General features: G+C 41.7%; 6 protein-coding genes across 20 annotated transcripts; 3 read left to right on the top strand and 3 right to left on the bottom strand.

The window, feature by feature from the left end:
• Positions 1–113634: 113634 nt before the first annotated feature.
• On the top strand, positions 113635–139187 carry LOC135504472 (beta-citrylglutamate synthase B-like). The gene is made up of 5 exons (XM_064923104.1): positions 113635–114624; positions 123223–123453; positions 130445–130531; positions 133871–134074; positions 136234–139187. The coding sequence occupies exons 1-5, from the start codon at positions 114462–114464 to the stop codon at positions 136743–136745; spliced, it is 1197 nt and encodes a 398-aa protein (XP_064779176.1). The 5' UTR covers positions 113635–114461; the 3' UTR covers positions 136746–139187.
• Positions 139188–140250: 1063 nt separating this feature from the next.
• Positions 140251–152113, bottom strand: zmynd12 (zinc finger, MYND-type containing 12). Its single transcript, XM_064923105.1, has 8 exons — positions 151917–152113; positions 148664–148805; positions 148069–148240; positions 147273–147442; positions 145392–145514; positions 145146–145227; positions 143332–143477; positions 140251–141413 (listed from the first exon to the last, which is right to left on the bottom strand). Exons 1-8 carry the CDS (start codon positions 152066–152068, stop codon positions 141285–141287), a joined length of 1116 nt encoding a protein of 371 aa, XP_064779177.1. The 5' UTR covers positions 152069–152113; the 3' UTR covers positions 140251–141284.
• Positions 152114–154696: 2583 nt separating this feature from the next.
• LOC135504471 (epithelial membrane protein 3-like) lies at positions 154697–159319 on the bottom strand. The gene is made up of 5 exons (XM_064923102.1): positions 159056–159319; positions 157235–157325; positions 156987–157089; positions 156751–156891; positions 154697–155391 (listed from the first exon to the last, which is right to left on the bottom strand). The coding sequence occupies exons 2-5, from the start codon at positions 157310–157312 to the stop codon at positions 155216–155218; spliced, it is 498 nt and encodes a 165-aa protein (XP_064779174.1). The 5' UTR covers positions 157313–157325; positions 159056–159319; the 3' UTR covers positions 154697–155215.
• A 639-nt stretch (positions 159320–159958) lies between these two features.
• On the top strand, positions 159959–201738 carry ccdc30 (coiled-coil domain containing 30). Of its 8 annotated transcripts, none has more exons than XM_064923098.1 (28): positions 159959–160012; positions 160741–160949; positions 162139–162321; positions 162857–162977; positions 163186–163376; positions 163538–163627; positions 164329–164412; positions 164885–165038; positions 170861–170932; positions 175089–175201; positions 175431–175522; positions 175932–176124; positions 176308–176409; positions 176791–176916; positions 178516–178653; positions 179061–179239; positions 180280–180535; positions 180774–180896; positions 181237–181407; positions 187283–187492; positions 188210–188367; positions 192443–192608; positions 193060–193181; positions 193522–193663; positions 193972–194108; positions 197554–197677; positions 197758–197825; positions 198550–201738. In XM_064923098.1, the coding sequence occupies exons 2-28, from the start codon at positions 160929–160931 to the stop codon at positions 198767–198769; spliced, it is 3756 nt and encodes a 1251-aa protein (XP_064779170.1). In that variant the 5' UTR covers positions 159959–160012; positions 160741–160928; the 3' UTR covers positions 198770–201738. The 8 variants fall into 8 exon arrangements, with proteins under 8 accessions (XP_064779170.1, XP_064779167.1, XP_064779168.1 ...); XM_064923095.1 differs by having other exon boundaries at positions 160002–160086; XM_064923096.1 differs by having other exon boundaries at positions 160003–160074.
• An 876-nt stretch (positions 201739–202614) lies between these two features.
• On the bottom strand, positions 202615–213273 carry znf362b (zinc finger protein 362b). 8 transcript variants are annotated; one of them, XM_064923088.1, is made up of 10 exons: positions 213187–213273; positions 212333–212410; positions 211599–211662; positions 211132–211384; positions 210596–210742; positions 210050–210386; positions 209530–209754; positions 208975–209053; positions 208464–208622; positions 202615–208125 (listed from the first exon to the last, which is right to left on the bottom strand). In XM_064923088.1, the coding sequence occupies exons 3-10, from the start codon at positions 211659–211661 to the stop codon at positions 208009–208011; spliced, it is 1380 nt and encodes a 459-aa protein (XP_064779160.1). In that variant the 5' UTR covers position 211662; positions 212333–212410; positions 213187–213273; the 3' UTR covers positions 202615–208008. The 8 variants fall into 8 exon arrangements, 7 of the variants coding, with proteins under 7 accessions (XP_064779160.1, XP_064779159.1, XP_064779158.1 ...); XM_064923087.1 differs by having other exon boundaries at positions 212333–213273; XM_064923086.1 differs by lacking the exon at positions 212333–212410.
• A 5771-nt stretch (positions 213274–219044) lies between these two features.
• On the top strand, positions 219045–229901 carry si:ch211-112c15.8 (tumor necrosis factor receptor superfamily member 1A). The gene is given in 10 exon segments (XM_064923085.1): positions 219045–219434; positions 219436–219465; positions 220111–220204; positions 221057–221173; positions 221488–221602; positions 222851–222990; positions 223530–223691; positions 223983–224008; positions 224464–224572; positions 227017–229901. Coding segments are annotated over 10 exon segments (1197 nt in total). The 5' UTR covers positions 219045–219395; the 3' UTR covers positions 227382–229901.
• Positions 229902–230553: the final 652 nt, after the last annotated feature.

Genomic DNA, 230553 nt, shown 5'->3' with positions numbered 1-230553 from the left:
GCACCGATGAAGCACCGATGAAGCACCGATGAAGCACCGATGAAGCACCGATGAAGCACCGATGAAGCACCGATGCTTCGAGGCTTGCCTAAAATGTTCAAAGCAGTCTGATCAGATACAAAAGTACAAATGCGTGTATCAAATTCCAATTACCACCTGATCAATGACATCTGAAGCTTTGTTTGACCACATGCTTTTTCTTAATGTGTGTTGCAAAATGTGAGATCCCACTGATTTTCAATGTGGAAATCTGGGTAATATTTGGTTGAGACATTAATCAATGAGGTTTCAACCTATATTCACTCACTCAAAAACACAGCCAGAAGTTTGTTGAAATACTAGTGTGTTATCACTGCACTTAAAAGCACAACAAAGTTAAAATGGGAATACGTTGAGACATTTTGTATTTATACAACATTTATGTTATCACTGTGCTAATAGCACAACCAAATTACCTTGATTGCAGTTGAGATTAGGCTACATTAAAAGTACATAGTACAGTGCCAGAAAGTATTCACACCCCTTGACTTTTTCCACATTTTGTCGTGTGACATCCTGAATGTATTACATTGAGATTTTGTGTCACTGATATACACACAATACCCCATATTGTTACTGATCTACACACAATACCCCATATTGTCACTGATCTACACATAATACCCCATATTGTCACTGATCTACACACAATACCCCATAATGTCACTGATCTACACACAATACCCCATATTGTCACTGATCTACACACAATACCCCATATTGTCACTGATCTACACACAATACCCCATAATGTCACTGATCTACACACAATACCCCATATTGTCACTGATCTACACACAATACCCCATATTGTCAAAGTGCAATTATGTTTTTCTACGTTACATTTTTTTAAATTAAAAATGAAAAGCTGAAATGTCTTCAGTCAAAAAGTATTCCACCCTTTTGTTATTGCAAGCCTAAATAAGTTCAGGAGTATAAATGTGCTTAACAAGTCACATAATAAGTTGCATGGACTCTGTGTGCAATAATAGGGTTTAACATGATTTTTGAATGACTCATCGCTGTACCCCACACATACAATTATCTGTAAGATCCCCCAGTCGAGCAGTGAATTTCAAACGCAGATTCATCCACAAAGATCAGGAAGGTTTTCCAAAGCCTTGCAAAGAAGGGCACCTATTGGCATATCCCTTTGAGCATGGTGAAAATATTAATTACAGTTTTGATGGTGTATCAATACACCCAGTCACTACAAAGCTACAGGTGTCCTTCCTAACTCCGTTGCTGGAGGGGAAGGAAACTGCTCAGGGATGTCACCATGAGGCTAATGGTGACTTTTAATCAGTTGCAGAGTTTAATGGCTGTGATAGGAGAAAACTGCGGCTGGATCAATGTCATTGTAGTTAACCCACAATACTAACCTAAATCACAAAGTGAAAATAAGGAAACCTGTACAGAATAAAAAATATTCCAAAACATGCATCCTGTTTGCAATAAAGTAAAGTATAACTGCAAAAAATATGGCAAAGAAATTAACTTGAAGTCATAAATACAAAGCGTAATGTTTGGGACAAATCCAATACAACACATCATTGAGTACCACTCTTCATATTTTCAAGCATCATGTTATGGGTATGCTTCTCATCGACAAGAACTAGAGAGTTTTTGGGGGATAAAACGGAATGGAGCTAAGCACATGCAAAATCCTAGAGGAAACCCTGGTTCAGTCTGCTTTCCAACAGACACTGGGAGAAAAAATTCACCTTTCAGCAGGACAATAACCTGAAACACAAGGCCAAATATACAGGGGAGTTGCCTCCCAAGATGACATTGTATGTTCCTGAGTGGCAGAGTTACAGTTTTGACTTAAATCGGGTTGAAAATCTATGGCAAGACTTGAAAATGACTGAATAGTAATGATTAACAACCAACTTCACAGAGCTTGAAGAATTTTAAAAAGCAAATATTGTACAATCCACGCGTGCAAAGCTCTTAGAGACTTACCCAGAAAGACTCACAGTTTTAATAGGTGCCAAAGGTGATTCTAACATATATTGACTTGGTGGTGTGAATACTTGTGTAAATTAGATATTTCTGTATTTCAAATTAATTTGCAAAAATGTCTAAAAACATGTTTTCACTTTGTCATTATGGGCTTTTGTGTGTAGATGGGTGAAAAAAGTATGTAATCCATTTTGAATTCAGGCTGTAACACAGCAAAATATGGAATACGTCAAGGGGTATGAATACTTTCTGAAGGCACTGTACATAGTTTTACAGCTGCACCATTGAAAGCATCTTGACTGGCTGCATCACAGCTTGGTATGGCAACTGCACCGCCCTCGAACGCAAGGCACTACAGAGGAAGGTCCAGAAAATGGTCAAAGATCCCAACCACCCAAGTCATAAACTATTCACTCTGCTACCACACGTCAAGCAGTACAAGAGCGCCAAGTCTGGGACCAAAAGGCACCTGAACAGCACAACCCCCAAGCCATAAGACTGCTGAACAGTTCATAAAATGGCTTCCCACATATACACACACACAAAACATACATGCTTATTGACGCCATACACACACATACACACACTATCCACGCAGGCTGCTGCTACAACACTGTTATCTATCCTGATTGCCGAGTCACTTTTACCCCAACTGACATGTACATATTGCATCAACCCTGCACATTGACTCAGTACCGTTACTCCTTGAATATACTGTAGCGTCATTACTGTTATTTATTGTGTTACCATTTTCAAATGTATTTGCACATTTTCTTACTTTTTAACTCTGCATTGTTGGGAAATGGCTCATAAGTAAGCATGTCACAGTAAAGTCCCACACCTCTTGTATTCACCATATGTGACAAATAACATTTGACTTGATTTGAAAGTGATCGTTGCTGTTCGAGACTCGGCACAGATTATTATAGCAGTTCTGAATATCTCCACAGACCTGCGGCCTTTGCATGCTATCTTGAACATGCACCACTTTAGAAGACATTAGAAGACATTTATAGTTAGGCTGCTATAGGCTAAGCTCAAAATGTGGCCATGGATGTGTTACTCAACTTAAAGTTGAATAAATGCTGTTAGGCCTAGTCTGTAGGATAGCTTTAACTTTAGGATATTAACTGTATTACAAAAGTAATATTGCATTTTGTTTGGTTCTCAATGCAACCAAATATAAAAGTGTGAAGGAAATGTATATTTTGTGCCACTGACTTAGTCTGGCTTCAATTCTAGTTTGTCTACAAATTATTAATTCATTGTTGGATTCACGTCGCCATCTTAACCAAGAATCAAAGGTAAAGAGTAGGACTAAATCAAATCAAATTTTATTTACCCAGTCAACCCAACAGAGTTAGCATCATTGTATCTTAATTCCCATCAATGCTTCTTTGGAACCCCTCTTAGTGCAGCCTAGAGTGTATATGATACCACACAGGCGGATGGACATTACAGCTGTACTAAAGATGATGTCTCCCCGTTGGCCGTCTTGCGAATGTGACTTATGGGAACGTTTGGGACTAATGACGACATACCTGACATGTGGGGACATTTCGGCTTTGAGGAAGGGATCGGAGGGAAGGTTTATCCAAGTGGAGTAAGGTGTCCTTGTTGCACTAGGCTAGGGAGACCTCTTATTCCTTAGAATGGGAAGATTGTCTGTGTGTCAACACATGCTGGTTTGTTCGGCCCAGTATTTGTATTTATTGCAGAGCTCAAGGTACAATGGCTGACAGCAAGCAAGGACAGCAGAGACATCAATACCCACTCGGTGGGACTTGTTTGTTGTTAACACCGGTTGCTCTCCTCACTGGGGCAACATTATAGTACATGACCTCTGAGGGAAAAAAAGAGAGAGACCATGGTATGTGGCTAATCAGTCAAATTGAAACTAGCCGGGGGCCACCCGGGTGGTGCAGTGGCCTAGGGCACTGTATCGCAGCGCTAGTTGTGCCACCAGAGACTCTGGGTTCACGCTCTGACGTGACCGGGAGGTCCGTGGGGTGACGCATAATTGGCCTAGCGTCGTCCGGGTTAGGGAGGGTTTGGCCAGTAGGGATATTCTTATCTCATCGTGCATGCGGGCCGGGCGCAGTGCACGCTAACCAAGGTCGCCAGGTGCACGGTGTTTCCTCCGACACATTGGTGTGGCTGACTTCCGGGTTGGATGTGCACTGTGTTAAGAAGCAGTGCGGCTTGGTTGGGTTGTGTTTCGGAAGCTTTCGACCTTCGTCTCTCCCGAGCCCGTACGGGAGTTGTAGCGATGAGACAAGATAGTAATTACTAACAATTGAGTACCACAAAAATGGGGAGGAAAGGGGGTAAAATTTTAAAATAACAATAATAATAATAATTGAAACTAGCCTACTACTCCGGACAGCCAGCTCTAGGTAGAGTCTTGGTGGTTCCAAACTTCTTCCATTTAAGAATGCCGGAGACCACTGTGTTCTTGGGGACCTTCAATGCTTCAGACATTCTTTGGTACCCTTCCCCAGATCTGACACAATCCTGTCTCAGATCTCTACGGACAATTCCTTTGACCTCATGGCTTTTTTGTTTTTGTTGCTCTGGCATGCACTGTCAGCAGTGGGACCTTATAATAGATAGGTGTGTGCCTTTCCAAATGATGTCCAATCATTTGAATTTACTACAGGAGTATTCCAATCAAGTTGTAGAAACATCTCAAGGATGATCAATGGAAACAGGATGCACCTGAGCTCGATTTCTAGTATCATAGCAAAGGGTTTGAATACGCATATAAATACGGTATATCAGTTTTACATTTTTATAAATTTGCTTCACTTTGTCATTTTTGTTATTGTATGTGTAGAGTGTTATTTAATCCATTTTAGAATTAAGGTTGTAATGTAACAAAATGTGGAAAAAGTCAAGGGGTCTGAATACTTTCTGAATGCACTGTACATTTGTGTGTGATGTATGTGTGTGTGGTTATTGGCAATCACTCAATTAATGAGGTAGCCTTGCCTGAGACTATTAAACCCAAATGACACCCTCAGAGTGGATTTCATGGTTGCCGGTTATATTTACAGTGAGGGAAAAAAGTATTTGATCCCCTGCTGATTTTGTACGTTTGCCCACTGAAAAGAAATTATCTGTCTATAATTCTAATGGTAGGTTTATTTGAAGAGAGACAGAATAACAACAACAAAATCCAGAAAAACGCATGTCAAAAATGTTATAAATTGATTTGCATTTTAATGAGGGAAATAAGTATTTGACCCCCTCTCAATCAGAAAGATTTCTGGCTCCCAGGTGTCTTTTATACAGGTAATGAGCTGAGATTAGGAACACACTCTTAAAGGGAGTGCTCCTAATCTCAGCTTGTTACCTGTATAAAAGATACCTGTCCACAGAAGCAATCAATCAATCAGATTCCAAATTCTCCACCATGGCCAAGAACAAAGAGCTCCCCAAGGATGTCAGGGACAAGATTGTAGACCTACTCAAGGCTGGAATGGTTTACAAGACCATCGACCAGCAGCTTGGTGAGAAGGTGACAACAGTTGGTGCGATTATTCGCAAATGGAAGAAACACAAAAGAACTGTCAATCTCCCTCGGCCTGGGGCTCCATGCAAGATCTCACCTCGTGGAGTTGCAATGATCATGACAACGGTGAGGAATCAGCCCAGAACTACACGGGAGGATCTTGTCAATGATCTCAAGGTAGCTGGGAACATAGTCACCAAGAAAACAATTGGTAACACACTATGCCATGAAGGACTGAAATCCTGCAGCGCCCACAAGGTCCCCCTGCTCAAGAAAGGACATATACATGCCCATCTGAAGTTTGCCAATGAAAATCTGAATGATTCAGAGGACAACTGGGTTAAAGTATTGTGGTCAAATGAGACCAAAATCGAGCTCTTTGGCATCAACTCGACTTGTTGTGTTTGGAGGAGGAGAAATGCTGCCTATGACCCCAAGAACACCATCCCCACCGTCAAACATGGAGGTGGAAACATTATGCTTTGGGGGTGTTTTTCTGCTAAGGGGACAGAACAACTTCACCGCATCAAAGGGACGATGGACGGGGCCATGTACCGTCAAATCTTGGGTGAGAACCTCCTTCCCTCAGCCAGGGCATTGAAAATGGGTCGTGGATGGGTATTCCAGCATGACAATGACCCAAAACACACGGCCAAGGCAACAAAGGAGTGGCTCAAGAAGAAGCCCATTAACGTCCTGGAGTGGCCTAGCCAGTCTCCAGACCTTAATCCCATAGAACATCTGTGAAGGGAGCTGAAGGTTCGAGTTGCCAAACATCAGCCTTGAAACCTTAATGACTTGGAGAAGATCTGCAAAGAGGAGTGGGACAAAATCCCTCCTGAGATGTGTGCAAACCTGGTGGCCAACTACAAGAAACGTCTGACCTCTGTGATTGCCAACAAAGGTTTTGCCATCAAGTACTAAGTCATGTTTTGCAGAAGGGTCAAATACTTATTTCCCTCATTAAAATGCAAATCAATTTATAACATTTTTGACATGCGTTTTTCTGGATTATTTTGTTGTTATTCTGTCTCTCACTGTTCAAATAAACCTACCATTAAAATTATAGACAGATAATATCTTTGTCAGTGGGCAAACATACAAAATCAGCAGGGGATCAAATACTTTTTTCCCTCACTGTGTGAGTGTGTGTGTGTGTGTGTGTGTGTGTGTGTGTGTGTGTGTGTGTGTGTGTGTGTGTGTGTGTGTGTGTGTGTGTGTGTGTGTGTGTGTGTGTGTGTGTGTGTGTGTGTGTGTGTGTGTGTGTGTGTGTGTGTGCGTGCGTGCATGTGTGTGTTTGTGTGCATGTGTGTTTGTGTCTTCTCTGGCCCGAGAGGCTGTTTTCTCTGCTCAGTATTCAGAGGCCGTAGCACGTAACGATTGAAAGGCCCTCAGTTTGTGCTTGGGCTGATGCTGCCTGGTTGGCAAGTTTTATGCATCCGATAATACTAACAAGACTAACAGTGTCATAAGGATAGAATATTCTATATACACCATTACATGCCAATTTGCTCAGGCAACTAATGAGGTTTTCAATAGAGTCACAAGAGTTATATCTGTTAAATTAGATCTTGCAAGGTTTTGACAGTGTCCTGAAGAGTTTGTGGTGCATTTCAAATTATATTGCTATGTTGTATTGGAGAATCAATACAATTCATACAATTGAATCATACAATCATACATTTCTTCACATTCAGTTGAAGCACCAAACCACTGTTATTATGATGATGTACAGTAGAGGTGATAATGACATGTGACATACAGTAGCTACTAGTTACATGTAGTAGTGTAATATCCCAATAGCGTCTGCCTTCTCACTCCACCGACGATGTGAGTCATACGAGTTGAGACAGGATGTGGAATGGTACCAGAGAGGATGGAGTGTTACCGCCACCAACAGCAATGTTGGTGAAATTGCATATAGAATAAATAGACGCTACTTACTAGCTAGCCTCTAGCTAACCGCTACCTAGCTAGCGCTACAAGGTAGACGCTATTTTGCCACTAGGCTACTAGCTAGTGACAGCTAAAGGACAAGCAACAGTGGTTGTAATGATTTTTGACATTATTAACATTGTAACGTTGGTTGAACGCGGAACGAGGAAGAGCTTGGTTTTGTTGTTTTGAACAAGTTTGTTGTTTGCTGTTTTGAAAGTGTATCGGAAGGTTCTTAGTAGCTAGCTAACTTTTTAGTTTGGATCTCGCGATGCAGTTGGCATCAGTTGCTGGGACTGCTAGCCTCTGTCCAGTTATACTGCCAACCAAGGACGGGTCTGATGAGCTATTTGGGCTTGCAGCTAGCCTAGCTGCTAGCTAGCTGCATATCAAGCTAGCAGGGTTAACTTGAGGGCTTGAACGCAGCCCGCTATGTGGTTAGCCATTGTGGCTGAAACTGCAGATTGTCTCAGGTTTGTGGCCGTCTAGATACCTGCTGTTTGTTGTTTTCAATCTTCAATCTCTGTCTGGAACTGCGAGGAGTAACAGCGTAACTAACCTACGTTGCTAGCTACCTTGACAAAGACCAAAGCCGGCAGGAGTACCATCCCTATCACAAGTGAAGGATCTTTAAAACTAACAAAAAGAGACAAAGTAGTTGTTACAACAACAAGAAAATAGCTTCAAGTGTTTTGTCTAAATACTGGTGAATTCAACTAATAAACTAATGGACGACCTGACCAGAGAGGTCCAGGACCTGAAGAACAGTTTGCAGTTCTCCCAGGGTCAGCTCGATGAGTTGAAACAGGAGAACAGCAAGATGACGGCAATCTGTAAGTCAATGAGAGAAGACATCAGTTCTGTGTGTGAATCCATGACAACAATGACAGATAAATATTGAGGGACAATCAAGGTAATATGGTTGTGGACGGAATTGCAGATTCTCCACGAGACCTGGACGGAGTCTGTGGACTAAGTGAGGGGAATGATCTCTGAGAAATTGAAGATGGACCACAGGAAGATTGAAGTGAAGCGCACCCACTGGACTGGAAAACCCATCACCGGCCCAGGTGACAGGCCCAGGCCATTAGTGGTCAAGTTCCTGAGGTTCAAGGACAAGGTAGCTGTTCTGTAAAGAGCCAAGAACTTGAGAGGAAAGTTTTCTTCATCAATAAGGACTATCCTGAAGCTGTGAGCCAGAAGAGGAAAGAACTGATCCCAGCCATGAAAGTTGCCTGAGTGCGTGGGGACATTGCTTACATCCGATACGACAGGCTCATTGTCCACCCTCCCTCCCAGAAGCCTGGAGGGGATGAGAGAGCTAAGCCTATGCGTGCGTAGCTTCAACCCTGCAGCATGCACATACACCAATTGATTAATGAACTGCTGAATGTATTTTTTTGTATCTTGCTTTGTTTGCTCTTTTCTGTATTATGTCTATCTCTGATAAGATAGCTATATATGTAGCCTTAGAAATAAGGTTAATGAAATCAGTAACTTGCTAACATCAAATAACATTCATATATTAGCCATTTCTGAGACTCACTTAGATAATTAATTTGATGATACAGCAGGTCTACTTTCTTGGGGACCTAAATATTGACTGGTTTTTATCAAGCTGTCGACTCAAGAGGAAGCTTCTTCTTTAACGAGTGCCTGTAATCTAGTTCAGATTATTAATCTACCTACCAGGGTCTTTTCAAACACTACATGAACAAGATCATCCACATGTATCAATCATCATTTACTAATACTGTAGTAGAACTTTATTCTAAAGCTGTATCCGTACCCATTGGATGCAGTGATCCCAATGTAGTGGCTATATCCAGGAAAGCAAAAATTCCAACAGCTGGGCCTGAAATAGTGTATTAGAGATCATACAAAATATTTTAGTATGACTCTCATGTGGATGATGTTAAAAATATTTGTTGGTCGGATGTGATTGAAGAGGAGTATCCAGACACTGCACTTGATGCATTTATGATTAATGATTTATTATTGATTAACATGCACTTGTTAAGAAACTGACTCTTAGAACTGTTAAGGCTCCATGGATTGATGAGGAATTGAAACACTTTATGGTTGAAAGAGATGGGGCAAAAGGAGTGGCTAATAAGTCTGGCAGCACATCTGACTGGTTGTCTTTCTACAAACTGAGAAATTGTGTGACTAAACTCAACAAAAAGAAGAAGAAACTGTATTTTGAAGCCAAGATCAATGATGTAAAGAATGATGGTAAAAAACTTTGGAGTGCATTAAATTAAATTATGGGCAGAAAGACTACTTCAACTCCATCTTTCATCGAATCAGATGGCTTTTTCAACACAAAACCATTTGATGTTGCCAATTATTTTAATGATTACTTAATTGGCAAAGTGGGCAAACTTAGGCATAAAATGCCAACAACGAACTTTGAGCCATTATATTCATGCATAAAAAAACGAATGATTAAAGAAAAGCACTGCAAGTTTGAATTTTGTGAAGTTAATGTGGGAGAGGTGGGAAAATGATTGTTATCGATCAATAATGACAAACCTCCTGGCATTGACAACTTAGATGGAAAGCTACTAAGGATGGTAGCTGACTCTATAGCCACTCATATCTGTCATATCTTTCATCTGAGCCTAGAAGAAAGTCTTTGTCCTCAAGCCTGTAGAGAAGCCAAAGTAATTCCGCTACCCAAGAGTGGTAAAGCAGCCTTCAATGGTTCTAACAGCAGACCTATAAGCTTGCTGCCAGCTCTTAGCAAACTGTTGGAAAAAAATTGTGTTTGACCAATTACATTGCTATTTCTCTGTAAGCAAACAGACTTCCGGCATGCTTATAGAGAAGGGCACGCAACAGCACTGACACAAATTACTAATGATCGGTTAAAAGAAAGTGAAAATAAGAAGATTATGGGAGCTGTACTGTTAGATTTCAGTGCAGCATTTGATGTTAGCTATCTATCTAATAGAACTCAAAGGATTTCCTTTTATGGAAGTTTCTCTAATGTCAAACATGTCAAATGTGGTGTACTGCAGGGCAGCTCTCTAGGCCCTACTTGTTTCTATTATTACCAATGACCTGCCACTGGCATTAAACAAAGCATGCGTGTCCATTTATGCTGATGATTCAACCATATACGCATCAGCAACCATAGCTAAGGCCGTCACTGAAACCCTAACAAAGTTTTGGAATAGGTGGCCAGTAATAAACTGGTCCTGAACATCTCTAAAACTAAGAGCATTGTATCTGGTACAAATCATTCCCTTTCTAGACCTCAGCTGAATCTGGTAATGAATGGTGTGGCTGTTGAACAACTTGAGGAGACTAAATTACTTGCTGTTACCTTAGATTATAAACTGCTTTGGTTAAAACATATAGATTCAGTGGTTGTAACGATGGGGAGAGGTCTGTCCGTAATAAAGAGATGCTCTGATTTTTTGACACCACACTCCTAAAGCTGAGCTGTTAATGTTCTGTATTATGTTCTGTATTATGTCATGTTTCATGGTTTGTGTGGACCCCAGGAAGAGTAGCTGCGGCTTTTGCAACAGCTCATGGGGATCCTAATAAAATACCAATACCAAATACCAAATATCCACACTAACATAACGCCCTGGACCAGAGTTATTGCACCGACTGGTATGTGCATAGCACACTGACGCCCTGGAACACATCAAGAGTTCAGGTTGCACATGCACATACCAACTGACGTGCAAAAATACAATTTGAGACTCAAGCGCAAGCGCTTTGCGTTTCGCAGACCATGAGGCATCAGCGTGTATAATCTGCAGCTGGCTGCTTCTCTAATATCCAGGGCTTGTATTCATTAAGCATCTCAGGATATGATCAGGTCCCTCCCCCTCTATTCATAATGATTTAAAAGGTAAAACTGATCCTAGACCAGCACTCTTACTATGAGATGCTTTCTAAATAAGAGCCCAGGTCCTTAAAATCATTTCCTGCAGTCAAATGACCTAGTGGCCTCATGGGTAAAGAAAAGCAGCTGAAATTCCAAACAGTTTTGTTATATTTCAGTCTTCTGAGATGTATATATAGTGCAATATTGGGATCCAAACTCAAAATGTAATACATTACAACTCTGTATCTGACATGGTACATGTGTCTTCTTTTTTTAAGCCCATAACCATGATTGGGGCGTGTACTTTTGTTTCAAAGTAGATTTGTTTAAGACTACCACGAAACACTCTGTGTGACCCTGATTTAGCCCACTGCAGTAAAAGGTTAACTAGATTTTGCAATAGGACTGGAAAGCTATACTGTATATTATACTGTGGCTAACTCGTAAATCAAGCCCAGATATCCTTCATCAGCACATGTCAGGGAATGCCATAGTAACAGCTAGAAGAGTCCAATCATAATCAATCGTTACTGGTGTCCCAGTCCCAATAGTCCTAACTGGCTTCCTATGACCAGAGATAGGGAAGGAGTTGAGGAAAAGAAGCCCCCTAAATACTGGAAATCAGCTATCATATCACTCTTGACTGTATTCTATTGCTTTCTCTCAAAAATATGCAGATGGCTGCAAACTAAGCCTTATTTCATTACCTCGACTATCACATATCCAAGATAGCGTAGCAGTGCTTTGTATTTTTCATATTTTTTGTATATATATATATTTCAATTTTATTTTAAATCTCTTTTCGATTTTTAATTCGATTATACCTTCCGGTAACCTGCCTCACCCAATGTGATACGGAATATTATTTTTAATTTTAGAACACATTCAAGAACCTCCAGAAGCTAACCAGCATTGTTAGCCATTGCTAGCGGATTTTAACTTCTGCACACATACCAGCGACTAGTGACTTCCGGCGCCGACAGAGATGGCCGTCTCGCTTCGCGTTCCTAGGAAACTATGCAGTTTTTTGTTTTTTTTTACGTGTTATTTCTTACATTGGTACCCCAGGTCATCTTAGGTTTCATTACATACAGTCGAGAAGAACTACTGAATATAAGAGCAGCGTCAACTCACCATCAGTACGACCAAGAATATGACTTTCGCGAAGCGGATCCTGTGTTCTGCCTTTCACCCAGGACAACGGAATGGATCCCAGCCGGCGACCCAAAACAACGACTTCGTAAAAGAGGGAAACGAAGCGGTCTTCTGGTCAGACTCCGGAGACGGGCACATCACGCACCACTCCCTAGCATACTTCTCGCCAATGTCCAGTCTCTTGACAACAAGGTTGATGAAATCCGAGCAAGGGTAGCATTCCAGAGGGACATCAGAGACTGTAACGTTCTTTGCTTCACGGAAACATGGCTCACTCGAGAGATGCTATCGGAGTCGGTGCAGCCAGCTGGTTTCTCCACGCATCGCGCCGACAGAAACAAACATCTTTCTGGTAAGAAGAGGGGAGGGGGCGTATGCTTTATGGTTAATGAGACGTGGTGTGGTCACAACAACATACAGGAACTCAAGTCCTTCTGTTCACCTGATTTAGAATTCGTCACAATCAAATGTCGACCGCATTATCTACCAAGGGAATTATCTTCGATTATAATCACAGCCGTATATACTCCCCCCCAAGCAGACACATCGATGGCTCTGAACGGTCTTTATTTGACTCTTTGCAAACTGGAATCCACATATCCTATATCCTGATACTGCATTCATTGTAGCTGGGGATTTTAACAAGGCTAATTTGAAAACAAGACTCCCTAAATTGTATCAGCATATCGATTGCGCAACCAGGCTGGTAAAACCTTGGATCATTGCTATTCTAACTTCCGTGACACATATAAGGCCCTCCCCCGCCCTCCTTTCGGAAAAGCTGACCACGACTCCATTTTGTTGCTCCCTGCCTACAGACAGAAGCTAAAACAAGAAGCTCCCGCGCTGAGGTCTGTTCAACGCTGGTCCGACCAATCTGATTCCACGCTCCAAGACTGCTTCCATCACGTGGACTGGGATATGTTTCGTATTGCGTCAAACAACAACATTGATGAATACGCTGATTCGGTGAGCAGATTCATTAGAACGTGCGTTGAAGATGTCGTTCCCATAGTAACGATTAAAACATTCCCAAACCAGAAACCGTGGATTGATGGCAGCATTCGCGTGAAACTGAAAGCGCGAACCACTGCTTTTAATCAGGGAAAGGTGACCGGAATCATGACCAAATACAAACAGTGTAGCTATTCCCTCCGCAAGGCAATCAAACAAGCAAAGCGTCAGTATAGAGACCAAGTAGAATCGCAATTCAATGGCTCAGACACAAGAGGTATGTGGCAGGGTCTACATTCAATCACGGATTACAAAAAGAAAACCAGCCCAGTCACGGACCAGGATGTCTTGTTCCCAGGCAGACTAAATCACTTTTTTTGCCCGCTTTGAGGACAATACAGTGCCACTGACACGGCCTGCAACCAAAACATGCGGACTCTCCTTCACTGCAGCCGAGGTGAGTAAAACATTTAAACATGTTAACCCTCGCAAGGCTGCAGGCCCAGACAGCATCCCCAGCCGTGCCCTCAGAGCATGCGCAGACCAGCTGGCTGGTGTGTTTACGGACATATTCAATCAATCCTTATCCCAGTCTGCTGTTCCCACATGCTTCAAGAGGGCCACCATTGTTCCTGTTCCCAAGAAAGCTAAGGTAACTGAGCTAAACGACTACCGCCCCGTAGCACTCACTTCCGTCATCATGAAGTGCTTTGAGAGACTAGTCAAGGACCATATCATCTCCACCCTCCCTGACACCCTAGACCCACTCCAATTTGCTTACCACCCAAATAGGCCTACAGACGATGCAATCTCAACCACACTGCACACTGCCCTAACCCATCTGGACAAGAGGACTACCTATGTGAGAATGCTGTTCATCGACTACAGCTCAGCATTTAACACCAGAGTACCCTCCAAACTCGTCATCAAGCTCGAGACCCTGGGTCTCGACCCCGCCCTGTGCAACTGGGTACTGGACTTCCTGACGGGCCGCCCCCAGGTGGTGAGGGTAGGTAACAACATCTCCACCCCACTGATCCTCAACACTGGGGACCCACAAGGGTGCGTTCTGAGCCCTCTCCTGTACTCCCTGTTCACCCACGACTGCGTGGCCACGCACTCCTCCAACTCAATCATCAAGTTTGTGGACGACACAATAGTGGAAGGCTTGATTACCAACAAAGACGAGACGGCCTACAAGGAGGAGGTGAGGGCCCTCGGAGTGTGGTGTCAGGAAAATAACCTCACACTCAATGTCAACAAAACTAAGGAGATGATTGTGGACTTCAGGAAACAGCAGAGTGAACACCCCCCTATCCACATCGATGGAACAGTAGTGGAGAGGGTAGTAAGTTTTAGGTTCCTCGGCGTACACATCACAGAACTGAATCACAACTGAATTGGTCCACCCACACAGACAGCATCATGAAGAAGGCGCAGCAGCTCCTCTTCAAACTCAGGAGGCTGAAGAAATTTGGCTTGTCACCAAAAGCACTCACAAACTTCTATAGATGCACAATCGAGAGCATACTGTTGGGCTGTATCACCTCCTGGTACGGCAACTGTTCCGCCCACAACCGTAAGGCTCTCCAGAGGGTAGTGAGGTCTGCACAACGTATCACCGGGGGCAAACTACCTGCCCTCCAGGACACCTACACCACCCGATGTCACAGGAAGGCCATAAAGATCATCAAGGACAACAACCACCCGAGCCACTGCCTGTTCACCCCGCTATCATCCAGTAGGCGAGGTCAGTGCAGGTGCATCAAAGCTGGGACCGAGAGACTGAAAAACAGCTTCTATCTCAAGGCCATCTGACTGTTAAACAGCCACCACTAACATTGAGTGGCTGCTGCCAACACACTGACTCAACTCCAGCCACTTTAATAATGGGAATAGATGTCAAATATATCACTAGCCACTTTAAAACCTCTTGAAACTCTGGGGGCGCAATTTCATTTTTGGATGAAAAACGTTCCCGTTTTAAACAAGATATTTTGTCACGAAAAGATGCTCGACTATGCATATAATTGATAGCTTTGGAAAGAAAACACTCTGAATTTTCCAGAACTGCAAAGATATTGTCTGTGGGTGCCCTAGAACGGGAGCTACAGGCAAAACCAAGATGAAACGGCAACCAGGAAATCAGCAGGATTTTTGAGGCTCCGTTTTCCATTGTCTCCTTATATGATATGGCTGTGAATGCGAGAGGAATGAGCCTGCCCTTTCTGTCGTTTCCCCAAGGTGTCTGCAGCATTGTGACGTATTTGTAGGCATATCATTGGAAGATTGACCATAAGAGACTACATTTTCCAGGTGTCCGCCCGGTGTCCTCCGTCGAAATTGGTGCGTCATTTTCAGCTGCTGGTATTTTTCCATGCGATTCTGAGGGGAAAGCAGGCTTCCACGAACTGCATATCAATGAAGAGATATGTGAAAAAACACCTTGAGGATTGATTCTAAACAACGTTTGCCATGTTTCGGTAGATATTATGGAGTTAATTCGGAAAAAGTTTGACGTTTTGGTGACTGAATTTTCGGTTTGTTTATGTAGCCAAATGTGATGTACAAAACGGAGCGATTTCTCCTACACAAAGATTCTTTCAGGAAAAACTGAACATTTGCTATGTAACTGAGAGTCTCCTCATTGAAAACATCCAAAGCTCTTCAAAGGTAAATTATTTTATTTATTTGGTTATCTGGTTTTTGTGAAAATGTTGCGTGCTAAATGCTACTCAAAATGCTAAGCTAGCTTGCAATACTCTTACACAAATGATTGATTTGCTATGGTTCAAAAGCATATTTTGAAAATCTGAGATGACAGTGTTGTTAAGAAAAGGCTAAGCTTGAGAGCAGGCGCATTATTTTCATTTTATTTGCGATTTTCAGAAATCGTTAATGTTGCGTTATGCTAATGAGCCTGAGGCTTTATTCACGATCCCGGATCCGGGATGGGGAGTATCAAGAGGTTTTAAACAATGCTACTTAATATAATGTTTACATACCCTACATTATTCATCTCATATGTATACATATATACTGTACTCTATATCATCTACTGCATCTTTATGTAATACATGTATCACTAGCCACTTTAAATTATGCCACTTTGTTTACATACTCATCTCATATGTATATACTGTACTTGATACCATCTACTGCATCTTGCCTATGCCGCTCTGTACCATCATTCATTCATATATCTTTATGTACATATTCTTTATCCCTTTACACTTGTGTGTATAAGGTAGTAGTTTTGGAATTGTTAGTTAGATTACTCGTTGGTTATTACTGCATTGTTGGAACTAGAAGCACAAGCATTTCGCTACACCTGCATTAACATCTGCTAACCATGTGTATGTGACCAAATACATTTGATTTGATTTTGATTTTTAGTCTGGATAATACTCGCCAGTCTACCAGTATCGGACTGTCTCTCCACAACAACCCATAACCACCATTGATAAAAGACAGTACTGTGCAGCCGTCTTCATCGACCTGGCCAAAGCTTTTGACTCTGTCAATCATCATATTCTTATCGGCAGACTCCGTAGCCTCGGTTTTTCTAATGACTGCCTTGCCTGGTTCACCAACTACTTTGCAGACAGAGTTCAGTGTGTCAAATCGGAGGGCATGTTGTCCAGTCTTCTGGCAGTCTCTATGGGGGTGCCACAGGGTTCAATTCTCGGGCCGACTCTTTTCTCTGTATATATCAATGATGTTGCTCTTGCTGCGGGCGATTCCCTGATCCACCTCTACGCAGACAACACCATTCTGTATACTTCTGGCCCTTCTTTGGACACTGTGCTATCTAACCTCCAAACGAGCTTCAATGCCATACAACACTCCTTCCGTGGCCTCCAACTGCTCTTAAACTCTAGTAAAACCAAATGCATGCTTTTCAACCGTTCGCTGCCTGCACCCACACGCCCGACTAGCATCACCACCCTGGATGGTTCTGACCTAGAATACATGAACATCTATAAGTACCTAGGTGTCTGGCTAGACTGTAAACTCATATCAAACATCTCCAATCTAAAATCAAATCTAGAGTCGGCTTTCTATTTCGCAACAAAGTCTCCTTCACTCACGCCGCCAAACTTACCCTAGTACAACTGACTATCCTACCGATCCTCTACTTCGGCGATGCCTTCAAGTTCTCTGCTGCCTGTGGCGGGAACGAATTGCAAAAATTGCTGAAGTTGGAGACTTTTATCTCCATCACCAACTTTAAACATCTGCTATCTGAGCAGCTAACGGATCGCTGCAGCTGTACATAGTCCATCGGTAAATAACCCACCCAATTGACCTACCTCATCTCCATACTGTTTTTATTTATTTACTTTTCTGCTCTTTTGCACACCAGTATCTCTACCTGCACATGACCATCTGATCATTTATCACTCCAGTGTTAATCTGCTAAATTGTAATTATTTGTCTACCTCCTCATACCTTTTGCACACAATGTATATAGACTCTTTTTTCTACTGTGTTATTGACTTGTTTATTGTTTACTCCATGTGTAACTCTGTGTTGTTGTCTGTTCACACTGCTATGCTTTATCTTGGCCAGGTCGCAGTTGTAAATGAGAACTTGTTCTCAACTAGCCTACCTGGTTAAATAAAGGTGAAAAAAATAAAATAAAAATAAAAAACATTAGCACAAAGTGCATGCAGTCAGCCTGAAAGCTGATCATGGATAACAATTGGATGTGGAACATAAGGATACAATACCCAAATATTTAGTAACATGCCATAAACAACACCTGCCCCATGTGGATAAGTGTCATGTATCATTGTAAAGCATAATTAAGAGGTATGGAATGGATTTTTAAAAATGTATTACAGATTTAGCGAAAACGGTGTATGGAAATCAAATAGTCAACTCTTCAGAGAATTATTGTATTACATTTGACAAGTCAATGTCAACTTGTACTTAACAGGCTGTTAATGTAGCTATCTAGCTTTTCTGAGATCCGAGAATCATGTTAAATACAAAAAAAGGAATTCTTTATCTATGAGCAATAAGTGTATTTCATTACAATGTGCTCTTTGCTGAACCCAAAAAAAGGTCAGCTCTAGTTGAGGGGGAGCTGTCAGGGAGGTGTGCTGTCTTCCAAGGCCTCTCAGATGGGTGAGCGATAGTGAAGAAAGGGCTGCATTGATGGAGTGGTGGTACAAAAAAAAGTGGAAGAGGGAAGGCTATTTAAAAAAAACACAAGGCTGGCAGAGATGGATGTGAGGATGCAGGCAGAGTGAGGCACCAGTGTTTAGGACACCTGCAGCTGTTATCAACATAGGCTACAGTTACTGGGCTAAATTAGTTTGCTGGTTGTGTATTCAAATGTGATTTTCTGACTCAGTGAGTACACTTCGCCCCCGAAGTCGATTGTAATGGGAAATGTGGACGGATGAAAAAATGTAATGGGCATCAGCACGGAGAGAAAGGTAAGTAACAGCTTGTCACAGTTATCCAACATGTACAATGTCTGTGTGTGTGTGGGGGGGAGGGGTGGTGGGGCTCGAGCTGCCCCGGTCAATTTTGAAAAATTGACCTGTTGAAAAGGTGGCATCCTGTGATGGTGCCACATTGAAAGTCACTGAGCTCTTCAGTAAGGCCATTCTACTGCCAATGTTTGTCTATGGAGATTGCATGGCGGTGTGTTCGATTTTATACACCCGTCAGCAGCGGGTGTGGCTGAAAGAGCCGAATCCTCTGATTTGAAGGGTTGTCCACATGCTTTTTTTATGTATAGTGTATTTTCTGTGATCCTGCTCACAGTTAATGATAGTAAAATAGTAATACGTGAGTCGTGGATGCCAGGAGAGGCAAAGATTAAATATGGTGACTGAGATGTAGTAATGAGAGAGTCAATAATGATAGTCCGTCTTTGAGTCAATAAATATGTGTCGTGTGTTGAGAAACATGAAGGTTTAATAGATTACACAATAGGAGGTGGAAACACTAGGAGGTCAGCTATGCCCCACCAGTCTTAAAGCCCCCATGCAGTGTATTAATTATACATTTTTTTAATGTCACTGTATGTCAAATAAATCACTGTGTGTGTATTTCATGAAAATAATTCCATATATATATATATTTATTTATTTATTTATTTTCCTTGAGCCTCCTTTTGCTATTGCAATGCTCAGTTGGATCTTCTGGGTGTATCGATACAAATAAAAATATATTTACATACACAGCCCTGATTGGCGGATAGGATTGTCTACTCTAGAGCATACCCCCCTTATACCAATCGTATCGGTTCGGACCCTTACCCGCTTGAGCAGAATGTTATATTTTACTGGATGGTGACTTCTGTGTGCAATAATGAGCTTCATTTGCTGGTGTCAAACCTTGATGAAAGCATGATGCACATTTTGGAAGCCCGAGACACCCTTTCAAATGCTATGATATACAATATCATTGCATCAATCAAAATCGTTTAATTAAAGATACATGAGAAATGTGTATCTTATATGAACATCTGTTTTTTAAAAATGTTTTTACAAAACATCTGTCATTTACACAACTTTCTAAAGAAGATCGAGAACAACAGACCAAATTGAGGTCTTTATTTTGTGAGGATCAGAATAGAAATACATTTGACTGTGAACAAGTTTTAGCTGTTTTAGTGACTGATGGTAGTTTTCAAAAAATTGTATGAACATCTCTGTGATCAGCCACTTTCTTATCCGCATAGTAAATTAAATACATACTTTATCTGCACCAAAACATATAACAGAAATAATTGAGTCTTACACATGGTAAGGAAAGACATACACAGGGGTTAATCCTATATACTCGTGGGAATTGTTCTAAACAGATAAGGATGAATTGAAATGTTTTCTTGCAGAAGATATGTGAAAATGCATAACCATGGTAACAATGGAAAGGAAACAGTTTGGAGATTATGGGGAAATTATTCAACCAAAAGTGAGGACACAACAATTCAGCTGACACAATACTGAATCCAAATATTGCACCATTGATGTTATGTACATTTTACATTCACTGTACTTTTTGCCACATTTGTTGATAACAAAATCTGAAAATACTCTGGATACATTCAGTAACACAATACAAATATTCTTGGAAAATGTGGGATAGGCGCAAGATAAGACAAACAAATTACAAGGCTTTGAGTGAGAGGGCTAATTGGTATCTCCAAATGAACAGACACCTTTCCAAAGTGTGCACAGTTCCGAAGTCATTTCAATTCATTTCTATGATTCAAAGAAGAGTCTTCAGCTCCTCTCCCCTGTAACTATTCCCCAGGTCGTTGCTGTAAATGAAAATGTGTTCTCAGTTAACTTACCTGGTAAAATGAGTGTAAAGTATTTTTTTTAATATAAGGTGTTTTTTTTAGTTCTCCTAGCTGTGCCATTGAGGAACTAGAGCACAACCCTGCATCCCCACCATCACACAATTACTGTTGTTGTTTAAACAATCCAAAAACGGTCCATTATAAATCACAATCTGGGTCAGGTGCACATCATTTGAAAGCCTGTTCAATTGCCAACATGACTGGATATGTTATAAAATATGATCTTACAGTGTTAGGATTTGACAATGCATTTCAGGGAAATACAGTGGATTAGGAAAGTATTCAGACCCCTTCACTTTTTCTACATTTTGTACAGCCTTATTCTAAAATGTATTAAATACATTTTTTTCCCTCATCAATCTACACACAATACCCCATAGTGACAAAGTAAAAAACAGGTTTACACAAGTATTTAGACCCTTTGCTATGAGACTCAAAATTGAGCTCAGGTGCATCCTGTTTCCATTGATCATCTTTGAGATGTTTCTACAACTTGATTGGAGTCCACCTGTGGTAAATTCAATTGGTTGAACATGATTTGAAAAGGCACACACCTGTCTATAAAATATCCCACAATTTACATTGTATGTCAGAACAAAAACAAAGCTATGAGATCGAAGGAATTGTCCGTAGAGCTTCGAGACAGGATTGTGTCGAAACACACTGTATTCTTGAAGGTCCTCCATCATTCTTAAATGGAAGAGGTTTGGAACCACCAAGACTCTTCGTAGAGCTGGCCGCCCGGCCAAACTGAGAAGTCGGAGGAGAAAGGCCTTGGTCAGGAAGTTGACCAAAAACCAGATGATCACTCTGACAAAGCTCCAGAGTTCCTCTGTGGAGATGGGAGAACCTTCCAGAAGGACAACCATCTCTGCAGACTCCACCAATCGGGCCTTTATGTTAGAGTGGCCAAAATGGAAGCCACTCCTCAGTAAAAGGCACATCGAGGAACACGGGACAGCCCGCTTGGAGTTTGCCAAAAGGCACCTAAAAGACTCTCAGACCATGAGAAGCAAGATTCTCTGGTCTGATGAAACCCATATTGAACTCTTGGCCTGAATGCCAAGCGTCACATCTGGAGGAAACCAGGCACCGCTCATCACCTGGCCAATACTCATCCCTAAGGTGAGGCATGGTGGTGGCAGCATCATGCTGTACGGATGTTTTTCAGCGGCAGGGACTGGGAGACTAGTCGGGATCGAGGAAAAGATGAATGGAGATCCTTGATAAAAAAACTGTTTTAGAGTGCTCAGGACCTCCGACTGACCTTCCAACAGGACAACGACCCTAAGCACACCACCAAGACAACACATGAGTGGCTTTGGGACAAGTCTCTGAATGTCCTTGAGTGGAACCAGCCATAGCCCGGACTTGAACGCGATCAAACGTCTCTGGAGAGACCTGAAAATAGCTGTGCTGCGACTCTCCCCATAGAACCTACCAGAGCTTGAGAGGATCTGTAGAGAAGAATGCAGTCTACGGCCTCGCAGCAGCTAATTGGGGATCCTTGTAAATACTAGTAAATACTACTAAATGCACAGTGTGAAACGGGAAGAGACAAGTGGTTTAATGTCTGTATAGCCAAGTGAAATGTCTGTGGCTCACGTGGCTAAGGTCCTTAATGATCTTATTGGCCACTGTTTTGGTTACTAAATGATTCCATATGTCTTATTTTATAGTGTTGATGTCTTCACTATTATTCTACAATCTGGAAAATAGTAAAAATAAAGAAAAAACGTAATTGTACCAGTCAAAAGTTTGGACACACCTACTCAAGGGTTTTTCTTAATGTCTTCTTAGTGAAGACATCACAACTAACACATAGGGAATCATGTAGTAACCAAAAATAGATTTTAGATTCTTCAAAGTAGCCACCCTTTGCCTTGGTGAGAGCTTTTCACACTCGTAGCATTCTCTCAACCTGCTTCACCTGGAATGCTTTTCCAACAGTCTTGAAGGAGTTCCCACATATGCTGAGCACTTGTTGGCTGCTTTTCCTTCCCTCTGTGGTCCAATTCATCCCAAACCATTTCAATTGGGTTGAGGTTGGATGATCGTTGAGGCCAGGTCATCTGATGCAGCACTCCATCACTCTCCTTCTTGGCCAAATAGCCCTTAAACAGCCTAGAGGGGTGTTGGGTCATTGTCCTGTTGAAAAACAAATGATAGTCCCACTAAGTGCAAACCAGATGGGATGGCGGATCGCTGCAGAATGCTGTGGTAGCCATGCTGGTTAAGTATTTATTCTAAATAAATGGCTGACAGTGTTATCAGCAAAGCACCGACACACCATCACACCTCCTCCTCTATGCTTCACAGTGGGAAATACACATGTGTTGATCATCCATTCACCTACTCTGCGTCTCACGAAGACACGGCGGTTGGAACCAAAAATCTCTCATCAGACCGAAAGACAGATTTCTACCTGTATAATGTCCATTGCTCGTGTTTCTTGACCCAAGCAAGTCTCTTCTTCTTCTTGGTGTCTTTTCGTAGTGGTTTCTTTGCAGCAATTTGACCATGAAGGCCTGATTTACGCAGTCTTCTCTGAACAGTTGACTTTCAGATGTGTCTGTTACTTGAACTCTGTGAAGCATTTATCTGGGATCCAATCTGAGGTGCAGTTAATTGCTAATTTCTGAGGCTGGTAACTTTAATGAACTTATCCTCTGTAGCAGAGGTAACTCTGGGTCTTCCTTTCCTGTAGCGGTCCTCATGAGAGCCATTTTCATTAAAGAGCTTAATGGTTTTTGCAACTGCACTTGAAGAAACTTCTTGAAATTCTCCGCATTGACTGACCTTCATGTCTTAAATTAATGATGGACTGTCATTTCTTTGTTTATTTGAGCTGTTATTGCCATAAATTGGACTTGGTCTTTTACCAAATCTGCTGTATACCACCCCAACCTTGTCACAACACAACTGATTGGCTCAAATGCATTAAGAAGGAAAAAATTCCACAAATTAACTTTTAACAAGGCACACCTGTTAATTGAAATGCATTCCAGGTGACTACCTCATGAAGCTGGTTGAGAGAATGCCAAGAGTGTGCAAAGCTGTCATCAAAGCAAAGGGTTGGACTTTGAAGAATATAAAATATAAAATCAATTTTGATTTGTTTAAAAAAAATCAATAGATGATTCCATACTGTATGTGTTCTTTCATAGTTTTAATGTCTTCACTAGTATTCAACAATGTAGAAAATAATACAAATATAGAAAAACCCTGGAATGAGTAGGTGTCCAAACTTTTGACTGGAACATTGTTTGTCATTTATAAGTCCAAAAATGTATGTAGAAACTACAGATTGCCTCTTGAAGCCTATCAAAAGTGTAAAAGTTTGAGCATGTGTCCATTAGGCCTTTACCACTCTTGGACAGAGGAATGACTTTGGCTTCCAGGCCTGAGGACAAACACTTTCCTCTAGGCTCAGATAAAATATATGACAGATAGGAGTGCCTGTAGAGTTAGCTATTATCCTCAGTAGCTTTCCAAGTTGTCAATGCCAGGAGGTTTATCATTATTGATTTACATTTTTGCATCTCTCTCCCATCAACTTTCCAAAATTCAAACTTGCTTTTCCTCCATTATTTCTTTTTTATGCATTAATACATTGTCTCACTGTTCGTTGTTGGCATTTCCTGGGCCAGTGGTGTGTTTTCCAGTCCTGTGGGTGCGGCTCCACCTCAATATTCCTGTGGTCCATCTTCAGTTTCTCCGAGATCATTTCCCTCACTTTGTCCTCAGACTCCATCCAGGTCTCATGTGGAGATTCTGCAATTACATCCACAACAATGTTGTTCCGCCTTGATTATCCTTCAACATAATCAGATTTCGCCATCATTGTCATCATGGATTCACATACAAAACTGATGTCCTCTCTCAATGACATACAGATTACTGTCGTCTTGCCGTTCTCCTGTTTAAACTTATCTAGCTGGCCCCACAAGCCCGGGACAATCCATGGTCCCAGCCACAAGGGCTAACCTTTACGGCTTGAATGCAGGCTGTGTTCAAGCCCTCAAGGAAACCCAGCTAGCTTGATAGGCAGCTAGGCTAGCTGCTATACCAAGCAGCTCATTAGACCCTTGGTTGGCAGGATCCCTGGACAGATAGCAGCGGTTCCAGCAACTGATGCCAAGCGCGTCACGGGATCCAACTCAAAAGGTAGCTCGCCAGTAAGCAAACTTTTTCAATAGAAGACTTTCTCAGGGACTTTCAAAACTTTCCAAAACAACAAATCGAGCTCTCCCTCCTTCCCATTAACAGACACTTAAGTTGGAGCTGAATCTCGTAGTCTTCGTGTGCTTGAAAAGTTAGTAAATTGCATGATATGTTCTTCCTTCAGGTGAGCTGAAGAGTGAAGAATTGAGGGAATGAATGTGAGCCCTGGTATTATAGCCAGGAAGGTGGGGCTTCCGAGGGCAAGCAAGGCATCTATTGGCCCACTGGACGTGATTTGAGTTGTCAGGTGAATATGATTAGTTGTTGACTCACCATAGTATGTTATACCGAGTGATCGACTTAAAGGGATCCTAGCTAGCTGTTTAGCTTCCTAGGACACCCACAAACTTGTTTTTAGACATATTAACCAGCTTGCTAGCACAGTATCCTGTTAAACTGTTACATTGATAGCAAGCAAACTACAAGTCTACAGTAGCACTTAAGTTGTGCTGTGCAGAATGCAAACAGCGCCGTGCTGAACACTGGCAAACTTTGGGGAAGATTTTCTATGAACAGCTGATCAGGGATACCTCCGTTATAATAAGCTCAATTTGGAGAGCTGATACACAAGTTATACATTGTTTTGTAGCTTATAGCCTCCTCTTTCCAGAAATGTATAGAGCTAAAAATGTATGTTGGGGTTAATGCGACTGATAATGAGTCACATATAACACATTTTAACCACTTTCCAAGCACTAGATGAAAATGTAGAGCATATGACATCGTCTACTTCTCTGCTATTCAAATCTTATCAGAACATAATTATCTTCTACCAATCAAACGTTGCAGCTGTTTTAGTAACCACATCAACTAGATTTCACACTTTCCCAACAATTTAGTCAAAAACAGAGTGTAAGAAATCTTAGTCTAATTCTCTGCTTTTCAAATCTCAAATCAGAACACTTCTTCCACAACCACAAAAATACTTTTAAAGAGCTAAGGCAAGTCCCACAATTGACTTAATGTAAAATGACCTAGTTAAGTAGTGCACTTGATAGCTATATCACAGGCATAAAGTGACAACATCAATATCCATTAACTACCACTGAGATACACTACATAACCTGGTTCTCATTCCAAAATCATGGGCAATTGTATGTAGTTGGTCCCCCTTTGCTGTTATAACAGTCTCCACTCTTCTGGGAAGACTTTCCACTAGATGTTGTCACATTGCTGTGGGGACTTGCTTCCATTCAGCCACAAGAGCATTAGTGAGGTTGGGCACTGATGTTGGGCGAATAGGCATGTTACAGTAGACATACAGTTAACCTACTTCTGGCAGTAAACCTTATGGATTTTTTGTATTTACTCCATTTGTAGTTATTCATCCGGAAAAAAAGGGCCATAAAATGCACAGAGAAGTGCCTAGAAAAGTCTATATTTTCACCTAATGTCTCATCTTCGCCACTCCGACAGCAATGAGGATAGTTAACAACAACATAAAACACCACTGTGAGAGATAAAATAATATTTGTCACAGAAAGATTGATTCTTCCATTAGGGAGTTGTTGGTTGGTGTGCCAGATAGCCTGACCTTCTGCAAAACGGCTCCACAGCATGCCATCCAGGGAGAGGAAATTTCATTTAAAACTGTTCAATCGTATTATAACTTGGCAGAAGCCTGTCCTCAGACTATAATTATGAAATTCTGAAATCCCGTTCATCAAAATCAATGCTAAATTTTTACCAACCAAAATAAATAGTTGGAAAGGAAGCCTGTGTTTGGTTTATCAACTGTCTACCAGACAGAACTTAGTGTATCAATGTGGAGACAAAATTCTAGTTTCCTGGACATCACAAAATAAGTTCCACAAGTCTCCATTTTAGAACCTGTTTTGTTCACCATTTACAATATATTTAGGCAAAGTCAAAGTCAACCTCTGCTGATGCCACTGTTGTATACTCATGCTCATATATTTATCTTAATTTATTTGATAGAAAACATACCAATTAAGGTCTCTTCACAAACCCTTCATTTGAATGTACAGTATATTCATGATTTCCTGAATTACAGGAATTAACCTATTATTCAATAACAACTGGTGTTGTCTAACCAGTCACATTGCAGCTTAACAGTCGAGGACAGAATCATTGCCCTCGGCTAAATCAGTCTGTCCTCGCTAGGTGAGGGCTGGCTGCTTCCAGCTCGTGCCAAGAGGACTAGATAGATTGTCGCACACGGTGTCCTTTGGAGACCTCGTTCTTAGTGTGAACCTGTCATGCTTACCAAGTAGATAGTCTTACATTCAGCAGCAGGACAAATAAAGAGACCCCTGGGGGAAAATCCACACACCCTCACAACAACCTGCTTCTTCCAATCTAAGCCTGCAGTTTCCACACAGACTGGAGCAGCGGTGCGGTCACTGACATTTTATGAGCTCAGAGGTTTGACAGAGCAAGTTAAGAGCACTGACAGTATTGCTTGAGCAACTTGTGGAAGTGTCATTTTTGTTGGTCAATGGATGATAATGTCACGTAGAATGACATGATATACTGACACTGCATGAACTGTATATTCGAGATCTTAAAAGGAAAATGATATAAACAATTAGACTGAGTAAGCTGCCAAACAATGCTTTATCACAACCAAAACAAACAGCAAATGCATACAGCAAGCTTGATGTAATCATTGCGTGCTAAGAATATGGGATCAAATACAAAACTTTTGACTATTTTAATAATCATAAGTTATTTTTTCCCAATACTTTTGGTCCCCTAAAATGGTACAAAATTGTACAAAAAAATGCTGTAATTTCTAAATGGTTCACCCGATGAAAATACCCTCAAATTAAAGCTGACAGTCTGCACTTTAATATCATAGTCTTTGTATCATTTCAAATCTAAAGTGCTGGAGACCAGAGCCAAAACAACAACAACAAAATGCACTGTCCCAATACTTTTAGAGCTCACTGTATGGGGATAATTTAGTTGGTAATGGCAGCCTGCTGTACCCTGGTCGGCCTTCAACTTGAGATACTCAATGAGAGGGCGCAGCACTGAGCTAGCCTGCAATGTCACTTCCTGGAGAAGCTCAAACTGCACATGTTATGTCTCCATGAGAAGCCATCTTAACCGATTTCCTTGGCTTCAAATGCGCTATTGAGTCTTCACATAGGAATGAATGGCGTCACATGATCGATGGCTTTGTCCATTCATATACAGTCATTGGGGTAGCCAGACCAGGACACAAACCTGGGTCCCTGTAACTGTCTGTTACACCAAACCTCTGGGTCGGTAGGTGTTAAACTAAGGTCGCTATGATATGATGGTCAACAGTTAATTTCAAAATGGTGATGGAATATGTGGGGAAATTATAGGGAAAACGACTAAATCAATACATGGCAATGAAGTAGATTGATAAAAATTGACTTCCTCCCACTGTTGTGTACACCAAGCCAAGAGCTATTGATGTGGAGCTAGATATAAGCTAACTAGCTAACAACCTAGCGAGCTATCACATTTCCCAATTCACAGATATTAGCCTACCCCTGAGTCCATTACCTGAATACACACTGTTACAGGGAGAGCTGAAAACAGCAATCAAACCCACCCACTAGCTATGCCATCCAAATCATGTTACGCTAATAACGTTTCAAAGTGAAACAGGCTTATGAGATTACAACCTTCCCCGGAACCTTGGATCTGTCTCCGTGCTAAAAACAAACACGAAAAGGACTTTTTGTCCTTTTCAAAAAAAAAGTCAGAGTCAAACATCTTATGAGTCACTCTGCATTGAAAAAATGTCAAGCTCGTATTCCATTCTGCAGGTTATTGGTGGATAATATTGATTAACGCAGATAGGAAAAATGTGGTGCCGTTAGCTGTGAGGCCACTTGCGGAATGAGGAACAAATCTGAATAATGGCCAGTTATCCTAAAGAGGCAGCTGGTTGTTTAATATTGATAATGCGAAGGACATTCATTTAAAGAGTTCACAGGAAGTGGGTGGCGTTTTCCGGTCCTCATTACAGATAGTGGCAGTCCTTGTTTAGCTGACACTAAATGCCTCTGGGGGAAAGGATAGAATTGCCTGCCGAGAAAGTGAGAGTAATTTATTATAATTTAATATTTATCTATTGGAGGAGGCTGAGTTATCAGAAGACGCTAAATTGAAAGACAGCCAAGCGAGTCAGCAGAAAAAAACAAGCTCTGATGACCCTCGAAGAGAAAGTGAAAAAGAGTGACGGAGAGATTGAACACATTTTCCATTTTGTAAAAATGTATGTAAGGACAGTCTGAATTCACTGAGTCAGAGAATATAATGCTTATGCCATTATTGAAAAAGCCAAGACCCATTAAGTCTAAAATGCTGATGGGCAAAATGGCTTTGATATGCATGGTAGCGTCTGAGTTAAAGGGCTTTTTCTTTAAATGCGTTTAATGATTATAGCAACTGATGTTCTTTAGCAGGGTTATTAAATATTTTAACATCCCAAATTACAACTACGGTGACTTGAAAGATGTGTGGGCGAATGCATTGGTGACTTCAGGGGAGGGCATGGTCATTCTACACTCTGATACAGTCCAAATGGCCACTGCAACCAAACAGGCAGGGGGCTTTTACTGTTGAAGGGATAATTCAACATTTTGGCAATGAGGCCAAAATGATGAACTTGTGGATACCATTTGTATGTCTCTGTGTCTAGTATGAAGGAAGTTAGAGGTAGTTTCGCGAGCCACTGCTAACTAGTGTTAGAGCAATGACTGAAAATCTATGGGTATATGCTAGCATGAACAAAGTCAGAAAAATGGTATCAACGAGTTCATCTGACACTGGGGAAGTAGACAAAGAGCCTCACTGCCAAAATCCCAAAGTATCCTTTCATGCAACTTATGAAGGATATAGGGATACGTTAATGTGTTTCAAATTAAAGGTGAAAGGCACACAAACTTCATAATTTTTGTGAGTGGTTGGTAAAGTAAGATGCCTTAAATTGAGTGTGAGAGGTTAACCAAGACAGACTGGGGTAATAATGGTGGGGGGTGGGGGGGTGTAGGAAGAGTGGTTGTTGTCAATAGGCCTTGACATGGAGTACTGTACACACACGTTCATAAAAATCTTACCTCAAATTACCTGTGTGTATGTGCACGTGCACAATTATCGGCGTGGATGTGCACATGCACCAGTGTGTGTTTGCGTGTGTGCACGTCCGTGCATGCCTATGCATGCGTTCACATTTTTCATTCTAAATCTACATCCAACTTCTTCCACGTAAGAACTAACTGTATTCCAGAAACCAGGGACAAGAAGCAGGGTTAGGTCTGGACATGATGGTGCTGGATAATTATGCACAGAAGGCAAGGAAATGGCCATCATTAAGCTGAGCTGCCATCAGAGAGAAGGCTCACAGCTGGACCCGGCTAGGAAAAGAGGGTGAATAACCCCTTAGCACATTCCTCCTCTCCACCAACCCTCCTAGTAAAGCATAATTCACAGCTGTACATGTATTATACTGTATAACGCAGAGCCATGGATAGAGATTATATATGGCTCTGGTTTAATGTCACATGGTGGTGCCGGAAGTGTATATGATAATGACAATGATAATGATGATAACGATAATGAATATTCATACACGTGTGACAAAGAAAAAAGCCCGGGTCATTGGCTAGCAACTTACACACAGTACAACAACACAAGGGACAAGCAATATAAAATGGCAACATTTGTGTTCATTTATTACACAATCACTTAGAAATATTGCAACTTCAGATCTTGCTTTCATAGTGTGTCAGAACTTCAGAATTTTGTTTATCATTCTGAAAAGGCTCAAATATATGATTACTTTTTATTCAACAGATAGTTATGGCAGAACAAATCAAAATGACTTGAACCCTATCAAGATTTTAAAGCAGTCCTCTTCAATAACATTACACTTCTCCACAGTAGTGGCACTGCTATCGAGGACCATACACATGAGTAGGCCATCCTCTTTGTAGCCGCCGCTACGCTAAAATCCTGAGTGCCTTAATCAGACTGATGGCTTCCCCTCATAAGTGGCTGCTTCACCTAATAAGTGTGCGCTTGACAGCTTTGCTTTGGCTGTATTCATCAATCTAGCAAGAAGGCTATGGGCCCAGAAAGATATGACCTGCTATGGCCCAGAAATCTATGAAAGCTATGGCCTATGTCTGAGAGAAAAAAAAACTTTAACCCATTATGATCTAGTACACAATAAAAGTGTAATAAAACATATAGAAATATGATAACTTCCTTCATACTGGACACAGAGACATTCAAATTGTATCCGTGTGAATCAACAACCATTTTCATACTTTATAATCCATTTTAGGAATACCCCAAATATGTCATCTTCTTTATTACTTTACCCAACATATCATATTAGTGATGGTCAAAATTTGTGACATTTGTGAATGTCTTAATCAACATTTTGGTCATTTAAACAGTGTATCTCCACCCTATCGACAAGGGGATGTGCACTTTTTAAAAGGGCGTTTTTTTGTCTCAGTAAAATAAAATGTTGGGACTTTCCACACAAAATTACTTCTTTACTTATTTTAGGTTTAAGGTAGTGTGTAGTTTGCAATCTGTCTCGTACAGATATGAAAGTTAGATATTTAGAACTGCCTGTTCGTTCGGTAGGAACCCAATGATGTATGTGGCATGTCTGTATTGTAAGCGAGTCAACTTAAACAGCTGCTTTTCTAAGGACCGCCCCTTTGACGTGGCGTGGCAAAGAGCTGACAAAATGGATTGTACTGTCTAGTTTTTTGTGTTCTGACTTAAAAATGGTGGGAAATGAATAAATTAAATAATGTAAACATATGATCAGTAAATCTAGTGCCAGCAATTGGACACTGTAGTCTTAAGAGTCTAAATCCTATGACGTTTTGTTTTTTACTTCTGGCACTATTCACCAGTATTGTAACAATTGTCTTTCTCTTCTGATGAGGAATAGGATGGATCGGACCAATGCGCAGCGTGGTAAGTGTTCATGTTAGATTTATTAAACCGAACACAAAAATAACAAAGGAGAAAACACGACAAAAACGAAACAGTTCTGTAAAGGTGCAACAAAACAGAAACAGAAAAAAACAGAAAATAACTACCCACAAATCATAGTGGGAAAACAGGCTGCCTAAGTATGGTTTTCAATCAGAGACAACGATTGACAGCTGCCTCTGATTGGGAACCATACCAGGCCCAACACATAGAAATATAAACACACAGAACAAAACATAGAATGCCCACCCCAACTCACGCCCTGACCAAACTAAAACAGAGACATAAAAAAGGTTAGGACGTGACAAATATAGTATAGTGTCTGACACCAATTCCAAGTAACTTTGACACACCTTCAATGGACATATGACTGTCCAAACATGGTCATGTACAGAGTCAAATGTTTCAAATGTTAGAATAGGGAGGATGAAAAAGGAGGAATAAGGCAGGACCAGTTACAACAAAATGATGCCATAATAACACTGCTCATCCAATTGAACTATTCGAGCCAATATTCATTCTTGCCAACACATTTTGCTCAGCATCTCTTGATCTAGATTTTGGTAATATCTGTTTCTGGTGTAATGCTTCCGGCCTAAGTCTAAAGATAGTCCATGCACTAATTGTTTAACCCGGGGTCTCGGAAATCAATTTGAACTCTTGACAGAACAGAACGCCTCTAAGTCAATCAGCTCCTCCGCCCAGGTATAAGCCATTTATAAGCCATTTCAAAAAGAATTAGTGGGTGTATGGAATGGAATACAATCTGATCTGCTCTTGGTTGATGAGGGTTGTGAAGGGAGCCAAAGCAATGTTATCTTTTAGCGTTTCAGCTGCTTCCTCCCCTGTGTGCATTTTCTCACAGCGGGGGCTACGTAGGCCTCACGTACGACCGGCACCCTAATCCCATTTACTTGGATATTTAACCAGAAGGATATCTAACCCTCGTCTCATCCAACCATCAGTAATCAATGATGGAGATCAAAGATGTGTCTAATGTCACTCTACGTTTGGCATAATGTCTCCCCACAAAAAAACAGGGAGGGAGAAAAGAGGAGCTAAACGTGAAAAAGTATAAGACCTTGTTCAAAAAAGACAGGATAAGGTGTTTGTGAGGGTGTTTACTTATCTATTTTGATATTAAGAAATGGGCTTTGCTGCCTATGTAGCCTTGTAGCTGTGAATGTCATTGTGCATTTGAGGCTAAGCAACACAGTAGAATTAGCTGTCTGCCTCACCAGTCAACCTGGTATGACCTGGTGCGATCTGAAAAGAACTTGCCCCAAATCGAGTGAGATGGACCACATCAATGATAAACATAAACATGCCCAAATTAACACAGCACATATTTATTACGTATCAAGATAAAATACTGTAGTCAGGCAGCATATGAGATGTGAATAGGCAACATTTCATTCCGAAGTCAGAGTGTTTTTTCTCTCGCTTCAGCTCAGATAATGTCCGCCATTGTTTTCAAGAATTTGTGCGTAGTTTTTTACGTGGTTGCGTCATATTTCTGTGCATACTTTCCGTTGAAGCCTGCATCGATGCACGCTTCAACATATGTACAAACGGAGTACGCGTTCAAGAAGTGTCCTCCGTGCTCCGTTGAGCATTTGATTTGGAATCATACTCCGACCCTCCAATTTGCTCAGAACAAAGTAATATGCATTTTGAGAAACACCCAATGACTGAACAATCTTTAAGATCTAGCAGGTTTCTAGTGATAACTGACTGTACTGGCTGTAACCCCCTGACATAAAACCTTAATAAAAACACCATAGCATTAAAGTGTCTTAATACCAACCATACGTGTGTGTTTGTGTGTATGTGCCCTAGTGTGTGTGTGTGTGCATGCAAAGATATAAACTATAAACAGGGGAGGGTTCCCTAAGAGGAATGCACCTCAGTGTGAAGTGGTAGCTTTTCTCGTCGATGATTCGATGAATCAAGGAAAAGAGCCACACAGATTCAATTAACTTCGTCAATCTGTAGTAGAAATACTTTGAGTGTGTCAAGTGTGCATTCAGGGCTTTGAGAGGAATGAAACAGTAATTGAGTATATTCCCCAAGATTTAGTCAACTCAAAATGCTCAGAGTGTGCAGAAATGGTGCTAACACAGGTGTTTGAAGGCACACAGTGTTCCCCATGTTGGATTATACCACAATAAAGGCAGTTGTGAATGGATTTAGAGAATGCTTTTGAAGCCTGGAAATAAAAGGAACACATTCCATAAATATGTACTGTACTGATCCTTCAAATAGACCATTCTTTATTTATAGTGAACACTAATATGGAAATATCTGGCTTAAGAACATCAAATGTGGCTCAGAGAACATTATTATTATACTTTTATTGTTCCGTGTTAAGAATGCAAAAAACCCGAAAATATTTAACCCACTATACATGGGATAATTAAAAGTAATATAATGCATAATAATCTAACAACAAAAGCCAACAACTACTAGATGTTGATTCTCTTATCTCAGGCCTTTTACAGTACCCAATTAGCCTCTTCACAATGGCAGAGGATGGATAAACCCCTGACAACTCTTCAAATCAAGAAGTGGCCTCGATTCTCATTCAGCTGAAATGCTAATGATTCTGAAGATAATTCAAGGTCTAATTATAATTTTTTCCATTAAAATTCCCAGGCTTAGTAATTAAAGGACTGTTAACTTCTCGTCGGTCCTATTGATTATTTTTAACCTCATTCAGGAGAGAAGCCCTGCAGCCAGTCAAAGAATGGATTATAAGAGGGGTCGGGTTATTTGCAGTTTCCCGCCATACCATCTTGCTCTGTTGACAGAGATGGCACGTGTCGAGAGCAAGTGCCCTCACCTCGTTCAATCGCCCAGTTACAAACAGAGTCAAATTAAAATTGTATCAACATTTGATGAACAGAAAGTCTGAAGCAATCCCCTGCATTATTATCCCCCCGCCGTGAAGCAAGCTGCCTATGAAATGAGCAGCTGCCGGCGAAACAGGGTCTATTGTGTATTTTTTTGAAAGTGGTTAGTCTCTTCTAGAACATCAGATAAGTGGAAAAAGTCATTTTGCCTCTGCACCATTAATGACACTGAAAACCAAGTGATCAGTTCAGAAGGCGGAAATAACAAAACATGGAAATTCCAAATCATATAACTTCCCTCCTCCAGCCAGAATCTGCAACTGCCAAAACTCACGGTGGTTCACACACTCCCCTGGAGGAAGAGGACTTGACGCCCGCTGTGCAGATACTTAGGGAACACAGCGAGGGGGCAGAGAGGGAGACAGCAGAACCCTGAAGAAATGCATCCTTCCTAGGCTTACCTCCATGAAGTTATCATAGATGGGTTGAATTGGTGAAAATAATAGGCTGGTAGCCTTGTTTTCAATTATCTAATCTCTTACAGATCTGTGATAATCTCAATGAAATAAGTAAGGGAGGATGCAGGTATTCCATATTTGTACAGGACCCATGGTTCCATCCCAGTAATATTTGATTTCTTATGAAGTCCTTTCTACATCCCAAAGATCTTAAATAATTGGATTGGTGGAAGCATGGGCTAGTGGCTAGTGGGAGTTTCCACCATATTTTGTTTTATACCAGTCCTTTTCTTTTAAGTCAGTGAAGGGAAGTGCACACTTTGGGATGGATAAGAGATCATTGGGACAATTGGAACACACAGTATATTTGCTGTGCTATACCTCACTCCTATACACATAATTACACATAATTTTTCACAAACCATTTTTCAAATTAACATGTCATCCAATGTATCTAAAATTAAGAAAATCAATGAATATATATCAAATAGGTAGCGAGAGTCACGTTCTGACCTTAGTTCCTTTGTTTTGTCTTTGTTTTAGTATGGTAAGGGCGTGAGTTGGGGTGGGCAGTCTGTTTGTTTTTCTTTTGGTTTTTGAGTTTGGCCTGGTATGGTTCTCAATCAGAGGCAGGTGTCTTTAGTTGTCTCTGATTGAGGTAGCCTTTTTCCACCTTTTTCCACCTGTTTCGTTTGTTCGTTCTTCCTAGTTGTTATTTTGTTTAGTGTTTTGATTATATTAAAAATCATGAACACTTACCACACTGCACCTTAGTCCTCATCTTATTCCACCGACGAGGGCCGTTACAGACAGGGAACAGGCAGGCTGCTGGTTTGACAGGGAAAAAATGTCTTGCCTCCGACTGGCAACTGTAAAAGGTGATATCTAGAACCTAAAAGGGTTCTTCGACTGCTCACATAAAATAACTCTTTGAAGAACCCTTTTTGGTTCCAGGTAGAACGCTTTGGGGTTCCATGTAGAACCCTTTCCACAGAGGGTTGTACCACACACACATACACACACCTTATTTTTCCATTGGGACTAGAAGCTAAGGCTAGATTTTTTTAAACAGAAATTTGCATCCTGCAGTATAAACTCAAAAAAGTTCTGGGACACTGTAAAGTCCATGGAGAATAAGAGCACCTCATCCCAGCTACCCACTGCTCTGAGGCTGGGAAACACTGCTACAACAGACAAATCCACTATAATTGAGAATTTCAATAAGCATTTCTCTACGGCTGGCCATGCTTTCCACCTGGCTACCCCTACCCTGGTCAACTGCCCAGCAACCTGCCCAAGCCCCCACTATTTCTCCTTCACCCATATCCAGATAGCTGGTGTTCTGAAAGAGCTGCAAAATAAGGACCCCTACAAATCATCCGGGCTAGACAATCTGGACCCTCTCTTTCTTAAATTATCTGCCGAAATTGTTGCAACCCCTATTACAAGCCTGTTCAACCTCTCTTTTGTATCGTCTGAGATTCCCAAAGATTGAAAAGCTGCCGCGGTCATCCCACTTTTCAAAGGGGAGACACTCTAGACCAAAACTGCTACAGACCTATATCTATCCTACCCTGCATCTCTAAGGTCTTCGAAGTTAACAAACAGATTACTGACCATTTTGAATCAATTCGTAACTTCTCCGATATGCAATCTGGTTCCCAAGCTGGTCATGGGTGCACCTCAGCCACGCTCAAGGTCCTTAACGATATCATAACCGCCATCGATAAGAGACATTACTCTGCAGCTGTATTAATCGACCTGGCCAAGGCTTTCGACTCTGTCAATCACCACATTCTTATTGGCAGACTCAACAGCCTTGGTTTCTCAAATGATTGCCTCGCCTGGTTCACCAACTACTTCTCTGATAGAGCTCAGTGTGTCAAATCGGAGGGCCTGTTGTCCGGACCTCTGGCAGTCTCTATGCGGGTGCCACAGGGTTCAATTCTCGGGCTGACTCTGCTGGTGATTCTCCACCTCTACGCAGACGACACCATTCTGTATACTTCTGGCCCTTCTTTGTACACTGTGTTAACTAACCTCCAGACGAGCTTCAATGCCGTACAACTCTCCTTCCGTGGCCTCCAACTGCTCTTAAACGCAAATAAAACTAAATGCATGCTATTCAACCGATCATTGCCCGCACCTGCCCGCCCATCCAGCATCACTACTCTGGACGGCTCTGACTTAGAATACGTGGATAACTACAAATACCTAGGTGTCTGGCGAGTCTGTAAACTCTCCTTCCAGACTCACATTAAGCATCTCCAATCAATAATTAAATCTAGAATCAGCTTCCTATTTTGCAACAAAGATTCCTTCACTCATGCTGCCAAACATACCCTCGATGTCATCTATAAAATAGCCTCCAACACTCTACTCAGCAAACTGGATGCAGTCTATCACAGTGCCATCCGTTTTGTCACCAAAGCCCCATATACTACCCACCACTGCGACCTGTACGCTCTTGTTGGCTGGCTCTCGCTTCATACTCATCGCCAAACCCACTGGCTACAGGTTGTCTTCAAGTCTCTGCTAGGTAAAGTCCCACCCTATCTCAGCTCGCTGGTCACCATAGCAGCACCCACTCGTAGCACACGCTCCAGCAGGTCTATCTCACTGGTCACCCCAAAAGCCAATTCCTCCTTTGGTCACCTTTCCTTCCAGTTCTCTGCTGCCACTGACTGGAACAAACTGCAAAAATCACTGAAGCTGGAGATTCCCATCTTCCTCACTAGCTTTAAGAACCAGCTGTCAGAGCAGCTCACAGATCACTGCACCTGTTCATAGCCCATCTGTATACAGCCCATCTATCTACCTCATTCCCATACTGTATTTATTTATTTTGCTCCTTTTGCACCACAGTATCTCTACTTGCACATCCATCTTTTGCACATCTACCATTCCAGTGTTTAATTGCCATATTGTAATTACTTCACTTCTATTACTTCTAATTACTTCACTTCTATCATTACTATTTGACCTTATATGCACTCACTGTATATAGACTTTGTAACAGTTTTCTTGAGGAGAAGGAGAGGCGGACCAAAATGCAGCGTGGTTTCTATTTCTATCTGTTTTTTAATAAAGAAAAAACTATACATGAATAGACTAACAAAAACAATAAACGTGAGAAAACCTAAACAGCCCTATCTGGTGCAAACACAGAGACAGGAACAATCACCACCACCACCACCACCACCACCATCATCATCATCATCATCATCATCATCATCATCATCATCATCATCACCCCCCCCCCAAACACACAGTGAAACCCAGGCTACCTAAGTATGATTCTCAATCAGAGACAACTAATGACACCTGCCTCTGATTGAGAACCATACTAGACCGAAACATAGAAATACCCAAATCATAGAAAAACAAACATAGACTGCCCACCCCAACTCACGCCCTGACCATACTAAATAATGACAAAACAAAGGAAATAAAGGTCAGAACGTGACAGACTTTGTTTTCTTTTTTCCTACTGTATTATTGACTGTATGTTTTGTTCTTCCATGTGTAACTCTGTGTTGTTGTATGTGTCGAACTGCTATGCTTTATCTTGGCCAGGTCGCAGTTGCAAATGAGAACTTGTTCTCAACTAGCTTACCTGGTTAAATAAAGTGAAAAAAATTTTTTTTAAACAAAAACGTTTTATTTTCTTCACAGAGCCACAGCTTAGGGCCACATGATTCATCTCCAGTAAACAATGTTGACTTCAAACTGGCAAAGCATACATCTGAGTAGGAGTCACAGACACCCCCCTTCTCACATCTATGACACCTGTCCCAAAATTGAGAGCAGAATCTTTGATCTGAAGAGAGAACTGGCTCAGCCAGGTAATATGGGGAGAAATCAAAGCCAAATCAAGAGGAGAGAGAAAGGAAACAGAAATGTAGATGAGGTAGGAGTAGAGTAGAGTAAGTAGGAGTCCTGCGGCTATCACCATGCTGTGTGTACATATGTACTGTATCTGCACACAGTGCTATCTGGACCGTCTTCTGATGCTCTGTTTCCATAGTAACACACACACACACACACACGGACTCACACACACACACACACAACGCCCCAAGGTGTACGTCCCCCTCGACTGATGTTTTTCCCTTGGACCTTATCAATACATAAACATGTGAGATTATGAAGCCATTTTATCGAACTGATGTGTGATCAGGCAATGCTGTGAATGCCTACATCAGCGGCTACACACCAGGGTTGTGGTTAAATTCCCTCTCCCTGTAAATTCCAATTAATTCAATACAAATTCCAGGTCGGTCTTTGAATTTAGAGATGGTTAAATTCTTCTCAATTCCAATGTTAGGTAAATTCCAAGAATAAAATTCCCAATTTAATATTATCCCCAACAATTCCCCAAATTCCAATTCGAATGAAATTCCCTCAGGCTTTCAGGCTGATCATGTCACTGTTCAGATAGCCTAGCTATACTCCGAAATATATATATATATAAGATTAAACAAATACTGCAGTGCATTTTTTTTACTAAGTGAGTTCATTTAATTCATTGAGTAATGAACAAATATTGAATTCCAATTAAATTCCAAATACATGTACATTTACACTCACAATTCAATTCAAACAGTCAACATGGTCCAATTCAATAATTTAGAGATTGATGAAATTTGAATTGAATTCAATGTGCATTTTCCAATTCATGATTGAATTCAAGAGTGGGGCGGCTGGTAGCCTAGTGGTTAGAGTGATGGGCCAGTAACCGAAAGGTTGCTAAATCGAATCCCCAAGCTGACAAGGTAAAAACCGTCTGCCCCTGAACAAGGCAGTTAACCCATTGTTCCTAGGCCGTCATTGTAAATAAGAATTTGTTCTTAACTGATTGCCTAGTTTAATTTTGCTGGATTGGAATTTCAAATTAAATTGGAATTGATCCCAACCCTGCCACACACTATCCCTTCCTGCATCAGGAGATCACTTAGCTGCTGTGACTGTCTCCAGGAGAACAAAGCATTGCCTCTGATCCCAAGCATTGATTGGACTGTGACCAAGCATTGATTGGACTGTGATCAAGACCAAGAAGACAGGTGAACTAGCATGAGGGCCTATGAACTGGGATTGGTACACTCTTAAAAATAAAGGTGCAAATTGGAACCAAATAGGGTTCTTGAGAGCGATGCCATGGGGGTACCATTTTAGGGTCTCTAAAAGAAACGTATGGTTCTTTGAAGAGCTATTCAAAAATCCTAAACCAGAACTGATTCGGCCCTCCAGGACCTGAAATGAATAGCCCTGCTGTAGGGTTTTAAGCAGTATTTGCATATTTCCCAGGGTGCCTTTCGAGTGAATTTCAGAGTCACCAGTACAACCCATTTACTTGTGACAGAGAGATGATTGTTGCATTCATTTTCAGTCCTGTGGACGTCAGTGATTGAAGACAATACAATACATGTACAGTGGCCTGAAATTTGTAGTTTACAGGTGACATCAGGCCTGCAACTCACATTATGCTGGTTTGCAAAGTGATGTATAATTCCTATTGGAATCCAGCCAGAGTGGATATCCCCAGTATTTAGTATTCCATAGGCTCACCATTACAACCTGCATTCAAAATGATTTTTTTATTATATGTAAATATTCCAATAATATTTTTAGTAGCATAAGATTAATTCATCAATCAATGTGGATGTAAAAACAGAACTCGGATAGTAGGAAAATCGGAAATGTCCGTCTTGCTTGTAGTTACACACATGCTGCGTTCAACCAGTTTGCAAAATCGGAAATGTCAGTTTACGAGTTCCGACTAGCACATGAGCGCGACATTAGCTCTAATGTTCTATATCGGTCAAGAGTTCTCCAAAGAACCTTAAGAGTTGAGGAAACATTTCGGGAACCTCCTCCATTGACTACACACAGTAGTTTGTAGCAAACGTATAATGTAACTGCAGATAATGTTATTTCTTACTGTTTGAGGCAGATCCAAGGATAGAGATAGTGAAGTGTGTTTTGACAAAATCAAGATAAGGGATGAGGGGATGTTGCGACTACAGAATGGGCACTAACTTATTTCAAATAGGACAGCATAGAATCAACTGCAATTGTACTGTATTTGCTAAGAAAAGTGCTTTACAGTACTCCATGTCTACAACTCTGTTGGGAGCTGTGGGAAGATTTCACTCAAAGAGGCAGCGTTTACACAGGCAGCCCAAATCTGATCTTTTGTCCAATTATTGGCAAAAGATCTGATCTGATTGGTCAAAAGACCAATTAGTGTCAAACGGTCAGAATTGGGCTACCTGTGTAAACGCAGCCGTTGCGTCACAATTCCTCTTATTTAACCAATGGAAGACCACACAATCCAGGTAAACTGAAAAACACTGATTCCATCACACACACAAACCTTTGGTGTGTGTGACGGGCCTGTCAAATGATGGTTGCCTAGCAACGCTTATCTCCAATGCCCTCAGTAAGGTCAGCCTATTCTATCCTGAGTGTTCCATACTGATCGTCATTAGGGGTCTTACAACCCTCACCCTGTGTGTGTGTGTGTGTGTGTGTGTGTGTGTGTGTGTGTGTGTGTGTGTGTGTGTGTGTGTGTGTGTGTGTGTGTGTGTGTGTGTGTGTGTGTGTGTGTGTTTACACATTATGTGTGCAATACTGCATGATACCTTTTTTTATCAACTAGCACAGGTGAATCACAGATACTGTACTGCAATGTACAGTCCTTCAACATTTTACTGCAGTCAAGGACATTCTGAAAGGCTTTTCATTGGCATAGTTGTTGTGTGGGTTTGTGGCTCCACAGATATTTAGCCTGCATAGAAGGTCATTAACAACCCATATATCCAATTTCCCCAGTGAATGAAGAATCTGGTAATTAGCTTATTCATTATAATCCCTTTTCATCTAAAACAGCTTAACTCACAACTCACAGCCAAATCAAACAGGACTGATTCAGAGATCAAACCTAATCAAACCAAATGCTCCTAAGGGGACCAGACCTGTTTTCAGGTTGGAGAAACCTACTGATCTAGAATCAGGAACTGTTTGTCCCCTGGTTAAATGGCTTTACTCCTGTGATCGCTGGAAATTGACCTCAGTCCAGTGTTTCACCTTGAAGGGCACACATTTATCTTGGCCGCCCCCTGGGGGAACAGAAAGGGGATCAGACGAGGGTGTTCAGTTATTACTCCTCCGCCACCGCTCCTCTGGGATCAGTGTGGGCGCTAGTGGTCACAGGGTCACTTAGGCACTATCGCTCTCCCACTGTGGATCCATGATGACACTATTAAACGCTAGTGTTGAGGCCATGTTGGCTGGATCCACATCTCACAGCCAGCTGCAGCCTGCGTCAAAAAGGGGTGGGGGAATGGGAGTGGATGTGCAAGGGTTGCACAATCACTTTCCCCCACACCTCTCCCCCATCTACCTGCCCCCCGCCCCTGCACCCTTTCCAATCAATAGCCCAATCATTTTCAGTTTTCCTAGCAAAGAGCTAGTTGGAGATGCGTTGTCAGTTATTCCTCGTGGCGATGGCCCTTTGGATAGGGGGAGTGTTCGGCTGTTCTAGGTCCCCTGTATTTCCCCTGTACAGGCTGGGAGTGCTTATTGATCCAGCGCGGCCAGAGATCTTTACTGGTGTTGATGAGCCGCACATTAGCCTCTTATACACACACACATGGACTTGCACACACGCACACAAACATACACACGGACGCAGGCACGCACACATGCCCAAACACACACACACGCATACATGCATGCACACGCGGACACACACACACATTGCCCCCACACTGCCCCTATGGATACATACTGTATGTATCCACACATAATGCACAAGACTATGACCGCACAAAAAACTACTCCAATGGCTCCATTCAAGGCATTGAAAAACATAATTCATGCATGTAATGAAACAGATGGCTACAGTAGGACTAATCCCCCCCCCGTTGATTAATCAGTGTGCTAAAGACAAATGGGTCAATCAATGCTGCAGCAGAGAGACAACAGAGGAAACATGGGGAGATTGTTTGGGGATCATGCACTCATTTGGATCTGTGATGCAGATCATAGGAAAAGATAGTATTTTATAAATGTTAGAAAAGAGTAGTGGCTTGCGTTAAAGCAATAAACCAATGAAAATAAGCAAAATGGATGCTAAACTCTTATCCTTTTACATATTTACAATGTGATGAGGATTTAATCAGACCTTTAGTTTTTTAAATTAAATCTCTATACTAAAATTAGCAGTAGGCTTACATAATGACGTAGATTATTATTCTTTTATATAAATATAATACCCATCCGTATATTTTTTATTTTGCGTGCGTCTCTAAAGTGGAATAGAACATGACAGTATGTCAACAGTCAATTTCCCACCAGAACACAACCATTTCCAGAACATTATTGTGTCTCAATTGGTCGTGGCAGGGGAACTGAGATTTTCCAAAAGCTGCTCTTTTCTCAGCAGGCAGGATCCAGCCCCACCGTATCCAATTAATGAAGTTTTTTTTCAATGTATTCCTTACAAGATACGCCGTCATCTTCAATCTTCCCAACAGACAAGTCTGACAGCTCCAAGAAATAATATGATGTACAGTATTTCAGGGGACAATTCAATTTCTGTGTGACCCAAAACATTTATGGAAACCGCAGAAAAAGAGTAGGAATACTATACACTCAATGCATAGGCTCTCCTGGGGGGGGGGCGATTTATTATTGACTAGTGACCTCAGCTGAATAACTAAAGACAAGGTATGACCTTCGTACTAAAAGTTAAGGGACTCATGGATGTGCTTACTGGGAGCTAAATCTACAATGAGTTAGACACTTGATAGACAGAAGTAGATTTGAGAGAAGCTCTCTATCATAAACTCGGCAAAAAAAGAAAGGGCCCTTTTCAGGAAACGGTCCTTCAAAGATAATTCGTAAAAATACAAATAATTGTAAAGGGTTTAAACACTGTTTCCCATGCTTGTTCAATGAACCATAAACGATTAATGAACATGCACCTGTGGAACGGTTGTTTTAAGACACTAACAGCTTACAGACGGTAGGCAATTAAGGTCACAGTTATGAAAACTTAGGACACTGAAGAGGCCTTTCTACTGACTCTGAAAAACACCAAAAGAAAGATGCCCAGGGTCCCTGCTCATCTGTGTGAACATGCCTTAGGCATGCTGCAAGGAGGCATGAGGACTGCAGATGTGGCCAGGGCAATAAAGTGCAATGTCCGTACTGTGAGATTCCTAAGACAGCGCTACAGGGAGACAGGACAGACAGCTGATCGTCCTCATAGTAGTGGCAGACCACGTGTAACAACACCTGCACAGGATCGGTACATCCGAAAATCTCACCTGCGGGACAGGTACAGGATGGCAACAACAACTGCCCGAGTTACACCAGGAACGCACAATCCCTCCATCAGTGCTCAGATTGTCCGCAATAGGCTGAGAGAGGCTGGACTGAGGGCTTGTAGGCCTGTTGTAAGGCAGGTCCTCACCAGACATCACTGGCAACAATGTCGCCTATGGGCACAAACCCACTGTCGCTGGACCAGATAGAACTGGCAAAAAGTGCTCTTCACTGACGAGTCGCAGTTTTGTCTCACCAGGGGTGATGGTCGGATTTGCGTTTATTGTCTAAGAAATTAGCGTTACACCGAGGCCTGTACTCTGTAGCGGGATCGCTTTGGAGGTGGAGGGTCCGTCATGGTCTGGTGTGGTGTGTCACAGCATCATCGGACACAGCTTGTCATTGCAGACAATCTCAACGCTGTGCATTTACAGGGAAGACATCCTCCTCCCTCATGTGGTCCCCTTCCTGCAGGATCATCCTGACATGACCCTCCAGCATGAAAATGCCACCAGCCATACTGCTCATTCTGTGCGTGATATCCTGAAAGACCAGATTGTCAGTGCTCTGCCATTGCCAGCGAAGAGCCCGGATCTCAATCCAATTGATCACGTCTGGGACCTGTTGGACCTGAGGGTGAGGGCTAGGTCCATTCCCCCCAGAAATGTCCGGGAACTTGCAGGTGCCTTGTTGGAAGAGTGGGGTAACATCTCACAGTAAGAACTGGCAAATCTGGAACAGTCCATGCAGTACTTAATGCAGCTGGTGGCCACACCAGATACTGACTGTTACTTTTGACCCCCCTTTGTTCAGGGACACATTATTCCATTTATGTTAGTCACATGTCTGTGGAACTTGTTCAGTTTATGTCTCAGTTGTTGAATCTTGTTATGTTCATACAAATTTGACATATGTTAAGTTTGCTGAAAATTAACACAGTTGACAGTGAGAGGATGTTTCTTTTTTTGCTGAGTTTATGTGCTGAAGGAGTCAAGGAGATGAGATGATTACATACACAATACATACAAAAGTATGTGGACACCCCTTCACCCCTGAGTGTATTCGGCTCTTTCGGCCACACTTGTTGCTGACAGGTGTATAAAATCGAGCACACAACCGTGCAATCTCAATAGACAAACTCTGGCAGAAGAACAGCCTTACTGAAGAGCTCAATGACTTTCAAAGTGACACCGTTATAGGATGCCACCTTTCCAACAAGTCCGCATCAAATTTCTGCCCTTCTATAGCTGCCCCGGTCAACCGTAAGTGCTGCTATTGTAAAGTGGAAACATCTAGGAGCAACAACAGCTCAGGCTGGAAGTGAAAGGCCACACAAGCTCAAAGAACGGGCCGAGTACGCGCCGAGTACTGAAGTGCATAACGTGTAATAAATCGTCTGTCCTCAGTTGCAACACTCACAACCGAGTTCCAAACTGCCTCTGAAAGCAACATCAGCACAATAAATGTTAGTCAGGAGCTAAATGAAATGGGTTTCCATAGCCGAGCTGCCTAAGATCACTGTGCGCAATGCCAAGCGTCGGCTGGAGTGGTGTAAAGCTCGCCGCCATTGGACTCTGGAGCAGTGGAAACGCATTCTCTGGATTGATGAATCACGCTTCACCATCTGGCAGTCCGACAGACAAATCTGTGTATGGTGGATACCAGGAGAACGCTACATTTCCGAATGCAAGTGCCAACTGTAAGGTTTGCTGTAAGAGGAATAATGGTCTGGGGCTGTTTTTCATGGGCCCTTAGTTCCAGTGAAGGGAAATCGTAACATTACAGCATAAAATGACATTGAAAACGATTCTGTGCTTCCAACTTTGTAGCAACAGTTTGGAGAAGGCCCTTTCTTGTTTCAGCTTGACAATGCCCCTGTGCACAAAGCGAGGTCCATACAGAAATAGTTTGTTGAGATTAGTGTGGAATAACTTGACTGGCCTGCACAGAGCCCTGACCTCAACCCCATCAAACACCTTTGTGATAAATTGAAATGCTGACTGCGAGCCATGCCTAATCGCCTAACATCCGTGCCCAAACTCACTAATGCTCTTGTGGCTGAATGGAAGTCCCTGCAGAAATGTTCCAATATCTAGTGGAAAGCCTTCCCAGAAGAGCTGTTATGGCAGCAAAGGGGGGAACAATTCCATATTAATGCCCATGATTTTAGAATGAGATGTTCGGCGAGCAGGTGTCCACATACTTTTGTTCATGTTATGTATGAGCCCAGCAACTGACAGAGACGCATGTACAGTGAAAATTTTAGGACATCCTCAGACACTGGCATAATCACGTTCACCATCACCTAACAGGAGCTAGCGTTTTCAAACAGAAAACTATACTCCAAAACCAATAACTCAAGGTAAACCAACTTATATGTTTTGGAAACATTCCAAAATATTTGGTCTGGAGAGCCTGACCCAGCCAACATCCAATTCCCTGAAAAAAAATAACACAACTCTCTTCTCGGCGCCAAACTGGCAAATTTTTCCCCATTCAACCCCTATTAGTACATTGCCAGATTTGAGATGGGCTTTGATAGGCCATAGGGGGAGGGGTGGCAGCAGGGGCAGATGGGACCAGGTTGATGTATTATGCATGGATGACAAGAGACCTCAGGAGGGCCAGCTGAGGAGAGAGAAAGGGAGACAGATTGATCCAAGGACACCCTGGGGCACCCCGCCACCACACCAGCCCTCACTCAGGCCTCAGGGGACCTGGACGGGCCTCGCTGGCTCTGTGACCCTGGGCATGGCTCCAAACGACCTAATATATATGGGGGAGTTGGTCTATCTATTGTGATTAAATATTCATTGGAGTACTCAGGATGGACATTTGCAGGTCATTTTGCAGGAGTAAGTCCTCAAAACATTACCCTCTAACTACTCTGACATCAATGCAAACAGTTATCATCAAAACAGTGTGTGCTTTTAAAACTCACCTCACTGTGATTGATACATTTGAAGAAATAAGTTCAACAACAGGTTGAAACTGAGTGGAAAACATGGTTGTTGTGGATGTTGTCTCAAAGCCTAACACAACGTTTCTTCAAAGGGTTCTCCTATGGGGACAGCTGAAGAACCCTTTTTGACTCTAGATAGCACCTTTTTTAGTCGCAACATGCAGCCCATATATGTTTTGATTTCTAAGACATTCTGAGGTTTGTGTCATTCACAACTAATGTTGCCAAATAACTCTAAATCTAGCATACAGGACCAGTTTCAAATGATCACTTTTACGCTCAACATAGCCACTTCATATGCACACTCCATCTGGAATGGAAAAAATATCCTTTTGACTATAAAATCATATAATATAAAATATTGGCACATGACTTATGAGAATATCTTGTATGCTAGATGAAGGCAACAGCCTATGGCAAGTAGCATTGCCAGATAACATAGGCCAACTCATATTCTCTTCTTCTGAAATATATGTTCTTAATATCATAATTTCTTTAGACCTGCCTAAAGTAAATAATAATTTATTGTGATGATATATCTTACATTTCTTTATTCTACTTTTTTAAATGTAGATGTCCCATCAGCGGCTTGTATGCATGGAGACCTGGAGATGCAAAACGTGTTTCTGTTCATTTATGGTCAATTACCGTGAGACCAGCAGTCTTTGCATGACAATAACCGTCTGACAAAATTGAATGACTGCTAAAGCCCTATAGCTACATACAGTGGGGAGAACAAGTATTTGATACACTGCCGATTTTGCAGGTTTTCCTACTTACAAAGCATGTAGAAGCCTTGTCATTTTTATCATAGGTACACTTCAACTGTGAGAGACGGAATCCAAAACAAAAATCCAGAAAATCACATTGTATGATTTTTAAGTAATTAATTTGCATTTTATTGCATGACATAATTATTTGATACATCAGAAAAGCAGAACTTAATATTTGGTACAGAAACCTTTGTTTGCAATTAGAGATCATAAGTTTCCTGTAGTTCTTGACCAGGTTTGCACACACTGCAGCAGGGATTTTGGCCCACTCCTCCATACAGACCTTCTCCAGATCCTTCAGGTTTCGGGGCTGTCGCTGGGCAATACGGATTTTCTATTGGGTTGGGTTTTCTATTGGGTTCAGGTCTGGAGACTGGCAAGGCCACTCCAGGACCTTGAGATGCTCTTTACGGAGCCACTCCTTAGTTGCCCTGGCTGTGTGTTTCGGGTCGTTGTCATGCTGGAAGACCCAGCCATGACCCATCTTCAATGCTCTTACTGAGGGAAGGAGGTTGTTGGCCAAGATACATGGCCCCATCCATCCTCCCCTCAATACGGTGCAGTCATCCTGTCCCCTATGCAGAAAAGCATCCCCAAAGAATTATGTTTCCACCTCCATGCTTCACGGTTGGGATGGTGTTCTTGGGATTGTACTCATCCTTCTTCTTCCTCCAAACACGGCGAGTGGAGTCTAGACCAAAAAGCTCTATTTTTGTCTCATCAGACCACATAACCTTCTCCCATTCCTCCTCTGGACCATCCAGATGGTCATTGGCAAACTTCAGACGGGCCTGGACATGCGCTGGCTTGAGGATTTTAATCCATGGCGGCGTAGTGTGTTACAAATGGTTTTCTTTGAGACTGTGGTCCCAGCTCTCTTCAGGTCATTGACCAGGTCCTGCCGTGTAGTTCTGGGCTGATCCCTCACCTTCCTCATGATCATTGATGCCCCACGAGGTGAGATCTTGCATGGAGCCCCAGACCGAGGGTGATTGACCGTCATCTTGAACTTCTTCCATTTTCTAATAATTGCGCCAACAATTGTTGCCTTCTCACCAAGCTGCTTGTCTATTGTCCTGTAGCCCATCCCAGCCTTGTGCAGGTCTACAATTTTATCCCTGATGTCCTTACACAGCTGTCTGGTCTTGGCCATTGTGGAGAGTTGGAGTCTGTTTGATTGAGTGTGTGGACAGGTGTCTTTTATACAGGTAACGAGTTCAAACAGGTGCAGTTAATACAGGTAATGAGTGGAGAACAGGAGGGATTCTTAAATAAAAACTAACAGGTCTGTGAGAGCCGGAATTCTTACTGGTTGGTAGGTGATCAAATACTTATGTCATGCAATAAAATGCAAATGAAATACTTAAAAATCAGACAATGTGATTTTCTGGATTTTTGTTTTAGATTCCGTCTCTCACAGTTGAAGTGTACCTATGATAAAAATTACAGACCTCAACATGCTTTGTAAGTAGGAAAACCTGCAAAATCGGCAGTGTATCAAATACTTGTTCTCCCCACTGTATATAATACTTAGCATATTCCCTAATTCTGTCAGTGGCGTTCTAACACAGCTCTGCTTTACTTACAGCAGTTTAGGTATTTGATGGACATGGGAATGAAGGAGTGCTTATACCTGTTCAGCTTATACATAGAGACCCTATAGCATCTGCCTGAGGGGAGGAGGGACTCTACAGCATCTGTCTCAGGGGAACAGGGACCCTATAGCATCTGTCTGAGGGGAGGAGAGACCCTATAGCATCTGCCTGAGGGGAGGAGGGACTCTACAGCATCTGTCTCAGGGGAACAGGGACCCTTTAGTGTCTACCTGAGGGGAGGAGAGACCCTATAGTGTCTGCCTGAGGGGAGGAGGGACCCTACAGTGTCTGCCTGAGGGGAGGAGGGACCCTACAGCATCTGCCTGAGGGGAGGAGGGACTCTACAGCATCTGTCTCAGGGGAACAGGGACCCTATAGTGTCTGCCTGAGGGGAGGAGAGACCCTATAGTGTCTGCCTGAGGGGAGGAGGGACCCTACAGCGTCTGTCTGAGAGGAGGAGGGACCCTATAGAGTCTGCCTGAGGGGAGGAGGGACCCTATAGAGTCTGCCTGAGGGGATGAGGGGCCATGTAGAGTCTGCCTGAGGGGAGGAGGGACCCTATAGTGTCTGTCTGAGGGGAGGAGGGACCCTATAGTGTCTGCCTGAGGGGAGGAGGGATCCTATTGTGTCTGCCTGAGGGGAGGAGGGGCCATGTAGAGTCTGCCTGAGGGGAGGAGTTGATACTCAGAGTGAAGTACATTTGGAGGGCTCTGCAGGAAGGGATGCTGCCTCACAGTGATACAAACTGCCATGACTTTCAAACTGCCATGACCATCAGGCGGGCAATTTGAGATTTCAGTGGGATTGATAAATTGCCAAACAAGACTGTGATGCCATATCTCCGGATACTCAATAACCGCAAGGACAGTCTACGTAGGAAATAGAAGCGTTGGTGGACTCTAGAGTAGACACTCTCTCTGTGTGTGTGTGTGTGTGTGTGTGTGTGTGTGTGTGTGTGTGTGTGTGTGTGTGTGTGTGTGTGTGTGTGTGTGTGTGTGTGTGTGTGTGTGTGTGTGTGTGTGTGTGTGTGTGTGTGTGTGTGTGTGTAGTCCTCTGTGGTGGTGTGTCTAATGTTGCTCTGATAATTAAAGCAGAATGGAGGTCAGAGCGATGGACAGTCTCCTTCATCAGTGTCTCTCTGCTGTGAGTATCAAAGTCACCCTCACTCCTGCTCTCCCCCTCTCCTCTCTCTCACCTATCCCCCCTTCCCCGTCCCTCCCTCTCTCCATCTCTCCCCACCTCCCCTGTCGTTCCCCCTCTCGCTGAGTGACAGCTCAGCCAATGCAGTCACAGTCAGTCATGGAAAAGGAATAGGGTAAGGGACGTAGGGGAGGTGGCGAAGACTCAACTTCCCATGTCTTTCCAGCTTGATGGGAGGATGCTCGCCAGATGGACCTTTGGAAGAACAGGATCAGTTCAGGGGGAAGCAGGCTCTAGTTTGCCTGACTACCCAGATTTCTTGCTCCAGCCAAACGTTAAGCCACGCCCACGGACGTTAGTTTCTTCTTCGCAGTGAGTCTGGATCTGAGCACCTCCCTGACCCTTCACCGAATGTGAACACATTCAGGGCCGTCTGACTGATGGGTTGGGCAAAAGCCGGAACACACGTGGGTAAAGTGGTGGTTTGAAAATTCGTCATTGGCTTTGATACTTTGATTGGTTAGAGACGATCCAATCACTGATGACTTTGTTTTGTACAATGCCTTTCGTGCCCCTCGTTAATACAAACGTTTCTATGCTGGCAGTCTCAGACTTACGTATGTAACGAACGACTGAGCAGCCAAATCATTTAGTGTGAGACCTCAGGCTTGGCTCTAGTCACAGATGTGATGTTTTTGCATGCTAGTGTCATTACAAGTTGGTGCAGGTATGTTAGCAAGAACAGAAGAACAGTATACAAAACCAAATGATACGACTACATACTAGTGAATTAAGATACATTAGAAGTATCAAAGTGAAATGAAATTGTTTACTATAAGCTGAATGGACGTGCAGTATCTAGAGGAAGGTAATAATACTTAATGATACCGGCAAATGATACCCACAGTGGGTATCATAAGTATTCACTCCCCTTGGATTTTTGAAAACATTTTGTTGCATTACCATTTTGTCGCATTACCATGTTGTCATTGACTACATACACTAGTATGTAGTCGTATCATTTGGTTTTGTATACACAAAATAATCTGTAATTTGGAAGAGGAAGACAAAATCGATACATGTTATTATTAATGAGAAATAATATAGCTTGATTGGATAAGTATTCAACCCCTGAGTCAATACATGTTAGAAACACCTTCGGCAGCGATTACAGCTGTGAGTCTTCTTGGGTAAGTCTCTAAGCACTTGAACACCTAGATTGTGCAACATTTGCCCATTATTCTTTGCAAAATTCTTCAATCTCTGTCAATGTTTTGGGGATTAAGGCACACAGCAATTTTCAACAAGGCTTGCCATAGATTTTCAAGGAGATATATGTCAAAACTGTCACTTGGCCACTGAGGAACATTCATTGTCTTCTTGGTAAGTAACTCCAATGTAGATTTGGCCTTGTGTTGGAGGTTATTGTCCTGCTTAAAGGTGAATTCCTCTCACAGTGTCTGGTGTAAAGTAGACTGAAGCAGGTTTTCCTCTAGGATTTTATTGTCCTGCTTAAAGGTGAATTTTGCCTGTGTTTAGCTCCATCCCATTTTTTTTTCCCTGAAAAACTCCAGAGTCTTTGACAATGTCAAGAATGCCCAAACCATGATGCAGCCACCACCATGCTTGAAAATAAGGAGGCAGTTAAACAATGATGTGTTGTGTTGGATTTTACCCAAACATAAGGCTTTGCATTTAGGCCAAAAAGTTCATTATTTTGCCATGTTTTTTTTCAGTATTACTGTAGTGACTTGCTGCATAAAGGATGCATGTTTTGGAATATTTTGATTCCATATATTTTGATTCTACTTTTCACTCTGTCATTTAGATCATTGTTTTGGAGTAACTACAATGTTGTTGATCCATCCTCAGTTTTCTCCCTTCACAGCCATTGGACTCTGTAGCTGTTTTAAAATCACCAATGGCTTCATGGTGACATCCCTGAGAAATGTCATTTCCGTCCTGCAGCTCAGTTCAGAAGGATAACTGTATCTTCGTTGTGCCTGGGTGGTTTAATACATCAGCCACAGATTAATTATTAACTTGACCATGCCTGAAGAGATGATCAATGTCTGATTTGCTATTGTTACCCATCTACCAATCACTGAACTTCTTTGAGGCTTTCAAAAGCTCTTTGGTCTTTGTAGTTGAATCTGTGCTTGAAATACAATACTTGACTGAGGGACCTTACAGATGTTGTAGGTATGGGGAACAGGTAGTCAAAAATCATGTCACCCCTCGTTTCACACAGAGTGAGTCCAAGTGAATTATTATGTGATTTGTTAAGCCACATTTACACCTGAACTAATGTAGGCTTGTCTAACCAAAATTTGTCAATACTTTTGCAACAACTACAGTACATTTCAGTTATTTCATTTTTATTAATATGTTAACATTTGTAGAATTTTCTTTTCACCTTGACATTATTGTAACGTCCGTCGTCGGAATGAGACCAAAGCGCAGCGTGGAAAGTGTACATCTTTCTTTATTTTTAGATGAACACATTTACATTTAAGTCATTTAGCAGACGCTCTTATCCAGAGCGACTTACAAATTGGAAACACCAACAAAACAACAAACGAATACACAAATGTAACATTCTGCAGGCTACCTAGTAACTGTGCAAAAACAAGATTCCACAAACTCAGGTGGAAAACAGGCTGCCGAAGTATGATTCCCAATCAGAGACAACGATAGACAGCTGCCTCTGATTGGGAACCATACCCGGCCAACAAAGAAATAGAAAACTAGAATGCCCACCCAAATCAAACCCTGACCTAACAAAATAGAGAAATAAACAGGCTCTCTAAGATCAGGGAATGACAATTATGAAGTATTTTGTGTAGATCAATGACAAATAAATCACAATTAAATTAATTGAAATTCCACTTTGTCATTAAACAAAATGTGAAAAAATTCACGGGGGGTGAATACTGATGATACCCACTATATACCGAGGCATCTACTGTATTGAAACCAAACACTACTCTAGCTACAGTATCAACAGTACAGCAACTACTTAGTTTTACAGGGATAATGCACATTACTCAACATTTCTGGAACATTTCTGGAAGTATTTTGCCAAAGGCGCAATTCCATCTGCTCCTGGGCAGGTAATTTTAAACATTTATGGAATTGTATCCACACAAAAATCACGCTAGAAGTTTAGTTGTAAAAGCAATCCCTGACCGATTCAGTTGAACCTCAGCCATGACCAAATACCAGGAGACGGTGGGATGAAAAGAAGGAGAAAAAAGAGGAAGTGAAGGGCCCTTATGTCTGACACGGAATGAAAGAAGCCGGAGCCAGGGTGGAGTCCCTGGGAGAGAAATGACCACCTGTCTCAGTCGTGCGAGACAGATGAGAGAAAGGGACAGAGATAGAGAGAAAGAGCTTCCAGCATCAGCCAGCAGCCACTCAATAGTCACCCCACGTCTCCGCTGGCGTGTAAGTGGATTTTCTCCTGGCTTTGAACATTAAATGCGCTTTTTAGCCTCAGAGAGCGAGAGAGAGTCAGAGAGAGAGAGAAAGAGGAAGAGACGGAAGAAGAAAGAGAGAGAGATGGGGGAGCAAGGAAGAGGTGAAAGCAGATGCTCTCACTTAGAGTTTTGGTGATCTATTGCAAACAGCATGCTTTCATACCGTTGGGGTTGGCTTGTCTTGACATGCTCATACTCCCAGGGGGGTGAGGAGAAGAAGGAAAGAGAATCATGGGCTGGGGCAAGTGTGGTGTGGTACACTATGGCACAGTGTGGTCTGCTATATGCTGCAATGCTATGCTATCCAGGAGCTCATACTATCAAATAAGGTTCTCAATGGCAAACAACAACTAAAACAGCATGTATATAGACCTGAACTGAGTTATCCAGAACCACACATACAGTACACACACGTAGTTACCTACGACATTACCCCTATATAGCATGGTGAAATGCTGATAATATCAGTCACTCCACCTATCCCTCAGTCTTCGTCAAATCACTCTCGCAGGTAGAGACGGTTTCATTAATAGTGAGAGTTCAACTGCACATTTAGCTCCATCAGCCTCCTGACATCGCCGCTTCACTTCAGCTCATCTAACCCCTGTTTTTCATCTCAACCTCCTCCTCCTGTTCCTCCATCTCCTCATCTCACCCCTGTCTGTAATTTGCTCCTCCTCCTTCTCATCTCACCAGTCACTCATCAGTAAGATCTCCTCCTCCTACGCCTCCTCTTCCTCACCCCTCTTTTATCTAATCCTCCTCTCACTCCTCCTCTCATCTGAATGACAGTGTCCTCAAGGTCACAGAAAATTATGTGCATGAATGACAGAGAGAGAGAGAGAGAGAGGAGAGAGAGGAGAGAGAAAGAGAGAAAGAGAGAGAGATACAGTGCAGGACAGGAGAGGGGCGATAACGGCGCTCTCCTCTCATGTCTCCATCGTCTTTATCTGACACGCCCGTTAAGGCGGGGTAAATGTGTTTGGGCAAATTCATTAGATTTTAACAAAGCCGCCGTGCCGGCAATCGACAAACCTCTATGGCCGGCCCCCAAATACTCTCACAGTCATATTTCTCCCTTCCTCCCCTGGAGTGATTGATGCCCTGCAAAATCACTTGGCCATGACACCTCAGCCAATCTCGGATAATAATGATTCACGTTGTCAGAGAAGACCAGGGAGGAGAGAGAAAGAAATTAGCATATGTGTTAATGCTTCGAGCCAACCAGTCTTATAATGACCTTTGAACCCCCAAATGATCTTGTACATAACAAGAGAGATCCATCTTAGCCTCGCGAGCTGTGAGCTATGATGACGGCCAATACACATTGACGACACACTGACGGATGAAATGTAACCTTGTCCTCGCGCCCGTATAGTTTACCATCCCATCAATATTTACAATTCCCCTGAAGCGCATATTAAGGCCACTCTGCAATGGCAATCTATGTTCTCTTAACAATTTGCACAGGTGCAGGACGAAATGTGATTGAAAACAGTGATTGCTTAGATTTCCGTTAAGAGGTTTTGTTGGTAAAAGTGTAAACGTTAAGGCCCTCTTGAAGTATGAGGGTGCATATGTCACTGCAAAAAGATGACAAGGCAGGTTGTTTGTTTACAAAGAAGGAGTGTGTCTGAATTCCTCCTAAATCTTAGTGAATCTATGGTGAACCCTAAAGTCTCTACCCACTGGACACAAACTTTAGCTAACTTTCCTCTCCTTGCCACTCCTTGTCATTGCCAAAGAGACTGTCATTTCAGCAATCTATAATTATGAACGTTCTATCATTAATGAGCTCAAGGAGATCAGAGGATTTGATCCTGATTCGATGACCCTCGCAGCTTTCATCGTATCACAATGTTTATGCAAATTAAACTGATAGGATAACGTTCTAACTTAATTCATGAATTTGATTAGAAACATAACATTGGGCATTCTGACATAATAGATTTCATTGTAAACATAGACATTGGGCACAGGGAGAACAGAGGACTATTTTGAACACCAGCCAATGTGATAACATCACACCAGAGAAACTCTCGCCATTCAAACTTCTCCGCCAGTTCATTGTGAATGCTGTAGCCTATTTTATATCCAGCAAGCAAGAGCAAGGTACTTGGAACAAGTTGGAACAAAAATATGAACGCAACAATTTGTACGATTTCACTGAGTTACAGATCATATAAGGAAATCAGTCTACTGAAATGAAGTCATTAAGCCCTAATCTATGGATGTCACATGACTGAGCATACAGATATGCATCTGTTGGTCACAAACACCTTAAAAATAATGTAGGGGTATTGATCAGAAAAAACTGCCAGAATCTGATGTGACCACCACCACCAAGCATGTCTGGTGAATATGTAGGCCATGAAGGAACTGTGACATTTGCTTTCAGGAATTGTGTACAGATCCTTGCGACATGGGGCCGAGCATTTTCATCTTGAAACATGGGGTGATGGAGGCGAATGAATGGCACGACAATGGGACACAGGATCTCGTCACGGTATCTCTGTGCATTCAAATTGACATCGATAAAATGCAACTATGTTCGGTATCCGTAACTTATGCCTGCCCATACCATAACCCCACCGCCACCATGGGGCACTGTGTTCATAATGTTAACATTAGAAAGCCACTCGCCAACACAACACCATACACTCTGCGATTGTGAGGCCGGTTGGACGTACTGCCAAGCTCTCTAAAACAATTTTGTGTGGTGGCTTATGGTAGAGAAATTAACATTTCATTCTCCGGCAACAGCTCTGGTGGACATTCCTGCAATCAGCATGCCAATTACACTCTCCATCAATTCTTGAGACATCAGTGGTTTTGTGTTATGGATTCCACCAAGTCAATTTGTCAAATTTCTAACCCTTCTAGAGCTGCCCCGGTCAACTGTAAGGGCTGTTATTGTGAAGTGGAAACATCTAGGAGCAACAACTTCTCAGAGGCAAAGTGGTGGTTTGCCACACAAGCTCACAGAACGGGACCGCCGAGTGCTGAAATGCGTAGCGCGTAAAAAGCATCTGTCCTCGGTTCCAACACTCACTACAGAGTTCCAAACTGCCTCTGGAAGCAACGTCAGCACAATAAATGTTTATCGGGAGCTTCATGAAACGGGTTTCCCTGGCCGAGCAGCCGCACACAAGCCTAAGATCACCATACGCAATGCCAAGCGTCGTCTGAAGTGGTGCAAAGCTCACCTCCATTGGACTCTGGTGCTTCACCATCTGGCAGTCAAACGGACAAACTGGGTCTGGCAGATGTTTTTCATGTGCTAGGCCCCTTAGTTTCAGTGACGGGAAATCTTGATGCTACAGGTTACAATGACATTCTAGACTATTTTTTGCTTCCGACTTTGTGGATGGAAGAGAGGATTGAAGAGAGTGATGCAGCGGAGATGTTCCATTCTTGCGAAATAATGGAACAGTGAAGACAAAGATGTGTAAATTTGAAGTAAATTCATAGGCTGGGATATTAATCTACCATTCATATGCTAGCCTATATATTAGGCCTAACCTATCACAGTAAATTTAAGCAACGTTTTGTGCCAATCAATTGAGGTTGAACATCGCCAAAGGCGTCAGTTTAATTAAATGTGCTATTAAAAAGTGTAGTGCCTAGGCCTATTTAATGAAACCCTGGATGTAGGCAACACATCAGATCGCAAAGCAGTGAATCCCCATTCCCCACTGAGCTCATTTTTGGAAATGGCAAGGTCAATTTGTCATCCATAAATCCATATCAAGTGCAAGTGTGCTGTCCAGCAGCTCACATCAGCAGGATGGGGGACCTTTTCATTAGGAAGGACATCTAACATGGATCGCTAAAATAATGATTATGATCATTCCCTCAATATAAATATTAGACCTATTGGGACCACTACACATTTGTCAGCCAAGCACAAGTGATCATTGTAGTCTTTTATTGTCTAGGAATAGAACCACCAGCATTCCGAATAAAACCACCAGCATTCCGTCATAGCTTCAATTCAATAACATTTAAAAAATATATATATAATTACAGGAGCCAGTTTTGGAAAATGAATCCCGTGCAAATCTTCCTCTGGAATAAGGCACATGCTGGGATAATAATTACATAACCAACGTTTCTAGTAGCCTAATACAATATCTGTCTCTCTCTCCCCCTTCAAAATGTCCTTGTCAATGAATATGATAAGCAATATCATTTTAGCATTAGGCTATGCTATAATGTAGCCTAGGCCTACTTTCTGATGGACTACAGCCAATATTTGAAGGTGAGCCTAGGTTTTGAATTAGGATAAGGGTAAGGGTTAGGGGTTAGGGTTAGGAGTTAGGTGTAGGCTTAGGGGTTTGGGTTAGGGTTACAGGTTAAAGTTAGGCTTAGGGTTAGGGAAAAAAGGATTTTGAATGGAAATCAATTGTAGGTCCCCACGAAGATAGAAAAACAACACGTGTGTGTGTGTACATGAGTTCCTATTTTACCTGGGAATCCATGATCAGTCGTCTCATCAGGGCCATGGAGGTTTTCAGGGTCTCCATCTCGCTGGGCAGAAAGGCACGGTCCTCCTCCGCCATCGCCTTGGGCCCGTTCACCATGAAAAGGGCAATCTGGTCATTCAGAATGTTCAGAGATTCCACCGCTGCAGGAGGACACACATAAACCTTGTCATGAACAGTCTGACTTGATCAAAAACTGGATGAACTGTTAGCATGTTGTAGGCAAACATAGTACATAGTTGCTGGGAATCCATTTATTGCTATGACTAAAGCATCGTGTTTTTTGTCTGTAGAGTGGCAATGAAGTACCAAAGCTTGTTATGTTACACATCCAAATGATGTAACACGTTTACTCCCAGCTTTTTCAGGAACTTGGATGAACAATGTCTTCTATTCAAAACATCGAACAGGGGGTTGTTTCTTGGAGAGTAGGTCTAGCCTACGTGAGAGAGGCATTGCGTGCATATTAGTCGACAGACAAAGAGGAATTGTGTCTATGAAAATAATATGTATTGATTGCAGCCCAAAATGATTTGACTTAAGTCAAAGTTATTGAAGGAAACTAAACACAGCCACTGGCCAACATGAGGATAATTCACCATGTGTCATAATCATATGTTCACAATATACAGTATATTAGGGAGGGATATGCACATTTTGGGTATAATGAAAATGCCTGTCATTGTGTTGATTCCAGTTTTTGGTTAAACTTATCCGTGCTCCATAGGGAGGAGCAATTCATATAAAGGTACCTGTTTTTCAGGTGTGCTTCAGTTATGTTCGAGCTCAGTTAGGTGAGCTGTGGGGAGACTGTCACCAGACTATACCCCAAATGTATTTTGTTTGACCTTTATTTAACTAGGCAAGTCAGTTAAGAACAAATTCTTATTTTCAATGACGGCCTAGAAACAGTGGGTTAACTGCCTTGTTGTTCAGGGGCAGAACGACAGATTTGTACCTTGTCAGCTCAGGGATTTGATCTTGCAACCATTTCAGTTACTAGTCCAGGGCTCTAACCACTTGGCTACCTGCCGCACTGAGAGTCCATTGGTTTGGCAGGGTAGACCTGTGATTGAGGCTTCGTATTTGAGAATCTGTCTATTTTGTAAATATTTTTTTGTAGATCTATGTAAATATCCATTGGATTTGGTCTTTCACCTTTTCACTGTGATTAAACTGGCCAGTATTTTGCACCTGCTAGTTATTATGTAAGTACAATGGAGAAAACGAGTTACATTATTGTAACATAAATACTGATCTAAAACACTGATGGTCAGATGATTCAAAGTGTTTGTAAATGAAACCCCAGTTACATAACTACACCCCTAGAGATTGCCCAAATATTGTTCTTCCTCGTTCAGGGCGGAGGGAGGTGGACTCTCTGTTTATGTACAACACAGTGAAAGAACACTGTTTCCAAACTGTCACTCTCATCGACTTCTCCATTTCTGGCCCAGAATGTTATGTGTGTCCGTCTGAGACCCATCCTGTTTTTGTTTCCCTGCTCTTGCTCTGTGGGACCCTGGCAGACTCTCCCTTAGCTTTCCTCTGGATAATATTTTACATCAGCAGTCAGAAAGACTGGAGTCTGAGTAACCAAGTGTTTGTGTAGTTTCTATGAGAGTGTGTGTGGGGGGGGGGGGGAAGAGAGAGAGAGCGTGTGTGTGTCCGCTCAACAACAGGGCTTCCTCAGCCCACTTCCATTTACCATTAATCCTTCCTTAGTCTGCGAAAGGTCGCCACAACTTTTCCGGAGGCCGCCCACATGGTGGAATTCTTTGATAACAGCTATTTGCTTGTTCTTGTGCCTTCGCATTTAAGCTGCTACACAGGCCGACACGCACAACTTTCATGATCTTTTTATTTGTTGGATATTCTCAGGTGCCGCTCCAGAATCTTCATATGTGTTCAATAGGGTTGAGATCTGGTGACTGAGACACACACACATACAGACACACACCCTATGAAGCCCTATGCTAGTTTGAGACACCTCTTTTTCTAGCCATGGTAGCCAAAATAATGGGCACCAGGGCATTTTTATGCATGGCCTTAATCATGATGAGATGTTAATTGCTTAATTAAGTCAGGAAACGCACCTGTGTGGAAGCGCCTGCTTTCAATATACGCAGTATCCCTCCTTAACTCAAGTGTTTCCTTTAGATTGACAGTTACCTATTGGTCAATAGGACCAGCTCTCTATTTTCAATAACGAGTCATGGACTCTCATAATTCATAGTTGAGCAGTGATCATAGGGCTGTCACCGAGATCACCTGACGTGACTTGATGATGTGACATAGTCAGTACTGATGTGACTTCCTTGAGACACATGCGCCATGTCTCTGTGACCATCGGGTTTAAAAACATAAACTGCGAAGTCTGTGAAAACCATGGTGACTGTGTGGCTGAAAATCCGGAGAGGGCATTTTTTCAGGATGCAAATTGAAAGCCTCTTGCACATCGAGCCCACGCATAACAGGAGCATAGATTAATGTGTTACGTAATCAGGATTATTTCACAGCGCCTGACATTTTCCAGCATACAGGCAGTCTGGAAATTTGACAAGTCTGCACCAGAGGCACCACCGATAAGAAGTGAGGGGGCTGGAGAAATCATCTTGACAGACAACTGAGACAACTGAAGGCCAGAGAATGTTACAGGCATGACCATGGGGTCTTTGAAGGTGAGTAGTACAGTAGCTGTGTGGATCTATATTAGCCTGGTTCCAGATCTGTTTTGTGCTGTATAGCCAACACTTATGGTTGTTTGTATGGCAATGACGATAGAAGTTTGCAAGACAGCACCAATAGCCTAGATCTGGGACCAGGCTATATCTAAATCGGTTCCTGCTGAAATGATAAGGATGAGAACAAGTTGTAGACACTATAGCTCTAAATGGCTCAAACTCAGGTTGTGTACAGTGAGCTTTCCTCACTGCTTGAGTGCCCTCCACTGGGCAATCCTTGAACCTGCTAACCCAGAGAATAGCACAGGACCTTAAAGATAGGACCAAATTTGCCCATTTGTCTACTCTTATACTTTACTTTCTATATGGTCGAGGGGGGGGGGGGGGGCACTGAAGCATCGTAGGAGTGAGCAGCATTTCATGCAAGTCCCTGAAAATGTATGGTTGGTGTAGGTCAAATGTATTGGGACTCCAAGCTTGAAATGATAGTTCCCAGGGAGAATGATGATGGGGTAGCCTAGATGTGTATTCCAAAACGGATGCACATCACAACCCTGTGAGACAGCCGCAAAACCACTGAGCAGAGTGGACAAGAGCAAGGTAGAGAGAGAGAGCGGTATGGAGGAAGAGAGTAAATGACTTATGTTACAGCAGTGGTCTGTGAGGTATTATTAAAGTGAGAAGCAAATGAAATGCAATATTTTTCCTTCCCTTTTTCTCTTTTTTTCGCTCGTAAGCAAATCTCGCACTGCCTTGCTCGTTCTCACAGGGCCTATGGAGAAGAGATGACGAATTAGTAAAAAAAATGGAGGAAGTAGCACAGCATCAGCCCTTTATCTGTTCTGCTCAGAGCAAAATTATCAGGGGAAATACATTCTTAGAAAAAAGGGTTCCAACAGGGTTTTTCGGCTGTCCTCATAGGATAACCTTTTTTTGTTCCCCATATATAACCCTTTTTGGTTCCACGTAGAACCCTCTGTGGACAGGGTCCTAAATGGAACCCTAAAGGGTCCTTCCTGGAACCAAACGGGTTCTTCCTAAAAACCAAAAATAATTATTCAAAGAGTTCTCCCATTGGGACAGACGAAGAACCCTTTTAGCTTCCAATGTTAGAAAGCATTTTTTTCTGAGAGTATAGGAAGCAACACACATGAGAAATGGCTGAGAAAATATATGCACGGATTCTAATGGGAGAGATGGTATATAGGGCTAGTAGATGCTCTCAATATGAAAAGTGTCTCAATGTAAAAAGAGCCTCAAGATGAAAAGTTTTCTGCACGAGGGGATGCTTAAACATTTAGTATGCAGTTGTTTATTATGATCATATTTTCGACAGTATACATTGTTTAATCATTACACAAATAGTGCTTATTCTCACAGCAACAAAAAAATCATTATTCCATCCACAGTGATACTTTCTTCCATTTCCCCCAGATAGGGACAGGACCAAATTAGCATAATGATTCTATTCCAACTCCACCAGCAGCTGCCAGTGATAACACTTCAAAGAAACACCAGTGCCACATTTCCACACACCATTTGAGAATACCAATGACTTTCTCAGGTTGAATCGGAACTGTGCATGTGAAAAATGTCATGACTTTAACAGCAAACCTGAGGATGAAAACAAAGAAAGGTGTTAAAGGCTTGAGATACATTCAAGGCCTACTTTTCGTGAGCTTTTGGGACAAGTTGAAAATTGACATGGCATCAGCCCATTCAGTTCAGTAGCCATAGCGAATAGTTTACCTATCTCCGTCCCTCGGGAATATAAGCAAGGTAGAACGTAAATGATAAATATAAATATTTGCATGTATCATTTTGCTTTCATCCCTACCCCCAGATTAAGTACCGTTCTCAAGGGCACAATGGTATGATATGGCCTCTAACTAGGATACTGATGACAGCAACTCTCCGATGGCCGGCTTACTCCCCACCACATTTGCTCACCTGACCTTAGATTTGAACTTCCAGTTCCTGGCTTGCCTCACTAGGTTACCTGCCACAGCCCTGTTCTGTTGGTAGTCGTTCCTTTCTCCTCAGGCCATTCCGTTGAAAATCTGTCATCTGGTTCATTGAATGCACCATTAACCACAATATGAAAATTAGGCATAACAGACATCTGGCAAATTGAGCTCATTTGGTGTGAATGTCTGTATAGTCGACAAGCAGGAAACACAAACAAATGAAATATCTGCAGTCTGTCAGGATATTCAACACCACAGTGATTTACAAAAATAGGCTGATTTCAATAAATGGGAATGCATCAAAGGTTTTTTTGTTACGAGATCGCCTAAATAATTTCAGTTTCATTTCTCATACAATTAAGTCAATTAACAATGATGAAGACAAATGATTGATTTTGCATGACCCAAACGGTAATTGTTGAAGTGTTATTATCAGGGCCGGCCAAGAAAAACATAGAGAAGGACCAATGTTGAAGAGATGAAGAAGGCAGAGAATAGTGATGACAGACAAGACCAAATCATGTTAGCATGCCAAGTCCTTCCATTTTAGCATTGTTGGAGTAGAGGTGACCAGAATATGAAGTTGTTCAAGACTATTATGAAACCGTTAGAACATCTCTGTGGCAACACCTGATTACTTAGACAGCTCCGTAATTTTCTATGAAGCAAATAACTGCATAATTAACGCCCGTTCTAATGGCACTAAATAAGAGTGTAGGGTAGGTATTTGTATTTGATTAGTTCATGATGCTGTACTGTCACCAGGTCCATGTAGATTGAAGAGACAGTGCACCTGTCATTGCAAATATTTCCTTTTTTAAATTTAAATAGAAAATGAATCATGCTTCAAAGATTTGGACAGGAAGTCCAAACACTACCAAAGGGCTCGCTTAAGTCTGTGTTTTGACAGGTGTTTTGTTAGACATGAATCTTTGAGTTTTTTGAAGGATTATTACATTTCAGTTTATTGATATGATGGAAGTAGATGGCCGCTGCTCAGCGGCTGATACTGTGTTGCTCCCGGCATAATGACAGCCAAAATGATACAAAATTATAAATTTCCATTGAAAAGTATCCATCTATCTAACTAGAATTTGAAAATCCATCTTTGGATTGGAAAACCATTGCACTCTCCAAGCCTTATAGATCTCTTAATCCAGTTTTAGAAAAGGGCGAGGACACTTGCAGAATAGATAAAGCACCAATTTACACTTGACACATTTGACTGCATTTTGATTATCAGGCCAGTGTCATCCCAGTCCATTACCACATTCATGAACTGGTTTCAACCTCAGACCATATAGGAGGATGCAAGGCCTTGAAAAGGATTTGGGCCCAATCCTGAACCAGCCCCTTGTCCTTATCAACTCGCTCAGAGGTCCTCAGAGGTCCTTGTCACACAGAGCAGTGACTAAACCCATCAACTTCAGGACACACTCATGACTTGAATGTGTTTTATTAACAACTCCCCACTGTTGTTTTACAAGATGTGACCTTTAATAATAACTGGACATTTAATAGGGTAGGTATCATTTGCTACATGAGTCCCAAAATCAGACACAAACAAATGCACGTGGCACGCCTCTGCATAATTATTGTAACGAAATTAGCAAATTCCAAATATGTTGCAGTGTTGTGTTGGGATACCACTTCACTCTGAAGCCTGCAACCTAAGCCTGGCTGGGCCAAAGTGGCTGTCAGAGGGTCTAATTGGCACCTACACCCTCAATAATTTTCATATCCTCAGCTTTGAAACATTCACTTGTGCATATGGCAGAGGCGCGCATGAACACGCAATTTGAGGGACGAGGGAAAGGGACTGGTTTGGCATTCAGCCAATGACCACTTGACTGGACTTCCTGTCACATTTTACCAAGACAGGAAGCCATGAGGACAGCCAGTCCAGGAAATGGAGAAAAGACAGGTCAGGAGTTTGGAAGGAAACGAGGGATACACTGACCAACATTGGTGTCTAACCAGATTTAGTGAGGCACCGCCTTTGTACAGTATCCTTCTGTGATACCATACCATGCTGACAGCACAGACAGAAGTATTTACAGAATGGGCCTAATAGCCAGATGGCATGAAGCACCTATCATTGGTGTAACAGGGCTCCAGACTGCGACCATTTACTCACATTTTGTGACCCTTTGACTTGGCTGTGCGAGTAAAAAGTGTAAATAGTCGCATCAATGCGAGCTGCACATTCTACATGCTGCCTCACTCCCAACGTCCTATTTTTTTCATACTACTAAAGCCATGATTTGGTCAAACAGTAATGTGCACTATTCTCATGATTCCTGTAATAAAAGTATCAGGCCTGCCCCTATACCTGTTTTGCTGGGACCTGCTACTGTGATGAGCTAGCCACTCACTCCCTCTCTCCCTGCACTCCAGGATAACAACAAAAAAATCTGATTGTAGGCTGTAACATTTCAACAACAACAAAAACACAGCTTTGGAAGCAACTACTGTTGTCACTTTTGAGGAGATTCTAAGCCTAATTTAGGTATAATTGTTATTTCTTAATATTGAGCTCTATAGCAACTGTTTTACAACCAAAATATTTGATCTGGCTTTGTGATACAGTGTGAGCAAAATTTTTATCAGTATAGCGAGTGCAGACCTCATTGGTTAGTAGCCTAGGCAACACCTGCAAATCCTTTATAGGACATTGTACATACTGTTAGATTAATACATGGCCACCAGAAGTGGCTGGGCCTATTATGTTTAGAGTTAGCAATCTAGCTAATGTGTTTTGCGGTTCCTCTTACTCATGTAGTGAATTAGTCTCAAAAAAAAAAATCAGCCTATGATATTAGTTCTGTCACAACCTGGTCCGTTTGTCTTGTGCTTGTTTCCACCCCCCACCAGGTGTCTCCCATTTTCCCCCCATTATCCCCTGTGTACTTATACCTGCATTTTCTGTTGGTCTGTTGCCAGTTTGTCTTGTCAAGTCTTACCAGCGTGTTTGACCCTTTTCCAGTTTCTGTTTTGGAGTCCTCCCAGATTTTACCATTCTGCCTGCCCTGACCCTGAGCCTGCCTGCCTTTCTGTCCCTGATTTACGCTGCCTTGGATTACTGATCTCTGTCTGCCCTTGACTTGCTGTTTGCCTGCCCCCTGTTTTGTAATAAACATCTGAGATTCGAACTGTCTGATTCTGGGTCTTATCATGAGTCTCCTGGAGAACCAGCTTTTTGTTAAAGTTGATTAATGCAGATTTCATTGTTCCACGATCTCCTTCATAGGATACATCCTCGCTGCAGGAAATATGCAGGTGATCCTGGCAAGGTGAGAGAGGTGGTGGATTGGCCTCAACCCACATCCAGAGTACAGCTGCAACGCTTCCTGGGGTTTGCTAATTTCTACCTCTGTTTCAGCCGGAGTTACAGCATCCTGGCTTCCCCCCTTTCAGCACTCACCTCTTACAAGGTCTCATTCACATGGTCTCCAGCTGCCTGACCGGCATTCTCGGGACCTTAAGCATCGGTTCACTATAGCTCCCATCTTAATCCATTCGGATCTGTCCCGTCAGTTTGTGGTGGAGTTCGACGCCTCGAACATCAGAGTGGAGTCTGTCTTGTCCCAGCATTTTGCCTAGGACCAAAAGCTGCATCCCTGCTCTTTCCTTTCCCATCGTCTTAACACCACAGAGGAATTATGACATGGGAAATCGAGAACTACTCACAGTGAAGATAGCATTGTAGGAATGGAGTCACTGGTTAGAGTGGGCGGAACATCCATTCATAGTGTGGACTGATCACAAGAACCTGGAATATCCCCGCACCGCCATGTGCCTCAACTCTAGGCAAGCTCTATAGGCCCTGCTATTCACTCAATTCAGCTTAACCATCTCCTACTGCCCGGAATGTGAAGCCTGATGCGCTCTCACGCCTCTATAGGCCCGGGGCTAACCGGTTGTTTGTCCCAGACTCTGCCTATTCCCCGTTCCTGGAATGGGCTCATTCCTCCAGACTTGCCTGCCATCCTGGCTCCCGTCGGACTCTGGCCTTTGCACGACAAAGTTTTTGGTGGCCCACCAGGGTCCCTGACGTCTCCATGTTCATTGTCACTTGCACTGTGTGTCCTCAGAATAACACTCCCCGGCAAGCTCTGGCTGGCCTCCTTCAACCACTCCCTGTTCCTCACCGCCCCTGATCCCATATATCCCTGGACTTCATTACTGGTCTCCCTCCATCAGGTGGCTACACCACTATCCTTACGGTGGTGAATAGGTTTTCCAAAGCCGCCCATTTCATTCCACTTCACAAGGTACCCTCAGCCAAGGAGATGGCCCAGTCCATGGTGCAGAACGTCTTCCGGATCCATGGACTTCCTTTGGACATGGTCTCCGATTGCATTCCTCAGTTCTCGTCCCAGCTCTGGAAGGCATTCTGCACCCTCATTGGGTCCATGGCAAGCCTGTCCTCGGGGTTCCACCCTCAGTCCACCAGCCAGATGAAGCAAGCCAATCAAGACCTGGAGACAACTCTTCACTGCCTTGTCTCCGCCAACCCCACCTCCTGGAGCCAGCAATTCATGTGGGTTAAATACGCCTGCAACACCCTCCTCTGCTCTGCCACCGGGCTCTCGCCCCCGCTCTTCCCGGAGTAAGAGGTCGGCATAACCTCGGCCCACATGTTTGTCAGCCGCTGTCGCCGTACCTGGATGGCATTTCTCAAGACTACCTCCAGGTAAAGGTGACAAGCGGACCGCCACTGGGCCCTGGCTCCCCGGTATTGTCTCGAGCAGAGGGTATGGCTCTCCACTTGAGATCTGCTCTCCACTTCAGATTTTTTATGGAATATCTACATAGGCGTACAGAGGCCCATTATCAGCAACCATCACTCCTGTTTTCCAATGGCACGTTGTGTTAGCTAATCCAAGTTTATCATTTTAAAAGGCTAATTGATCATTAGAAAACCTTTTTGCAATAATGTTAGCACAGCTGAAAACTGTTGTTCTGGTTAAAGAAGCAATAAAACTGTCCTTCTTTAGATTAGTTGAGTATCTGGAGCATCAGCATTGTGGGTTCGATTACGGGCTCAAAATAGCCAGAAACAAAGACCTTTCTTCTGAAACTCGTCAGTCTATTCATGTTATCAGAAATGAAGGCTATTCCATGCGAGAAATTGCCAAGAAACTGAAGTTCTCGTAGAACGCTGTGTACTACTCCCTTCACAGAACAGCGCAAACTGGCTCTAACCAGAATAGAAAGAGGAGTGGGAGACCCCGGTGCACAACTGAGCAAGAGGACAAGTACATTAGAGTGTCTAGTTTGAGAAACAGACACCTCACAAGTCCTCAACTGGAGGCTTCATTAAATAGTACCTGCAAAACACCAGTCTCAACGTCAACAGTGAAGAGGCGACTCCGGGATGCTGGCCTTCTAATAGCCATATTTTGCATCTGTCTGTATCTTTCAATGGAAAACAGTGACATTTTGTGCCTTCTCCCCTAGATTTCTTGCAGCCACGTACTGGACACCAGCTTGCTCTTGCTGCCATCTCTTCGAGTTTCCACTTTTCAGAACTAACCTTAGGCAACCTGTCTTTCATCTTTTGCGCCAGCTCTTTCTCCCTGCCATTAAACTAGCATCTGTGACATCAAGCTCCAAGTAAAGGCATATGTCACAGAGTTGCCCCAGTTCCCCTTAAAAGATAGAATCCTTAATTGAAACAATAACTAAGTGGTCACCACACCTCTGTTTTGGTATAAAAGTTGAGGAATTGTCCAGGAGAAATGTAACCACTCTCAAATGCATAGACAGACCTATGGATGCAAGGACTGACCATCAATGATATAATTGTTTTTGAAGCGAGTAGACAGGATCCTAAGAAATGAAAATGCAAACACCACCATTCATTTTTATTCTGTCTATTCTGCAGCGTATGATACAATTACTGTTTCTTACAATGTTAGGTGACACAATTACTGACTATATCCTCAACCCCCTTGTCATAAAGACAGGGCACATACTGTATGCTAACTGGTAGAGTGCCTAGCCTATGTCTACATGATATGGTGCAATGGTTACAACACAATAAGATGCACTCAAACTGCTAATTAGACTACATACCTCTGCACGTTCATAGTTTTCTCAAAAGCGCCTCTGTATTTTGGCATGGCACCAGATCCAGTCCATGGGAATACAGAAAGAACAGCTGTGTTTTCAGTGTTTTTTTTCTCTTCTTTTTTTTGGTCCCTGGCTGTTCAGTCCCTAGCTGCAAGAAACATTTCATGCTTTTAACAACTGTATAGCCTTGCGTGAAATACATGGCCTCAGGAACCTCCTGGGGTAGTCCTATTTGGTTGCATGTAGTCTGGTGTATTGTGTATTTGTAACCCCACCTTCACTGTCGATAGTAGCCATGTATCAGGATAAGGTAAGACCCCGATGCAGACCGTGTCGAATTAACAATGTTTATTGCAGCAACATGGGCAAAGGTACAGGACGGCAGGCAGGCTCAGGTCAGACAGGGGACGGTAATCCAGAGACGGGGCAAAGGTACAGGACGGCGTGGCAGAGTGGTCAGGCGGGCGGGCTCAGGGTCAGGACAGGCAAGGGTCAAAGCGAGACTGAGGAAAAGCAGGAGCTGATACAAAAATGCTTGTTGACTTGACAAACAAGATAAACTGGCAACAGACAAACAGAGAACATAGGTATAAATACCCAGGGGATAATGGGGAAGATGGGTGACACCTGGAGGTGGGTGGAGACAATCACAAGGACAGGTGAAACAGATCAGGGTGTGACACCATGAGCATTAAAATCTATTACAAATTATTAACAAGGTATCACATTATACTTGTGGGTCAGAATGGACGTTGGACGTTTTTCTACACAAAACAATAATAATTTGGCATATAACCCATACTATATCAACTGTCAATAATTCACGTTCAGAATTGTATGTATCAGGAACTCCCATTGTGTCACAAATAACTGTGAGGTCAATTTCCCCATCTCACTTGCAGGTTCTGGCCTCAATAAATTGGCCTTCAAAGTATCCTTACAATACAATTACTTTTAGCACAATGGAGTTAACAAAAACCTGTTTTACAGGTCACTAAACATGGTATCACTTGACATGTGTGTTAGGGTGTAAGTTTTTCTTTGTCAATAGACATAATAAATTGGCATATAACAATGAAAATATGGGCAGGGAACAAGCTAAAACTGCCACTGGTCCTTTAATAACTTGAAATAACGAATAAACCCAATTGACTTTATATACAGTACCAGTCAAAAGTTTGGACACACCTACTCATTCAAGGGTTTTTCTACATTGTAGAATAATAGACATCAAAAATAGGAAATAACACATATGGAATCATGTAGTAACCAAGTGTTAAACAAATAAAAAACATATTTTATATTCTTCAAAGTAGCCACCTATTGCCTTGATGACAGCTTTGAACACGCCTGGCATTCTCTTAACTAGCGCCACCTGGAATGCTTTTCCAACAGTCTTGAAGGAGTTCCCACAAATGCTGAGCACTTGTTGGCTGCTTTTCCTTCACTTGGTCCAACTCCTCCCAAACCATCTCAATTAGGTTGAGGTTGGATGATTGTGGAGGCCAGGTCATCTGATGCAGCAGTCCATCACTCTCCTTCTTGGTCAAATAGTAGCCCTTACACAGCCTGTAGGTGTGTTGGGTCATTGTCCTGTTAACAAACAAATGATAGTCCCACTAAGCGCAAAACAGATGGCATGGCGTATCGCTGCAGAATGCTGTGCCACAAGGGGAAAATGTTAGTCTGGAGCCCTGCTGTAACACTACTGAGGCAAATATTTTACTCCACATGGTGACATAATAGAACTTCAATGTTCAAATGGAGAATTATTATTTTTATTCTTGTGGATATGATGGAGAGAAATGGAGAAAGAAGTGAACAAGAAAGAGCAGAGTTTCATCTTCTGTTCACATTTGAATACTATATATTTCCTCTACAGCAGCAAGGCATGAACAACATACACCAGTCAGGAACATTGATTAAACACATTGCATCTTCCCTGCCTCAGGCGCATCCTCGGAATCAGATGACAAGAACACATTCCCAACACCACAGTCCTCAACAGCCAACATCCCAAGCATGTACGCTCTTCTTAGCCAATGGCACATTAGATGGGTTGGACATGTGTGTTACACGGAAACATCTTATACGGTGATCAACAGGCACAAGACCCACCGGACGCCCAGTACTGCACTTCAAAGATGCCTGCAAACAGGACTTGAAGGCTTGCGACATCAGCCCAGGGAACTTGGAGCAAACAGCCGATGACAGCCTCAGCTGGCAGCAAGCAGTGAGGATAGGCCTCAGGAAAACCCAGGAAAAACGACACATGACCTGGCAGACAGGGAAAAGCGGAACAGGCACCTCTGCATCTGCCACAAACTTAATTAGCAATTTGGTGTGGCAAAGATTGCCATTCAAGGATTAGCCTATTCAGTCACACAAAGCGTTGCACAACCAGCAGCTGACCTCCAAACGCACAACATTTTGTATTTCAAGGGCCTATATATTTCCTCTTCAATTGTTATTTTAATCATGTAAAACAATACTACAATAATGATCAATTGCAGAATACAGCACTTGGTCAAAACTACATGCAGTGTATCAGCTATACATAAAGGTTATCATGCAAATAATGCCAAGCGGAGCAACAGCCAATGTTGTGAGAAATATATTTACCATACAACACTGCCCTCTTCTGACAAAAAGGTTGAAGAACATAATTTGGCCACCATGACATCATTCAGATCCATATCAGCCACATTGTAAGGCCTACTGTAGTGTTGTAATTGCAAGTTGTGGATAGGAGTACAGGACAGAATATCTCTGACTTAATGACAGCATACAGAAAGGTTGTGACTGTGTTGACATCCCATCTTGAGTGAGTCATGTTTTATTTAACTGAGCAAGTCAGTTAAGAACAAATTCTTATTGACAATGACGGCCTACCCCGGAAAAACGAAGCTGGTCCAATTGGGACTCCCAATCATGGCCAGATGTGATACAGCCTGGATTTGAACATGCCCGGCATGTTAACACTAAATGGGCTCCCACCCAGTTTTATCGTTAGTGATGCCTTTTGCACTGAGATGCAGTGCCTTACACCACTGCGCCACTCGGGAGCCTAATGTTTAGAACATAACCATTTATCCAACCTGTTCTCAGCGCATTTTATATTATTCTGTATGTTAATCCGAGACATTCTATATAGTATGATACAGTATGTTACATTACATATGATATGTATTAATTTGTGAATGCCCATTAGCCATTTCGTGAGATATGTTACAAATTACAATTTGCATTATATATGTTATGAATTTGCAAAACGTACAATATGTTAAAAATTTGCAAAGCATACAATATGTTAAGAATTTGATAAACCTATAAGATATGACAAATTCTAGCTAGGTGGCTAACGTTAGCTAGGCTAGTGGTTAGGGGTTATTGTTAAGGTTAAGTTTAGGAATTAGGTTAAAGGGTTAAGGTTAGGGTTAGCTAAAGAGGTTAAGGTTATGTGAAGGGTTAGCTAACATGCTAAGTAGTCGCAAAGTAGATTAAAAGTAGTAAGTAGTTGAAAGGTTGCCTATTAGCTAAAATGCTAAAGTTGTTATACATGTGTAACGTTCGCATTATACATGTGCCCATCCACCATGACCAACCATATCATACTAACTTCAGTGTCCCAGATTTACATTTACTCTGTTAAGTCTAGTCTGAGACCAGGCTGATTTATCTGAATTACATCATAAGTGCCAAGAAATCAATCAAATCAATGAGGCGAAACCACTGTAGGCATCATGGCATAATTTGATAAGGAAGAGCGTGACAATCTCTAACCTTGTGCCGAGGTTTGAATCTTTCCAGATGGAAATGTGACACCAAATGGGCTCCCACCCAGTTTTATCGTTATCTGCCTGTAGCATTTTGTAACACATCATAGTCTTCAACACCTTGACTAACTGTATTAGAGAAATCCATGTGCATATCAATGAATAACCATGCTGTGGTTGGGTGTATTTGTTGGTTAATTGGTCGGATTGTTGTTTGAAGGTTCAGGCCAACCGTGGTGGTATGCTCCCCGGTGCAGTAGTCAAGGATGACTCGTGTAAGAGCAAATAGTTAGGTGGAATGATCGGCATCATAGGATCCAAGGCCTGATACAGGCACGTGTGCACACACCATGAAAACACACGTTTGTGCACACAGCACAGCACATTACTTTCCACCAACACAAATTGTCAAGCATATAGCACAACACATCAAAACCATTAACACACTCTCACGCAAAGAGTACATGACAGTCTTTCAAACTCCCAGCCCCCACTACATGTCTCTCATTTTGCCAGTCTTCCAATTACAGCAGTAACTTAGATGATTAGTGCTGTTGAGAAATCAGTACCATGGACAGCGACATCATACTTAGCTTACGTTGATTGGACTAAATAGTTTTTGGTATATTTTAGATGTCATTGTATTAGACTACGCATAGGTGATTAGATGATGTTGAAATGGTGCCGGAATAGTGAAGGCAACACCTGTTTTCTTTCCAACTTGAGTTAACTCTCTGTAGTTCTAAATCAATAGTTGTTTAGTAGTCAGAAAATGTCAGAAGCATTAACTTGCTTCAGCATGCTGTAGGTCATGTATTTGTTTGTTACATGCAATATGTTTTGTGGACTTCACTGGACAGATGTTGCTGTCCGGTTTGGTGATGAAACAAAATGTTTTCTACCATTGTGTCTTCTTATTGTCTCGGCCTTAGGCCTCTATATCACGGCGGCAAACATATGAACTAACAGGTTATAGAGCAAACAACGCAACTATATAGGTTGTAATATGCCTTTACTATCCTAGCTTGGCTTCCCCTGTGATGTTACACACGCCCGCTACTGATGAGCTTCGCAGGGCTGAGAGTTCTGTACCTCTCCCTGCTCTGTAGCCTTCAGACAACCCCAAGGGTAGGTCTCACATATGATTCATGCCTCTCACTGTCTGTGTGCTGTGCGTGTGTGTGGACAAGAAAGAGATGTGTGTGTGTGTGAATGAGGGAGAGAGAGGGAGCGAAAGAGAGAGTGGGTGTGCGCATGGATGTCAGTTTGTGTGTGCACATATTGTGTAAGGTTGAGGAACAGAGTCTCAATAGCAAGGCAGCAGAGAAATCGAACAGCTTCCCGTATCCGTCTCACAACCTCTCCGCCTGAAAAAGCATCCCGTCAAGCAGCTCTCTGTTTCTGCTAAAGTGTACAAGTTGTAAATTCTCTCTTTTCGCACTTCATTCATATCCTTCTCAACTGCTGCAGTGCAGAATACTGCCACCTTGGTCCATGTCCTCTGTGCAGCAATTCTTAAAGAATAATGGAATGGAGATGGTGTTTGAAGAGGTGCAACCTGTTGACCTGTTTTGGAAAGATGGCGTTTGTGAGCTCAAATTGGGTCTTGAAGTTAGGTGTTATCGAGATTGTTTTTCCATCAAGTGAAAACAAAATGTGTCTCTGCACAGTCAAACCACAAAAAAAATGCAGTGTTGAGGATAGAGGACACTCAGGACAGTAGCTGGATGAATTGTGAATTCCCGCGCTTCCTATTGTTTACTTTGTATTCTGGTGCTTCGGTTCCGGCGTGATTTGAAAATGGAATGGAGATGGTGTTTGAAGAGGTGCAACCTGTTGACCTGTTTTGGAAAGATGGCGTTTGTGAGCTCAAATTGGGTCTTGAAGTTAGGTGTTATCGAGATTGTTTTTCCATCAAGTGAAAACAAAATGTGTCTCTGCACAGTCAAACCACAAAAAAAATGCAGTGTTGAGGATAGAGGACACTCAGGACAGTAGCTGGATGAATTGTGAATTCCCGCGCTTCCTGTTGTTTACTTTGTATTCTGGTGCTTCGGTTCCGACGTGATTTGAAAAGAAAAGCCCAGACAGGCAAGATTTTAAAGACACATCTCTCTGCCAATCTGCAGATAAGATTGCAATATCTTTTTCCATCTTGGACATTTGACACATTCTTTGGATGCTGGATGGTCTAGGGGTTGAACGTGAGGTTTGATTCCCACATGGGCCACATACAGGGCTCCCGAGTGGCGCAGCGGTCTAAGGCACTGCATCTCAGTGCTAGAGGCTTCACTACAGACCCTGGTTTAATTCAAGGCTGTATCACAACCAGCCGTGATTGGAAGTCCCGTAGGGCAGTGCACAATTGGCCCAGCATTGTCCAGGTTAGGGTTTGGCCGGGGTCGGCCATCATTGTAAGTAAGAATTTGTTCTTAACTGTCTATAGTACATGTACACCACAGATAATGTTTCATTATGAATTTTAAATACTCACTTTGGATCACTTTGTATAAAAGTGTCAGCTAAATGACCATGTTCTTTTATTATTATTGTTATTAACATGTTAGAACCACCTCTGAGACACAGGCGTCAATTTTTTTTCTTTCTGTACTTTCCAGAGCCAAGAGGCTCAAGTGTGACAAATGTAAAACATCTCTCAAATCATCCTGTTTGGTGTGAAAATGCACTTACACTTTATCTGTTGATTGAAGAGTAAATCTCCTACTTCCCTAAAGATTCCCAAATGCCAATAACATAATACAGATGTATGATCTAAATTGGATCACTCGTTTGTTCCCGAAAATGTTCCTGCAAACTTGTGGTGTACTTGAGTTTTTAATAAGCTTCTAAAGTTTGACATTTCTACTCTGAAACTTCAGACTTGATTCGCCCTAACGAAACAGGTATTAATTATAATCCACGTAACAATTCACATTTCCTGTTACTGCAGGATTATTTTCCTGCTGTAGCAAACTGGCTAACAACAGTGATATACATTTTTACTGAATATTTGACTGGTTTTATTACACTAGGCAAGTTCAATCAAGGGCAGCTAAAGTAACAAAGAAACAAATATTTGCACCCAGGTCTGTTACATACACCACATACCGTCTCTTCACATCTGAACCCTAATAGAAAATATGGCATTCAGGAGATTAGTTGGTGGCCAGGGTTGAATCGGAAACATGGCCGTCCATAATGTGTGCCGACACAGCAGTAATCAGCACCCCCAGCCTCTCAGTCTAGAATTGTGAAGTCTGATGATCACCCCGGTGAGTGGGAGAGGACATGAATCGCGCTTGACAGGACCATTTCCTCTCCCTGTCATTCACAATGATGCAGCCTCAGGCGCCAGACGCTGCTGCATACCATCAAAACAAAAACAAGAGAGAATGCTTAAAGGGGTGAATGCATAATGAGCCTGCTCTGTCAGGGTTGGGTGTTAAGATTAAATAAAATGTACCATTTCATCAGAAGACTGTCATGTCTTCTGATGAATTCCCATCTCCCTGAGAGACCAATGTTGCTACAGTGTATACTAAATCCAATGGAGCGCTATTGTGACTTGCCTGAGTCCATTGCAACATTGCCCCTGGTCAATAACAGCAGTAGATATCTGATATGCTAAAATACTGTTTTTGTCCTTTCTACACACAAAAAGCTCTCTGAATGGGAAACAAAGTTCCACCATCACTTTGAAGTTACTAGAGTCCATGCACCTCCTACATCTGAATCTGTGTGCCCTTGCTGAAGCAGGCGCTCAGCAGTGCCATCACCTCTCCCAGCGTGAGAGATAACGCCCTGTGGCAACCCAACTAGCCAACCAATTAGGATGATAACCTCACGTTTCGGCATGGAAGAGAAAATATTATTCTGTTCATATATGTTTATTTGAGACACAATTTCAACACAGTTGATAAGAATCCATTCTTTATGGTATACATGGTGTCATTGCCACTCCTACCCATGCATTTCCAGACTTAACCTCAGTTGTGCAAAAGCCCCTAACTTCATTGTCCTCTGTGTTATACTGTGACATTTGCTGTCCCTCTACCCATACTGGTTATTCTAATCCACCATCTGTGTTAGGGCACAGAGCCTACATTTTATTGCATATAATCTATCTGCTTCATCGTGGAGAAAAGCATACGTGATGATGATTTGTCTAGATGGGAGAGTTTGGATGCCTGAGGGGAGGATTTAGAGGCAGGGAAGTGGAGGATTAGGCCTGGGATTGACACTGACAGAGTGAGCCCTGCAATCACATGCTCTCAGGGCTTCTTCCACCTTCCTCCACAGATGACAACAAACAGCCAACACCCGCGCCAAATATAGACATGAAAAACAACAGCAGCCCAGCGAAGAGAAAGAACGTCATACACTTGAGAGTTCACACAGACTGGAAGACAATCGCTACAACCTCGATTAAGGAGGACAAGATCCGTCAGAAGACCAAGTCGGTTTCTCATTTAAAAAAAAAAACGCTTCCTATGAAGCATTGTGAACTACAGCATAAAGATGATGATCAAGTTTATAAGTAAATGCTGCAGCTCTCAATGTAAAAGTTAGGTTCATGCGGCTTGATTTGTAATTAAAGCGGGTAAAAACAGATGGGTTCTGGAATGCATCCATCAAGTTGGCTTTAATTCTGATTCTTATTAGCATTAACCTCTACAGCATGCAGCTCTCCTTGCTTATCCAAAGTCCGATCAAGGATATCCTCACTCAACCTGTGCAATCAACTCACTGATCACAATAACCATGTTTGTCTACTATAGTTTTATCTCCATTGTTAATGATGACCTAAATCTATATCCCTCGAAAATCCCTTTGGAAAGAGAGAACACTGAAAACGGTATTCACAATGACCCCTCTGTCTGGGTGATAAGAGAGGGAATCAGCTCATCTGGTATTGGTGTTTCTATTAGAGTTTGGCCTCAGTGGAGGATATAGAGGAGGATGATACTTGCAAACCTGCAGTTTGAAAATTGCTTACTTTTTTTATCTACTTACGGGGTCATAACATAAACTACTTGTCAAAAGTTTAAGAACACCTACTCATTCAAGGGTTTTTCTTTATTCTTTCATTGTAGAATAATAGTGAAGACATCAAAACTATTAAATAACACATGGAATCATGTAGTAACCAAAACAATATATATCTCAAAACAAATATATTATATGAGATTCTTCAAATAGCCAACCTTTGCCTTGATGACAGCTTTGCACACTCTTGGCATTCTCTCAACCAGCTTCATGATATAGTCACCTGGAATGCATTTCAATTAACAGGTGAACCTTCTTAAAAGTTAATTTGTGGAATTTCTTTCCCTCCTAATGCGTTTGAGACAATCAGTTGTGTTGTGACAAGGTGGGGGAGGGGGGGTTTCAGAGGAGACGGTGTGAATCAGGCCTTCATGGTCGAATTGCTGCAAAGAAACCTCTACTAAAGGACACGAAGAAGAGACTTGCTTGGGCCAAGAAACACGAGCAATGGGCATTAGGGTGCAAATGTGTCCTTTGGTCTGGAGGTTAAATTTGAGATTTTTGGTGTCTTTGTGAGACGCGGTGTGGGTAAATGGATGATCTATGTATATTTCCCACCATAAAGCATGGAGGAGGAGGTGTTATGGTGTGGGGGTGCTTTGCTGGTGACACTGTTTGTTTTTCACAGGACAATGACCAGGCTGTGTAAGGGCTATTTGACTAAGAAGCAGAGTGATGGAGTGCTGCATCAGATGACCTGGCCTCCACAATCACCTGACCTCAACCCAATTGAGATGGTTTGGGATGAGTCGGACCGCAGAGTGAAGGAGAAGCAGCCAACAAGTGCCCGGCATATGTGGGAACTCCTTCAAGACTGTTGGAAAAGCATTCCAGGTGAAGCTGGTTGAGAGAATGCCAAGAGTGTGCAAGCTGTCATCAAGGCAAAGGGTGGCTATTTTAAGAATCTCAAATATAAAATATATTTGTTTAACACTTTTTTGGTTACTACATGATTCCATATGTGTTATTTCATAGTTTTGATGTCTTCACTGTTATTCACAATGTAGAAAATAGTAAAAATAAAGAAAAACCCCTGAATGAGAAGGTGTGTCTAAACTTTTGATTGGTACCGGAGTTGCTCTTGTATTTTCTCTCAGGGCTCTTCAAAGAGATCTTCAACTGTTTTTAGGGAATTTCATAGACATTGTTCCATTCTGAACCAATTTCTGTCCGACTAACAGATTGCCAACAACATGGCATGGTGTGCTAATGACATCCTCCCTCACCTGACAAACTGTTAGAGGTGTTTATTTGTTTAGAGGTGTTTATTTATGTATTCCATTACCCTCTTCAGAGGCTCTGACTCACCTGGTGCAAATTATGTTACGCTGCAGCACACACTGCAGACAACCAGTACAGATGAGCGTTAACCATTCTTCTTGAATAGCGACACAAAAAACATGAAGCTAATCTTCTACAATCTCAGGAAAGCCCACTGGGGATGTCAAGTGTGCTAGGACCAAACAAGACGCACTAACGCAGAGGGGAATTAAGCTAATTACGGAGGACACGTGAAAAAGTCGAAAACATGGTTTATACCTGCAGCGTCCACTAGCTTCAAGCTTCTATTCACTTCTCGTAAACAGGGATTCACTGAGGGCTCAAATGATTTATGGGATAAGGTCAAATGAGATTCATACAAAAGTTACAGGTCAAAGGTACTTTAGTTTAGGGATAGATAATCTAACCTTTTGTTATACAAAGGCTAGGTCCCAATACTGTCCGTTGTCCCTTCGCCTCATTTTTACGTGCCCTTCAGTGGGGGAGTCGCACTCGAAAACAGAGCAAAAGCGGTAGGGAGAGAAAAATGGCCCTCACTCGCGAACATCAGAAACCACAAAAACAGATACCACGCAATTCATTGATGATGAGCTTTGTGTTTTTCCACAATGCCTGTACTGGCGGCAGTAATAGCTTTCCTTATATTTCATGCAACAAATACGTACTTGCCATATGAGCAACAAATGAGAACAGCAGAACAACAATGTACCCATAATGAACCCATTCTCTGGCTGTGGTTCAATGTGGAGTTGGAACTGAAGCAGGACTTTCATTCCATAATAGCAGTTTCACATGTAAGAGTCACATTCACTTCAGTCATTTTCTGTAATTTCTTGGGGATGAATTATTAACTAGTGGAAGCATAATAGAACAACTCAAACTACTGTTCTGAAACTACTGTTTGGTCCATACACAAATCGGCTACATACAGTGCATTCGGAACGTATTCAGACCCTTTCACTTTCTCAAGATTTTGTAACATTACAGCCTTGTTAAAAAATAGATTTAAAAAAAATCCTCATCAATCTACATACAATACCCCATAATGACAAAGCAAAAACGTATAAAAATAAACATTTAAATATTACATTCAGACCGTTTACTCAGTACTTTGTTGAAGCACATTTGGCAGCCTGGAGTCTTCTTGGGTATGACACTACAAGCTTGGCACACCTGTAGAGCCTCTCAAGCTCTGTCAGGTTGGATGGGGAGCATCGCTGCACATCTATTCTCTCCTCTGATGGTCGATCAGTTTTAAGTCCGGCTTATGGCTGGGCCACTCAGAGACTTGTCCCGAAAACACTCCTGCAATGCCACCACCATGCTTCACCATAGGGATGGTGCCTGGTTTCCTCCAGACGTGAAGCTTGCCATTCAGGCCAAAGTTCAATCTTGATTTCATCAGACCAGAGAATCTTGTTTCACATGGTCTAAGAGTCATTTAGATGCCTTTTGGCAAACTCCAAACAGGCTGTCATGTGTATTTTACTGTGGAGTGGCTTCCGTCTGGCCACTCTACCATAAAGGCCTGATTGCAGAGATGATTGGCCTTCTGGAAATTTCTCCCATCTCCACAGAGGATCTTTGGAGCTCTATCAGAGTGACCATCTGGTTCTTGTTCACCTTTCTGACCCTTCTCCCATGATTGCTCAGTTTGACAGGGTGGCCAGCTCTAGGAAAAGTTTTGGTGGTTCCAAACTTCTTCAATTTAAGAATGATAGAAGCCACTATGTTCTTGGGGACCTTCAATGCTGCAGAAATGTTTTGTTACCCTTCCACCTTAATGGCTTGGTTTTTGCTCAAACATGCACTGTCAAATGTGGGACCTTATATAGACAGCTGTGTGCCTTTTCAAATCATGTCCAATAAATTTACCACAGGTGGACTCATCATTACTAGAAACATTTCAATGAGTATCAATGGAAACAGGATGCACCTGACCTCAATTTCGAGTCTCATAGCAAAGGGTCTGAATACTTCAGGAAAAAAATATGTTTTTAATGTTCAATACATTTGGAAAAATGTCTAAAAACCTGTTTTTGCTTTGTCATGATGGGTTATTGTTTGTAGATTTATGAGGAAAAAATATATTTTAATCCATTTTAGAATAAGGCTGTGACTCGAAAATGTTTTTAAAAAGTGAAGGGGTCTGAATACTTTCTGAATGCACTGAAGCTACACAGCCATAGGCTAACCTTGTCTTTTTTGGAAGTTTACATACACCTTAGCCAAATAACTTTAAACTCAGTTTTTCGCAATTCCTGATATTTAATCCTAGAAAAAATTCCGTCTTAGGTCAGTTAGGATCACCACTTTATTTTAAAAATGTGAAATGTCAGAATAATAGTAGAGAGAATGATTTATTTCAGCTTTTATTTCTTTCACCACATTCCAGTGGTTAGAAGTTTACATACACAATTAGTATTTGGTAGCATTGCCTTTAAATTGTTTAACTTGGGTCAAATGTTTTGGGTAGCCTTCCACAAGCTTCCCACAATAAGTTGGGTGAATTTTGGCCCATTCCTCCTGACAGAGCTGGTGTAACTGAGCCAGGTTTGTAGACCTCCTTGCTCGTACATGTTTTTTCAGTTCTGACTTCAAATGTTCTATAAGATTGAGGTCAGAGCTTTGTGATGACCACTCCAAAATCTTGACTAAGCCACTTTGCCAAAACTTTGGAAGTATGCTTGGGGTCATTGTCCATTTGGAAGACCCATTTGCGACCAAGCTTTAACTTCCTGACTGATGTCTTGAGATGTTGCTTCAATATATCCACATAATTTTCCTGACTCATGATGCCATCTATTTTGTGAAATGCACTAGTCCCTCCTGCAGCAAAGCACCACCACAACATGATGCTTTTCCTCCAAACATAACAATGGTCATTATGACAAACAGTTCTATTATTGTTTCATCTGACCAGAGGACATTTCTCCAAAAAGTATCTTTGTCCCCATGTGCAGTTGCAAACCGTAGTCTGGCTTTTTATGGCGGTTTTGGAGCAGTGGCTTCTTCCTCGCTGAGCGGCCTTTCAGGTTATGTCGATATAGGAATCATTTTACTGTGGATATAGATACGTTTGTACCTGTTTCCTCCAGAATCTTCACAAGGTCTTTTGCTGTTGTTCTGAGATTGATTTGTACTTTTCGCACCAAAGTACATTAATCTCTAAGAGACAGAATGCGTCTCCTTCCTGAGCGGTATGACGGCTGCGTGGTCCCATGGTGTTTATACTTGCGGACTATTGGTTGTACAGATGAACGTGGTACCTTCAGGCATTTAGCAATTGCTCCCAAGGTTGAACCAGACTTGTGGAGGTCTACAATTTTTTTCTGATTTCTTTTGATTTTCCCATGATGTCAAGCAAAGAGGCACTGAGTTTGCAGGTAGGCCTTGAAATACATCCACATGTATGTACTCCAATTGACTCAAAGGATGTCAATTAGCCTATCAGAAGCTTCTAAAGCCATGACATAATTTTCTGGATTTTTCCAAGCTGTTTAAAGGCACAGTCAATTTAGTGTTTGTAATCTTCTGGAGTTGTGATACAGTGAATTATAAGTGAAATAATCTGTAAACAATTGTTGGAAAAATTACTTTTGTCATGCACAAAGTAGATGTCCTGACCGACTTGCCAAAATTTGTGGAGTGGTTGAAAAAAAGAGTTTTAATTACTCCAACCTAAGTGTATGTAAACTTCTGACTTCAACTGTAAATATATCGCTCGTTAGCTAGCTAGCCTGTTAGCGAATGTTAACTATTCATCCAGCATGCTAAATAGCCATTTTCATCAAATGAATATGCATAATTGTGTTTCTCTGCATTAACTAACATGTTCCTCTTAACTGTAAAATGTTTGCATGATTTGATAGGAAGTTCTAATTACTTACATTTGGTTCCATCCTATTATTTTTGGCAGCCATCTTTCCTGCAGAAACTTTCCAGCCTGGGTCGCAGAGCTTCATGGATAGTTTGATTACAACTCGCTAGGAAGTCTGCAACTCAATTTGCTTCATTTGGAGGTCCAACTAGAGGGCTGAAAATGCACTATACCTTGTTTAAAGTTGAATCGAGACATCACTCCCACTTCAGACACTTCAGAAGGCTCACAGGATTGTGCAAAATGGAGGGGAGAGGCTAAGGGGGGGCATTGGAATTGAGCCTTACTTTTGTATCAGTAGATGGAACTAAAGTTTGGACCTTAACAAGACCTTCAAAGCTGACAATAACGCAGATTCACTGCAAATTGATAATATGGTTTGATCTTCACGTGAAATTGTGAGTTTTGTTAATAATTTTCAGGGGGAAATTATTCAATGTAATATTGACTAACAGGGAATACTAGAGTTAGAAGCGATGGGTGGGAGGATTAAAATCAAGCTGTGCTCTAGATTTTACTTAAAAGATGGAGAAAGAGGGAAGCCTAACAGACGTCATCATTTTCTGTTAAAAAAAAGGATTTTGATAGCTTTTTCATAGCTTGAGAAAGATGTCGTATTTCCCTGCCAGGTATTGTATGATCTAGGGACTTGAAATTATAAGGACACAGCAAAAGGTAATACACTCGCAAGAGAACAAAGAACAGAGAAAGAGAGAGCCCATATAGCATAATGAATCTGATATACCAGGGAGAACACCTGAATGTAAAAATATAAGCATTTAATTAGGATTCCCAAGTAACTGCTGCCGAAGCATCGGCTACTCTTCCGGGGGTCCAAACAAGAAACAAAAAAACAAACAAAATACATAAAATACATAATACAATGCAAAATATAATACAAAATACATTCAAATGTCAGTGTCTATTCACAGTCCCTGTCGTGCCGTAATGTGTTCTTTTATCTGGTTTTTGAATCTGGTTTTGTTGCTAGCTTGAGTTACCCTGGGTGGCAGAGAGATCCATGCAGTCATGGCTCCATTTAATACTGTGTGTTTCTCAACCTCTGATCTGGACCTGGAAACTGTGAATAGACCTCTGGCTGCATTTCTTGTGTGGTACTGATGGGTGTCTGAACTGTGTGCCAAGTGTGGCCTTTGTTGTTCCTCATTACACATATCAGACCACCAAATATTTTTCACATCTTTGACATAGGAATCATTGTTAAACCTCTTGTATGATAGTTTATACACAATTTTAGGTCCAGTCTTTGGAACTAGATATGGCTACTATATTAGGAACAATACATCCGATGGGTGTGGATACTGCTTTAGAGCAGATTTCTGCCACATTAGTAAAGATGGCCATCAAGGAACATACTAGTTGCAAAATGGCGCCGATAGAGATTTGCAGCTTCGCTTCAAGTCCTTAGGAAACTGTGCAGTATTTTGTTTTTTTAATGTATTATTTCTTACATTGTTAGCCCAGAAAACCTTCAGTGTTATTACATACAGCCGGGAAGAACTATTGGATATCAGAGAGACGTCAACTTACCAGCACAACCAGTGCTACGACCAGGAATACGACTTTCCCAAAGCACATCCTTTGTCTGCACCTCCCAGGGCATTTGAACTGATTCCAGAGGCCGACCCAAAACAACGCCGTCAAGTTGCCGGAGCGGTCTTCTAGTGAGGCTTCATATGCGTGCACACCACCCACCGCTTCCGAGTATATTACTCGCTAATGTCCAATCCCTAGTTAACCTCTTGAAACTCTGGGGGCGCTATTTCATTTTTGGATGAAAAAAGTTCCCGTTTTAAACAAGATATTTTGTCACAAAAAGATGATCGACTATGCATATAATTGATAGCTTTGGAAATAAAACACTCTGAATTTTCCAGAACTGCAAAGATATTGTCTGTGGGTGCCCTAGAACGGGAGCTACAGGCAAAACCAAGATGAAACGGCAACCAGGAAATGAGCAGGATTTTTGAGGCTCTGTTTTCCTTTGTCTCCTTATATGGCTGTGAATGCGAGAGGAATGAGCCTGCCCTATTTATCGTTTCCCCAAGGTGTCTGCAGCATTGTGATGTATTTGTAGGCATATCATTGGAAGATTGACCATAAGAGACTACATTTTCCAGGTTTCCGCCCGGTGTCCTCCGTCGAAATTGGTGCGTCATTTTCAGCTGCTGGTATTTTTCCATGCGATTCTGAGGGGAAAGCAGGCTTCCACGAACTGCATATCAATGAAGAGATATGTGAAAAAACACCTTGAGGATTGATTCTAAACAACGTTTACCATGTTTCGGTCGATATTATGGAGTTAATTCGGAAAAAGTTTGACATTTTGGTGACTGAATTTTCGGTTCGTTTCGGTAGCCAAATGTGATGTACAAAACGGAGCGATTTCTCCTACACAAAGATTCTTTCAGGAAAAACTGAACATTTGCTATGTAACTGAGAGTCTCCTCATTGAAAACATCCGAAGCTCTTCAAAGGTAAATGATTTTATTTATTTGGTTATCTGGTTTTTGTGAAAATGTTGCGTGCTAAATGCTACGCAAAATGCTAAGCTAGCTTGCAATACTCTTACACAAATGCTTGATTTGCTATGGTTCAAAAGCATATTTTGAAACTCTGAGATGACAGTGTTGTTAAGAAAAGGCTAAGCTTGAGAGCAGGCATATTATTTTCATTTCATTTGCGATTTTCAGAAATCGTTAAGGTTGCGTTATGCTAATGAGCCTGAGGCTGTATTCACGATCCCGGATACGGGATGGGTAGTATCAAGAGGTTTTAACAAAGTCGACGAAATCAGGGCAAGAGTTGCTTTCCAAAGAGATATCCGAGATTGTAACATACTCTGTTTCACGGAGACATGGCTAGCTGGGGACATGCTGTCGGAGTCCATACAGCCAACGGGATTTTCAGTGCATCGTGCCGACAGAAACAAACATCTCTCTGATATGAAGAAGGGGAGAGGGTGTATGTTTCATGATTAATGACTCATGGTATAATTATAACAACAGAACTCAAGTCATTTTGTTCACCTGACCTAGAATTCCTCACAATCAAATGCCAACCATATTATCTCCCAAGGGAACTCTCATCGGTTATCGTCACGACCGTGTATATCCCCCGCAAGCGGATACCAAGACGGCCATCAAGGAACTTCACTGGACTTTATGTAAACTGGAAATCATATATCCTGAGGCTGCATTTATTGTGGCTGGAGATTTTAACAAAGCTAATATGAGAACAAGGCTACCTAAAATCTATCAGCATATGGATTGCAGTACACGAGCGAGTAACACACTCGACCACTGCTATTCTAGCAGAAGTTAGCGGAAGTTAGCTAGGGTCAGTCTGTTATATCTGGAGTATTTCTCCTGTCTTATCCGGTGTCCTGTGTGAATTTAAGTATGCTCTCTAATTCTCTCTTTCTCTTTCTTTCTCTCTCTCTCGGAGGACCTGGGCCCTAGGACCATGCCTCAGGACTACCTGGCCTGATGACTCCTTGCTGTCCCCAGTCCACCTGGCCGTTATGCTGCTCCAGTTTCAACTCTTCTGCCTGCGGTTATGGAACCCTGACCTGTTTACCAGACGTGCCACCTGTCCCAGACCTGCTGTTTTCAACTCTCTAGAGACAGCAGGAGCGGTACAGATATTCTCAATGATCGGCTATAAGCCAACTGACATTTACTCCTGAGGTGCTGACCTGTTGCACCCTCGATAACTACTGTGATTATTATTATTTGACCATGCTGGTCATTTATGAAAATTTGGCCATGTTCTGTTATAATCCAGCACAGCCAGAAGAGGACTGGCCACCCCTCATAGCCTGGTTCCTGTCTAGGTTTCTTCCTAGGTTTTGGCCTTTCTATGTCACACAGCCAGGTGTGGTGGGTGCAGAGTCAAGCGCAGAGAGCAGAGGAAAATGGGGGAAACTGAACTTTATTGCGGTATCCACAATTAACGCCAAAAACAATAGGCGAAGACAAAAGTGTCCAACCCAAAACTTAGCACAAACAGACAGGGAACACAACACGCAACCAACCTAGACGAACAGAAAACAAGCCCGCACAAAAGCAGGTAGGCCTGCTGACACGATCACGTGCACTGGGATATGTTCCGGGTAGCCTCAGACAATAAGCCTCAGCGTAACAAGCCTCAGCGTATACGCTGACTCGGTGAGCGAGTATATAACGAAGTGTATAGGAGATGTTGTACCCACTGTGACTATTAAAACCTTCCCTAACCAGAAACAGTGGATTGATGGCAGCATTCGAGCAAAACTGAAAGCACATACCACCGCATTTAATCATGGCAAGGCGACTGGAAACATGACCGAATACAAACAGTATAGTTATTCCCTCCGTAAGGCAATCAAACAAGCAAAGCATCAGTAGAGACAAAATGGAGTCGCAATTCAACGGCACAAACAAGACGTATGTGGCAGGGTCTACAGACAATCACGGATTACAAAAAGAAAACCAGCTCCGTCACGGACATCGACGTCTTACTCCCAGACAAATTAAACAACTTATTTGTGCTCTTTGAGGACAATACAGTACCACCGATACAGCCCGTTACCAAAGACTGTGGGTTCTCCTTCATCATGGCCGACGTGAGTAAAACATTTAAACGTGTTAACTCGCAAGGATGCCGGCCCAGACGGGATCCCTAGCCGTGTCCTCAGAGCATGCGCAGACCTGCTGGCTGGTGTGTTTACCGACATATTCAATCAATCCCTATCCCAGTCTGCTGTCCCCACATGCTTCAAGATGGCCACCCATGTTCCTGTTCCCAAAAAAGCTAAGATAACTGAACTAACTGACCATTGCCCCGTTGCACTCACTTCTGTCATCATGAAGTGTTTTGAGGGACTAGTGAATGATCATATCACTTCCACCCTACCTGTTACCCTAGACCCACTCCAATTTGCTTACCGCCCCAATAGGTTCACAGATGATGCAGCCACCATCACACTGTGCACTGCCCTATCCCATCTGGACAAGAGGAATACCTTTGTAAGAATGCTGTTCATTGACTACAGCTCAGCATTCAACACCATACTACCCTCCAAACTCATTATTAAGCTTGAGACCCTGGGTTTCGACCCCGCCCTGTACAACTGGGTCCTGGACTTCCTGACGGTCCACCCCCAGGTGGTGAAGGTAGGAAACAACATCTTCACTCCGCTGATCCACAACACTGGGGCCCCAAAAGGGTGCGTTCTCAGCCCTCTCCTATACTTCCTGTTCACCCATGACTGCGTGGCCATGCACCCCTCTAACTCAATCATCAAGTTTGCAGACGACACTACAGTGGTGGGCTTGATTATCAACAGCAATGAGACGGCCTACAGGGAGGAGGTGAGGGCCCTAGGAGTGTGGTGTCAGGGAAATAACCTCTCACTCAATGTCAGCAAAACAAAAGAGATGATCGTGGACTTCAGGAAACAGCAGAGGGAGCACCCCCCTATCAACATCGACAAGACAGCGGTGGAGAAGGTGGAAAGTTTTAAGTTCCTCTGTGTACATATCACCAACAAACAAATGGTCCACGCACACAGACAGTGTGGTGAAGGAGGCTGAATTTTCTTTACTTGTCACCGAAAACCCTCACTAACTTTTACAGGTGCACAATTGAGAGCCTCCTGTTGGGCTGTATCACCGCCTGGTACGGCAACTGCACCGCCCCTACAACCGCAGGGCTCTCCAGAGGGTGGTGTGGTCTGCACAACGCATCACCAGGGGCAAACTACTGCCCTCCAGGACACCTACAACACCCGATGTAACAGGAAGGCAAAAAGATCATCAAGGACAATAACCACCCGAGCCACGACCTGTTCACCCCGCTTCCATCCAAAAGGTGAGGTCAGTACAGATGCATCAAAGCTGGGACAGAGAGATTGAACAACAGCTTCCATCTCAAGGTCATCAGATTGTTAAACAGTCACCAGTAGCACAGAGAGGCGGCTGTCTACCTACAGAATTTATATTATTGGCCACTTTAATAAATGGAACACTACTCACTTTAATAATACCACTTTAATAATGTTTACATGTCTGATCTCTTATCCCATTCCTTTACTAGATTGTGTGTATTAGGTTTTGTTGTGGAATTGTTAGATTTTACCTGTTAGATACTGCTGCTCTGTCGGATCTAGAAGCATAAGCATTTCACTACACTCGCAATAACATCTGCTAATCATGTGTATGTGACCAATAAAATTTGATTTCATGTTAATACACGTGGATGATTTAGTTCCTGTTCTGTTAGTTAATACCCTGATAAATTGATAACCAATGCCTGAAATCTGGTTCAGGTTACAGATTGAAGCTTCTTTTTAGTGCATAATCAAATAAATTATCTAAGTGTGTTTCAGAGATGCCCAGGATATTAATGTTTTCTGATGTTAGTAGGTTGTCAATTTCATGGACCTTGTTTCTCAGGCTACATATTTTAATATGGGCTATTTATTGTTCTTTTCTGGGTTGCTTGTTTGTTTTAGATACTATTCTGCGAGGCTGATCCAAGGTAGTGACATTTGTAAATGTCAGTGACATTTATATTTGAGCCAATGGTACTGAGTGGGCTGCCTACAGTAGGCCTCTTCCTTAGACAGACAGTTTCAGTGCAAACAGTGGAATTCAATTATACAGGCACATGATTATTGCTGACAATACCCTCGGAGCTAACAGTTAAAGGAACATAGATGAGGTTACTTACATTAACTGCATTTCTATTTCTCTGTTGCTTATTATGACAGGGAAGACTGGAGCGCTACCAAACCCAGACCATCAGTCTCTTTGTTGACAGTTCGCAATGTTGATGGAGATAATCAAATCAAAACAAATCAAATCTAAATCAAATGTTATTTTTCACATGCACCGAATACAACAGATTTAGACCTTACAGTGAAATGCTTACTTACAAGCCCTTAACCAACAAAGCTTTAAGAAAATTTTAAGATAAAAAAAAGTGTTAAGTAAAAAATAGAAAATAAAAGTAACAAATAATTCAATAGCAGCAGTAAAATAACAATTGCGAGGCTATTTATAGGGGGTACCGGTACAGAGTCAAGAAAAGAGTATTGGTTGCTCTCGCAGCAGGTCAAAATGGTCACAAAAGGAGACATTCCTGTCTTTGCAAAAAAATAATAATCAGGAACTTGTTTAAGGCAGTGAAGAGCTGTAACGGAACGTCTTCTATAGCACGGAAGGGGGCCAGAGATTATATTATCTTCCCTGTGTCACTTTCAGCATTAATGTTCAAGTCATTGTGCGTAACACCTACATTATACACTTTCTCATTTCTGCTGTAGCAGCAGCAGACCTGGTGCACAGGAACTTCTGATCCCATGATGGGTGATAGCTAAAGATGAAAACGTGAATTACTGTTCAGACATTACGAGGCAGCGCTACTGTGGATTATGCATGTCGACGCATGTGAGGGGGATGCTAAAAATAGAAAAAATAATCTCTTATTAAAAGAGTTTGCCTTTATCCCAGTCTCTCTTTCTCTCTCTCTCTCTCTCTCTCTCTCTCTAAGCTCCGACACAGACGTGTAGCAAAGTCTTCAAAGAACATGGATAGAGCAGAGATGCTGTGTTTACAAAGGCAGCCCAATTCTGATATTTTTCCACAAATTGGTGTTCTGACCAATCAGATCAGCTTTTTTGCCAACACTTGTGTAAACGCAGCCACTGAGACTCATTCAATCACAGTAATGGGAAACTACATAGAGAATGATGTCACACTCTCTTTGGCTGCTTTTACACAGGCAGCCCAATTCTGATCTTTTTATTCACTAATTGGTCTTTTGACGAATCAGATCAGTTCCCAAAAGGATCTGATGTGAAAAGATCTAATGTAATCGTTTAAAAGACCAGAATGGGCTGCCTGTGGGCTGCCTGTGTAAATGCAGCCTAACACAGACAGACACTCAGGCTTACTGCACCAAACACTGGTCGAGTTCCCCTGCTCAGACATTGCATGCATCATCCAATGGTTACGTGATATGTCATTGACTGTGCCGTCTGGCACCAGATTGTTATAATATGATGTGGTTAGCTCATAGGTAAAATACTTATCCAGGCGTTGTAAGATCTGGCATGCGTTAGCAACGCCCACTGAGTGATGGGAGAGAGGCATTGGAAATGAACCCTCTAAATGCATTTGTTTATTATAAAAGCTAAACATTTTATACAAACACCTGTCATTGAAATAACAAAGTCATTTGTGGAATATTTGGTTTCTACATTATGTAAAAAGCACTGTTTCCTATGGAGAAGAGTTAAAAAGAAAATGGTATACTGTCTCTTTAAGAATGTCAGCGAAGTTCTGAGTGATGAAATGCGAATCTGTCATTCATTCATTGCTGTGATCATTGATCTCCTGAAGAAGCAATCCTTTCTCCATTCTTTCTTTGCCCCCAAATGTTTGTTAGCTAGCTAAGTAATGATGTAACGTCACTGAACAAGGTATTTTTTTATCCGTTATTTTACCAGGTAAATTGACTGAGAACACGTTCTCATTTGCAGCAACGACCTGGGGAATAGTTACAGGGGAGAGGAGGGGGATGAATGAGCCAATTGTAAACTGGGGATTATTAGGTGACCGTGATGGTTCAAGGGCCAGATTGGGAATTTAGCCAAGACACCGGGGTTTACACCCCTACTCTTACGATAAGTGCCATGGGATCTTTAATGACCTCAGAGAGTCAGAACACCAATTTAACATCCCATCCAAAAGATGGCACCCTACACAGGGCAGTGTCCCCAATCACTAACGGTGTTAATGGCCCAAGAGTAGTTTTAGAACAACAAGCTCTCACAGTTTCACATCAGAATTAGACGTTCATCCATTTTCTCAAACGTCAAATTTCAAAATTGTTCCAAACATCAAATTTCAAAGTTGGTTGGTTACTTCTCTGTATCGTTCAAGGTTAAGTTTCTTATTATTTCTTAACTTCTTCTTCTTAAGGTTATGCATTAACTCTGAGTAGTTAAGGTAAGGGTTAAGGTTTGGGATAGGCTTAGAACAAAAATAAGTTTTTATTGATGGATTTGAATATGAAACCTTTGGAACCTTAGCAAAACCAAAGCCTACTTGAAGGCAACAGCCCTCACTGTTGTCTCTAATAGCTGATTCAGCTATCCAAGTGGCCCGCCAATGGATATGCATCCAGCTGCAGCACCAATGTGCAATGGAAGGAAAAAAACGTTGAGCCGGTAATATGGGTCGAGAGACAATGCGTGACAACACTATATACAAATAACTAAGAACAAATAAAATAAGACAAAAGAGGGGGATGCTGTCCTGAGGACAAGAAAACATCAGAATAAAAAAATGTACCTGTGAAAACTCACATGCCACCATAGTCACAGGCAGGTTAGAGGGTTGTGACACTGTATGACAAAGTTCTGTGGACAGACTTACCCATTCAACATAAATGCAATGGTTCATTGGATCAGTCTAAAACTTTGAACATACACTGCTGCCATCAAGTGGCCAAAATCTAAATTGCACCTAACCTGCAATACTACATTGTGACATTTCTCTTGCATATAAAAAGATGAAAAGAAAATGAAAATAAATGATATTTTACCAGATCTAATGTGTTATATTCTTAATGATATATTCTCCATTGTATTCTACATTACTTTCACATTTCCACAAACTTCAAAAGGGGTTTCCTTTTAAATGGTATCAATAATATGCATATGCTTGCATCAGGTCCTGAGCTACAGGCAGTTAGATTTGGGTATGTCATTTTAGGTGAAAATTGAAATACATATTTTTTTTAATACAGAAATATCTCATTCATATAAATATTCAAACCCCTGAGTCAATACATGTTAGAGTCACATTTGGGAACGATTACAGCTGTGAATATTTCTGGGTAAGTCTCTAAGAGCTTTGCACACCTGGATTGTACAAGGTTTGCACATTATTATTTAAAGAATTCTTCAAGTTCTGTCAAGTTCATTGTTGATCATTGCTAGACAGCCATTTAAGTCTTGCCATAGATTTAAGCCAATTTAAGTCACAACTGTAACTAGGCCACACAAGAACTGTCATAAACGTGTGTATAGGTGGCAGGGAAGTCAGGCGCAGGAGAATCGAACTTGGTGAAATGGAGTAAAAACAGCTCCAAAACCATGACAATAATCAAAACAAAGTGGGTACGAGGACCCGTCGCGCACCAATACAAACATGATAAATGAACAACAAACAATCTCTGACAAGGACATGAGCCGAAACAGAGGGTTAAATACACAACAGGTAATGAATGGGATTGGAATCAGATGTGTAGGAAGACAAGACAAAACCAATGGAAAATTAAAAATGGATCAATGATGGCTAGAAGACCGGTGACGTCGACCGAGCACTGCCTGAACAAACAGAGGCATCGACTTCGGCAGAAGTCGTGACAGGAACATTCAATGCTGTCTTGGTAAGCAACTCCAGTGTGGATTTCGCTGTGTGTTTTAGGTCCTGCTGAAATGTGAATTGGTCTCCCAGTGTCTGTTGGAAAGCAGACTGAACCAGGTTTTCCTCTGGGATTTTGCCTGTGCTTATAGCTGTACTCTGTTTCTTTTAATCCTAAAAAAAACTCTAGTCCTTGCCGATGACAAGCATACCCATAACTTGATGCAGCCACCACCATGCTTGAAAATATGAAGAGTGGTACTCAGTGATGTGTTGTGTTGGATTTGCCCCAAACATAACTCTTTGTATTGAGGACAATAACTTGATTTCTTTACCATCCAGGATTTCTTAAGTGCCTTGTTGCAAACAGAATGCATGTTTTTGAATAATTGTATTCTCCACAGGCTTCCTTCTAGATTCGTATTGTGAAGTAACTACAATACAATTATGTTGATCCATCCTCAGTTCTCATATCACAACCATTCAACTCTGTAAATGTTTTAACATCTTTAATGGCCTCATGGTGAAATCCCTGAGCAGTTTCCGTCTTCTCTGGCAACTCAGTTAGGAAGGACCCCTGTATCTTTGTAATGACTGGGTGTATTGATACACCATCCAATGACTAATTAATAACTTCCCTATGCTCAAGGGGATATTATTCTTTTTACACATCTACCAATCTTATTTGCGAGGCATTGAAAAACCTCCCTGGTCTTTGTGGTTGAATCTGTGCTTGAAATTCACTACTCGATTGAGGGACCATACAGATAATTGTATGTGTGGAGTATGGAGATGAGGCAATAATTCAAAAATCATATTAACCACTATTATTGAACGTGGAAGGAGTCCATGTTGCGTATTATGCAAATTGTTAAGCACATTTTTACTCCTGAACTTATTTAGGCTTGCCAAAACAAAGGGTTAGAATACTTATTGACTCAAGACATTTCAGCTTTTCATTTTTTATTAATTTGGAAACATTTCTAAAAACATAATTCCACTTTTACATTATGGGGTATTGTGTAAGCCAGTGACACAAAATCTCAATTGAATCGATTTTAAATTCAGGCTGTAACACACTAAAATGTGGGAAAAGTAAAGGGGCGTGAATACTTTCTGAAGGCATGGTACATGGCACATACATGTTGAGGAAAAAAATCCCGTTTTGAGAGGACAGGTTTTTCTCTATGTGAATAAAAAATAATGGAGACTGATTCGAAGGGGCACATTCTATAGAACACAATCTGAAATCTGTTTCACTGACTAATTTGTATAACTTTTCCTCAGGCTTTTAATTTTCTCTAAGGTTAATTAATTAACACTGTTCCGGTGTCTGATTACCTTCTGTATCTTGTCATATTCTGGTGTCCTTGTTAAAAACGACACCCATTAAAAGGATGAAACAAAACCGAGACAATTTGCCGGGTTTATAGCACATTGTTGTGAATGATAGCATAACAGTTTTGAAAATTGCCACATTTATATATTTTAGTGTAAACATAGATTACACTGAATAATTTTGCACGCCCAATTTTTCAGTTTTTGATTTGTTAAAAAAGTTTGAAATATCCAATAAATGTCGTTCCACTTCATGATTGTGTCCCACTTGTTGTTGATTCTTCACAAAAAAATACAGTTTTATATCTTTATGTTTGAAGCCTGAAATGTGGCAAAAGGTCACAAAGTTCAAGGGGGCCGAATACTTTCGCAAGGCACTGTATCTGCATCCACTTCCCTAAATAAAGCTTCAGAGATGCGTAACCTCACAACAACAATATACAATATACAAAAACTCATAACAAAAAAACAGCACACTCATTAGCATCGCCAACGATTTCTCAACAGCTATTCCATGCCAAATTATGCATTAAACCTAATTTATACAAAAATGACTATAGTCTTCATTGCTTGTCATTACAGATAATCCAATCAACTCCCATCAAGAAACACTTCTAGAAGTCATTTTTAATACCTTCAAACTAGGCAAAAAATGTGAGCGAAAAAAAACCCTAGTCTGAGTCAGACCTGAGTAAAGCTGAGAAAATGTGTGTGTGTGTGTGTGGGGGGGGGGGGGTGACGTTACCTCATTACTTAGCTAGCTGACAAACATTTGGGGTCAAAGAAAGAATGGAGAAAGGATTGCTTCTTCAGGAGATCAATGATCACAGCAATTAATGAATGACAGATTCGCATTTCATCACTCAGAACTTCGCTGACATTCTTAAAGAGACAGTATACCATTTTCTTTTTAACTCTTCTCCATAGGAAACGGTGCTTTTTACATAATGTAGAAACCAATATATTCCACAAATTACTTTGTTATTTTAATGACAGGTGTTTGTATAAAATGTTTAGCTTTTATAATAAACATTGATGTAATGTAACAATGAAATAAATCACACCGCAATAAAGAATCAGAGTACGACTTTCATGTTTTCATGTGGAGTTTGATACTCACTGGCTTGCATAAGTTGCCCCTGGCGACCAAACACCTGGGAGAACGTGGTGCTGCTGAGGTTGAGTATGTCCTCCATGGCTCAGGTCTTCAGAGGATGGTCCTCCCGCTGTTCCCAGGGAGGGTGTGCCGTAGGTGAGCCTGAGATGCAGGTTGAAAGTGGGTCACGACAGAACTCCTTTCCTTCACTGCTTTCACACTGGGGTCTGAGAGACACGGGCTCCCATCTGGTTTACAGCTGCTTCGGACTGGTCTGAAATCAGTGCTGTTTCGCTGTGCACCTGCTGCTGTGTGAAGTACCGCTTTTCTTCATCTGGTCTGAGATCTCTGTCGTCCTGTACTCCTTCCTCGATTTGTACCTCTATGAGCCGCTGCTTCAGAGTGAGTGCACAGCTAAGAAGGCATGAAGAGAGAGACTAGAGAACCCTGCTGCAGTCAGCAGACAAACACTCCTCTCTATGGTCTCTGCTGAGAGAAACTCAGAGAACATGTATAAGGAGAGAGAATATGAGTGTGTGTGTGTGTGATCAGCTCTAATGTTTATGCTGCTGCTGTTATGTATCTCTTCTTCTGACAGTCTCTCGAGCTGAGCTGAGCAGAAATACTGACCGGCATCCTATATACAGTACATAGAGATGGCTACTCCTGTCTCAATCCACATAGCCAATATCTCTCTTTCATTCTCTTAACATTTAGAGGCACTCAATATTAGCGCAAATATATATGAGAAAAAAATTGACATTTTAGAAATACCTATATTTACAGAGTCTTCAGAAAGTATTCATACACCTTGACATTTTCCAAATGTTGTTGTTTACCAAATGGGAATATAATGGATTTAATTGTAACTTTAAAATGAAAATATTTTGTAATGTCAAAGTGGAAGAAAAATTCAAACATTTTTTAAATTATGTATGGAAAATAAAACAGTATAATATCTTGATTATATCCTGAGTCAAACAATGTTAGAATCACCTTTGGCAGCGATTACATCTGAGTCTTTCTGGGCTTTGCACAAAGTCTTAAAAAGCTTTGCACATCTGGATTGTACATTATTATCCCATTGGTTGTTGATCATTGCTAGACAGCCATTTTCAAGTCTTGTCATAGATTTTGAAGACAATTTTGTAACACAACAAAATTATGAATAAGTATACAGTTGTGAATACCTTCTGAAGGTCTGCTACATAGGCAGGAGACACATTTTATTTTCATCACACAGAAAGTCAACAAAGTCAGTGTTTTTTATCACATCCGTTGCGAATGACAACAGTTCCTCACTCAATTCGAAAGATCTTTGAAACACTCTAGCAAATGATCATGCTCAGATCCCATATCTCCACACAGTTTTGCAAACAGGTACAGTGCTTTGCAAAAGTATTCGGCCCCCTTGAACTTTGCGACCTTTTGCCACATTTCAGGCTTCAAACATATAGATATAAAACTGTATTTTTTTGTGAAGAATCAACAACAAGTGGGACACAATCATGAAGTGGAGCGACATTTATTGGATATTTCAAACTTTTTTCACAAATCAAAAACTGAAAAATTGGGTGTGCAAAATTATTCAGCCCCCTTAAGTTAATACTTTGTAGCGCCACCTTTTGCTGCGATTACAGCTGTAAGTGCTTGGGGTATGTCTCTATCAGTTTTGCACACCGAGAGACTGAAATTATCTTCCCATTCTTCCTTGCAAAACAGCTCGAGCTCAGTGAGGTTGGATGGAGAGCATTTGTGAACAGCAGTTTTCAGTTCTTTCCACAGATTCTCGATTGGATTCAGGTCTGGACTTTAACTTGGCCATTCTAACACCTGGATATGTTTATTTTTGAACCATTCCATTGTAGATTTTGCTTTATGTTTTGGATCATTGTCTTGTTGGAAGACAAATCTCAGTCCCAGTCTCAGGTCTTTTGCAGACTCCATCAGGTTTTCTTCCAGAATGTTCCTGTATTTGGCTCCATCGATCTTCCCATCAATTTTAACAATCTTCCCTGTCCCTGCTGAAGAAAAGCAGGCCCAAACCATGATGCTGCCACCACCATGTTTGACAGTGGGGATGGTGTGTTCAGGGTGATGAGCTGTGTTGCTTTTACGCCAAACATAACGTTTTGCATTGTTGCCAAAAAGTTCAATTTTGGTTTCATCTGACCAGAGCACCTTCTTCCACATGTTTGGTGTGTCTCCCAGGTGGCTTGTGGCAAACTTTAAACAACACTTTTTATGGATATCTTTAAGAAATGGCTTTCTTCTTGCCACTCTTCCATAAAGGCCAGATTTGTGCAATATACGACTGATTGTTGTCCTATGGACAGAGTCTCCCACCTCAGCTGTAGATCTCTGCAGTTCATCGAGTGATCATGGGCCTCTTGGCTGCATCTCTGATCAGTCTTCTCCTTGTATGAGCTGAAGGTTTAGAGGGACGGCCAGGTCTTGGTAGATTTGCAGTGGTCTGATACTCCTTCCATTTGAATATTATCGCTTGCACAGTGCTCCTTGGGATGTTTAAAGCTTGGGAAATCTTTTCGTATCCAAATCCGGCTTAAAACTTCTTCACAACAGTATCTCGGACCTGCCTGGTGTGTTCCTTGTTCTTCATTATGCTCTCTGCGCTTTTAACGGACCTCTGAGACTACCACAGTGCAGGTGCATTTATACGGAGACTTGATTACACACAGGTGGATTGTATTTATCATCATTAGTCATTTAGGTCAACATTGGATCATTCAGAGATCCTCACTGAACTTCTGGAGAGAGTTTGCTGCACCGAAAGTAAAGGGGCTGAATAATTTTGCACGCCCAATTTTTCAGTTTTTGATTTGTGAAAAAAGTTTGAAATATCCAATAAATGTCGTTCCACTTCATGATTGTGTCCCACTTGTTGTTGATTCTTCACAAAAAAATACAGTTTTATATCTTTATGTTTGAAGCCTGAAATGTGGCAAAAGTTTGCAAAGTTCAAGGGGGCCGAATACTTTCGCAAGGCACTGTAGTTTGCCTTCTGCAGTAGGCCTATATTTCCAAGTTCTGTGCTCAGCTGTTTTGCCACCAGTTGCTCTCCATGTATCATAGAATGTGTCCATGTGGCAGAGGAAGGAAGACATATTCATAACTACGTAGTGGGAGGAAGCCTGCCTGCCGTTCCACCATAGATGGAGCCCCATCTGTGTAACGGAATGTTCAGGAATCATGTGCGGTTTCATCCTCGGGAATCGTGAGACAGAACAATAAGTCATCGTAAATAGCATCTCCCGACATGTATAGCGAACAAAAGTCCTCCAACACATTGGTGCGACACATGGGCATCTCGGCCCTCACAGCTAACATCCATTTGGAGAGCAAAAGCTGGGGAGTTTGTGAGTAGTTCGGTCAGAGTTTTTTCTTGATTGCAAGCAATGGCATCAATTCTTATTTTTGTAGTGTTATCTGACAAAGATATTGATTAAGTTTATATGTCTTTGCCTCCCCACACTTTTTTTCACCATTTAAATTGTGATGTTAAGGCGCAGTCTTCTACAGTCTTCTACTGTGTGTGTGTTTTGGTAAGATGAGCAAGATGTTAAAACCTTTTTATTAAATATAATTTTTATACCCCCTTTTTCTCCCCAATTTTGTAGTATCCAATTGTTAGTAGTTACGGTCTTGTCTCATCGCTACAACACCCGTACGGGTTCAGGAGAGACGAAGGTCGAGAGCCATGCGTCCTCCGAAACACAACCCAACCAAGCCGCACTGCTTCTTAACACAGTGCGCATCCAACCCGGAAGCCAGCCGCACCAATGTGTCAGAGGAAACACCGTGCACCTAGCGACCTGGTCAGCGCGCACTGCACCCGGCCCGCCACAGGAGTTGCTAGCGCGCAATGAGACAAGGATATCCCTACCAGCCAAACCCTCCCTAACCCGGACGACGCTAGGCTAATTGTGCGTCGCCCCATGGACCTCCCGGTTGCGGCCTGCTTCGACAGACCCTGGGCTCGAACCCAGAGTCTCTGGTGGCACTCCATAGACCACTACGCCACCCAGGATGCCTAAAACTTATTTTAATTTTATCATTAATTACTTTATTTTCAAACATGAAGTTTCGGAGTCAGGGTTCGGTGAAGCCACCTCTCAATAGAAATAGGTGTACAAACAATAACATTGTACTATATTAATTTAACAATATGTTTGTTATTGCCTTAGATTGAATTAGAACGTGCACTTCTGCAAATTCTGAGATAAATAACAATTCAACTGAGAAATGTGTTTCCGGTGATTCACTATTCAATAATGATTCAATATTTCAGTGGGTCTGAGGACATATAGTCTAATGTTACATATTTTAACCAATCATTATAAAAGAAAATACATTTCGGGCTGCTGTAATATACAAAATGTCAAGGCCATAGTGAATGAACATATTTAGGAAGACGCTGAAATACTTTATAATAAGCCTTTGTGCCAAATTAGATTGAAATGGGTTCAGTGTGTATTGAGGGAATATAGGGTTGAGGGAACATAGATTAAGGGAAGATAGGGCTGAGAAAAGTAACTGGAAAAAGTGCAGACACCACCACCTACTGCATTGGACAGGGCCTGTGTAACGGATGTCATCTGGAGATAGAGAGGAGGACCAAAGCGCAGCGTGGTAAGTGTTCATGATGATATTTAATTGAAATGAACTGAACACTGAAAAACAAAACAATAAACAATGTGAACAACCCAAAAACAGTACCGTGTGGCCCAAACACTCACACGGAAACAAACACCCACCAACCAAAAGTGAAACCCAGGCTACCTAAGTATGATTCTCAATCAGAGACAACTAACGACACCTGCCTCTGATTGAGAACCATACGAGGCCGAACACAAAAACCAACATAGAAAAACCAACATAGACTGCCCACTCCAACTCACGCCCTGACCATACTAAAACAAAGAATAAAATAACAGAACTATGGTCAGAACGTGACAGCCTGAAACAAATGTTTTGGTCCACCAGCCACTGTGGCAGGTATACTGAACAAAAATATCAACACAACTTGTTTCATGAGCTGAAAAAAATAAGCTTATTGAGCTCAAATTCTGTGCATAAATTAGTTTACATCTCTGTAATTGAGCATTTCTCCTTTGCCAAGATAATCCATCCACCTGACAGTTGTGGCATAAGAAGAAACTGATTAAACAGCATGATCATTACACACGTGCACCTTGTGTTAAGGGACAATACAAGGCCACTTGAAACATTGCAGTTTTGTCACACAATGTGTAAGGAGCAATGTCCACCAGAGCTGTTGTCAGAGAATTTAATGTTAATTTCTCAACCATAAGCCACCTCCAATGTTGTTTTAGAGAATTTTGCAGTACGTCCAACCGGCCTCACAAGTGCAGACCATGTGTATGGCGTCGTGTGGATGAGCGTTTTGCGTGATCATAGTTGCCCCATGGTGGTGGTGGGGTTATGGTATGGGCAGGCATAAACTACGGACAACGAACACAATTGCATGTTCTCGGTGGCAATTTGAATGGACAGAGTTTGGGATGCTCTGAATCGACGTGTACGACAGCGTGTTCTAGTTCCTGCCAATATCCAGCAACTTCGCACAGCCATTGAAGAGGAGTGGGACAACATTCCACAGGCCACAATCAACATCCTGATCAACTCTATGCGAAGGAGATTTGTTGCGCTGCAAGAGGCAAATGGTGGTCACACCAGATACTGACTGGTTTTCTGATCACACCCTTACCTTTTTTTATGGTAACTGTTACGAATCCCTTTTGGCCCGACAGTCTAGGGGGATGGTAATGAGACTCGTAACATAACTCATGCAAATTATTATTGTGACAAAGGAAAAGTGTGAACGAAATAAGCACGACAACTGAAATCTACCGTCAAACTCTAGGTTTATTTATAAACACACGGTAATGGGGGGAGCAGGAAAAGGGGCTGAGCTGGACCCAAGGAAAGAAACAATAAGTATTCAAAAACACCCCTAAGCTAGACTAGCCTACTTTAACAACAGCTAACTAACTAACCAAAAATACAGTGGGTGGTCCGCCCAGTTCTAACTAGTGTATTTAACAAAGTTCACCTACGGGTAGTGTATGCCCATGGGCGACTTGTCTTGGTTTCCCCCTTTTCCACCAGCAATCAAACACAAACACCATAACCAAAACAATACTCACAGGTGATGACAAAGTGCTATGAGGTGCTTAAACAAAAGAGAGGTTAAGACACAAAGCGAGAGTGAAACACAGAGACCTACAGACATGGCATTTACAGAGAGGCTTGAGCTGAGCTGAGCTGGGCTCTAGAACAAACAAATGGGGTTTTTAAACCATGGGGAAGGAACTGTGATAGGTCAGGAAATTGGAGGAGGTGTGTCTTCTGATTGATGATTGGTTGTTGACTGATTGGGGAGTGATGATTTTCACCTGTGAGGGGAGAAGGAGAGAAAAGAAACACACACACAGGATACACACACACACAGGATAACTGTATCCGTAACACTCCCACCCTTAAAAGAGCAACCCTAGGGGTTGCGACTACAGTATTTCAATTAATACTCCCAACAAAGCAACAACCTTGCAAAACATGCAGAAATCATTTTCACACACGAGACAAAGCATCTGCCAACACATTATCAGAACCCTTTTTGTGGCGGATCTCCAAATTATAATTTTGTACAATCAGCGCCCAACGCATAAGGCGCTGGTTCTGGTTGTACATTCGGTGGAGAAAAACTAAGGGGTTATGGTCAGTATATACAATCACGGGTAGGGCACTGGAACCAATATATACTTCAAAGTATTGCAGAGCCAACAACAAAGCAAGAGCTTCTTGTTCTATTGTCGCATAGTTTGTTTGACATTTATTAAATTTACGTGAAAAATAACAAACGGGATGATCCACTCCACTCTTGTCCTGCTGCAGTAGAACAGCACCAGCACCTCTGGCACTAGCATCTACCTCAAGTTTGAACGGTTGTTCAAAATCAGGAGCAGCAAGTACAGGTGTACTACATAAGAGTGCTTTCGCTGATTCAAAAGCTCTCTTACAATCAGGGGACCACTCAAATGATCTAGCCGGACTAAGCAAATCGGTCAATGGAGCAACTACCGCAGAGAAATTTTTACAGAAGCTACGGTAGTAGCCAACCATCCCTAAAAAGCGGCGTAGCTCTTGGTGGTAGGTGCAGGGAATGCAGTTATAGCCAAGACCTTGGCATTAACAGGGCGCACCTGTCCATGCTTTTCAGAGGTATCACACAATCCATCCTCTTGATCAACCTCTTTGAACAGAACAGTGTTCGACAAATCTCTCTCATCACCCTCTTGTCGTGCCTGAGCACGAGTGACAGCACAAGCGGGGAACACATGTGGATAATTCTGTGCCAGCTCATTCGAGAGAGAGTGGTCACTTTTATCCAATACTTCCAATACGGGTACTACATTTCCTCCGGCAATATCGTTACCCATTATGAAGGTCACACCTTTCACTGGCAACATAGGGCGTACCCCACTCTGAATATTCCACTGATTAACTCAGAGTGTACTTTCACAAAGTGCAATGGCACTGGGACAAAACCCATTTCAATACCCTGCACTAACACACTGGAACCACAGTATGTATCGTCAGACAAGGGCAACACATCAGACAATATAAACGACTGCGCCGCACCAGTATCTAAGGATTTTAACCGGTCGTTGAGACGCTTCGTCATTCGTTAGGGACACAAACCCCTCGAAAATGAATGGTTCATAACTGCGGTCGGGGACTGAGACTTTCAAACTACAGTTACCCTGAGGCACCTGTTTTGTTGCAGACCTCACAACCGTACGAATTATAGCAACACCTGTTGGTGGCTTGGCACGAAGAGGCATCCCTTGTTTGCGTTTAAGCAGGAAGCAATCATTAATCATATGTCCTACTTTATGACAATAGAAACATGGACGCTCATTCTTCTGGCGTGCTTGACATACTACTGCTGGCCGACTAGGACTAAAGGTAGGAAACTCAGTGGCTCTACTCTCAGTTTGAGCCGAAAACACACTCTTGTGCGTCAACACAAACTCGTCTGCCAACACAGACGCTTCAGCTAGGGAGGATACTTTCTGTTCGTTTAGGTAAACTACAATGCGTTCGGGTAAGCAATTTTTAAACTCTTCCAACAAGATTAACTCCCGGAGAGAGTTGAAATCAGTTACCTTACTAGCAGCATGCCATTTATCAAACAGATTTCCCTTGTCTCTAGCAAATTCCACATAAGTCTTACTAGAAGACTTTCTATGAGACCTAAATCTCTGTCGGTATGCCTCAGGCACAAGCTCATAGGCACGAAGAACAGTAGCTTTGACCACTTCATAATTCAAACTGTCCTCCAGAGGTAGCGCTGACAAAACCGCTTGGGCTTTACCAGTTAATTTACACTGAAGTAATAGGCACCAAACCTCTTCAGGCCATTTCAATGCTACGGCTATACGCTCAAATACACAAAAATAGGAGTCAACCTCTGACTCTCTGAACAAAGGTACTAAGGCAATCTGCCTACTAATGTCAAACGTGTTTGAGGACACAGCAGGTGAGGACGGCTCACAAACAGGCACAGTAGGACCGGAGGCTAGCCTCGCTGTCTCTGCCTCAAGTTCCATCTGGCGCATTTTGAACTCCAACTGCCTTTGTTCTCTGTCTGCCTCAATTTTACACATCTCCAAATGCCGTTGTTCTCGTTCTTTTTCTGCCTCTATTTTACACATCTCCAACTGGAGAGTCTCTCGCCTAATTTGGGCTCTCTTCCACCTCCAGTTGGAACTGTGCTAAACAGACATCCCTCCTGGCATCACCATTTGACAGTGGGGAGAGTGGATCAAAATGGGACAATGTGGCTGGTGTTTTAGCCTCTCCTCATTATCAGACACCAATGGTCTTACAGGAGCAGCAACATCCGCTACAGGGGTAGTAGGCTCAGGCAGCGGTAACACAAGCACCTGCTCTTCCAACAATACATTTAATACTATCCGTTTCACCTCCGCTTTAACTAAACTCTGCGGAATCGATACTGAATAATGGTCAGCCAAGGTCATTAAATCAACTCTACGACATTTGTCAAAAACCTCCCACGAAGGGTTATCCAAAAAAGATTTCAAATCAAAAGTAGTCATTTTTACACTACTTCACAAGTGCCAAAGGAAATAGCAAACACTAATGCTACTTCAGCTATGACGCTCAACACTGAACTATACCACTACAACAATCTACATGAGCGGCATGGGTGTCAGTTATGACAGATCCCGGATGAGCCCCCACTTATGTTACGAATCCCTTTTGGCCCGACAGTCTAGGGGGATGGTAATGAGACTCGTAACATAACTCATGCAAATTATTATTGTGACAAAGGAAAAGTGTGAACGAAATAAGCACGACAACTGAAATCTACCGTCAAACTCTAGGTTTATTTATAAACACACGGTAATGGGGGGAGCAGGAAAAGGGGCTGAGCTGGACCCAAGGAAAGAAACAATAAGTATTCAAAAACACCCCTAAGCTAGACTAGCCTACTTTAACAACAGCTAACTAACTAACCAAAAATACAGTGGGTGGTCCGCCCAGTTCTAACTAGTGTATTTAACAAAGTTCACCTACGGGTAGTGTATGCCCATGGGCGACTTGTCTTGGTTTCCCCCTTTTCCACCAGCAATCAAACAAACACCATAACCAAAAACAATACTCACAGGTGATGACAAAGTGCTATGAGGTGCTTAAACAAAAGAGAGGTTAAGACACAAAGCGAGAGTGAAACACAGAGACCTACAGACATGGCATTTACAGAGAGGCTGAGCTGGGCTGAGCTGAGCTGGGCTGAGCTGGGCTCTAGAACAAACAAATGGGGTTTTTAAACCATGGGGAAGGAACTGTGATAGGTCAGGAAATTGGAGGAGGTGTGTCTTCTGATTGATGATTGGTTGTTGACTGATTGGGGAGTGATGATTTTCACCTGTGAGGGGAGAAGGAGAGAAAAGAAACACACACACAGGATACACACACACACAGGATAACTGTATCCGTAACAGTAACTGTGACCAACAGATGCATATCAGTATTCCCAGTCATGTGAAATCCATAGATTAGGCCGTAATGAATATATTTCTGTCAAGCTCTGACCTTAGAGATCCTTATTATTCTCTATGTTAGGTTAGGTCAGGGTGTGACTCGGGTGGGAAAATGTATGTTTTCTATTTCTTTGTGTTTTTGTATGGTATGGTTCCCAATCAGTATGGTTCCCAATCGTTGTCTCGTTGTCTCATTTTCCTTTTGGGTTTGTGGGATCTTGTTTTCTGTGTAGTTTATTTTGCCTTACAGAACTGTGCGTGCTCGTTTTTGCCGTTGTTATTTTGCTTTTGGTGTCATCAATAAAAATAACGATGTACGCCTACCACGCTGCGCCTTGGTCCGGTCATTCCACAAACGAGAGCCTTAACAATTTCCATTGAATGGTTTCCTTATATGAACTGTAACTTTGTAAAATCTTTGAAATTGTTGCATGTTACGTTTATATTTTTGTTCAGTGTATGACTGAAGCCAAGTTCATCAACCCAATGTAATGTTGAGAACTACCAGAAGGTGAAGACGAACGCTTATGCAGGGAAGAGGGGTCCACAGCTAACGTGCACAAGGGCTGATTATTTTTTGGAGAAATGTGCTCTGGTCTGATGAAACAAAAATATTACTGTTTGGCCATAATGACCATCGGTTTGTTTGGAGGAAAAGGGGGAGGCTTGCAAGTCGAAAAATACCATCCGAACCATGAAGCATGGGTTGGCAGCATCATGTTGTGGGGGTGCTTTGCTGCAGGAGGGACTGGTGCACTTCACAAAATAGATGGCATCATGAGTCAGGAAAATTATGTGGATATATTGAAGCAACATTTCAAGACATCAGTCAGGAAGTTAAAGCTTGGTCGCAAATGGGTCTTCCAAATGGACAATGACCCAAGCATACTTCCAAAGTTGTGGCAAAATGGCTTAAAAACAACAAAGTCAAGGTATTGGAGTGGCCATCACAAAGCCCTGACCTCAATCCTATAGACAATTTGTGGGCAGAACTTAAAAAGCATGTGCGAGCAAGGAGGACTACAAACCTGACTCAGTTACACGAGCTCTGTCAGGTGGAATGGGCCAGAATTCACCCAACTTATTGTGGAAAGCTTGTGGAAGGCTACCCAAAACGTTTGACCCAAGTTAAACAATTTAAAGGCAATGCTACCAAATACTAATTGAGTGTATGTAAACTTCCCACTGGGAATGTGATGAAAGAAATAAAAGCTGAAATAAATAATTATCTCTACTATTATTCTGACATTTCACATTCTTAAAATAAAGTGGTGATCCTAACTGACCTAAGACAGGGAATTTTTAGGAATTGTAAAAAACTGAGTTTAAATTTATTTGGCTAAGGTGTATGTAAACTTCCGACTTCAAATGTATATTGATTGATTGATTGAAAAATTACACAGTCACACTCAACTCTGATTATGGACACCAACATTGGGTTTCTTTTACACTCTACTTAAAAACTGATCTGGGACCTTTGTTTTTACACTGCTGCTACTCGCTGTTTATTATCTATGCATAGTCACTTTACCCCTACCTACATGTACAAAATAACTCAACTATCCTATACCCCCGCACATTGACTCAGTACCGGTACCCCCTGTATATAGCCTTGTTATTTTTATTGTGTTACTTTTTATTTAAATTATACTATTTTTACTTTAGTTTATTTAGTACATTTTTTGTTAACTCTTTCTTGAACTGCATTGTTGGTTAAGGGCTTGTAAGTAAGCATTTCACGGTAAGGTCACCTGCTGTATTCGCAGCATGTGACAAATAAAATTAGATTTTAATTTGATTGATTGATCTTATGCTACACACAAATTAATTGTAAAAAAAGTATAATCTAATCCATTCTGTTAGCAGTTGGATTTATTGCACCCATTACTGAGATGGTTGTTCCTGTTTTGATGGTTTGGGACTCAATTTACTTTTGAGAGTTAGAATAGTAGAATACACAAGGTACAGTTGGTTGTGGATCTGCAGTTTTCTTTTGTAATTTCAGTCACTGACAGTCACCCCCCCAAAAATGTTATATTTTTTTAAATGTAATGTTTATTTAACTAGGCAAGTCACTTAAGAACAAATTCTTATTTACAATGACAACCTACCCCGGCCAAACCAGACAATGCTGGGCCAATTGTGCGCCGCACTATGGGACTGCCAATCACAGCCGGTTGTTATACAGCCTGGAGTCGAACCAGGGACTGTAGTGATCCCTCTAGCACTGCCTTAGACTGCTGTGCCACCTGGGAGCCCAATTAGCTATGTCAACAATTTTTTATTAGTCTAGCCAGCTGTCTAAACTTGTAGTAATCATGGCCGAATACCGACCAGGCATGTAGAGCATTACATACTATGTCACATATGTGCACCACGTCATTGTGCTCTCTCTCTCGTTCTGCTGTGTGTGCATCTTGCTAGCTGTCACCCCAATGGGGGGGGGGGGGGGGCCATAAGCTGTAGCTCATTGGCTAGAACTCAAATTGCTAGGGGGCTGGCCCAGATGAGGGAACATTTTGGGAAAATTGAGCAACACAGCTTCCAGAAAAACAGTCACTTTCAATCTAGAGATTTCGTGGCTAATTGAAGTAAAACAGTAATTCAGCTAATAGATTATGCATGTATGAACTTCACATTGACACATCCAGCCCAAAGCGGAGGTTTAAAAAATAATTAGTAGTTGCCACATATCCAGAGCATGTCTTTGACTTTATAACGTACATTTTTCTTTCCACTGGGGGCATCAAAATGATTTGCCTGCAAAAGAGTAGGCTCAGCCTTGGCTACTGGTATAAAGCATTTCCTTAATAGAGTTAAGTATTTTAACTGCACAAATGGATTGATTGCACAAATCAGTTGACTGCATGTGTGGGTATGGATTTTTATTTTTACCTTTATTTAACCAGGCAAGTCAGTTAAGAACAAATTCTTATTTTCAATGACGGCCTGGGAACAGTGGGTTAACTGTCCTGTTCAGGTGCAGAACGACAGATTTGTACCTTGTCAGCTCGGGAGTTTGAACTCACAACCTTCCGGTTACTAGTCCAACGCTCTAACCACTAGGCTACACTGCCGCCCCCTCATGATGTGGGATGTTGTTACGCAGACCTGCAAACCACTGCACCCCCTCATGATGAGTTAGATTTTTTTGTGGCTCCCATCCCCATCAAAGTTACCCATCCCTGGTTTAGGTAGTGTCATTTATCAATCTTCCCTAACATGAATGTTATTCTGAATGTGGGTGGCAGGTGACTCAAAGTTCCAATTGTTGGATATCCTCACTCTATATTCAGGCTACATCAGGTGTGACTTAGCCTGTAGTGTTATAAAGAGTTTAAATTTAATGATAACATATTCACTTAGACCCTCACTTTGATGAAGGCTACAGGATTGAAAGCCACTGAATGCAACAACCAAGTCTCTGTCACTAACAAACACAGTCATGGGTGGTACAGTAACTCTACAATTCACTCAAAATGCACACTGGGAAATATACAAATAAGGCTTTACACCCTTCATCAAGGGGTCCGAGAAAAAAACCTTCTATGAAGAACCTTTCATGGAGGGGTCTATGAAGAATCCTTCATAGAGGGTTCTAGGTCTAGGTAGAATCCTCTGCAAAAGGTTCTACCAGCATCAAAAAGGGTTCCCATATAGGGACAAACTGAAGCACCTTTTTTTCTAAGAGTGTAGATTTGACACTGAATGTTGTGAATAATTCTAATTTCTGTTGATAGTGAATGAGGCCAGACTGGAGGTACAAGGGCCAAGGACACACTGATTATTCACAGTTATATTGCATTGATGACATTCTGTGAACACTGTGTGACTCTGTAGCAGTTGACAGTCACTGACTTTTCGTTTTGACTTCCTACAAGCCTCTCGGGCTGGAGTTCACAAAACATGTACTGCTGTCTGATTATGACATAAAGGGCATGTCTCCAAGAATAGAATACAACTTTGTTTTCCATGTGTTACAGCGAACAATAGAAATGTGTCTTCTGCGCCGTTCTCATCTCCGAATGATTTTAGGTGTATATAGTTTATCATCTCTTTAAAGCTATAGACTGGGATCTGGGAATCTGTATAATGGTATTTTAAATTCTCTGTATATACCTACTGACATACACCATAAGCCCACAGGTCATATCTCAACCTCATACACATAAACAAATATATTAAATAAACATAAAGAAAGGGAGGGAGGGAAAAATCATTGAAAGTCAATTGAATTTCTTGAATGAAACACACCTTGGCATTGTTTGAACACGGAACACATAAAAATGGCAGAAGACTGGGAAAAAAACATGTGTTTATCTATATTATACCTTAACGCAGAGCTTTCCATGATTCTAGATTGTCTTTAGCCAAAAGTGTTTAATTTTGAGTAGACTTTGTTGCCAGGTACAGTTGTAAGGACTAACCCTCCTTCATTTAAACCGCAACGTCTTTAAATATGTTTCATAACAGCCACATTTAGGGCCACTGGTTTACAGTCATTCAAATACAGTTAGAAATGGACCCCAACCCTAGTGGGTACAGAATAACATTCAGACAAGGCTGCCTTTGTTGTACAGCACACCATATTATGTCACTAGATGGCGCTCTAAACTAATAATTAATATTTCTATATAAGACATTGTTACAGACACTTTTCCAAGACCTGTTTAGTCATTATTAGTTCATCACCCGTTTCACCAAAATAATGAAGATAGTAAGATATGACATCTGGTGGAACCCGCCCATGATTGTTTTCTATGAATGACAAAAGAAAAACAGTCAAATCTACTGTTCGACATGCACCAAAATGATCATTCCACAATTGTTATGACTTATGTTTGAGTTAAAACTATTAATCGGTTATTATAAACTACATGTTGACTAAAACGGTTTATTGACTAGTCTAGGATAAAACCATAGTAGTACCTTAGGGTACCCCTAGGGATAAAGTAACATCTAACATTGATTGCAGCCATGAGCTTTATGGCTTTATGAAGCACAATTAAAGGGGTATGACCTTTCATTTCATGTCTTACAATCAAATTCACTTCAAAGGGCACACACACTTTTAAAAGGTGTCTTGTGTATCTTACAACATTTACAACAAAAGTCTAATCTGGGCATCGCAGTGATTCACAGTTGTAAGTCTATTTTGCAGAACTTGAATGTAAGAAATATCATCATTCCATTCAGCAGTGTCTTGCTGGGCTCACATTGAAGGATAAAGCTGGCCAGGCTATTTTGTCCATGATGGACGTGATTCAGCTGGAGAAGGGTAGTGCTATTGAACGAAGGGGAGAAAGATGTACTTGTCTGTCTTGTGATTGGTTTTGGTACAACTGACCTGGCTTGGTTCTTACACTGGCCTATTCATTCTGCTGTTCCACTTGTGTGCCTGTCCAGTCTAGAACTTAATCATCCATTTTCAGAATTCTACAAGAACAAATCTCACATTTTAAGACACCCAGAAATGCCCTAGAAGTAACATTTAGACACATCCTAAAGTACTTCAAAATGGGGGGGGGGTCGGAGGTGCTAAGGGTGTCATATTGGTTGTGAACAATCAATAGTGTTTTCCTTATAAAGTCTGAATAAGGCGATTGTCTGAAAAACAATACCTATCCAAATTCATTGAACACGGCCTGTAATAGCTCTCCACTCCCTCCCTTTCTCGGAAATAGCTCATTGCCAAGGCATAATTTCGCCCTTGATGATCACATGTGTTTTGCACAGCAGCCTGTCACACACAAACCTATACGACCAGTCGATTGATAGACCATTCGTACTCTGTAAAATAAATCTCATAACAGAGAATATTAGATATGTTTGTTTTTTAAGCGTCGACAATAGCCTACAAATAAATAGTATCGTTGAAATGGTTAGAAAAAGACTACAAAAGAACGACTGTGACGTCCTCTACCAGCAAAACTATGCGAGATCTTGTTTCTTGAAATCATATACACTATTGCTTTTGAGAGGATAAATAAGCTTCGGACCGTTACAGCAAAGACTACCTGTAACTAACCAAAGATACTTAATCAGGGTCGCTTCCAATGAGAGCAAACGAAGGCAAGCAAGCATAGTGGGGAGAACAGGCAAGGATGTGGACAGAGTTAAGCACGAGCTAGAGAGATCCCATTGGCGTAATTTAGCATGTAATTGCATATTTTTGTTAGGGAACGCCTTCTCCGTGAAGAGAAGGCGTTCTCTCGATTCGCCCTTGAAAGCCTTCTGAACAACGAAATATCTTGAAACTTTGGCAAATGGTCGAGTCTACAGAACGTAGTACAATCTGTTCGTAACAGAATATAGTTTTTGGAACCGAAAATTCTATTGAGATCGAATGTTTAATCGATGAGAAAATTTGTTTCCCGCCACTGGACTTCCTTTCATCACCATATTTGGTGGTGAGTGGAAGCTCTAAACGGATGCTTCAGATGTATACATCCTGTGAGACATCTGGCTTCTTTCTATTTTTGTTTATAAACTGTCGACCAGAACTAACAATTAAGTATCGCATAATTGGTCAAATGCTAGTCTGTCCAGCAGAGATTTGCTGTCGATCAACGTTTCGATTAGGCTACAGCTAGCTAAGAAAACAAGTCTGACCATCCGATTGTTGAAGCTATGTTATAATTCCTTACATTTCAGCATCACAACATGGAGACAAGAGGCCTTAGTATTCACCAAACCTCCCAGCACCCGGTCTGAACCGGTTCGGGTGATGCGCAAACTCGTGATACTGGATCCCCCCCCTCTGTGCTGTAGTTTGTATGACACGCACTAAATCACAGCATTAGCGCGCCCACGTTAGCTACACCCCTGTGTTATTTCACGCATTGTCATTGGCTCACGTGCCTTGCGAGCCTCCACAGCGTCAGCATCCTGATTGGGCAATAAAACCGATTGCACTCGTTCTCGTCCGGTGCTTCGGATTTCACTTTAGAACCAATGAAATTGTATAAAATACGCAAACTCCGCCCATAGAGCTAAAACGAAAGCACATACTTCAGCGACCGTTGGATTATAAACTGCGATTGGTCGATATTATGGCATAAACTCGATTATCATTGGCCATATATTGTCCGGGAACGAGGAAAATTGAGTTGTAAACGAGGCGCGTGCTTGAAGGACAACGCAGGACTGAAAACAAGCGTGCACCTTTTCAGCACCGATCCTCGTGGATAGCGGTACAGGGCCATTCCACCAATTAATCAGACCAGACAAGCGTGGGGATACGAGCAGCATCGGTTTCTTCGATAATCATAGAGCTACCACAATTGTGTTATTCAGCCAAGCGGCTGCCGTGTTCACTGGGTAGTAGCTGTTGAGTTCCATGAGCGGTGGATTCGAAGCAAAACGGCACAAGCTTTGTTTGCCCTAAGGGCTGCAAGTGCAAGGAGCCATAGCTAGTACAGCTACCAGTATTGTTTTTAGAAGGGAAGAAACTGTGGTGCTCATTGTGATTCAACGGGTTCTTGGATCGAAAGGGACCAGGAATAACGGCCTGCAAATGAAGGGAAGCAAGTGGAAATCGAGTAATTAATCGACCATTAAAAGAACAGATATAATCGTGGTGTTAGATTTTTTTAGCCACATTGCTTGTTCGTGTAGCTGCACTCTATTGTATGAGCATCTTTGTATTATTCGCGTCAATCTCTGACTAGGATCCCGCGCTCTCGTTCGCCCGCCCGCCTCCCTCTCGGCCACAGCTGTGTGTATTCTGTACTATTTTCAATCGGCACGACAGTTAGATACAAATATGTGTTCTCGGGTTTGGTTTGTGACCGACCGGCGTATCCACCAGGAGTATCCGCAAGTCCAGATCCTTCGGGCTCTGAAACAGCGATGCGCCGAGGAGGATGTTGAATTCCGCTCACTTCTCATGGACCAAATCGTGCTCACCATCAGTGAGGGACAATTAGGCAAGTATCACTAGATTTGAAGTGGCACACCGTAATAATAGTCATGTCATTTTTCAACTGTTTTGAATTTGGGTTTAATCGTGTATTCTTGTTGTCTATAGTGGGGTGTATTTCAGTTGTAGTATTATATAGCCACTAGCGAGCCTAGCAGTAGCAGGTATTGTTCCGCACCGAAACACACACACAACTTGCTAGCGCGAGCTGCTGGCTAGCTAGCTAACTCTGTGACGTGACCGCCTAAACCTAGGTAAAAATTAGTTTACATTGGATTTGTGGTTTTCTTTCGTCAATAGTTATTTAACCAAGCATGCAATGACTATTAGAATTGTATATTATGAACCAGGGAAGGATGGAAAACAATGACATTTTTTGAATAATAATAAAAAGTACGTTTCAGATTTAAATCTTCAATAGCTCGTAAACAAAGCATACTGTGACTATGAAAATTATATATTCTGTATCAGGGAAGGATGGAGAACAATCCACACATTTTATTTTGGGGGAAAAGCCTGATTCAGAATATATGGTTGTCATAGTGATGGTACACTTAGTTTAAGAGCTATTGAAAGATTGCAATCGTTTAATAATGTGTGAATTGGGGTTTAAGAGCTACTTAATTAAGATTTACATCTGAAACCTTACCCATGTTTTATACAAAATAAAATGTTTTGATGGTTCTCCATCCTCCCATGACCTTTTTCATATTCATGGCATGCTTGATTCAATAGCTATTGGACGAGTGAACCGAATAAAACCGAATATCCAATATAAAACTAATTTTACTTAGGTATATCACCAACCCAGTTTCCAGACACCCTCGAATAGTCAGACAGAGATACTCCATGATGCCAAGCCAAATTTGCTAAATCGAATAGCTACTTTATTATATGCGTAGGTGGAAACTATCGTCTACATTATGGAAACGTATAAAACTAGCTAGCTAACGTTATGCTGGATAGCTTTTGTGAACAAGTCACATTTTATTGGTCACATACACATATTTAGCAGATGTTATTGCGCTACACCCGTATCGTAATACAAAGAGAGTGGCTAGCTAGTAGCTAACGTTAGTAGGTTATGGGGTATTCTTCATGGGCCAGCACAGCTATGCTAGCTAACATTAATTCAATAGAAGTATATAATAACGTTAAGCAGTAGAAGATGTCGTGCAATTTTCATTGATTTGACTTGTAATTAGCTAAGTGAAGTGGGTTTGGCTAGCTATATTGATTCACTTTTAGCTGTCTTCTATTTTTTTTTTTTTTACTTGAGAGTCAACACAATTACAACAATTGCAAATACATAGGAGATATTGGAATTCTCACGAGGCACTTGCATGCAGGGACAACAGACACAGGCTTCAGAACACAGACTTTAGCACTGATGGCCTGGTGGGAGAAGTCCAACAATGGCTACTATAAGTTTATCACATATTAATATCCTTGGTTGCTTGATTTGAAGAACGTGAGGACCCTTGTTGTGTGGAATTTGATAGTCAGACGTGAGCTTGGGTAAGGGGTGGGGGGCGCATTTAGCTCAATGAGGTGGCAGGCTGTCTTATAGCACATCTTACATGATGGCATTGACTGAAGGGAGGGGGCAAGCTGACTCAGACCAGGAGGTGGGGATGGAGCTGTCTCTTTGACATGTGGCAGTGAGATTGGGAACGGCTTCCGAATCCAGAAGCCGCTTCCTCACGTGGGATGGAGCACGTACGATCTAGAAACCAGTGTACATTCTCCTCATCCTTCACGTAGGCTACATGTTGAATCTGTTTCTCTACAGCAGTTGGGAAAAAACGTAGCTTTCGAAATGACTTGCCTTACAAAATGGTGGTAAAGTCAAAGCCAGTCAGACACCCACTTTAACAATGGCCTACTTGGTAGATTGCATAGTCTTCAATGCTGAATAATCTGTGACACACCCAGGAGGAAGAGAGGGTAGGACTATTGGCCAAAGCCATAACTGGATCACAGCTGTGTTTTGTGTGGCCTGCCTTCTTTTTTCTCAAAGGGAGTCAGTCATACATTCTCGTGACATGACAGGCCTTACAATGCATTGTAACCACATAATGCATTAGGCCCATACCTGCAGTGCTATCTATCTAACAGTATGAAATGACAGCAGGCTTGAAATGGTTCAGTATGTGTCCGCCCTGTATTGTGTAAATAACTTTAGTAGCAAAGTCCATTGTCATAGCCTGTTCCACGTAAAAGTGTTTAATGGATCCTCCATGTCCTCTGAACAGGCTATGTGCTCACTAGCTTGTCTGGAATACCAAAGATGGACCTTCACGTAAGAGGCAAAACCCAGTGATCAGCCAAAGGAATCTCACATCCCATGATTCAGTGATATAGAGTTGTGCAAGAGGTTACACAGGTTACGAATCGACACCGGATTCTTTGGCCTTCCACGTAGAGGCGACACACACACTTTTCACCGCTAGATAACAAATATAACACGTCCATAATATTATCGAAGGCAACAGGACACAAGATCTCTTGAGCCAGGGCCAATTGAACACATTGTGATTTTCCACCACCGTCAGTAATATGATGTGAGACGCATCAGTAATAGACCAAGAGCACAGTTCCCTATCTTTCCTTAATCATAATCTTAGCACTGGAACACTGAGGAAAGACTCCCCATTGACGAACCATGCTGATCCATCTGTTTCAAGTTTTATTGTCACGTGCACAGGATACAGCAGGTGTAAATCAGTACAGTGAAATGCTTACTTGCGAGCTCTTTCCAACAATGCAGAATAAAAGTAATAATATAGTTAAGAAAAAATAAATACAAGATAAGTAAAAATAAACACAAGAATGTAAGTTATATACAGGTCAGAGCCAGTACTATTATTACAATGTGCAGGGATAATGGAGTGATTCAGTTAGGTATATACAGTGGGGTCTATAATTACTGGCATCCTTGATAAATACTGAATACTGAACTATGTTGTTTGTTTTAAAAAAAGGGGAAATTGTATTTTGTATTAATAGAATTGGTCAGAGAAAGATATTTTGTTTGACAAGTAATACAAAAAAATCTCAAAGATGGGGGGGCAAAATTACCCCATGTTTTCATTATGACACTGAGCCTTTTTCAAAAATATTTTATGATATTGGAGAACACATTGGTAGGGATCTTAGACCATTCCTCCATACAGAATCGTTCCAGATCCTTGATATCCTTCACCTGCCCTCTTCAATTCTTCATAAGTTTTCAATGGGGTTCTTGTCTTGAGACTGAAAAGGCCATTGCAAAATGTTGATTTTGTGGTCAATTAACCATTTCATTGTTGATTTTGATTAGTGATTAGGGTTATTGTCTTGCTGGAAGATACACTTGCGGCCAAGTGGCAGACGCCTGGCAGAGGCTACCGTTTTTTTTGGCTAAATGTCCTGGCTTAGATGCCACTGACCTTAACAAGGGCCCCAGGACCAGTGGAAGCAAAATAGGCCATAACATCAACGATGTTGACTATAGCACCGGTTCCGATCCAAGTGCCAATGCCTCCAGGCGGAGCTATGGTCAGATGACATGAAAATAGAGAACTTTGGCCATGCACACCAGTGGTGGGTTTGAAGCATATGCAGAAAAGTACCTCATACCTACGGTAAAATATTGTGGTGCATCATCGATGTTATGGAGCTATTTAGCTTCCACTGGGCCTGTGGCCCTTATTAAAGAGTAACTATAATGGATTATTTCTTTAGGGACATACAGTACAGATGTTTTCGGCTTAGTTATAGTGAATCACGTCATTTCTGGTTTTCAATTTGACAGTTATTTGCAGAAGTGATATTTTTTGTACTTTAAGTTGTAAATCTAGCTTGTTTTGCCCCTAGCGGTTTGACTCTACATTTTAAAAAGTGATGTAGAGGCACCTTGAGAAAGTTCCTCTAGTCTATGTCATCTCAAGGGAGGGGTTCGGTATGATATACACTCCCTTCTAGATCTGCTGGGTGGTACCACCACAAGGCTTACTATTAAAACAGGTGACAGCTTGCTTTACTTGGCAATGGTCTTGGTAAGTGGAGTGTGCCAATAGTATATACTAAACGCAATATGTAAAGTGTTGGTCCCATGTTTCATGAGCTCAAATAAAATATCCCCGAAATGTTGAATACACAGAAAGGTTATTTCTCTCAAATGTTCTTCACAAATTTGTTTACATCCCTGTTAGTGAGCATTTCTCCTTTGCCAGAGTAATCCATCCAGCTGACAGGTGTGGCATATCAAGAAGAATGCAGTTTTATTTTTTAAAATAATACAACATGTTATGATAAGAAATAAAAGTAACAAATAATTAAAGAGCAGCAGTAAAATGACAATAGCTAGGCTATATATAGGGGGTACAGGTACAGAGTCCTGCTCCACTACAGCCCGGTCGATGAGAATGGGGACGTGCTCGGTCCTCCTTTTCCCGTAGTCTACAATCATCTCCTTTGTCTTGATCTCGTTGAGGGAGAGGTTGTTGTCCTGCACCACACGGCCAGGTCTCTGACCTCCTCCCTATAGGCTGTCTTGTCAGTGATCAGGCCTACAACCGTTGTGTCATCGTCAAACATAATGATGGCGTTGGAGTCGTGCCTGGTCGAGCAGTCATGAGTGAATAAGGAGTACAGGAGGGGAATGAGCACGCACACCTGAGGGGGCCCCGTGTTGAGGATCAGCGTGGCGGATGTGTTGTTACCCACCTTTAGCACCTGGGGGCGGCCCGTCAGAAAGTCCAGGATCCAGTTGCAGAGGGAGGTGTTTAGTCCCAGGGTCCTTAGCTTAGTGATGAGCTTTGAGAGTACTATGGTGTTGAATGCTGAGCTGTAGTCAATGAATAGCATTCTCACATAGGTGTTCCTTTTGTCCAGGTGGGAAAGGGCAGTGTGGAGTACAATAGAGAGTGCATCATTTTTGGATCTGTTGGGGCGGTATGCAAATTGGAGTTGGTCTAGGGTTTCTGAGATAATGGTGTTGATGTGAGCCATGACCAGCCTTTCAAAGCACTTCATGGCTACAGATGTGAGTGCTACGGGTCAGTAGTCATTTAGGCAGGTTACCTTAGTGTTCTTGGGCACAGGGACTATGGTGGTCTGCTTGAAACATGTTGGTGTTACACTCAGACAGGGAGAGGTTGACAATTTGGCGTGTTGACTGCAAGAATGTCCACCAGAGCTGTTTCCAGATAATTCAATGTTTATTTCTCTACCAAAAGCCACCTCCAACGTTGTTTTAGAGAATTTGGCAGTACGTCCTGTGCTGGCGTGAACTTACTCCAATGAACTTATCCTCTGCAGCAGAGGTAACTCTGGGTCTTCCATTCCTGGGTCGGTCCCCATGAGAGCTAGTTTCATCACAGCACTTGATGGTTTTAGCGACTGAAACTGAAGAAACTTTCAAAGTTCTTTAAATTTTGACCTTCGTGTTTTAAAGTAATGATGGACTGTCATTTCTCTTTGCTTATTTGAGCTGTTCTTGCCCTAATATGGACTTGGTCTTTTACCAAATAGGGCTGTCTTCTGTATACCACCCCTACCTTGTCACAACACAACTGATTGGCTCAAACGCATTAAGAAGGAAAGAAATTCAATAAATTAACTTTTTAAGACATACACCTGTTACTTGTGCAAAACTGTCATCAAGGCAAAGGGTGGCTACTTTGAAGAATATCATATATATTTTGATTTGTTTAACACTTTGTTGGTTACTACATGATTCCATATGCGTTATTTCATAGTTTGGTGTCTTCACTATTAGTCTACAATGTAGAAAATTTGTCAAAATAAAGAAAACCCTTAAAATAAGTAGGTGTGTCCAAACTTTTGACTGGTACTGTATGTATTTTTTTCTTCTTCAAATATTTATATTTACAATATTCTACCCGTGCCCACACACTTCTAATTTTTAAAAGTGAAAGCATACCTGTAAGAGGAGTCACCCTGGTAGTACAGTAGATAGTAGGTTGTATATTGTACCCAAGACCTATCTGTGTATCAAGTTGACCATTGGAAAAAGAGCCGCCATAGAAAGCAGTCTCACAACAACTAATTTGCAATTTGGAGTGGGTCCAAGGTAAGGTGTCTTGGATGATGGAGTTTATGTGCTGTGACCAGCCTTTCAAAAGCACTTCATCATTAAAGATGTGAGCGCTACAGGGCGGTAGTCATTGTGGCAGTTTTCCTTCGTTTTTGAGTACCGGATCGGTGGTAGTCCGGTTGAAACATGTGGGGATTACAGAATGGACAAGGAGAGGTTGAAAATGCCTGTGAAGACGCCTGCCAGATGGTCTGCACATTTCGTGATGACGCTCCCTAGAACACCGTAAGGCCGCGGGGCCAGGCGTGTGTTAACCCGTTTAAAAGACTTAGGCCTACTCGCGTCGGCTTCAGAGAGAGCGAGATCACTCAGTCCTCCGGAACAGCAGGGGAGATATATATGTGTACTGAACAAAATTATAAACACAACATGTAAAGTGTTGGTCCCATGTTTCTTGAGCTGAAGTAAAAGATCAGATATTTTCCATATGCACAAAAAGCTTATTTCTCTTAAATTTTGTGCACACATTTGTTTACCTCCCTTTTGGTGAGCATTTCTCCTTTGCCAAGATTTTCCATCCACCTGACGGGTGTGGCATATCTAGAAGCTGGTGAACCTTGTGCTGGGCACAATAAAAGGCCACTCTAAAATGTGCAGTTTTGTCACACAACACAATGCCACAGATGTCTCAAGTTTTGAGGGAGCATGCAATTGGCATGCTGACTGCAGGAATGTCCACCAGAGCTGTTGCCTGAGAATTTAATGTTAATTTCTCTACCATAAACTGCCTCCAACATCGTTTTAGAGAAATCCATTTACATTGACTGATTTCCTTATAAGATTTATTGTTCTGACAAGAGGAAGAGGAAGGTTATATGAACGTTTTCTGAATGTTCACATGGTACTATAAGTGCACCCACTCGCCCCAAATGAATGAACAGATTCATTGAGGTTTTCAATGTGCTCTGTGTAGTTCCCTTGGAAACCGAGACAAGTGATGTGGACATCGTCTTGGCCAGTGTGTCCTCTAACACTTAATTGTAGCATGGCTCGCTCAACGGCTACACAATCAAAAGTGTGATTGGGGAGAAAAGGGTGTGTATGAATCATCCCCCGATTTGAATACTGAGAGTGAGGGGAGGGCTGACAGACTGTGCTATTCCTAAACAAACGCTTTCCACTTCTCAGAGTCATCCCCCGCCACACACTTTTTCTCCGCCGCCCCTGCAGTTCTTTATGCATACATCTCCAGCCTTTTCCATTTTTAATTTCTCTGACCATCGTTTGAACCAAAAATGACCTATGTCCTTCCCTTTTTCTGTGCGCTCCTTTTAGCATCAGGAGCCAGTATTTGAGAAGCCTGTCACCTATCCTTTGTTTGTGTGCCTCAGTCACTGCGACCTCTGTCGATCCAGCGTTGATGCTGTCGCTTTGGTGAGTGGAGATCTTAAGATGGCTGAAAAGCAGGTCACGGTGGATTGAAGAGTGCTGCGTCAGTGACGAGCCTCTCTCCTCCCTCCCTCCTTCCCCCGCTCCACCTCTCGTACCATCATCACCCCATCTGCCTCTCCTTATTGTTCTTTCTTCCCGAATTAAAATGGCTGGTAGTAGGCCAAAATGGACTGTTAGTTGCCAGTTCAAATCGCACAGTGAGTAACCTCATGCACAATAAAACGTTCAAACACGCAAACTATGTCAATATAAATACACATGTGTTTGTATACAATCTATAGATGGGCTATATACATAGCTATCTCTTGTATACCTTCTCAAACATGTGGTGCAAGATCATTCAGAGAATAGGTGCTGGTGGTACATCTTGTGTACATGATCGTAGAAATCTCTTATGTGTATTTAGGTTCAATCTCCCCTATTTGTGCTGATACCTTCTTATATTGGGAGCATGCAATGAAATGTAAGCTGTATTAAGTACACTGCTGGGTATCGGTGCTCCTCCAGGGGCGACAAATCTTGGCCCTGAGGCCAGAGAAGTTGGCAGTGCCACGGGGGAGCATGAGGATGTGGGCAGGGTGTGATGTGAGTGAGCGGTGCAGGCAGGACCCAGTCCAAATGAAGCACTTACACCACTAGGTTACAGTACCCTACCTGGACCCATGCCTCTGCTACTCACAGCCTGCCCAGAACTCGCACATCCAGAGCAGCTCCATAATGACGAGCTGCGTACACAAACACAGTAGTATCCGATCGCAGCTAGACTAGGCCCTACGTTTTTGGTGCAGTGGGAACAGATGTATGGGCGTGGCCTGAATGTTCCAAATGGGCACTAGCTACTCCTAGGTTGTCTGGGCTTCTGTTGTGTGAGACAGACAAAGCCAAGCCACTGTCGCTACCTGAGTTGCTCAGAAAAATGTTCATGTTTCCGTTGGCGTTCTTGTGTGAAAGTGTAGCCTGCATTTCCATATCGGTATAAGATTGCGAAACCTGTCTATGTGATCAATAAATAATTGCCAAAGCTGTCTATATGAAGCTATGTGACGTGACATTGGGAATATTTTAAGATAGAGGCCTCTATTTTCTCCCCCCCCCTCCTTTCATCCCCAGGTCTGCGGGTGGAGCAGGAGGTGGTGACGTCCTACCCTCAGGTGGCGGTGGTGCGGGTGCCCACCCCCTGGGTGCAGTCGGACAGCGACATCACGGTTCTGCGCCACCTGGAGAAGATGGGCTGCAGGCTGGTCAACCGGCCCCAGGCTATCCTCAACTGCGTCAACAAGTTCTGGACCTTCCAGGAGCTGGCCGGCCACGGGGTCCCCCTCCCAGACACCTTCTCTTACGGTGAGCTCCAAAGCTTGGTCCATATTGTTTCTGATTCCTGAGCTTAGAAAACCCATAATCTCTTGACTCTTCATGTTGTGTAGATTACATCCTTGATTATAATGATTTTCTGAAATGTATTTCTGTAACTGAAATTGGATAACTACACTGAACAAAAATATATATGTAAAGTGTTGGTCACATGTTTCAAGAGTTGAAATTGGAGATCCCAGACATGTTCCATAAGCACAAAAAGCTTATTTCTCAAAAATGTTTCTCCATTGCCAAGATAATCCATCCACCTGACTGGTGTGGCATATCAATAAGCTGATTAAACAGCTTGATCATTACACAGGCGCACTTTGTGCGCTGGACAAAAAAAGGTCACTATAAAATGTACAGTTTTGTCACACAACACAATGCCAGAGATGTCTCAAGTTTTGAGGGAGCGTGCAATTCGCATGCTGGCTGCAGGAATGTCCATCAGAGCTGTTGCCAGATAATTTAATGTTAATTTCTCTACCATAAGCCGCCTTGAACATCGTTTTGGCGAATTTGGCTGTACATTCAACCGGCCTCAGACAGCAGACTAAGTGTATGGTGTTGTGTGGGCGAGTGGTTTGCTGATGTCAACATTGTGAACAGAGTGCCCCATGGTGGCGGTGGTGTTATGGTATGGGCAGGCATAAGCTACACACAACAAACTCAATGGCAATTTGAATGCACACAGATACCGTGATGAGATCCTGAGGCCCATTGTTGTACCGTTCCTCCACCTCCATCACCTCATGTTTCAGCATGATAATGCACGGCCCCGTGTCGCAAGGATCTGTACATAATTCCTGGAAGCTGAAAATGTCCCAGTTTTTCCATGGACTGCATACTCACCAGATACAGTGCATTCGGAAAGTATTCAGACCCCTTTACTTTTTCCATATTTTGTTAGGTTACAGTCTTATTCTAAAACGGATCAAATAGTTTTTTTCCCTCCATAAATCTACAGTCGTGGCCAAGAGTTTTGAGAATGACACAAATATTAATTTTCACTAAGTCTGCTGCCTCAGTTTGTATGATGGCAATTTGCATATACTCCAGAATGTTATGAAGAGTGATCAGATAAATTACAATTAATTGCTAAGTCCCTCTTTGCCATGCAAATTAACTGAATCCCCCCAAAAACATTTCCACTGCATTTCAGCCCTGCCACAAAAGGACCATCTGACATCATGTCAGTGATACTCTCGTTAACTTGTTATGGCTGCAATCCCGCTAACAGGATCGATATGACAACTACCAGTGAAAATAGAGGGCGCCAAATTCAAACCACAAAAATCTCATAATTACAATTCCTAAAACATACGTGTCTTATATAATTTTATATAAGTTCATCTTGTTGTTGATCCCACCAAAGTGTCTGATTTCAAATATGCTTTTCAGCAAAAGCACTACAAACGATTATGTTAGGTCTCCACCAAACCACAATAAGCACAGCCATTTTCCAGCAAAATATAGCATTCACAAAAAGCAGAAATAGAGATAAAATGAATCACTAACCTTGAATTATCTTCATCAGATGATACTCATAGGACTTCATGTTACACAATACATGCATGTTTTGTTTGATAAAGTTCATATTTATATAAAAAAATCTGAGTTTACATTGGCGTATTAGATTCACTAGTTCCAAAAACATCAAGTGATTTTGCATAGCCACATCGTTTCAACAGAAATACTCATCATAAATGTAGATGATATTACAAATTATACACATGGAATTATAGATATACCTCTCCTTAATGCAACCGCTGTGTCAGATTTCCAAAAATGTTTACGGAAAAAGCAACCCATGCAATAATCTGAGATGGAGCTCAGAACAGTAGCCAAATTAGCCGCCATGTTGGAGTCAACAGAAACCAACATGATAAATGATTCCTTACCTTTGATGAACTTCATCAGAATGCAGTCCTAGGAATCCCAGGTCCACAATAAATGCTTGATTTGTTCGAAAATGTCCGTTATTTATGTCCAATTCGCTACTTTGGTTAGCGCGTTTGGTAAACAATTCCAAAGTCACAAAGCGTGTCCACTATAACCTGACAAAATGTCCAAAAGTTCCGTAACAGTCAGTAGAAACATGTCAAACGATGTACTGAATCAATCTTTAGAATGTTGTTTACATATATCTTGAAACCGGAGAATTAGAATGACTTCAGATGACCGGTGGAACACAGGTCCCTCCCCTGTGAACACGCATGGTGAAAGCATGGTCAACTCGTGGCAGTGGTGACTATTTCCTGTCTCATTCGACCCCCCTTCACATTAGAGTCATCAGACAAAGTTCTATTGACTGTTGACATCTAGTGGAAGGTGTAGGAAGTGAAAACTCATCCATATCTTGCTGTAATTTCAATGAGAGCTTGGTTGAAAATCTGCCACCCCCAGAAAAAATACAAACAGGACGTGGAATGTCTCAGGTTTTTGCCTGCAATATGAGTTCTGTTATACTCACAGACATAATTCAAACAGTTTTAGAAACTTCAGAGTGTTTTCTATCCAATACTACTAATAATATGCATATATTAACAACTGAGACTGAGGAGCTGGCCATTTACAATGGGCACCTTTTCATCCAAGCTACTCACAGGTGTGAGTGTTGACGAGGACACGGCTGGAGATCACTCTGTCATGCTGATTGAGTTTGAAAAACAGACTAAAAGCTTCAAATGTAAGGTGGTGCTTGGTATCATTGTTCTTCCTTTGTCAACCATGGTTACCTGGAAGGAAACACGTGCCGTCATCATTGCTTTGCTCAAAAAGGGCTTCATAGGCAATGATTTTGCTGCCAGTAAGATTGCACCTAAATCAACTATTTACTGGATCATCAAGAACTTCAAGGAGAGCGGTTCAATTGTTGTGAAGAAGGCTTCAGGGCGCCCAGAAAAGTCCAGCAAGCGCCAGGACTGTCTCCTAAATTTGATTCAGCTGTCAGATCGGGGCACCACCATTACAAAGCTTGCTCAGGAATGGCAGCAGGCAGGTGTGAGTGCATCTGCACGTACAGTGAGGCAAATACTTTTGGAGGATGGCCTGGTGTCAAGAAGAGCAGCAAAGTGGGCTCACTCACAATTTTGCCTAAGAACACAGCCATGAATAAAGAATGGTACCAACACATCCTCCGAGAGCAACTTCTCCCAACCATCCTGGAACAGTTTGGTGACGAACAGTGCCTTTTCCAGCATGATGGAGCACCTTGCCATAAGGCAAAGTTGATAACTATGTGGCTTGGGGAACAAAACATTGATATTTTGGGTCCATGGCCTGGAAACTCCCCAGACCTTAATCCCATTGAGAACTTGTGGTCGATCCTCAAGAGGCGGGTGGACAAACAAAAAAACACAAATTCTGACAAACTCCAAGCATTGATTATGCAAGAATGGGCTGCCATCAGTCAGGATGTGGCCCAGAAGTTAATTGGCAGCATGCCAGGGTGGATTGCAGAGGTCTTGAAAAAGAAGGGTCGACACTGCAAATATTGAGTCTTTGCATCAACTTCATGTAATTGTCAATAAAATTCTTTGACACTTGTGAAATGCTTGTAATTATACTTCAGTATTCCATAACATCTGACAAAAATATCTAAAGACACTGAAGCAGCAAACTTTGTGAAAATTAATATTTGTGTCATTCTTAAAACTTTTGGCCACGACTGTACACACAACACCCTATAATGACAAGGCAAAAACAGTTTTTTCTTAATGTTTGGAAATGTATAATTTATTTTACTGAAATGTCACATTTACATAGTTTTCAGACCCTTTACTCAGTACTTTATTGATGCACCTTTTGGCAGCGATTATAGCCTCGACTCTTCTTGGGTATGGCACTACAAGATTGGTACACCTGTAATTTGGGGAGTTTCTCCCATTCTTCTCTGCAGATCCACTCAAGCTCTGTCAGGTTATATGGGGAGTGTCGCTGCACAGCTGTTTTCAGGTCTATCCAGAGATGTTCAATCGGGTTCAAGTCCGGGCTTTGGCTGGGCGACTCAAGGACATTGAGACTTGTCTCGAAGCCACTCCTGCATTGTCTTGGCTGTGTGCTTAGAGTTGTTGTCCTGTTGGAAGATGAACCTTTGCCCCAGTCTGAGAACCTGCTCCAGAGCACTCAGGACTTCATCAAGGATCTCTCTGTACTTTGCTCCATTCATCTTTCCCTCGATCCTGACTAGTCTCCTAGTCCCTGCTACTAAAAATCATCCCCACAGCATGATGCTGCCACCACCATGCTGCACCGTAGGGATGGTGCCTGGTTTCCTCCAGAAGTTACACTTGGCATTCAGGCCAAAGAGTTCAGTCTTGGTTTCATCAGACCAGAGAATGTTGTTGCTTACGGTCTGTAGAGTCCTTTAGGTGCCTTTTGGCAAACTCCAAACGGGCTGTTGTACCTTTATCTGAGGAGTGGCTCCCGTCTGGCCACTCTACTATACATGCCTGATTGGTGGAGTGCTACAGAGATGGTTGTCCTTCTGGAAGGTTTTCCCATCTCCACAGTAGAACTCTGGAGCTCTGTCAGAGTGACCATCAGGTTCTTGGTCACCTCCCTGACCAAGGCCCTTCTCCCCCGATTGCTCAGTTTGGCCAGGCGGCCAGCTCTAGGAAGAGTCTTGGTGGTTCCAAACTCACACTTAAGACAGCTTGTAAAGAGTCGACTCAAGGAATCTCGGACAGTTTGTCCAGGTTCAATTCTTTAATTCATCGCGAATGAAGGGTTGCGCTTCAATCAATACCATGGAAGCTTGAGTTTTTCTTTACATGGCTTATATACTGTCACAGGATGCACTTCTTATTGGTCGGTACAGAACTACTCATACTTCAAATATGGCATTAACATGAGGTTAACAGAGAGCTGACTGACATGGTACTTAAAAATAAATGGTTCAAACTGGTCAACAACTCAACTTATCCCCTCCAGGAGAATGTGTCTTGCTCAGCAACCTTACTGCCCAGAATAGGCAGAGCTCTTCCAGATGAATTTCTCAGCAGAGTGGCCCTTTATAGCACAGACATCTGACCACAAGTGAAGGGTTAAAACACACATATATATACACACACACACACACACTACTTGAGATCTTATATGGATATATATTGGACTAATAACTAAGGATATACTGCTTAAAATCGACAACATTATCACGAAATAAAAGTCCTTACACTACCGCAGATTGTACATAAAGCGGAAGTGGAAATCAAAGCACAGCTGCTCTCTTTGTTCTTGAAGTGAGGGCAATGATAATGAATTGGGTGCATCCTTGTATCAGAGATATGCCATCTTAAATATTTGTTATTTATTTTACTAGGCATGTCAGTTAAAAACAATTTCTTATTTACAATGATGACCTACCGGGGCACACTGGGTTAACTGCCTTGTTCAGGGGTAGAATGACATATTTTTACCTTGTCAGCTCAGGGATTCGATCCAGCAACCTTTTGGTTACTGGCCCAACGCTCTAACCACTAGGCTACCTGCCTCGCAGGGAATGATTCGCCAAGTATGCTTTTAAATGCGCTTGAGTTGGTCTGAGTGTAGACATAGTCATGACAAATGGTTCTACAACCAGGATTAACATAAAAAGTCACCCGATAGTATAATCTTAAGAATCAAAACAGAAAGAGCATCTCACATCCAATCCCCTCCTCTATCATCATCCCTTTCTCCGACACAAATAATCTGTGTCATTTTGGGGTATTTGTCACATTTTCCATGGAATTTCTTCCTTCTTTACTTTGGACAAAGCAGGATGTGTAAGAACACAGGCAAGCAACAGGGCCTGTACGTCCTAAGCCAAAACCACACACTCGCTGTGTTTTTGTTTTGTTGTAAGACTACATCAAATCTGACAGCGACTGTGTATTTACATTATTTATTTTTTGCCACTGCAAAAATCAAATGCCGTGTGTTTTGGCAAGGGCAGCAGGGATAATCTTTCCCGAATAGCATTCAGAAAAACGAGGCCAGGCAGACCAGGCGGTGCAGGGAAGCTGGAGTGCTTATGTAATGTGCCCCTCCACCCTCATGACTTTGAAAATAAAAGATCCCTCCCTCCCCCCCTCCCCTCCTCTGGCTCTAACCCCGCCACAGCAGCCAGTGACATGGTCGAACTGAGCTTTAAATTGTATGTGCTGCTGTCTCTGTGTGTCTCCCTCTTTTTCTGTCTCTCTCTCATTCTCACAGCAGTGTGGACGTGTGCTTTTTGAAAAAGGCATGTGCAGGGCAGCTCACATCTGGTTCTCTGTTAAAACGCCAGACCAGAGACTGAGAGCACAGAAAAAATTGAAATGATCCTGTGTTTCCTTCTCGCTCAAATTTCAGTGCTCAATATTCCAAACAGTTCAGTCCCAGACAGAGCAAACTGAAGCAGAGCTCTCTCTCTCTCTCTCTCCAAATGACGTTTAAATGTCAATAGTGTTCTTAATGGTCAATTGTATTAGAAGTATTATCAGATATAGTCACATGAAAAGTCAGAGACGATAAAACAGCCAAGTATAAATACAGAATGACATACCCACAGCAATCCTCATCCAATGGCAATAATTTCTTATTAGCCACGAGTCATCCGTAAGGCGCAATCCATTCTGAAGGGCTCCCAGCATCCCTTGTTTGATGAATTTCTCTTTCTTCCCTCAGAGGGCAGATACAGGCTCCCCAAGTTTAAAACGAATAGGTCTGAAATACTGTTAATTGTGCATATTGCTCTATTTATTGTTTTGGTGTATATTATTGTCATGTGTTCAATGTGTTTTTACCACATGCCTCAAAATCAATTGCCACCCTGGGATAATAAAGACTAAACTACTCTACTTCTTGCTTCACAAGTCACAACATGGATCCTATAGCAACAAACCCCATTCCGCACGGTCTAATGACTGAGGTACACAGAGGGTTAATAGAGGGGGTATGATCATTGGACAAATTGTAACGTGTATGTGTGTCTGTCTTGTGTGTTTCGTAGGAGGACACGAGAACTTCCGCAAGATGATCGACGAGGCGGAACCGCTGGGCTACCCCGTGGTGGTGAAGAACACTCGTGGCCACAGAGGTCAGTCTGACTGCAACCATCCCTCCCCTCTCTCATTGCTGTCTCTTTACAGCCCAGTCTTCTGGGTTTATGCAAACCCGTCTCTCTCTACTCCTCTTCCACCATTTAAGGCACTGCATCTCAGTGTAAGAGGTGTCGCTATATTACCTGGTTCAAATCCAGGCTGTAACACATCTGGCTGTGATTGGGAGTCCCATAGGGCAGCGCACAATTCGACTAGGTTTGGCCGGGGTAGGCTGTCATTGTAAATAAGAATGTGTTCTTAACCGACTTGCATAGTTAAATCAAGGTCAAATATGCATTGTGGCCAATGGCACCTAACATAATTTGACAAATGAGTGCTAATTGTTTGAGGAAAGTATGAAGTATGAATCTTTGACAGCTTATTTAAACCCATATAATAATCACGGTCCCTTTCTTTTTATATTTTATTACTATATTTATTTTAAGGATTTCCAGAGACCTTTTTTAGAACCCTGCCATTTTGGGAAGAGATTGACCACGGGCTATTCCACAGCAGCCTGCCGGCCCATCAACCTATCTATTCATAGTCATTGACACTTTAGTTGGTCTCCTAGTTGGTCATCCATTGTCTGTATGGATAATAGACTTTGGGTAGAGACAGGGCATAGACTATCAAGATAAGGCATTGTTAAGGAAAATGACCATTGGTGGATATCAGCCAATGAGCCATTTCTTGAGCATTTAACAGGACTTAAGATCCAAATACCTCGCCAATAGCAATGCCAATGGGCAGAGCCGTTCCTTCTTTTCTCACATGTAAAGCTAAGTGGTCCTCTTTGTTGAATGTGTAGTCTGGTTGGCTGGTTGACACTGGGTTTTAGTGAGTGTGCCCCCTCTTTTTATCTTTATTTTATTTCACCTTTATTTAACCAGGTAGGCGAGTTGAGAACAAGTTCTCATTTGCAACTGCGACCTGGCCAAGATAAAGCATAGCAGTGTGAACAGCCAACAACACAGAGTTACACATGGAGTAAACAATAAACAAGTCAATAACACAGTAGAAAAAAAAGAAGAAAAAAAAGTCTATATACATTGTGTGCAAAAGGCATGAGGAGGTAGGCGAATAATTACAATTTTGCAGATTAACACTGGAGTGATAAATGATCAGATGGTCATGTCCAGGTAGAGATATTGGTGTGCAAAAGAGCAGAAAAGTAAATAAATATAAACAGTATGGGGAAGAGGTAGGTAAAATTGGGTGGGCTATTTACTGATAAACTATGTACAGCTGCAGCGATCGGTTAGCTGCTCTCTATCCCATGGGGCCTTGTCCTGTTGTTTGATCTCAGCTATGAGGTGTCATGGCTACCATTTTGTCCTGTCTGTGTGGTGTAAGCAACGCAACCTATTCAAATATCTCTACACACACCCCACCACACTCGCATGCTCCTCTCACGGGTCTCCCTCCCTGGTCCCGTAGTCAACACTGACCTGTGTTGGGGTTAGAGGACATGCCACTGAGCACGAGGACAGAGTCTGCACTAATTAAAATGGGCCCTGGCATTTTTGCTAGCTAGTGCTAGAGGCATTCTGTTCTCTCCCCACCATGGCTTCTCAGTCAGTGTCCCGAGTGTCTTGAAAGATGACTACATTTAAATTGTTACATGGCCTTTCATGTGAGAGGTGTCAGCGTTCACAATATCACTGTCAGCTTCAGATAAATACTGAAAGTACGCACAGTGTCTTCAGAAAGTATTCACACCCCTTGACAGCCTGAATTTTTTTATTTGATTAATTTGAGCTTTTGTGTCATTGGCCTACACACAATTCCTCACAATGTCAAAGTGGAATTATGTTTTCACTACATTTTTACAAATTAATTAAAAATTAAAATCTGAAATGTCTTGAGTCAATAACTATTCAGCCCCATTGTTATGGCACGCCTAAATAAGTTCAGGAGTAAAAATGTGCTTAACAAGTCACATAATAAATATGTACAACTGACTAGGTATCCCCCTTTCCCTTACAAGCCCTTAATGGAATGGAATACAGCACATTATTGAGTACCACTCTCCGTATTGTCAAGCATAGTGGTGGTTGCATCATGTTATGGGTATGCTTGTAATTCTTAAGGACTGGGGAGCTAAAACCTGGTTCAGTCTGCTTTCTACCAGACACTGGGATATCAAATTGTATTTGTCACATGCGACGAATAGGTGTAGACCTTGCAGTGAAATGCTTACTGAAAAGGCCTTAACCAACAAATGCAGTTTTATGATTCATAAATGTTAGGTAAAGAATAGATAAGAAATAAAAATAGCAAATAATTAAAGAGCAGCTGTAAAGTAACAGTGAGGCTATATACAGGGGATACCGGTACAGAGTTAATGTAAAATATGACATGTTGTGCACCAGCTGTTTACAAATATACACAGACCGCCACCAGATATATACACAGACTGGAATTGAATTCATCTTTCAGCAGGACAATGACCTAAAACACAAGACCAAATCTACGGTGGAGTTGTTACTAAGAGTACAGTGAATATTCCTGAGTTGCTGAATTACAGTTTTGACTTAAATCTGCTTGAAAATCTATGGCAAGACCTGAAAATGTCTGTCTAGCAATGATCAAGAGCCAATTTGACAGCTTGAAGAATTCTTTAAAGAATAATGAGCAAATGTTGTGCAATCCAGGGGACAATCCCGAAAGACTCACAACTGTAATCGCTGCCCAAGTTGATTCTAACATGTATTGACTCAGGGTTTCAATATTTATCTAATCAACATATATTAGTGTTTTATTTAGGGCTCCCGAGTGGCGCAGCGGTCTAAGGCACTGCATCTCAGTGTTAGAGGTGTCACTACAGACCCTGGTTTGATTCCAGGCTGTATCATAACCGGCCGTGATTGGGAGTCCCATTGGGCGGCGCACAATTGGCCCAGGATCGTCCGGGTTAGGGTTTGGCCGGGGTGTCCCGTCATTGTAAATAAGAATTTGTTCTTAACTGACTTGCCTAGTTAAATAAAGGTAACATGTTTCTTTTACGGAGTATTTTGTGTAGATCGTTGAAACACAAAAAAGAGACTTAAATCCATTTTAATCCCACTTTGTAACACAACAGAATGTGGAAAAGGTCAAGGGGTGTGAGTACTTTCTGAAGGCATTGTTTGCAGAGTATTACATGGTCAGGAGGGCAATGGTCAGATAAATGAATGATGACTTTTGTGACTGAAAACCCTTGCTCACTTTCTGTTTAACTCGATCATTGTCCTTTAAAGCATCTTTGAGATTCTTGAGATGTAATGAAAAGTTCTACATTTCTCCCTACCCTACACTCCTCAACAACCCCCCACCCCACCCCTGTCTCACAGGAAAGGCAGTGTTCCTGGCCAGGGACAAGCACCACCTGGCTGACCTGAGCCACCTGATTCGCCACGACGCTCCCTACCTCTTCCAGGAGTACGTAAAAGAGTCGCACGGTCGCGACGTCCGGGTGGTGCTGGTGGGCGGCCGTGTCATCGGCTCCATGCTGCGCTGCTCCACCGACGGACGCATGCAGAGCAACTGCTCCCTGGGTGAGTGATGCTGGCCAGAGAAGGAGAAGGATATTATTCTTGGACAATGGACGTTTGTTTTTTATGCTTCTTTTTTTTACAACCGACACGTTTCAGCATGTAGCCTTCATCAGAGTTTTACAGACAGAATATAAATTAGGTTTATGTGATGCTGTTTATGTGATGCTGTCACCACAGTGTCTATAGACTGGTTATTGCTAGAGAAAACCAAGGTCAGAGTCAAATCTGTTTTTTTATGGAGTTCTAATCTCTCGTGGACAGATTCTTGTGGACAGATAAAACGGCAATAATCTGTCAAGGCTCACGTAGAATTATGTGATTACGAGCAGGAGTGTTGATTATTTGGATGAATCAGGATAGGGCGAAGACGGTGCTTAACCTGTCTGGGAACGGGGTTCCACATCTCATTCCGCTGGCGGGACCCCTCGCCTACAGCCAATGAAATTGCAGGGCGCCAAATACAAATCAACAGAAATCTCATAAATCAAATTTCTCAAACATACAAGTATTAGGCACCATTTTAAAGATAACATTCTTGTTAATCCAGCCACAGTGTCTGATTTCAAAAATGCTTTACAGTGAAAGCTCCACAAACGATTATGTTAGGTCACCACCAAGTCACAGGAAAAACCCAGCCATTTTTCCAGCCAAAGAGAGGAGTCACAAAAAGAACAAATAGAGATCAAATTAATCACTAACCTTTGATGATCTTCATCAGATGACACTCATAGGACTTCATGTTACACAACACATGTTTTGTTTGATAAAGTGCATATTTATATCCCAAAAATCTCATTTTACATTGGCGTGTTATGTTCAGTAGTTCCAAAACATGCAGTGATTTACAGAAATACTCATTATAAATGTTGATGAAAATACAAGTGTTATGCATGGAATTATAGATACACTTCTCCTAATGCAACCGCTGTGTCAGATTTCAAGAAAACTTTACGGAAAAAGCATACCATGCAATAATCTGAGTACGGAGCTCAGAGCCCAAACCAGCCAAAATAAATATCCGCCATGTTGCGCAAGTCAACATTAGTCAGAAATAGCATTATAAATATTCACTTACCTTTGATGATCTTCATCAGAATGCACTCCCAGGAATCCCAGTTCCACAATAAATGTTTGATTTGTTCGATAAAGTTAATCATTTATGTCCATATACCTCCTTTTGTTAGGGCGTTTGGTAAACAAATCAAAACGCGCGTGCAACTTAGGAAGTGCAAAATAACCCATATCCCACTGTATCTTCAATAGGGGCTGAGTTGAAAAACTACAAACCTCAGATTTCCCACTTCCTGTTTTGATTTTTGCCAGCCATATGAGTTCTGTTATACTCACAGACATCATTTAAACAGTTTTAGAAACTTCAGAGTGTTTTCTATCCAATACTACTACTAATATGCATATATTTGCATCTGGGACTGAGTAGGAGGCCATTTACTCTGGGCACGCTTTTCATCCAAAAGTGAAAATGCTGCCCCCTATCCCAATGAAGTTAAATTGGTGCAGAGATTTTTAAGCCTATGTGTGTTTGATAAACGGTTTCCGATAGTTTGTCTATGTTAGGAAACCACACCATATCATAGGGAACAGTAAGAGGAGCAGTTCAATTGAATTGGACCACAGAAGGGCAATGTAGTTAGTTGTCTTGAACGTGACTTTGTGGTTGATGACAGACATGATTATGCTTGTCATAACATCTGCAGTTTTAGACTAGCCGACACACTCATGTCTTGTGACATTTTGGGGTCATCGGTCATCAATTGTTCCACAGTTATATGACAAGTGTCACATGATGTTATAACAAGATTTGGTTTTGTCTTATGCAAGCATAGATTCTCAGTTGCTCTGGCTGGGTCATATAGTATATGATGTATGTGTTTGTCCATCCTATTTCTATTTATTTCGCCAAAAGAAATACTAATAATTCCACATTTCACAAGACATCAAGAAATAGTGGTCCTGAGAGTTGGTCACTGTTTTCTCTGTCCTTCTATGATTCCTCGCTATAGAGGCCTCAGAGAATGTGAATAATGTCCATGTATGGCACACAGTGAACAGTCTACAGTCCACAGATAGTGATAACTGGCGAGTGTGTGAGTGTGGTGACTGACGTCCCTATCTTTCCGTTGTCCCCTTCTTTCCCGCAGGCGGCGTGGGGATGATGTGCCCGCTGAGCGAGCAGGGCAAGCAGCTGGCGGTGCAGGTGTCCAACATCCTGGGCATGGACGTGTGCGGCATCGACCTGCTGCAGCTCAACGACGGCTCATTCGTGGTGTGCGAGGCCAACGCCAACGTGGGCTTCATCGCCTTCGACCAGGCGTGTGGCATGGACGTGGCGGGCATTGTGGCCGACCATGCCCTCTCGCTGCTGCCCAGCCGCCTCACGCGCAAGATGTCACTGCTCTCGGTGGTGTCCAGCGCCAGCGAGACGAGCAGCGAGCCCGAGGTGTGCCCGGCAGTCAGCAGCGTGCTGCCCGAGGCCGTGTGCAACATGAGCGTGGGCTCTACTTCTAGCGAGAGCGACCCCGAGCTGGCCGATACCACCCCTCAGCCCCCAAGCCGTCAAGCTGGCCCCAGCCCCGTGCTACCCAACCTCCCCGACCCGGCCTACAACTTCAACACCCTCCTTGCCAACGAGATCAAATTATTGACTGAGTGAGCTGGACACAGCCAAGGCATGCACGCACACTCACACATACTCAAAGACACACACACACACACACACACTCAAAGACACACACACACACACACACACACACACACACTTACAAACACACACCTGAACATTTGGCGGTGGACGTTCCTGTTGCAGAGCACAAACACAAACTCCAATACACGTTACACAGGCAGGATGTTACATGCAAAAGCATGAGCTGAACAAACAAAAATGTAATGAAAAATGCTATGACCACATAAACTGACATGACGAACAGATGTAGACGCACGCGCCTTCTCATACTAACTCCCCCCATAAACACATTGAGATCTAAGGCTGCTCCCCTGACTCTTCTCCTCTTCTCCCCCACTGCAAACAACCCAGTTAGTTTACAACTGCAGTTGGTGGCAGAAGTGGGATCCAGAAGGTTAGCTGAATTACGGAATCTTTTTCTTTTCAATTGCTTTGTGAGGGTGAGTTGAGCAAGAGTTTTTTTTTTTTTTGGGAGAACCCTAAAGAGCGTTACATACACCAGCACATAGTCAACAGAAATCTGTCCATCCTATTGAGCGAGCACACACTACAAAACTGTATGTTGGAGAATGAGATTGATGCGTGGTCGTCGTTGTAGATTAACCACTGAGGACGTAGCCAGGCTTGATTTACTGTTGGTGAAATGAATTGTTTTGCATGGGATTTTCTCCATGACTGGGAGAGGGGTACACACAGAGGACTAGATAGACTGCCCACCAGCTCCATGTAGCAGAGGACAGACAGGTTACACTGTCACGGGGACTGTTAAATGCAGATTGGGGCCAATTCCATCTTCTACCTCAGTTAATTCTGGAAATGGGATGATTGAAAATCATAAAATACAAATTAACATCACAGTTCATTTGCATTAAATTCATGAATTGTCTGGAATCAAAATGGAACTTCCCCCCCTAACGCTGACAAGGAGCTCCTAAACACTGGATCTATGGTCTGACTTCCCTTCCCCTAACTCTTAATTGAAGATGTCAGAACATCTTAAAGCTCATTAGAATAACAAAACTGACCTAGGGCCATTGCTTAGGGGCACCTTGTAGAGTGACAACACTACACTATTTCCTGTCAAGAGAATGCATCTAGAAACACATAAGCATAGGTCAAGCACAATTGACCCAAAATCGAGCCTGCAGTCTCTCTGTTTTCAATGTCATGTTTTTAGGGGCTTGTTTTTATTCACTTTAAAAAAATAAAATAAAAACGCTTTTTACAGGAACAATAGTCAAACGAAGACACGGTTTATTTTTCTTCATTTTATAGTTCTCGGGAAGAAAGTTGGATCCGTCTAGGAACAGTGAGTTACAGTGCGGAAGCTGTCACTACACCTACAAGAATAATATACCTCAAAACAGAACTTCTCACTGCCATAGAATAAACTACTTTGAGTCATACATATCACATCCTTGTGGTTTCAAGTGAGCCTTGACTTTGCAAGCTTTGATCCATCCATAGGATGTAAATATAGTCAAGTAAATTGTTTGTAAATAATAATTTTAGAAGCGTTTATGCTTACTAGTATCGGGCTGAAATGAAAATCCTAGGGGCTGAAATAACTGTAAACTTTCTAAACTTAAACATTTTGGTAAGCTATTGTGTACAACAGATTGGTTTGTACGGAACATGCAATGTCAAAAATAAAGTTTTAACAAAGAACATGCGTGCTAACATTTCTGTGGATTTGGCTAAATGCGGTTAATCAGCCTAATGTTTTGGCCGATGACAAATTACTGTTTATTCTTCTCAAGTGAGCTAAACTTCATAAACTTGTTGTACAAATAAAATGCAAAACAATACTATCTTTTTTTACAGTGTGTTTGATAGAATGTTACCGTTTCATTCCTCAAAAGGAACACTTCTCCAGGGATACCTGTGGCCTAGAGCTTCTCTCTTGAGCTGTTGGTTAATTGCGGTAAATCCTCTACCACTCAGCCTTAAAAAAATACCTATCCACTACGTATCAACTCTGGGGCATCCGCCATCAACCAAAAAGCATTCGCAGCAATCATCCAAAGCACAAGCCACCCTACTTTGTGCCACTTAGTGACTAGCCATTATTGTTGAGGTCCATAACCCATATGTAGAAGGCTTCTATGTCAAACAGTTGACTCTCAAACATAACTCAGGGAAGCAGCCTTGATCTCATCCCCACTCCTAAGGCATGTGACATATCCATCCTAGCTACAGATCTGCCTAAAATGTGTATTGATGACAAACAAAAAAATAAATGTTAAACTATTAAAAAATGTGGTGTACCATGAAGGTTAACGTGCACTTTTTCCCCTTGCTTGTTTTATGATGTTCAGTGTTTTTTCCGCTAATCTATGGTATTTTTTAAGGAAAAAAGTGGTTTGTGTGCACTAATCTTGTCTCAAATAAAGTGAGGCCGCTGTGAAGCTTGATTTTTGTGGGGGCGATTTACTAACGGTCTGGAATCTAACAGGGGTCTGAGGCAGTAATCACAAGCGTGCCAAATGTGAACGCAGCAAAGAATTTGTGACTTTTTGGGAAAAAGCTGTTAAGTATCTGAGCGGCTCCCCTGGGATTTAACACCATTTACAGTACTGTGATTTGTCCAGCATTATGAAATATCCCTCTGAGAACTGTGATTCCCCTGTACTTGACATAGGGCCACGGGGTCTGTTCATCAATAAGTCTTAGTCACCCTGCTTCCTTCCACAGCTTTTGGGTGACTGGTCTACAATTGTTGTTGTCCCTTTTTTTTTTTAAAGGTTCCGTTTATTGTGTTTTATATGAAGCCTGTGTCATTCCACATTAATTTTTTTTTAGATTAATGTAAAGAGAACACATCCTCTAGACCTTAAGACTAGCCATAGGAAAGAAAGGACAACCGTTTTCTCTAACTTATGCATTGTTGGAATAATATCCCTGCTCACTACATTCATATAACCGACAGCGTATCTAGGTTAATTTACTCAGTATGGTTCAGTATGTGTCCAAAAACACTTAAAATGCCTTATCATCCCAATTCCTTTGTGGACACTGATAGGAAATCACGGTTCAAACTGGCCTGGCAGCACCCCCAACTAGTCATTGATTTCATCCATCCCGTCTTTTCCGGTCAGTGCCCACCATAGGAAGGAGACAAGGAACCAATTGACGAGAACAGGTTACACTGGCTGTTCTATTTATGACATGGCTAAAGCTATCAAATTGGTGCTGGTTTGATGATGTAACACTCCAGCCTGTTCTGTACTGACCTCTGCTGTGTGAAGGGTTTGTGACTATCCTCATTGGTGACTGTGTACACAACACAACTTAAAAGTTACTATTTATTTCTGAATTGCTGCTAATGTATATTTGGCTCATATATTTGAAAGGGAATTGAGGAATCCAATGTGTCTCTGAGTTTCTCTGCCTCTCAACACATAGGAAATTAATCTGAATGCCAAAAACAAGCATTGTTGTAAAAATTCAATACTAATAATACTAGTAGTGAAATGATTTTAACATTTATTCTTTGTGTTTTGATATAAATAATAATAAAGACATGTCAGAAATGACCTGTACATATGTAGGACTTGAAAGAGTTCCTTAGGGTGCTTTCATCCATCCATTGTTTTCAGAAAATAACCTGAATTTGCTCTAAGGTTTACAATATTGATTGATATATTTAGTTGATCAATAAACTGCTACGCCCATTTTCTTTTCATGATTTGATTAAACTTTGTGGGTTCAAATACAAATTCAATATACTCCATAACACAAGAAATGTCTCCTTCAAACCATCTGTGTATGATGAAATACTAAAAACTTATATAAATGATGACGTTTTGGACCGCTAATGCCATGCATCTGTAGGCTCGAGTCATGCAAGAATTTTGTGTGAAGAAATAGGGTCAATCATTACTCTTATCATTATTATGTGAACCATTCTGACAGCATGGCAAAAATGGATCCTAAATTTGGTTCTAGCTGATATATTTACTCATGCAAAAATTATGTAAAGACACCTCTTTTTTTTTATTCAAATAAAATTGAGTCATTATTCAAAAAAGACATGTGTTCTGTCACTATTCAAATAAAGTTTCACTCACGTACAATGAGATGTCAACATTATCTTATTAATGAAAACGGGGTGACGCTAATTTTGACAGACCGCTAGTCACCTGGTATTTATGAAACTACATGGCAACAGTGTAATTGCATACTTAATACCCACAAATGGGAATAGAATATGTCTCAAGTGTGGACATATATGAGCCTGAACATCACATCTGAAATGTACCTCTCCCAACATGTCTGCATCATGGGTCTTTTCTATTCTCAACTCAAAAACACACATACCGGTATGACACATCCTTACTGTTCAGTCACAGCCTATCAGAAGTCACCATCGAAAGTCACAGCATCTTTTATTCTGTAATGATTCTACTATGGCCCATTTTTTCATGTATAGAGCGTGCTTCTTTTGTGTTGTGCTGAGGAGGTAGCCGGCTGGTGGATGGACAGGGAGTCAAGAAGACCGGCGGGCAATCAGCTTGCGATGGTAAGGTGTGGGCCTCTCTCTGCTGCCAGCTGCAGCAGGCCCTGGATGGGCTCTGTTAGGCTATGGTCTGGAACCAGCTGGCTGGACTGCAGGGCCTTCCTGCCAAACTCCAGTGCCTGACCACACACACACACACACACACACACACACACACACACAGTAAAGCCATTGTACCCACTGCCTGTTGTGTATATAATATATGTATATTAATTTATGTATGTAATATGTATCACTGTAAAACTGGGCTTTGCCCCAACAGTCTATAAAAGCTTCCTTAGCACCATGCTCACTGATCTGAAAGGACAGTTGAAAATATATCCAGTCCTTTGATCTATCAGCGGCTATGAAGGAATGAAGACGAGGAAAGAAAAGTATTTGGAACTACCGAGACACTGCCTGGGACGTTTTACAAACCAGACAAAATAAATACAAATCTTCTGATGTTATTAATGCACCACGATGAAAGGTATTGAACTGAAATGATTCAGGCAATATCTAAAAATGTTTTGTTTATTGACAAATGTAAGCAATGGAAATTAAGTGCAGTCAGTATTTTGGATAGATTCAATAAAACCTGCCACAGTAAAGCTTATTCAGTATCTTCATCCATACCAATGCAGCCAGTTTACACACGTGCCTAATTCTGGAAGCATCCTACTGTAAAGGGAATCTAACTTTTTCCAGTTATTACGGACAATGGGGAAAATAGATATGTTTATACACCACTACTGAAATATGGTATTGAATGAAAAATGTGTCCTTGGTTTTCCTGCTTTTTTCATTGTTTGTCATGCCTAGTCAGACTATAGGTGAATTTCAGTCATCTCTAATGGTGGCTTCCTGTCCTCATATTTCTCCTTCAACCACACTGATCTGAAAGAGCAGAGCATTTAAAACCAAGTCTCCTCTCTTTGGCTTCTCCCACTTTCCTTTTCAGATCCGTGCAGATGAGGTATAGGTGACAAGCAACTGTCATTAACATGCACTGTAATGGCTAGCCAAGCTGAGCTTCATTCAACCCCCATTGAAGGTTGATCAATCATAGCCTGCTCCAGATCTCTACTGCATGTCCTTTAGCCAACTCCTCTTACTATCTTTGTTGTCATGTGACGAGAGCTGCTGCTCCTGATCCCTGCAACAACAGCGAGGGAGGGACTGGAGAGATCGAAGCAGACGTGGGAGACGTTCGGGGTTTGTGTGTTATTTACTCTCGCCAAGACATGGTGTCCTATTGAACTAAAGATCATAACTCAGGGTTTTTCCCAACTCAATCCTCAGGACCCCAAGTGGTGCACGTTTAGGTTTTTGCACTAGCATTACTCAGCGGATTCAAATAATCAACTCATCATCAAGCTTTGATCATTTGAATCAGCTGGCACTACTCAGCAGATTCAAATAATAAACTAATCATCAAGCTTTGATCATTTTAATCAGCTGGCACTACTCAGCTGATTCAAATAATAAACTAATCATCAAGCTTTGATCATTTGAATCAGCTGGGACTACTCAGCAGATTCAAATAATCAACCAAAACGTGCACTCCTTGGGGTCCCCAGGACCAAGTTTGGGAAACACTGCCATAATTATAAATACCTTATCCCCCCTGACTCCCTTTCTGATACATTAAACTCCTTGGGTAATTCATTGGTCAGTGGGATTGAGTGACCTTCACAATGTCAACTATTAAACTTCTGGCAAATCCTTCTCTCCATTTGCATGACCTTTCTCCTTTCTCATAGATATGCATACTAGCTACATCCCTGGATAACACTCCCAAAATCCCCCACTAAGCACTAGCATACTTGCGAGATCAGAGAGAAGTTGCCTGGCCAGAAGCCCGGGGAGGGCAGTTAGAGTATCAAGCCAGTCGCATCGAGTCCCACTAAATCCCCCCAGAGTGATAATCTTTAAAGCTTTACCAATTAGAAACTAATCCTGTCTCTAGACAGCGCTCCATGGGAAGCACATGGTGGAGGAAAATGTGTCAGGATGTCACCAGTAACCACCAGATCACTGGTCATCGTAACACCTCACCTTGTCTGGGGATCCTCCCAGAAACCACAGCATGGCCAGAGAGTGGGCCACTAGGGTGTTCTGGACCGTAGCCTGCTTGGGGCTATTCTCCTGAACCTTCAGCATGGCCCTTAGCATCTGGTCCGCTTCCGCCTGCTGAGCTTCATCTGCATGGAGATCAATATAAAACACACACACATTTATGCTAATGAATTCATTAGAGGTCAAAACTAAACCTAAACCGCACAGAACTATGGGCCTACAGATCAAAGGTAAGGGTCTCAACTTCATGAGTCTTCAGGGCAGAATTATTGACTGTGACCACTGAATACTAACTTAAATATAGGTTTCCTGCTTTTTCATTATCTGTCATGCCTAGCCAGACTATAGAAGAATCTAAATCATTTCCAATAGACTCTCACACAAATCATGTATGTAAATGCAAGATTTGGGGTGGTGGGGGGACTTTATATTTCACTGACAACAACCAAACTGTTAGGAATTCCAGTAGGCATAGCCTAAAACAGATCTTCCTGGTTCATTCCCATTGTTTAAGTGAAAGATGGACAATTTATGGCTGGGCAAGTTAAGCCTGCTATGTGGTTGTCCCATTAGGCAGGGGCTTTATGTGCATGGGAATCATTACAAATCACACAAACACACACACACATTTATGTTCATGGATTGGTTTTATATAACGTTTGTCACCAGGTTACAAAGTGCTTTACATTGTTTATGTGTTTGGGGTGGCCGTGACAGGGTGAACCTACTTCATCCACCACCAATGAGTAGATGTAACCAACAGTAGCACCCAACCTGGGGCGCGCATAATAGCCATCCTGTGCCAGAACACACATAATAGAGGAGATGAAGACACATCCCAGCAGAAACTGACCGGTGTGAGCTAACAGCAAGCTCATGCTCTGCAGTGGTGGCTCGCCTGAAAATCCTGGGGAATTGCATTGCCGCTAACAAGCTTAGCATCGTGACTAGGGCAGGGCAGCAGCAGAGAGGCGGTGTCGGATGCTGCAACAGCCAGAGATGTGTCATGAATGGTCTTAGTCAGCCCCCAGCACTGTCGATTTAAAGCTGGGGTTTAGCTCTAGGATAGCACGTCAGGGTAAGATGCTAAATTTAGCACCACTGACCTTATTTTCAGTGATCCACGAATGAAGCCAAATGCTGTTGGGCTGGTGGAGATGATGATGCCTACTGATGTCATCAAGCCACTTAGAGCTGGCAGTGGTGTTGTTTATTAAGTGTGTGATTGGCTGCAGCATGTGGCTGTTAGTGAGCCCACAGAATTAAATAGACCAATTTAATTTATCTCTGTGTGTCAACAATTTATTATCATCTACCATCAATCTGTTCACAATGGTTCTGGGTATTGACTTTGACTGAAGGAGCTGATGCTAATTCAACAGCGTCATAATCTTCATTTATTTTTTATTTACCTTAATTTAACTAGGCAAGTCAGTTAAGAACAAATGCTTATTTACAATGACGGCCTACCCCAGCCAAACCCTAAACCGGACGATGCTGGGCCAATTGTGTGCCGCCCTATGGGACTCTCAATCACGGCCGGTTGTGATACAGCCTGGAATCGAACAAGGGCCTGTAGTGACACCTCTAGCACTTAGATGCAGTGCTTTACACCGCTGCGCCACTCGGGAGCCATTATCTTATCAAGTTTCCATTTTAATTTAGTCTTGGTTTGAATGTTTTGTCAATACATAAACCTGTTGTAGATGCACTACACATATACGCACCGCCAAAGAATGTATACATATTTCTCAGCAGTCCTCGGTATCTATTTGATATGAAGCTGTACCCACCAAAAGAGTGCTCCAGCGTCATGGATCCTGGAGTATGTGTCTCCAAAAGTTTGGTGAGGTGAGAGTGCCATGTACTTGCTACCTGTAAAGTCAGACACAAAAAAGTAGTCAGGCAAACTAACACACCAAAACACTATGTTTTCATGGACGCATTTGCTGTTTTAATGCTACTAGACCAGTAATATAATCATGATAACACAGTATTTTATCTTCAGTTTTACTGTCAGGCACGTATTTAAATTTTACCTCAGTGTATAAGGAACTGGCAATATCCATCTTTTCTTGCTTGATAAAGACATTGGCCATCAGAAAGTAGCCACCACAAGTGACAATGTTATCCAAGCCATACTCCTCACTGGCATAGTACACCTGAAAACCAAAGAAACAGGTTCAGATCTGGAATATCTGGTAGTCAAAGTGCATTCATAATTCCTGAGATTCTCCACTGGTACTTATGTTTGGCATGGGGATAGCAACCTTCAGTGAACACGGAGCTAACATTTTGGACATGCAAAAGAGCATATGTATCAAGCGTCTCAGAGTAGGAGTGCTGATCTAGGATCAGGTTATCCAGCACTTCTACTCTGAGACGCTTTGTGAATACAGGCCCTGATTGGTTTAAAACAATACTGTAAAACTCCTTATAATCTGCACTGCGATCATTGTGTTTTCAGATTTTTAGGGTTGGGTATGTTACTTTCTAAATGTAATCCATTACAGTTACTAGTTACCTGTCCAAAATTGTAATCTGTAACATAACTTTTGGATTACACAAACTCAGTAATTCAATCTGTTTACTTTCAGTTACATTTGGATTACTTTCCCCTTAAAGGTCCAGTGCAGTCAAAAATGAGATATTCCTGTGTTTTATATATACTTCCACACAATGAGTTTGAAATAATACTGTGAAATTGTGAAAATTATGATAATGTCCTTTTGTTGTAAAAGCTATTTAAAAAGGCTACCTGAAATGTCAGCCTGTTTTGATGCGATGGATTTCTGGCCTGCCTGGTGAATTAGTTAATAGACCAATAATAAAGACTGCCAATAACGGCTAGCTTTCAGTTTTCCCGTCTCCACTCAGGCCACTCCCAGACCGTCCTAGCAAAATATATATATATTTTTTAACCTTTTTAACTGATAACAATTACAGTAAGGTACTTAATTGTTACCCATAAAGTAGTTGATATTGAGAAAAAAATGGCTGCATTGGATCTTTAAAAGTGCAGGTTCTGTTTTTCGACATTAACTTTGTTCTGGAGGGAGCTCTGCACAGTGGTTACTAGCTGGCACAGCCACAAAGTCAGAAAATCAGATTTTAAACTGAACCCTAACCTTACCCCTAACCTTAACCACACTGCTAACCCTAATGCCTAACCTAACCTTAAATTAAGACTAAAAAGCAAATGTTGGTTTTCATACATTTTTACATAGCCAATTTTGGTTTTGCCGCTGGCCCATCTAAGAGAAATCGCTAAGTTCTGCCAGCAGTGTAATTCACATCAATGTACGATGTAGATATCAATAATAACTGATATCAGTATCGCCCATAGGCTACACCCCTGCTGTCGTCCTTACCTCCAAACATTTATTTAAAACGGAATAATATTTGGATGCAGACAGCAGTTGCACCATTGGAAGACATACATGGACTGTAGCCTATAAATGTCTATTCCTGCTCTTTTCCCGCAATCCATCAAACACACTTGGTGTGTCATCATAGTGGTCTCTGACTTGTGGTTTAAGTTTGTTCACTCAGGTGGAACAAACTTAAACTTGTGCCTTTTTTCAATGCTGATTTGAGTGTCATTGATAAAACAGAAAGGTGTCAAGTAATCATCTAGTTTTTCAAAAGTATCTATAATCTGACTACAATATTTTTGCTGGTAATGTAACGGATTTCAGTTAGTTTTTTTTGTAATATGTTACATGTAATCTGTTACTCTCTAACCCTGAAATTAGTAAATATGAAGTAGACCCACTAAATCCCATCTTTTCACCAAAGAAACCAAAGAGAGGAAGCCACTTTACACAATTGAAATGCCCCCCCTATAGTTTGACTGCCATAGTAAATCTGTGGTTTTGAAGCCCTGGTAGATTTGATCACTGATAAGCTTTGACACTCACGTCGTTGGCAAAGTGCAATAGCGCTCCCTCCAGGTTTTCTGTGGCGGTGTAGAGGCGGCCCAGGTTGCGGTGCAGCTGGTGGCGGACGGTCTGGCTACACTCGGGTGTCTTCATCACCGTCCACTCGGCCTGAGACAGGTACCCCTCTGCCTGGGACAGACTGCCCAGACCTGGGGGGAGGGGAGCAGAGGAATGGGTCATTCGCAACACAACAACAGTCTACAGTTCAGTGGCATTGGTCACTCTACAGGTCAGAGTAGCAGGGTCAAGGGTCACATCCAGGTCAAAACTAAACTTAAACAGCACAGAACTATGGGCCTACAGATCAGAGGTAAGGGTCTCAACATCTAAATCATGAATCTACAGGGCAGGACTATTGACTGTGAACGCTGAACACTAGCTTTAGATCCATGTGCGTATCTCTGACTTTAGCAGAAATGGGAGATTTGAGAGGGAATTCAAATCAAATCAAATTCTATTGTCACATACACGTGTTTAGCAGATATTATTGCGGGTGTTATTGCGAGTGCAGCGAAATGAAATAGCACGGTTCCCAAGTAAGATTCGGCCCGAAAGGAATGGATCAGTGTTTCCACAAAGAGTTCGACACAGATCAGCAATGATTTGAGTTCAACAAGTTCTCTAAAATCTAATGTATCCACTACTACCCTTGCATGAATATTGTAAATACAATAGTATCTCATAGCTGCATTTGAATCGATTTGGTCTCTGCCTTTCTGTGGTTCTTTGGTAAAACTGCCAGCTCATGGGGAGTTTCCTCCATCTTGTGACTCACCCACGTTTGCCTCCGCCAGCAGGAGGTATGCAGGGACCAGCTGGACAGCACTGGGGCCGTAGACATCCATAGCACAGCGCAGGGAGAGCTGGGCGGCAGGCAGTGACTCCTGATACTTCCCCTCGAACAGCTTCTTCTGAGCCACAGCCCTGGAGATCTCAATCAGCTCCTCCTAAACAGGGGTTACACCAGGCAAAGACATGACAGTTACAGTACAGGGCATGCTTTTCCGTAGGTTGTTTCCACACAAAATCAAAGTTATTGGACATTTCTACAGACGTAATTTGTGATTGAGGGATACAGATTTCTAAAATGTTGTATAGGCTCTTAATTAACAAATGGCATGAAATCCTCTTGTCCTCAAATTACACTTTAGCTATGCAAATGTCTGACAAAACATTCATTTGGGGTTCAGCTATCTCTATTCAGGTTCATATTCATTAGACAACAAACAGTAGAAAAGGACTGAAAGAGCCTCCCTAACTGGACTTGTCCATAAGAATCGACGGTTTTTGTTTCCCTTAAAAACAAAACAAAAACATTTCACTTTGGTGTGCCCTAATGAATGAGACCCTGGTGAGTGTCTGATCCTCACTTGTCTGTGCAGTATCTGGGCGCGGTGGTTGTCTCTGTCCGCCTGCAGGCTGTGGAAGGGCATTGCGGTGCGGATGGGGATGAGCAGCTGGCAGATCTTCTCATGGATTCCTACCCAGTCAGCCTGCTGGTGTTCCGTGTCACTGACAAAAAATAAAAAAGAGACATGGGCTGCATTCCAATCTCCAAAATGGGCTCCCTTCCCTTTGTCCTAGCTGACCCTGCTGTGCGAATCACACAGGACTGGATGTGAGCAATGTGGTTTCTCACAGTACTTACTTTCACCAAATGGCATTTCTTGTTTTCCGGAACTTTGTTTTGAAGACATTATACCTGTACCTGTATGCATTGGCATGTCGTGTGTAGATCTGTCTACAGAAACATTTTAAGCGACACTAGACGAGATGAGACATCAGTCTGCCTGCATAAGTCACATTGCCTTCTCTAACAGTTTAATAAGAAGGCATAGGCCTAAGCTATGATTTGAATCCATGTGCAACATCTTTCAATTCCCCTAAAGGTATCCTAAATTGTATGCCATTAAATAACAGGTTTATAATTTCATGCATCTTGCCATTTTCCCAATGCGTTGGAACTGTCTGAGTTTCCTCATGTTTTCTTTCTGCGGTGCTTGAACATTCCAATGTGTTTTTACTGGTCTGGAGTTTCAGTCACGTCATGGCAATAACACAGCATATGGGCTGGCTCACAAGGGCTGAAATGTGCATGCACTTACTATGCACTCACACAAGAGTCAAGGGGATCCTAAGGACACAGACCTGTACTTTCTTATTCATTGAAGGTCCCTAACACTGAGTCTGTAGACCATAATGTATGGTGTGTTTGGCTAGTTGGGATTGTAGCTGTTGCTCCGCAGCATGGCAGTGTTTATGCAGACCCTTGGCACGGAGACATGTATTAAATCGGGACGTAGGCAGACAGCTGGCCCCAGAAGTAGGCTAGTTTTTCTCTTGTTTTGGAGAATACTTGCAGGATGAGAGAAATGCATTTTAAAAGAAGAGATGCAGCAGGGGGAATAGAGCCAGGGATATAACACACTTTTAAGCTCCCTCACAGGGAATGGATTTAGTGTCTCATCCCTTAAAGCTTAGGCCTAGTGGAAGGCTGTCACCAAGCACTAGGCCATATTATGTACAGTGCTTTCAGAAAGTATTCATACCCCCTTGACTTATTGCACATTTTGTTGTGTTACAGCCTGAATAAAAAAAATGTATACAAAACAAGTGTCTCACGCATCTACACACAATACCCCATAATGACAAAGAGAAAACATGTTTTTAGAAATGTATGTTCGCAGTTATATAAGTATTCACACCCCTGAGTCAATACATGTTAGAATAACATTTGGCAGCAATTACAGCTGTCTTTCTGGGTATGTTTTTAAGAGCTTTGCACACCTGGATTGTACAGTCAAATTGATACTTGATCATTTCTACATAACCATTTTCAAGTCTTGCCACAGATTGTGAAGTAGATTTAAGTCTAAACCTAACCCGGTCACTGGGGATTTAATTTGATTTATTTAACCCTTATTTTACCAGGTAAGTTGCTTAGAACAAATTCTAATTTTCAGCAACAACCTGGGGAGTAGTTACAGGGGAGAGGAATGAGCTAATTGGAACCTGGGGATGATTAGGTGGCCATGATAGTATGAGTACAAGATTGGGAATTTAGCCAAGACACTGGGGTTAACACCACTACTCTTACAATATATTCCATGGGGTCACAAGTGACCACAGAGAGTCAGGAGACCCAGGTCACAGCTGTCCCAAACACAGAGCTTTGTATTCAAGACAAACTTAATTTCTTTGCCACATTTTTTAAAGTTTTACTTTAGTGCCTTATTGCAAACAGGATACATGTTTTGGAATATGTTTTATTGTGTACAGGCTTCCTTATTTTCCCTCTGTCAATTAGGTTAGTGTTGTGGAGTAACTACAAGGTTGTTGATCCATCCTCAGTTTTCTCCTATCACAGACACTCTGTAACTATTTTAAATTCACCATTGGTCTCATGGTGAAATCCCTGAGCAGTTTCCTACCTCTCTGCCAACTGAGTTAGGAAGAACACCTGTATCTTTGTAATGACTGGGTGTATTGATACGCCTTCCAAAGACTAATTAATAACTTCACCATGCTCAAAGGGATATTCAATGTCTGTTTTTTTTAAATATATATATATATATTTTTACCTATCTACCAATAGGTGCCCTTCTTTGGGAGGCATTGGAAAACCTCCCTGGTCTTTGTAATTCACTGCTCGACTGAGGGTCCTTACAGTATGTGTGGGGTACAGAGATGAGGTAGAGGTCATTCAAAAATTATGTTAAACACTATTTTTGCACAGAGTGAGTCCATGCAACTTATTACGTGACTTGTTAAGCACATTTTTACTCCTGTCATAACAAAGGGGTTTCATCCTTATTGACTCAAGACATTTCAGCTTTTCATTTTATATTAATTTGTAAAAAAAAAAAAAAAACTGAAGACATAATACCACTTTGACATTATGGGATATTGTGTGTACCAACGTGAACCCCCCCCAAAAAAATCGCAATTTAATTAATTTTCAATTCAGGCTGCAACACAATTTCTTGGGGAAAAAGTCAAGGGGTGTGAATACTTTCTGAAGGCATTGTATTAGTAAGAAGCTTAGCTCTCCCAAAAGTGACAAATTCAGCAAATACAGCAAACCAAGTGGTGAGGCTCCTGTTTGGATGAAGAACGAATTAAGGATTGTGCTTTTAAAATGTAGCATATAAAACTAGAAATTCAGTAGGACTTGCTATTACATAAGCGTGCACTCTTTCAGAGACCACGTGATAGGGTTTAGGCATAATTCACTTGACATTATTCTCTTAAAAATATGCTTCAGAAGAGCTAACTTGCTTTCCAACTGTTTCCAGTACCACATTTTGACTGAGGCAAACACAAGTCTGCTTTTAGTGTTCTCTGACAATCTAGTAATACTTTTGTAGCTAGCTAAACACTGCCACCTAGTATTGAAACTGGTCAATGTATTTTTCATAAAACTTACAAATCAGAAGCTTTTAACTACTGCAACTTACTAGCAAGTTGTTGTTCTTGTTGTGTAGCTAACTACTGGAGTCCACGAGTTACACAACAAAAAAAGCGGAGCCATATTTAAACAATGGCAATAATTATGTATGGTAATTTAAGTACTATCTTTGCTAGCTAGCTATGTCAACTACTAACGTTACTTCATAAACTTACCAGTAGAAAGTTACTCGACATTTGGTGCATTGCAGGTACGCAAGGTTTTGACAAAGCTCACAAAGCTTTTTCGCTCCTCTTGGGTTTGCAAGTGGATTTATCGCTGACGTCAGTACCGAAACATGAGATTTACTCCTCGTTATTGAGCTCATGATAAACGAAATAAAAGTTTACCCTGTCTGCTATTGTTCGGTGAGAAGAACATGTTTTACAATTTGTTTCCTGAACGCTTCAGGTTGCTATGGAGACGAACTTTGACGGTATTACTTGTTTAAAGAAGAGAATAGCACAGAAACACAGGCATCCAACAAATACAAACAGATCCGCGTATTTAAACGTTTGTTCTGTATGAACATATTTAACTATTGATCAGAGAGATAAATAATACATTTTATGACACATTTTCCTGAAAAAAAATGTGCTTGCTTCAGCTGTCCAAAAGTATTTTTGTGATAGTGGAATAAAGTTTACACTCAGAACGTGAAAATACTTGGATTATAAGGTTTTATTTTGTATCATTTAAGACACTGATGATTATGACAAATCTGAACATTTGTATTTAATTCTTATACTGGAACTTTTTTATACACTGAGTGTACAAAACATTAAGGACACCTGCTCTTTCCATGACATAGACAGACCAGGTGAATCCAGGTGAATACTATGATCCCTTATTGATGTCACTTGTTAAATCCACTTCAATCAGTTTAGATGAAGGGGAGGAGACAGGTTAATGAAGGATTTTTAAGCCTTGAGACATGTATTGTGTATGTGTGCCATTCAGAGGGTGAATGGACAAGACAAAATATTTAAGTGCCTTTGAACAGAGTGGTAGTAGGTGCCATGTCAACTAAGTCACACATAGCAGTCATTGTGGGTTTTGACAATTTCGATTCATCTTGCTGAGCTCCACTGAGCATTTGACCTCTTTAACCTTCTCCATTATCTCCTGGATCATCTGATGCATTTCTGACTGCCCTTTCTTAACTGAAACAAAAATACATTTACAAAGAGATTGGTCTCATTGGTTTGTTCCTTACTAATGCATGGGTCCATCATCCACACACAGCACATACCAACTTTTCTCCCCACTCCCCCAGTGGTTTGTCAGGCTCCAAGTGAATATGTGGTTATGGGTTACCAGGGTGATGAGATTCCATCCAGTGAAAACACTGCCAGGCTCTTCTTCTCCATGTCTAGCTGTGGCTGGGGCCGAGGTTAACACTTCACATTGGGCAGTATGTGTAGCTTTAGATTTCTCAACAACCTCAACCTCATGTCTTTTCTGGAATCTCTTCTTACAGAGTGGACACCGGTACTGGTCACTACTTCCCCAGTATCTACCGATACAAGCCAAGTGGAGGCTGTGTCCACATGTGGTGGTGACTGGGTCTGGGAACATCTTCAGGCAGATGGAGCACACTGGTGGACTGCTGATGGCTGTCATAGCCTGGCAACAAAGACACATGTTGCTGTTGTTGTTGTTGTGTCTACCCCTAGATTTCAATGACTCCAAGACAAGTTCCAAAGACTATGAAACCAGTGTTTTCCATGTATTGTTTTAGTGCTTGTACATTGAACAGTTCAAAGTATGACAGCTTGCTTGCGTTGAAAGATCAGTAGATAGCTGTATTCAGACCTTTGAAGGGGTGTCAGTAGACAAAGATGTTGTCAACAGAAAATGTCCAAACAAGTGATAGAAATACAATAGTGTTTTGTTTGAAATTTGAGTCATTATTTGAAGATCTACTCTGTGGACCAATTACATATTCAATTCAATTAAATCAAATGTTATTTGTCACATGCTTCGTAAACAACAGATGTGGACTAACAGTGAAATGCTTACTTACGGGCCCTTCCCAACAATGCAGAGAAAGAAAATAGAGAAGAAAAGTTAGTGCAAAACGGGTCAATGCAGAAAGTCCGGGTAGCTATTTGGTTAACTATTTAGCAGTCTTATGCTGTGGGGTAGAAGCTGTTCAGGGTCCTGTTGGTTCCAGACTTGGTGCATCGGTACCACTTGCCTTGTAGTAGTGGAGAGAACAGTCTATGTGTCTATCTTTTCTCCCTCCTGTCCCTATCCCCTCTTTTCCTTTCTCTCTCCGAGAGATTCTCTATTGGAAAAAAGTCTGTCCTCTCCTCGACTCCTCCATCCTCCTCTCCTCCATAATAGGAGTGTCAATTTGTTAATAAGCAAACGGAGGAGTTTTCCCCTCTCTTCGATAGCCTCCTTCGGCCGAGGATTCTCACTCTCCCGAAGCATTTTGAAATCCGACAGACCCTCTTTGAATCAGCTGTTGTTTTTCGCAGAAGAGAAAAGCATGCACATGATAACAAAAAAAAGTGACTTGTCTTTTATGTATGCTATGTCTGGCACCACATCAAATCAAGTCTTTATTGTAACTCTATATCCAATCTGCATCCCTTATGCCCCTTTGACACATTGAATGTCAAGTATCTAGAGTGGACTTGCATGCACACTAATGATTCAACTCTGTCTTTGATCCTTTCCCGACATTAGTCCATTGAGTTGAATTGTGTAGTGTTATCTGTTATCCTAGGCCCAGGAAGACAACTTTACCTATAGTGACCTTGCTGCTATCTTCATGTGTAGATAGATCATTTCAGGGGGGAAAGAACAACAGGACATGATCACTACTGGTAACTGTTACTGAATTGAATATAAAAGATGCACGTGGCGTGTTTTGTCCTGCAAAATGAAAATAAGAGCATTTCAATCCAATAAATAAAAGATAATATAATAAGAAACAACTTCAACGCATATTCTGTGTGTTTTATTTAGGAAAGTTAGAGCAGCTCTAGCTGATAGGACTACATATTGGAAGTACAAAAATATATTTCCCTATTCATATACATACATTTCAAATCAAAACAAGCTTGATTCTGCAATATATCAGCAACACTTCTTTGGCAGTTGTCATCATTGGCTTCATAAGTCACCCAGATTTACAATAAATACTGACTTGGAGCTTTCAGACTTTTTCAGACATAGATATTTTGGAAATAGGAAAAATATATATAATTGCCTGTAGCACTGTATACCGATGCTCTATAGGCTACTAAACATGCTATATTTAAAAGCTTCACCAGATTCGCTTTTATCCGAGATCCAATCAATATTTGGATTGACCAGAAATAGCTGCTTCTAAATACCAACAAAGTAACAGAGACAGATCTGCACTCATGTGATTGAGCTCCATCACCTCTGATATTATTATAGCTCAATGTCAACAACTATGCTTTTCTGTTTGTGCTTAGTATTCACCTCTCTTCCATGGTCACTCTTTCTTACGTAGGTGGATGTACATGACTCCACTGATGAGTAGCAGCGGCACACACACCCAGGCCAGTATAAAACAGTAGCCAAAATGTCCCTCGGTCAGCTTTCGTGAGTCCTGGAGGATCTCTTGGTTGTGCAACGTGTAGATGAGAGCAGCCGCAAATGCAGTGAGACCTAAGAGAATCAAAAGCCAGAGCTAAATTAGGGGTGTACTCACTGCTTACTTTGGACTGAAATAGGTGCCGCTACTCATTTTGGGTGGAGTTACTGTTTATATTTAGGTGCAGGAGCTCCACAACAGTTTGTAGCTAATATTCTGTAAGAAGCGCAGGAGCTTAAGCACTAGAAAAGTTGAGGTGCCAGTACTCAGCTCCAGTGAGATCCTGCCCAAGTCAAGCACTAGGTGTACTGTGACAGCAAAATGAAACATTTCCGTTGAACAATAGACAATAAAGCATCTATTCTATTCTTTCCTGTAACCCTCTTAAATGAGTCACATCAAGACAACTCTACTGTATACTGTGTTATGTTGTTGTCCCTGCCTGTTTTGGGGTTAATTATTCTGTGTGCATTACCTCCCCATAATCAACGAAAAGGAGCATCAGGTGTGAGTATGTGCCCACACCAATCAGAGTGCTGAATTGGAGCCTCCCATCAGGTATAAAGAGCCTGAGTATGGACTGTTCTGATGAGCTGTCAATCGGTGACTGCACCAGCATAAAGACATTTGCCTATTCATAGCCACAGGAAGTAGGGGTGTTGAGGGTGGTGCAGAACCCCCTGATAAATAAATACATACATTACAGCACCCCCAGCCCAAAACATCTTCCTGCGGCCATGCGTCTATTCCAAGTTCGCATAAATCATCAGTACGAGTTTGCTTCCAGCTGAAAACGGTAATTTGGATGAAAAAGTCACTAAATCGCAACACTAAAATTATATACTGGATGTCAGCACGCATGGCAACGAAATGCCATGCACAATTTAGGCTCACTGTTTATTTTATAGTGTCAAGAAAAGTCTAAAATAAAGGAAAGAAAGAATGAAATTAAGGAATTAAGGGGGAAGTTAAGCACCCCTATGATTTGATTGATTCCATACTGAAGAGGACTTTGCTGAAGAGGCATTTGTTATTGATGTTGTCGTAGGTCTAACATGGTATGTGCTCATGAACAAGCTAATGGTTCATCTTCTGGTTATTGCAAAGCGGTTGACTTGGGCTGTAACAACTGACACTCTACACTAGTGTTGAAATAATCCTGTACTCGACTTTCATCAAATTGCTATATTAAAACAACCGTAACACAGCACTGAAACAACTTTCAGAGGTAGGCTGAAAGGATTTGAAGGAGACTGCAGTATTTCACCATAAGGGGAGCTCGTTGGTCTTTCACAGCACGTATGAATGTTTGTAAACATTATCTAGCACTGGTGGTTAGGACCATGCACATTTTCTGACCACATGACCTTTTTCAAATCAACTACAACAGTCCTAGTGGCAGATAGAGATGGTTCATTCTTTCACTTCGTTACCTGCAAAGACTTGACATAACCCGGTGAAGTAGAATAGCCCCCCTTTGGACATTGTGAAGAGCTGCCCAAGGAAAACCAGAAAGGAAACCGAAGAGAAGACCACAGACAGCACCATCAACACCTGGACTGATTGGAGCCACTCTGAGGAAGAACAAGGAACAATGTATCAATATGCACCTCAAACTGTCAGGGAAGGGAAGATTTCAATGATTTCACAAGGTACAAAATATGTTTACCAGTCTCCTTGGAGGAGGCACACAACCAGGTTCCAGTGTCATTGTCAAATCTACAGTTATACCAGAGATCTGAGTTCTCCATCCCATCCCATACCCACCAGGACTAAGAGGGAAAGAGAGGCAGTAAGTAAGTAAATGTGTTGAATGGTAAACACCTATTGTTTAAGAAAGGCTGAACTACTTTTATCACACATTTACATCTTAACTAACAATAATGAAAAGATATATTGGTGAAGTAGAGCTCTCACCTTCTCCATGGTGGCAATGAAGAGCATGGCCAAGGTTATTAGATGCAGCAGGGTCACAAACATCAGCAAGTACGCCATCTGAACAGGGTCCCTGTCAGAAAATGGAGATTGAAATGTGGCTGAAATCACAGATGGTTTACAAGTAATAGGCAATATTTATTGTTTCAGTTTTGGCTTGGTTGGTGTTTTTATAGGTTTGAGGGCAGCCAAAACAATATTTTGATTATGGCAAAAAGAAACATGTGATCTAGAATATGTTCTTAACTGACTTGACTAGTTAAATGAAGGTTAAATTAAAAAACTTTAAAAACATTTTTTAAATATAAAGTAATATTTGCAAATGTATGTCTTTCATCAGGTTCACATGACTGCCCCACCCCCTTCATAACATAGGTTTATTATGCTTTCAGGGGTATCTGTACTTTCCTTTATTATTCATATTTTTTACTTTTACTCTACTACATTCCTAAAAGATATTGCCTACTTTTTAATCTGATACATTTTCTCTGACACCAAGAGTACTCATTACATTTCAAATGCTCAGGCAGGACAGCAATATGGTCCAATTCACACACCTATCAATATAACATGTTGTCATCCCTACTGCCTTTGATCTGGTGGACTCACTAAATACAAATACTGCGTTTGTAAATTATGTCTGAGTATTGAAAGGTGCCCCTGTCTGTCTGTAAATAATAAAAACAAGAAAATTGTGCAGTCTGGTTTGCTTAACATAATGAATTTAATGTTAGGCATTTACTTTTACTTTTACTCAGGTATCACAATTTAGAATGTTTTCAACTACTGTACTTAAGTACATTTAAAACAAGTTACCTTTAGACTTTTACTCAAGTAGTATTTTACTGGGGTGACTTTTACTTGAGTCATTTTCTATTAAGGTATCTTTGCTTTTACTCAACTCAACAATGTACTTTTTCCACCACTGTGTGCTTCTGAGCTCGAATAAATGTCACCCCAAACGCAAATGAAAAGTCTGAGCTGTGAAAATACAGGATACTTACTCTCTTACATAAGGCCACAAAACAGAGAGCTATTTAACTATTTCTAAAACTGCTCTTTGACTGGTCTGTGTCACTGTAATAAACATGTACTTAAATGAGAGGGCGGGGCTGGTTAAAATAGAAATTGTGACAAGTTGTTTACTGAAGTAACCTCAAACTTCTGCTATGATGGAAAAGGGGAATAAGTGCTTCATAATTTGGAGGACAAAACCGTTTGCGACTGGGCTAACAAATGGTTTTAACATTAGCTTTATAACATTTAAACTTGTAACGAGCAAATCCAGGTTAATAGATCATACTCATATTATTACAACAACACTACCAACATTGAACATAGTAGTTCTGTAGTAGTATGCTAGTCATAAACATAAAAATATAATTTTACGACAGGGGACATGATCAATTAGCCCAGCAAAAAGGGTAGAAGGATGAACACGTCTGTATAGATCTCTATCTTTAGGAGGGTCCCAATTTGGGGTGGGTATATCGTGATTGTCAAATTATACTATTAAATGAAACCAATTCCATCTGACAACTGAATGAAGGTCTAAGATGTGAAGTAATGGTTGAGTTGAATGAGTATTAGCATGGAAATCAAGACATGAATAGAAAATGGTTAAAGTCACAAGCTTTCTCAATTCCATGCGTTATGCTCTGATTACTTCAGTCTGGTGATTTAAGAACGTGTTTTTCTTGAATCGGAATCTGACAAGTAGGCCTATAAAACATTTATATAACAAACCTCTCTGGTGAATGTACTCCAGAAATTCAGAATTATCATTGAAGAATCTCTACGCACCTTAGTTTGTGTATTTCACGCTCCTCTGAATCAGCCTCTCTGTAAAAGTTTCCCCTCTGGTGGTCCTCTCCTTTCCTCTCTTGCCACTCCCTCTTTATTTTTTTCAATCACTCCATTTCCAAAGTTTCCATGAGGAGGAAAGGAGGAGGAATGCTGAAGAGTTTTTTTTAAAGAAACCCTAAACGCCCATTTCCTTTTAGTTGAACAGAGCTCCCTTTGCTCAGCTGACTCCCTTCAGTCCAAAATCACCATCTAAAAAATACTCAAACCAGACCCACCCTTGAGCGGTAGAACAGCAAACCACATGAAAAGTTGTCTACTGTAAACCTTTCACTTTGAGTTAAAACCACATCTGGTGTCTGTCTATATGATCATAGTGCACTACTTATGCTCACCACATCTTTAACTCCCAAAGAAAGATATACAAGAAAAAAGAAAATCTTTAAAAAAAAGCAATTTTAGAGTGGGAGTGTGCTAGGCCTAAATGCAGCTGTACAGTACACAAACCATTATGTTAATTTGCATGGGCGTGTGGTGAGTTACAAAGTTGACTGGCAACAATGAAATAGAAATGCAAATCACGCCACAAAGCAAATCTATTAAATGACATACAGAAGGCTAAATACAGTTATAAGGTATTCATTTTCAAAGGAATTTACTGTACTGACCGAAATAAATGTGGGTGCATTCTGGCCCTGCTATTCCACGTGTTGGTGTTTTCAGGTTTATACAGATACAGAACCACTAAATGTATAGAACGTTGTTTTTTTGTACATAGTTTCATTGTTACCATTTCCTGTTTTGTATAAAATGACAAAAGCCACATATTTCTCCCCATCATACAATAGATAGATTTTCCCATGTATCCCCCGTATCACCGGAATGGTATATTCCGTTGCCTAGGTGCTTGTAGAAGCGACCAAACTTGTCCACCCCTGCTGACTACTGGATACACTAGTGAGTGTCTGCTGCACCTGAGCTTCGGCGCTAGCTAGCTAACTAGGTTGGTTGGTTGGTAGGTAGGTAGGTAGGTATGTATTGCCTGGTGCTGGACGTGGCGGTGCAATACGTTTGATCGAGCCAAGCGTCCAAGATTTGAAGTCGCTCAGTTGTGTCTACAACTATTAATTAATAACTTTTTTTGGCACGCATGCAGTCAGCGATCATTGGTTTTCTGACGTTAGCAAGCGCTAACTCTCTGTGTTTGCTAACGTTAGCAAGTCTTTCCTCTCTGGCGTTGTCAGACATTTTGGGCAGGATTAGGAATTTCATTAAACTCCAGCTGGCTAACGTTGCACTGCCTCTATTTTATAGCTAGATAGTTAACTAAGGTTGTCTGCCTACTTGTTGTGAGACATTGCACCCTGAAATGTTATCAGTCAGACAGATATTAGTGCACGCTTCAGAGTTTCGTTCTCTGTAGTAGCTAACGTCAGTAATGTTAGACTATTCATAGACGCTAGCTAGTCTAGGGAGTCTAGGGATAACGGCAGTAGAATGCCACCTTGGGTTTCTCGAGAGAAACTAACGTAGTAACTGCTGCTGGACCATTATGACAGCTCCTCAATACATGTTTTTACGGGGCTAACGTTAGCTAGCTAACTATAATCGTCTCGACTAAGCCTTGCTTAGCTGTACTCGTTCATTCCTTGCTCTGTTTATAGTTGCCCTGTCATCTTTTTCAGGTGATTGACTTGGGATGGAAGTTCTAAACTGCTGTCTATGGATTTCACTGGCTTGCAACCATCCTTGTCATGCCTTTCAAACCACAATCTGTTCAACAGTATACCATGTAGCCCGCTACTTGGTAACTTTTTACTGAAGGAAACAGTTCATCACTTGCAGATGCAACTCCCTTGGATCTAGCTAGTGTATGGACATGGATCATGATGAGGTAAACTCAACCCTGAATTTGCTTATTTAAACGAGATAGGCATATGTATGAAGTCAGCCAGCTTGATAAGATGTTAATTTTAAAACTGCATGTCATGCAATGCAAATGTTTTAGTTGCTAAACTTCAGTAGCTAGTTCTTAATCTAGCCCAGGGCCCTATTTGCCCTTATCATGACTCCAATTCCACATTCCTTTTGATTAGCTGAAGGGATTCAAGTGTGAAATGCTCTATCTAGAATCATGAATCATTGATTGCGATATACTTTTGCAAACCTTGATTGAACACAACTTAATTGTCATCCAAAAATAACTTTATAAATACAAAAGATACTCACTCTTAGCTGTTTTTACAGATTTCCCCTAAGGTTTTTTGTGTAATACAGCTACACGAGCCAACGTTGTTGTTCCCTCCCGAGTTGCCATTAACTCAAGAAGTGTTCTTTTAGTTTAGGTAAATGTGCAATGCAAAACACCTCTGTGGGATTCTATTAAAAAAAACGAACAGTATGTTTTTATAAAATAATTTCTGTGATATGAAAGTTAGGTTCCAAAGGTTTCCAAAACCGAATCGCAAACAAGTTTTATTAGCGTTTCTAAATGTTAAAACAGTGTCGGGATTGTAGTTCATATTGTCCAGCTGAGGTCCATACCTCAACCCTAGGGCTGGCTGTATGCCCTCTTGGGTACTCTAAAGATAGGGCCCTATGTGATAGCAAAGTATGAGTACAACTGGCAGTTCAATTGACAGTTCAGTTCCATTGCAATTTAGTCATTGTGAACTCACAACTAGCCTAACAGAACAATTTTGACTTGGCAGTAATACTTTCTGTTAGATCACAACAACAGTTGGTGGTGGATGAGACCTGATGCTCTGTGGAAGTTTGTTAAGCATTTCTGCCTACTAGCATGTTGAACAATGGCTTAGCCTTGTAGTCTCATCGTTGAATGATGAGCCATCTCAGGTTACAGGGCTTGCAAATTACAGTATTGAATTCTATGTTAGGCAGTGTTTAGCATTGGCAGGGGTCTCTTTGGGTATCTTCCCATGTGTCACAAAGGAGATTACATTACGGTTAAATGACTGCTTTGCCATTAAATCATTCAATCACTCCAAATTGAACGACATGGCATCACCTATAAAAAGGAAATAACCATGATGTATACTTTTGTGTTTTGTTGTGGCGCTCAGGTCCCGTCGGAGCTGGATCAGATTGCACTGCGTCTGCAGGAGGTCGGCCTGGCCCCCTCGGCAAGTGCGGAGGAGTGTCAGCGGCACCTGTGGCGTCAGCTCCTGCATTGTGAGGGAGATCTGCGCACAGCTACCCAGGAGCTGCACACACTGCGCACACAGCAGGCCACCGAGATGAAAGAGGTGAGGCACGGAGCTCAGCAGACACCATACTCTAATTACTATGAACTGACTTGGGATCAGCAATTCCCACCACAGTTATCCCACTAACCGTTTTGAAGTAAATTACACAATTGGTTCTGGAACAGTTGCCTAAGATGTAATGCACATAATAACACACCAGTCACCACAGATGGTAGGCTAGGATCTGTTATCTGATGCCTAGTTCTAAAGAATGGTTAATGAGGCATTCATATAACATTTGTGGTGAACCTCTGGTGAATAGTCTTGCCCACAGCTATCTTGTTTTAAATCAAAACTATGACCTACTGTATTCAGTCCACATATTGCATTCTACATTTATTTTTCATTTAACTTATGGTAGCAGTGTTTAGAACTGAAAACAGGCACAAAAAGTTCCAATTGGATTCAGTCAGCTCTGTCCAGTTTAATACTGGTACTAGGAAAGTACTTGTCTGGTTCTCAATACCATCCCTAATTGGGGGTAGCCTCATCCATGGTCCAATGTCATTCATGGATGGCTATCGGTCTGTCTCAGGTGGAGAACTATGTGGAGCACATCCGTGGCCTGCTGGAGGAGCGTGAGTCTCTGACAGCCGAGTATGAGCAGGACAACGAGCAGCTCCATGCAGACCTCCAGCAGATTAGGCTCCAGCAAGGTATTTAGGCAAGACCAATGGAAGATGTCTTCACTGGCACGCACTGTTGTCACTTAGCACACTCTGTAAAAAGCTGGCTGAACAACAGTGTAGACACAGAATCTTGTTTATTTCTCCACAAATACCTGTGCGGTTGGGATTAATATCCATTTGGGATTGGGCAAGATACTGCATTGACCCAATTGCTCTCCTTTCCACTGTCTGACAGATTCCCAGAGGAAGGAGGTGGTGGAGATGCTGGCCCAGGAGGACTTGGGTGAAATTGGCCTCAGTAGCACCAGTGAGCAGGTGGCCTACCTGCTGGTGGAGAGGGCCACGCTGTTGGAGAGACTGGAGGCTGCAGAGAGGAGGCTGGACACGCAGAACCTCACAGGCAACCTCAGGGAGGTCCACCTGCAGGTAACGGACAACGCTTTTATTGGTTATTTTCTACCTCGTTGTGTTACACAATGAGGAAAGCTGTTTTCGAAATACAGTCAATAAAGTGTATTTCCAAGTCACAGAGTGGAGTTTTACATGTATGTGACTGTCCTGGGGTGTGGGGTTGCTGTGTTTCACAGGACGAGCTGGATCATACTCGCCACACTCTGGAGGAAGAGTTAAGACAGCAGAGGGAGACCATGCAGCGTACCAAAGAAAGCATGAGCCAGGTAAAGAGGGATAACTAGATATCTGGGTGGAAAACCTCCTCTTGCTTTAGACTAGTCAGCATCTCTCTCAGGTTTTGAAAGAATATAGATAAGGGGAGGTGAAGTCTGACTTTGAAAGACCAATCTGCAATTGCTACATCCATTTTTGGACTTAAATTCATTATATATATACCCATTGATTATTGAATGATAAAAGTTATAAATGCCTCATGAGTTCAGTTCAATTGTCGTACCCCATCAAACTCCTTAGTTTGTAAACAATTTGATTATAAGCAAACACTGTATAGCCTAAAAACATGGTTAAAACCATAATTTTGATATCATGGATGGTCAGTTTAAATGGTTACATGTCTGGGTGTCACTTTCTTTATTGTTGAACCTGCAGATTGATATTTAATACCCCCCAAAAAGTTTCCCAAACTCTGTCCTCGGACCCCAAGGGGTACACGTTTTGGTTTTTGCCCTAACACCACACAGCCGATTCAAATAATCAACTAATCATCAATCTTTTGTCATTTGAATCAACCATGTAGTGTTAGGGCAAAAATCCCACTTGGGGTCCTGAGGACCAAGTTTGGGAAATGCTGATTTAGCGTTTAAGTTGATAACGCTTTGACGCAGCTGGCATTAATCCTGGACAGTGGGGATACCCTCATAGGGTCTCTTGTCAATCCTTCTGCCCCGTGGTCTTTCTTCCCAAGGAGCAGCAGTCTCCAGCTCAGAGGCCTTGGAAGAAGCTGTTTGGCCCACGCAAGTCCTCACAGAGCACACACAATGGTGCACCTGTAGGTCCCCATCTTATCTGCCACATCCAACTAACCATAATGCTGTAATAACTTGAGGCAAGACTGCATGGGTCAACTTTTCTGTGGTTCTTGCCTTTCAAGTCCTATTTCAGAACCGCACTGGCAAGGTGTCCACGAAACTGCTCACATTGCTAACCCCGGAGCCTCACTATCTGTTTAAATAATTTTCCTTTAAGACTGGCATTTTGAATGGCATGGGCATGGAGAGTTTTCGGTCTGGTGGAAATTGTGCACTTTATATGAAGCTCTGTAAATGTAATAATTACCAAGAGAAACCAAGTGTCAATATGTGGTTTTTAGTTGGGTTTCAGCTTCAGTACATTTATGTACTCTTTCAGATGCAAATATCTATAAACATTTTATCCATCATTTTTACCACATGCATTTGTTTAAAGCTCTAACACAGACGTAATACCTTGACTCCGTAGTCTTTGCTCTCCCTCTGTCTCAGGTCCACAATGAGGATGTATCCCAGGAGCGCTCCGAGCGCCAGCGGCTAGAGAGGGATCTGGAGGAGGCATCTCGGAGGCTCTCCATGGCCCACGAGGACATCCGCAGACTGACAGACAAGCTGGAATCTGCCAAGAAGACCCAAGCCATGTGTGGTATGAGAAAACAATTCTACAATATTATCTTTGTCATTATATTGTACATGTAACTGCCCATATAAAATAAAACACCAACATAAGGTGTCTTAATAGGGCGTTGGGGCCACCACGAGCCAGAACAGCTTCAATGCACCTTGGCATATATTCTACAAGTGTCTGGAACTCTGTTGGAAGGATGTGACACCATTCTTCCATGAGAAATTCCATCATTTGGTGTTTTGTTGATGGTGGTAGAAAATGCTGTCTCAGGTGCCGCTGCAGAATCTCCCATAAGTGTTCAATTGGTTTGAGATCTGGTGACTGAGATGGCCATGGCATCAAACCATTCAGTGACCACTCGTGCCCTGTGGAGAGGGGGACATTTTCATCCTATGGGGGCCTAGCCATGGTAGACAAAATAATGGCCTGCCCAGCATTTTTATTCATGATCCTAAGCATGATGGGATGTTAATTGCTTAATTAACTCAGGAACCACAGCTGCTTTCAATATATTTTGTGTTCTTCACTTACTCAAGTGTTTCCATAATTTTGGCAGATACCTGTAGTACCAAGCAATAACATGAACATCTTCTCAATTCTGAGGACTAATATAAATGATAATTTAATTGATATTCCCCTACACACTTTCTTAGTACACTATTTGCTGGGCAGTTCAGGGTGTAATCCTGCAGTCGCACGAATAAAATTAGCATTTGGTCTTATCAATCTGTGTTACAGCCCATCAATAACTGGAAGAGATACCATTAGTCAAACACATCAATACATCCCAAGTCAGAAGTTTGGCTTCTTGTCATCAGATGATTGTTGGAAGGGTGGATGGTGTAAGTTGTTTGGTGTGAGTGGTGGTGGCAGCAAATGTACAGAGTAGGAGAAAGTGGTTGAGTTGCCACCCTGGCTGCACATTTGTGGTACCTGAAAAAGGCAGAACCCCTGTAGTGGACAGATGGGTAAGCCAGCAAATTACTGAGGATAAACAGGAGAATGCAGCAGGAAATTCCGGAAAGGAGGCGAGGCCTATAAAATGAACACATATTGCTTTTAACACGCATGCTTACATTTGATGCAGTGCTAAATGTGTGCATGTATAGCCTACGTGTAATTACTTGTACTTTTTTGTAATACCATTCTAAAAATAGTGCCTTTTGGGTAGTGTATTTTTGTCACATAATTATTTCAACTAATTTTAACATTGTTTAAAGAGCACATCTTCAACTTCATAACAAACATGTTTTCTCATCTCGAGAGGTTAAATTAAAGTGATATTACAGAGATTTTGTCTAAGTTCAGCCAGCAGTTCCACTCTGCAACCTCATTGGACAATACATGGCTGACCTGATCCCGCCTCCTAATCTGGGGATTTTCAGAGAAAACAAATATTGTTAACATGTTTAGTTAGTGTAGATGTATGTGATTCAACTGATAAATTGACTGTTTTATCAAAATGTACACGTCTGAGGGATATAAGACATGGCCCACCTGGTGTTTATTTGCTCAAATGGAAGGTGATGCCGGCCATTATAAAAGACCTGCGTGTGTTGGAGTCAATGATGTACAGTACCAGTCAAGTTTGGACACACCTAATCATTGTAGAATAATATTGAAGATGTCAAAACTATGAAATAACACATATGGAATCATGTAGTAACCAAAAAAGTGTTAAATAAATCAAAATATATTTTATATTTGAGATTCAAGTCACAAACCGTCCAAGCGCTATAATGAAACTGGCTCTCATTAGGACCGCCACAGGAAAGGAAGACCCAGAGTTACCTCTGCTGCAGAGGATGAGTTCATTAGAGTTAACTGCACCTCAGATTGCAGCCCAAATAAATGCTTCAGAGTTCAAGTAACAGACACATCTCAACACCAAGTGTTCAGAGGAGACTGCGTGAATCAGGCCTTCATGGTCGAATTGCTGCAAAGAAACCACTACTAAAGTACACCAATAAGAAGAAGAGACTTGCTTGGGCCAAGAAACACGAGCATTGGAAATTAGACCGATGGAAATCTGTCTTTTGGTCTGATGAGTCCAAATTTGAGATTTTTGGTTCCAACTGCCGTGTCGTTGTGAGACGCAGGGTAGGTGGAATGGATGATCTCTGCATGTGTGGTTCCCACTGAAGCATGAAGGTGTAATGGTGTGGGGGTGCTTTGCTGGTGACACTTGGTGATTTATTTAGAATTCCAGGCACACCACAGCATTCTGCAGCGATACGCCATCCCATCTGGCTTGCGCTTAGTAGGACTGTCATGTTTTTCAACAGGACAATGACCCAACACACCTCCAGGCTGAGTAAGGGCTATTTGACCAAGAAGGAGAGTGATGGAGTGTTGCATCAGATGACCTGGCCTCCGCAATCACTCGATTTCAACCCAATTGGGATGGTTTGGCATGAGTTGGACCGCAGAGTGAAGGAAAAGCAGCCAACAAGTACTCAGCATATGTATGAACTCCTTCAAGACTGTTTGAAAAGCATTCCAGGTGAAGCTGGTTGAGAGTACCAAGAGTGTGCAAAGCTGTCATCAAGGCAAAGGGTGGCTACTTTGAAGAATCTCAAATATATAAAATATATGTTGATTTGTGTAACACTTTTGTTTACTACATGATTCCATGTGTGTTATTTCATAGTTTTGATGTCTTCACTATTATTCTACAATGTAGAAATAGTAAAAATAAAGAAAAACCCTTAAACGTGTAGGTGTGTCCAAACATTTGACTGGTACTGTATCTATACCCTAGATGACTGACGGGGCAATGTTTTTAAGCCACTGCGCAGCCAATTTTGTACTCCACTATTGTAAAAAAGTGTTTGGAAGCTACAGAAATCCATGAACAGTTCGTTTGGAAAGTATTCAGACCCCTTGACTTTTTCAACATTTTGTTAAGATACAGCCTTATTCTAAAATGGATTAAATTAAATGTGTTCCTCATTAATCTACACACAAAAAAACAATAAAAAAACAGATGCCTTTTATTTACAATTTGTACAATATGTTAAGAATTTGTAAGTGCTTAAGATCCCATTCAATCTCTTAAGTACATAACATTTTGTCCTTGAAATATTTAATTGAAATATTGTAGAATTCCATTCATTGCTATGGAGGACTGGTCCTTCTGAGAAGTACCACCAATATGGTGGACAAATGAGTAATCTAGGGTTTATTTACAGTCAGATGTTATGGCCCCATCTATTTTGCTTCCACTGTTCCTGGGGCACTTGTTAAAGGGGAACTTTACCAGGACATTTTAACCAAACGTGGCTGCCTCTGTCAGAGGTATACCTCCACCCAAATCTTAATTGACCACAAAATCAACATTTTGAAATGGCCATCTCAAACTCGAGACTTGAACCCAATTGAAAACCTGTGGTTTGAATTGAAGAGGGAAGTCCATAAGGGTAGATGAAGGATGTCAAGGATCTGGAAAGATACTTTACGGAGGAATGGTCACTCACAACATATTCTTCAATCTCCTAAAACATTTTTTAGAAAAAGTCGCCGTGTCGTTATCCTCGCAAAGAAGAGTGTGCTGGAGTATTGAAAACAGGGGATACAATCATTTTTACCCATCTAAATAAAAAATATATACAAAAAATGACTTAAGATCGCTTTCTCTGAGCAATTGTGTTCGTATAAAATAATAGTTTTTAGATTTTCTGGAGCATACAATATATCTCAGTATTTGTATGTATACTGAACAGAAATATAAACGCAACATGTAAAAAGTGTTAGTCCCATGTTTCATGAGCTGAAATTAAAGATCACAGAAATGTTCCATATGCACTGAAAGCTTTTTTTTCTCATTTTTGTGCACAAATTAGTTTACTTCCCTTTTTGTAAGCATTTCTCCTTTGCCAAGATAATCCATCCACCTGACAGGTGTGGCATATCAAGAAGTTGATTAAACAGCATGATCATTACACAGGTGCACCTTGTACTGGGGACAGTAAAAGGCCAATCTACAATGTGCGGTTTTGTCACACAACACAATGCCACAGATGGCTCAAGTTTTGAGGGTACCGTGCAATTGGCATGCTGACTGCAGGAATGTCCACAGAGCTGTTGCCAGAGAATTGAATGTTAATTTGTCTATCATACGCTGCCTCCAACATCATTGTTAGCGAATTTGGCAGTATGTACAACTGGCCTCACAACTACAGACCATGTGTAACCACTCCAGCCCAGGACCTTCACATCCGGCTTTTTCACCTGTGGGATCATCTGAGACAAGCCACCCGGTAGCTGATGATACTGGGTTTGCACAACTGTCAGAAACCGTCTCAGGGAAGCTCATCTGCATCCTCGTCGTCCTCACTGGGATCTGACTGCAGTTCGGCGTTGTAACCGATTTCAGTGGGCAAATGGTCACCTTCAATGGCCTCTGGCATGCTGGAGAAATGTGCTCTTCACGGATGAATCCCGGTTTCAACTGTACCGGGCAGATGGCAGACAGCGTGTATGGCTTTGTGTGGGTGAGTGCTTTGCTGAAGTCAACGTTGTGAACAGGGTGTCCCATGGTGGCGGTGGGGTTATGGTATGGGCATGCATAAGCTACGGACAACGAACACAATTTAATTTGATCGATGCACAGAGATATCGTGACAAGATCCTGAGGCCCATTGTTGTGCCATATCATCTGCTGCCATTACCTTGTGTTTCACCATGATAATGCACGGCCCCATGTTGCAAGGATCTGTACACAATTCTTGGAAGCTGAAAATGACCCAGTTCTTCCATGGACATGTCACCCATTGAGCAGGTTTGGGATGCTTTGAATCAATGTGTACGACAGCGTGTTTCAGTTCCCGCCAATATCCAGCAACTTCCCACAGCCATTGAAGAGGAGTGGGACAACATTCCACTTGCCACAATCAACAGCCTATGCTAAGGAGATGTCGCGCTGCATGAGGCAAGTGGTGGTCACGCCAGATACTGGCTGGTTTTCTGATCCACGCACCTACCTTTTTTCAAGGTATCTGTGACCAACCGATGCATATCTGTATTCCCAGTAATGTGTAATCTATAGATTAGGGTCTAATGAATTTATTTAAGTTGACTGATTTCCTTTTTATATGAACTGTAACTCAGTCAAATCTTTGAAATTGTTGCTTTTTGTATTTTATACATGCTTTTTGATCATCTTTATCAATGGATTCGATCATTCTAGACCCCACTGTATATATCAAAAAGAGCTATAAGAAAGATTAGGAATTTAGGTAGCATACTGTATAATTAAGCAGAAAGGCCCGGGGGGGGTGTGATGTATGGCCAATATACCACGGCTAAGGGCTGTTCTTACACAAGGTAACGAGGAGTGCCTGAACACAGCCCTTAGCTGTGGTCTATTTGCCATTTACTACAACCCCGCAAGATGCCTTATTGCTATTATAAACTGGTTACCAACTTAATTAGTGCAGTAAAAATAAACTTTTTGTCATACCTATGGTATACGGTCTGATATACCATGGCTGTCAATCAGAATTCAGTGCTCGAACCACCCAGTTTATAATACATGTTTAACACTTACTTTTAAATACTCCTACAATATTATAATAACACACTTATTTCTTATGATTTTCACACAACGGGAAAGGAGAATATGCCGCAGTGTTGCATCACCATTAAAGGATTGCTAATGTTCAGAGAGGGAAGTTCATCCCTTTACATCATAGCATGAGAAATGTTGGGAATTTAAAACAATTATTTTTAAACAATTTAATCAGTGTGACATTAGTGAGAGAAATGCTGGCCTAATAGAAGTGTGTAGCCTGCTCTTAAAACCATGTCACAATTTGTCATTTGTAAAAAAAAAAATGTAGGACCTGAGCTTGAGCAAACTGGTCAAGAGGTGGAGAGCCTGAGGAAGGAGGTGGACAAGCTGAAGCAATGTGGTGAGATACTTGTGTTGCCTTGATCTTTGTTTTCACAATCCATATTAATGCTGAGTCTCAATAAGCTCCGTTATTGACTGGAGCCAGTTGCTGACTTATGCACACAAAGTGTGTAAGATAGGTTAACTTAAACTACTGTTAGGAAACAAACTAGCCAGTCTACAGAAAACTCTTGCTATGTCTAGGGATTCTGTGTGTGTGTGTGTATATATAATATATACACACACTACCGTTCAAGGGTTTGGCGTCACTTAGAAATGTCCTTGTTTTTGAAAGAAAACATATTTTTGGTCCATTTTAAAATAACAACAAATTGATAAGAAATACAGTGTATACATTGTTAATGTTGAATATGACTATTGTAAAATAGGCCAGCATCCCGGAGTCGCCTCTTCACTGTTGACGTTGAGACTGGTGTGCGGGTACTATTTAATGAAGCTGCTAGTTGAGGACTTGTGAGGTGTCTGTTTCTCAAACTAGACCCACTAATGTTCATGTCCACTTGCTCAGTTGTGCACCGGGGCCTCCCACTCCTCTTTCTATTCTTGTTAGAGCCAGTTTGCGCTGTTCTGTGAAGGCAGTAGTACACAGCGTTGTACGAGATCTTCAGTTTCTTGGTAATTTCTCACATGAAATAGCCTTCATTTCTCTAAACAAGAATAGACTGACAGGTTTTAGAAGAAAGGTCTTTGTTTCTGGCCATTTTGAGCCTGTAATCAAACCCACAAATGCTGATGCTCCAGATACTCAACTAGTCTAAAGAAGGCAAGTTGTATTGCTTCTTTAAATCAGGACAACAGTTTTCAGCTGTGCTAAATTCTAGTGGGTCAGAAGTTTACATGTGTTAAGTTGTGCCTTTAAACAGCTTGGGAAATTCCAGAAAATATTGTAATGGCTTTCGAACCTTCTGATAGGCTAAATCACATAATTTGAGTCAATTGGAGGTGTACCCGTGGATGTATTTCAAGGCCCACCTTCAAACTCAGTGCCTCTTTGCTTGACATCATGGGAAAATCAAAAGAAATCAGCCAAGACGTCAGAAAAAAAATTGAGGACCTCCACAAGTCTGTTTCATCCTTGGGAACAATTTCCAAATGCCTGAAGGTACCACGTTCATTTGTACAAACAATAGTATGAAAGTACAAACACCATGGGACCACACAGCCGAAATACCGCTCAGGAAGGAGACGTGTTCTGTCTCCTAGAGATAAACGTACTTTGGTGCGAAAAGTGCAAATCAATCCCAGAATAACAGCAATGGATCTTGTGAAGATGCAGGAGGAAACGGGTACAAAAGTATCTATATCCACAGTAAAACGAGTCCTATATCGGCATAACCTGAAAGGCTGCTCAGCTCGGAAGAAGCCACTGCTCCAAAACCTCCATTAAAAAAGCCAGACTACAGTTTGCAACTGCACATGGAGACAAAGATCATACTTTTTGGAGTGATATCCTCTGGTCTGAGGAAACAAAAATATAACTTTTTGGCCATAATGACCATTGTTATGTTTGGAGGAAAAAGGGGGAGGCTTGCAAGCCGAAAAACAGCATCCCAACCACGAAGCACGGGGGTGGCAGCATCATGTTGTGGGGGTGCTTTGCTGCAGGAGGGACTGGTGCACTTCACAAAATAGATGGCTTCATGAGGAAGGAAAATTATGTGGATATATTGAAGCAACATCTCAAGACATCAGTCAGGAATTTAAAGCTTGGTCGCAAATGGGTCTTCCAAATGGACAATGACCCCAAGCATACTTCTAAAGTTGTGGCAAAATGGCTTAAGGACAACAAAGTCAAGATATTGGAGTGGCCATCACAAAGCCCTGACCTCAATCCTATAGAAAATGTGTGGGCAGAACTTAATAAGCATGTGCGAGCAAGGAGTCCTAAGTACCACCAGCTCTGTCAGGGGGAATGGGACAAAATTCACCCAACTTTTTGTCGGAAGCTTGTGGAAGGCTACGCAAAACAATTGACCCAAGTTAAACAATTTAAAGGCATTACTACCAAAAACTAATTGAGTGTATGTAAACTTCTGAACCACTGGGAATGTGATGAAAGAAATAAAAGCTTAAATAAATTGTTCTCTCTACTATTATTCTGACATTTCACGCTCTTAAAATAAAGTGGTGATCCTAACTGACCTAAGACAGGGAATTTTTACTAGGATTAAATGTCAGGAATTGTAAAAAGCTGAGTTTAATTGTATTTGGCTAAGGTGTATGTGAACTTCTGACTTCAATTGTACATCCATGCAGTACCAGTCAAAAGTTTGGACACACCTACTAATTTAAGGGGTTTTATTTATTTTTACAAACTGTTTGATTTGTTTACTACATGATTCCATATGTTATTTCATAGTTTTGATGTACTTTGCTCCGTTCATATTTCCCTCGATCCTGACTAGTCTTCCAGTCCCTGCTGCTGAAAAACATCCCCACAGGATGGTGCCAGGTTTCCTCCAGAAGTGACACTTGGCATTCAGGCCAAGGAGTTCAATCTTGGTTTCATCAGACCAAAGAATCTTGTCCTTTGACCTCTGAACCTAGATATCTTGGGTCGATTGCAACAAAGAAGCTGAAATTTGCACAAAACACTGTGTATTAGCGCTGGTTTTTCTCAAAACAATACTAACGGGAGATTACATGCACCAGTGTGGTAAAATTCTCATGTTGATACGAGACCACTGAAAATGTCATCCAGCCCTCAATGACATAACGATTGGAAACTGTAAAGCTGATAGACTGTATACAAATTACAATTGGCTTGATTTATTGACATATTTCAAGTATGGACAGTGATAAGGAATGACCATACAATTTTTTTAAATGATATTTAATAGAATTAACCGATTACATAAATGGAAACAAAAATGTATTACAGTAGGCTACACCAAAATTATTTTTCCATTCATAAAATGTGTACTTTAAATTGCCACAGTAGATTTGCTGTGGTAAACGAGGAAATACATTATTTCAGTTGTTTGGAATGATTGTCAAATGGTTACATCTTCCCTTGGTCTGCTCAAAATGCAGATTTAATTTATACCGATGATAATAGCCATCAGTGTGAAAATGTCTCCAGACTTTGCCAGTAATCAGCACTACAAGTTAACACCAACAGATTTAGGGAGCAGTAAATCAGTGGCCAATAAAGGTTGCAATTGGACATGATTTGGAATGGCACACACCTGTCTATATAAGGTCCCACAGTTGACAGTTCATGTCGGAGCAAAACCCAAGCAATGAGGTCAAAGGAATTGTAGAGCTCTGAGACAAGATTGTGTCGAGGCACAAGGGTACCAAAGAATTTCCTCATCATTAAAGGTCCCCATGAACAAAGTGGCCTCCATCATTCTTAAATTGAAAAAGTTTGGAACCAAAGACTCTTCACAGAGCCAAACTGAACAATCGAGGGAGAAGGGCCTTGGTAAGGGAGGTGACAAAGAACCAGATGGGCACTCTGACAGCTCCAGAGTTCCTCTGTGGAGATGGGAGAATCTTCCAGAAGGACAACCATCTCTGTATCACTCTACCAATCAGGCCTTTGTGGTAGAGTGGTCAGAAGGAAACTATTCCTCAGTAAAAGGCACATGACAGCCTGCTTGGAGTTGCCAAAAGGCACTCCACAGACCATGTGAAACAAGATTGAACTGTTTGGCCTGAATGCCAAGTGTCATGTCTGGAGGAAACCTGGCAGAATCCCCATGGTGAAGCACGGTGGTGGCAGCATCATGCTGTGGGGATGTTTTTCAGCAACAGGGACTGGGAGACTAGGCAGGATCTAGGGAAAGATGAACGGAGCAAAGTACAGAGAGATCCTTGATGAAAACCTGTGCCAGAGCGCTCAGGACCTCCGACTGGGGCGAAGAAGACTGGTGCTTCAACAAAGTACTGAGTAAAGGATCTGAATACTTATGTCAAATGTGATGTTTCAGTTAATTTGTTATACATTTGCAAAAATTTCTAAAAACCTGTTTTTGCTTTGTCAGTATGGGGTAATGTATGTAGATTGAAGGCTGGAACGTATCAAAATGAGTAAAAAGTGAAGGGGTCTGAACTTTCCCAATGCACTGTAATAGCACTTATTAAGTAGCACTTTATTTGTGGAGGTCCATGTGAAGCCCCTCTACACAATGCTTGTTTGTTTTCCTTAGATACGCTGGAGCTGCAGAGGGCGAAGGAGCACAATGAAAGACTGGATGGGGAAATCCGGGTTCTGAGAGAGAGAGTGCGCTCCCTGGACTCTGAGAAGAAAACCCTCTTACAGGTGGTGCACATTGACTAAAAATATAAGCCTACCTTTTGGGCCCTAAAATATTGGGTTACCACATATTACCTAGCTGATTCTTTGTAAGCTCGAACAGTAATGTCACAGACTGACAAACTCCCATCACTATGGGATGTGGTTAGTACTTTTATGTGCCTTGTGAAGTAGTGAGGCTGTGTTTCCTGTACAGAAGGAATGATGTGTGTACAACAATGTTTGTATTTGTCAGGGGGAGGGCAATAGCAGTGAGCACCCTAAAGATCTGCCTATGCTGTTGTTGACCACATCGAAACCTGAGGAGCAGGAGCAGATTCATAAAAGGTATGGATGCACCCTCAGCCCCATTGCAATAATTAGGTTATTCCTGCATCTGTAGAATCATTCTGTTCAGAGGTCTTTCTCTGGTTGCGCTGACCAGGTGTCACCTCATGTCAGTCATGTCCACATGTCAGTCATAAGAAGTAGCATTCACGCTGTTCAATCAAATGTATTTAATGAAGCCCTTTTACGTCAGCAGTTGCCGTTCATCAATGATCTGACATCTTTCTTGTTCTCTTTCTGACACTCTCTCCCTCTCACACATTTATCTTACTCCCTTGTGCCGTATTTCTCTCTCTCTCCCTCCCCTTAACCTCCTCACATATCTCACACTGTCTTTCTTTCTCTCCCTCCCTCTCTCGTACACACTTTTCTCACACGATCTCCCTGACTCTGTCACCCTGTCCTGCAGGTGTCACGAGGCTGTGGAGGACGTGGGCTGCCAGCTGCGGGAGCTGCAGCGGCGCATGCAGAGGCAGCAGCGGGAGCAGGAGGAGCTGGTGGAGAGGAACGAAGAGCTGGAGGCATTACTGGGAGAGGCCCAGAACGCCAGCAAGGAGGAGTGCCAACTCCATGAGGGTGAACTCGAGGGACTGCACCGCAAGGTGGGAGAGGGGGCTGAACGAGAAGGGATAGAAATGACATAATCAAGAGAAATTCTCAGGACTTTTTGCCAACAAAGCAGAGACAAAAGTCTTTTCACAGATTTAGACACTGTTATGGTGCTGGAGATAATGAATATGAGGTTATAAATGATTAAGTGTTCCTTTTTAAACGTCCACTCACAGATTAAAACCCTAGAGGCAGAGCTGAAGAAGATATGTGCTCAGGACCAGGTACTGAAGGATGGAGGTGTCGTCGGCAGAGAGACCGAGACGTACTTACATCAGGTAGGAAAACGGTGTGCTGTTAGCTTGTAAATTTCCACTCTAAACTGACTTGCCTGTGCCATTGTTTTGTCTTATCCAACTACTTTCTCAAAAGTGTCAGGCACCCATGAATGGTAATAATTTAAAACCAATGTAGCAGGCCAAAGAAGTTCTTCCCAGGCACCCAGAGACACCTAGACTGGCAATCGCCTATAGCTATTTGATAGCCAGTGACCTATTTTACATCGTAACGGTTTGTGAACTTTGAGAATAGGAGCTGTGCTTGAGTGACAAGTTGCCCCTAATCACAAAACATTAAGGACTATCAAAAATAACTGAACTTTCATCAGTGAATAAGGACTTTTACCAACTGTAATATGTTTTTCTGCCTCCCCTACCTAGTTAAGGGACAGCAGCCAGGAGAGGGTGGCCCTGCTGGAGGCTCGTCTGACCGAAGAGAAGGATTGGAGGAGACAGCTGGAGGTAGACCTCGGCTCTTCCCAGGCTGCACTTAAAAATAACAAAGAGGTACGCTGCAATGCATGCTAGGTAGAATAATGGGTTTTGCGAAGTCCAATGATGTCCAGTACCCGTCAAAAGTTTGGACACACCTACTCATTCAAGGGTTTTTCTTTATTTTTTAAAACTATTTTCTACATTGTAGAATCATAGTGTAGACATCAAAGCCATGAAATAACACATATGGAATCATGTAGTAACAAAAAGTATTAAACAAAATATTTTATATTTAAGGTTCTTCAAAGTTGCTACCGTGACAGCTTTGCACACGCTTGGCATTCTCTCATCCAGCTTCAACAGTGTTGAAGGAGTTCACACACATGCTGAGTACTTGTTGGCTGCTTTTCTTTTACTCTGTGGTCCAACTTATCCCAAACCATCTCAATTGGGTTGAGGTCGGCTGATTGTGGAGGCCAGGTCATCTGATGCAGCACTCCATCACTCTCCTTCTTGGTCAAATAGACCTTACACAGCCTGGAGGTGTGTTTTGGGTAATTGTCCTGTTGAAAAACAAATGATGGTCCCACGAAGCGCAAACCAGATGGGATAGCGTATCGCTGAAGAATGCTGTGGTAGCCATGCTGGTTAAGTGTGCCTTGAATTCTAATTAAATCACCAACAGTGTCACCAGCAAAGCACCCCCACACCATCACAACTCCTCCTCCATGCTTCACGTTGGAACCACACATGCGGAGATCATCCTTTCACCTACTCTGCATTTCACAAAGACACGGTGGTTGGAACCAAAAGTCTCAAATTTGAACTCTTCAGACCGAAGGACAGATTTCCACCAGTCTCATGTCGATTGCTCGTGTTTCTTGGCCCAAGCAAGTCTCTTCTTATTGGTGTTCTTTAGTAGTGGTTTCTTTGCAGAAATTTGACCATACTATATATAAACCCTGGATTACAGAATTGCTGCTGCATTGCTCAATGAGAGGCTTTGAAGCCACTGGTCGGCCATTATGGTACTCCCCAGTAGGAGCAATCGTCCATAGGAATGAATGGAATTCTACAGTATTTCAATTAAATGTTTCAAGGGCAAAATTAGATGTATTTTTGTTGTTGAATTGGGGACAGTAACGTTAGTACTCCAAAAAATATATACTTTAAGGAAAATGTTTAGATATTTTCTTTTTCATGTTTAGTTCACACAATATAATTTAAGTATGCTTTAAAGTGTCTGTAGTAGAATATACTTGGCAAAAATGTATGTAGACATAAATGCATTTCTATCGCTTCCAAAATCTTTTTTACAATGGAGGAGAACCAAGATGGCTGTGCGGTGGGTTCAATACAGCACTCCCTGTCAGTCATCCAGGGTTTATACACATAATTGGTTACCTCCAATGGTTGACTTGGTCAGCCTCCTCCATTGGATAGCGATCTATCAGGGGCCTACTTTGTCCCCTGAATACAACTCACATGGTTTTAACCTAAAGGCTGTTGTAACCTTTCCACATGCTATCTCAATCATTTGGAAATACACAACAGCAAGATATTTTTCCTTTGGTTTCATAGCTGTAGTTTTATCTGTAGCTTTAGCAACTATAGTTGTTTATTGATGTTTATTGATAATACTGTCATTGTCTGATTGTCTGTCACCTCAAGACACTGCAGAGAGATGAGAGGGAGCTGCGGAAGTTGCGATTGGAGATACAGGGCCTGCAAACTGAATGTCAACAAGGGAAAACACTCATCAAGAGCCTAACGCAAGTTAAAGGGGAAAAGGGAATCTTGGAAGAGAAAGTGAGTTGAATTCACCAAATTGCCCCTGCCATCGTTCATCACTGAATACAGTCTGTACACCATTGTTATACATTCCTCAAAAACACAAACTCTGATTCACACTATAGGGCCAAGCTGAGATATACTAGGCTGACCTGGTTAAATGCTGAAACCGTGCTGAAAAGGTCAAGATAAAAGTACAGTTTGGGCCAGCAAAGTATGGTTTGAGGCGGACCTATAGTGCGACTTGGGAAATAGTGTTAGGTTTGTGATGAATTTCAAATCTATCCTTCATTGTATTCGACTGCACTGGTCAAGAGACTATTGTGTCGTAGGAGTGAAGCTGCCAAACGGAATAATTTTCTATTGATCTGAATAGACAACATGTCTAGTGAAAGTGTTTTTCATTCACTTTGTGCTCACGGCAGGTTGCCCAGTTGGAGCGAGCTCAGAGCAGACTCCAGAGTGACCGGGAGCACCAGACAGAGAGCAGCCGGACCCAGGAGGACCTGAGGGAGAGCAGGACGCAGGTGGAGGAGCTGGGAGCGAAAGTGGAGCGACTCACTTCGGTGCTCTCCTGCTTGGAGGAAGAGCATTGCACACTGCGGTCATTATCTAGACAATAGATTGTGTGTGTGGTCATTATCTAGACCAGTGGTCACCAACCGGTAGATCTTCTAGGCATTCTTTGTTGATCGCCAAACATTTCTGAAGAAAAGCCAACGATAAAGGCTTGCGTTCCTTTTTTATATATTTTTTATTTCGACTTTGAAGTTTTTATTCAGCACTGTCAACAATGTTTCTATTAAACATAAAACGCGCTTCTCCCGACTCTCGCGCTGCACTGAATTAGCAGCCAAGTGTATCGATAGGTCTGCGTTTCTTTTATTGTTAGCAGCTCGTTATGTCTATTTTAATAGCAGGGAATATTTTAGTTTCTCTGGTCATAGAAACAACGTTCGGTTGTGCATGCGGCAGAAATAACGCAGTGCAACTGGAGTTTCACCATCAGTAGGAGGACGGTATCCCTCTGGTCAATAAAAAAAATACAATTATTTCCATTTATGCTCAGCTGTGCCTCACAAGATATACAACTGATCTGTTTTGTTGTCAAAGCTCACGTTTTGAGATCTAATATGGCCTGAGAAGAACAATATTAGCAGGCCAGACACAGCCAATATTCTGTGATCATGTATTAGGCCTAATGCACAAAGTTTATTCCTACAGAACTGGTTTTATTAATGTTGCACAGGCTTACATTTTTCACGTTTTAAAAAAGCGGTAGATCTCGGCTTGCTTTTTGACTGAAGGTGATCTTGACTCAAAGGTTGGTGAGCACCACTTTAGACTGACCTTTTCTTTACATAGTCATTTTGTGACTGGAGGTTTGAAATGTGATTTTCTTTTGTTATGTGGTACACATGATTATACAGTGAGCCTTGTTGCGGCACCGGTTGGTGTAATTGTCCTCTACAGAGTGCAGCTCTATCCCTATGATTCCTTGTACCGTTCCCTCCAATCTGTCGTCCTCACACACTTGCGGTTGTGTACTGTTAGATTGCCATACAGTCATGCGTCTTAGTCAGGTCACACTCAATGATGCCCCGGTAACAGTTCCCACGTCTGCCTGTCCATGCCAAATTTCAGGGATGAGATGGTGCAGGAGAGGAGGCGGGCCGCAGACCTCCAGGCCCAGCTGAGTGAGCGGGTCCGGGAGAAGCTGTCCGCTGAAGGGGAGAAGGAGAGACTGGGCATCGAGCTACTCCGGCTCAGGGAACAACTCCAACTCTCCACCCAGACCCGACAGGAGACCGCAGGACCCACCAGGCCCAGACAGGATACCCCAGAATCAGACTACAGCTTCCTCCTAACAGAGAGGACCAAAGATGAATGCCTCAACCAGGTACCTGGATAAGCATTCACATAGAAACATAAGGTGAACATGGTTACTTCCATAGGATCTTAAATAGAAAAACATCTTGTCTGATTTATGACAAGCCAAAGGATGTATGAATATCGAATTGTGTCGCCACATACATAAACAATCACTGATAATTGATGTATCTTCCATAACAAAGATTTTGTGTCTCTCTGTCTTTCTGTGTGTGTGCGTGCGTGTGTGCTCTGCACTCCTCTCCTAGCTGGCGTCTCTAAAGTGTGAGCTGAGTCGTCTGCACGCCACCCTGGAGGAGGAGCGGCAGCTGGCCAATCAGCACCAGCTGGCCCTGCAGGCCCAGATCAACGAGGCCCAGGCCCGCACTAAGGTCATTACCCAATGTCCCCTCAACGGCCTGTCAGTGTAACTCAATCAATACTGTCACGCATAATGCACTGAACAACGATAAGCCAATATTACTCAACGTTATCCCGGGACGATAAGCCAAAATTACTCAATCAAATTACTGTCACACCTGATGCACTAAAGTCTAAGAAACAAAATGCCTAGTCCCTAATATAAACACAAATATAAAGCCAGGGAAAAAGTGTTACACGCAGCACTTTTTGAAATATTGGCTGATATTCTCCTTTTTGAGGTGAACCAGCCCTTCCAATTCAGTGGCTTATCTGTTCCCCCACCATCCCTCTTCCCCAATCCCTCCCCAGTCCCAGGACTCTGTGCTGGGGCAGAAAGCTGAGGAGAGCAAGCAGCTGAAGCAGGACCTCCAGAGAGCCCAGAGTCTGTTCACCTCGGCTGAGAGGGAGCTACGCTACGAGAGAGAGAAGAACCTGGACCTCAAGAGACACAACGCCCTCCTGGACCAGGAGAAGATCAAGGTACACTTAACACTACCACATGTTCACTGACGGCCAATTCTAACTTTCACTGACAGTTTCACTTAGTCATGCATTGATGTCAATGGGACTGAGACTTAAATGCTTAAGTGGAAGTTAGGATTCGCCCGTTAAATCGTACCCCCATCGAGCCTAGACATTATCTTGTTATCCTCTTAAAACATTGTTTTTATATATATATATATATATATATATATATATATATATAATCATATACAGTCGTGGCCCAAGGGTTTGAGAATGGCACATTAATTTCCACAAAGTTTGCTGCTTCAGTGTTTTTCGATATTTTTGTCAGGAATACTGAAGTATAATTACAAGCATTTCATAAGTGTCAAAGGCTTTTATTGACAATTACATGAAGATGATGCAAAGCTTCAAAATTTGCAGTGTTCTTTTTCAAGACCTCTGCAATCTGCCCTGGCATGCTGTCAATTAACTTCTGGGCCACATCCTGACTGATGGCAGCCCATTCTTGTATAATCAATGCTTGGAGTTTGTCAGAATGTGTGGGTTTCTGTTAGTCCACCTGCCTCTTGAGGATTGACCACAAATTCTCAATGGGATTAAGGTCTGGGGAGTTTCCTGGCCATGGACCCAAAATATTTATGTTTTGTTCCCCAAGCCACTTATGACTTTTGCCTTATGGCAAGGTGCTTCATCATGCTGGAAAAGGCATTGTTCATCACCAAACTGTTCCTGGATGGTTGGGAGAAGTTGCTCTCGGAGGATGCGTTGGTACCATTCTTTACTCATGGCTGTGTTCTTAGGCAAAATTGTGAGTGAGCCCACTCCCTTGGCTGAGAAGCAACACCACACATGAATGTTCTCAGGATGCTTTACTGTTGGCATGACACAGTACTGATGGTAGCGCTCACCTTGTCTTCTCTGGACAACCTTTTTTTCCGGATGACCCAAACAATCGGAAAGGGGATTCGTCTGAGAAAATGACTTTACCCCAGTCCTCAGCAGTCCAATCCCTGTACCTTTTGCAGACTATCACTCTGTCCCTGATGTTTTTCCTGGAGAGAAGTGGCTTCTTTGCTGCCCTTCTTGACACCAGGCCATCCTCCAAAAGTCTTGGCCTGCTGCCATTCCTGAGCAAGCTCTGTACTGGTGGTGCCCCGATCCCGCAGCTGAATCAACTTTAGGAGATGGTCCTGGCGCTTGCTGGACTTTCTTGGGCGCCCTGAAGCCTTCTTCACAACAATTGAACCACTCTCCTTGAAGTTCTTGATGATCCGATAAATGGTTGATTTAGATGCAATCTTACTGGCAGCAATACCCTTGCCTGTGAAGCCCTTTTTCTGCAAAGCAATGATGACATGTGTTTCCTTGCAGGTAACCATGGTTGACAGAGGAAGAACAATGATTCCAAGCACCACCCTCCTTTTGAAGCTTCCAGTCTGTTATTCGAACTCAAACAGCATGACAGAGTGATCTCCAGCCTTGTACTTGTCAAACTACTGTGTTAACGAGAGAATCATTGACATGATGTCAGCTGGTCCTTTTGTGGCAGGGCTGAAATGCAGTGGAATTTTGAGGAGGCGATTCGGTTAATTTGCATGGCAAAGAGGGACTTTGCAATTAATTGCAATTCATATGATCACTCTTCATAACATTCTGAAGTATATGCAAATTCCCATCATACAAACTGAGGCAGCAGACTTTGTGAAAATTAACATTTGTGTTATTCTCAAAACCTTTGGCCACGACTGTACACTACCATTCACAATTTTGGGGTCACTTAGAAATGCCCTTGTTTTTGAAATAACACTTTTTTGTTTTTTGTTGTTGTCCATTTTTAAAATAACATCAAACTGGCAGCTTCATTTAAATTGTACCCGCAAAACACCAGTCTCAACGTCAACAGTGAAGAGGTTACTCCGGGATGCTGGCCTTCTAGGCAGAGTTGCAAAGAAAATGACATATCTCAGGCTGGCCAATTAAAATAAAAGATTAAGATGAGCAAAAGAACAGACACTGGACAGAGGAACTCTGCCTAGAAGGCCAGCATCCCGTAGTCGCCTCTTCACTGTTGACATTGAGACTGGTGTTTTGCAGGTACTATTTAATGAAGCTGCCAGTTGATGACTTGTGAGGCATCTGTTTCTCAAACTAGACACTCTAATGTACTTGTCCTCTTGCGCAGTTATGCACCGGGGCCTCCCACTCCTCTTTCTATTCTGGTTAGAGACAGTTTGCGCTGTTCTGTGAAGGGAGTAGTACACAGCGTTGTACGAGACCTTCAGTGACTTGGTAATTTCTCACATGGAATAGCCTTCATTTCGCAAAACAAGAATAGACTGATGAGTTTCAGAAGAAAGGTCTTTGTTTCTGGCCATTTTGAGCCTGTAATCGAACCCACAAAATGCTGATGCTCCAGATTTTTTATTTATTTCACCTTTATTTAACCAGGTAGGCAAGTTGAGAACAAGTTCTCATTTACAATTGCGACCTGGCCAAGGTAAAGCAAAGCAGTTTGACACATAGAACAACACAGAGTTACACATGGAGTAAAACAAATATACAGTAGATAAATAAGTCTATATATACAATGTGAGCAAAGGAGGTGAGATAAGAGAGGTAAAGGCAAAAAAAGGCCAATGTGGCGAAGTAAATAGAATATAGCAAGTAAAACACTGGAATGGTAGATTTGCAGTGGAAGAATGTGCAAAGTAGAAATAATGTGGTGCAAAGGAGCTAAATAAATACAGTAGGGGAAGAGGTAGTTGTTTGGGCTAAATTATAGATGGGTTATGTGCAGTAATCTGTGAGCTGCTCTGACAGCTGGTGCTTAAAGCTAGCGAGGGAGATAAATGTTTCCAGTTTCAGAGATTTTAGTAGTTCGTTCCAGTCATTGGCAGTTGAGAACTGGAAAGAGAGGCAGCTGAAGGAGGAGTTGGTTTTGGGGGTGACCAAAGATATACCCGCTGGAGCGCATGCTACAGGTGGGTGCTGCTATGGTGACCAGTGAGCGGAGATAAGGAGGGACTTTACCTAGCAGGGTCTTGTAGATGACCTGGAGCCAGTGGGTTTGGCGACGAGTATGAAGCGAGAGCCAGCCAACGAGAGCATACAGGTCGCAGTGGTGGGTCGTATATATGGGGCTTTGGTGACAAAACGGATGGCACTGTTATAGACTGCATCCAATTTATTGAGTAGGTTATTGTGGGCTATTTTGTAAATGACATCGCCAAAGTCGAGGATCGGTAGGATGGTCAGTTTTACGAGGCTATGTTTGGCAGCATGAGTGAAGGATGCTTTGTTGCGAAATAGGAAGCCAATTCTAGATTTAACTTTGGATTGGGATGTTTGATGTGACTCTGGAAGGAGAGTTTACAGTCTAACCAGACACCTAGGTATTTGTAGTTGTCCGAACCGTCCAAAGTAGTGATGCTGGACGGTTGGGCAGGTGCAGGCAGCGATCGGTTGAAAAGCATGCATTTAGTTTTAGTTGTATTTAAGAGCAGTTGGAGGCCACGGGAAGGAAAGTTATTTGGCATTGAAACTTGTCTGGAGGGTTGTTTACACAGTGTCCAAAGAAGGGCCAGAAGTATACAGAATGGTGTCGTCTGTGTAGAGGTGGATCAGAGACTCACCAGCAGCAAGAGCGACATCATTGATGTATACAGAGAAGAGAGTCGGCCCGAGAATTGAACGCTATGGCACCCCCATAGAGACTGCCAGAGGCCCAGACAACAGGCCTTCCGATTTGACACTGAACTCTATCAGAAAATTAGTTGTTGAACCAGGCGAGGCAATCATTTAAGAAACCAAGGCTATCGAGTCTGCAAGTGAGGATGTGGTGATTGACAGAGTTGAAAGCCTTGGCCAGGTCGATGAATACGGCTGCACAGTAATGTCTCTTATCGATGGCGGTTGTGATGTCATTTAGGACCTTGAGCGTGGCTTTGTTTGTTAACTTGGCTTTCGAAGACCTTAGAAAGACAGGGTAGGATAGATATAGGTCTGTAGCAGTTTGGGTCTAGAGTGTCACCCCCTTTGAAGAGGGGGATGACCGCGGCAGCTTTCCAATCTTTCGGAATCTCAGATGACACGAAAGCGAGGCTGAACAGGCTAGTAATAGGGGTTGCAACAATTTCGGCAGATAGTTTTAGAAAGAAAGGGTCCAGATTGTCAAGCCCGGCTGATTTGTAGGGGTCCATATTTTGCAGCTCTTTCAGAACATCAGCTGACTGGATTTGGGAGAAGGAGAAATGGGGAAGGCTTGGGTGAGTTGCTGTGGGGGGTGCAGTGCTGTTGACTTGGGTAGGGGTAGCCAGGTAGAAAGCATGGCCAGCCATTGAAAAATGCTTATTGAAATTCTCAATTATAGTGGATTTATCGGTGGTGACAGAGTTTCCTATCCTCAGTGCAGTGGGCAGCTGGGAGGAGGTGTATTAATTCTCCATGGACTTTAGTGTCCCAGAACTTTTTTGAGTTTGTGTTGCAGGAAGCAAATTTCTGCTTGAAAATCTAGCCGTGGCTTTTCTAACTGCCTGTGTATATTGGTTTCTAACTTCCCTGAAAAGTTGCATGTCACGGGGGCTGTTCGATGCTAATGCGGAACGCCATAGGATGTTTTTGTGTTGGTTAAGGGCAGTCAGGTCTGGAGAGAACCAAGGGCTATATCTGTTCCTGGTTCTAAATTTCTTGAATGGGGCATGCTTATTTAAGATGGTGAGGAAGGCATTTTTTAAATAACCAGGCATCCTCTACTGACGGGATGAGGTCAATATCCTTCCAGGATACCCGGGCCAGGTCGATTAGAAAGGCCTGCTTGCTGAAGTGTTTTAGGGAGCGTTTGACAGTCTTGAGTGGAGTTCGTTTGACCGCTGACACATTACGGCTGCAGGCAATGAGGGAGTGATCACTGAGATCTTGGTTGAAAACAGCAGAGGTGTATTTAGAGGGCAAGTTGGTTAGGATGATATCTATGAGGGTGTCCGTTTTTACGGCTTTGGGGTGGTACCGGGTAGGTTCATTGATAATATTTGTGGGGATTGAGGACATCAATCTTAGATTGTAGGATGGCTGGGGTGTTAAGCATGTCCCAGTTTAGGTCACCTTGCAGGACGAGTTCTGAAGATAAATGGGGGGGGCAATCAGTTCACATATGGTGTCCAGAGCACAGCTGGGGGCAGAGGGTGGTCTATAGCAGGTGGCAACGGTGAGATACTTGTTTTTAGAGGTGGATTTTTAAAAGGAGAAGTTAAAAGCAGAAGTACTGTTTGAGTACAGACCTGGATAGTAGGACAGAACTCTCAACTCTCAGATACTCAACTAGTCTAAAGAAGGCAAGTTGTATTGCTTCTTTAATCAGCACAACAGTTTTCAGCTGTGCTAACATAATTGTAAAAGGGTTTTCGAATGATCAATTAGCCTTTTAAAATTAAAAACTTGGATTAGCTAACACAACGTGCCATTGAGTGATGGTTGCTGATAATGGGCCTCTGTACACCTATGTAGATATTCCATAAAAAATCTGCTGTTTCCAGCTACAATAGTCATTTGCATCATTAACAATGTCTACACTGTATTTCTGATCAATTTGATGTTATTTTAGTGGATAAAAAAAAAAAAACATTTTTCTTTCAAAAACAATGACATTTCCAAGTGACCCCAAACCTTTGAACATTAATGTTTATTTTTTTAACAATAGAAAACATACACATACAAACGACAACATACAGACGCATACAAACATTTACATCACCACCCATGCCCAGATCCATCTGCTCATCCACTGTCATTGTGTGTGAGAGGTAATTATCTTCACCACACTTACATTTGTAGTTTCAGCACACAGTCATTTTGTGCTTTGGGGATTCGAAATGTGGACTTCCTTTCCCAGGTGTGTGCGGAGCTAAAGCAGGCCCAGGCAAAGCTTTCCCAGGCAGAGAAGAGTGGCTCGGGGCAGGCTGCGGAGATGGAGCGGCTACAGCACAGGCTCCGAGAGCTGGAACTGGAGCTGGCCCGCAGCGGGCAGAGCCACAACACCAACACAAGCCTGCAGGAGGAGCTTCAAGCAGAGAGAGTCCGCGTCATCTCCGCAGACAAGAAGGTTCCTCAGTTCTCACTCAATACTGAGCCATCATGATTGCTTAGCGATAGTGGAACATGCCATTTAGGGTTTTTGATTCATCATATTTTACAGAAACATTTGTCCTTTCAGTGCAAACACATCAACACATCCTGTTCTTCAACAGTTTAAGCCAGACACACCAATCTAACTTTATAATATGCAGCTTGGCTCAACTTAGTTTGCCATAAATTTTTTTGCTAATATTTATACTTTTTTTTGTTGTTCTTTTTTTATACTTTGTTTTTATTGTAGGAACACAAGTAAAGTAAAATAAAAGAACAACAAAAAAGATCTGGGAGTTACAGTGCACGTCATACCTTCATCATATTAGTTACATTGACATCTTTGAATTAGACCTTTTTCAAGTATGAAACCCCTTTTTCCCAGTATTCCTGACCTCTCTCTTCTTGTGTTCTTAAAGCAAAGGTCATACGCTCCATGTGGTGTATTTCTTTTACAATGTCTATCCATTCTGTTACTGTGGGAGGGTCTTTTTGTAGCCATTTCTTAATGATAGCCTTTTTACTGGCTGCCAGTAGGACCTTCAAGAGGTACTTTTCTCTATTGTGTAAGTTATCAGGTATTTCACCCAATATTTATACTTTTGAAACTATAAAGCTTTTTGGAACCTCCAAAAAGTATTTATATTCTTTCATGTAAGTGAACCCCTTGCTGTGACCTGGCTGTGTTCTGTAGGTGTTGGAGCTGCAGCAGAAGCTGAAGAGTGCCCACCACCAGCTTCGTCTGGAGGAAGCCCGGGCCGGGGAGACCAGCCGGCTAGAGAGGGACAGTAGGGACATGTCCGACACCCTCTCCTCTCTCCGAGCCAGACAGCTGGAGGACCAGCTCCAGAGGTGATTACTAGTGTAAAGAAAGCAGAGGCATTGGATAGCTGAATATCCCGTTGACCCGCACTGGTCAAGGGGCTATTGGTAACTTCCACATAAGTCAAATTTTCACTTAGTCATGAATTGATGTCAAAGGATTTGCCCCCAAGTGGTTAACTCATTTCAATTCAATTTAGTCTGGTTCCTTTTCCAACTCGTAGTGTGTGTGTGTGTGTGTGTGATGGTGAGGGTTGGTGCAGAGCCACACATTGGAGGTGTCATAATGCCCAGAAAACCTAGCTGTCAAACACCATACATTTTCCCCATAGGGGAAAAACACTTAGAAACACTTAAAATAAGGGCTGTGTTTGTGTAGGCTTACCCTGGCGTGACATTTTGATAAGCATGTAAATCTCTCTCGGACAAGGCGACTCTTTTATAAATATATTTGGCTCTATTTACTCTGATTTGAAAATGCTAATTAGCATCAATGTAGACATCATCATGCAAAACTACAAATCCCTGCAGGCTCCTGCATGTCATCTCTAGCTGACACCTTTGCTAACAGGTGTTTTGTCAATTTGTATCAACACAAACTCAAAAGTTCATGGAGAATAAGTACACCTCCTCCCAGCTGCCCACTGCACTGAGGATAGGAAACTCTGTCACCACCGATAAATCCACTATAATTGAGAATTTCAATAAGCATTTTTCTATGGCTGGCCATGCTTTTCACCTGGCTACCCCTACCCCGGTCAACAGCACTGCACCCCCCCCACAGCAACTCGCCCAAGCCTTCCCCATTTCTCCTTCTACCAAATCCAGTCAACTGATGTTCTGAAATAGCTGCAAAATCTGGACCCCTACAAATCAGCCGGGCTAGACAATCTGGACCCTTTCTTTCTAAAACTATCTGCCGACATTGTTGCAACCCCTATTACTAGCCTGTTCAGCCTCTCTTTCATGTCGTCTGAGATTCCCAAAGATTGGAAAGCAGCTGCGGTCATCCCCCTTTTCAAAGGGGGGGTCACTCTAGACCCAAACTGCTACAGACCCATATCTATCCTACCCTGTCTTTCTAAGGTCTTCGAAAGCCAAGTCAACAAACAGATTACCGACCATTTCGAATCCCACCGCACCTTCTCCGCTGTGCAATCTGGTTTCAGAGCTGGTCATGGGTGCACATCAGCCACACTCAAGGTCCTAAACGATATCTTAACCGCCATCGATACGAAACAATACTGTGCAGTCATATTCATTGACGTGGCCAGGGCTTTTGACTCTGTCTATCACTACATCCTCATCGGCAGACTCGATAGCCTTGGTTTCTCAAATGATTGCCTTGCTTGGTTCACCAACTACTTCTGATAAGAGTTCAGTGTCAAATCGGAAGGCCTGTTGTCCGGGCCTCTGGCAGTCTCTATGGGGGTGCCACAGGGTTCAATTCTCGGGCCGACTCTCTTCTCTGTATACATCAATGATGTCGCTCTTGCTGCTGGTGAGTCTCTGATCCACCTCTACACAGACGACACCATTTTGTATACTTCTGGCCCTTCTTTGGACACTGTAGACAACCCTCCAGACGTGCTTCAATGCCATACAACTCTCCTTCCGTGGCCTCCAACTGCTCTTAAATACAAGTAAAACTAAATGCATGCTTTTCAACCGATCGCTGCCTGCACCTGCCCGCCCATCCAGCATCACTACTCTGGACGGTTCGACTTAAAATATGTGGACAACTACAAATACCTAGGTGTCTGGTTAGACTGTAAACTCTCCTTCCAGACTCACATCAAACATCTCTAATCCAAAATGAAATCTAGAATTGGCTTCCTATTTCGCAACAAAGCATCCTTCACTCATGCTGCCAAACATAGCCTCGTAAAACTGACCATCCTACCGATCCTCGACTTTGGCGATGTCATTTACAAAATAGCCTCCAATACACTACTCAATAAATTGGAGGCAGTCTATCACAGTGCCATCCGTTTCGTCACCAAAGCCCCATATACTACCCACCACTGCAACCTATATGCTCTCGTTGGCTGGCTCTCGCTTCATACTCGTCGCCAAACCCACTGGCTCCAGGTCATCTACAAGACCCTGCTAGTTAAAGTCCCCCCTTACCTCAGCTCGAGCTCCGGCAGGTATATCTCTCTGGTCACCCCCAAAACCAATTCCTCCTTTAGCCGCCTCTCCTTCCAGTTCTCTGCGGCCAATGACTGGAGCAAACTACAAAAATCTTTAACTGGAAACATTTATCTCCCTCACTAGCTTTAAGAACCAGCTGTCAGAGCAGCTCACAGATTACTACACCTGTACATAGCCCATCTATAATTTAGCCCAAACTACCCCTTCCCCTACTGTATTTATTTATTTATTTTGCTCCTTTGCACCCCATTATTTCTATTTCTACTTTGCACATTCTTCCACTGCAAATCTACCATTCCAGTGTTTTACTTGCTATATTGTATTTACTTCGCCACATTGGCCTCTTTTTGCCTTTACCTCCCTTTGTTTCACCTTTATTTAACCAGGTAGGCTAGTTGAGAACAAGTTCTCATTTGCAACTGCAACCTGGCCAAGATAAAGCAAAGCAGTGTGAGACAGACAACAACAGAGTTACACATGGATAAACAACAAACAAGTCAAATTGTTCAGTTTTTGATTTGTTAAAAAGGTTTGAAATATCCAATAAATGTCGTTCCACTTCATGATTGTGTCCCACTTGTTGTTGATTCTTCACAAAAAAATACAGTTTTATATCTTTATGTTTGAAGCCTGAAATGTGGCAAAAGGTCGCAAAGTTCAAGGGGGCCGAATACTTTCGCAAAGCACTGTATTATTGACTGTATGTTTGTTTTACTCCATGTGTAACTCTGTTGTATGTGTCGAACTGCTTTGCTTTTACTTGGCCAGGTCGCAATTGTAAAAGATAACTTGTTCTCAACTTGCCTACCTGGTTAAATAAAGGTGAAATAAAATACAAATGTAAAACTTGCACAAGACATGGCGCTGCATGGTCAATCGTCCGTCTGCATTGGCCGTGCAGAAATCAGGGCATTTATACTGTACTTCTTGCTGTTGTCAAGGAAGTGGGTTTGTTTATACAGGACCTGCAGAGCTATACGGAGCCCTCCGCATTGTTACAAAATTTGAGAGTCGGTGCGGAGCTCAATTTGGCCCCTGCGTGCCTCCGGAGGCTCCCAATTACGTCACCACCGTCCATACGGCGCTTTAGACCACATTTTCCGATCAAGCATAAATTGGCTTTTACACGGCTATCAAAACATCACGCCAGGGTAAGCCTAGATGAGAAGCAGCTCTTATTTTAAGTGTTTTTAAAATCCTCTATGGAGAAAATGAATGGTGGAAAAACTGACTGCTATGTTTTATGGGAATTATAACTCATACTGTGGTACTCTACAGTCAGAGAATAATAGTCTGCTGAGGCACACCAGGGCACTTTATAAAATACACTACTTTGGATCTTTTCTCTCTCTCTCACTCACTACTATATTGCTTTTACCCCCGCAGCCTTTAAAGATCATTGAGTGAGCTGTAGGACAGAAGAAAAGGCCTCCAGGGATCACATTGAAAAAGAGACTCGTAGCTCAATCAGATTTTATTCGTCACATGCTCCAAATACAACAGGTGTAGACTTTACTGTGAAATGGTTATAAGTAAGACAAGTTTAGCAAGGAAATAGTAACACAATAAAATATAATTAACAAGGCTATGTACAAGGAGTACCGGTACCGACTCAATGTGCAGGGGTACGAGGTAATTGAGGTAATATGTACATGTAGGTAGGGGTAATGGTGACTAGGCAATCAGGATAGATGATAAACCGTAGCCGCAGCATATGTGAGGAGTGTGTGAGTGAGTGACATCAATATGTTTGTGTGAGTGTATGTAGCGTGTGTCTATGTTTGTTGTAGTGTGTGTGTGTATCGAGCCAGTGCGAGAATATCAGTGCAAAGAAAAGTGCACATTTATATTAAAAAGGATGCCACTTTTAAAAGTACCATCACCTAACATAGAGTGCCTGATCTCACTATGGCTGTATCTCATGCCCCCACATCCCTGCCCCTTTGAACAGGAAGCTGTTGGAGCAGAGGGAGGAGGAGCTGCAGCAGCAGGTGCGTTCTCTGAGGGGGAAGGAGGTATCACTGGGACGCAACAACTCAGAGCTCAGACACCTCACACAGCAGCTGGAGACACGCCTAGCTGTCCTGGAAGCCGAGCATGGCAAGGCCAGAGAGGAGGTCAGTAGATACTGGGCCCAGACGTGGGTTAAAATACAATTCGAAATTTTTCAAAAACTTGGAGCGTTTGTTTTAGTCTGTCAAGAATGCCAGGGGCGTGGGGTTCGCACTTTTGGGACTTTTTTTATTTGTTCCATGGCAACATGGACCAGCTAATGTTTTTTAAATTATCTCAAATATTATACCTACAGGATCTATCTCTGAAGCGAGTTTCCAATCCCGTAGTTCTGTTACTTTTCCCTGCCCTCATTCAACTTTTATAAGCTAATGTTTTGAGTAGTGTATGTATTTTTAAAGGCCGAGCTTCAGGTTAAAAATGTCATTTCGTGACTATTCAAATCAGGTAATTTGTATAATTTGATATTCGTCAATTCGACTCCATGGGGTCAACCCTAGTAATAGGAGTACAGATTGAACGTTGTGTTTTGCGTATGCATGCTCTGGTCTGCAGCAGAGAGAGAGCCAGAAGTCGTGTCTTCAGCTGGGAGAGGAGTTGGTGGCCAGTCAGCAGGAGAGTGAACGGCTCCAGGAGGAGCTCCAGCAGGTCATCACACAGCTGGACACTTACATCAGGTCAGAAGCCTGTTCATCAAGTAGCCTATAAAAGGATTTTCACAGTACTGTACCAAACTGGCCTGGCTATGTATCCCACCAGTTGCTGGAACTCTGCTGGAAAGGGAATATCAGTCAGCACAGTTCGGGTAGTTTGTGCACAATAGTGTGAAAAGGGTATATATATATATGGGCACATTTGCTCACACACACCACCCTCTCCAGTGACCTACTGTACACAAACATTAAGATGACTTCCTTCATGAATACCATAAACACTATAGACTGATATTAAACTACACCTCAAAGACACATCATGAACGCTCCAACATCTCTCCCACCTCCCCGTTCCACATTACAGGAAGTACAATGAGAAACAGTCGCAGCACAAGACCAAGCTGAGGAAGGCCAAGCAGATCTTCCTGATGGCCACGGCCCAGAGAGACCGCACCATCCAGAAACTGGAGAACGACCTTGCCCTGGCCTCCAGCCTCTCCCACAAGGTCAGTCTGTCTGTCAATCAGTCTGTCCGTTTTCAGTCATTTCATTCGTTTCATGGTTCATTTCATGAACAGGGACAGGTACAAACACATTGACACATTGAAGTAACAATCATCCAATGCTCTATGCTAAATTTCAACATCCCTAGATGGGTTTGTCTGCCCTTTTTGAAAAGAGTGGCATCTGTAGTGTCACAGTGTCTGTTGTCTGAGAGGGCATTGAGATGTGGCATGAGCAGTTGCTGTAGTAGTAATAATAGTGATGATAGCCTTGAAGGACTCTACCTCTCTTCCTCTCTTATGGTATGCAGGAGAAAGACTGGATCAGGACAGTTATGGAGGAGAATGAAAAATTGCTGGTAGAGAAGAGAGAACTTCTGAGGAGGATGAGCGAGGCAGAGGAGATGGGGAGCAACGGCCTGAGAAAGGCCTCCAATGTTCAGCACAGGTACTGAATACTCTATCTATGAATTTGCGTGTGGTTACATTTCTCTAGCCCCATTCCTTATTTTTGTAATAAGTAGTTAAAGCAAGGTGGGGCTGCCAAATTAAGGAGTGTGTCTTTTGGTCAAGTGTTGATGTGAATGTGTTCACCACACGCAACTCCGGCTGTAACATAGTCACCTGGGTATAGTTCAGCGGAATTAGGGAAAGTTCCACAAAACCAAGGTGTGAATTTCAGTCACTGCTTCTCCATAGACTGCTTTCAAGGTAAGGGAACAAATATCTAAATACCGTAAAACTTCAATTAAACGCGAATAGCCACCTGTCACTTTTCTAAAAGCCGGTCATTTCAGCAAATAAATCCCTGTTTCAAATAAACACAGGATCTTAATGAATTGTTTGAGGTTTGATTTGTTACATTAAATAATTCAGTATTGACTCAAAAAAATGTCAATCATCCATTTTTATCGCCAGTAAGAAACAACTAGCCATTGGCTGCCAACAGCTGAGAACTGCAAGCTAACTGGCTCGAAGAAAACAGTCAGTAATTGGCAGATCGCCCTCTAGTGGTGAAAGTACAACTGCAGGAAATGCACAGTCTGTCAAGGAAAAGTAATATATTATTATTTTTATGGCGGTATACTAAGACAAAAGAAAAATGACATTAACTAGGTTTCCATTAAATTGGCAACCGATTTATGGGAATATTTCTTTTTAAGCATAAAGAAAATATTTGCATTTTTCCACCAGTGGTGTTTCCACCAAACGGACTGGTTGTGGATAAATAATCACTGCGTGATGATGTAGTGCAGACAAAATGTATTTTTTCGCTTATGTTTTCATGTACCAAATAAAATCTAAAGTTCAATGTCTTTTCATTGCATTTTCAACAGCTTTTGTCACAACTGTTGCGTTGAATAGCAAATGTGCCTACTATGGTCTTGGTACGTGTGCTCTAGCCAACAGCTCGCAGATACAGTGTGGGTGGGCTGTGCAGGTAGTCTAGTCAACATGATGAGATTATTATGGAAAGCCTAACATGCTGGCCAGAACGCTCGTGCGCCGCCATCGCGTGTATGTTGATTTTGTCCACCCACAGCAGACGCGATCAGGACACGCAGGTTGAAATATCAAGACGAACTCTGAACCATCTGTATTCATTTGGGGACAGGTAAAAAAGCATTAAACATTTATGGCATCTTAGCTAGCTAGCTTGCAGTTGCTAGCAAATTTGTCCTGGGATATAAACATTGGGTTGTTATTTTACCTGATATGCACAAGGTCCTCTACTCCAACAAATAATCCACAGATAAAAGGGTAAAAGTTTGTTTCTAGAAATCTATCCTCTTTCAGGCTTCTTCTTCTTTGGACTTTATATGACGGTTGGCAACCAACTTTTAAGGTGCATTACCACTACCAACTGGACTGGAGGGTGGACCTCAGTTCATCTTTCAAACATCCACGTGGGTATATGCTCCTAAAAACCAATGAGGAGATGGGAGCGGCAGTACTTGCTGCGCATCAAGCGTCACAAATCGAACCAAATTCTATTTTAGCGCCTGGCTACTCCAACGCTTGTTGGCGCACGTGGGTGCAATGATTGAATAACATGTATGACTACATTTATTTTGCAACGCAAGTGTTGTGGTCAGCATTTTTTGGGGGTCAAATGGCAGTCAAGCATCGAACATGTCAGTAAAATAAGACCCTAGATATTTATTGGAAAGGAGCATCAAGACCACCATTCACTTTCACCACCCTGTGAAATTCATCATGACTTATTTCTTCTGTAGCCTAATCAACCTCATGTTTTCCCTGAGTCGTAATGGGAGAACCACACACCATATCATCGCGTGCCTCAAAGCTTACTTCTATATGATTATTATTTCAATATTTTCCACCACCATTTTTCACACTTCATTTTACAGACATAAAGATGTTGAATAAACAAGTTCTGTCAGCATTTAAAAAATTGTACTGAAACTTTTGTGATTGTTTTTAAATATGGTATGACTCGCATAAACTCTGGATGGAAACGTGGTTACAGTGTGTATATGATAACACATTAGTGCAGGAAATTAAGAAATGTATTAAAATGCTGGACGTGAATGCTGGAATTAAACAAATAACTATGCAAATGAGCAAAAGCTGTGTGCATTTAGGAAATGGAAGACTGGCTCAAATAGAAGCCTATCTCTAATAAACGGCAGTTGTGTTCAGTGATTTAAGCAAATAAACTCCTGGGCTATTAATACAAGTTTTACAGTATGTAATTTTGCCGAACTGTCCCTTAAGGTACATTACCAGACAAAAGTTTGGACACACCTACTTATTTAAGGGTTTTTCTTTTTACTATTTTCTACATTGTAGAATAATAGTGAAGACATAGACTATGAAATAACACATGGAATCATGTAGTAGCCAAAAAAAGTTAAACAAATAAAAATGTATTTTATATTTGAGATTCTTCAAAGAAGCCACCCTCTACCTTGATGACAGCGTTGCACACTCTTGGCATTCTCTCAACCAGCTTTACCTGGAATGCTTTTGCAACAGTCTTGAAGGAGTTCCCACATATGCTGAGCACTTGTTGGATGCTTTTCCTTCACTCTGCTGTCCAACTCATCCCAAATCATCTCAATTGGGTTGAGGTCAGGTGATTGTGGAATCCAGGTCCTCTGATACAGCACTCCATCACTCTCCTTCTTGGTCAAATAGCCCTTACATAGACTAGAGGTGTGTTTTGGGTCATTGTCCTGTTGAAAAAGGCATATCGCTGCAGAATGCTGTGGTAGACATGCTGGTTAAGTGTGCCTTGAATTCTAAATAAATCAATGTGTCACCAGCAAAGCACCATCACACCTCCTCTTCCTTGCTTCACGTTGGGAACTACACATGCAGAGATCATCCGTTCCCCTACTCTGCATCTCACAAAGATACGTCAGTTGGAACCAAAAATCTCAAATTTGGAGATCAGGCCAAAAGACAGATTTCCACTGGTCAAATGTCCATTGCTTGTGTTTCTTGGCCCAAGATAGTCTCTTCTTATTGGTGTTCTTTAGTAGTGGTTTCTTTGCAGCAATTCAAACATGAAGGCCTGATTTCATGCAGTCTCCTCTGAACAGTTGATGTTGATGTATCTGTTACTTGAACTCTGAAGCATTTATTTGGGCTGCAATTTCTGAGGCTGGTAACTCTAATGAACTCATCCTCTGCCGCAGAGGTAACTCTGGGTCTTCCTTTCCTGTGGCGGTCCTCATGAGAGCCAGTTTCATCATAGCGCTTGATGATTTTTGCGACTGCACTTCAAGAAACTTTCAGAGTTCTTAATTTTCCGCATTGACTGACTTTTATGTCTTAAAGGAATGATAGACTGTCATTTCTCTTTGCTTATTTGAGCTGTTCTTGCCGTACTATGGACTTGGTCTTTTACCAAATTTCTCTTTCAGGGTCAACTTTCTGGAGGTGGAGAACAGACAACTTCAGGAAAGAACTTTAAAGTTGGCCAATCAAGTCGGAACGCTAGAGCGGGCTCTGAGGAACGTCCAATCACAATCGCTCTGCAACCTAGAGGTACCAATCCCATAGTCCCTGACATTGGCACAAAAGAGCATCATGTTTTCCTAACTAATTTTTCATCTGCTCCCCCCCAGGATATCAAGAAAATGTTTCCTTCTGAAAGTCTTGCGAACGACAGCATCCTTCATAAGTCAACATTAAGGTACAAATTGCATAGATGCATACAATATATTGCATATAGTTATTGTTTAAAAATATAAGTGCAACATGCAACAATTTCATTCATTTTACGGAGTTACAGTTCATATGAGGAAGTCAGCCAATTGAAATAAATTCATTAGACCCTAATATATGGATTTCACATGACTGGGAATAAAGATATGCATCTGCGGGTCACCTTAAAAAATGGTCCTCACAGTATCTTGTCACGTTATTTTTGTGCATTCAAATTGCCATCGATACAATGCAATTGTGCTCGTTGTCCGTAGCTTATGCCTACCCATACCATAACCCCACCTCTACCATGGAGCACTCTGTTCACAATGTTGACATCAGGAAACCACTCACCCCCACACGACGCCATGCACATGGTCTGCGGTTGTGAGGCCGTTTGGACGTACTACCAACAACGTACTAAGCACACAACATTTGAGAGAAATAAGCTTTTTGTGCACATGGAACATTTCTGGGATATTTTATTTCAGCTCATGAAACATGGGACCAACACTTGTGTAAAGTGTTGGGCCCATGTTTTTTATATTTTTGGTCATAAATATACTCCGGGCATACTACATGACTTGCTTGTATGTTCTTATTTGAAGCTGCTCTTCAACATTGTGACTGCTCTGGGCTTGAACAACATTTTAACTGCACTTGTAGCAAGGTCATTCATAACTTCTGGCACCATTCATCCATTGTTCTTACAGTAACCACCTGTCTGTCTGCAGTCTGACATCAGGTGCGTGTGACCCTCTGGGCATCCTCAATGCCATCTGCCGGGTGAAGGTGGGCGAGCGCGTGGAGGGCATCCAGACGTCGTCCTCCACGCCCCATTCCCAGTTGCAGTCCTTTGAACTGGGCTACCTGAACCTCACCTCTCCTGTAGCTCCCCCAGACACCAAAGACCCAGAGGAGAGTGACCAGTGACCAGTGACCAGAAAGTGATTAGTGTGGGGAGTGACTAGGTATGAGGAAGGGGTTAAAGGGTGGTGAGGACACTGGTATACAAAATGACTACTCCATTGACCACAGGAGAATCTGTCACTGTTACTCTAGTCTTGGTCTCTGCGTTACCATTCTTCCAAGTCTCTAAGGAAGCCAAGAAGCTGAGGCTACTGTTACTTACCTTTGAGGTGTTGACCCGAGTGTTGATTTTACAAGACAATTATGTCATTGTGTACAAAATAGACAGTTGTGAGAATTTTTAATGCGATGCCTCCACTATAACGACAATTCATGGTCTTTTCTGCTTTGCCTGTGGAACACAGTTTGAATTGTGGAATTATACCACTGACTCCCTCATTTGGCTTGCAGCTGCTGCCTTATCTCCCTTGTGTTCACAGTGGGATGTTTGAAAAGTGAGCTTTTGGGGGTTTGGCTGGTTAAGTCTGTGGGAGTGTGTCAATGGCAAATATTGAAAATAGTATTTTGAACAGTGACTTGTGTGATTTTGAGCTTAAGTGCAACTATTCGATTGGAAGTGGAAGTAACTAGTTAACTAAGATATGGTCTTTTTTGGATGCACTAAATGTGGATGCACTTAATTTTAAATCCTCCAAATGCTACGATGGTCTTTATATTCAGAAAATAAGGCCAAACTGAACATGGAGCCTTATGAAGGTCTGGAGGTGGTATGACTACATTTACATTGAATCAAATGTGTGTCTTTGTATTCAAGGAAAAGACTGGTAACTTTAAAAAAAAAAAATTGTTCTAGATACTAGCGTCACAATTTCTACACTAATACAGTGAGGTACAAAAGTATTTGTAAAGTCACTCATATTTTATTGTTTTGGCTCTGTACTCCGGCACTTTGGATTTGAAATGGTACAATGACTTTGGTTCAAGTGCAGACTCTCAGCTTTAATTTTATGGTATCTTCATCCATATCAAGTGAATCGTTTAGAAACCACAGTACTTGTTGTACATAGTCCCCCCATTTTACGGAACCAAAAGTATTTGGACAAATTCACTTGTGTGTATTAATAGTCAAAAGTTTAGTATTTGGTCCCATATTCCTAGCACGCAATGACTACATTAAGCTTGTGACTCTACAAACTTGTCGGATGCATTTGCAGTTTGTTTTGGTTGTGTTTCAAAAAAGTTTGTGCCTAATAGAAATTCATGGTAAATAATGTATTGGTTCATTTTGGATGAACTTTTATTGTAAATAAGAATATGTTTCTAAATACTTTTACATTCATGTGGATGCTACCATGATTACGGATAATAATTTAATGAATCGTGAATAATGATGAGTGAGAAAATTACAGGCATAAATATCATAAGTACATTTTCCCTAAAACTTTTGGTTCCCTAGAATCATGGGACTATGTACAAAAAGTGCTGTAATTTCTAAACGTTTCACCCAATATGGATGAAAATACCCTCAAATCCAAAGTGCTGGAGTACAGAGGCAAAACAACAAAACAATTGTCACTGTCCCAATACTTTTGGCCCTTACTGCATGTGTCTGACATCAATGTACAATAGTAACAATTAAATGACAGTGGTGTGAAAGAGCCATTTGAAATTATCACTTTTTTTTAGAACATGCTCGAGTTGGTTTACATTCTGAGGAATGTGGAAGTGAAACAGTAGCTGTAGGATTTAACTTAAATCCATTGTTGGCATTTTATTTTCTATGAAAAACTCATGCCTTTTGGGATTGTAATATGTTTTAGGATGTTTTCTGAGATTGTCTTAACGTGGTTCAAGGCGTATCTGTTAAGTTTACAAACGTGTTTTCTGAGTGGACCAATGGTGTTACGAGGATGAGAATGTTACATACAACTGGATGTGTTGTAATGAGGCAGATACAGTATGTGTGTGTAGCCTAATGCTAAGAAGCAGATTGTTGGCTTTCAAATAGCCATTATTAGCAATCCTAATATTATCACTCAAACCACTACAAACCTGTACTCTGGTGTAGACTATACTATACCTCTGTTCATTATGTTCTTAACTAAAATGCGTTTTAAAATGGCGAACAATACCGTTTGTTGTCACTTATGTAAGAGATTCTCCCGAGTGGCGCAGCATCTGTGCTAGAGGCGTCACTACAGACCCTGGTTCGATCCCGGGCTGTATCATAACCGGCCGTGATCGGGAGTCCCATAAGGCGGCGCTCAATTGGCCCAGCGTCGTCCGGGTTAGGCCATCATTGTAAAATAAGAATTTGTCCTCAACTGACTTGCCTAGTTAAATAAAGGTTAAACATTTTAAGAAAGATAGCAAGTTTTACAATAGTTTGTTTTGCTTTGAATGGGATCCACTTGCATGCCCATTTAGAGGTCAGTGTTTTTAGGTACTTTATCATTAAAAAAGAAAAAAAAGCTGCTTATTTTTTATGTAACTTTTGTGGGAGTGACATTATTATCTTGTCGAGGTTAGGGCCTGCTTGGTAGTCTTGGAAAATACCATATTCACAGTATACACATCATTTGATCATCTGTTACAGTAATGCATTTATTTTTCACTATAGATTTATAAGTTTGTGTAGTATAACTCTTAGATGTTTTAACCACAAAGCGATTATTTAATTTAGCAATGTTTTATAAACATGGAATTTTAACCTTTTTATTTAGCCACTGACAACTTACAATCATTCACTGTAGCCTTTAGAGATTGATTCAGCAAGGAATGTACATTAAATAATATGGTATGATGTGCTTTGTAATCCTCCATTTTGTCTTCAAGGTGCCTGTAATGATAAAGTGTAATGCTCTGTCCTGCTGCTAAACTGAGAGGGAATATCAATCTACAAATAATGCTTGCTATTAACAGTCATATTCATTAGAGTAATTAACATGAACTTTTAGGTACTAATGTAAATGTGATTTTTTTTATAAAGATAATAAACATGTATTTTCATAAATAAAGGTCATTCAATCTTCCCATGTGTGTTTGATTCCTTTGTTTAGTTTAAGTGCACCTGGGGTGTATTCATTAGTGCCAAACAGAAGCAAAAATTTGGGCATCTGAACATTTTTGTTTCTTATTGGACAAGTTCAGGTTAGTCCCTCCCCGTTTCGACTGTTTACTTCTGTCTGGTTCCTAATGAATAAACTCCAGGTCATATCTTGGAACAGAAGGTCAAACGATCATGTTGATGATAAATGTTGCAATATTGAATGGTGAATACAATATTCAACCCATGTTTTACATGCTGTGTGGCTGCAAACTGTTGTTTGGTTTTAAATTATTCATCAAAGTTATGCAGTACAATTTTTTTGTTTAACTGTCTGTTTATTAAACAAGGTAAAGAGTTTTTTTAAAACATTGATATTAGTTTTACTTCTCAGTCTTGTGTGCATATTAAGTTGTCTAAAAACTTTATATGAAATCACAAAGAAAGAGGTGTAATAAATCTACACATCTTTTCATAGAGAATATGGGTTAACAGTTCATTAATATACAGATTACAGTTTGGATATTCCATGCGGAAAAATAAAAATGTTTACTAGACTGAATACTGAAGAACACAATACAGAATATGGAAATAAAATGGTTGTTCAATGATAAAATAGTTAAGGCTTATACGTAAACTGAAAACATTAATATTAATAACAAATTATCAATATTCGGATAGCCTAAAATCATTACAATAAGTTCATACATAAACATACCTGTACAAAACTCTAACCCAAAACAACAGTTTATGAAAATGGTACTAGAATGAGGATCATTACAATACAGCAACATGTACATTTCCCTATAATTTTTCTCAGAAGAGACTAAAATTGAAGAGGCAGGGTCTGTTGGCATAAATGTTTGTTTCCAGGCCAGTGGCTTGAATTATAGTTTTTTTTTTTTTTACATACTATAAATGTATTTAACAATATTCTCAGCTCCATCTCAAATAAACATCTAGCCTTAGCACCTTTTCTTAAGCAACTTGGAAGAATACAAGCTACTAGTACCATCCTGAGCAACCAGAAGGTAAAATTACAGTAAAAATACAACAAACAATACTGTGTATACCATGATGAAAGAAACACTTGCAGTAACACTGCCAGTTCATATGAAGTTATATATGGTATGAACCTTTGAACAAATTCATACTGACTATACTTTACAGTAATTAAATGTAAACCTGTTGAAAAATCAAGATGAATCTATCCTGAATGTAGTGGGCTTAGGGGTTAATATTGGTTCACTTTTTGGTCCACTTTCAAATACTATTGTCATGTTTAAACTGTTTTATTGACTGACATTCTATTGATGGGCAATAGCTATAAGTTGACTTGATAAGATTTTGAATGTGACACAAGTGAGAGTATAACAAACTAGAAGTCAAACATAAATACCAAAATACTTAACCTCCAATAAATGTATGCTCGCTATATATTTCTCTATATTTGGAGTAGAAATGTTCTACTCAAGTAACATAGACCTAACAACATTACCAACGTGGCAACACTTGATGCTCCCCTGTCAAGGCCTGCCTGACTCGGTCACAATCATGAGAGCCATCAGCTGTTGTGACTTATTATAGAACTATAGTGACAAAAGCATTACTCTCTGTTATTAGCACCCTAGCTAACAGGTGCTTGTATTAGGAGAACCATTGGAAGTTACTTGACAAATGCTGGCATGACTGTAAATGACAGTTGTAATACTCATCGCGATAGTTTTGAGTATGCCTATCAGGGCCATGCCAAGCAATACCGTAAAGCTGGCACACTAGCTAATGTTAGCTTGCTTTCCTAATGAATCTTGACTTGGCTCACATAGGTGCAAAGCTACCATCTGTGCTACCTGGCCGCAAGGAAAACCAGTGGGTGAGATGTTCTGTTGATTTGAACAGTTCAGTTGATTGAATTAGTGTCTGGTCATATAACCCATATGATCTTGATTCGATGAACCATAAACAATGATTGAAATGATCTGGACAAAACAAACATTCCTTCCTTTTTTACATTTTGGTGCACTTTAGTTTGTTTCATCATTCCTCTTGAGAGAAACAACCTGACAAACGAATGGTCCACATTGTTCCAATTGGTTTCTGCTTAAATGCCACTTTTATAGTTTGACCCTGTATACTTGCATTGAACAAAAATAATATAAAAAAAAAGACTTTCGATTAGACACAGTCAATACTCTTAGCTGCCTCAAGCAATGCTTTTGCATTTCCATTGGAAAAGATGGAAACATTTGGAGTCAAAACCACAAAGCCTGAAAGTGCTTTAAAGGGACAATCCACAGTTGAAACAATAACTAAATGTTTTCCCCGCCACTGTTTTGGTAAAAAGTTGAGGGATGGGGTTGGAGAAATGTAACCACTCTCAAATACATAGACCGGGCTATAGATGCAACGACTGACCACCCATGATATCAAAAGGATAGTTTTAACCATTGTTTTAAGGGTATACAGTGTTTGTTTACAAACATTGGTGTAAAATAAGCTTATATTTTGGGTTCTGATGCGGTAGGAAAGTTGACCTAAACTTATGAAGCATTTCTAAGTTATATTCTTCAAGAGTCAATGGGGACATACATTCCTGGACATATAAAGGTATTCTATGTAACAACTGCATATTGACCCTTTAATATGCTCTTTGGATGTCACCAGAACACACCCAGATTTTTTCAAATCTATTTATTTTCCGTATAAGGGCAAATATTGTCTGGCACATTTTGGAAATCCATTTAATGGAATATATACAGTACCAGTCAAATGTTTGGACACAACTACTCATTCAAGGGTTTTTCTTTATTTTTACTATTTTCTACATTGTAGAATACTAGTGAAGACATCAAAACTATGAAATAACACATGGAATCATGTAACCAAAAATTATAAAACTGTCTATCATGAGGACCGCCACAGGAAAGGAAGACCTAGAGTTACCTCTGCTGCAGAGGATAATTTATTAGAGTAGCAGCACCTCAGATTGCAGCCCAAATAAATGCTTCACAGAGTTCAAGTAACAGACACATCTCAACATCAACTGTTCAGAGACGACTGCATGAATTGGGCCTTCATGGTCGAATTGCTGCAAAGAAACCCCTACGAAAGGACACCAATAAGAAGAAGAGACCTACTTGGACCAAGAAACACGAGCAATGGACATTAAACCGGTGGAAATCTGTCCTTTGGTCTGATGAGTCCAAATTTGAGATTTTTGGTTTCAACCGCCATATATTTGTGAAACGCAGAGTAGGTGAACGGATGATCTCCGCATGTGTGGTTCCCACCATGAAGCATGGAGGAGGTGGTGTGATGGTGCTTTGCTGGTGACACAGTCTGTGATTTATTTAGAATACAAGGCACATTTAACCAGCATGGCTACCACAGCATTCTGCAGTGATACGCCATCCCATCTGGTTTGTGCTTACTGGGACTAATTGTTTTGTTTTTTTGTTTTTCAACAGGAAAATTACCCCAAACACACCTCCAGGCTGTGTAAGGGCTATTTGACCAAGAAGGAGATTGATGGAGTGCTGCATCAGATAACCTGGCCTCCACAATCACCTGACCTCAAACCAACTGAGATGGTTTGGGATGAGTTGGACCGCAGAGTGAAGGAAAATCAGCCAACAAGTGCTCAGCATATGTGGGAACTCCTTCAAGACTGGTGGAAAAGCATTCCTCATGAAGCTGGTTGAGAGAGTGCCAGGAGTGTTCAAAGCTGTCATCAAGGCAAAGGGTGGCTACTTAGAAGAATCTAAAATATTAGTTGATTTGTTTAAAACGTTTTTTGTTACTACATGATTCCATATGTGTTATTTCATAGTTTTGATGTCTTCACTATTATTCTACAATGTAGAAAATAGTCAAATGAAAAAAATGCTAAGTAGGTGTGTCCAAACTTTTGACTGGTACTATATATCACTGTTTGCAAAACGCCTTTGTAAGTGCTCAGTTTTATTCGACGCGAGACATTATCCAACATTTGTTTCCATTGACATAAACCTTTGCAAAGAATGTGTTTGTTTTCATTTAACCGACCCAATCTGTGTCAAAATAGAACAAGGGGTTTGGAAATTAATGTCAGGTGTCATGTGAATGCATACAGTGTTTTCGGAAAGTATTCAGACCCCTTGACTTTTTCCACATTTTGTTACGCTACAGCCTTATTCTAAAATTGATTAAATCGTTTTTTCCCCTCACCAATCTACACACAATACCCCATAGAGACAAAGCAAAAACTGTTTTTTAGACATTTTTGCAAAAAAACAGAAATATCACATTTACATAAGTATTCAGACCCTTTACTCAGTACTTTGTTGAAGCACCTTTGGCAGCGATTACAGCATCAAGTCTTCTTGGGTATGACGCTACAAGCTTGGCACACCTGTATTTGGGGAGTTTCTCCCGTTCTTCTTTACAGATCCTCTCAAGCTCTGTCAGGTTGGATGGGGAGCGTTTCTGCACAGATATTATCAGGTCAAGAGATGTTCGATCGGGTTCAAGTCCGGGCTTTGGATGGGCCACTCAAGGACATTGAGACTTGTCCTGCGTTGTCTTGGCTGTGTGCTTAGGGTCATTCTCCTGTTGGAAGGTGAACCTTCGCCCAAGTCTGAGGTCCTGAGCGCTCTGGTGCAGGTTTTCATCCGGGATTTCTCTATACTTTGCTCTGTTCATCTTTGCCTAGATTCTGAGTAATCTCCCAGTCCCTGCCGCTGAAAAATCTCCCAGTCCCTGCCGCTGCCCTTTTACTGAGGAGTGGCTTCCGTCTGGCCATTCTACCATAAATTACTTTAGGTAATATATATTCAACAACTTACAAAAAAATTGAAGCTGAAATTGGGATTTTATTTTAGGAATAAGGCCTGTTTTTCTTTTGAAGCCAGAAGGAGGCTAGTATCAGCTACATTTATCCCTTTACTAGACTATGGGGATATTGTCAAGACCTCGGCTGAGGTCGGCTCCTCTCCTTGTTCGAGTGGCATTCGGCGGTCGACGTCACCGGCTTTCTAGTCATCACCGATCCATGTTTCCTTTTTCCTTTTGTTTTGTCTTGATTACGCACACCTGATTTCTACTCCCTTATTATGTTCCTTATTTACCCTCTCGTCTACCTTTCTGTTTTGTCCGTGATTGTTTTGTGTTACCGTGTTTGTTGGAGGGTTTTCTCTAGACTTTATGTTTCCTTGTTGGAGATATTCCGGTTTTTAATATTTTGAGTAAAGACTTTTGTGTTTTCTCAAACCTGTGTCTTGCGCCTGACTCAGACAACGAACCCAGCATTTTATCACAGATATTTTATATATGAATGCTTCTGCTCAGTGTTTGAGATAAATTGACACTCTTTACCATGGCACTTTGAGATTTATTTTAAACGGCAAAACCCTTACGCATCACTGCACTTTGTATACCAGGGTTGGCTGGCCTTCTCTAGTCACTCGTAGGCTTAGTCACTGGTATACTTTTATTTACAAAGCCATTTTGGGTTTACTACCTTTTTATTTGGATATTTTTATTGTTCATAAATGTGGTGGGTACTTTCTTCATTCGCTGGACGTTATCCTGCTAACTGTTCCAAATGTCCGAACTGAATTTGGTAAAAGGGCTTTTATATACTCTGCGCCATCGTCTTGGAACACCTTACAAAATACTTTTAAACTGGAAGAACTTGTCCCAATTGGTGTTTTTAAATCACTGATGAAGGATTTTGAGGCTGATTCCCTGACCTGTCAATGTTTTTAATTTGCTGTTTTATACTCTTGTAAATTCAATGGTTTTTACTAGATTTCTTGTAGTTTTTCATGTTGTCTGTCTGTAATTTTTTTGTAATGACTTGGTGCTGCCTATCTTGACCAGGGCGCTCTTGAAAAAGAGATTTTAATCTCAATGAGCCCTTCCTGGTTAAATAAAGGTTAAATAAAATAAATAAAATAGTAAAAGGTTTGAATACTTATGTAAATAAGCTATTTCTGTTTTTTATTTTATTTAAATTTGCTACAAATTCAAAAAACCTGCATTCAATTTGTCATTATGCGGTATTGTGTGTAGATTGCTGAGGATTTCTATTAAAAATCAATTTTAGAATAAGGCTGTAACGTAACAAAATGTGGAAAAAGTCAAGGCGTCTGAATACTTTCCAAAGGCACTGTATGTAGGCCTTGTGTCGATGACCTTATATGCAGGGTCCCTAAACTACAGCCTTACATAGAAAATGAATACAACAACATACAGTACTGCTGTGTGGGTGGAGAGCTCAGATGAGGGAGATGCGTATTGGGATACTGGGGGACTCTGTCCTCTGGGGGGACTGGTGGCTCACTAGGTGCTCAACCACTGTATGTTTGGACATGTGCTTCATAAGGTAGGTTTCCTGCAAAGACACAAAATGGACGACTCAAAATCTGTTGGTTTCCCCACACAAATGCCTAAACACAGGAATCGTTTGGTTAACCCTGGTCCCAACATTCAGTAATCGCCTGCAGGTTTTTATAAAAGTCAGTAGGCAACTGATTCTGTAAATCACAATCTTTGACCCCTCTTTCTTTCTTCATGTGGTGAGCTTAATTCATGCTTAGTTATGTTGTGGTTTTATGTGCGGCTTCTGCAAATGTTTACAGACACTATAACTGACCAGGACTATAGCAATATATTGGATTTGCTTACACTACTACTAACACCTAATACTGAACAGAGGGATAGGATACTCACTGAGGTGTATGCCCGGCCACACATACTGCAGCAGTAGGCCTTAGCGTTTTTGATGGCATGCGTAGACAGGTGGATCTGTAACGATGCTGAATCTGAGTAGGCACGGTAGCAGTTGGGACATTTGTACGGCTTGTCCTTGTTGTGCTGCCTCTGGTGAGACTACATAGAGAGAGAGAGAAGGGGAGGGGTGGGCAGAGAGAGAGCGAGAGGAGGGGAGGGGGTGGGCAGAGCGAGAGAGAGAAATAAAAGAGATAATCACAACTCAGTCACTCATTAGAGGATAACTATCATTCAGAGCATCCCAGGAAAGTAATTATTGTATGGTTGAGTAGACCATATTTTTCTCTCATGGAATCTTATACCTTCAATTCTGCAGTATGCCATTTAGGGCTCCATTCAATTAGAATTTTACAATGTAGCACCTTTAATATTATCAATAGACTCGGGGCCATTCAGCACTGAGAGAACTGTAGAACATAAGTAAGTAATCCTGCTGTGATGTAATACTGACCTGTAGGTTAGAGAGCTGGGTAAAGGCCTTTTCACATCCAGGGGCCGCGCATTTATAGGGTCTGTCACCAGTGTGGATTCTAAGACGCATGCAGAGGAAAATAGATGCATGTTGGAGAGAGAATGGACTGAAATATTATGTTTTATTTAGCAATTATGACAAGACATAATGTAATGACAATGTAAAAGACTATGGTGTAAAACAATAATAATAAAGAGTTATAAAACAATGGATACATAATCATACATTTCTCAGTGCTGCCCAATGTCAGGGTCACTGATGCAAATCAAATGTTATTTGTCACATGTGCCAAATACAACAGGTACCAATACAACCTTACGAAGAAATGCTTACTTACAAGCCCTTATCCAACAATGCAGTTCAAGGCTACTGTACATTCCAGCAATACATGGAGTGTCCCTGTTTAAAATATGTTTTTAATTAATGTTGTCATTGCCATTGTGAAGCCACAAACACATTTTAATATGGTGTGGATTTTGGTGGATTACCTTTTGTCCTATTCCTCCCTATTCCATGAAGGTGAACTCAAATTACCTGGTGTGCTGCTGCAGGTGCGAGAGCTGACGGAAGGAATTCTCGCAGTAAGAGCAGTGGTAAGGCTTGATGCCCAGGTGAATGCGGAGGTGCTGGGCCAAGTAGGACGCGTTGGCAAAGGACTTGGAGCAGTGGGGACACTTGTGGGGTTTGGCCTCCGTGTGGGACTTGGAGTGGATCTGCATCTCCGACTTGGACAAGAAGGTAAGCGGACACACTTTGCATCTGAGTGGAGGGATACATACAAATGGGACTGGGTCATATCATATGTCATGGATGAAGGTTGTGTTATGAATGATACTGCAACACTCAAAAAGGTGCCATGACCAATCTTTGAGGGTGTTATGAATGTCTTATGTATAACACTGTGTTACCAATAACACCGTTACCGATATGTGCATGTGACTAAACTCTCTCTAGGTCTCCAACCACTGAAATGGGTGCTATTGAAGAAATAAGAATTATTATGTACACTTGAAACTAAGCTAAATTGAATCCGTTTTACAAACATTGCACATACCTGTACGTTTTGCCCTCTTTGGCAGGGAAGGTGATGCAGCCCTGGTCTGCGCCAGAGGCCATGATGGGGTAGGGCACCACCAGAAGAGGCCCTCCGCTCTCCGCTTTGATCTTCTTCCTCCCGCGGGGTGTCTTGGGTGGAGGGCCGAGGAGTCCGGCCAGGCCCCCGTTCTTCATCTGCTCCATGCCAGGCCCACTGGCCAGCCCGGAGATGATGTTGACCGATGGGGCCCCTCCCAGTCGGTTCTGGCTGCTGGAGGTGGGTGTGGTGGGCGTGAGGGCCTCGGAAGTGCTGTGGCCGTCCGGCCGGGCCAGACCTGTGTATGGGCACATGAAGACTTACAAATGATAAGCCATGCAAAAGGTTAGCGATTTAGCTTGCTGAGAGACTGAGCTTTGACACAAACTAATTAGGGAAGGTGTCAGAACTTAAGAGGCACACTGAAATGCATTTGGCTCTTGTCTAACCCTTGTGAACTACACAACATTTTGAATGTTTTCATTGACGATTGTATGTTTCCAATGAGAAAGGTGGTGTGGTTATTACCTGACCGATGGTTAACTCTAGAGGGCTGCTCTACGATCTGTCGCATGTGCCACTCATCCCACAGTCCTTTGGCCTTCACTGCTGACTTGTCATCCATATTCACGTCTGCATCATCGACATTGAAGGTAATAAAGTTAACTGATCTAACTGAGGGACAAATGAGAAAATCACTTTATAAATAGCACCAATTTATACTCAACATCCATCCTGAGATCTTACAACGCTCCATAATACAACGGGGATGATTAAAAATGTCTACATCTATGGCATCTAAGCTACATTTTTGACTTACTTTCAATCCTCTGCACCGATATGAAAGAACTACACTGGTAGGTATCCACCATATGACTTTCATCTGTGCTTTCCTAATCAATGCAGATGACGGAGAGGAGATGCGAAGGGGAAGGCACTTCAGACTATTGAGATTGAGACCATTGAACAGAATATTGGTCTTTAAGTATGACCAGAGCCAGGTGGTGTCTCCAGTGTGCACGCCAGTGTGATGAGCAGACAGCAAACACTGTTACAGTACCTACCTGGCACAGAGCTGGAGGCTGGGCGGGCATGCAGGGCGATGTCGGGCTGCTGGACCAAGCCCTGAGGGTGGTGCTGCCCCTGCTGGTGCTTGGGCATGGGCATGCCATGCTGCTGCTGCCCCCCGTCCGAGGGGGAGGAAGCCACCAGCAGGGTTTGCTGGGAGGGGGCTGAGTTGGGTGGCAGGTGCAGGGGTCGGATTTTCTCAGCCATCAGCTGCTCCTTGATCTTGTTGATGAGCACCAGGTTATCCAGCTGAAAGGGTTAACCGGTCATGTTCAACAGAAAACAGATCCATTGTATCAACCATCAAGCTAAAGATGATCCCATTATAGTCATACTTTTGTTTCCGTTTAATACCTTAGTTGTTAACCTCTTCTGATGGGCATTTACCTAGATTTAAATACTTTTAACTGAGAAAATAATGAGCTGAGTATGCATAACCATGTCAGAATTAAGATGTCCTTACCTGGCCAGGCATGGAGGGAGGCGGAGGCCAGAAGTAGGGGTTGTTGAACCGAGGCTCAGCCATCCTGCGTTGGAAACGCACATTTTATTGCGGTATTTTATCATTTTCCAAATACCATTATCTACAAAGCATTATCCCATGTATTGGGAGGTTATTAAAACGTATTAGATTGAAACTAAGAATAAAATGGACAGGTATACTGATGTTTCATGTGACTGTTTTGTTTTTGAGCATCCCTCCTATTTTCCTTTGCACAGAGCAGAAGTAGTAGAGTGTGAGGAAAGTATAATAGCCTTAATGGGAGGCAGACTCAGGTCTCTACCTCTCAAGACAAAGAGACCAGTTTTGTACCATATGGTTTATGAAATTAGATTGTGACTGTGTGAATAGGGCTGTTATCATGAGTTTATTACCTAATAACTTAAGTTATTATATTCTTTCTACTATATTACATGAATACTTAGAAAAAATATATGATATGCCAATAATGAAGTATTATACAATAGAGTAATAGAGTAACTTTGTCGCATTCGGATTTGGGTAATTAACAGAACAAATAACACAATTCACACAGTCACAATAATAAATGTTCATAATTATTGTATAAAAACCTAGTATGTTCAGCTCAAACTGCAGTCAATCACAGGCCTCAAAAGACATTACAAGAATGCAATCAAACATCCAAACTTTCACTGAATATGGTCACACCTGTCAGTCATTTTCGATAGGCCTACCTTCAATATTCTTTATCCCATTCCCAAAGGTTTATGCCAGAGGTTTTATGCCTAGACAGTTTAGCACACATTGTTGGTCTACGGAAATCAGAATAGGCTCAATGTCAACGTTTTATTCTTTACAAAATATATTTCCTGTAAAATATTAGTTACGTCCCCTTCCAGTTATAATTCATTTAGGCAGCATTTCATGTTTCCTTTGGTAGTCTAGACTTTTGATAGCACGTGTGCCCCTCGACAGCTCTGAAATTCAGTCACATTTGGCGATGCGACAATCCGATACGATGCCACACAGAAACATTCTCAGACACATTTATTAAAACATTTTCAGACAAAAGAGAAACAAAAATGGCAGCCTGACTTATTTTTATAAGGCGGGACGCCATATTCTGCAGACCCCAAAATTAGAGGATCTCATTTTCTCCTAAAAGGAGGCCGCTTAACACAAATGTGTGTTTATGTCAAAAACATGAATCAATGTTTACGACGAATTGCAGATTTGAATAGCCCGGCCTCCCCACCTCTTAAAAAACGGGACACTTCCTAAACAGACCATGCCCTGCAAATAGCACGCAAATAGGTAAGATGCTCGAGCTTTGCGCTTAAATGCTTTTATAAAACATCATCAATGCGTAAAGGTCACAATGTAACAACCGCACGCTGACAGAAAGATATTCTAAAAGACGTTATGCCAATCTTTTCCAAAATGCGTTCACTTTGGTATTTTTTACATTCCAACTTTTTAACGAATCGAGGGGCATAAAATTATATTATCTGCATAATGCATACATTTGGGGTTTATCAACTTCCAGAAATGCACATTTACAAATAAATTCCATGAATTGCACACAGACCTGATGTCCCGATTGCAGATTTTGTCTTGCTTTATTATTTAAGATTGGTATTCTTTCTGCCTGCCTCCAATTGGTTCAGCGCTTCCGGGTCGCTTTGTTCGCTTCTGGGTGCTGCTACACACTGTACGTAGCTGCTGTTGCCAAGCTGTCCGAAGGCTGGACATTTTTAAAAGTAGGCTAATCTGAATCCAACTGCAGTGGTTTTTATTTTAACTTGGTTATAATGCGAAACGACGCACAAAGCATTGATCTAATGTCCATCAGGTGTCAATGGCAAACATTACTCAAAAAGAGCATTTTTCGATACATGACTTCTTGATCTTATCACATGCCCAAAACTTGGTACATTGGCACTTTATTTTTTTCCACTAGTAATGTTAGCCTAGTGACTTTTGTTTATTATGGAATTGTTTCATAATTAATGTTAGAGAGTATACAGTCCAAGGGCAGTTGATATAGCATTCCTGGGATACTACAATAATGATTTAGTCAAGTATTTCACCACAATACACAAGGAGACCCGCAATGTTGCTGTTTGCTACACTGGTGTCAGAAGTGGGATGGGATGGGATGGCATAGCAAACGGGGCAACTGCCCCTGCCGGTCTCGAACCTATGTCTCCTAACCAAGGTTTTTATAGTAAATGAATACTGAAACAAAAACTTGTCAGGAAAAAAAAATAATGTCAATTTAAATGAAATAATTGACAAACCGGTTTGAAACACGAAAACTATTCTGCAACTATTATCTTTGACTCAAACTAACAAAAAATATTATGCATTATGTTTATTTTTTCTTTAAGCTGCAATATGTAACTTTTTGGGCAACCCGCAATGTTGCTGTTCGCTACACTGGTGTCAGAAGTGTGATGGCATAGTATAATGCTTGTTTTGTCGCATATACTGAAATTAGGCGCACTATTTTAATTTGAGCAACCAGGAAATGGTGGATCAATTTCTGCATAATGCATATTTACCTTTTTTTACCCCCTTTTTCTCCCCAATTTAGTGGTATCCAATTACAAGTTACAGTCTTGTCTCATCGCTGCTACAACCGTACGGACTCGGGAGAGGCGAAGATCGAGAGCCGCGCGTCCCCCGAAACAACCCAACCAAGCCAAACTGGTTCTTGACACAATGCCCACTTACCCCGGATACCAACCGCACCAATGTGTCAGAGCAAACACCGTACACCTGGTGACCGTGTCAGCGTGCACTGCGCCTGGCCCGCCACAGGAGTCACTAGTGCACGATGGGACAAGGACATCCCTGCCGGCCAAACCCTCCCCTAACCCAAATGACGCTGTGCCAATTGTGGGCTGACCCACGTGTCTACCGGTCGCGGGCTGGCTGCGACAGAGCCTGGACTCGAACCCAGAATCTCTAGTGGCACAGCTAGCATCTTTAACTGTCACCAAAAATCGAATTGGGTTTTCAAGCTTTTGGGAGGTTTTGAAGCTACTGAATCTGGCAGTTAAATGCATCCAGGAGATGGCAATGTTTCAAATAGGCCTAGCTTGTGTATCGCTAGCTATCACAAGCTAACAGGGATTTTTTAAAGTATTTATTTAACTAGGCAAGTCAGTTAAGAACAAATTCTTATTTCCAATGACGGTCAAACCCTAACCCGGACAATGCTGGGCCAATTGTGCACCGCCCTATGGAACTCCCAATCACGGCCGGTTGTGATACAGCCTGGAATCGAACCAGAGTCTGTAGTGACGCCTCTAGCACTGAGATGCAATGATGCAGTGCCTTAGACCACTGCGCCACTCAGGAGCCAACTTGATTATTTTTGTACTACTAAAGTTTAAAAGCATTGGATTGGTGTAAACATATTTTTTAGCATCAGTTTCTGCGCTATTCTTTTTAAATCCAAGTCACATTGAGATTGACTTTATATAATTTACAGAGCTGCTGCGGATCTGACTTTTACTGGACCTCTCTTCCCGACAGCTAATGGTCAAAGAGGGCTTGCGCATGTGCGGGACACTCTACATAGAATTTTTTTTATGTACAGTTGATGTCGGAAGTTTACATATACTTATGTTGGAGTCATTAAAACTCGTTTTAACAAACTATAGTTTTGGCAAGTCGGTTAGGACATCTACCTTGTGCATGACACTAGTCATTTTTCCAACAATTGTTTACAGACAGAATATTTCACTTATAATTTCCTGTATCACAATTCCAGTGGGTCAGAAGTTTACATAGACTAAATCGACTGTGCCTTTAAACAGCTTGGAATATTCCAGAAAATTATGTCATGGCTTTAGGCGCTTCAGATAGGCTAATTGACATAATTTGAGTCAATTGGAGGTGTACCTGTGGATGTATTTCAAGGCCCACCTTCAAACTCAGTGCCTCTTTGCTTGACATCATGGGAAAATCAAAAGAAATCAGCCAAGACCTCAGAAAAAAAGTGTAGACCTCCACAACTATGGTTCATCCTTGGGAGCAATTTCCAAACGCCTGAAGGTACCACGTTCATCTGTACAAACAATAGTATGCAAGTATAAACACCATGGGACCACGTAACCGTCATAGCGCTCAGGAAGGAGACACATTCTGTCTCCTAGAGATGAACATACTTTAGTGCGAAAAGTGCAAATCAATCCCAGAACAACAGCAAAGGACCTTGTGAAGATGCTGGAGGAAACCGGTACAAAAGTGTCTATATCCTCAGTAAAACAAGTCCTATATCGACATAACCTGAAAGGCCACTCAGCAAGGAAGAAGCCACTGCTCCAAAACCGCCATAAAAAAGTGAGACTACGGTTTGAAACTGCACATGGGGATAAAAAAATACTTTTTGGAGAAATGTCCTCTGGTCTGAGGAAATAAAAATAGAACTGTTTGGCCATAATGACCATCGTTATGTTTGGAGGAAAAGGGGGGATTCTTGCAAGCTGAAGAACACCCTCCCAACCGTGAAGCACAGGGGTGGTAGCATCATGTTGTGGGGGTGCTTTCCTGCAGGAGGGACTGGTGCACCTCACAAAATAGATGACATCATGAGGCAGTAAAATTATGTGGATATATTGAAGCAACATCTCAAGACATCAGTCAGGAAGTTAAAGCTTGGTAGCAAATGGGTCTTCCAAATGGACAATGACCCCAAGCATATTTCCAAAGTTGTGGCAAAATTGCTTAAGGACAACAAAGTCAAGGTATTGTAGTGGCCATCACAAAGCCCTGACCTCAATCCTATAGAACATTTGTGGGCAGACCTGAAAAAGCGTGTGTGAGCAAGGAGGTCTAGAAACCTGACTCAGTTACACCAGCTCTGTCAGGAGGAATGGGCCAAAATTCAACCAACTTATTGTGGGAAACTTGTGGAAGGCTACCTGAAATGTTTAACCCAAGTTAAGCAATTAAAGACAATGCTACCGAATACTAATTGAGTGTATGTAAACTTCGACCCACTAGGAATGTGATGACGGAAACAAAAGCTGAAAAAAAGCATTCGTTCTACTATTATTCTGACATTTCACATTCTTAAAATAAAGTGGTGATCCTAACTGACCTAAAACAGGGATTTTTTACTTAGATTAAATGTCAGGAATTGTGAAAAACTGAGTTTAAATGTATTTGGCTAAGGTATATGTAAACTTCCAACTTCAACTGTATATGCAAAACACATTCCTAATAATGAGTTACACCCCCCTCTCCCATTTTGCCCTTAGAACAGCCTCAATTCGCCAGGGCATGGACTCTACAAGGTATCAAAAATGCTCAACGGGGATTCTGACTAATGTTGACTCCAATGCTTCCCACAGTTGTGTCAATTTGGCTGGATGTCCTTTGGATGGTGGGCCATTCTTGACACACACGTGAAACTGTTGAGCGTGAAAAACCCAGCAGCTTTGCAGTTCTTTGAAAAAACGTGCCCGCCTATGGAAATCAAAGGCCCGATCAACGGATTCTTTCTCATGCCAGCCCTGTTATGGGTATGCTTGTAATTGTTAAGGACTGGGGAGTTTTTCAAGATTAAAAATATAAACGGAATGGAGCTAAACTCAGGCAAAATCCTAGTGGAAAACCTGGTTCAGTCTGCATTCCTCCAGAAACTGGGAGATCGATTCACCTTTCAGCAGGACAATAACCTAAAACACAAGGCCAAATCAATCAATCAATCAAATGTATTTATAAATCCCTTTTTACATTAGCCAATGTCACAAAGTGCTATACAGAAACCCAGCCTAAAACTCCAAACAGCAAGCAATGCAGATGTAGAAGCACGGTGGCTAGGAAAAACTCCCCTAGAAAGGCAGAAACCGAGGAAGGAACCTAGTGAGCAACCAGGCTCTGAGGGGTGGCCAGTCCTCTTCTGGCTGTGCCGGGTGGAGATTATAACAGTACATGGCCAAGATGTTCAAACGTTCATAGATAACCAGCAGGGTCAAATAATAATAATCACAGTAGTTGTAGAGGATGCAACAGGTCAGCACCTAAAGAGTAAATGTCAGTTGGCTTTTCATAGCCAAGCATTCATAGTTTGAGACAGCAGTTGCAGTAAAGAGAGTCGAAAACGGCAGCTCCGGGACAAGGTAGCACGTCCGGTGAACAGGTCAGGGTTCCATAGCCACAGGCAGAACAGTTGAAACTGGAGCAGCAGCACGACCATGTGGACTGGGGACAGCAAGGAGTCATCAGGCCAGGTAGTCCTGAGGCATGGCCCTAGGGAGAGGGAGAGAGAGGGAATTAGAGGGAGCATACTTAAATTCACATAGGACACCGGATAAGACAGAAGAATTATACCAGATATAACAGACTGACCCTAGCCCCCGACACATAAACTATTGCAGCATAGATACTGGAGGCTGAGACAGGAGGGGTCGGGAGACACTGTGGCCCCGTTAGATACCCCTGGACAGGGCCAACCAGGCAGGATATAACCCCACCCACTGTGCCAAAGCACAGCCCCACACCACTAGAGGGATATCTTGAAACCACCAGCTTACTGCCCTGAGACAAGGCTGAGAATTGTCCATGAAGACCTCCTTCACGGCATGAAAATTGATAATCAAGAAGACCGTGAATGTTCCTGTGTGGCCAAGTTACAGTTTTGAATTAAATCTACTTGAAAAATCTATGTGTCACACCCTGACCATAGTTTGCTTTGGATGTTTCTATGTTTTGGTTGGTCAGGGTGTGATCTGAGTGGGCATTCTATGTTGGATGTCTTGTTTGTCTATTTCTATGTCTGGCCTGATATGGTTCTCAATCAGAGGCAGGTATTAGTCATTGTCTCTGATTGGGAACCATATTTGGGTAGCCTGGGTTTCACTGTGTGTTTGTGGGTGAATGTTCCTGTCTCTGTGTTTTCACCAGATAGGACTGTTTAGGTTTTCACACAATTATTGTTTTGTTAGTTATTTCATGTCGAGTTCCTTTTATTAAAGAACATGAATAACCACCACGCTGCATTTTAGTCCGCTTCTCCTTCACCAGAGGAAAACCCTTACACTATGTCAAGACCTGAAAATTGTTGTCTTGCAATGATCAACAACCAATTTGACAGAGCTTGAAGAATTTTGAAAAGAAAAATGGGAAAATACTGCACAGTCCAGGTGTGGAAAACTCTTAGAGACTTACCCAGAAAGACTCACAGATGTAATCGGTGCCAAAGTTGATTCTTACATGTATTGACTCAGGGGGTTGAATACTTATCTTATCAAGATATGAGTGTTTTATTTGTCATATTTCTTTTTACAAATGTTTGAATTTTTTCTTCCACTTTGACATTAAAGTATTTTGTGTAGGTTGTTGACAAAAAATCCATTTGAATCCCACTTTGTAACACAACAACATGTGGAAAAAGTCAAGGGGTGTGAATATTTTTTGAAGGCAATGTACAGTAAATTGCAGCTTTACAGACTTAAATAGAACTGCTTGCGTACGTATGATTGTACCAGCAATGGAAACCAGTATTTTATCTGACTGAGTTTCCTGTTGCCTTATCAGTTCTCTGAAGTCTTGAAAGAGCTGACACTATAGACTTCCTTTGACCTACTTCTAACTCATCACAGTGTCTTTAGAGCCATTTTAGCTTTTTTGTTCAAATTTCTACTAGGAAATTGGCAAATGGCTAGCTAGAATGCTGCAAACATTTTGTATTGACTCGCTATGTATTTTTGGCTATAGTCTTTTTAATATTGATCTTAAGTTTTCTTTTATGATTGATTTGAGTACATCCATTTATTTCAGATGAGAGAAGCAAACTACTGGCTACACTTTATCATTTTAAATTATTTTCAAAATGTGGTTCTATGTGTTGGTAAGTATTTACGCAATTATTATCTAAATCTAATTTCTGTATATTCTAATTTCTGTATGTTCATTAAAATTCCTCTACTTTGATTGGAAATTCACATTCTGCTTTACATTAATTTGGATACATTTTTTTGTTTTGTTATTGGCCTGTCATAATGCTTATGTAACTGCATCATAACGGATATGTAAAGTGATATCATGGCAGTTTATTTATGTAATGACAGACAATTATTTCATGTTACTGTCAATGGATTAGGTTTAGGGTTATTTATGACGATGCTCGAAATGTTTACTATTTAATATTTGGTGATAATAGTTGTCATAGGTGTTAGCAAGGTTGTGAAGTGGAAGGCAATATTTCTAAATGTGTTGACTGGTCAAATCTTATTAAGTGTTCCTAATTATCACATATCGTTTGCTCATATGTAGACACTGGTATTCTGCTTTAGATAATGAATATGAGGTTAAAACCCTGCACAATGCCCCTTTAATTGTGGGCCATTAGTGAGGTAATTTCCAAATACACATAAATGTATTTTGGAAGAGTATATCAGTATGTTGGCATTGTAAGCTGTAGCAGTTTATGCACTCCTCAAGGACAAATGGCATATCACTAATGACAAACCTCTGTCTCTCCTATGTCTGCCAGGTGTTGACACTAGCCTGTCTTGACTCTGTGCGGATTTGCACTGAGGAGATGCTAAAAAATCACCCGGAAAGTACCTGCAATGAATGTCCAGCAGGTAAACATCACTGAGTAACACAATTAGAATCTGAGCTTGAACAGAAGTGGAACTAGTTAGTCCCGAACTACACTACAGTATAGTGTATACCAGCCACACTCAATAGGCTGACAGCGGTTCGGATTCGGACTCAGAATGTTGTCAAAACGGACCGCGGGTCCCAACTTTTTTTATTTATTTTTGAAATTAAGTCGGGCTTTCAACTTTCTGCTATTGAGAGTTGTAGTAGTAGGTGCAATTTTGAAATTTGGTAGTGCATGGGCTGTTTTCCTTTTGTTATGTCATTTACTGACATAACATTTACTGACATAACAAGGAGCAGCATGATTTAAAAAAGTAGTACATATTGTGCTCTTCTATCGCTCGTGCAATGATGTCCGAGGTGTTTGTTGTTTGCAGTAACTTCTTTGGTGTTGTAGTATTGCAAACAGACATGGCTGTTTCACCATTAAGAACTCCAGCTTTAAAATGGCAAAATGTTCTCTCCACCCCATGGCAAAATGTGTAGAATTGCAAGAAATTTGCTTTAAAACTGCAAAATTGTATCTCCGCCAAAAAGAGTGGTGTAAACAGTTTGAACAATTTGGGGATGCATGGTTTGTGAGGTGGGGGTTTGTTACTACGCTGATAAATTACAATATCCATCCGGACTTTTGCCACCTAGGACATTTGTGTGACCGAACCTTCTCCGATAGTATTTGAGTACCCCTGGTGTATACAGTATTTTCGCAGCATTGTTCAAAATCGACCGTAGTTAAATTGAGACACATTACAGTGCATATAATACAATGTTTGTGCATCACTTGGCGAAAGATACATATACATTGCACTTTATTTCAACATGTCTTTCAGGCTTTCACATTGAAAAAGGAACCTCGAAATGCATAAAATGTATTGCGGGCAAAGAATTCACTGCAATACAAAATTATGATGTGGCTTGTAAACGCTGTAAAGCATGTGATGAAAGAGGTAAGCATTCTTCACTCCTATTTACGTGACCATCTACTGTATGGACTGCAGTCTAATAATGCACTGAATGCTGCAGTTATTTTTCAGACATGTTCATGTTTGTGTGAAGAACATCTGTGTGCTTATTTTATGGTGTGTGACTTGAGCGTATTCTGTCCGCAGAACCACACTCGCAGTGTGCAAAGAGAACAATTTTAATATTTTACACTGCTAGAACTGTTTCTATCAACTGTGTGTGTGTGTGTGTGTGTGTGTGTGTTTATGTGATAGGAGTGAGACTGAGACAGTGTCTTTGCTTTGTCTTTGTGTCTTAGCCTCTCAAATAGTGGTGAAGAGTTGTGAGCCCAAGAATGACACTGAATGTGGCTGCATGAAGAATTACTACCCAAAGAAATCCAGAAATGGGTTGCAATGCTTCAAATGTCAAACGTACGACCACCAGATTCCAGCTTCTACAATATTTATACATTTAGTAAGCTGAGCATACGCACCACCCTTTCTGTTTAGCTCTGACAATACAATATTCTGTAGTGCCAAGGAGTAGTGCTCACACATGTGTTTAGTCTCACAAACCCATCACATTTCGACAGAGGCAATGACCATGGAACATCCTAGAATATTTTTTAAATCAAATTTGTATTCTTGCCAAAGTACCTCAGACACATCCACAGTGTTTCACATTGAGACCTTCCTGCATCTCAAATTGCATCGTGGTCCCTATATAGTGCACTACTTTTGATATGGGCCCTGATCAAAAGGGCTCCCGAGTGGCACAGTGGTCTAAGACACTGCATCTCAGTGCAAGAGGCGTCACTGCAGTACCTGGTTTGAATCCAGGCTGCATCACATCCGACCGTGATTGGGAGTCCCATAGGGCGGCGCACAATTGGCCCAGCGTCGTCCGGGTTTGGCTGGGGTAGGCCGTCATTGTAAATAAGAATTTGTTCTTAACTGACTTGCCTAGTTAAATAAAGGTTACATTTTAAAAAAAATACAAAAGTAGTGCAATATATAGAGAACATCTTCAGTATAACCTCTCAAAACCCACAGTTTTTGTCGATGTAGATTTCATTTCCCTGAAATGACTCAGCCATGGGTTTTAATCCAGTGTACTAGAGAATTAACATGCTCTGTTGTTGACGTCAACTAAGGGAGCACAGTTATTTGTTGGATGCTGCTGAAAGATCAATCAGATCCTGTAATGACATGCAGTGGGTTGAGGACTTCCTCTCAAAGTGGTGCTTTATCAGATTTATACGGTCTGAGGTTCCTGAACATCCCTTCTATGTTTCTGAGGTACTCTTGTGTTTCTGGTAATCCATGTTCTAAAGGCACGCCCACTTGTCACAGATACAATATTTATTTTCATCCCTCTGATTTAAGTAAAAAATCATTGTGACACTAAGATTGAGGAAGTTTAAACTTCTAGGCTGGATTGGGTACAATGCAAAAGCACAACATACAAAAAACATCTGTATCTAAACCTTCCTTTTGTTGAAAGTTTTCTAAACATGGGCTCCATCTGACTTTCCCTTGTCCAGTCTTGAAATGTATACATTAGTGTTGTTGGTATCGTATAAAACAATTGTTTTGAATGTCAAGGTGACAGCATTTTCTGGGAAAACCCCTCTGGTTTTAATGTGAGTGACCTTGAGTTTTTCTGTCTTCATGTTTCAGTAAAGACTGTTCCAACTACACAGAATGTCGCTCCTCCTGCACCATTACTGCGACTCAGAGACCCCCAACCTTAACACTCTTGACACCCTTGTCACCCTTGACACCCAAACCCAGCATCAGTCCAACAGGTCCAGAACATTGTGAGTTCCACCAATAACTTGGCTTCCACAGATCCTTCTTTCAGTCACCTCATGAAGCCTTTGTAGTCCTGTCACAGCGTCTGTCATTAATGGTCAGACAACCTTCCCTTTTAACAATTCTAAAATGGTTTGTTGAAATCCTGGATGCTGATTGGACGAGCAGCGTTCAAAGGCGTCCTGTATTCCCCGACACAGGCACACCTATATGCCTGCTAACAGTTCCATCTGAATTATCCCTGCACCTCCGTAAGAGTATCATCATGTTCATGTTGCTGTCCAAATCATCTGGCACTATTGCCGCTGAATTGATAGCATGAATCTATCAACAGTGTTAGTGCATCATACTGACAAATTTTATGATGTACATTTTTTTTTACATTAACTTAGACTTCTCCTCCATGCAACAAATGGTGTTCTAGTTTAATCGTGTTGCTCTTTCCCCTTCATTCTTCTGAACCTTAAATGTAGTCACATAGTTCAGTTGTTTTTGTGGAATGAAAAACACCACTGATGGTTATATTTATTCATATCCTTAACAGATACTCTTCTGACCATCGGGTATGTCTTTGTGGTTGTCCTGGTGACCATTCTGTTATTTGCCGGTCTCCTTGTCCTGACTAAGGGTGGATGGATGGTATATGGCTGTTGTGCGACCCCTGAAAAGGACCTCCAGTTGCCTACAAGGGACACATCAGCCAACGGTAATGATAAACTACCCAGTAACCCATTTGACAGTGTGGGCTCTGGCTTATCAATGGCCTACTGAGATTGAACCCCTTAGAGCAATTCATATATAATAGAAAGTTATTTTATTATTTGAAGTGTTGAATGTAATACTTGGTTTACATGAAAATATGGGTCAACTGTTATTAGCAGTAATTATAATTATTCATATTAAATCTTAAAGAGATCTGATGTGAATACACTTTACAAGTTATTCACTGCAACAGTTGGTGCAGGAAACGCTGATAGTCTGTCTTTAACTCAAACAGGTCAGCCAAATGGCCCAACATCACTGGTAAGTATCAGTTTCTTGTGTTACATTTGGATCATGATCAGTGATAGTGTGGGAAAGGAAGCAAGTGAGAAACGATAAAGAACATGAGAAAAATACATTTTTATTTATCTGTAGACCAATCCTGACTAGCACGTGCATTACGCGCACTATTAGCACGTGCACTACATTACGGGGAAAAAAGTACAAAAAACTTTATGGACTCACTAATGTAAGTTACTCTGGATACAATGTTTACATCAATAGGTCTTTTTTTTCTTCCAATAATTTGTCTTTATCCTCTTTAATTACAAAGTCAGTGATTTTAAAGCTGTAAGGACTTATCTAGTTTAGAAAATGACCTGTATCTATTTTGATATGTTACCATATACATATACTGTATGTGCGTATGGAAGCTTTTCTGCACTGCTTAGCCAGACAGATGCTAACGACTTGTCTGTCTGCCTGTCCCTTCCAAGACACTGAATATTACTCAAGGGATTCCCATGACGACATTCTCTCACAGTGCTGCCAAGACGGAGTATCACACCCTTGTCACACCCCTGTTGCCAGGCAGAGAGCCCAGAAGTAAGTCTTTATTGTAGTTTGTTGCTTTCAGCTTCTCTAGCAAGCTACAGTAGTACTACTTAAGGTTGTGTTCAGAAGCTTGGATTTATAATAAATGTATATGACATATTGTAATAACGTTAATGTTTCAAAAATCTGAAGCAAAAGTCCCTGTACTCTTAAGATAAAATAGGACTGACATCCCATCAAGCACATTTCTGAGTAGTGTGTACAGCATAGTACTTACTACCTGTCCTGTACCTGCTCCTGGTGTGGGCAGCATCTCTGTTGTGGTTTGTTGTTTCTCAGAATCAAAACAACCGCCTTTCCTTTAACACCTCAGCGTGTCAGCGTAAAACTTATCTCTGGTCAGCCACGTGGTGGTGGCATGCATGTGTAGGTGGAAACTGGGAAACTTTGATGATATGAATCAGAAATAAGCCGAGCTTCAGAGAAAATGGCAAATCAGATACCAAGAAGTAGCTAGATGCTTGACCTTTAACATTTTGAAATAAATAAAATATGCACCTGATAAGCGTGACATTAGTTAGCGTAGTTTTAGCACTGTGAGAGGAAGGGTTTGTCCCCAGTCTTTCCACCCGGTTCTAAACTCAAATGTTAGGTTTACTTGTTGATATTTCAGTCAAAACCCCATGTTTACGTCTCTTTATGATGAAACAGTATGCCCACGTTTAGTTTACGTGAAGATGGTTGTCAACATCAGAATTCCCCTGTGGTGTCGTTGTAAGGTTATGGAGCATTTGTGTAGCTCAGGTTGCGTGTCATTCCCATCCAGACTGAGGCTTCCTCCACAAAAACAAATGAATTGAACTGGGATTTTGCATAGTGTGCAAATACCTTTATTTCTAGCAAGCATTTTGTTATTTAAACTATTAGCATCACACTTACCAGGTCTCATAATTTACACAGACTAGACAGAGATATGTTCATGTTGTTAGAAAAAACAAACATTTATCACTCCTAAAAACACATCCTCACAGTGTTTTCTCTCATCCCAAAAAATGATCTGATACCAGTTTTGGTGGAATCTCGCCCATACTCTCTAATACTTATAGTGGCTATAGAAAGTGTACACCTCCCGTGGATTTCTTCACATTTTATTATGTTTCAAAGTGGGATTCAAATGGATGTGTCATTTTTTTGTCCACGATCTAATCAATAGTAGTTGAATCTGTGCTTGAAATGCAATACTTGACTGAGGGACCTTACAGATGTTGTATGTATAGGGGACAGAGGAAAGAGTAGTCATTCAATCATTTCAACCCCTATTATTTCACTATTGTGATTTGTTAAGGCTAATGTTACTTCGGAAATCATTTAGGCTTGCCTAAAGCCTCTTAAATGTAATGGCAAAAATGTAGCTTTCCATCTAAATAGACATACCCAAAAGTAACTGATTTTAATAAGCAGTTATGTCAAAAGAACATGCGTGAACTTGGTATCATTAGAAAGAAAACACCTGGGAGATAAGGAAATGGTCAGAACATAGATAGGAATGGCACAGTTCAGATCACACAAGATTAAGCACTCACAAAGTTACTGTTTTTTGCTTACCTTGTAAGTTGTTTGATGTTTAGAGAAAACGATTCTCTGGGCTGTGAAGCGACAATGGTAGGTCACAGGCTGACAAATAACATATCCCTATCGTCTGTGAGTCTTCTCTTTCAACACATATCAACGTTGTTCAAGATTTGTATAGTTTTGGCTTCTTGAGTCGCAGCCATCTTGAAATGGGCTCGTGGGTATGAGATATGACCTGCCCTTTTATGGCGATATGCTCATATATGGTACTAAATCGCATCAAAGATTGTATGGTATGGGCCTCCCAAGTGGTGCAGTGGTCTAAGGCACGACCGGGAGACCCATGGGGCGGCGCACTATTGGCCCAGCGTCGTCCGGGCTAGGGGAGGGTTTGGCTGAAAGGGATGTTCTTGTCCCATCGCGCACTAGCGACTCCTGTGGCGGGCCGGGCGCAGTGCACACTGACACGGTAGCCAGGTGTACGGTGTTTTCTCCAACACATTGGTGTTGGTGCATTGCGTCAAGAAGCAGTGCGGCTCGGCTGGGTTGTGTTTTGGAAGACCCCGAGCTGTATTCATGGACAGGGGTTACCGTTCTCATTTTAGACGACATTGAATAAAACGTTTTTGAAGACCCTATATTTAAGGGGGTGAATACTTATGCAACGACTATATTTTAGTTATTTAATTTTCATAAATTAGGACAAATGTGTAGAATTGTATTTTTCAAGAATCTCTCTCACCTATAACAGTACCTTTCGGATTGCCCCCTCTCCTTTTTCTCTGCTCCTCAGTCGAACAATATGGTTTCCTCATACCATAATGTCCTGATACCAGTTTTGATTGAATATTCACCACACCACCTTGCTCACCGGAACACTACAAGAATTTCTTTCTTCCCCACCTTTCCCCTCTCTTCATCAGTCCCTGGACAGGAGACGCAGGAGGAACGCTGGCCTGCCAAGGTGTTGTACGCCATCATCAAGGAGGTGCCTCTGCGGCGCTGGAAGGAGTTCCTGCGCCTGCTCTCTGTGCCCGACCGACATCTGGAGCGTGTGGATCTGGAGCCGGGCCTAGGCTCCATGGAACGGCAGTACCAGATGCTGCGGCTGTGGAGCCAGGGCCCGGCTGCAGGCCTGGAGGATGTCTACTCTGCTCTGCTCTACATGGACCTGGCCAGCTGTGCCCACCAGCTGCAGGACAGCCTGGAGCAGCTGCAAGCACTCCAGTCGATAGCCCCAACCAATGACATCCCTGCAGAGAACCACAGAGTCTGTAGGCTTACTTAGCCCGTGTCACATCACCCCAGCACCACCACATAGGATTGTGGAGGCTGCTGGGACATCATTTATGACTTCACAGAATAAGATCAGACCCAGATGTGAATATGACATCATGACAGCTTCATAAGACCATGAAGGCTGTTCTTTTCTTCTTCTTTTGAAATAGATTTGAGTCTTTTTATATTTTATTTACAGTAATTCACAAATGAGACTGATGGAGAGAGAGAATTAGACATAGATCAAACCCCCACCACCAAGGACCTGTGACATCAGGAGTCGGCAGTTCTACCACTACTCTAGTCACGGTGTGAGAAGCGTTCCTCACCCACCGAACTCTAAATATGATGTCACCACCTGGACTGTAGTCTTCCTGTTCAAGTCCCACTTCAGAGACTGGTTACCTGCAGGGTTTGGCAGGTTACTTTCTAAATGTAATCTGTTACAGTTACTAGTTACCTGTCCAAAGTTGTAATTAATAACGTAACTTTTAGATTACCCAAACTCAGTAATGTAATCTGATTGCTTTCCATTACATTTGGATTACTTTCCCCTTAAGAGGCATTAGAAGAAGACAAAAAGGATCCATCAAATGCATTTGGTGTGTCATCATAGTGGTCTCGGACTTGTGGTCAGACTTGCTCAGGTTGAACAAAATGAATCCCGACCCTTACACATTCATTACTATGGGACAGTTGGAGATATTGAAACAATGTTGCAAATGTCGGCGAGACAAAATCAAATCAAATCAAATTTATTTATATAGCCCTTCGTACATCAAGTAAGGTTTATACAAATCTCCTCTGTTGAAAACTAAATGTTAGTCAAAAAGAAATTTGAGATAATGTCTAGATGCTTTTTAAGTTTAACTTCCCTGCCTGGGCTGATGAGACAGTAGATTGCCAGATGGAACAGAGTAAATAGGCATTTTAATGTCATAGATTTAGCCGGTGGTAACTTGTGGAATAGACACCGCTTTTAACCAATCAGCATTCAGGATTAGACCCACCTGTTGTATAAAGGGAAATAATGCATGCTCTAGAATGCCAATCATAAATTACTGTTCAACAATGGTATGAATGGAATTAAGTACACATAGGTAAGACCTATACACAGAATTAGTGATTAGAATACTAATCTCTATGGGTATACAGTCATTGGATCAGAGCCATAGAATTAAACATCACATTTATCTGCCTAAGTCAGTTAAGAACAAATTCTTATTTTCAATGACAGCCTACGAACAGTGGGTTAACTGCCTTGTTCAGGGCCAGAACGACAGATTAGTACCTTGTCAGCTCGGGGATTAGATCTTGCAACCTTTCGGTTATAAATCCAATGCTCTTACCACTAGGCTACCTGCCGCCCCAAATAATGACATCATAGCAGCATCACAAGACCAATCAAGAGGACCATTGCAATCCCTCCAAAAACTGTGAATCAAGCAGTGGAACAATTTAGTATCTTATAGAAATGGGATTGTTTGGGGTGATAATGTGTCAGCTATTATGTAACCTTGGTGAAGACTGTATCAAAGGAGGATCGTTGTAATGATGGGGCAGTGAGTCGGAAGTAGGAGCAGGTGAAACGTTTTAATAAAACAACGCCGAGAACACGCCGCAAACATAAGGCAGCAAGCCGGCAAGCACACTATCCCTTTTTTGTTTATATACAGTATATATATATATATATATATATATTTGATTTGAGAATTTATATGTTATCAGTAATGTTCTGGTATTTTTTAAATGTGTTTACCCATTTCTGGTGATAAGTATGTTAATTGTCAGAGAAAGATTTGTACTGCATATTGCGACATAGAGTAATAAAAGTAAATATTTTTTAAACAATTCCAAACCCTGTAGGGCATGATATTTTACTTTATTTGTATTATTCTCAATTACAGCAGACGTTTGATTAAAGCTAGAGTCCTTAATTGAAACAATAACAAAGTGTTTTGGTAAAAAGCTGAGAGATGGGCCTGGAGAAATATAACCACTCTCAGATTCATCGGGAAAGATACCTAGTTCTTTGCACAACTGAATGCAAATGAGTCTTCAGCGCGGTGTGGGAGCTGCCTTAATCAATGTCATCGGGAGCAGTTGTTGTTGGGAGTTAACTGCCTTGCTCAAGGGCAAAACGGCAGATTTTTTACACCTTGCCGGCTCAGAGATTTGAACCAGCGACCTTCCGGTTACTATCCCGCTCTTAACCGCTAGGCTACGGATGCAAGGACTGACCATCAATGATATCAGAATTATACTTTTAACCATGTTTAGAGGCTATAGTGTTTGTTTACATTTACATTGTTTACAGACATTGGAGTAAAACAAGTTTATATTTCCGTTTCTGATGGGGTATACCAGTTGAACTAAAATCATGAGGCATAAGTTACATTTTTCAGGAATCAATGGGTATATATCATTAATTTATAAGTCCATTATGGATGTAGCAACTAAGGATTCTAGCTTTAAATATATGTACAGCACTATGGTACTCAAGGTAAAATAATTATGCTTAATTGCTGCATGCCGGGGTGTAAAAATCATCACTAATAAACTGAAGTTGAATTACAAATGTAACTGACCATACAGTGCTGTTTCATTGTAGCCACAAGATGGGAGTATTTGCCCAAACTGCAAAGATGTATATATACTACTGCTGAATCCATGCAGAATAACTGAATCACACAGAAGAACTGTCATGCATTCTGTCATGACTTGTAGGCCTACTGTCTCTTGTTTTGAATCAAAAAGGGTAGAAAACCATAGCAAGGATAGAAATTGAACATCTTTGTCCCCTTTGGTGCCAACATGCAAGCGTCATTGCATCAGGCATGTTTTACACTTATGACGTAATCTGGTCCACATAATGTCAAATGAACATGAATAGCAGGAGTTCTTAAGTAAGTGGGTAATCACAGAGGCAGTCAGTCGGTCTGTCACTTCAGCCAGGACGCCCGCTCAGACATCGTGAGGCCCAGTCAGTCACAGAGCCTAAAGGAATCAATAATCAACAAGAAAAATGCAGGGAACTCCATTGGTTTCTATGTAACGCCGTGGGCAGATTCAGGAAGGGACGGGCACGTGTGGGCAATTTTTCTCTGCCGCTTTGCTTGCCACACGTACCGCCCCTGTTGCTGCAAGAGTTTTAAAGGCTTTTTATAAACTACAGTTTCGCC

Source organism: Oncorhynchus masou, chromosome 18, assembly GCF_036934945.1.
Source record: "Oncorhynchus masou masou isolate Uvic2021 chromosome 18, UVic_Omas_1.1, whole genome shotgun sequence".
Classification (NCBI taxonomy): Eukaryota; Metazoa; Chordata; class Actinopteri; order Salmoniformes; family Salmonidae; genus Oncorhynchus; species Oncorhynchus masou.
This window is presented reverse-complemented; position numbering and strand designations above follow the sequence as displayed.

What these genes read in the sequence shown, in the direction of transcription:
- LOC135504472 (XM_064923104.1), top strand. Translation starts at nt 114,462, where the DNA reads ATGTGTTCTCGGGTTTGGTTTGTGACCGACCGGCGTATCCACCAGGAG. An exon ending in CATCAGTGAGGGACAATTAG is followed by an intron (nt 114,625 to 123,222) that starts GCAAGTATCACT and finishes TTTCATCCCCAG; the next exon opens with GTCTGCGGGTGGAGCAGGAG. An exon ending in CCCAGACACCTTCTCTTACG is followed by an intron (nt 123,454 to 130,444) that starts GTGAGCTCCAAA and finishes TGTGTTTCGTAG; the next exon opens with GAGGACACGAGAACTTCCGC.
- znf362b (XM_064923087.1), bottom strand. Translation starts at nt 211,661, where the DNA reads ATGGCTGAGCCTCGGTTCAACAACCCCTACTTCTGGCCTCCGCCTCCC. An exon ending in TAGAGTTAACCATCGGTCAG is followed by an intron (nt 210,387 to 210,595) that starts GTAATAACCACA and finishes ATCATTTGTAAG; the next exon opens with TCTTCATGTGCCCATACACA. An exon ending in CCCAGCTCTCTAACCTACAG is followed by an intron (nt 208,623 to 208,974) that starts GTCAGTATTACA and finishes CTCTCTATGTAG; the next exon opens with TCTCACCAGAGGCAGCACAA.
- LOC135504471 (XM_064923102.1), bottom strand. Translation starts at nt 157,312, where the DNA reads ATGGCGTACTTGCTGATGTTTGTGACCCTGCTGCATCTAATAACCTTG. An exon ending in TGCCTCCTCCAAGGAGACTG is followed by an intron (nt 156,892 to 156,986) that starts GTAAACATATTT and finishes GTTCTTCCTCAG; the next exon opens with AGTGGCTCCAATCAGTCCAG. An exon ending in GTTATGTCAAGTCTTTGCAG is followed by an intron (nt 155,392 to 156,750) that starts GTAACGAAGTGA and finishes TGATTCTCTTAG; the next exon opens with GTCTCACTGCATTTGCGGCT.
- zmynd12 (XM_064923105.1), bottom strand. Translation starts at nt 152,068, where the DNA reads ATGAGCTCAATAACGAGGAGTAAATCTCATGTTTCGGTACTGACGTCA. An exon ending in CCCAGATACTGCACAGACAA is followed by an intron (nt 148,241 to 148,663) that starts GTGAGGATCAGA and finishes ACCCCTGTTTAG; the next exon opens with GAGGAGCTGATTGAGATCTC. An exon ending in TGGGAGGATCCCCAGACAAG is followed by an intron (nt 141,414 to 143,331) that starts GTGAGGTGTTAC and finishes GTGTGTGGTCAG; the next exon opens with GCACTGGAGTTTGGCAGGAA.
- ccdc30 (XM_064923098.1), top strand. Translation starts at nt 160,929, where the DNA reads ATGGACATGGATCATGATGAG. An exon ending in CCAAAGAAAGCATGAGCCAG is followed by an intron (nt 163,628 to 164,328) that starts GTAAAGAGGGAT and finishes TTTCTTCCCAAG; the next exon opens with GAGCAGCAGTCTCCAGCTCA. An exon ending in CAGCTGGACACTTACATCAG is followed by an intron (nt 193,182 to 193,521) that starts GTCAGAAGCCTG and finishes TCCACATTACAG; the next exon opens with GAAGTACAATGAGAAACAGT.